Source organism: Haemorhous mexicanus, chromosome 2, assembly GCF_027477595.1.
Source record: "Haemorhous mexicanus isolate bHaeMex1 chromosome 2, bHaeMex1.pri, whole genome shotgun sequence".
Lineage (NCBI taxonomy): Eukaryota > Metazoa > Chordata > Aves > Passeriformes > Fringillidae > Haemorhous > Haemorhous mexicanus.
In genome coordinates this window covers 14,598,249-14,860,162 of record NC_082342.1, presented here as the reverse complement: position 1 = coordinate 14,860,162, position 261,914 = coordinate 14,598,249, and the positions used below count along the sequence as shown (strand labels likewise).

Sequence of the window (261,914 nt, the reverse complement as noted above, 5' to 3'; positions counted from 1 at the left end):
TTCTATGCTAGTACCTCAGCACTTGCTAGTTATGAATAATATTTTGGTGCCAAAAAGTTGCCTATAGATAATGAGTATTGTCACTTTCCCATTCCTGTATTTCATTTCTTTGTGCTGAACGTGGAGACACACAAATCAAAGAGCTGTTTGTATTTGAGTAATTCAGTCTTCTGAAAAATACAGAGAAAGAAAACTATCCTATGGATCATAAATCTTCCCTTAGAGAAAGAATTTTTCCACCCGTGACATTTGTCAGAACAAGTTAGGAAACAGATTTCTTGCATAAGAAGGAATTTCTAAGACTGAAAGTCTTTGATCAGAGTTTTCTGTTTTTCTGCTTTGTGATTGCATGTTTCCTCTGATGATATTGCATAAAGGACATAGTGACCAAAGTACCTACAAGGTTTACATGACTTATTTCAGGGAATATTATGGAAATGGGAAGTTGAGAATGTAGTAGTGATTGAGAGCTATTAGTTTGTGATTAAAGCAGCAGTGGGAATGTTCATTTTTGTATGTTAGTTCATGCTGTGCAGATCCACATATACTGGGGCATACCAGACAGTGATTTTAATCTCAAAGGGCAGCACATCTCTTTTCCTTGCTAAGGGCATAAAAGATAAAGGTATTGCCCTTTCAGCAAACCAGACAAAATTAGTATAGAGTAGCCTAAAAGACATGACGATTGCATTGAAAATAAGTAAAACTGAGAGAAATGGAGAGCAGGATGGAGCCTAAGAGATTTATAAAACTGAAAGAATAGAACAAAAAAAAAAATTGCTGTATAACAAATGGAAGCATTTGACAATACTAAAGTTCTGTTATTTGAGTTTAGTTGAAAATTTTGAAGTGTTCCAGTGCCTGAAAGGTGCTGCAAGAAGACTGGAGTGGCACTTGTATTTACAAGAGCATGTAGGGGAAAAGGGGGAATGATTTCAGAAGATAAGAGTTAGATTAGATACTAGGAAGAAATTCCTCCTGTGAGAATTGTCAGACACTGGCATAGGTTGCCCATAGAAGATGTGGATGCACCATCCCTGGAAGTGTCCAAGGCCAGGTTGGACAGGGCTTAAGAGCAACCTGGGCTAGTGGAAGGTGTCTCTGTCCATGCCAGAAGCATGGAACAGGATGATTTCTAAAGTCCCTTCCAACCCAAACCACTGTATGGTGCCATAATTCTTTGTGCGCAAAGAACATCTCCGTATTTAAAGTTCTTGCAGTGAACTGCTGGCCAGTGGTCATTTATTCTGTTTCACATGAATAGCTTGCAGATGAGTGCATTAGTTCTTACAGTTTTTACTTAGTCACACTGGCTTTTTTCAGTCTCATTGTACTCTCCTTACAAGTAAGGTGAAAAAAAGCCAAAAACCAAACCTGTAAATGTAACCTATAGCTGAGAAGGGCCAGAGGATCCTTTGCTTCTCTCACTTGGCAGTGGATATTAGCAGAAATTTGGTTGGTGAATACGTCATTGTCCTGGGCAGTTCCTGGACTTGTGCCAAATGCTGCTGGTTTTCTTGTGGCCTCAGGTTGCCCTGCCTTTTATTCATGATTTCTAGACTGCACCAGGGAAGCAGAAAGCGAAGGTCTCCATGTGAGAAGTATAGGCCCCAATCCCGTGAGCCTTTCTCCTTGGTTTCCTAGTTTATCACATTAGATGTCTGTCTGGTTGCAGGATTTCTATTGCAGGGATTGGAAGCAGCAGGAGTTGCAGGTGCTTACAAAAGGCATATGATGGCACATGCTTTGATGCTAGTCCTGTTTTGTGGAGAAAAAAAAATCTGTGTGATGTCTTATTTATTCATATATGAGGGATATTTCAAGCCATGATGCATTTCACAAACTTGATTTAATCTGGCATTTCTTTAACTTTTTTTTCCCCCAGCAAGAGCTACTTCAAAACTAGTTCTCTCTCAGACAGCCTACTGTTTCTAGGGTATATGCCAAACAGCAGGAGATACCTAGTTAAAGAGCTGATGACCAATTTGGGAAACTTAACAAATTAGGAAATTATCAGTTGGAGGGGTTAGAAGGCCAAGGCAAAGCCAGGGGAAGTTAATGTGGTAGGCTGCCATTGCCTAAACTACATATGATGATTAATGTTATTATGAGCTGGTTTTAATTAATGAAATATGTAACAATTTGCTTTTTTAATGTTGGTAACTTCAAAAGATGCAGTTTACCATTATAGTACAGTAGACTGGATTTTCAGTAGTGCCAAAATGGAAAGATTAGTTTGCTCCATAGAGCACCTGGATTGATATTAACAGTGTTCTTCATATAGCAGAAATAGAGTCTTTCAATTTAAAGCAAATAGTCTCAAGACCATTTGTGAAATCACAGTGATATTTTTTTGGATGTAAGGGGATAGTTCTTAAAGCACTGATGGCTGTCTAGTTGAATAGTAAACATTTGGCATTTTTATATTCACTTTGATTTTGGTGTTACGAGCCAGTTTAACACAGAAGACCAAAGGAAACTAAGCCTCTGTGAATAAAACTGATTGAACCCAGAAAGGTGCAAAATGATTAAAACAAAACAAAAAAAACCAAACCAACCAAACAAACAAAAATTAAAACCAAATGAGGTTAGATGTTGGTCCCAAAAAAACTTGATATGTTTTATTTAATAGTAAAAGAGGCAAAGAGAAAGAAAAAGACAGAAATAGAAAAGGAGGTGTAGGTGGGTGGGTGGGGGAACAGGGAGAGAATGACAGGGTAGAAATGTATCACCTTTCTGAGGGTTCCAGTGATATCTCCTTGCTTCCCTCCATCTGGTCTTCTTAGCAGTGAGGGTCTCCCACCCCCAAAAAGTATAGAATCCTATGGATTAATATGCCTTTGGGCCAGGTGGGAATGCCCAGGTGCCTCTGCTGGGGAGGGCAAGTTTGACACTGTCCCTTGCAACACTGTGGATCTGTTGCATCATGTTGCAGGGCTCTGGTGCAGGGTCTGGAGGCCCCTTTGGGGGGGCCTTTGATGGGCCATGACACCCCCTCGGCTGTCCTTCACATGGATGCAGCTTTTCCTGGAGTGGATGTGGCTTTTCCTGGAGTGAAGGGGCCCAGATCTGAGTTGGTCTGCATGGTGGAGGATGGGTGTTCACTGTCTCAGACCAGAGGCTATTTCCCCACACACCCAAAAAGCTCTCCTCCCTCCACCCTTTGGTGTGAGGGTCTGTGCAAGCCTGGCAGCAGATAAGCCTGGCGCTGTAGTCTCCACCCCCAAGGTGCTTTTTCTTTTCCCTCCAGACCTGAGTTACTTTATCTTGTCTCCATCAATGTGATGGAGCGCCTTAGGGTGTGGTAGTCTTCTCTGCAGCCTTTACACAGTTTTGTTATAATACACAAAAGTCCTTCATGAAGATGTTTAAGCCATAAATTAAAATATTTCAGTCTCTGACATCTGGGAATTCTCCAAATGCTTTAGTAACTCTAAAAGTAACTTTTTTAGACACCATGGAATAAAGCATAACAGGTATTTAGCAGCACACAGTAATAGCATCTAACACCCTGAGGCAAAAATTGCACAAAAGAATTAATGGAAGTTTGATTTATTTCTTATGCTTCCCTAAGATATTAATGTTTGGACAAAAAACCTTGACAAAATAATGACCGGGACTTCATATCAAGTGGCTTCTATGATTACACCCAGAAAAGTGGTCATAGCTTTTATATTGCAGCAATGTATGAAATCCAAGAAGCAGAGCCCTTGGCCAAGCCTGACTTGTGATACACCCATTGTAAATCCTGTTCCCACCCTGTTGAGACATTGGTTTACAGCAAGCAGAGGACTGAAAAAAAGAGATGTAATGGTCCATCACTTCAAAAAGAGAAAAAAAAATGCAGAAAAATAAAATGGTCAAGATTTTTCTTGTTCTGTGTGAGTTTCATAGGACAGCTCACGGTCACTGTATGAAGGGAGCAATGAGCCATGTGTTAAAGAGCTGCCACACAGTTAAGAAAATAGCTGAGAGAAGGATCTGGGGAGCTCCAGCTTCAGGACCATGTCACTTAAAGTTCTGGAGGCAATAACTAGAGCAGAAACATTTACCTGTCTGGTCTGCTGTGAAGATTAGACAGTCAATATTTACACAGCTCTGGAAATGGAAAACATTAATTATTTTTCTTGCCATACTATGCACCATTAGTATTTAGAAAAGGCCGGCTCCCTGCTGGAATTCCACATTGTGCAGGATGCCTCCCAGACCAAAGCTGCCACCGCCGGAAACTTGGGCTGGTTTGACAGTGCCAAGTGCCTCCTGCCAACTGACACCAGGAACCTGGGCTGGTGAATTTTGTTTCCCTGGGAAATGGGCCGGCAGTGGTGTTCAGGGGCCTGTTACCCAGAGTGGACCGCTGCCTGCAGAAATTCTGCATTGCACAGGATGCTTCCCAGACCCAAGCTGCAACCACTGGAAACTTGGGCTGGTTTGACGGTGCCAAGTGCCTCCTACAAGCTGACACCAGGAACCTCGGCCGGTATTTTTTGTTTCCTGGGGAAAAAGGCCAGAATTGATGTTTAGGGGCCTGAGGCCCAAAATGGCTGGCTGCCTGCTGGAATTCTGCATTGTGAGGATGCCTCCCAGAACCAAGATTCCACCAGTACCACCTCGGGCTGCTTTGATAGTACCAAGTGCCTCTGCAAACTGACACGAGGAACCTGGGCTGGTGAGTTTTGTTTCCCTGGAAAAAGGCCTGAATAGATGTTGAGGGGCCTGTAGTCCAAAATGGCCGGCTGCCAGCTGGAATTCTGCATTGGGCAGGATGCCTCCCAGGCCCCACCCGCCACCACTGCCAACTCGGGCTGGTTTGACAGTGCCAAGTGCCTCCTGCCAACTGACACCAGGAACCTGGGATGGTGAGTTTTGTTTTCCTGAGGAAAAGGCCTGAACAGTCGTTCAGGAGCCTCAGGCCCAAAATGGCCAGCAGCCTGCTGGAATTCTTCATTGCGCAGGATGCCTCCCAGACCCAAGCTGACACCACCCAAAACTTGGGCTGGTGTGACAGTGCCAAATGCCTCCTGCAAACTGACACCAGGAACCTGGGATGGTGAGTTTTGTTTCCTGGGGAAATGAGCTGGGAGTGGTGTTCAGGGGCCTGTGGCCTGGAGTGGCCAGCTGCCTGCTGGAATTCCGCATTGCGCAGGATGCCTTCCAGACTCCCGCTGCCACCACTGCCAACTCAATCAGCTTTAATAGTTCCAAGTGCCTCCTGCCAACTGACACCAGGGACTTGGGCTGGTGAGTTTTGTTGCCTGGGGAAAAGGCCTGAACAGTTGTTCAGGAGCCTGAGGCCCAAAATGGCCGGCTCCCTGCATTGCACAGGATGCCTCCCAGGCCCCACCCGCCACCCGTGCCAACTTGGGCTGGTGTGACAGTGCCAAGTGCCTCCTGCAAACTGACACCAGGGTCTGGGCTGGTGAGTTTTGTTTCCCAGGGAAAAGGCCTGAACAGTTGATTGAGCTGAGATGAACTCCAAGCTTTCATAGTTTTTTCCATGGCAGATTTTGAGGATCTTTCAGTTTTCCTGGGAATTTGCAGCAGACGTATTGAGGCACTACGCAAGAGTCAGAGGCTTGAAATCCTGCCAGATGTCTGCCTGCACATCCCACAGAACTGATGGGTCTGGGACGGGGGCAGAGGCGTCTTCAGCTCAGAGGAGAATATCTGCTACTTGTGGTAAACAAATTTTGAAGGCCAGTGCTGTGCTTGCATTTGAAGGAGATTTACTTCATCTTTGCAGAGTTTTCCAGAAAAATTCAGATTTATTGTATAATACATCTGTTTGGGAAATCTCCAGGCTAAGATAAGGCTGATGATAAAAAGGAAGAAAAAATAAATTATTTTACCACAGGCTAATCTAATAACTGGTCCTAGTGCAAAACGAAGTTGAAATAAAGTCAGAGTTGTTTGTTATAATACTGACAGCAGCTTCCCTTTCCTGAACCACACTTTGCATCAACAGGATTTACTCCCACACACAAAATTTTTCAGTGGAATAATTAGGCATCTCACAGATTAAAAACAGGCAAATTCCAATTTTTCACAGAATGAAGACACAGTCTTTTAAAATCAGCTGAGCTGAAGAAAGGAAGAGCTCCTTTTGCATCTAAACTTGAAGCTGCAATTTCAATTTTTATGCAGTGAACAGGATGGATCCTGATGGCTGCACTGTAGCAACACGGCACAGCACTGAGTGGCTCACACCCTCTGATGTGGTTACTGGCATTTGGTGAGGGACTCTGGGCCACTGGGAGATGGTAGGGCCAGTCTGCACTGCTGTCACACACCATGGATGCCCATGCCAGCTGCACTTGATGGATTGCCTCCATCCCTGGTGGCTGGCACCTCTTACCCAGCTTCTTCAATAAACATTGATAGAAATGTGAGGTAAATGAGACTGAATCAGTAGGCAGTTTGGCAAATTATCTTTTTATGTTCATAGCTGATTTTCACACATCAGTTCCCCCTCCCTCTCCTCTGAAAGCTGCCGGTTGAGCCAAAGTATGAGTACATGAGTAAAAGTCCCTTGACCCCTACTCTTCTGATCTAAGTGTAATTTCTCTCCAGAAGGTGAGCAGAGAGGAATGTGGATGCTCTAACAGGTGAAATACCAGCAAAAGGTGACTGGATCACCCACAGATACAGTCCTTCATTGTGTCACATCAGAGCAAGCACAAGAAAACACCGTAAAAACCCCTTGCAGGCAGAAATATTATATTGTGAGACCTATCCTCATTTGCTGTCACTAGGCAGTCAGTTTATAGGTGCCCAAGCCCAAGTTGTGGCATACTCTCTGAGAAACCTTATCCAACACATCTGCTCTGGAAAAAAACCTCCCTCTTTTGTGAATCAGGGACCACTGGTATGTGATTTGGGGGCTACCCATCATGCATCAAGTATCTTCTTTCTGACTTCATGCTTCAACTTGAGCTGAAATATTCCTAAATTATATTTATAACTGCTTTAATAACAGATATTTTTCATTCTTTCTCCACTCTCCAATATATAAGTAGGGCTTCTATTGGCTTGTGAATGCCTCATTTAGCTACAATGCAGTGTTCTTCCTGGGTGGAAGTAACTGAGGCTTCAGAACCTTATACTGTAGTTACACCAAAGGAAAGTGGTACTGCTTCACTCTTGAATTTTGCAGTCCCTGGTCTTCTGTGTAGGACCTCCAGGCTGATTCAAACATCATATATTGCACTGGACTATGGAGTATGGAATATCATATATTGCACTGGAGTATATGGAGCATATTGCTTCATATCATAGGGGGTTAATTCACTAGCAGTTATAAATTAAAGGAGAGCTCTGAGGTCCTAGCAGAGGAAGGACATGGACCTGTTGGAGCCAGTCCAGAGGAGGCCACCAGGTAGATCAGAGGGATGGAACACCTCTTGTATGAGGAATGGCTGGGAGAATTTGGATTGTTCAGCCTGGAGAAGAGAAGGCTTTGGGGTGACCTGATTGTGACCTTCCAGTACCTGAAGGGAGCTGACAAGAAAGATGGAGAGACACTATTATTTACAAGGGCCTGGGATGACAAGGCAAGGAGGAGTGGCTTCGAACTGACAAACAGTAGGTTTAGATCAGATATTAGGAGCAACCTAGTCTGGTGGAAAGTGTCCCTGCCCATAGCAGGGGGATTGGAACAAGATAAGCTTTAACGTCACTTCCAACCCAGGTTATTGTATGATTCTATGATTCATTGCCTTAAACATTGTTTAGCTCTTCTAGTGAAAACAGTGAAAAAATAACTAGGAACTCTCACAGAATTTCAGAAACAAAGGACTCTATTTGTTGTCGCTAACAGCAATTTGTTGCTGCTTTTTTTTTGTGTAAGCTCCTCATTCCCATTGCTAAGGAGGTTGGTGAGGGCCAGTGGTGCCAGGGCAAAAGGCAAGTACCAGAGTAGGTAGAATGCCTCTGTTCCTCTGGAGAGGTACGTGTCTTGTTTGCAGTTCAAATTCACATGTTTATTGGAACTAGATGATCTCCAAGGTCCATTCCAACCCAGGCTATTCTCTGATTCTATGATCTCTTCTTCCTGAGCCAGCTCAGCCTCCAGTGGCTTTGATTTGATATGACAGATGAGAACTTGTCCCCAAACACAAGTTAAGGCACCACAGAAAGCATAATATAAGGATTTAAATATAATTATAATATAGTTTATATCTATTTTTTCTTAATAACAAGAACGTTCTCTTAACATTTTTCAAGGAGTTCCTACATTCTTATTAGTTGGTATTTTCCAAAGAGCAGAATGTTGTGTTGTTACCTCTAGGCAGCAGCTGGTTCTCTGTTGTATGAAACTTTGGAGAAATACCAAGGCTAAATAGAAGTTCCTAGCAGAAGCTCTGTGTTGTAAGTGGGCACAGGCAAGCCTTGCTCACCACAGGGGAATGGAAGGAGTGCCTTTTGCAGAGCAGGGAACAGATGCAGTACAGCACAGTCTACCTCCCAGGTCTGAATAAAAACCCAGTATGTTCATTTTACTAATCTTTCTAGGAGGGACAGTTAGCTCCATGACTTGAAAAAAAGCACTTCTAAAATTTAGAGGATGAAGAGTTTCTCTCATGCTTGACCCTATTCTTGTCACCTAATAATAATGGTGCATTTCAGGATCTGTGCAGAGCCTGGCAAAGCAGAGTTTTTCAGCTAATGAAAAGGAGAGATATTTCTGTGAATGCCATGTAAGCATGAGGTTTTATCACCTCCCTGCATTTTGGAGAGAAACTTAGTATTTCAGAACCTTCTTTTAAATTTTTTTTTTAAATATTGATACCTTGTAATGTTTCTAGGATAGAAGGGATTTTTAGAAACAAACTGCTTATGAAGCTTTCCTTGACTAGGCCCTCAAGGACAAAAGTTTCTTGCGTGAGAGTTGGCTGGTAGTGTGGTGCTCATCTCCTTAGCCCTGATCCATAATCGCTCTGGGGTCAACATTTCTCTCTGGCATAAGAGTTGGGGCTGCCTGCCTGCTTCTACTCCTGATGGTGTCTCTGCTTCCATGTGGCACCCCATCCTCAGAGAGGTCCTTATTTCTCCCACCTTCTCTTAACCTGGTGCTGGGCCATTGCTCCAAGACCAGTAATGCTCCTGGTTACCCATCCTACATAGGTCATGTCTCAGCAACATGACCCCTCTGAGGATTTCTGATCCATTCCTTTGCTCTCCTCAGCAGACTAGAGTATTAAGTCAAGGCTGAGGCATTCAAAGGCATGAAGGTGGAGTCACTACTGGGCTCTTGGTGGCTTTAGGAGGGGCTTGGGAAGGCACATGCAGACTGTCAGGTGTCAGCACTATGGACATGAATTTTTTTGCCATCTCAGGGAAAACAACTTTCTTGAGGCAGCCTGCAGCAAATTCCTCCAGAGCCTAGGGCCTTCACAAATTGTTTCCATTATGGGCAAAATGTTTCTGTGTTAAAGAACTGCCTCCTAACAAGCAGTATTAGCCAAAGAGCAGAATGGCCCAACTCTGGTAACACTGGCTTGTGCTACCCTGTTGAGGGCTCTCTCCTGATCTGCACAGGAAAATGGCAGAATCCACCAAAATTGGTGGAAATACTCTCACTGAAAGAGGCAGAGCTCTCACCTTGGTCTTTCATCTATGAGAATCCATGGTTATTGCATTGCTTTCTTGATGGCAATTTTATTTTACATCAATTATTTGAAATGTATAATTCCCCCAGCAGTAATACACTAAGTCCTTTCTCTTCAGCATGCCATTTCTCAGCATTTCAGATCAAATACGCTTTTGCAATAAAAAATTATTAATTACATATGTATTACATGGTGATGTGAAGCCTAATTACTCTGCAGCACAGAGAAGAAATGGAATAGCTAATATCCCCTTGCTCCAGGAAAGGCTGCAGAATAATAAAATGGGAAGTTGAAATAATCACTCTGCCATCAGTTGTTCTCCCATGTGCCTGCATACAGGAGTCATATGGAGAACTGTTAGAGGCAGGCATCACTGAAGATTTCCTGCTCGTTTTACTGCCTGTAAAATAATTTGTTTATTCAGGAGATGTGTTCTATCTTCTCTGTGATTCAGAAGAATCTTAATCTCACATGATTGCTTTAATCCTCTAACCTCAGTAATTAATACTGCAGCACAAAATCGGAAACTTACTCTTTATTGTGAGCAGTATATTATGAAGTTATTCTTTTTGCTCAAGAAAACATATGTTATACATTATTATTAGCTCTCTGAATCGGCTTTTTCTATATTATAATAATAGTGTTGTCTTGGAAGATGGTAGTTAAATGTCTAGATTTTTGGGGTTTATTGCAAAAGAAAACTTGGTTAAAATGGGAGCAAGAACAGTCTAATTAATTATGTGGCTCTAGTTCACTTTGCAGGATGGCCGCTTCTCCTTTTCCTCTTTTCTGTTTTGTTTTTTTGTGTGTGTGTTCTATTTGAGTTTTCCTGAGTTTTTGAAACCTAAGTGCCTGAAACTGTGAGCTGTTTCTCCAGAACAAAAATAAGAGTCCCAGAGTCTCAGTTTGAGTTAAGGAGTTCCTGGAGCTACATATGCTCACACTGTTCAGAAGCAGCTGCCCAGGGATCAGTGTTTAACCTGTTTATAGGACACATTGTCAAACCAGTAACCAGAGGTTTTTATCTCACTGTCCTCTGTGTCAGGTGTTTCTCCCTCATCAAGTAGCACTTCCCATTCCCAAATAATTCCCATTTACTGCAGCAGTAATAAATTATGAAAATATGCCCCAAATACCAATTTAGCTATGCATCAGGGGACACTTTCAAGCAGGTAAAATGGAAAGCCATTGCCTGGTTACACAGTAAAATCAGTAAAATTTTACACAGTAAAATTGATGATAAATCTTTCTTTTCCATGGTCCCTTTCTTTCTATTACTATCTCCTTCCCTCAATATTTTACCCTCATTTTCCTCACCAAATATGTGATTGTTAATAGGATAGTTGAATGAATAGGACAATCATCTGGGATGTGATTTGCCTTTGCTCATAACTCTGCTACAGCTGTGATTTTCAACAACTAATCTTTGCCATAGTTCTTTTTGCCATGAATCTTTGCTTCAGTTCCCTGGCAGGGATGACATTTCTCCATAAGACTGTGTGTTGGTTTTGCACAGCCTGGTTTTTGGTTGGTGGAGAGGTTGGAGGGAGGTGATGCTGCTGAGGTGTGTCCCACCCACAGGCAGGTCACTTGGCCATGTAGGTTGGCATAAATTCCATGGGAGATAATTTCCAAGGAGGATGCTCTTACCAAGAAGTCTGAAGTTGTGGAAGGTAGGCAGAACTGGTGTAATCACCTGAACTCTTTTGAGTTTTCAAGGACCATTATTTTTCTGTTTCTCTGCTACCAAATTAGGCTCAAATTGGTGGGAGGCCAGCTTGCAGACACTTCTCTTGAACAGTGCATTCTTTTTTATGCAGGTTTTTTCAGGTTCTCCTAGCTTTTGGTGAAAGGCCATTTTTTCTTCTCCTTCCTACTGAGATTTTCAAAAGAATTCCCAATAAAACTTTTTGAACAGAACTGCAATAATTATATCTAACTTGGTAAAAATGAAGGGTTGTTTTCTGCCTTCTGCAGAAAAAGCGATAATGTTGATGCCTTCCTGGAAGTTTGTGATCATTATGCATCCATGTATCCTTGACCTCCCATTTGCCCTCAACTGAAGATTGCTGAGATTGGAATAAAGAATAAATTATTTGTTTTTAAAAGTGTGCAAATACCTGAAATGCTCCTACCACAAGCAGCCCCAGAGAAAAAACTGTGACAGGAAAATTTTGCATTACAGTGGTTTCTATTTAATTGGCATAATTCTTCATACAGTTTAAGCAGGGAGTAAATAATTGCAGGAGCTTAATTCTAAGTAAAACATGGCTTATATTTGCATAAATCTTCCTTTCCTGGGATTCCACAAGTTTGTGTTCCTGCTAGTTTTATCTGTTGTCTTCAAAAGAAGAAAAAATGTCCTTCCTTGTCCCTGACCTGTGTGGCTCAGCTGATGTCCCCACAGCTAAATTGCTTTCCAGTGCAAGTCTGCCCTATCCTTTCCATGCCAAAGGCTATCTTCCCCATAAAACTAGGAAAGAAGCCAACTTCTTCCTTCTCTTTTAGATCCTTATTAACCTGAGCATCACTTAATGGTTCAGTTGTATGTTTATGCTGCATGAAGGTTAAACCACGAAAAACTCAGCATTGCCTGCCTGGGCTGAAGCTGTATTTGCAACTTTTTAATGACTGCAGTTTCATGTTTTGGCAACATTAATTAATAGCACTGCTGCCAAGGGAAGTGGCTATACTTAATGATGTTCCTTTTGCTTTGTTTTCTTTTTTTTTTTTTTCCTTCTGATTATCAGTCCTGAAAAACTTTTAGTTTTCTTTACATTAAAAAATTTCTTGTCTGGACTCTCTGAAATTTCATCAAGATGAACCTTACACTATAATTTGTCCGTCTTTTTCTGAAGAGAAGATTGCTTTCATGGGGACACAGGGACAGCCAGGCTCTTGACCTCTCTATGGAAAGGCAGGCAGACAACAAGATCCCAGTTCACACTAAACCAGGTCTAAAAGCCAGGACTCAGATTTATCTCTGTGGGTCCAGAGTACATGGACCTGGTTAGAGCAGCTCAGGAACCTTGACTCTGACAGCCTTCAGTCTCTGTACAATGCCTGTGGTAGAACTGATGTACTGTGTGAAATATTCTCCCATAAACCAGATCTAAACCTGAGCTGCTTAAACTCTGTCACTTGAACTGTCATCTGCAGAGAAAGACAGTGTTTATGTGACTTCTGTTTTGTGCCATAAATTAGAACAAGGCAAAACTCAGATTCTCATAGCCAAGATGGCACACAGGATTTGTAGTATTCGGTAGTAAAGAAAACTTTGTTTCCTCATTTTTTCCTCTCTTGTCTGATTCAGGAAATTCCATTTTGGAAGCTAATTGTATTAAGTAGCTTAACTTCTTATAGGCCTGAGGGTGAGCAAGCATATATAAGTCTAACATCCAAATTATACTCAGAGAGACAATCCATTGTGTCAGCTAGTGATCAAAGTGTGTATTTATATTTATCATGCTATATTCAAAATTATTTAATTTCAACATCTAATTTTTTTTCAGCCAGAAATGATTATGTGATAAACAAATTATTTGGAACCCAAAAGAGTAGGATCATGGTAAATATCTCTCTTTGTCTCAACTTACTTACTAAGGAATGTCGTAAATCAGGGAAGTTATGACACAAAATGGTTCCTCTGGCTGCTCAAGAAAGAGAAATTATATAGGATATCTTTACTAGAGATTTTCTTTACTACATTTTTGAAGAGATATGTAAAGAAGGAACAATATCAAAAGTAATTCTGCTGTTCCCTGTCTTCCCTGAAGTTGATCTCCAAGCATAGGTGTTTTTGTATTTTGCTTTATACTGTAAACCTTGTTTTAAAAACAGCCCAAGGAACTGAGAGCTCTTATGGCCAGCCTTTGCTTTGTACGGTCTCTTTAAAAAACTGGGCCTCTTTTCTGAAAAAAGTTTCACATAAATAGCAGAAGGCATCAGTCTTAAGCATTGCATTTCTCTGAATTCTGGGATAAAGTATTGTAAAATAACACTGGCTTTTTCTTGGCTGTTTCATGGTTAAATACAGCATCATATTTCCTAAACACATCCAGCATTTGCCCCCAAATCCCAATTTCAGTAAGAGAAAATCAGTCAGTACAGCTCCCACCCATGAAAATCTTTTGTTGGCTAGGTGTGTATTCTTGTGCTCACATATACCCAGAGCTGGGATTATTAATGTTTAACAGGAGAAGCTATAGAAAGATTAATGAAAAGTCTTCAAACAACCCAAAGGACTCTTGAGATATGAGCACTTCTATAAAATATTGAAGACAAATGGGAATCTTTCTTCAAACAAGCCACAGATTTAATTCAAAATTTAATTTTTTTAATCTTATTTTGAATCGCTAAAGCCGAGGATCGTGGACAAAGACTCTCTAACAAGTTAAAGTTAGAAAGTAGTATGTTACGATATGGGCGGCACGGGGCAGGGGGGTAGTCATCCCCAAAATGCATGACCTCACCACACAAGGTTCTTTGCCTTCCATTTATTTCCCAAAATAACACATATGCCTAACCCCAGCACGTCCCACCCCCCTTTGCATTAAAATGAGGTTATTAGTCCTTCATGTGTGTGCAATTCTTCTCTTGAATTGGGTCAGTGGTCTCGAATTGGGTCAGTGGTCCCAGGGATGAAGTCAGGAACATCTTCATCAGGTCTCTGTGACCCTCTAGCAGGATCCAAGGCCCCCTGCTTTGTGATGGATTAACATAAGAATCCAGGTGTTGGGCATTGTTCTACTGGTTTCAATATGTTCCTATAATGGTTCACTTGCTCCACTTCTTTCTACAAATGAGCTCATAATCTAACAATTAGCTTTAGCTTAAGCATCTAATAATCATTAACCTATCATTGGTATACTTAACTTCAGTATGCATTGGTTCTAACCCTCAGCTAAGATCTTAACCCTTTAAAATCATGATTCAATTTGTCATCTCTGACTACAGACAGCATCTGTGGTGGTTTTTTGCTGGCTTCCCATCAGTTGTGGATGTCAGAACACTGATGCAGATTTTGGGCAGTGCCAGTCTGAGTCTCAGGTTGTGCAGAACCTCCTGTTTCCCCATAATACAGCTCTCTACCATTTGTACAACTGGATCCTCATTTTCCTCAGGAGAAATCTCACTGCTCAGTTTCCAGATGCTCCCACAAGAGCTTCCTTGCTCCTTTGCAGTTGTGGAGCTCTCATGAGGCATGGTCCTGACAGCATGAGGACTCAACGCTGAGGTTTGGATCCTCTTCACTTCCTCAGCCTGTCCATCAGTATGGTGGTCACATCTCTCTCTCTCTCTCTCTCTCTCTCTCTCTCTCTCTCTCTCTCTCTATATATATATATATATATATATATATGTATGTATACATATATATATATATATATCTGTATCTCTATGCACTGAACAAATAAATATTTTTGTTTCACTTCTTTGTTTGAAATTTTCCACAAAATTTGAGGTTATCTGGGGATGCATGATACCAAAAATATAATTTGATACTTGGTAACAGAATAATTGGTTCCTGCCTTTTGTTCAGAAAACAGGAATTTGAGACCTTTCTCTCAATTTGAGACTTTGCTCTTGTGTGTGTGTGTTTTTTTTAAGGCCACTGAAATGATCTTCATAAAGGTGGCAACTCACCCTGGTGCTATGAAAACAAACAAGAAAACAAACAAAAGCCACATCTGTCATGTTTCCTAAACTGTACTGATGGAAAGAGAAGCCAGGCCGCAGAAGTGATTATGTATATCAGATGTCTGACAGCCTATCCTGTCAGTGTTCTCTGACTTAAATACTTTGCTTGAAAGAGAACAACACTGCCTTGTCCTGGCTTAGGGCAAATTTGGGAGGAAGTTTCCAAAGGGGTCCCTCTAGAAAGCAGATTCAAGCAGCCCCTCTCCCTACTGGTTTGGATAAATATTTCATTGGAGAAATCTTTACCTTGCTGTTTATTTAACAAGCAAAGTATTTACAAGCATAAAAATGAATAACATTAAACAATAAAGACTTTTGCTGTCCTGAAGAGATGGCAAATTCAGAAAGTCCTTTTCATGGGGTATAGCCTGGCTTGCTCAGTCTCTTAGAAGTCCCTGGAAAATGCTGTGTCCCAGGCCCCGGTTGGCCACAGGTGTGAGTTCCTGGTGTTTTTCTACTTTCTCAGTCCAGAGCAGGGCCAATGAGGTCCAAGAAAAAGAAAAGCCATCATCCAGGGAGCTTCTCTGCCTCAGCTAGCTAAAAAAACTAACTAAAAAGCAAAGGAGAGCTCTCTCCTGCTGTCCATGCTGCAGAGAGAGGGAAAAATGTGGGGGAGCAAGTGCAGTTTCTGAAAACAAACTGCGTGCTTCTTCCCTGTGAGAAACAACCACTCACTTTAAAATTTTAAAGGCTTATTAAACCTCAGCAAACACAATCATGACTGAATAAGGAAAAAGGGAGTGTGGCCAGCTGCCACTGGGAGTGTGGCCAGCTGCCAGAAGCTCATCCACAAAATGGCTGCTCTGCCTTTTATACCCCTGCTATTGTATCAGCCAACCCTGTCCTCTCCTAAAGTCTGCCAGTCAACTTTTCTGATTTAAAGTTTTCAATGAGCAGGGCAGAAATTGAGCATGGCATATGTAATGATTATTTTGATAAACTGTTGAGTCATTAACTCAGGCTTTGTCTGATTCTAGGTGCTGTCTTCAATAATCATTGAATATGTCTAGTTAATGGCTGATTTGCCTTATCTTTTATTATGTGTAGCATAGTGCTACTTTATATGTACTTATATTTCATATTAATCCACTTGACATATTCTTATTTTCTGCAAAATTTTGCTTCTACCACTCCAGCATTATAAGCTTTTTGTATTTTATTTTGATCAACCTATTTTGTGGGAGGTGACAATAGGAGGACATTCTCTGACTTTCATGTGTTAATACATTTTTAACTAGAGACAATTTAGAACTATGTCAATATGTGGTACAGTTGTACTCTGCAGCTTCACTCAAGGAAAATGAGGGTTTGCAGGGACAGAGCACAGAGGGGTTGGTCTTTTTGTCCTCATGAACACATTAGACTGTTCTCAGGGATCTACACTGGAATCTAATGCACATGATGGACATGGAATGGAAACGGGGCGTGCATCCAACCCTGGACCTCAGCAGGTGCTCTGGGTACATGTGCCTGTGGGGTAAGGGAGGTCTGCATGCATGTAAATGCATTTCTTACTGCTTTGAGACATCCTTTGTAGGAATGGGGAACAAAACCACATGGACTTCCTTCCTTGCTCTGAAGAAGATCATTGGCTGCAACAAACTGGGTCCTTTTATGTTCTAAACTTAACCCAAACAAGCACTCATTGGCTGCCTGCCACTGCAGTGCTGCTGTTCATATGTGCCTTTACTCAATCAGCTCTCCCATCACGTGATGCCCATGCGTCTCCTCAACCCACCACTGTCTCACCCACAAGGCAAGCACCTTGTCAGCCATACAACCTGTTCTCTGGTTATATTACCTGGTTTTTACCTCTCTATTAGCTGAACCCTTCCCAGAGGGCTTTCTGGTGAGCAAGAGTGAACAGGATTTCTTGTCTTCCACATTCTTCTCTTGAGATGCAGAATTATCTTGTCTTCTCTTCTGTGTTGGTGTTGCATGGTGTCCTACATGGGCGGTGTGGGTGATGTTAGAAAGCACAAAATATAGATAATGCACTTGGTTGTGTGTGAAAATCAAACAATGAATAGCCAAACATGGCCTGGAAAGAGACTGAAGGATAATTTAAAACTAGAATAACTTGTTCATAATAATCTGTTTGACTTTCTGAAATGACTTGGTCAATCCTTGCTTCTTATCGTAGGCCTTTTTTGGCCTCTCTACCAAGCTCAGCAGAATCATTACATCCAGTTATACTCTTCCATTTTAAGTTTACTTCATACTGTGTAAACAAGAAATACAGCTTAAAATAAAAGCCAACTTCTATCATAGAGTGTATTCCTTTGGCAAGAAGCAAAATGGTAAATTTTACAAACAGGAATTCCTATCATAAAGGACACTGAATACAGTGTTACCCCAGCCTTGGCAACAGCAGTGTCTTTTTGCAGAAGAGAAAGGATGTGATAGGTAAAGCTCAGTTATAAGTGCTTATATATATATTTTTTTTTTTAATTTGTGGTTTTATTTTACAGGCAGGGGAAGAGGCAGAGATGTTGGTTTCAATTCATCCCTAAAAGATAAAGTGTAGTAGATGGGAGTGGCTAAACAACACTATGGAGAATAATGTGGAAGTGTTGAAATACAGTAAGTAAAACAACTAAATAAGTCTTAGGGATAAATCAAGGGCAGCAATTTATTTTTATGTTCTTCCAGGGAATCTTAAGCCAGTCCAGCTCTCTGTGATTTTTGCCCCGCCTATAAATGAATTCATCTCTGTGTGTCCACATCCTGCCAAGTGGAAATGCAGGATGGCTGGTAACAACCTGTGAAGCTCCCCTTCGCTTCCCTTCATGGGCCACTGAGAATGCTGTGCCTCACATTTGTTGCTGTCCCTTTTGCTAATACTGTGAGGAACAACTCTAGTGAAATAGGCATTAACAATGGCAAATTGACTTTCAAATGGCTGTCAGACATCGGGAAACCCACAGCTTCCTTTTAATGGCAGAACAAAGACAATGCTGTGAAATCCTAAAGCTAGAGTTACAAATATGACCTGTCATATTGAGATATAAAACCACCACATTTGGAGCCAGGTTTGCCATCAAACTCACAGCATAGCTCAGTGTTTGAGTTACAGAGGATTTAATCCTTCTAAAGCATTGTTAGTAGGATCTCAGAAAAGGGAACCTCTTACCTTCATTATAAGATGTTATAAAATAACTTCCCAGAAAAACTTGCCTTTGCTACATCCCTGGAATCTAACAAAAGCAATATTTTAGTCTTTGACACAGCTTGGCTTCAGCCACTGATGATATCTGTCTGTATCTGCATGCATAAAATGCAGTGATAGCAATGGATGTGCTTTCCCAGTAGAAATTGTATCATTTGGTTAATGCTAATTTATTTATTTTTAGCATATGGTGCCATAAGCCTTTGTTTGGTTTACCTTAATTGTTAAACCAAAACAGATACAAAATGTGTGCCAATATCTTACCTTATTCCTTTTTTAAAAAAAAAATCTCTTGGAACAATAATCTTTCCACTGACTATGTCTCCCTCCCGAGCTCAGCAGGAGGGAGTGATACCTGTGGAAAGCCTTGCAGGAATCAAACCTGCATGTTCTCAGTGTAAGCTTTACTGAGGGGCTTCTCTCATGGATATTGATTGCAAACAATATGACTCTAGGGAAAAGGGAAAACACTGAGGAACTGGAAAATAACAAAATCATAATTCATCTTTTCCAGCAGTGCTCATAAGGCTGAAGAGAAGAAGATTTCTGTAAAACAACACCTAAAAGAAGTATTTTATCATTATGTTAACCCTCCTTACAGTGGATTTTTTTCCCAAAATAATATTTTTAAAAGGCTCAAAATCTCAAACAGCATGATACAACACTCCAAGGTTCATGTGGCAACAGCAAAACTATATTTTTCACAACTCTTATTTATGTGGTTATCAAAAATCACATGCTTGATCCCTGCTGGCTAGTAACTTGCTACCAGCAGTTCAGTGACCAACAGCTGACTGGCCGATGTCTGTTCCCTGCAGCTCAGTCCCTCTGCCCTTCAGTGCCCTTCTCCCCAAAGATGTCACTTCTGTTCTTTCACAGGCATAGGCTGATCAAGTTAAGGTCAGGGGTGCTTGTGTCTGAGGCCTTCACATTTTTGAGCTGTTCAGCCATCACATCTTTGGAGGCCCCTCTTGGGCACTCTCTTCAGGAGATGCTGAATATTTTCCAGAGAAGAATATATTTGGTGAAACCCTGGTCTTTTGTTACCCCAAATGAGCTGTGCATTATGGTCAAATCAAAATAATTTGCTCAGGGTGGGTAGGAGGAGGGAAGGGAGGAAATAGAAAAAGGATCTAAATCCACAGACCTCAAGGGAATAGTAGTGTTGCCTTTCCCTCCAGTGCAACAAATTTCCCTCTGAATGATCTAACCCTGTGCTTCTGGGTAATACAGAGTCAGTGGAAACAAGCCTGGATGTCTAGGGATTCCAACAGAGTCAAGTAGCATATTTTGAATGAAATGAAATGTACCGTGGAAGACTTTCATTCCCAAAAAGAAAACACTTCGAGTTCTTAAATTTTATCTTCTTTATGTGTGCGTGCAACTTTTTGCTGCTCCCACTGTCCAACTGAAAATAAAACTAGTTTTGCACAGCCAAACAGAAAAGAGAGATGTTGCTAGAAAGGTCTTACATTCTGGGACATTTTCTTAGAATAAGTTTTAAAATACCTTGCTGATGATCTGTCTGTTCATGCTATGAAATGCCAAATATGTATGTAAAAGGGATAGCAGCGAGAGGTAAGGTTCCTTGAATATGACCTTGTTAGGGCTTCTATAAATGCCAGACTTGCAGGAAATCTTGATAAAAATGGTAGCCTTCAAGCAGCATCTTGTTGCTCTTCTAAGAGAAAGCAGGAAGATGAAAATAGGAAAAAGCAAAAACAATTCTACAGCAAATACAGAGCTGTGGAGATCACAATAATTTTTTTTTTATGCAGTACTTTGTGAATTTTATGCTATAGCTTTCAGAAAATACAGTCCTTCTCTTGCTGATTCTGTTCTGTCCAAAAGGAAATAGGATTTAGTCTGTTCTTCAGAAAACAAACTAAAAATGTCAGTCAGGTGTTGCATAAATAAGGATGGACACAGGCCATGTACACCAGGAACCCAAAACAAGTTTGGCCCTATTCTAGAAGCAAGATATGGAGAAGACTTCAGTGTAAGTCCTTCTCTAAACACATGAAGCATAAATGTGTCTTTCATTTTCAAACAGCAGTTATAAAAACCAAAATTGCTAAGTTGTGTTAAAATTAAATAACTTTAGAATATTATTGATATTCAAACAAAAGCCTAAGCCAAATTTAGGAGTAAAAATTCTTTCAGCCCATTTAAATGCAGTATAAAACATTTGTTTTCATTAAAGCGGTTGTGATCATTGCAGGTTCTACCTGTCCCTAGGTATTGTGTCTTAGTACCTCTTGACCCTAAAACTGAAGCTCTTGAGGGTAGGTGGCCTCTAGGAACTGAATTTATTTCTAAATATACACATGCTAGGACTGAACTGGCTGAAAATGTTGTTTCTCCATGTGAAACACTGGGGGAGAAAAAATTGCTTCTCTTATGGATTCCTCTTCTCCTTTGGGATCATTCTAACAATTTGTTTTCTGTTTGGGTGGAAAAATCTATATCTGCCCTTCAGCCCAGCCAGTTTTAATTCCCACATCACCTAGGACAGTGGTGGATCAGGAGGGCCGGGTGGGAAATGGCAGCAGAGGGCAAGAAAAACACTGATTTTATCCAATACTATGATTGTGCACTTGGATGTGGATGATTGGTTTGTAAGGCACACCAGAGGGAAGGTAAATCAATAAAAAGCTGTTTTCACAAGTTTGAAATTAAACACTGGTAAAATGCTGAAAGAAATCAGGTTCTGTCTAATAATCTTTTCACTAAACAAAATTCAGTGGAAACCCTCTTTTTTGTTGTTTTGGGGGTTTTTTTGCTGGTGACAAAAATTTGGGGGTTTTAATTTTTTTAATTGTTCTGGGCATGACTTTCAAAATTGGCCATTTATTTTGATTGGAAAAAACATTTTGATGTGCCTTCAAGGTAATGGTTAAGAAATGATGAGTTCCTGTGTTATAAACATAGATTTTTCTTGCTGTCATATTGATGTCAGATAATTTAATGACTAGTCCTTCTACAGGATAGAAACACAGCCTTGGAATGAGTTTCCTTTAATATCTGTCAAATGCCAATTAAAATGTTTTCATTAATGCAGTAATCTCTCTCATCATATAAACTGTATTGTCTGATTCTGATAAACTTAATTAAAGATCTTCATTAACTGGAAGGCTGAGGGTCTGCTGATGAGAAAAATATTTGAGCTATCCTTCAAGTCAATCAGCATTATTCCATTGGCAAAAAAGCCATAAACCACTAATTTGGACTAACTTGTTTACTTGAAAAAACCCACACCTTCCAATATCATTTATTGTAGTTTAAATATTGGGGTTTTTTGAGGAGAAAAAGCAGAAGAATGAGGATCTGGAAAGAGGATAGTCTAAGACTGCCTCATCCAAGAAAAGCAATATCTTGGAGAAAGGAAGTCTATGCTTCTCGTTTTCAGGAAAAGTACTTTCAATGTATGGTAGATGGGTAATAGTACGGGTATTTGGAATAGTATCATGGACAGGTCACTTAATAAATTTAATTCAAAACAACTTGTAGCATTTTCATTTTCTTCCTTTTTTATCCCAGGTGAAGATAAAGTCTCTTGACCTTGTTAAATGGATGCAAATATATGATTGCAAAACAGCAATGCTTTAGATTTTGACAACAAAGCCGTAAGTCATATCAGTATCAGGATGAAAAGCACCCTACTCAACTTTATTGATTAATAAAATAAAATCACTGGGTTCCAAGGTAAAAGATGAATCCTTGAGGCATCTAGTTACACATAGGAAAATAATGTCCTGTGGCTCAATTCCTTTGATTTTCAAATATGCACCTATGTAAAAACCAGACTAAAATTTACTTTCATTGGCTTCATTTCTCTTAATGTTCTGACTGTAACACTTGATGTGTATTCTTTAAATATTGTATCTCCCCTATTTAAAATCCAGCCTTGGGGTTGGAGGCATACAGGTTGAAATTGACTTCCATTTATTATACAGGAAACATCTCTGTAATAGATCTATTCGAGGGGCTAAACATACATTGCATAGACAAGTGACAAAGAGCACAGAAGATGAAGGGTTAAGTGATGATATGAGCAGAGACAGAGCTCAAAATTGGAGCTGTTATAAATGAGAAAATGACATAGCTCCAAGGTGTTTTAAGACTTGAAATCTATTAATTCTTTACACAATGTTTTTTGTAATAGTTACCTGGGTAGGTTGTATTAAAATAAAGCTGAGGGTTAACTGAAGCTTACATATTATAGGTGCATGTTTAATTACATTGTATGTTTTATCTGTAGTAATAAAATATGAGATTCATCTGAGTTAACACAGTTTTACAGTTTGAAGGTCTGAACCATCTCCAGCATCTCTGTGCAGGGCTGTTTGGTACATGAGCCATCACAGCCATTCAGGAAAATGCTTTTCTCTGAACCTTTCCATTTTTAGCTAGAAAGCTGTTCTGCTCATCATGCTGGTGTTGTATTAAACAAGTAAATAAAACAGCTTCCTGTTCTGGAATGAAATGAACTTATGAACTCAAAAGGAAATTCTCTTAATCATCAGAGAGCACTCAGCTTTGCATGTGATTTAAATTTAAAAGCACCAGCACATGATAGTACTACAAAACTAGTCCTTCAAGCCAGGCAGAAAGACACACCACAGTTTCCTGTTGATGCTGGAGGACACTTTTAGGCACAGAAGGCAGCATTACTCGACAAACCCCTGTAAACCACCTGCACTGTTCTTACAGTGGTTGCTTCTAGTCTTTGTTGACAGAGATTAATCTTTGGTATTTCTCCATACTACAACAGACTAGTGAGTGTTTGATTTCAGGTACAGCCCCGAAAAAGGCCTGACTCAGTATGTCCTGTATGTCCTACTGCTCCAGTTTTGTCTCCAGAGGAACTGAACTTGCTTGATGTGTACTTTTAGACTATGATTTTACAAACTGAATGTCCAGAACTTTGTAAGGAAAACTCATGAGCTAATTGGTCACTTCTCCCTTACCATATCAGAGCATTTGAACCTTATTCTTTTTGAAAACTAGAAGGGCTTCAATCTAGTTCCCACTCAAACCAGTGCAGAAACCCCCTCCAGCAGGTTGGCTAATGAGGTTGTCTCCATTTGGCAAAGGGATTTTGCCAAAACATCTGGGTTCAGCTCTGCAAGCATTCCAGTGGCATTGCTGTGTTTAAGAGGAGACTGGGAAGCTGTGTGCAGTATCACTGTTGGGCTTGTCCTGTACACTGGAGGAGCCTGAGCTCGCAGACATCTGCCAGACCATGTCTACCAGTCCTTGCTGAAGCTCAGGCAGAGAGAAAGGTTTAAAATCTCCAAGAAAGGTTTAAAACCAAGGCATCCTCTGGCTGGTAGTTATATTACATGTATGCCAGTGCTGTGCCTGCCCATGCTGCACGGCAGAGAGCTGGGATGCGCCAAGACAGCTCACTGTCCATCTATCCTGGCAAATTACTATGATGCATCTCCCAAATTCTGGCAACAGGAACTCTATTAAACTTTTAAGATAGAATCATACATGGTGACTTAGCCAAAGTTGTGTGCATAAGGAATGATCTGGACAAAACTGAAACAGATCTGCTGAAATTGGGCAAAAAAATTGTTTGCAGTACTTTATTGTCCATGAAAATTCAGATTTTCATGTCCCTTTTCTCTATAAATCATCTTGGGCCTTCTATTGAGGCCCAAGATGATTTATAGAGAAAAGGGATCTGAAATTATATACTCTAATTTTCTCAAAAGCGTTTGCTGTATTTTGGGTGTTCTTTGATTGAGTTGGGAGAGAAGAAGGAAATAATTTTCTTTGTTTCTATTGCTATTTTATAATAAATCTTCCGGCTAAATGGATTTGCAGAGCCCATGTATCTGCTCTGTTCCCTAGAAGCCAATGGAGCCAACAAAAACCTCTGCAGAAAGAAATCAGTACCTGTATCCTGGAGATCATCAATGATTAGCAATGGTATTGATTTGTGCTCATCAAAGGGCAGAACACATCTATCATACAGATAAACAATCCGTTCTTTAAAATACTGCTTGTAGATGTGAAAGATTGCTGAGGATTGTTTTGGAAAGCTTGGACAAGCATCTCTAGCTGAAACATAAGCCTGAAGTCTCTAAAATACAAGTTTCCCTTGCCTGACAAACAATGTTTACTACATAGGTATGCAAAAACATGTAACACTTTACCTTTGATTGTAACATTGAGTGGAAATGTGCCTTTTGTTTCTAAGGTTATTAGCCTCAGCTAAAGAAAACCAAAAAGTGACTTTTAAACAACTACATTTTATTAGCAAGCAATACCTTGCACAACCATTCCCAAGAGAAATAGCATTATACTGGTGAAAGGAAGTCATGAGTCATTCAAGGCTTGGTCCTTGACTGAAAATTCCCTTTGAGCAATGATAGTATTCTTTCTTCTCTCTGTAATAGCACCCTGGATTTGAATTTGAGACTGTAATATATACTTGTAATAATGCATTGCATGCACATTTATTTGGCAAATTCATATCTGGGATTCATTTTTGTCTGCTTAGTTCGCACCCCAGAAGAAGAGAGGAAGATTATTGGATAATCTGGAGGGTCTTCCCCCAGTGGCAGCAGTTACCACGCCTCTAGGGGAAGTAGCTTAGAGTCTGTTGGAGGAGGAAATCTTTCCTGATAGGCTGCCAGTAAAATCAACCCAGAGAGGGAAGCCTTCTCTATTTCCTACAGGGGCTGCCTAGCAACAGAGCCCTCTCCGTGCAGGTGCTGCCATGTGCTGCTACTGCCAAGGCATGTGCAGCCCGTCTGGTACTTTTCCATTCAAAATCAAATACCAGATTCATAACCGACAGTTCAAGGAGTAAAACTAAACAATGCTGAACGTTATTATTTCAAAACTAAATTGGTTCCTCACAGATTGTGAGCAGATGCTGCTCTTTTCAGTGGGTTTATTCAAGTGCAAGGAGTTATGCACTTTCATATATGCTTTCCTGGATCAAAACCGTGAGATGATATTCTTTTGATTGACTTGGCAGTTTCCTATTTCTCTTCGGTCTTCCACACCAAAATTACTGGTGATGATTTGTTCTGTGGTATCTCAACAACCAGAAACGTTGCAGTGTATCTGGATGCTGCTACAAATGCCAAAAGTGGCAAAACAAAGTTATTCCACAGTGCTTTATGTTGGCATTTCCACTTGTATTAACAAAACCTTTCTTTTTCTGAACTGTGTTTGTTTTTTATTTATTTTTGTATGTCCAACTTTTATCATCCCAGCAAAATATTATTTCCAAAGTTTGATCCAACTGACTGAAGGTGGGTAGCTGTTCAAAGCAATTATTTCAGAAGATTCATTACCTTTGAAATATATTCCCTCTTCTTGGCTTGTTTCTGTTTCTCTGTTCACTTCTGTTATTTAGCTCAGCACAGCACTTGCTTCACTGTGAACTCAGTCTGTCCTAAAGAAAAAAACAGAATCATGCTAAATCATGATATCTCAATAACAGTGAGAGGTAATATCTTCAGTTTGTTATGCCTGTGAAAATGTCTGGGTGAACAGACCTGCCAGGGCCCATAAAACTCATTTGTTGCTACCAATTTATTGGCATGAATCTATCATATCTTTCTGTGATATTTACTGGCTCATGCCAACATTAACTTTCTTTGATTTTAACTCTCTGTATGTGCTTGGGCAACTTTTGGTAGTGGATATTTTGCTTGTTGTATTTATGTTGTCTTATGTGTTTTGGTTTTTGGGGGGGGAGGGTTTGGGGTTTTTTTTTTGTTTTTTTTTGGTTTTTTTTTGGTTTTTTTTTTTTATTTTACGAAATTTTGGTACAAGATGGTCTTCAAATATGGTGTTCTGGAAAAGGAAAAGTTTAATCAGGTTCATAAACTCCTTTTCTTTTTGAATGTGGAGATTTATGTGGACTTGAGCCTCTAAAGATATACCCCAATATTTTCTTACTTGAAAATCTGTTTAGAAGTCAATATTTCAGACAGGGTTGGGTTGGGGTTTTTTATCTTTCTAAAAAAGATCTTGAATCGCCTGCTATGATGACACGCAGCTCTTTATAGTACAAAACATAATCAGCTACTTTCAATTATTATATGACATGATGACTTAATTTCTAACACAATTTACTTAAATTGTAGTTTTTGGCAAGAGATTGAAAGTGCAGAGCTTCTATTAAATTTCATCCTCACACAATAACAGATTGTATTGTAGATCTAGTTATGCAGTAGTTCCTATCTCTGCTCATAACTTACTGCACGTTATATGAGACATTAGGAAAGAATGCCCAGAAAAAGACTGAAAAGCAGTTGACAATATGGCCAGAAATGACAGGCATCAATAAACTATTTGATTTGTGAGGGAGAGGTTTACATAGCACTACTTCCTAGTCATCAGAGGTCAGGAAACTCATCCACTTCTTGTTCCAGTGACACTTCTGAGAGGAAACAAACAACCTTTAGTAAAAGATGCCTTTTCCTTCTCATCTGCTGTGCTTTTATACTATTTTCCTTTAGACAAATGACAAACACAAACTGTCATCATTTGTGCAAGCTGCAAACTGTGCTAGCAGTGTGGGGATTTTAGGAATGATTTTTGTGTGTGAATGAGCTACTGGTTGCTATACAGTAAGGAAGTCAGGGTAAAAGAAATCCTCTTTGCACTTGGAATAAAGTCTTACCATTCTCTGAAAAATCTCCATTAACAAATTCAGAGCAGCCCCTGAGATCTGTGTCTCCTGCCTAAACACAGGGGTACTCATGCAGCAGAATGCTCTGAGAATGAAGCAGGACTGCAGAGTTCTACTCCAACCTTGAGGAGCACTGAGGTAACTTTTAAGATATACTGGGTTAAAGGACAAGTTCTTGAACTTGCCAAAATACTCAGTGGAAAGTCAGCCTCAAAACTGCATCAATATTCATATCTCACTCTCATATTTCCTTGTCATTGGAAGAAGTTTTCTGTTCCGGGGTTTCAACTAGGATAGTTTCAATCTGACTTAAGTCAGCTTTAGACTGATCACGGGGGAGAAATGTTCCACATGAAGTACTAGATGTGAGGCCTTCTGTACTTTGGTATTAGATATGAATTACTAGCAACACGCTAACAGCATTATTGGCTCTTTTTTTTTTACATGTGTTTTTAAAACATGTAAAAAAACAAAGCAAAGAAATCCCCACCCATTTCAAAACTAGCTCCATTCTGAAGACCTGGATTTTTGAATAAGCTTTACTGATTTTCTGAGAACATAAGTACTGTCCAAGATGCTCAGAAGGTGTGATCATCAAGTTTTGACTGCCATGGGAAGATAAGCTTATCACGTCATTAGTTCTAGTTCCTCTTTTCTTCACTTCCTGATTTTTAAGACCAATTTAAAGAAAAGAAGAAAAATCAAGTTAGACTGGAGGTGCCACTTTGGTTGGCAAATTGGTAAAGGATGTACTTAAACCTGAATTGGATAATATAACTAAATACATCAAAGATTTCAAACCTCTAATTAAAAAATAAAATAAAAAAAAAGTCTTAACACATACTAGACTTTAATGACTTTGAATAAACTTCTACCTACTTACCAAGAGCAGCGTCACTTAAGTCCTTCTTCCCACACTGCTTCTGCTCAAAACTGAGCTTTCAAGAATTCAAGAGCTAAATTTGCAGCTGATAAGGCTCCTGGTCTTTTATATCAGCTTGTCTTCTAGCCCACTAGATCTCTTGTCCATAGGGGTGCACAATGGAGCAAGAATGCAAGATGACCCTTCAGTCAGTAGAGACCTCTGGAAGTGCAGTGAGGTCGGAAAGACCTGAAGGAACCAAAACTGAGCAGGCTTAAAATACCAAAAAGCAGTATTCCCATATCTTGCCATGAGCTTTGCTAACTTCTGCAGTAGTCAGGCTGTGAGCATACAAAGTACTAAAGTGAGGCTGTTTGAGCCTCCCTGAAGTCAGTGGGATTATTCATGTGATAAATATTGATTACTGTAAATGTTGTGCTGGTTCAGAGCCAACAGATGTTTCTTTGTCACAAAGGGCTGTTCCTTCAAAGAAAGAACCACCTTTAATGGGAGAAGAAAAGGTTGTCTTAGGGAAAAAGGGAAGTAGATTTCTACTTCTACTAAATTTAGAAAATTATGTTTTTTATGGTGTTGGCTGATAAATTTATTTCTTTTAGCGGTGATGGACTGCCTGGGACCAACTCAGAGATGGCTCCGTCCTCATCTGCCCACTAGAAGTGTGAAATTCCATTACTAAGGAGTTGGGGGTGTCTAATGACCTTAGAAAACCTGGAGCTGTGTCACCTGAGGCAATGGAGCTGTTTTCCATCCATTCCTGCCATAAATGAAAGCAAAAAGTATTAAAGTTTGCCTGAGATTTTCTTGTGTTTTTGTTTTCTAGTATAGTAACTATATTTAACTCCAACTTTTAAAATTAAAAGCCTGATCTTTTCTATTCCTATTTGTACTAACAGTGCCTATTCATTTACATGGTTATACAGATGGAAAGCTATTTTCAGAAGTGTTCAGCATTGGCTCATATTCTGTAGAAGTGAGCAGTAAAACTCCTACTGATTTTTACTTAGGAGTAGAACTATGTCAACCCTGAACAGTTTTGAAAAGCACAGTTTAAGCATCATTTTAGCTAAATGCTACCCAGATACAATCCTGAAGAAATTAATTCAAAACATTTATTTAAAAATGTCACCATATTTTCAGTCCATTGTTTCTACTTAATGTTTGCACAAAGACAGAGAATAAGTCAAATAATTCCTGTGGATACGACTGCTTAATTCAAGCTGCTGCTGTGGCATGTTTACCTGAAATGCACTGGAAACCTACCAGCTTTTCACACCCTTGCTGTTATACATAACTCCTTTCTTTTTTTTTTTTTTTTAATTTTCCTTTTTTTCTTTTTTTGAGAGCAGGAATCTGAAAGAATTTGGATAATTTCTGTTTGAGCAGGGTACTATTAACATCTGACTGAAACAGTGTATGGTGCAGTTATGCAAGAACAGAAAAATCATCCTTATGATGATGGCAATTCTCATTTATATCTATGTATCTATATTCTATGTCAATACCTATATGTACATAGATGTGTATTTTGTAATTCAAGCACACTGGTTTTAACATCTCTTTCCTACCAGATGCTGGTGTGAGTTCCATGATAATTTAAGCCTAGGCTGAGCCTACAATGAGAAATTGAAGCATAGTTTGAGATGACTGCATAAACAAAGTTCACCAAAGCATGTGTTGGGTGGTTTAAATGGCTGTGGAATTGCACCAGAATATCTTCAGTATTTCTTGATGTGAACTAGAGATTGTAGAATTGTTGCTTTCAAATCCTGTGTGGTATCTGCTTTTGTTGATCACCGTGAAACATGGATCAGCATGGGTTCATGTAAAAAGAGCAGTAAATTACTTGCTTTCTCTTTTTTTTTTTCCATAAGGTCAGTGATGGTTCAGGCAGTTTTGAATCTCACCAGTGCTGCTGCAATGCTAGTAGTTTGTTTCCAGCATCTCACATGATTAATGGGAGTCCAGGTTTTTTTTCCTCATCTAGACATACAGTGACACCAATAACTACCTTAACAGAGCTACATAGCTATAAAATACACCACAGTGAGTGTATCATGTTACATATATTTATGTAAGTGTATATGATATATATATATATATATTTAGTATTGTTAGGTATAGAAATAATTTCTGGTATAGATATGATATGATATTTAAGTGCCAAGAGGAGGGGGAAGGAATAGTTACTTTAACAGTGTGACAGTAACAGCTGTACTACATTTGGTGTAAAAAGCATAAGAAGCCAAATACAACAACTTTGGTATTGCACCTACTAATGTGGGATTTATCTGCTTAATTGCCTTAATTTTTTTTCCTTTGAGAATTTAGAGGCTGAACACCAGTATTTATATTTGTCTATTGTTTTTAATATATTTAGGTTTATAGCCATAGTTTAGTAGGCATAATGTACAGCTATTATATTAGAAATATTTGTACACTATATTTAGAGATGCTGTTAATTTTTCATTAGTTTTCTCAGCCATAGGAATGTCTCTGTTCCATTTTTCTCCAAAAACTGAATTTGTATGAGTTTTCTTGAATTTGCTGTGTTCCAAACTCTGAAAAAATGACAGATATATTTGTGACCTCAGTTGTGCTATATAACCGAACAACTTTCAAAAATGTGGTGGTTTGGGTTTTTTAAATTTGAAAAAAAAAATTAGAGACTCGATTTGGGGGAATGAATGCATACACAAAATATGGTGATGTATTTGAAATAAGCTTGGTGATTTCAGAGTCTGTTTGCTTTAAATTAAATGAAGTCTACTTCAAACAAATTGCTTTTCAAAACAGAACGTAGCGAGATTTAAGTGGATGCTGGCTTTTACAGCTCGATCTGGCTTGCTCTGTGATTCTGTAGTGCAGCGGCTCACAATAAACTGCACCTAGGGCCAGGGAGCTCTCTGTTTTGTACAGCAATAGGCTTTCATAAACAGGTGTCAGAATGTGTTCCCTCTACAGCACCATGCTGATATTTTGAAAAAAGTGGATGATTCTTGAAATGTCTGACACGACACTGATCCTCATTAACTCTGCATAATTCTGTGCTAATGTAAAAGCAGCTGCATTGCCGTGGTCTGTGGTGGTGGTAGACGCAACCTTCACTGAAAACATCTTGTGCCAACAGATAGGAGCCAGGAGAGCACCAGCACACACAGACACACACACAAATACACACACACACACACACACCACACAGCAGCTCGCAGTGAAGACCCAGGAAGGTCCAGGCATGGAGTTTCAACCTGCTTTAATTCCAGTTGATGCTGAAGCAGTCCAAGGGCCAAAGACAACAACAAAGGAGGGTCCAGGGTATAAATACAGGGAAAGAGGGGGCGGAGCAGAGCATTAGGGATCCAATGGTCTGAGGGCTCAGGGGCGGTACACAGGGAATGGACCAATAGGGAATGCCAGGGTGGATGGGCAGGGTTACACAAACCAGTGGCAAGACAGGGAAAGGAAAACTCACTAGAATGGGAACATGTAAGGGTAAAAGGGGTAGGGAAGTCCAGTGGGGAGGACAGAACTGGGACAAATTAACATAGTGTTGCAGAGCACCATGGGGGAAGCCTCTTTCCTCACCCTGAACTGTGAGGAATGCCCAGAGCCTAACTTCCATCTCTCGAGGGCATCACCATCCCCTTCTCCCCAGTAGGCTCACGGCCCTCCATGCTGTATCACTTATAATACTTCACCACTAGTAGCTTGTTAAAAATGCAAAGAATAATGTCAGCATCTCTGTTACGATGAATATCTCGACATTCACACTGCTGGGTGCCTGAAGGAACACACTGTGAGTGGCACAGGTGCTGGGTGCTGGTGTCCCAGCTTGCAGCCCTCCTGCCCTGTTGGCCACTGAGGCTGAACGCAGAGTGTGTACAAGCCCTCTGCACCTTGTAAGAGCGGGTTATGACACGGGATCTGATGACAGAAGCCTGACCTTAGCTTACGAGTATGCAGAGTCTAGTTTTAGAGCCTTTTTGGTGGAACCAACCTTGTGCCTACCATTTGTCTCACAAATACTGCCAAGCAAGAAGGAAATTTCACCTATTCTCCTGCTTTCAGTGTATTTTTGTGTCTCTGCTGCAAGTCAGAAAACAGTATGTCCAATTATTTTCTGTGTAAAAGAATGAAGCAGATGTATGCCAAATCAACTTGAACAAATATTTTAAAACCCTTGTGCTGAGAGAGATTGCAGGGTGATTACAAAACCTGGAGGCTCTAAGGATGGCACTGTTTTTGTTTACAGAACAGGCTGTGGTACTTCATTGCTACTTCCCTTCCCCCTTTTTTCCACCCAAAACCATCCATTACAAAGCTCCTGCAGTCACTGATTTACGTGCTAGTGATTAAACTTTCCTGCCTCTAATACTGTGAGTATTTTATAAAAGATGGTTGTGATTTCTAGATGTCTGTTCCTGTGCTGTTGTGAAGCTTCTTTACTATGCTCCTGGTCTCATCAATGATTTTAGTCTTACTATGAGACTCTACAGAAATTATTCTCATAGAAGAGTTCATTTACATTTTGATGATCGCCTAATCTGCTTTACTGCACTATGCACTATTCTTTGGGGTAACAGTCTATGATAGCAAAATCCTGATTGCTACCCTACGGTCCATTTTTGAGGGTCTCATGAGATTATATGAGTCCTTGTCCAAGAACAACATCAACTGTCTCACCAAGTGATCTGATTTGTACTTTCTAATGTGTGCATATAAGGCCAGGCACATTATTTTGAGCTCATTCTTTGAGCATCAGCTTAAAGATGAGAAAATGCCTCATGTTCCATAATTGCTTGTGAATTTCTGAGTACACTGAGTCAGCTCGCCTGGCAAATGTTAATGACGGCTGCAGGGAGGGTCCATAGAAGGACTCAGCAGATGCTGCAATATTCTGAGGCTTCCTTCTCCTCCTCTTCCTTCTGCCTTCTTATATTTTCTTTTGCAATATAAATTTGCTTCAGATTGATAACGATGGGAGGCATTTGCAATCTCTGTAGCATCTTGAAATATAGAAAGCCAACAAGAAGCACTACTTTTAATTTAAAACAAGTATGTTTCTTTTATTTTCAGGTCTACCACTTGGCTTGAACTGTAGATCTTCAGGGAAAAAACCTACCAGAATTTTGCAGTAAAATGAAGGGAGGATTATTTTTCTTTCCATTTTGTTTCTCCTTTAACAACAACCTCACATATACAAACGTTGCACAGGCTGCCCCATGACACTCTTTCAGTCTCCTAATGTGACTTTACAAACAGCAAGCTAAGAGGGTTACAGATGCACACTTTACCCTCTGCCTCCTGCTCCTCCCACCTCAAATGCTGCTGCAGCTCAGCACTGGGAATGCAGACATACCATTGCTGGGGAGGGTGATGGGAATTGTCAGAGTGAAAGCCTCAGTTGCATACAGACCATATGGGGCTACAGCAGCATCACCATTTATAGCTGCCACCTCACTCCACTGGAACCAGAGACTGTCGGGCAATGCCTGTAGTCCTTGAAGCAGCTGTATTGGGAGTGAAGAGACAGAAAGCTGTGGCACCTGATACCTCACTGCTGCTGAAATAACTGAACCCATGCAACAATTTATTGAGTTGGGTGTTTTTTGTCCACATTTGAAGTGCAGGCTTATGGCTCAAGAGACCTTCCTGTCACCTGCTGAATTTTGGTGGAGCTGTGTTCCAGATGAATTTGTTATTTCATAATGTAAAGGTCGGACTTTACTTCCTCTGAAGAGTCTCTGTTGACCGCTTCAGATTTTCACAGCCTTCAGAAAACTACTATGTTTTTTTCTTCACGGACATTTGAGGAAAGGCTAAATCATGTGATAAGTCTGCTGTAGGGGGCTTGAAGAATGGGAATGCCTTTCTTAAACTTCCTTGACAAACAGATTCTCTGTATCATGTAGGGTCTGCTGCTGTTTTTGAATTTATTTGATTTAATGTCTATTGCAATCTAGCAGGGTCTTTCAAGATTGAGTCAAGCATTGTATTCCTAGGAACAGGTGGGAGGATTGGTCTTTGAGCATCCCAACCTGCTGTGTTAGCAGTTAAACAGGTGTTTTATGGTCTGAGACATGATGCTGAAAGAATCAAAATAGCAGTGTATTCTTTCCTTCTGTACAAATGTCTTCAGTAAACTAAACTCAGAATCTAAGAAATATTTTGTGTTTATATAAGATATACATACATAACCATCTGATAAATTTCCTTATTTTTATTTTTGTTCCAAGATAGTGTGAAAACAAAGTATGGTGTCTGGCTTTGTACAGACAGCTTTCTTTGGCCAGACAGGGACTTCTTTTTTATCTTGAGGTCCGTTCAGGCAAGGAAGAGGTGTGGCCTGGAAAAGGTGGAAGGTGATTCAAAAGTAACAAGATTTTCTTTTAATAACTTTGCAGCTTCCAAGTAGAGTTGGTTAATTTATTGGCAGCACTCTTGTACAAAGTCTCTAAGAAAAATAAGGTGTGTATTAACAGGAGACTATGAAAGTATCTAAAGAAAAGAATCTAAAAGCTGAGAGGAATGTTTGTAGATTCCTGGTTTGGGGGGCTGGGCAAGACAGATGACAGCAGGACAGCTCTGAGCAAAGCTACATAAGAGCTAGATCTCCTGGGGGGAACCTGGACAAACCTCGAGAGCTGTGTCTGTGGAGAGTTGGGTAAAGTATTGCAGTGTGAGAAACTAAGCTCACTTTTAAAATTTTAAAAGGCTTATTAAGACCTTATGAAAATACATCAGAAGACTGAATAAGGAAAAATACAGTGCCAGGAGCAAAGGATTCGACCACCATGTGCTTGTCTACAAAATGGATGCTCCACCTTTTATACCTCTTAACCCCTCCCAAAGTCTTGTCCATTGACTCTTTCTTCACTGTCCAGTGGTGGAGATCACTTTCTTACATCTTGATTGGAGGTCAGGTGTTGCCACAGTAACAAGCTGACCCTCCCAAATGCCCTGACTACTAAGGCCATTCCGTGATAACAATGCAAGGGGGAGGGGAAACGTAAGTATACAAGACTTCTCTTAACATATACGTGATATTCACCCCTTAATTGTGAGAGTCAACTATCGCATTATTCATCTATAACATCGGGAATCGCAGGAAGGGATAAAACAACAAAGAAAATCTTTGATTGTAAAAAAAAAAAAATTACTTAATGACTTTTAAATAGTATTAATAAGCTTACTAGTGCACTCAGATATTGAGAGAAATCAAAGACAATGTAGGTTGCCTCTATTTTTGTTAAGTGTTACTGATTTGGGATATTCATTCCACAAACTACAATATTATTTTATGTGGAAGACAAATCACTGTAAACAGGCTGCTGAAAAGATGCCTAGAGGACCATAACCATCTCATCTGGTGGCTTCCATAACTGCAAATGCAAAAAGCACATCATAACTTGCACTTAGAGGGTGACATGGCGGGCAGTAGTCTTTGGGGGTGCCCCAACCTTCCTCGAGAGAAGTGTCCTGAAAAGAACACGCTCTCGGGTGCACAGGCACAACCCACGTGCGATGAGTGCAGACCCACTCTTGGGCGATGTGTAGGCAAAAGACAAGAGCCTTGTATGGTGATCCACAGAGAACAAGCCTTTATTGTCGGCAGGGACACTCTGTGAAGGGTGCCAGGGACAAGAGCTCCAAGAGTCAGAGGGAAAACAGGGGTTTATACAGGAATAGCGAGGGCCCGGGCAGAACACTGGAAGGAATCAGGGGAGGACACGGGGGTGGAGCAAAGGGGAAGGACCAAAGGGGTACAAAGACTCAACACAGGGAAGCATAGCATTGTGGGGGGAATTTTTTAGCTTGCCACAACCACAGAGGTTATGGTTTAGGGGTTGGTTCTCCAAGGGAGTGCAGCAAGCCTTTCCTTGGCCAGTTTTCCAGCCTCCACGAGAGGGAAGAAAATGGCTAAGTGTAATTTGTTCTGAGGTTCCCTTGGAGTTAGATACTCTCAAGGATTTGCTTTAATCATTCAGAAATGCTCATTGTTCTGTAAGCAATGCCAAACATGACTTGCTTGAAAAGAAATTGGCTTGGTTTACTGCAGGGTGGCTTTTTTATTTTCTGGGAGAAGCATGTTAGTATTGAGTGGTTTGCATATAGGATGGCGAGTTAAAACAGCTGCAGAAAGCCTGCACCTGCAGTACTTTACTAGTAAATAAACCACACAAGCATGAGGCCAAAAATATCTAGGAAGATTCTGTGCATGCAGTGCGGAAAAAAAAAAGGAATAGATATTAAACTCTGATTCTGCTATAATATTTGCATAAAGTAGTAATTAGGTAAATGAAATCATGTGTTCAGAATCAAATGAAGAAGCAGATACCCTAAAGATTTCCCCTTTATTGACACGATCAGCAAACACAATAGCTTATGTCAAAAGAAGCCAGTATAGCACCATATTTGTTTGATATGGAGTGATGCCATGTATATTCACATCCTAATAACTGGAGCAATTACTGTTGTTCTCATGTCCATTTCATTTCCTTGGCTGAACATGCCTGGGATTTTGGACTGTGATTTCATTATTCACTCTGCTCTGCAATTTGTATTGTGTACCTGCTCCAGGAGATATCATCAATGCCTATTACTACCATGCTATACAGAACAAATCATCTGCATTCAGAAGGTCTCTGTGGCTACTGGCTACTTAACTGTGTACTGCATCTGTAAAAGCCAAAGTTAAAGATGCTTTGCAGAATTCAGACAATGCCAACTGTTCACTATTTAAAATCATATCTGCACCTATTGCTGTGGCTATCAGCATGTACTTGTGTGTAGGGTTGATTATGTACAATCTCTCTTTCCCTATGTTGGATTAACATTTACACAGCCTTTTCCTAAGGACTGCAAACTGACTCCAAAGGAAAAAAAAAGTGTCTCTAGAGGGCACTTGCATGATAGTGAACAGATTAATTATACCTGCAGTGTTCAAGTTGTAGCATAAATCCAAAAGGTTTTCCATTAAAATTTATGTTGTGCATTTGAAAACACAAACTCCTCCTGGAGCTGTCTGAAATAAATTTGGCCATTGTCCTGCATTACAGGAGAGTGTCAATGTGTGCTGTAACCAAACTCTGTATTTCTACACCGTTTCTGACAAACTGTTAATGATGGCTGGTTTGTAGTACCTGCCCAGTGCATATCCAAACCCTCAAGCTCCAAGCTGGGTGTTAAATAAGAGGCAAACCCTTCGAGGCAGGGAAGTGTTTCTTTGTCTTCACAAATGACTCAGCCATGATAACTCCCTCCAGGGAAGCACCAGCATAGTTACATCCATCCTGAGGGGGACATCTCAGCTAATGAGCCACATTGGTTCAACAGTACCATCATAAAGGGCAGCACTCTGAAGACTTAGAACATCAGGAGCTCACAAAAATATCCTATGACTCACATGATTACATAATTCCATTGTAAAGTTACCCACCCTGGGGGAGGTACTGAACATTCCCACCTGAACCTGATCATATATAACTGGGGACTTGGGATACTATCAGCACCACCACTGGATGGATCCAGAGACAGACCAGGACTTCCACAGGATGGCTGCTTTCAGCTGCAACCATCACTTCCACAGGACTGCATCCACAACTTGATAGAACTGTGACCGCCACCTTGACCAACAGGGTGCCAGGTTTACTCTGACTCTGTGAGTTTAAGCCAGTTTCTGTGTATCATTGCATTTATTATAATCTCTCTATTAAATTGTAAGTCCAACCTGAAATCTCTCTCAAGGTAATTGTATGGGGTTCATTTCTCCCTCTGGTTTACTTTCAAACCAGGACAGTAATTTATGCTCAGAGTACAGAAAACCTCCTTAACTGGGACTAATAAAGAAAGTGTCAGCTCAGTGGGATCTGAGACCTTAGCTTCCATAGGTTCATTCAGAAATACTAACCCCAGTGCTTTCATCTGTTCCATATGTGAATCAAAAAAAACCCAGGCAAAGCGTATTATCCCCTGCAAAGAAAATGGAGAGCACTGAAGTGAAGCAACTTCAGAAGGAGACAGTGAGTCAGCATTGAAGTCTGGACCAAAAAATCAAGTTTGCCAACTCAGAGCCCTCTTCTCAGAGATGAGAACAAATAGAGAAATTGTCTCCGTGAAAGCACTAGCTGCAGCATTGTTCTGAAATAATCTGAGGAAGTATCTCTCATACAAATAAAATATAGCTGACAAATGCAGTAATAACTTCTATTTTGTTGGTGTGAATGAAACAAGCCTTGGGCATCAGAAATTCAATGAACACGGGTAAATGGCAGGCATTATGTAGAACTACTTGTTCATATTCAGAGATATCTGGCAATTGTAATTGTGTCCCAGCCACTGACTGCCTGTCCCTCTTCAGAAATCACAGACAAGTTTTGTTCTCTAATTAATTAGGTTATGAAGCAGGCTGAAGTGGTTTATTACCTATTGAAGAGTAGTATCAGCATCTGTGGTTAAGGTCCACTTGCTTCATGAGTATTTAATGAGAAAGGGAATGGCTGAACAATGTTTGCATATACAAAATATATTAAAGTGACAAGGCTGTAAAATAATATTAGACACGATTTGTGGGGGAAAAAAATACACAGGCAGAGCAAAAAGTGGCCAAAAAAAACCAAAACAAAACCATGACATGCATGTTTGTTCATCACTGAATAAAAGAAAACAGGAGTTTAAGGCAAAATCACATCTGGGTATAGTTTGGAATTGTTTGCATTGTTTTAAATTTAAATGTAACCCCTATCATTTTGTCATCCAGCCTGTGCTGCCTTCTTCTCCAGGAAGATGGTTTCCATTGCTGGCTCTGCTGTGAGACAGTAGTGGGCTTTGCTGCACTCCAGCTATGACAGCTTCTGAGGTCTGGTAAGAATATATTTCTATACTAAAATGACAAGTAGAGAAATAATGGGAAAAAGTGTATTAGACCTTCTGTACAGATCCTGAAAATGATAAAGAGTGGAAAATAGGACACAGTCTTTGTTCTTTTCTCTATCAGCGGGTCATCTCCAAATTCTGTAGACCTTACAAACAGCTTTTAAAAGTGTCTTTACCTCTGACATTTCAGTGGGTAACTTCATGACATATTAAGCAAACACTGTCACTGTATTTTGGAAATTTCCACTGGTGTTTAGTTGCTGTAAATGGAAATACCTATTTTATAGAGGTCTCCTGGTCCCTTTGACTTTTTCCCACCTTTTCACTGGAGTCTTTCCTGCTTTCCTTGAAGGTGTACAATCCCATGGGTTTGCCCCACTCCTAGCCATAGGCAAAAGGAACCTCCAGCCTTCCTGCACTCCCTTTGTGACAAAAAAAGCGGGCTTGGCTGATCCAGAGAAGCAGCAGTTGAAATAGTCTTTGATTTTAGAACTTGGAAGAAGTGATTACAGAGAGGTACCAAGCCAACCTATAATAAAAGAGCTACATGAATCTATTTTAGTTTTCCATCTGTCCCCTTTTTTTTCCCTTTTTTCCCAGAAACTTGCAAACAGCTTCCTTCTGGCTGCCTCCATTGTTTCAGGGAAGAATTGTTTTTGAATGACCTCTATAAGCTTAAACAGGATGTTTTTTATTTGCAGCCATGGAGTTGCTTTTCCAATGTCTGAGTTTAGAAGCCAACTGGTTAGAAAATTTGCACTGCAAATCCTTTGTAACCCCTCAAAGTCATGTGATCATTATTCTAAAAAGCAGGAAATGGTGTTAAATTATTACAGCTAAGCCTGCCATTGATACTGTTTAACTAATTTCAACCTACAGTTGTGTCACTGAAACACAGCTTCTGTGTTTCAGAAGCTCAGCTGTTATCTGCCTGTCAGAGATCTGTTAAATTCATCAAGTGTGACTCAAGAAATTCCCCAAAAGCCTCCATACATTGCCAGTTCATAAGCTTGTATGAGAAGATTGAAGTTTGTATGAGAACAGTCTTCTAACTCCAAGGCCTGGCTGGAGGGGTGAAGTGCCGTACGGTCTCTCACTGCATGTTGTGGCCCACCTGGCAGGCAACCTGGGCTCCTCTCACCTGCAAAGCATCCTTCCACATCTGGACATAACTTGGTCCAAGAATCTCAGGGGATTGCAGTTCTGACTTCAAGGGAAGATGAGTGTGAGTGGCAGTGAGCACAACACTGGGCTTCTCTAGTGAGCCATACACCAAGGGCGTGTCATAGCATCAGATCACAGAATCAGTTAGGTTGGAAAAGAACCCTAAGATCATCAAGTCCAACCAGTAACCCAGCACTACCAAGTCCATCAACGAACCACGTCCCTAAAGTGCCACAAAGTGCCATACACCTTTTAAAAACCTCCAGGGTTCATGAGTCAATCAGTTCCCTGGGCAGCTTGATCCAGCCTAGATCTCCCATGTTGCAATTTGAGGCCATTTCCACTTATCCTATCACGTATGATGGGGGGAAGAGAGTGACCCCTACCTCTCTGCAACCTCCCTTTAGGTAGTTACAGAAAGTGAGAAAATCTCTTCTGAGACTCCTTTTTTTTCCAGGTAGAACACCTCAGGTTCCTTCAGCTGCTCCTCATCAAACTCATGCTCTAGATTTCCATCACCTGCCCCTCACATGGCCTGGCTGCAGGTCCCCATTACAGGGTGGATCTATCAGCTGCTGTCTTGGGAACCTTAGAAACTGGGAACAGAAATCCTGCCATGCAGTTTGCACATCAGTGGCAGAATGGGCCAGGCTCTGTCACACTGAATTTTGGCTAAAATAGCAGCTGTTTCAACATGAAGCTGCTAATACTCACTTTCAAGTTCTTCTTACAGGTTCATTATACCAATTATAACAGTGCTGTTCATAGGGTGATATGGTGAGATTATGTTGGCCTTCTGATTTGATGGTATTTGATGAAGTCCTACATTTTAATTTGATTTCTTTCTTGTTCATCTGCCAGAAGTCCCAGCTCTTCGGATGTTCCTGCAAATCTATGTTATCAATGGTGCCTGTGGTGTGTCATGTGTGAAAAGGCTGTGCTGACTCATCACCTCCACCTCGACAGGAACAGGAGACCCCGGGCTGCTGTGCAACCTTGCTAGGAAAGGCAGAATGTGTTAAATAGCCTTTAAACCACACAACACGTTCAGATTTGGGTGTTTTTTGTGAGCACCTTGCAAAGATGGGGGTTGTGCCTCAGCGAGGGGGGACGGCGCATGGAGGCGCCCCGGTCCCTTGCAGACACGGGCGGCGGACAGCAGCAGAACGGTGCCGTCGAGGAAGGTGATGGGTGGTACCCGAGCGGCCGAGGAGGGCACGGGAGCTGCACGGGAGATCCAGCGAGGGCAGGTAGAGTCGGTCCGCCTACCCCGAGCCGCGGCCGCACCGCCCGAGCGCCGCCGCCAGGGGTCCCCGCAGGCCGGGCGGCCGCACCGCCCGCTCGGGGGCGGGCCGGGCCATCAGCTGACCGGCCCCGCCGCGCCGCTGCCGGAGCCGCCGCACATCAGTCGTTTTCCTCGGCAGCGGCACGGCCTCCAGGATTTATAGTCGGACCCCGTCGCGTCTCGCCGGACGGCATCCCTTCTCCCCTCCTTCCTCCCCTCTCCCAGCCGCCGCGATGCTGCCCCACTTAGCCGTCCTGCTGCTGGCCGCCGGCGCCGCCCGGGCTCTGGAGGTAAGTGGGGTAGGAAGCAGCGGGCGGGGGCTTCCCCGCCACCCTCTACCGCTTCTCCGAAGCTTTGTCTGTCCGCAGCCGCCCCCGCGGCGTGGGTTTGGCCGCGGCGGCGCAGGCGAGGGTTGCGTTCCTAGGGGTGCTCCATCCCTAGCTGCCGCCGAACAATAGGAGCGGCGAGCCGGGGGCTGGCGGAGGCGTCGGGGAGGGAGCGGGGCTGGGAGCTCCCGGGGCTGGCGCCCCCAGCCCCGCTGTGCGTGTCCGGCTGCCGGGGCGCTGCCCCGTACGCCAGGGGCACCGGTTCTGCCTTGGGACTGGCTCCGCGGGGGCTCGGGAAGGGAAACTTTCCCCAGGAGCAGGCACGCCACAGGCGCATGGCCCCGTGGCGTACCCCGATGGGGCGGGGGCCAGGGGCGAGCAGCCAGGCTGCGAGCGGGGGACGCGAGGGCGTCTCCCCGGGAGGGAAGCGAAGCCGGGCTGCGGAGCCGGTGGTATCCCCCCACGGGGGGGACCGGGCCTTGGGCGGCGCAGGTGTGCGGGACGGCGGCCAGAGCTCCCCGGGCTGGTGCAGTGGCCCCGCGGGAAGGCGGTGCCCGGGGGGCGGTGGTCGGGGCCGGCCCGAGCCCCCCCGCGGGCCGGAGGCGCGGGAAGATGGCGCCTCTGCAGTGCAGCAGAGAGGAGGCGCCGACAGCCCGCGCCCCTCCGCCCCTGCCCGCCCTCTTTCCTTCCTTCCCCGGGGTGGCTCCGCCCGCCCCGACCGGGCGGCACCTCGGCGGGTCACTCCCTCGGGGTCGGGCGGGGGCTGGGGGTCCCCCGTTCCCGCCCGTCCGGGGGTGTGCGCGCACCGCAGTCGCTGCGGGGTGGGCTGGCAGAAAGCTTGGATCCCAGAGGAGGAGTTAGCACGGCTGGGTGTCGTTCTTCCCCCGCCTCCACCCCCCCGCCAGATCTCAAAAAAGAAGGTGTGGGAGGGGTGAGTCACCTCGAGGTCTCCTTCGCTCCCTGCTTGCCATACTTCGGCCTGAAGACTTCGGCTTCTGTATTCCTCCTGTGTCAATTCCCCCTTCTCCTGGGGTGGTCAAGGACTGGGTGGGGTGAGGTGGTTGACTGTATTAGCCTAATAGTAGAGAAGGATGCTCGCGGTCCCCGCCCCCCTTCCCCAAGGCGTGGGGATGCAGGTCTGTGGCTCAGGTGTCCTTCCCGGGAGAGACCCCGGTACGCCATGAATAAGAGGAGACAGACAGCTTCATACCAGCCCTCCGTCCCTGCAGCCAAGGCTGCCAGCCACAGGCTCTTGCTTTGAGGCATGATCTCGCCAACATTGAGCAGGATGTAATAATTTGAGCAGTTCTGCAGATGCTCAGATTTTTAAATCTTCCAGTTATAGCACTCGTTGGAGTTTAGTAGCTTCTTTCAACCATTTCTTGTCTGGATGTAACAGAAGGAAATGTCTGCCTTGGGTGTGTAGCTCAAGTAAAAAATGAGATTTTATGATTGACACCATGCGTCAAGATAGGCCATAGAAGGATGGACTTTTCTCTTTGTAGTCCTGGCCTTAATGATGGGTGTGTAGGTGTTGCCACTGCGAAGGTGCTGGAAGAAAGGAGGCTTGAATTTTGTACCAGAACTGTTCAGGAGGACTGAACATGTATGCTCAGAGACTTCTGCGATGCTGTCTACCTTAGTGATGGCCAGAATTTTGAAAGACATCCTCTGTGTGGAAACATGTACTGAAATGGGCGCTGATGTTTCTGCAGAAGCTTTGTCTTCTGTCCTTCCATGTGAATGTTTAAAGCTTGACGTTTATTCCTTTTCCTTATGTTTGATGGGGAAGTAGGTTTTAACATCTGGTGATCTTGTGGTAAGGCGTTTGTCAGTCTTGATTCTGTAAGGTTGATGTTTTGAGCAAGCCACTTGTTTTTATAACACTAAATATTTCATAATAGAAATGGTATGTATGCATGTTCTGCTCTTGAACTATCTTTTTATGCTAAAGGGTGAAATTTTAATGTTTGAATTAGATTTTCTGTAGATCTCTTTTCTGAAATAAAATGTTTTTCTTGCTATTTTAACACATACTTTCTGGAAAGCAGCAAAGAATCTGTACTTTGCTTTGCAGTGTACTTTTGCTTTGGGAAATGGTATGAGGAAGAGAAAAAGCAAGACCAAAACAAATTCTCTCTGTTTTACACATGAAGAATTCCTTTCTAAAATTACAGGTAGATTAATAATGATTTAACATCTTAAAAGGAAATATTCTGTAGTGATGTCCTGGTGATGCCATGGTTGCTTTGCATATTACTTTCTGACCCTCATGTGAATCATTCTCATTGGCTGAGAGTTGTCATGGTTTGTGAAACTGCCATATTCTGCAGTAGCTATTTTTGCATTTAATCTTTTTCAGTAATTGTCTGGTTTTAGTAGATAAATGCAACAGACAGTAACTATCCTCATGAATTTGAGTGAATGATCCCAGTTTATAAATAATTTCCTCTCATTAGCACACCAAGGTTTCTGCTGTGCCTATTTTACTCCTTGCTCTAGCTGCCTGTTTCTAAGCTAGACTCCTTTACCAGCTGACTGAACTGAAATTGCTAAGATATCGCTATCTCATAAGCTGGCCCTCAGGAAAACAAAAAGTATGTTTCTTAACAGTGTTTTTCTTTAAACTGGGAAATGTATGTAGGTTCTTATTTTTGTAATTTTGGCTTTTTTTTTTGTTTGTTTGTTTTTTAGGAGAAGACCCCAAATATTTGTTTCTTTGTTGTTTAGTTTCCTAGCAGATCTTTCAAGAAATTACATTTAAATGTGGGAGGGGGAGCAACGCCTTTACTTTACTTCTGTTACAGACTTTCAGTTCCTCTTTCTGTGCATTCTGTTCCCAAATTTCCCTGGCAGAAGTTTGCATTTGTTGCAGGAACCCTTTTGCACTTTTGTTTAAGATGCTGATATGGGGTGGGCAGCTGTCTGGGTACATAGGGCAGGCTCTCTGGGATCATCGGGATCCTTGGCAGTCAGGTGAACAAAGGAGCAAATTAAAAAAGGAAGCTTCTCCCTTACTTTCTCATTGGTGTTTTGTCTGATTAATGATTAACAGACAATTTTGAGACTTGCATGATCTTCAGATGCCTTTTCTGTGGAAAAAACATGATCAGCTGCTGTGCTTCTTCACGAATCGTGTATGAAAACCTGAGGAAGCTGACAAGCTCTTCATGCTTTTAAATTTAAATTTTTTTCCCCCATGAGCTGTTTGTGTGACAGATGTAAGCCATCTCCCCTACTCATTTGTAATTGATCAGTGCTGAATTATAGGGCAAGCCCACAAGAAGCATAGATTTCCTTTGGTTCTTCATGACTTGTGCTTTGCATGTGTTTAATAAACTGTGAAGAATAATAAGCAGCTTGATTTATAAGTTTTGTGAAGAAAAGGTACGACAATTTCTTTTAATTAGTAGCTCTTTTCCAAAACAAAGGTTAACAAAATAGCTGAAGAGTATAGTAACTTCTCTAATTGCTTGACAAATTATCAGGTGTTTCTTTGAGTAGAATAATTATTTTTACTAACTCAGTAAAATAATTAACACAAGCTGTTGGGTGTGGAGGCTTGGCTAAGAAGTTGTAGATAGCATCACCTGAAGGAGGTCTCTGGTCTGACCCTGTGCCCAAAGCAGACCAGGCTGCATGGGGCTTTCTGCAGTTGAGTCTTGAAAATGGAGCTCTAAGGACAGAGCCTGTGCTACCTCTCTGGGTAGCCTGCCCCATCCACTCTTTGGCTGGTTCACCTGTGTTGGAATTCTCTAGGTTTAACTGATGTCCTTATCCTGAATACTCTGAACGATGTAATTTTGACATCTTCCAAAAAAGGTATGCAATAACCAGAAGCTGAAAAATCTGTGTTTTGGTTTAATAAATAAAAATTATAATTGACACATGTCCATATATATGTATCTATATATATGCATACTTGTTGGAATATTAGGGGACACAAGACAGATGATGGACTTTGGACCTGGTTAATGTAAGAGATTTGGTAACAGGATGCCTTGGCAAAAGCAGGTGGGACTTTGAAAATTAGACCTAGATTGCAAGAAGATTCAATCAGACAGGTTTACTGGAAAAAGAAAATTCTGTTAAACTCCGCAAGCAAGAGATGTTGTGATATGCATAAGTTTGTGGATGTGATTTTAACCTAATCACTGTAGTACACATTACTAGTCTCTCTGAAATATATATAAGTGTTTGTATCCCACAATAAAGTCGGATTCTGATCACTGAATCAGTCTTCCCTGTCTCTCTCCATCGTCAACAATTGGTACCTCCGTGTGAGGAAATGAACTGGCCTGACTGGTGGCAGTCGGTGAGCCCCTGGAACTGATCGTGTTGGTGAGAGAGAGAGAGAACCGCATCTGGGCCCGCAATTGCCTGGGTGCTGTGACTGACAGGTGAGCCAGGGGAACTAAAAAAGGACCTGAAAATGGGAAAGGAGGTGTCCAAAGAGAGAGACACCTATGAAACTGTCGCTGTTGAGTAAGAAACAGCACAGACTGACCGGAAGGCTGGTTTGCACAGCAGCAGCTTTACCGCAAACATTCTCTCTTTTTATAGACAGTTCTGATACAGACAGACCAGATTTGTCAATCAATTCATTTAATCTGATTGGGTAATTAACAAAAACACCTTTCTTATAAATAATCTTTGAGAAAAACCAGGAAAGCAGATTAGGAAAACACCACCTGTGGTTGTTTATAATAACAAACTATCATCGTTTCTCTGCAACTCCCTAAAGTCTTACAAGTTGGCCGTGAAAAAACTTACCTGGTTTTCTCGCTCTCTGACCAGGCTCTTGCATGCACATGAAACCATTCTCGCCCTTCTGGACAAGCATGACTCCCCCATCCTAAAGCAGGACCTTAAATCACTTTTACTCACGTCCTGGAGAATACTTATTAAGATGTTGAAAAAGGGAGAGCAGCTGGATGCTGGGCCCCCTACCCCCCTCTGTCTCCTCACTCTGGCTCTTCCTGCCAGCTTGAAACTGGCACCTCTGGTACTAAAGAGCAGCCGCAGCCATCAACCTCGCCCCTGCCCAGAGAAAGGAGGGAAAGGCATCCTTTCTCATGGTCATTAGCAGTTTATATCACTGACCGGGGCTCTAGCCATGAGGAGGAGGGGGAACCTTTTGATCCAGGACCAATAGACTCAGATCACGAGACTGATCCGTTCCCTCCTCACTCTCATGAAAAATGGATGCAACTAAAGAAAAAGGCCCTTAAGGAGGGGGACTCCCAAACTTGCGGAAAATCTGGGCATTTGGAAAAGGACTGTTTCGAAAAGGGGGAGGCCAGATGCAAAACTCCTGGTATTTGCCCTCTGTGCAGTAATCAGTGTCAGTCCAAGTATGAATTTGAAGGTTATTCCGATATTGGGAAACCGGAGCCAAAGCACGGAGCGGCACCACGCGAAGACACACGTGCCTCAGCCAATGCCTCAGAGTGGACCACTGCAAACCTCAGCCCAGCAAACCTCAGCCCAACAAACCTCAGCCCAGCTGCCGCCGCAGGCAGCCTTCACCAGGCCGCCCTGGCAGCACCGTCACTGACCAGCCACCCCCGTGCTGGAGTGGACCTGACAACCTCCAACAACACAGTAATGTTGCTTGATTCATCGGTTCATTTGACTCCCACAGGAGTTTTTGGACCACCTGGACAGTGTGCACATGCTTTGTTTGTTTGTTCTCTCTGGAGCTATGCGCTGACTCATGGCATGGACTCCCCAGCTGCCCTGTGCAGTCCCGGCCAGGAGCACTATAGCTCAGCTTATACCCTTTCCTGCAGCACCCCTGTCTGCGCTCCCCATGGCTGAGCAGAGGGATGGGGTTTTGCTTGCACAGGAGTTCCACAGATTTTAGAGACACAACTGTATTACATCTGAGTGTGGAACATGCCAATGCAAAGTGACTCTGAAAGGCAGAGATGCTCCTAACAGGGCTCATTGATACAGGAGCCGATGTGACTGTTATCTCAAAAAGCCAATAGCCCGAAGATTGGCCATTTCAGGGACTCTCCAGCATGCCTGGAAGGAGGGAAAGCCTGCAAAGCCAACACTTGGTGCAAATAACAGGGCCTGAGGGGCTGATAGCCACAGTTAAACTTTTGGTGCTGTCTGTCCCCTCAGTTTTGTGGGGGAGGGGCGTGTTAACATAGTGGGGAATTTTTAAACATTCAGATTTTGTACAGGAGGCATTTGGGACACTCCCACAATGGTCCCTGGCTGAAGTGCCCCAGGTGCTTTCAAGCATGGGAAGGAGCAGCAGCTACCAAAGGGTTGCTTGATACAGATCTAAAGCCCTGAGGGATGCCTAGCCCTGCTCAAACGGGTTATACTTTCCAGTTACTTGCCCTTTATTAACAATGTGTTTTGTTGTGAATTTTTCCATACAGCTATTTAGTACTGTAAAACTAAATATTTTTTTTGTTTTAGACTTCCATGTTTATATCCCATTACTCTTACTAAGCCAAATTTAAATCATCCTACAAGCAATCTTTAAAGCTGCTCACCAGCCAGTGTTGAGATTTACCTTCTAATATTAGTAACTTGTGATTTGTGAGTTTTGACAGGATTGTTACTAGAAAAATTCAAAGGTGTTGGTATAGAGGTGGTGTCTTTTTTCATATTAGTAACATAGCAAAACCACATAGTTCACTAGGAGAAATTAGATAAGTTTTAATTTCAAGATTCTTTAGCTCACATTCAAGACAAACCTTGAACTTTATCTGTAGTGATTTTTTGAGACTTAACTCCACTGTCAGCTTTATTAAGTGCTTGGTTTTTCCTTCATAGTTCTAGCAAAATAATTTTATTGTGAAGATTTCAGTACAGTTGTTTACTTGCATGTTGTTTATTTTTATGTTTAACTGTTATATGACAAATTTTCAGTAACCTTTTTGTAATAATAGAGTTTAAATAAGTTAATTCTTGTTAAATTGATTTTTGTTTAGTCTCAGTGATGTTAACTTTAAGTTCTTTTAGAGGTACTTTTTAAGGTTAAGTTTTAGTGAAGTTGATTTTAAGTTTTGTTGAAGTATACCTGTTTGAGTTATAAGATATAATTCCTTTGCTAAACAAGTGAATGATGTAAAGTCTGAATGAATTTTTGTCAAAATTCGCTCATTTAAATTACAAGATAACGCTATTTTGTTACAGAAATAAGAACAATTTTTGCTATTTTATTTTTTATAAGTAATACTGAAGAATGAGAAACAATTCCATATTATTACCATTATTAGTTGTGAGATATTTAATGCTTTCTTTTTTACTTTCATATCATATATGCATAAATGTCTAGGAAAATATAACCTCAATTTCTTAAGACAGTTTCTACTGATATATTAGTAACCCTGATTATGTTGTTAATCTTATGATGTGAATTCACTGGCTTTTTATAACAAGCATTACTTGATTCATTTGCCATTTGTCTATGGTACCATTGACTAACCAACAATAAATGAGAAAGCCAGCTACTTTACAAACCTTCACTTATTGTTATATAGCTATTTATAAGACGTATTTTAGTTTTCTAACTACTGTTACTAAGAGGGTTCTAAAATATATTAAAATGACTCTTCCAGTTAAAAGCCTGGACCCTGGCCAAGTACTGGCCTTAACTAGTAGAGAAAATTTTCTGCACCAAAATTATATTCAAGGAATTTTGACTTAACAAATTTGGACCTGTAATAGCTAAACCTCCTTTTAAGTTGAATTTGAAAATCTTACCTGGGAATGATTTTCCAAGCCCTCACTTTAAAAAATAAAGCTTGCCAATTACTACAGACTCTAAGTAGTACAATAGTACAATATTTAAGAAATTAATTTAAATTGTTTTAAATCACCATTTTGTTTTTCACATGCTACTAATTGTATCTATTATCTGATTTATTTTTACTTAGTGTAAGTTTATTGTTTTATTACATATTGTTATCCTTTTATGTTACCTTCATGTTCATAATGAGAAACACACATGTTATTTAAAACCAAAAATTAGGGGGGAATCTACCTCCTCCAGAAATTTACACTAATATTTACACAAAAAATTATAAGGAATATAGCTCCTCCAGAATTTTTTCACTAATATTTACACTAAAAATTTTTGAAAGCTAACCAAATCATATCAAATTAGATCCTTTACCCTCCTGAAACACCCTTGGTGGAACCCCAATAATTAGAATTATTGGGTATGTGAAATTGGATTTTTGTGTTAATTTTAAATACATGGGAAGGAATCAGTCTAAAAATGTTTCTCCCTATCATCCTGTGTATGAGAATCAAACCTTTTGGTACAATTACACTTCTGGCAGCCTTTCTAAATCCAGTAATGCCGCTGCCATCGGGAGTGGTTTTACTTTATAAAGACCAAGCCTGAGCCTTTTAGTGGCTGGAGTTTTTAACTAAAGGATTTTTTTTAGGATAAGTATGTATGTAGTAATTTTGATAATACTGGTATTAATCATGATACCTTTCAGTGTATGCAGAGATTAATTAATAAGGCCATTAAAAGAGTATTTTTGGTCAAAAGGAAAGGGCTAGATATTGGGATGTTGGGAGACACAAGACAGATGATGGACTTTGGACCTGGTTAACCTAAGAGATTTGATAACAGGATGCTTTGACAAAAGCAAATGGAACTTTGAAAATTATACCTACATTGCAAGAAGATTCAATCAGACCAGTTTACCAGAAAAAGAAAATCCCATTAAACTCTGCAAGCAAGAGATGTTGTGATATGCATAAGTTTGTGGATGTGATTTTAACCTAATCACTGTAGTACATATTACTAGTTTCCATGAAATAGTATGTACATGTTTGCATCCCACAATAAAATTGGATTCTGATCACCGAGTCAGTCTTCCCTGTCTCTCTCCATCGCCAACACATACACATAATGCATTAAAATACCTTGTGTATCAAGGTAATGTATGCAAATATATTTAACCCCTGAACATATTTGCATGTATAATGTGTTACATTTAACATTACTGTATGTATACATCTGTGTTTTATTAGTGCATAGAGTGTATTAAACCAGCAGACATTTAAACACCTCCTTACATAGAGGCAATTGAGAGATTAAGACTGCTGCTGTTAAAAATGTAATTTGGTTTATATATCATAATAGGTTTATTGAAGTTGTTAGGTGAGATGTCTGGTGTGGTTTTAACAAGTAAGTCTAGAGCTGTGTTTTATTGGATTTAAATTCCGGAGACTTTGAAAAAAATTCCTGTGGTGTAAGAAGATTAAAAGTAAAGCAAATTGAAAAAATACCGAACGAGGACTTTATGTAAGCTTGGCTAGCTCTTAGAACGTGCTCTTGAGATGAGAGTTTACAACAGTTGCTGCCAGGCTGAGGAATGCCAGGAGCAATGTTGATAGCGGGCCTGAGCCTGGAATAATTTGGAGTCAAAGGACTCTTAAGAGAAGTTAAACTTTCACTCAGACCTGTTTTTTGCTTAAAGCTGAATGCAGACTGATGAGTCCTCATTCTCACAACCTGATCTGGAGTCTGCCTGCCTTCCCTTAACTCTCCTTCAATCTATAGCTGAGATTTTGAAAACACATTTTCTGCCCTCTTAGGAGATACGACCTAGCTGAGAATATCAGCCAGAAACGGCTGTGTGTCTTGGAGTCGTAAGCCCTAAATAAGTCACTTTTCTGCCCTTGATTTTAATGTGGTATTGCTTCTGAAACCTAGGGGTTTTTTCTTCATTTGGACCAGAGAACTGTTTGAGAGCTACCTGATTATTAAATCTTGATGTAGATTCCAAAGCTCTCCAGATGCCTCCAGTCACCAAAAATATTTATCTTTCCACATGAGAATTTACTCACAGAACAAAAGAGAAACAAAATAGATGTGGATAATGGCCTCTCTTAAAGGAGATCAATTTGAATTACAGCAAATTAGTGTGTTTGCATATATGTCTATATATGAATGCCACACCTCAAGCTCCTTGCTGTTTGGAGGATGCAGGATTGTTTTGATTCTGTCCTTTCTAGCAAAACAATGATTCAAGTAATTACAAACCAAAAATTTCATGTGATGGAAATTAGTGTAAGGGCCAGTACACTCTGAGGTTGTAATCAGTGTAGTAGCTTGCAAAACATGCTTTCCAGGTGACAAGCAACATCTTGGAGTGTGAAAGTAAAGATGTTCAAATAAGTAATGTTTTTTAGAAGGGTGGAAAACCTTACACCAGCTACTGGCAGTAAGGACACCACTGTTAGGTGGTTGTGTGCTGCAGGTTTCTTGCCCTGCTTTGATTAACAGAAACAGGGCTGAGCAGTAGGTATGGGTGTTGCTGGTTTCTTTACTGGAGCTCCCAGTGTAACAACTTTGTGAGTGCTCTGACTTGTACATCTGGGGAGCAGGACTTCTGGCTTTGTTTTCTTGATAGTCCTCCCAGCACGTTCAGGAGAACTTCATCCTCTCTTGGGGATTGAATATTAAATGCTAAGTAAGTATAGACTGAGGCTTTCCAAAAGAAGTAAAGCTTCTGTCCAAGTGATGGCATTCCATGAATTGAAGCACCTTATGTATCAAGATAATGTATGCAAATATATTTAACCCCTCAACATATTTGCATATATAATGTGTTACATTTAACATTACTGTATGTATACATCTGTATATCATTCAGATGTAACTACCATGGGACAGCCAAGCTTTAAACAGAGGAGCCCATGAGCCAGAGTGCTTTGTGGTTTTGCAGTCTAGCTGTTCTTTCCAGACAGTGGTTTACCACTGGCTGGCAACGGAGCTCGCTCAGGACCTGGCTGCAAAGAGCTGCTTCTCCAGTGGCCACCACTGTGTAAGTGCTCTGTGACCCCTCTCTAGGCTGGTTTAACAATTTGTGCTGTGCTGAAAGGAATGAGCTGGACATTTTTTGGTAGGTGGTAATTTTCTGACAAACATTTCAGAGACCTGAGTTGGAAACTGGGCACAAGCAGTTAGGCTGGTTCATCTAAAAGAGCAGGCAGCTTCTTTGGGGAAGAGAGCAACCTCCAAAACCACATTTATGGATGTTTGTGCAATAACATTTAATTAAGGTGTTGGCTCCTTTGCCTCCCTCTGGTGACTTGCAGCAGGACATGGAAGTTTTTTCTTGTATCACCCCTCTTGAGTGTCTAGTTGTTAAAGCTTAGTGTCAAGTCACTGTAAAAAGGCAGAAATCTCCAAAGAAGTACATTCAGGGATGGATGACTCCACTCAGTTCCCACTGACCCATTTGGAGCTAATCCAGATAGGAACACTCTTTTCTTCATCTGGTCTCATGATTCCCCAGAGCAGAGTTTACCTATTCAAGCACAGCAGGTAACAAATGACAGGAATGGGGCAAAACTGGTTTTGCCTGTTTGTAAAAACATTTAGAAGTGTTTCCTTTTCAGAGGAGGCTACCACAGTGATCCAGTATGACAATTTGTGTGATTTACAAAATCTGTTTGGATTACAATTAACCAAAGAAAGCACATGTTTAATAGTGTTCAAGATGGGGGGAGGTTGGGAAATTTCTTATATTTTTGTGGAACTGTGTTAATACTGGACTTGAAGGTTTCTGAACTATAAAACAGCATCAGGAATACAGCTTAAATTTAGGTAATACATTTAATTGATTCCAGTACAGTTGAAGTATACTGTTAACTTAACGGTGAAAGTGAAAATTGTCACCTCATCCACCTCCACCAGTTAGAATTAGTGTCCAATGGACACACACATTAAAAACCATAGAGATGGGGCAGGATTCTGGAGTTGTTTCCAGTCTCCATGTCATACTATTGCATTGTCTTTGTGCTTGCAGCAAACCTTCTCCTACCTTATCAGCATAACTTTAAAGAAGAGATTGCTTGTTCTGAAGATTTAACCCTGTAAAATTGATTTTTCTCCAAGTTACAGTCTCTGGAAGGGGAGAGTTTTTTCCCCTTGTCAGATACCATAATACAGTTTTGTGACAAACAACTAATTGCTAAGTTGTTCTCTTGTCTATGCTTAGTTACATAAATTTATTTGTAGCTGCAGTTTTGGATCTGAAATACAGAATCCTGAACTGATAGAATTACTGCGTTCTGCTTTCCCATCATTCAAATGTAACTACAAGCTATTTGATCCCTATGCCTTATCTGAAAACAAGGGGAGGTAGATTTTTTTGAAGTATTGTTGTTGAAGGTTTGATTTCATAGTAGTTATTTTTTAAAGCTCGTCATGATCTAAGTCATGTCTTTTAATTGTTTTGGGTTTTTTCCTTGGAGAAACCTCTCTTTAGTATACATCCCATATAATGTGTACATATTTGTTTATATAAACAATGGAAAAGACAACATTATTAGGGGAAGGTAAACTGAGAAAGGAAATAAAATGCAATAAAAAGGTTGTAGCTTTAAAAAAGCATTCATTATTTTGGGGGTTTTCTTTTGTTTTTTTTTAAAGGTGTTGCAAACTTAAATGTACTAAATGTTGATGGATTGTTGTGTAATTGTTGAATGCTTCCAGTATGGAAATGTGTGGGGTTTGTCTGTGCATAGTATTAGTGAGCATCTAGACCTGTCACATGCATTAAGCTGTTGGGTTGTTTTGAAGTTTGTTTGATACTTTTTTGCAGCTCTGCTATGTGTGCCTTGTCTGTCCTCTGCCCAGTTCTCTTAATTATGAAGTGGAATAAAATTGCTTTTAATAACTCATCTTGCAGCATCATGATTTCGTTGTTTTCTTTTGCCAATTCTGTCCTGAGTTCCATTACGTCTTAAAAGTATGATGATGCTGAAGTTGTTTGAGAACAAGCTTTTTAAACCAAGAATTTTGGAACTCCAAATTATCTTTCTTTCAGTGTTACTTTTCTCCTAGTTCTTGATTGCCAGCAATTTGCAGAGGACAGTTTATCTGTAATCCCAATATCTAGGTTTATCATGAGGATGTCAGCTTTACTTCATTTTAAAAAAAGACAAAACAAAATGAAACAACAAAAAAACACCCCAAATTAAAATTTAATATTTAAATTTTATGCAGAAGGATTAGAAAGGGGAATTACAAAGCCTAAAAGACCAAATAAGAGGCCCAGAAACACAAACATTAATGAGAGGATTGTGAAGTCTTCTGAGGGGGCCTAAACACTGGCAGTTTCTTTCACTTTTGTTCAGTTTCGTTTCTACTTTGGCACAGTCTTCTTTTATTCTCATAGCGGTAATATAAGTTGTCAGGATTTTTTTCCATTTTCCAGCCAGCCGTAGCATCTGAAAAGCCAGTTTCTCCTTTTCCATATGCAGAGTGTTCTTCCTAGTCGTGGTCACATCTCTGAGCAGTGTAGGTGGAGTGACTCACCTTTCCCTGCCAGCCTCCCTGGAATCCAGGCTGAAGCAATATTTCTGACAAAAGTCAGCACTTGCCTGCATGGGTTTTATTTGGTGAATGGCCAAGATTAGATTGGTGAGTGGGAGAAGGGCAGATGCTGTTCCTGTTGTGCTATGAGGGAAGGAGGATTTCTGGCTTGCCCTGGCTATGTTCATAACATCCCTGATCCAGTTCAGGAGGTGTTCATTTGGTCAGAGGAACTGATGCTTTTCTGAAAGTGTTTGCAAGAAAATCCAGTAGACAGCTGAGCCTGGAGAGAAAAGTGTAATTGCTGATGAATAGCAGGGTAAAATTAAATCAGAGCATTTTACTTTGAAATCAGTCTAAACTATTTCTAAAAACGTAGTTAAATGAGATTTAGGGTTTGTCAGTGTGGTGGTTTTGAATGGGAGGCACTCGCAGAAGTGATACAGAGAGAAGCTGCTAGCAGTTTGCTCCATGTCTGACAAAAAAAAAAAAAAATCAGTAATTAGCTTTGAGAATTGACAATCTGTTAAACCACTGAGAAAGCTGATACACCTCTGTGAACTCTCATGTTCAAAATGAAAAATCACGGGAATTCTGCCTTTTCCGGCCTGAGAGCAGGTAACTCAGCCGCCCGGCCCCCCTGTCTCGGCTGGGCCGGCTCTGCCCGGCCGGGCTGTGCCGCGGGGCCCACGGGCTGGCGGGCAGGGCAGGGCCGGGGAGGCCGCGGGGCCGAGGCCGGGCTGTGCCGCGGTGCTGACACCGGGCTGACGCCGGGCTGCTGCTGCTGCTGCTGCTGAGCCCTGCCCGCCGCCGAGCCGGGCTCTGCCGCGCCCCAGGAGCAGACGGGACCGGGGCGGTGCCGCCAAGATTCTGCCACCATTGGGGTTCGCCCGCAACCACCAGGCAGGGGAGGAGAAGCCATCGGCCCCCCGCCCCAGGGGCTGGCCGCTGAGCTCTGGCGCGGCTGCTGAGCTCTGGCCTGGATGCTGAGCTCTGGGCTGGCCGCTGTTATCTCAGACATCGCCCCAGCCCAGCCTGCAAGCTGCTGAGCCCGGCCGGGGCCACCGGACCATCTGCAGGCCCTGGGCAAGATAGTAACTCTTTCAGTGCTTGTATCCTCCCTCCTGACCATCTGCAGGCCCTGGGCAAGATACTAGCTCTTTCAGTGCTTCTATCCTCCCGCGAGTGAGAGAAAAGGACAAAGTGCAGGCATGTAAAGAAGCAACATAAATACACCGAGGTCAGTGAAGAAGAAGTCAAGTCCCAGATGGGAGGGATGAGGAGGGGACTCCTGTCTCTTAAGTGAACTGCAGAAAGACTATTCTAGAAGTGATAAACTGACTGAATTGTTTCTGTGCATTGTGAGTAGGAAAGAAAAGGTTGTAGTGGGAGAAGTGTTCTTAAAATTCTATTCTCATTCTTCTTCTTTTTTTTTTTTCTTTGTAGTAACTTATTAAAGCTTTTTTTATATCCTTTTAAGTTTTGACCTCGCTTTTCCTTCCTCCTACTTTTCCTTTCTCCTTCCTATCTCACCCCAGGAAATGAGTAAGTTTATGCTAGTGGGTGCATTGGCATATGGCCAACACCACATTAATTGGTGCGTTGGCCGGGAGATCACAAATTGGCAAACCAAAACCGCTACACAAAATTGGTGTTTCTGCCCCTTTTCAGACTGAAACCGCCACAGTCAAACACCTTTAGATTAATTCATAACTTTCTTGGGGTGATTTTATGGTTGTGCTTTATTCCCTAATCATCTGCTTTTTGCCCAGAAATGGCTGTGATATCTAGGATGAACAAGGGGCAGGGCTGGAGCCTGGGGATGCAGGGCGCAGGCTCTGTTCAATCTCTCTCTCTCGCTGGTGTCGCTGTCCCCAGCTAGATGGTGACAGTGGGGGGGTGACAGTCCGCCTCTTCCGGGGCTCCGCAAAATCCCAGCTACCAGTGGAGGCACAGCGTGGAACAAAAAGACAACAGCAGCCGGGCCCGGGGTAGCACTGGGTTACTTTATTTGGTGTTACATTCCCCAAGTCTTGGGGTCCCAGGCAAAGAGCTGGGGGCAAACAGCAGCTTCCAAAGGGGGGAAGGTCTCAAGGGAGGATACAGTGTAAGAACTGTGGGTGGAACACAAGGCAGGGAATACAAGGGAGGAAAACTGCTTGGGACAGGAGGGGTTAACAACTGGGTGTGGGAGGAAGGAGTTTGAAACTTGGCAGAAAAATAGCTAAATAGCAAAAAGATAAAGACACCTGGCTCAATTGAATAACAAAGGCAGGTCTGTGTCTGTCTAAAATCAGGGGGAGAAAAACCCCAAAAGGACAAATCAAACAGTAACCTTCAAAATAAAAGCACAATGCAACACTCCGGTGTGCTTCAGACAGCCTGGAGGCTGTACTGAGAAGTCCCCTCAGCGTGGTTTTTTTTTGTTTGGTTTTGGTATTGGTTTTTGGGTTTTTATTTTTGTTTGTTTCTTTGCTTTAATTTGTATTTTGGTTTTTTTCGTTTTTTTTCCCCATTGAACTGTTTTGGCTTGGCTTTTCTTCTTGGCCTCTCTGGGGAGCCACTGGGGGGACTGACCTGAACCCAGGACCTCTGAGGAACTGAACCAACACAATAAAGGACATTAAATTCCACCAGGTTCACCTGCTGTGAGGAGAAGACCCACACCAGAAATCTGACAGGTTCCCAGCTGCTGTGTGAACTCTTTTTTTCTCCTCCCTTCCCAGAGATGAAGAAAGGCAGCTGCCATCTTTGCCTTCTGGTTATGCAGTGAGGTGTGGATGAAGTGTAAGGTTCATTTTTTTTTTTTTCCCTGTGCTTTGCAGGTATCTTGCTTTGTTAATAAACAGTTATACTTTTTTTTTCTCTTTCATCCCCTGGTATCCATTTCTTTCATTGGCAGAAGAAAAGGGAGTTATTGATGCCCTTTCTCCTTAGAGGAAATGCTCATTCCAGGGCGTTTTCTTCTGAAATTTGTCTCCAAAATTGAGGCAGTAGCTATAACACAAATGCTAAACTGTGTATAGAACTGCCGTGGGTAGTGGCAGAAATACTGGAGGTCAAGGCTCAGGCTGTAAAAATTGGGACTGGCGTAGGTTGCTTGTCTCATCTGAAGCATCCACTTCTGTTTGAGTGAGGCTGAACATGCTTGAACATCAGTGCATACATAAATGTTTGTTATGTGTTTTAAGGAATTGTCTCTTAACTGATAAGAAAAAGTTTTAGTTAATCTGTCACTTGAAAGAAGACTTTGAAGTAACAAAAAGCTGTTGTGTACTCCTTTTATGAGCAGAGAGAGAAGATGTGACTTATAAAGTGCTGTTGACTTATGAGGCTCAACAGTAGTGTATGGAAGCCTTGAGTTTTCTGTTGTCGCTGTAAAACTGGTGTTTGAGTCTGATAATCAGTCAAGTGACTGCCTCCTTTTTAAGAGGACCTGGACCTTATGTTGAGAGTAAGCCATCCTCTCTGAGAAGGGCATGGGGAAGGGAGAGCTGGGACAGCAATTGGTGTCTCTGATAGATAGAAGTCATTAAAAAAAAAAAAAAAATTCCAGCTCTGGAGGTTAAACCAGGTGAGAAGAACAATCTAATTTATCAAAATGAAGATGCTGAAAAGTGCCTATTTGCCTCCTCAAAGAAGAAATACCAAGCAAGGAAAGACATGCCAAGTATCCTATCTGAAAGGCTTTGCAGATGGAAACTGGAGACATGTTTTTGGCAGTAGAGGCTTGGGACAAGCTGAAAAGATAAACAGATTGTTTTGCCTTCAGATGTGAAGACTGCAGAACTATTTTTCCAAGAAGGTAAACACAAGATGGCTTCATCATTGTAACCAGGAGAAATATAATAATAACCTGTAATGTGGAAGAGGTTAGATCAAAATTCACTGTTCTAATTATGGAATTTGAATTCTCTTTGCACTGTCTACTCCCAATACTCCCAATACCTTAACCACACACCCTGAGGGGAATACACTGGTGTCTGGTCATACCATATTTTCTAGACAATAAGACTGGTTGCAAATGCAATATAAATTATTTTGTTATTGATTTCAGGATATGAGATTTGCTGCTATCAAAACATAATTAAGCCTTAAACTTCATGTTTTTATTTTTTAAGCCTGTTTTGAGCAAGTGTTTTCTTTGAAAAACTGGTTATTGTATTTTGGGATTTCACAGATAAAAATGCAATAACATTTGCAGTATTAATAAAGGAGACAGTTGGAAAGTGTTTCTTCTTGGTGCTGAATTGTGATAAAAAGTGAGTGATATGTTTTTTGAATCCTTTGAAAGATTTTGTTTCAGCAGGACTGGTAAAAAACTAAAGATCCTGGATGCTTTTGGATAGTGCTGAGCAAGTTTGCTCTGTATCTGCTTCTGGTTGTCTTTGCTCCATGCATTCAGCCCTGCTCCTTGGCTCTTCAAAACAGAAATTTTCTAGAAGAAACAGTTTTTAAGAAATTGGTTCACATCGACAGATGAGGAGTATTTAATGCATTTTTGGATATTCTCATTTTTAGATGACTGAGTCTGCAGAGACAAAAAACCCTTGTGAGGAAGATCACTAAATAATGTGGTTAGGAGCAATAGTTCCTGTGTTCCTGTGACAACTGAGGCTGGTGTACAAGACCACAGGAGCCTTTGGGGAATACTGTTTTTAAGCTGGAGCACAGGCTTTGTTCATCCATTACTTACTACTTTTCAATTCCAGAGAATAGTTCCTGAGAAATCTGCAAGTCAAATTTTGGTGTGATACCATTGCCTTGGCTGCCATCAGATGCCCCTACTCTTTCCCTGGAATTAGGCTTCTGGCGAGGTATAAGCTTGTCCAGGGGGCTGAAAGAAAACGGAAGTAATTGGGTGTCAGCACCACTCCATCAGAGTATCGTTTGTTTTGTTTGTATTGTGCTTGTCCAGAGTCTTAGGATTTGCTTTGAACTCTTGCCTTTATTTTGCCCTTTGCAGAAGGGTGGGTGGGGAGACCTCCCAGGATCTCTGTCCTGTTGCCAGCTCTGTGGTTCTGGTCCTGCTCCCCTGGGATTCTCCTACCTGTCTGGGCTGATGGGTTGCCAGGATCCATCACACCGGGTCCAGAGGGGCTTGTGAGCGTCTTCTACACCAATGAAAAATCCTGTTCCCACTTATTGTGCAGTCAGTAAACTCATAAGTCTTGTGAGATTTGTTTTCATTTCAGTGTTGTCCTTTTTGGTGTTCAGCTTCTTTTATCTTGCTCTAAGTTTTAATTCTTATTTCAGGAGCAACAATGCAATAAAAGGTATATTTTGGAAAAAAAAAAAACAGCAACACCCATCAACACCCCAAAGAAGCACCACTCCCACCTCCACTTCTCACTCTAGCGATCTTTGAGAAACATTGTGTCACTGGTTTTTGTGACTTTTGACTCTGTTTTCTGTCACTCAAAGATTGCTTTTGGTCGTGTCAGGAGTCAAGTTGCTGGTCTGTCTGAAGGTGATTTTTGAGGGTAGGAAAACAGAAGATTTTATTTGCTGTTCTGTGGCAGGTGTTGTAAGAACCAGATTTGAATAGTTTTCCCAAGTTGATGGGAAGAGGCAATGAGCAACTTACTGAGTGTCTTTGGAAAGCTAATGATTCTCTTGTAAGAATCAAGGGGAAAAATAGAGAGAAAGCCTTATAGTTACAAATAAATCTTTATGTGATTTAGCATTTCCTAATTAAAAATCCTATAGATTTTGGGCATGTGTACCTTGCAGATTCATCCTTTGCCTTTATTTTGATGAACAATATATGTCATAGGATACCAAGTTTTCTTCCTAAGTCAGGTGGGTTTTTTTGAGTCAAACTATTCAGAAAAGAAAGGGGGAATATGTTGACTCAACTGTTCCCATGACTTCAATTATATATTGTTAGCAGATATCAAATACCAAGCCCTGATATCAAATACCAATACCTGACAGGGTATGGTGTCAAAAACATAGAAGACTCTGAATTTAGTGGGCCACATCCCCCCTGTTGTTCTGCTTGTGCTTTGAAAGGAGAAAGTGCCCCTGGGGTAAGAAGAGCTTGCAGACAGTAGTGCCCTGCCTGCTTTCTTGGGATGTGGTCTTGCAATCTATAGGAATTGCTGTGCTGTGTACGAATTTTATCTTTTCCTTTATGGAATTGGGGAGGTCACAGCTTTCAGGAGCTATTCCTTTAAAATAATGTTTATTGTTTCTGTGTGACTTTGGAGACTTTATTTATATTGTAGGTAGGGATGAGGTTAGTGCCACTAACTGCATATGGGGAATTCTGACTACACAGGTATGTCTTTCAGAGAAAGTTTCATTTTAGTCACTAAGGGAGTATCAAGGCCAGAAGATGAAAAGAATGTAGAAGTGAAATAGGACTTAAACTAAGCAGAGTTAAGCTAAAATTATACATGTCTTTTTAAATATAATTGTTCACATTTGTGCTGGTAGTTTGTTTTAGTCTGCTTAGAAACTTTCTCTTTCCTCTGTTATTTATTGTCTCAGACCTCAAATGATGCTTAGTTTCTTGATTAAAAAAACGCTAACCTTGAAATTTTGGTGGGCTTTTTTTTTTTTTTGGGTGGGCATGGTTGTTTAGTTTGGTTTTTTTTGGAGTGGTTTTGTGTGTGTTTACGTTTCTGTTTTTATTTTTACTTTTACAGAACCCTTGGTAGCTCCTTCTTCAATATACTTGTAAAGTATTCTTGAAACTTCCTATACTGAGTCTCCCATTTTTGGTGTCCAGAACAGTAACTGTTGGTCTTTTTGCTTTTGGTATTAGCAGGTTTATGTACAGTATGGTTATGAATTTGTGCTTGAAGTCAATAATGCAGTTCTGCAGCTTGTGTTGTTTTGATTAGGTACTCAGAAATGCTTATCATAATTGCTGAATAACTGGCACTCACAACACACAGCTATGGTTTTTAGGAAAGTGCTCACTTAGAGCATACCACAGGAGTGTTTGAATTTTTTTTGACATAGCTAAAAACGCAGTGTTAACAAAAGAGAGATTGTAATTTAGAATAAGAGTGCTTCATCTCAGTGTCCCCTCAATTTTCAGTAAACCTTTCAGTTTTGTAGTCGGTTTCCTTGCTAATGCAAGGCATATTATGATTGTGTGAAGAAACATTTGGTGTACATATGGGTTTATTTCTTGTTGTTAATAAAAATATATGCTTTTGTATAATGGTGGTAGTTACTGGGGTTTTTTTATTTGTTTGTTTTTCTGCATGTAGGTTGTTAGATCCATATACTCCATAAATCCCTAACACCTTCCTGCCACTGACACGTTTAATAGTTGGAGTTATCTGCAGAACTAATTGTGAATTAGGAAATGGGTTTGGTTGCCTTAAACTGTTTGAAATATGTAGCCCAGTTGTACTTGAAGGTACACATACAGCAAATACTTTATTAATGCTTAGCAGACACACCCATGTCTCTGTGTGGATTTCTCTCTCTTCCCAGTTAATGATGGGAGGCGATAAGAAAGGTGAATTAAAATAGCATGCTTTGCATGCAGTGATTATCCCTAGGCAGGATGATGCTTCCTAAGTGCCCCCATTGGCTTTGATGGTGAAAAGTCTTACAGACTCATATTTGGTCTTATGCTTAGTGTGTCCCCTACACCATCACTGCTGTGCCCCCCACCTCTGCTTGTTGGTCTCTGCCACCCTCCTTCACTCATCCTTGAAGCTGCAGTGCCAGACATGGGGTTCAGCTGCATGTGATGGTTCTCTTCCAGAAGCACCTCTTCTGAGTGCTCTGTTGGATGGTGTTTGCCATCCTGCTTCAAGTTTTGGTTTCAATAGTATGTGGGTGTGTTTGACATGGGTTGTTGTTTTCCCTTCTCTGTGTGTAAGCACATACAGTTCCTACACAGATGATTTTTCTGAGACGTCAGAATGAAACAATTTTCTCTGAATGAAATTTAGCTCTTGAGATGATCTTTTGGAACGGGGGGAGCAAGTGCGTGCTGATGCCCTTGTCTCCTGGGGAAGTCATAGCAGACCAAAGAGCATAGGCTCTGGGAAGTTGTGGCAGCAGCTCTGGCCACAGAGAGCAACAGTTTACTTTCCCAGACATTTTCCTGGGGAAGGGAAGGCTGTGAGAAGATCAGAGAAAAGAATGATAAAGAATTCTTATCTCCACGTGCTGCACCTGTTGTTGTGCACATGTGGAATGTGTTATGGAGATTTGTTTACCAAAGGGTGATTTCTTAATTGGACAGTGGATGGTGTTTGGATGGATTGACCAATTAGGTCAAAGCTGTATTGGACTGTCTGTGATGGTTACGAGTCTCTTGATAAGTATGGTATAGTATAATAGAATAAAGCAATTGATCAGCCTTCTGCAATTATGGGGTCAATGCTAATTATTACCTGGCTGGGGGCCTGTGGTGACAGGAAATCACTACAGTTCTCCTATTAGCTACATCTTTTTGTCAGCTTTGTCCATACCTTTATAAAGTGAGGCACTTGAGAGATGTACCCCTGCCTCTGTCCTGGAACTGATACCCGTTCTGAATGAGTTTATGCTTCAGGTCAGTGATGGTCATTCTGCCAGCAGGTTCAATAGGTCAATGGACTATTTCTAGTAACTTCCAAAGTAAGTGAGGAAAAAAGACCAGCTTAAAAAAGCCCTGCCTTTCTTGGCTAGGATGTATATTTTGTACACCTGTTTTTGGAACCTCTTGGAACATGAACTGGAAGCAGTCATGCTGAGCCTTGTTTGGCTGTGTGGCATGTACTGCTATCAGTTGATAAATCCCAATGAAAAAGCCTGTTAAGCTTTGAAGGGGAAAATACCACAATGAAGCCTTGAAGGGGAAGACAGCACAGTGAGCATAGAGGATAGAATAGGCTGATGTTGTGGAATGGGGAGGATTGGTACAGTGCTTTGGTTTCAAGAAACTGTTGCAGCCTTACCTTGAGTCCTGTGTTCAGCTTTGGGCACCCCAATATAAGAAGGATCTAAAGCTGTTTGAGAGAATCCGAAGGAGAGCTGTGAAGATGGTGATGGGTCTGGAGAGGAAACCATACGAGAAACAGCTGAGGGCACTTGATCTGCTGTTCAGCCTGGAGAAGAGGAGACTGAGCATAGGCCTCCCTGCAGTCAACAGCTTCCTCAGGAGGGAAAGATTACTTCTCTATGGTGACCAGTGACAGGGCCTGAGGAAATGGCTGGAGTTTCAAGGGAAGTTTCATTTGGATATTAAGAAAAGGTTTTTCACCCAAGGTGGTTGGGCACCTCTGGGTGAAAACTCTCCAAGACATTGGAACACACTCGCCAAGAAAGTAGTCATTGCACCAAGACTGACAGAGTTCAAGAAGCATTTGCACAATGCTCTTGGGCACGTGGTGGGCTTATTTGGGCTGTTCTGTGCAGGGACAGTAGTTAGACTTTGATTCTATGGTTTGGTGTTTCCTTTTGATTAAAGTTGGTTGCTTTATGCTGTGCCTGTACTGGCATTTATATTCAAATCACAAGCACGTATGGGGAGAAGGTGCTGTTGTGCTGGTGCACTGGGCTTTAGCTGTACTGCAGGGTGCTTGGAATGATGTCTTCCACAGTGGAACTCAACTAGACAATGTTCTCTAGGAATGCATCCAAAACATGCTGGCCAGTCACAGGTGCCAATGGCACCCAACTGGACTAATCCTGATTGGAAATGAAGCTCACTGAGGACTGGTGGAAGTAGTTCTGCTTTGCATGTCCTCTCTATTTCTAATTCAGTAGCTGCAGAGGTGGTGGGAGGGCCAATGCCTATCAGCTTGTAAAGATTCTCTGTTAGTCTAAGGTAGTGTACCTGCAACACTGTAGTCAGAAATGTAACAGTGAGTGCTAAAAGAAAAATGTGAGTATCAAACTCCTTTGGAAATTTCTTTTTGATGGGTTGGTTGTTGTAAGAAGGTGCTGACTCTCCTGTTTCTCAGTGTTACCTGTCCAATGAAGGCACTGGGTGTGCTGTCACCATGGTCAGAATCTATGGTTAGACACCACTGGCTTTGTGCTAAGGCTCCAGATAAAGGGGTGAGGATATAAATAGTGTTGGCAAAGAGAGAAGTTCAGCTTGAAGAGTCTTGGGTTTTGTTTGTTTTTTTTTTTTTCTCATCACTCTCCTTTTCATAAGGGGGAATGGTATGCAGCCATTTGGGGAAGACTGACTAAAGCAATCCATATCCCTTACAAAGCACTTAGTGACTCCTTTGTGTAATTTGGGCATGGTCACATCCGCTGTTGCCAATGAAAATGTGCTAAGCTGGGCAGTGTGTGTGTCTGGGACCCAGGTTCCCCAGGCATCCCTTCTGAGCATTAGGGCCTTTGAGACTGTTTGTTGCTTAAAGGAGCAGTGCAAGAGCAGAAAACAGTTCCCTGTTTTGGGGCACTTATTGCATTCTCTTCTGGCTGTGAAGTGGGTGTTTAAAAGATGTGGTTTGTGTATAATGGTTGAATGTAGGCTATAGCTGACAAAGATTGATGCCTAACCTACATCTGTGTGTGTGATTTTGGTTGGGTTTTTGTTTCAGTGTTTTTTTTTTTTTTTTTTTTATTATTCCTAGTTGCTGAGTGCTTAGAATCTTATGAAATTCAGAGAAATTATTACTTCAGATATGGAGAGTAGGTCAAATATTCTTGTGTGGTTTGTTTTTGGTGAAGATACTGAACAGCTTTACAGATGTCAAAATAAAATGACCCTTGCTAAAAGGGGTAATGATCATAGAGTGTAAATATGAAATAGGTGAAATACAAGTCTGAAATGGAACTGCAGGCTGTTGAGGTAGCAGGCTGTGGGTGCTTGTGTGTTGTGTATGCATGTTAAAGATAACTAATGCTACTTATGATTAGCTGTACAGTGCCTCTGTGAGGAGAGAGATGGACAGGATTCATTAGTACCTCTGAATTTGTATTTCCTTGAGTAGAAAAAGTAAGCTTGGGGTTGTCTTAGACTGCCATCCTTTTAATAAATAGTATATTAAATTCATCTCACTAATATGCTAAAGTTTACCTTTAGAGTGACAGAACGAAAGATGGAGTGTAGCAGGTTGGGCAATACTGAGATCTGACTTTATTTCCTTTGATTGTGTCTGAATAAGCAAATGTGTTGTCAGCTCCATGGCATCAGGCAAAATCGCAATAGTGACAGTGCATGTGTAGGGTTGAACACTCCAGCTCCTGGTGATAAACCAAACAAACAAAACCATCTCTAGAAAATGACAATGTTACACAATTAGAAAAATAAATAGAACCCACTCTGACACTTTGATATAGGTCAGTAAAGATCTCAAAGAATGTATCTGTATTTTCATGCTCTTTTGCTAAAAGTTGTGATGCTGATAAGTTACTTTATTATCCAATACTGTGCTGTTCATTCTTCTTCACTGAGGACCTGAATTATTTTTCAGCTTTCATCTTTTATTTCTTCCTAAGAATAATACAGCTAGGTTTAGCAGCAGAGTTCAGACGTTATGCTTGAGTTGAGGTAGTTCTTAATAATTTTTATAACACCTATTTATAATCAATTTATGGTCAAATACTTAGATGACTTCCAGGAAAGCTAATGATCTAGCATCATGTATTCTTCAGAATTTTTATCAGACTAATTTAAATGCTATTAATCTATTCTTATGTTTTTCTTAAACTAACAATCTGTTAGGAGTTCCCAGCTATTACTATTTTCTTAGATTTGTTTAATAAAATAAGAATTAAGAAGAAATATAACTATCCTAGTTTCAGTAATTTCAAAAACTTTTAGCGAGCAGCTCACTTATGGCCCTGTATTAGAAGTGTTCTTTAGAATTACATAAAAAATTTAACAATCTTGGAAAGAGAGGTTTGGACAGAACTTCGATGTCTTCTTTCAGCTGCTGCTGTAGGTATTTCCCAATGTGATTCTTGGAAGTGCAAAAATAATCAAGGTATGCAGTGCATAAAGAGAAAACCGTGGTCAGTTATTCTCGTATAGGTGATAGTCCTGGTTTGATGTTTCACTGGTATGCTCATTTTTTCTTGGTTACCTGGAGAGCTTCACTTTTTAATGTGCTGGGAATAAGGAGTAAATGTGCATTATGTGGGACACTGTTCTCTCAGTGCAGAGTATTTCTCTGCTGATTATATACTGAGTTAACCAGTGGTGTATATTTTAAAACAGTGAAATTAAATTAATGCCAATTACAAATCTGGTCCTGTAGATAACAAATAAATAACAATGTATAATTGAAGCAAATGCTATGTTGACTATGCATTTTGCATATCTTGAAGCTGAATGTACTTAGAGAAGCAGTGACTGTGTACAGTACATGCACTTCTCTAGCCACTGCAGCTCTGATTGCCAGCATGTCTTCCTCAGTCATTTTTACAGCTGGAAGAGATACTCTGCCTTACCTGTAATTGCAAATAAGTCAGGCTGACAGAGATGTCACAAGACAGGGCTCTGCTGTGTGTCAGGGCCTTAGAAGCAAGAAAAGGTTTCAGCAGTAAGGATATGAAGAGGAACAGCTGGATATGGCAGCTCACATGTGAACAGCAGGCTTTACTTTTGCAGAGAGCAAGCTATATTTCCAGAAGTATAATAAACCTTAATGGAAAATGGACCTTCAGCAGAGGGGAAATATATGAAGATGGCTGAGAAAAGCCCAAATTTTGAGTTGCTGCTCTCAAATGAGGGTGAGAGGATAAGTAAAATGTTCTGCCTGTCTTGGAGGGAAATGTATTAACTCTTTGACACTGAAAGCTAAGTTACTGGCCTTGGTCTGAGGTTAGTTCTCTAGAGGGTTCTTTGGTCTCCACAAGTTTATACAAGCAGAAAATGTGCAAACCCAAGTTAATGGAGTTGCTGTTGTATGAATAGTGTGAAGTTATTCAGGTTTGATATAGATAGGCAGTGATGCATTATTGCAAGGATAAAGAGGCTGATAAAGGGCTTTATGCAGTAGTTGTAACAGGTTTATGTTGGAACCTTGGTTACTGAGAATTTTAGACTTTCTGTGCTGACAGGCACTGATCCCCCAGAGAACACTGCATTTGACCTGAGGCTGTGGAGAAGGCTTCCAAAATTGAATGATAAAACTGGGATTATGGGTGTGGAGCTTGAATAGAAGTGTGTAATATCATATGATGGAAAGTTTAGAGTTTAAGGTTTTCGAATATAGTAATATATATAAAGCAAGATGGAGGTTTTAGGGTGGAGGCTAGTCCTTCTTCACCTTCTTCTTCATGGGTTTGGGTGGTATTGTGTAATTGGATGAAAAAGTCCACATTGTGGGGCATGGGGGGGTTGGCTTTGGGTTAAAAGTAAAAATAATTTAGGTGTCATTTCTTAATTGGACAGTTTATCCTTAAAAGGCCTTGTAGAGAGATGGCTCCATTTTTAGTTTGTTAGAATGAAGTGCTGTGGAACTCACAATTTGTGAGACTGTAATATAGATAAGAATTAATAAAACATCTGAGTCCCTACAAGAAATACTAAATAAATATTAAATACATCTCACCCATTTAATCCTGACCTTGGCAAAAAGGAAGCAAAGAATCCACAGGTTTATATGTGTCCCCCTCTGCCATCTGCCACGATTAGGTTTGAACAGCCTTGTGAAACCTAGGCTGAGGTTGTGTGTGATCCAGGATACAGAAAAACCAGATATGAAATTTCGTATGAATTTTGAAGAATATGAAGACATGAAAGTTGATGACAGAGGAAATGTTTGACTGAGATAGCAGGACTCCTAAACCTACATATACTGGAATCTGATCACTCTGATCTGAAAACACTTCCTATTTGTATTACATTTGCTGTGTCACTTGACACTATGTGCTTGCAGCTTCAGGACTTGTGATTTATTGAGGCTATCATTCCATATTTTAAAGTGATGTCAAGTGACATTACTCAGTCACATGCTCTGATGGACACAGGCCTGGAGGCAGGGCAGGGTGTGTTGGCCCAGGGTGGTGCCAGCTTAGCCTGTGTGGTGCAGCTTCAGAGCTCTGCTGCTTGAGGAATGAAGACCATCATCTGCAGGCTGTCTGGGGTCAGAGAGACTACAGGCAGCTAGTTTTGGGGTATGGGATAAATAAGCTTGGCAGCTTTTCAGTCAATGGAGAATCCTGCCAGACTGGGAGTTATCCTTTTTTCCTGCACTTGTACTGCACTGAGTTCACCCTGAAATGGAAGAAAACTGCCCTGAAAATAAATGCAGCATTGTTATGTGTAAGATAATACGCTGTGCTTAAGCTTGGGAGTTTTAGGGTCTGTGAGATGCAGTAACTGTGTAAGAAGAAGAATTCTAGGTGGTTTAAGTTTTGAGGTTTTAACTAATTAACATTTGTACAGTGGTCACTACTAATAATTTTATTCTTCTGCCCTAACTGAAGTTAAAAATGAGTGTTAATGAGAAGTTCTAGGAGCCATTTGAATTTTTTTGCCTAGCAGGCACTCAAAATATTTTTTTAGAGGTGGATGGTATTTTATATGGCTGCTTGGACTTTGCGGATTATCCTTCTCAGAAAGAACATCTATTATTGCTACTGTATCCTTATAATTTCTGTTGAGTTAGGATAAAGTGCTGGAGTAATGTTTATAGTCAGGAGTAATAATAAAGGGAGCAGCCAAAATCAGACTTTTTTTTGTCATTGACTTCACTTTCAGTGCTGTAGCCATTAAAAACCCACAATGTGCTTGTTTTCAGTTATTTTTAGTCAGTGTTGCATCTGGACAAGAAGGGAAGGAGGTTTCTTGTTTATTATAAGGTGCATTTCCATGTGTGCTGGCTAACAGTTCCCACAGAAATGCCTCACTTCCAAGGTGCCCTCACGTGACAGGGATGAGGCTCTGTAAGGGCAGTGAAATAATGAGGATGGTAGTTCATCTAGTGTGGAGGTGTTGCCAAGGTGGAGTTGGCCTGTGACATCTATGGGGATGCTATTTTGACACATGCTCTGTGTCAAAATTTGTTTCATAAAGGCAAAGAGATGGGACAATTCTCGAAGTAGAGGAGCAGGCTGTTTTAATGTGCTGGAAGATGAGCAGGTGGGGAAGATCAGGTTGAACAGAAAAGCTGTAACTCAGGGAAAAGAGTTTATGACCTTTGGGAGAAGGAAAAAGCAACTCAGGAGGACTGCAAGGATGTCATGATGTTATGTGGGGAGAAAATTAGAAGGGACACAGCCCAGCTATCACTTGATCTGGTCACTACCATAAAGACAATTAAAAATGTTTTTATAAATACACTTGCAAGAAAAGGGGAGCCACAGAGAATCTCCATCCTTTAATGGATGCACAGGGAAACATGGTGTCAAAGGATGAGGAAAGACTGATGCCTTCTTTACCTCAGTCTTTAATAGTAAGACTAATAATTCCTTAAGTACTCCTGGAGCTCGAAGACCAGGATGGGGAGCAGAATGAAGCCCTCTAATCCAAGGGGAAATGGTCAGTGTTTTGCTACACTCCTTAGACATACACAACTGTGGCACCAGATGGGATCCAGGGGAGGCTTAAGGGAGACTCTGCCTGACAGGAGGTTGTAGCCAGGTGGGGGTTGAGCTCATCTCATAGGTAACAAGCACAGGACAAGAGGAAATGGCCTCAAGTTTCACCAGGGGATGTTTACATTCGATGTAGGAAAAATTTCTTCACTGAAAGGGCTGCCAAGCACTGGAACAGACTGTCCAGGGCAGTGGTGGAGGCACCATCCCTTGGGAGGTGATTGAAAAGATCTTTTGTTGTGCTTTAGGAGTGATATTTCCCAGTTTAGTGCTCTCATCAAGACTCTCCCAAACCAGACACAGCTCACTGGCTCCCCACCTCCACCTTTCCCTTGCTCCTTCCTCCCCCTCTCCCCTGCCTTCTTGTTCTGGGGTGGAGTTGAGAGTTGGAGGGACAAAAAAGTGAAAAATCACTGGTTGAGATAAGAACAATTTACTGGAAAGAACAATAAGATAAGAAAAATAAACGGTAACAGCAGCAATATTAATTACAAAAGGTATTAGATAAATGATTTACATGGCAAGTAAAACATTACTGGACTATTCCAGGCCATCCCCTCTTCCTGGCTACTGTAGAAAATAAACCCTGTCCTGGCTGAAACTAGAACATTTGTAGGTAGATGCAGCACTTAGGGAGATCATTCAGTGGGAGACTTGGCAGTTCTGGGGGCATGACTGGACTTCATGCTATTGAGAGACTTTTACAACCTAAATGATTTTGAGATTCTATAAACACTTCCATCTTACACCATGTTAAGGGATGATGCTGTAGCCAGTTAGTTCTGTTACTGTCTGGAAGCCTATCCTTAGATTAATTGGGTGGATTTAATTGATTTTCCACACATCCCCTTTTCTGTAGCAAAATAAGCTTAGAGTGTGCATATTAATCAGTGCACACTTTTTTCTTCTGTGTATTGTCCTCATTGCCAGTTGGTGATAACTAGACCATGGCTGTATGTCATTGTTGCTGACAAACAGGTTTTGCACAGACTCCTGTAGTGTGTTCCTGTGCTGGGGCTGTTCAGCCTCATGTGCTGCCACCTTGGGCTCTTGTGAATTCCTCTGAATCCATTTGGCCTCAATGTGACTCAGATCAAATGTTGCACACTGTGTTCTTGTCACATTCACGCCCTGTAGCTTACCTTGAGTGTTTTGATGCTTGCCTGACCATACACAAGTTTATTATCTGATTTTTGTAATTTGTTTGTGAGAAACTGAATAGTGAATTAGAAAAAGAGTTAGCATTTCTGTTAAAAAATTAAACCCTATGTGATCCATATGCATGTGCACTTCAGTTATGCTTCATTTAGGTTTATGTGGTAGTTCAGAATTGGTTATCTTGGCCCTTCACTGTGCTGGTTGAAGGAAGGTCAGGCTCTGAGCCTGGGTTGGTGGCCCAGTTCTTCACTGTATTGACTTTCAGAAACTGACATTCCCTGGGATTCTCTAGTAATCAACATTGTTTTTCAAAACAAGAAATCAACAGAACATCCTCTTGGTGTTGGTCTGTCTTATGGGTATTTTGGTTTATAAGTAGTGTCTGTAGCTTCAGTAGTAATGGGTTTCACAGGGAAGCATCATTCTGCTTGGGGGAAATGAGGGTGTTCCTCACCAGTGCATTGATCTGATTGGGTGAGGAGCATTTCATGTTTCACCTATGGGTCTTTGTGAGACACTACCCTGAATTTACTGTGTGTTTTGTTTGTGAGAAAATAAATATCTATTTTACTATTTAAATTGTGTCCTTGGCAAACTGGCTTAGAGGTTTGTATTCCCCAGAGGATTTAAGTGGTATATGAGATGGAGTTGTCATTGTTGTACCAGTGTATACCAGATACACAGTATTGCAGTCTTTTTTGTGCAGGAAAAATAAAAGGTTCCTTTTGTTTACTTCTTCTCATTTGCTCAGTATTCAGAGATAGGTTTTGTAGACAGCCTATGTACTGATTTTTTGTTGGAGTAGTAATGCTTTGCATTCTTTCATTTGTTTTTGTGTTCCTTGAAACAAAGTAGGCATTTGCTTTGGAACTATCTTTGCAAATGGTTTCTAAAACTGAATGTAATATTTTGCATTGACAAGAAGCAGATGTTTTCTGTGATGCTTTAATCTTATATTTCCACCTTTCAAGTGTCAGCAGAACTGTGTGGGTGAGGTTTGCAGGTGGTGTGGGCTAATGTAGGTGAAAGAAGTGGAAGTCCTTCTCCTCCTTTGGTATCCCTTTATTCTTGTTGCCCTCTTCTTTACTGCATTTGTTCTCTGAGAAGAGCCAGAATTAGTTTCTTCTGAAGGGACCTATTGTTGTAGGGTGTATTTCAGTTACAGCTTGTCCCATTTTACTAATGTCAAGGAAAGAGATGTTCTGTTAGAAGGCTTTCCCTCCCTTGTGAGCTGTTCTGGGCAAAGGAGGAGGAAGAATTTGTTACCTTGCCTTTGCACCTGTGCATTTTTTTACATTATAATGTAGTAAACAAATTGCCTGTGCAGGCTCAGAATGAAAACATTGTGCATGTAACACTGATCCCTTCCAAGAATAAATGCTTGAGTGTTTTTTGTTTTTTGCTGGAGATCAGCGATTCATGGAAGACTGAATGGCAGCTGGGACAGTGCAGGTTTTGTAGCCATGTGTTGTTTTCAGTAGAATAAAGAATGAGAGGAGGAGTGCTCAAACAGTGGTCTGAAGAAGGTATTTGGTAAACAGAGTTGATTTGGAGTGTTTGCTTTTCTGATCATTTGCTGTTAACTCTCAAGTGAGTTTCTCATCAAATTTTAGCAATAGTAAATTGCATCATAACTTTGATTTTTTTTTTTCTGACAGACTTTGTAAGCAGCTTCATATACAGATAGCACAATAATAATACTTCCATACCCCCAAATACAGATTTACAGAAGTTTGGGGTTTTTTCAGATTTTTTAGTCCTTAAAGTTCCTAGCTTCCTCAGTGGTGTGTTAGGAGTGAAGTGAAGCCAATGTAGGGTAAAAGCTCTGATTATTTTTAACAAGCTTACTTTCGTCTCAAGTGACTTCAGTAACTTTCTTTTCTCTTTCTTAAGTACCCATAAGTATCTATAAGTACCCAGTAGTTAAATTCCTAGCAATTTATGGGAAAAAAATTCTATAAGTTAGAAGAAAGAAGGGGGAAAAAAAAAGAAAAGAAACCCAACCCCCAACATCAGGCTAATTGCATTTTACAGATTCTAATAAAATGTTTTGAATCACAGTGGGTAGATAACTAATATCGCAGAAGGTTCTCTGAGCTAGAGACAGAATGTAGTATCTGTGTGAGGAGGAGAGTTTTTCAAGTCCTATGAGAACAGGCTGAAATGTCTGATGACAGGACAGCCTTGAAACCTTGCGAGCGCTGGAAAAAATACTTGTTTGAAAAGGCTACTGACTGATGGCTTGACATTTAAAACAAATCTGCATTTAATTTATTCTTCTCTATAATGTTGTCAGAGATGTATGTTGTAGACTCTAAACTTGTCAGGCAAACAATTCTGAAGATTTACTGGCATGGTGAAAAACATGGGTATGGATCTAATGTGCTGTGAATGTGGAAGAAAAACAGAAACTGTGTTTTCCCTGTTAAAAGCTGAGGAATTCTTGCAGAAGTACTAAAATTCTCTCAGTAGTTTTCATTTGTAAAGGTGAATAGATGTTTGCCAAGGTAAGGGATAGTTAGAGGAAGAAAAATGCCTTTGTGACAATTTACTCTTTGGGAGCTTGGGATGAGCTCATTGTTAGTATAGATTTGATACTTATTTTCTACCTTTATGTAGCAACAGAAAATTAAGGAATATCTGAAATTAAGTATGTGTGCTTCTCATGATCCTCTCTGTTACCTTGGAACAACTTCAGCTGTCCTCATGTTCTACAATGCTGTCAAAAACAGTGCTGGTGTTAATGGATGATGTTCCCTATTATGTTAACAAAAGGAAGAACCACATAATGTACCCTGGCCGACTGCAGAGGGTGAGGATGAAAGACCATGTGGCCCTGTCATCTAAAGGAAGAACTCTGTTACCAGTTGGAATGAGTTGAGGAACTCTTAATAATACTCAGTTTTCAAAATATTATGGTTGTGGGTGATTTGCTGATATGGAAGCATACCATTAGTAAAGTTCCCTTGGTATGTATGTACATACTGTGAATGTAATACTAAGAATTGCTTTATTTTGAATAAATCTCAGTTTGGGGTCTGCACTTTGTGCAAGTGCTTCACCACTGCAGACTGAGTGTGATGAAGAACACTTATCTTGGCTAAGTCTAGGCTGGGCACAAGTTAGGGAATTGCCATGTCTTCTCTTGAGGGTTTCCAGAGCCTCTGGAGCTCAACACTGTGCTGCTGCTGTGCTGTTTTAAGCTGAACCCTTTTGACATCTTGGCAAATGCTGGGAACTGTGACCACGTTCATGAACTTGAGGACAGGAAGGGAGGAGCTGCCTGCTTATGGCTCACTGAGAAGTCTGTCTCTTGCTGGAAGGTGGTTGTTGCCAGCTCGAAGGAGAAGGACTGTAACTCCAGTGCAGATCTCTGACCTTTTCACCTGTCTTGGGTTGAAAGCACTAAGTAATTTCTGGTGTCTTTCTGTTTTGAAGGTAGTGCTTGAGATGATCTCAAGGCTCATATGGAATCATCCCTACTTGGACTTTTCAGCTCTGTGGTATATTTTCAGGCCATCTTTTTACTATTTTTTTACTTTTGCTGTGCTTCAGGGAATCCTGTCAAAGTTATTTGGCCACTGAGCATGGCTGCTGCTGTTTTCAGCAGAACAGGGTTGTAAATGGAAGTAGAACATGAAGGGAGTCATCTGAAGGTGGAAATAGAAGGCAGGTGTTGGTTACCTTGGATTACCTTAGCAAGTACATGGAATAAGAGCAGATACTAAGTAATTACTCATGTCACCTGTATTTGGTACTATGTTTGCAGTGGTACTGTTTCTTTCAATCTCTCAGCACAACAGGTGAAATGAAGCCTAGCTGTGTAAGACATCTTGGGTTTAAAGGTTTCTTGCCCTGAGTGTGAAAATGAATGTGTGCAGCTTTCAGAGGGCATATTCTTTCAGAAGAGGAAGAAACATCCATAGAAGAGGCTTTGTTGTAGCTTGGGGCAACTTTTGCTAATGTGGTTTGTAAGTACTTCTTAATATCTTCAGATATATCTGTGTGGAGAATTGGAGGAGAAATAAATTGTTGTGTTGTTGCTCTGCGTGTTTGGATTGTGGGCAGCTTGTGTAGAATTTGTGCTCTACATTTAGTACTCTGATCAAATCCCCTGTCAGGGGTCAGCATCTCTGCTTATAGTCCTTGGATGTACATCAAGTGAAATAAAACTTGTGCTATTTCTGCTTTCACTGCACACTGTTACCTAGCTAGCCTTAAATAAAAGTTGACAGCCATTGTTTCTCTATTAGTGTATGGAAATAGGGCTTCCTTGTACTCCCTGCACAAGGCACCATTAGTGTTCAGTGAGATTTTCTGTAGGAGAGCACCAGGCTCAGTAGCCAAATAAAAATGTTTTGCTTCTATTGTTGCAGTGTGTGTGACATCTTTCATGGTATAATTCATTCTTATTACAGCTCAATAAAGCAACAAGTGGGAGGTGGAAAAGCATAGTATTGTTTTCTCTTTCGTGATGATGGTTTATCAGGATGCTCTAGCTGACAACTGTCAAAAGAAAGATGATGTTTTAATCTTCCAAATTATTCATTTAAAAGACAAATGAAAAAAATCCCCCGAAGTAGCTCACTGTTTGAAGGATTTACATGTTCTAAATACAATGGAGCTATTTAAGACAAAAAGTGCTCACTTTTCAAGTATGTGGTTCCAACATGATTAAAAAACTTGGAGGTTTTTTTACCCTCCTTAGCAGAGAGATAATGCTTTGGCATTTTTTTATACTTAATGATCTGTGTGTACTTACTGGTAAGGAAACAGCACTTCATCTCTATTATGTCATCTTATTTGGATCTGGCTGTAATAGTTAACAATGGATAATCAAATTTATCTTCATTGTTTGAAGATCTGAAAGTTGCCTCCAAGCTCATCTTAGTCTCTTTCATGGAAATCTGTTAAATTCAATTAATATGAATTTGAAATATAGTCTTTAAGGGTGCTGCGTTTGAATGCAGTACTTCTCATGAGCCTTCAAATCAAATGTGTGTGAGCATGTCTATTCTGCTATCACTGTTGTCAAGACAGAGAGCAGCTGCTGTTAGTGGGTAGACCTGGAAGAGGACTCTGGGGCCTTGGTATAGTTGAAAAAGCCAGAAAGTCATACTCTGAATTTCTGGCTTCTGGTTCACCTCTTCAATCAGTTGCTTTCTCTATCCTTGTCTGAGTGAGAGATGTTTGTGTAAGGTTCTGGCAACCATAATAACAACATGTCTTCCCATAGGCGAGAAAGAGTTTTTAAGCACAGTTTTTCTTGTGTTTCAATGTTTTGCATAACTAAACTTGCATGTGGTACCTATTTCTGTATTATTAGAAAATTACTGTAAGACTGCCACAGTGGAAGAAAGTTCTTGGATTGACAGATTCTAGTTTCCTGGCTTCCAGATCTAACCAACAGTTGGAATATTCCATAGCATTCAATAAGATCCGAAATCCAGAACTCATGGTGGGAGTACACCTTCTAAATAGGAAAGAGTGAGAACATGTACAGGGTACTCTACTGTCTATTTGGTTAACATTCAAAATATTGAAATCAGTAAAGCTTTTGCTAAAGACCATTTGCAGAAGAATTCAGATGTAGGCTGTGTCTTTAAAGAGAGCAGTTGCTGTAAGTTACCAGAGGTAGGGTTGGAAAATTCAATTATATGTCTTGGAAAAATTAGTGTACTTCTGTAGGGTGGCCTTCATGTATTGGCAAGAGGGGTTTGAACATTTTTTTTTGTCTTGTCCCATACTGCTTCCTGCATATTAATTGCTTTTTTCCCCCTGTTATTTTCTTGAATCTCTTGAATACTGGATTTTGGAAAGTCATAGGCTTAACATGACTTTCTGATTGTTGTGTCATTAGAGGTTTATTTTATTTGAGGCTGACTGAATTCCTTCACGTCCAGTTTTGAGTGGTTTTGCTTAGCTTTTTAAGCTGAAGAGTTGTGTTCTATAGAATAACTGGTTTGTGTGGTCAAACCTGTACCTCTTTGGCTCATTATTTTCAGTAAAGTTGAGACTCCTGGCTTATAAAATATTTTTGTTTGTTGATCATGATTGTGCAGAGGGCTTTGTACGTAATGTACCTGGTACGTGAAGGGAGAATTGGTGCTGGGGCTCACCATGTTACTGTTGCCCAGTCTGCTGAACGAAGCTGCTGGGTTGTTTCTGAGGGCTTCACTGTGTCTTCATTTTCTTGGTTTTTTTTCCTTGTTCTTGTTTCTTGTTCATAGATCTTGAAAAGGAAGAGGTTCTTGGTTTTGAGCATTAGCACAATTGTATGAAGGTCATGTACAGTAGCATTTAATCAGTCAAAGAACATGCAGAATTCAAACTGTAGAGTTGAAATCTGAAACATGCCCAGTTGAAAGACAGAAGGAATATATTTATTCTTCCCCAAACTGAGGAATCTTCTGCTTTTTTCTGCTAAGCACTTCTGAAGGTATTCTTCTTTATTAATTAAATTCTTATTGATATTTTATGTATCCAATAATGATGGTCTTGTCTTTTTTTTGGTGGATGAATTAAGTAAGCTAAGAAAGCAGAGAGATGGAGAAATGGCTTTACGTTGGAGACCATGGGAGTGGAGTCCATGATGGAGTGCAGCGCATCAGGGGTTGAAGGCCAGACTTCCTTTTGAATGTGCTACATGATTATTTTGAAAAACCTCATGGACATGGAGTAGCTGCTTAAAAACTAGCAACTGGGTGTACAGTGATATGAAAACAGCTTGTATCTAGTGGGACAGTGAAATTTGGGTGGGGTGGTTTTTTTCATTTGTTTGGTTTTTTTTTAGTAACAGGTAATTTAAGTACCCTGGAAACAGATACAGGGCAGGATCTGTTTCAGCATGGGGTGTCTGGTAATGCTGTATTAATTTCCTCATCACAGTTCTGTTGTGGAGAGAAAAAATTAATAGATTTTTATAGAGGAAGGATTGAAGAACTGTACCTTCAACTCAAAATGAATGAAGTCTGTCAAACGTCTGTTTGACTCTGTCCAGCTTTTTTATATGCCTTGAAAGTAATCCAGGTAATGTGTTATGTTATTTAATCCTGCTGTTGACAGATTAGTTTCTTCTGGCTTGCTTAGAGTGGTGCTTTTGTGTGCCAAAAAAAGGGTTGTCTAATTAGAGATGTCTTGGCATCTTGACTAGTGTAAATATTTCAGGAAGGATCTTCTGGGCACGTTCTTCCTTGTAGCAGTCATCAAGTCCTCATCATGCCAAACACTTGGTGGTTAAAGTCAGCAAATGCCAGAAATACTTTCTTAATTCATCTTCACATTGTTTATGGAATGAAATTGGGAAATTATTTTTTTTCTAAATATATTATTAATTCTAGTGACCCAACTAGTCAGATGGCTTGCAGAGCAGACTTGAGTCACAGACTTGCCACTTGAGCAAAGAATAGTTCTACATCAAAAGGAAGATGAGAGGAACCTTTGGCATACACGTGGAGTGCAGTCATAGTGCAAAATAGCTGAAACACCTCTTGTTAAAACTGGTGAATTACATCAGACTTCTCACATGGCTTTGTTCAGATGTTTGTGGCTCAGACCAATGGCAGCAGAGAATGATTTTAGCCTGCATCATTTGGAGAGTAACATAAGTGATGCAGTCTGTGGAAGAGTTGCTTTAGCAGTGTAGATGGTGCCTCTATCAAGGGCAGATAAAGACCTGCATGCAAGTAATACTGAGAATAAAATAGCCATCTAAGAGCTTTCTTTGAAATCCAGTTGATGCAGGGTGGAGGTTCTGTTTCACAAGGAAAATTACAGCTCTTTTGGCTGTGGTGAATTTTGCTCAGGTAGAGAAATCTTTTCTTCAGATTGGAACACAGGAAAAAATCCTCTAAGCAGGTTGGTTCCAGCTTCCATTCTTTCTTGGAGAAGCTTACAAATGCATTGTACAGTTGCTGCACTGCAGTAATAATTCTGTAGATTTAATTAATTCAGTCATCTAGTGTTGTCGTTCTACGGTAGAAAAATTATTCTTCTCCATAGCTTTACAAGAGGATTTCAGCCCAAAACAAAAGCCATCTCCTCATTCCTCCCATCTGGGACTTGACTCTTTCTTCTCTAACTTTGGTGTCTTCATGTTGTTCCTCTGCATGTCCTCACTCTGTCCTTTTCCCTCACCTGAGGGAGGATTGAAGGTCTGCAAGTCTCATCTATACACTGAAAGAATTAATATCTTGCCTGGGGCCTGCAGATGGTCCTGTTACCCCAGCTGGGCTCGGTAGCTTGAGGCCAGAACTGTTTTACAGTGGAGGTTTCTTCAGTGGCTATGCTGGGGGGCCAGCCAGGATCTCAGCAGCCAGGTGGGGCTCAGCTGCAGCACGCTGGGGGCTGATGAGCTCTCCTCCCCCTGCCCGGCAGCTAATGGGGCTCGGCTCCATGGCAGAGCCTGCACAGCCTGGGCTGGCTTTGTTGCCTGCTTCCAGGCCAGAAGGAAAAGATACCCTCCTGGGGTTTTCTTGTCTTTAACATGTATATGCATACTTTCAGCTTTCTCAGTGATTTAACAGATTGTCAATTCTCAAAGCTAATTACAGATTGGTCTTTTTGTCAGACATGGAGGATACTGCCAACGACTTCTAGAACATCACTTCTGTGAATGGCTCCAATGCAAAACCAGCACAGTAGTGGAAATGTGATGAACAAGATGTGAAGCTATCTTATAGTTATCAGCTGCTTCAAATGAAAAACAAGTCAATAAATTACTGAGCGTTGACATTTGAGGGATAAAGTTCGTTTGAGAAGCTGACATTGCTCAAGTGTTAAAATCTTTATTAAGTTAATTGAACTAGGATTGTTCTTCGGTTTTTTACTGGACAAACAGAATTTAAATTTGTTCCATATTATTGAGTTTGGTTCTGCATTGTGGGAGATAAGAAAAGCCTAACAGAATATGGGCCCTTTTCACCATTGTTAAATCCTGTTCACTTCTCTTCACTCTTGCTCAGCAGAAAGCACTCTGGGAAAGGTTCAGCTAACAGTGAGTTAAAAACCAGGTTATATTACCAGAGAACAAATTGTATAAGTAGTGGGTGGTCACCTAGTGGTGGGGCAGTGATTGGTTGGGGACACGCATGGACACTGGGTGGTCAGAAAGGTGCTTGGGTAAAAAGTCATGTGAGCAGCACCTGCAGTGGCTGGCAGCCAATGCATGCTTGCCTTGCTGAAGTTTAGAGCATTAAAAGGCCTGTTTTTTTGCAAGAAACAATTTCTCTTTACGACTGCTAAAAGGTAGCCTGTGTGTCTTTATTCCTCATTGCTACACTGCATATAGTAATTTTCCTTTTCACATCCTTCCCAGGTGCAATGAAATAGGCTTAAAATATAATTTACATCACCAAAAAAAAGTGCTTTAATGTAAATGCAAACAAGAATTTAGGTCTTTTTAAAGTATTTGCTCTCACCTTGTAGTTTTAGTTTTACAGCAGTGAGTTTCATGGATATGATAGGACCCTAGAAGTTATTACTGAGCTTGGAGTACTTCTGTGGTCTATTGCATTGCTGTGAAATGCGCTCTTATTTTTCTTCTACTTCCTATATTTATTTGATAGTGGCTTTGAGCATTGAAATAGAAAATGCAATGCTGGAATTAGATGGTTTATAGTGTTTTATTTCAGTGCAAAACTTTGATTTGCCCTGTAAAACAGTCTTATGTTTGTTTTGGAGTAGTGACAGCCCTGCAGATGATGAAATTTAAATGCACTATCATTAGCCTTCCTGTATGTGTAGATCTACCAAAAGAAACCATAACACTTGTCATATTTATTGGTATCATTAAACACTTCTTTTGTCAAACTTGCACACTTGCTGAATTTCATCTTTTTTTATCTCCTATTTTTCTACATGAATAAAAGATCATTAATTCTGACGAGGTTTGTCTGTTTCTTGTTTACCATACTGCTGTTAGTCAGCACAAATAGCCATGTAAATGACCAAAGACTGTTTCAGAATCTAAATTAATAGCTTGGGAGCAAGATTAGGTTGTTGGGGTTTTTTTTGCTTTCTTCTTAATGCAATTTTTATTCAGCTTGTAAAATCTTGATGTTATTCCACTCCCTCTACCTTTTCATCCCCTATGTTAATGTTTAGTTGGTGCTGCTCTAGATTTAATGCTTCCTGAAATTCTTTCCAGTCTTGGGTAATTTTGGACATTCTGCTTGTTTTTGAAGGTGGAGGTACAACTGACACCAAAGAAGGCTTCAGTCATCAGCACTTTATTGTTCTTCAGTACAACCTTTCATACCCTTCATCTGACATGCATTACACCTGTGTGCCCTCTGTACCCTTTTGTGACTGGTCAGTGCACCTTGGCAATTCCATGTTTCTTTACCTTCTGTACTGTTCACCTGGCCTGCACAGTTGTAGCCCATTAGGGATGAGGCTCAGCTGCAGCCCCACTCCCCATTTCCACAAACTGTGTGCCTACATCTTATACTTTTTCTTCCTGCTAAAATGGCAGTTTTTATAAAAGATTGTGACTAAACTGTGTGGAGGTACCTGCAGGCTGGGGATACCTGTTAGCTGTGAGGGTTTTCCGTTCCTGTTATATCGATGGCTAACTTCAAGGTCTATAAATTTTGATATGGACTCTTAAGGTAACTCCAGAGAAGAACTGCTTGGGTGAAGGTTGTCCCTGCTCCTCCCCTTATCCTCCTGCTCACAGTGGTGTACATCATCACCCACAGCAAACTGCTGGCATTCCTGGTCTGGTTGTGACCGTGGTGATATAGAGGCTGGAATGGAATACTGTATTTCAGATGGGAGGGAGCTACAGTGGTCATCTAGTCCAGCTGCCTGACCAAGTTACAGCCTGTTACTAAGGGCATTGCCCAGTTGCTGCTGACAGTCTTCTGGCACTGCCAGCCTCTCCAGGAAGCCTGTTCCGGTGTTTGACTATCTTACTGGTTAAAAAATGCTTCCTAATGTACAGTCTGAGCCTGGCACAGGGTTGAACCATTTTCATACATGCCATCACTGGATCCCACAGAGAAGAGCTCAGCAGTTCCCTCCTCAGGCAGCTGTGGGGAGCAAGGAGGTTACCCCTCAGCCTCCTTCCATCCAGCTAGATAAGCCCAGAGTCCTCAGGTTTTTCTTGTGGGATGTCATTCCTTTAAAGCCTTTTCATCAGCTTTGTTGCTCTCCTCTGGATGCATTCAAGCACCTTCACATCTTCTTAAATTAAGACGCTCAAATTGGAGGTTGTGGGAGTGTGGCTTTTAGGGGTTTTTTTTTGGAAGCAGATATGTTGCTGGGAATGGTGGTGGTAGGTAAGAAGCTCTTGACACTGCTCTTACAGATGAATGTGTTTTTATGTTCATGTAGCTGATGCAAAGATCTGCCTTCTCTGGCTTGATGGGATACTCCCCTGTGATAATTCCTCACATTTACAATTCCATTCAGAGATGTTGATTTTTGTAGCTAAATTTTAATTTTTAGTTGTTCTCACAGGAGCATGGAAATGTGTGCAGAATGATGCTAGACAGGTTCCACACAGGTGCTAGGCTTCTGCTGCTGTTTGGATTTGCCTCATTGCTTCCTAGTGATTCCAGGGAGGGAAATCCCTTTGCTCTTGTGTGTGTTCACACATGCACATGCAGGTCAGCTGTTTATGCAGACACTTCTGCTCAAGTCCGATAAATATCTCTTGTATGCACTTGGTTGCTGGTTCACTCAGGTCTTTGGGGAGGGGAGCTCTCAGTTCACCGTTGCTCCACAAGATAGCCTTGTGAACTCAGTGCTTAGTGCTGGCATATTTTTTGGTTTGATTATAATACTTGATTTCAGAGTAAACAAATGTCTGGGGCTGGGTTGGGGTGTTGTTCTGCAAGTACTTGGAACGTGACCTGCGGGAAGCACTAAAACTGAGATGTATGGAATGTATGGAATAAATACAACCTATTTCTCAGGACCTTGTGAAGGATGTGGGTGAGGAGAATGGTTGGCTGCCAGAAGATAGTTTTGAGAATATTATATTTTCCTCTGCAGGCTTGAGGGAAAACTTGCTTTTAATTGATTTGTGGAGCAGTTAGTTGATCCTTGAGCTGCTGTGGTGATGTAGGCATTGCACTGTTGTGATGCATTCTGGCATCATTGTTTATGAAGCAGGCCAAGATGACAGTGCACAGATATTTGCAGTTGGGTTACAGAGGTTATAGTCAGGCCAAATAAACTTCTCTAGTTTTCCAGCTGCTTTTTCTTTCTCAACCAAATTTTAGATGATGGCTTTTTGTTAATTAGCTACGGATGCTCACAGGGTTTTTGCAGCTTAGGAAGGTGGTTCTTTCTGTGACTGTTGTGATAAATGTTTGTCTTCCAGGAGGAGCAACTGTACTGAGCAATTTACCTGTGTAATTAGTAGAATGTTTTTCTGACCTATTTCTGTACACTGTTGACAACAGTAATTGCTGCTGCTGTTTCTGCGTGAACATTATACAATAAAACATGTTTCTAAGTTATTCATGTTGATTTTGACAACCTCTTAGTCTTTTTCATCTCTAAACAAAAGTGAGGAGATGGAAAATTTTCCTTGGTTTTGACAAACAGACATCCTAAATGTGACGAGACGATAATTTGATATTTCCTCCTTTTCTAATTTAGGTGTCTTATTTTTTAATTTTTTTTTGTTCTGATCGCATTTTTAAGAAAGGAGATTTTTTTGTTGTGAATCTACATGTGCAGGTTTTTAAATACAAATAGTCTTTAAAGTATTTGTGTTCTGAGAAGATCCTTAACAGAGCTAGGAGGAGAAATACTTTATGGCTTAAATAAGATGTCTAGAGCAGAGTGTAACCGATTACAGTCTGCCAAAGTTGATGGCTAACTGATGGGCAAGAAACCATGGATTTGTGTCTGGTGACATAAGCCTGTATTTGCATGGCATTTGCCCAGTTTGAAACATAGACTTCTAGAACTGAGCAACAATCTTCACTTCTAGGGTACAGCAGACAAGACAGTTCAGTTAAAAAAAAAACTGGTCTTTTCACTGCGAATAACAAGTCTCTGTGTTATGTTTTGCTCACTGAATGTGTAAGGCAAACAGAGAATCCTGTTATTCTATTTTTATCCTTTCATTCTATTTTTACCTCTACTCTTTATAGGAAAAAGAGTTATGAGTGGCCCCACTTCAAAGACAGAATTTATTTTCTTTTGTTAATTGTCATAGAGGAAGTAAAGTGCCATGTATGCAAATTGATGCTGCTTAAGTTAATGAGAAACCTGAGATTTCAACCCAAATATGGTATAAAAGTTTGGAGAAAGCGCAGCCAGGGGTTGGAAGGGTGATATGTTATTATCGGATATGCTTAATTATTCACATTATTTGAACCAGTTTTACTGTTGTTAAACCTTAAAACTAGTCACTGACTTCTTGGTTGGAGGTTTCAACTGGTTTTAGCATTAAAAATTAAAATCAGGGAGGGATTATTTTAGTTATCTCCTAAACTAAGGAGGACAGTTGTTGTTCTTGAGTGAGTTGTAGTTATGAAGGTTGCTACTGAATGTTCTCTCCTTGAAAGTAATTGCAAATTAAGTATTTATTGCAAATTAAGTACACTATGGATCTTTATAAAAGTGGCTTCAGGTTAGTATTTGCAGAATAAAGCAATATAAATCACAGAAGCTGTCTGAGGGACTTCTGGGGAATAGCTTTAGATGTTTCAATGGTTAATAACAGCACATAGAAGGTGTGATGCTTATTTCCATATTATGTTGTAGTTCTTAATTATAAGTTAATAGCAGAGCTATCTGAAGTGGTGTTACTTTAGTTCGTCGATGGAAAATCTCTTAAGGGTAAAGCCTTGCAGCCAGTGTTTTCTGACTATAACCTGAATTGTGAAAAAAAGCCAACACTTGTTGGTTAAATAGGGATTATGAATTGCAATTTGCAAATATACTAATTGTCTTTGTAACTGCAGAAGACAATGATAGAGAGTGGAGGCAGGGAGAGTGCTATGCTTTCTGTCTTAAGTAATGATAGTGCTTGACAGGAAGAGGCTTTTTGATATTATGATGGAGTGGCAGTGAGCTAAAAAACTCCACACACTTCTATTAACATAAGGTATTCCTTATAGTTTTGCAATTCGATAAAATTCTTTCAGTCCTCTGTACTCTGCTATCAAAATCCTTTTTGAGTGTCTCAGACATGGCATAAATGGCATCCAGCATGCCATGTGGATGTGCATCTCTCCTCAAATTAATGTGTTAAATCGCCAGACCTGAAAGACAGGAAAGCAAAGGCATCTCTACTACCTCTTAGCATGGAAAGGAAACAGCTTCCCTACATCTTAGTTTCCTAATGCTTACATGATTTCTTTTTTTCCCTGTATTGTATGTAATTCAATATTTTGACATGAAATAAATACTTGTAATGACTATTTTCTCTAAAAACAAACAGAAAAATACTATGAAACACCTACTTTATAAAGACAGGCTTCAGTAATTACATGATGCCATTTTCAGGTGGCCTTGCTAAGACTGACCTTGTTTTGTCCTAAACTGACCAATCTGAGGAGAAAACACTGAATTATGTCCCTCTTCTTTCCAGATCCAGAGCAGTTACACACCCAGTGTGCTTCACTGTACAGAGTTGTCTTCTGATTTCAGTCTTTAGTGTTGGTTAGGTTTTTTTTTTCTCTGATATCCCCACCTGTGAGAGTATGCAAAATACTGAAAGCTTGTCCTTGAAAGGTATTTTGAATTTGTTTTCTTTAAAACAATGATTTAAACACTTCATCATTTATCTGCTTGTAAGAAGGAAATGTGTGAGAACATGGTGCAGGAAGATACATTGTCCTAGGGTGACTTTATGATGCTTGTATCCCCAGTTGGGTGTTTTGTTTGTGCTGGATATTATATTCTGTGACTTCAAGACTGGCTCTGAGAGCAAAGATGGGGAGAAGAAGAATCACTGAGTTTGTTATCAGCCTGCTCTCACTCCTCCACTGTGGTGTCTGGGCATGGACGGGGCAGAACAGCATGCTCTGTTGTTTTTTAGTTAGTTTAGCTAGCTGAGGCAGAGAAGTTTTCCCTGGACTGTTTTTTTTTCTTTTCCTTTTCTTGGAACCATCTGGGCAGCGGCCATTGCCAGTGCCGGAGGGACTGATAAAAGAGTGAGCACCCACGGGAGAGACTTTCTGAATTTGTCATCTCTTCGGAGTGGTGAATGAGTTATGTCATCTGGTAGTGTTCATTTTTTGTGCTGGGGAGTTCTTTGCCTGTTAAATAAACAGGTTTGTTCCATTTCTCTCTGAGGAAATCCTTCCCGGACTCATTGTGGGGAGGGACTGTGTGGATTTGCTTTCTGGGGGGGGAGCCCTTTGGAGGTTTTCTCCCAAATTTGCCCTAAACCAGGACATGCACTCAGCTGGAGGTAAAATGAGTCTTGAAACTGGAAGACAGACGTCTGATGTGCTGGAATTCTTTAAGGGAGAACCTGTCGTGAGCATTTACCACAGCCATGGAACCTTTCTTTCAGAACTTGTACCCTTACACTTATAAAAATCAATAATTTTATTTTCTATATGAAAAGATATCGGGCTGATGCTTGAATGTCTTGTGATGTAGTACACTAATGTCGAGATCTAAATAGTGCACCATCAATTGAGATAATTTTTTCAGAGTCCTGTACATGCCATTTTTCAAATTTATGTAGTTCACATTACAGAAATCATATTACAGATGTCTTGTGGAAGTGATGAGTAGTGTTCTTACTTGGTCTTTGAAAACTGGATATACTGACAAAACCTGAGCATAACATTTGAAGTTACCTGGAGATGCTGTGCTAATTGATCTGTTATTTAATGATTTGCTAAGAAGCAGGAAAAAAAGCCATGCTGCTAGCTCACAGTCATATGCAAACAAGAAAAAATATGATGTGATTACAATTCCATTAATATGCTTCGAGTTTTTGCTTTTGCAGAATACTAATAAAGTAAATAGCTGCTGTTAATGTAATTTGTGTCCCATGGATTATTCTTTGGGAGACTAGTCTGCCTAAGAGCTTTAGGATTAGTCAAGGAGGGATTTGCCACTACAGGTGTTATAACAAACTGGACTGTAGCTTTATGTTACTGAGCATTCCTTCTATAGAAGCTGCTCATCAGTGTAGATTGCTGCTCTAGAGTATCTAATTGCACTGTAATGCTGATATTTCTTTCTTGTGATGATAGGAATGTAAATGAATGAAACCATTGGTTATGAAGAAAACTTAAATCATGCATAAAATTCGTCACCAGCTCACATATTTTAGCTGGATATACCCTTGATGTGACTAGTGATTAATTCATTCACATGTTTAAAATGTATGTTAGTATGTGTGGGACAAATCACATACTAACTTATCACTGTGTAAGTTTTGGTTTAGTTTCCTGCTTTTTTTTGAGTTTTTAATCTTTGTAAGTGTATGTGTTTTACAGAAAGTGCTACATTTCCCCACCTTTCCCCAAAAATACTGCTGTCCAGTTCCCTTCATGATCAAACCACTGTTCGATGTTTCTTAAAATGAGTAATATTTCCTGAGATTTTATGTTATCAGGAACTGGCACCATATAGAGATCCCTTGATATTAGTTAGCTAAATTTTAGCTTTTATTTTTGGCTTTTAGTTTGGTATAAACTTTGCAGTATTAGGTTTAGAGTTGGACTCAATCTAAAAATCTCTTTCAACCTAAATGAATCTTTGATTCTATGATCTAAATACTTTTGTTTTAATTTATGATTGTGAGTAAAAAAAAAAAAATCTAAAATCTGCCACAGTGGGACTACTGTGTGCTTTATTAATTTACTAAAGATCTCAACTGAAGGAGTGGACTGGGAATATAGAGTTCTCATCCATACGTCACCTGTGGAATGACTCCTATCTTTATTGAAATTTTTATAAGGTTATGTTACATGTATAAAGAAAAATAAAATAATTAACTTGAGGATATTTTGCAGATTGTTATAGAAGTATTACATTTGAGTTGCTCTCCAAAGTTTCCGAAGGTATCAGAAGGAGTAAGCATGTGATAGTTTTCCTGATCAAGGCAAGCCAAGACAGGGTGTCATCCCAGTTATTGGGAAATTCTCTAATTACCCAGTGGAACAACAGTGATAGTTGGCTCTTAAATTGTACAGAATGTACTTGTTGCACAGGAGAAGAAAAATAGAGATAGTAAAGGGAAATCTCAGCCAGCTGAGGTGTTCCTGTCTGGGTTTTTGGTTTTGTTTGGTTTGAGGTTTTTTTTTTTTTTTGGTTTTTTTTTGTGTGTGTGTGAGGTCTTTTTGTTGTTGTTGTTGTTGGGTTTTTTTTTTTTTTTTAGCTGAATTGCAGTAACAAGTCAACTTCTTATGAAAACAGGACAAGAAATGTTCTCTCCTTTTTCTTAAAAAAAACCCAAACAAAACCTTGGTTTAATTTTGGCATTTTCACTTTCAGTGCAAATCCAGTGGATAGTTAGATGTTCACTCTCTAAGTGTTTCTTAGTGTGGACTTTGGGGCTTTTTATAGTACTATGGGCATATAAAAGTCATTAAATCTTCTTTGTGTTTAAACAAAAAGTCAAACTAATATCCTAGGTTTGCATATCTCCTATGATGCCATAATTCTGTTTCTTCTCTTTTTTGTGAATTTTTAAAATGCGTTTAATTTTCCTCTTGAGAAGCCTTCTAACTAAGAGATTGAAAGTTAAAAATAGGTATTTAAACTGAAATGAATACTCTGCTGCACCTTGAATATGACCAACTGACCTTTGGAGAGCTGTAGACTTGTCTCTTGAGGTACCTAACCCAGAGAGGAGGTTTCTCTTTCCTCCTGTTCTGTTCCTCAGATGTAAAACAAAAAGCTAGTCCTTTCACCTTATACCTTCAGAGGCTGGCTCTTGATTTGTCTTCAGTGCTGTGGTACCGTGGGAGAGATTTAAATCTGTGCAGAGGGTGCCTCTGATGTCTGTCTCTGTGCCCCAGCAGTGCTTGGTTTTGGTGTCATGGGCAGTATCTGTGGTTCAAGAGGAGAAGCACCTGTCTTGAGCCTGGTATTTTAGTGCTTGTTGGGGAGATGATATTCTGTAATTCTTGGCTGTCAGCTAAAACTTCAGTAGGGCCATTTTTAAACCTCCCCAGCCCCTCTGCATTTTGAGGTTCAATCCAAGAGAAGCTTTGGTGGAAGCTGCTTTTAACCTACCACCTTCATAAGACATGATAAAATAGAGCCAGTGTGCTCAACAAGGAGATGAACTACCGAGGGGCCTGGAAAAGGATACACTGTGAGGTTTTTTAGGAAACTTTTGCTAAAAACTTGTTACTTTTTCATTTAGTTGTTAGTAAACCCCTCCCCCACATTATAACAGCTATATTTGGAAGCTTAAACTTCTATAACTGTGCTCTGACTGTGCTCGTTGTTTAGCCCAAGTTGGTAAGAAGACACTTTTGGGCCACAAGCACTTGGTTAAGTGTGGCAGCAGCTCTCTGGTCACAGAGAGCAACAGATCACTTTCCCAGACATTTTCCTGGGAAAAGGCTGTGAGAAGATCAGAGAAAATGAGAAACAGTTCTTATCTTCACTTGTTGCACCTGGTACTGTGAACATGTGGAATGTGTTATGGAGATTTGTTTACCCAAGGGTGGTTTCTTAATTAGCCAATGGTGATGGTGTTTGGATTGGTAGTCCAATTAGGTCCTTGTGTATCATAACTGTCTATAAAAGCAATGGGTTTCTTAATAATAATATAATAAAGAGATTGATCAGCCTTCTGTGAATAATGGAGTCAATGCTAATTATTACCGGGGGCCAACTGCGACAGTTAAGCTTTAAAATTATACTATTGTAATCTGGATTTCTATGAACACCCCATTTATATTTCTCACATCTCCCTGAATAAAAAAATTTTGGTTTTTGCTGCAATAGGTGGATGAGTCTGGAGTTTGTCTTAGACTTGCTTGACCTGTTGCTGCTTCCTGTGGACTGAAATGTCAAATGTGAGACTAAAACTTTCCTTCTCCTTCCAGGTGCCTGCTGATGGAAATGCGGGGCTGCTGGCAGAACCTCAGATTGCCATGTTCTGTGGCAAACTCAACATGCATATGAATGTGCAGAATGGAAAGTGGGAATCAGACCCCTCTGGCACCAAGACCTGCATTGGGACAAAAGAAGGAATTCTTCAGTACTGCCAGGAAGTAAGTGCTGTCTCAGGAATAAGTGTGGTGGTTGCTCTTTCAAAAGCGTAAGTGCAGGCATGTGCTGGAGAGCTCAGTCTGTAGGGAATCTTCCCTCTTTTGGTCCATTGCCTTCTTGTCCTTTCTGAAGAGGTTCTCTCCTGTTAAAACAGCTTCCAGAATTGGTTGCTGAGAGAGTCACTGGGACTGTTGGAAAATTTTCTCTCTCTTCTACCCTTGGGGGATAGTTTTTGTATAGTATATGTGCAATGGACTTCTTTCTTATAAAGTGTTTTGAATAAAGCTGAGGTGGCAATTTGTTATTTAAAATGCCCTTGAGCTTTTTAGGCTGATTTGGAAGGGTCAGCTGGAGCATGACTTCCGTTGTTCTGCCATGACACTGAAATGCACTTTTGCAGTGCAGAGTTAATGGCCTGTGCTGGACACAGAACCATTCAGAGTTTCTTAATAGAAAAGCTTCCCCTACAGATGAAGTCACAATCACTGATTTCATATTTGAGAGCAGAAACATCTTACCCACTTGCTTATATCCTAAGAACATGTGGATCTAATTTTGTTTTGTCTCTGTGATGTGATAGTACAATAACCTTGTAGCATTGTGTGGCAATTTGAAAAGAAAATGTGTTATTTCATGCAGTGGAACAAAAGGGCATGCTTTAAGTTACCTTAGTTCTTACATTTAATAATTTACCATGCCACCTCTTTTATTTTTTTAAGTGAGGGCTATTGCATATTTCCAGCACCTGATTTTTTTTGCAAATCTGAAATTTTCTCATAATTGAAACAGAGGAGAAACCTTATGGTACTTGGATTTTAAAGGCAAATACTTAAATTACAGTGTATTAAGCCCTATTTTGTGTGCTTGACAGTTTAGTAACTTAGTATTAGATGATTGTCATGATTTTAGAGTGTCTCCAGTTCCAGATAAAAGTATGGCTTACAGGGTTCTGCCCTGTTGTGGGGCAAAGTGCGGGCAGGTCTACTCCCTAAAAATGGGGTGGACTTTTTTTGGATTTTAGTTAATCTCTGTTAATTGTGTGAAGCAGTATGCTTTCACCAACTTGAAGTGAGCAGTTCTGCTGTGGTGTGTTGAACATGGGAATCTGGCAACATCCTCCCATCTTTTCTTGCTATGCTCACCAGAAGGCTTTTGGTTTGTTTTCTGGAAGCTGCTGATGTCCTGCTGTGTCCTTCCCCCACACCCCCTTGAGATGCACGGTGCAGCTGCTATGGGCTGCTGGTGGAGAAGGGACAAGGTGGTCTGGGGTGCAAGGGCATGTGGCAGCAAGGGTCACTGCCAGCGGGTGTTTTGGGGTGGGATGGAATCACGTGGGCCCCAGGTTTTTGAAAGCTGGTAATAAATTCAGAAATGGATAGCAAACATTAGGAAGTTCAGATCTGCTGACAGCAATTGAAAACAAAAAGCCACATGGAAGCTGATGCAACTCAGCAGCACGGAAAGAAGTTCCCTGTTCTGTGCAACTCTTGCCCATGGTCCTCCCTCCTTCCTCACACCCCTTTGACCTGGTCTGTGGCATGCTGGGCTTTGGCTTTGGCTAGGGAATGGCACTGATGCTTTGCTATTATTTAATATTTTTTATTCAATGTTAAATAATATTTTATAGCAAATATTATTTGAAATTTGCTATTAAACTTGCCTATGATCCCAACAAGAGAAATGGAAGAGGTGGATAACAGCACCGGCTTCTACCAAAGAAATTAATTTGTAGAGGATTGCTAGCAAATGCAACTCAAACTGGCTTCTTAGCTTTGGGGAATTCCTTGTTATTGTGGTTGATATTCCAAATATGCCTGGTATTTTCCTTGCTTTCTGCTGTTTAGTTTGGCTGCAAGACAGTACTTGCTGTCAGGGAATGGGACAAATTTGCATTTTCCCATCAGCAGGAAGCAGTAAGTAGCAAGGCTGAGATGTGGTACCTCTTGTGTTGGAATAGTACACAAGTAATAGTCTTCTTTTTGATTGCTTTTGCCAAACATGATCTTTTCCTTCCTTTCTTTTCTCTCCTTTAATGCTGTTTATTTGCCCCAAAAGAAGGACTGCTTCTTCCTGTGTGCTTCACTTCTTGCTCTAGGCAGAGGCTGAGTGTAAATGCTCTGCTAATCCAGCAGGCAGGTACTCTTCCTGTGTCTGCCTTCATGTTCCTTGGCTCTGTGGCAGCTTTCTTGCTTCTCCACTCTTGCTGTAGCAGCAGCTCTTTGTACCATCTGCTGAGGAACTGGTTTTTTTTAACCCAGATTTAAACAGAACCTTGAAGTGACAGCAAGCAAGGGAAGGGTTGGATTTTCCACCCTGTACATCTATTGAGAAATCTGTCCATCTGGTTTTTGTTGCAGATCCCTTGTGAGCACTGTTTCAGGCATTGTGATAGTGACTGCATTGTAAGGGGAGATGCACTCCTGTGGTAAAACCTGTAGAGTTAGCCCATGCACCCAGTTCTTCCTCTGGCTTGGGAAAGACCAGGAGGGACATACCAAAAGGAGCTGTTTGGGTGGAAACCCAATGTGCAAGTGCAGTGATCTTGCTCTGTGGCTCCTTGGCTCTAAAATAATACAAAATTAATATATAAGGAAACTCTGTTCACTGTTAATTAAAAAAAAATAAGAAGAAGATACTTCACATATTCTCTGGCTCTGATTTCTTTCTTGAAGGTATTTTTCCAAAAATTAAAAATACCATCCGTCCTTTCATCAAAATTTACAAGTAGATATGTTTCTCTGCCTCCTTGTTAACTCTTCTTTTAAAAGAGCAAGGCTAGATGCCTGAGTAGTGGGCAGAGCACAAGGCTAGGAGGTGCATAGACTATAGAAGGACTTGTATTTCTCCTGCAGAGACATAATGTGAACCTTGAGATTCTCATTGTTTCCCCTTGTGGTCCACTGCCAGCTTAGGTGGGTTTTAAAGTCTTGAGGCAGGAACTAGCAGTAGAGGAGCATTGCAGAGGAGGAAGGGAGGAACAGGGAATAAGCAGAACCACCTACATGTTTTAAAGATTAATGTTGCTTGGTTTTGCTTTACTTTTTTTGAGTGGGAGCTCAGTGCATCTATGAGAGTTCGTATTTGGACAGCACATCACACAGTTTAAATATGGCAAAGCTCAGACAGTAGATTGCTTTTTTTGAAAGGACATGAAAGATACTTGAATGCTGCCTTCCAGCTTCCTTGACTTCAGTTTAACACTGAACTCATAGGAAGTGGTACTGGAATCATGTCTCCACATTTTTCTTGTGTTCATTGTAAGCTGGTGACTTCTCTTGTTGGTTTGTTTTTTAAATATCACAAAATGAAACTTTCTTGGGTGGAATGAAGTAGTGTATAGATAAGTACAATTTAGTAGTGGTTTCTTTTAATGTCAAACTAGCTAGCATGCTGCTGTATGGATTGTACCTGTTACTGGAAGTAAAACTGCGTGGGCCTGATCTGCAAACAGCTGTCAAGTGCAAGTGCTGCAGATGCTGAACTGATGTAAAATTGGATGGTTTACAGCTCTGTGTGCCAGAATCCTTAAGATGTTGAGTGATCTAGATGACACTTCAGATCAAGCCACTGGTCAGTGAGTCCTGCTGCTGACACTGCAGCACCAGCTGTTTCAGAGGAATTTTGGGAAAACCCTGTCGTACTACACAACTACTCAATAGCTACCCCTGGCAAAAGCTTCTTCCTTATGGATGGTTGCTGGTGTCCCATACCACTGTTCCTGGATTTGCCTTTTGTTGTTTTATGGGAGGAGTTGGGCTGCCCCCACCTACACATTATTGTCATAGGAAGGTGCTTTTGCAGGTCAATCAGCTCCTGTTTTCTGAACAGTGTTCATAAAACCCATCTGGAGCCTGCCCTTTGTCAAAGCACGCTTTTGGAGTTACTGAATATGCAGAGTAGGAAGTTAATTTAGGTGTGCTTCATTCCCTGTGTGAAGGGAGAGAGTGTTCAGATGGAAGATAATGGTGTAAATTTATTATATTAGCAATTTTGAGCAGCTACTATGTGCAGAATTTTATGTCTAGTAGTTAGCATACATGAGTTCCTTGAAGGACTGAAATTATTTTACCATCTGTGTTGAATTCCCTGTCCAAAATGAATTGTAAAACAGTCAGAGCTGGCAAAAAATTATTTTGTCTAATGCATGGTTTTTTCCCCCCCACTTAGTTTCATTTGGAGATACCTAATTCCATTTTAAGTATGCATATAACTGTTTGTTTTTTTCCTTTCCTGGAAGACCAAACCACAACTATAATAAAGTAAGTTTGGGTCTGGATGTTGTGAGGATGAATTAAACCTGGGAGTTTGGAAATCTAGTGCACTTGGTAATCAGCAGCTGGCTTGCTTTGCAATCTTTAGCTAGATATCCAGAGTAGCTTTCAGATGTAAAGTGAATATTGGCTTTGGAAGGTGTTACACTTGGCATCTCATGACTGCTTGGTTTCTTTTGTAAAGTCATTACACCTGTCCACTTTCTTTTTAAACATCACTGGGATGCATGACCATTTTGTGGCCAGTGTGTATTTATTAGAAGAATCCTCCCCAGAAATAACAAAATTATAAATTCATGTTACTACATTGTTAATCATTATATTTGTGGTACATGGAGCAGAAAATAGTAGGGTAAATTCCTGTAATAGGTAATTCATTATAACTGTTGACAGAACACTGTTGACATTTCTGATCCTTAACCATAATGCTTCCAGAAATTGTTATCTTGTCATTTTCTCAAATCCCCTGGTTTTGTGCCATATATTTAGGTATGTTTCTTGTGAAACCCAAAAACCACTTTTAGCCAGGCCCAGTACAAGCTGGGGTATGACCATACTAAAGCTTTGACTTTATCTTAGCCCATAATCCCCAGATGTCCCCTGTTTTGTACATGAGCCAAAAGGGCCACCAGATGACTGGCCCATCTCTTTTTTTATTTACTTGCTTAGCTTCCTCTTGTCACCATATCTGACAATCCTACTGTGCTTCTTGTCCTGGGGTTTACTTCAGGCAGCACTGATGGCAGCAGTTCCTTCCCTCTGGTCTTTGTCTTCCTGCTAAAGAGTTTGTTAAACTGCCAGGAATGACAAGGTTTTTGAAAAGAGAAAAATTGTATGGCCAGTTTTTTTCTGAAAATTTGAGACACAATGACAATGGTCTTACTGCTTTGATAATGGTTTCTCTCCACCTTATCATTTTCACTGTAATAGAAATTGTTGTTTTTATCTAGGCTGCATAATGTGCCCTTTCTATTTTATCAAAGCAAATAGCCACAGTATTGAAGGTGAAAATTAATTTCAAACCTGCTCTACTTGAAATTCAGCAGTTGAAAAAGCCATAAATTTAGCTCTGAAGAAAATCATCCATTTAATGAAAGGGGAAACACAGATTTTTGGCAGCACAGAATGTCCTTAAAAACAAATGACATTTTCAACAGAAATGGGTGTTGGTATATTCTGAGACGTGTACAGTCATGCTTAAAAGTTTGACTGAATGGTATCTTAGCACTCTTTGCATTGATTATTGAGGTCTTAGGTTTTATTTAGCTTTTCATCTGCAGCAAAGGTTGAACTAGTTTACTCTGACAGTGCTTAAATTTGATTGGCTTGGAAATAGAGGATTACTACTGATGGTATATTTATCCTGCAGGTAAACCTTAGTATACTCAACTACTTGAGAAAGAAGGCTGGGATTTTTAGCCCCGAGTGTAGGCTACCATGGAAATATATTTCAAATCAAGTGATTAATAAAACTTGGAGCATATGTTGCAAGATGATTCCTGTCTTTCTTTTGCTGATAATAAAAAAATCTTCCCTCTTGGTTTTCTCTGCACTGATTTTCTTTTGCTTGTCTCAAAAAGAAATGAAATGAAAAAATAAGGACTTTTTCAGAGTGCTTCTGCTTTGAGGCTGAGGGAGGAAAAAGGATGAAAAGGGATGAGGATTGTTTGTATAAATAAATATTTAGGTAAACATGTACTGCAGCATTTAATGAAACTGCCATGCTCCATTTTCCTGTAGATTAATTTTTAATTTCACAGATATGATGGACAAGTTTAATCAGTGGGTTCCATCAGCATAATGTTTGTGCCAAGAGTACAGTAGTTTATTCTGTCTTCTGAAAGACACGAATGCAGTGGCTGTTTGCAGGGATGCCTTCTTGTCTTACCTTGTTTGGTTCATAGCTGAGCTAGCAGACGACCATTTAGCACATGCTTGAGAAAAAGCTCTTCATAATTGTCAGCAGTCTGTGTTCTGTGCTTTGGTTTGCTCCTTCAGGTTACAAAAAGACCAGGCACACTTGCACTAGATGCTCAGCATGCCCAGCCAAGGGAGCAAAGCTCAACTGACCCAACTCCTGGCCCAAGATACCTCTGAGAGGGCTGTGTAGTGTTGGATGTGGTCTGTGGAGACATTGCCTTTCCCATATCCATGGTGGGGACAACACAGCTGACATTTACTGCTGCATTTCACATTCTCTTTTCTGTCTTGCATAGAGTTCTCATCGTATATGGTCTGCAATTTTCTGTACACACACATCTCCCGGTCTTTCACTGTGTAACTTTGAGATGGACTGGTAGCAGCTGTTCCTTTAATAAATAATAAGCTGAAGACATAATAGGCAAAAAGTGTGATGGTTACCCTAAGTAAAGAAGAATCTCTTATAAATATACAGCTGTTATGTTTCAGCCGTTTTGAAGAGGATAGAGAAACTATTTGCAAGAGCATGTAGTAACAGGATAAGAGAGTGGTTCCAAACTGACAGAGTAAATTTATATTAGACATGTGAGGGTGGTGAGGCACTGGCACAGGTTGCCCAGAGAAACTGTGACTGTCCCATCCCTGGATGTGTCCAAGGCCAGTGAGGTTGGAACACGATGATCTTTAAGGTACCTTCCAACCTGGGCAATTCTCTGATTTTTTTTTAATCCACCTTTTGAGACCATGTTTACATGGTCTGGTGCAGATCTATCCCACTTTTGTTCAAGATCAGTCTGAATCCTCTTGAACTCCTGGCACTTTCCACTGTGATGCAGTTTTTATTCTCAGGGGAATGTTTTCAGAGAAGGTCAGTTCCTTGATCTGGTTTCTGTGCTAGAAGTGGCTCTTGGAGAGATTTTAGCAGTAAATGGCAACAGATGGAATAATGCAGGAATTGTGCCCTGGCAATGTCAGACTTGTGTCCAGTTCAAGGCACTGAAACCACAGCCCCAGCATCTGCAAGTGTACCTCTGCAGATGGATGAGTGATGCCTCCTGGGAATGGTGTTCCTGAGACCTGGAAGGCTGCCTGCAGAGTTTGGGTGATTGAGTAGTTTTGAATGTTTAGGGACTTCATCTCCATCTGGTCTTCCACAAGTCTCTGTCCATGATTGTATGTGTATGAATAGGTGGCAAGCTTTGTGTCATGTTCCTTTTTTTTTTTTTTTTTTTTTTTTTTTTTTTTTTTTTTTATTGTCCCCATCCCTTGTGGATGGCTTTATAGCTTTCCTGTGCTATAGCTTGTTATTGTTTTAATCTTACCTTGTTATTATCTTCTTACCTTGCTTTTTCTTGTGGTGGAAGTGTTATTGGCTTCTGATTTGTTTTGGGGGGTTTTGTGTGGAGGCAAGTTTCTTTTTTTCTTTTTTTTCCTTTCCCATTTCACTGTCGTTCATCTACTTTGGAAGATATGGAAATCAAAAAATACTGGCTACAAGTGGTGATTGCTTCCCGATACCAGTGTATGAAGCTTGTAGTAGGAGCAGTGATTGGATCATGAAATGGGTTCATGTTCAGAGGTCTCTTGGCAAGGAAAAGGTCATTATTCACAGAGTTTGTTGCTGTTTCTGCAGGCAAACATTAAAAAAGGAAAGACAGTTTCTCTCCTTCCATAGCTTTGAAGCTGTCAGGAAGTACGTTTGCTTGAATTCATAGCAGGGCAGTGGCCCCAGGTTGGATGGGGGTAGTATTTCTGGATTTCTGGGACATTCATTTTTTTCCCAAGCAGTTTAAAACTGCTACTTTCTAATTTCTAATTCATACATCAGTTAATCTTTATCCAATTAAAATGATTATATAGCACTATACTGAGTGCCTGCTATAATTTTCCAAATACTGTATGCCTCTGGCTAATAAAAAATCCCACTGATAATCTTTTTTTGTTATAGATGTGTGTTCCTTACAAAAACTTGTTCTAGATAGTTGTGGATTAATTATAATCATGGAAAGGTTTCAGAATATCTGTCCAATTATTAATGGTTTTATCCATCTTTTTCCCTTATAAGTATACAGGATGTTTTTAATGGTTTAAGCAGAATTTTAGCTGCCAAATTTTTTTTTTTTTTTTTTTTTTTTTTTTTTTTTTTTTTTTTTTTTGCTTGAGTGGGACAATATTTTTCCTGGAGGGATGTTATTTCAAATTACTAACAGAAAAGTATGAAAGGTGAGGATTTTTAATTTTTAGATTATTTTTTTAGACTTCTTAAGGCATTGTATTGGTTTTGCATTGGTTTTTGGTAGTGGGTGGGGGCACAGAGGTGGCTTCTGTGAGAAGCTGCAAGAAGCTTTCACCCATGTCTGTCAGGGCCAAACCCTAATGACTCCAAAGATGGACATGCTGCTGGGCCAGTTACCAGTGGTGATAATGCTTCTGTTATAACTCATTTAAGAAGAAAGGAAAACAAAGATTGTGGCACAGTTTTAATTCTAGTCAGAGAAGAGCAGAGTGAGAATATGTGAGACAAGCAACTCTGCAGACACCAAGGTCAATGGAGAGGGATGGGGAGGAGGTGCTCCAGGGGCTGGAGCTGAGATTCCTGCAAGCTGGGGTGAGGACCATGGTGAAACAGCTGTCTCCCCTTGGAGAGCCATGGGGATGTAGAGATCTGATGCAGCCCGTGGAGAAGCCCCCACTGGAGCAGGTGGATGCCTGGGAGGATGCTGTGAACCTGTGGGAGACCCTTGGAGAGAGGGGTCCTGTTCCCATGCTGGAGCAGCCTCTCCTTGAAGGACTGTACCCCGTGGAAGAGTGACCCTCCCAGCAGTTTTGGGAGGACTGTTTCCATGGGATGGACTCACGCTGCAGCAGTTCCCAGAGAGCTGTTGTTTGTGAGGTGGACTCACATTGCAGAAGTCAGGAGAGAACTCTCCCATGGGAGAGCATGGGAACAGCTCCTCTCCCTGAGCAGTGTGACAAGCCATGGGTGATGAATTGACCACAGCACCCATTCTCTGCCTTCTGTGTGGTAGGGGGGAAGGTGTTTCTAAGGGCTTATTTTACTTCTCATTATCCTGCTCTGATTTCATTAGTAATAAATTCACCTTTTATCTCAACGCTGAGCCTGTTTTGCCTGTGCTGGTATTTAATGAGTGATCTCTCTCTCAGACCTTATCTAAACCCACAAACCCTTTGTTAAATTTTCTCCCCTCTGTCCAGCAGTCAGGGGAAGTGAGTGAGTGGCTTTTGTGGGTGCCTGGCATCAGGCTAGCATCAACCCATAACAGGCATGTGGCTTAGTGCTGAAACCAAAACCAACATTGGATTTAAGTCCCTAAGACTGTTCCAAATTGTTATGAATCCTTGTATGGAAAGGGCAACTGTTCCTTCTCTTGAGCTGAGAGAGGAGCTTCTGCTAGAAAAACACTGTAGTGTTTAGAAGATGCATCACAGTATCTCCTAAACATCAGCTTTGTATTTTGTGAGTGCCAATAGCTGTTGCATATATGAACAGAAAATAAGAACACTTATTTGTACAGTAATGAAAATATTGTGTTTAGATTTTTTTTTTCTTCTGCCCAGAGATGAATATTGAAACATGGATGTTGGATGTGAGGAAATATTATCCAACATTATCCAATGTAATGTTTGTTTTACCAGCATAGTTTCTAAAAGTCTCATTGTAGATTAGAAAAGTGCTAATCCCATGGGAATGTAATGTTATTCAAGATGTCCCATTCCAACTGTGTGAAGAAATCACACAATGTTTCCAAGCCAATGCAATTTATTTTTTTAATTCTTATCCTGAGTCACAGGTTTTCTTGAAGAACAGTAATAATTAGGTGTTTATAAAACATCTGATTTGTCCCTTCATTACTCGTTTCCACTTGGCCTGGGAAGACATCTCTGCCAGAGCTGCGGTCAGTAAATGGCTTCCTTGTAAATTCAGGTTCTGAGGTTTTAACACACTCTAAAGATCCTTTAGTATTTTTTTTCTTTCCTTGTTTGAGCCAATTACAAACTTTAAAAAAAAATTGATTTTGATGAGTGTTTCCTCAAACTTCTGTAAAGTTTTGCAGGTAATATGTTTTTTAGTATTTTAGAGGTGATTGTCATGGAAACTAATTTTAAGCTATTGCTGACAGCACATCTGTGGATATGCTAACAGACAATTACTTGCTTAAGTCTGCAAGATGACTTTGAATATTTTGGAGCCACTTGGATTGGAGCCACTCTTGAGTATGATGTGTTCCTAGCAATTTTGTTCCATAAAGATATTGCTCTAGTTTGGAGCAACATAGAGGACTGAGGAGTCTCCCATATTCAGCCAGGCTTGAAATTCCTGAATAATACTGGTTTTGCAGACTTTCAGCTTATATGTTTTGAGCTGTTGTAGCTTGGGATCTGTAGCCAGATCTGAGATGGTCAGATTTTGCAAGCTGATTTTTTAAGAGTTTCTTAGCAGGAGAGATGCCACGCAGTAGTTTGGCACAAGCATTGAGCTAAGCAGTACATGCTGTTGAAGAAACAGTCAGTTTTCTTCTCTCCTTCCTTCTCATTTCTTCTCTGCTAAATTTTAGCAGATGTCTGATCTTGCAGCAAGGAAGTTTAGGGAACTGAAATGGCACAAAGCAAATCCCAGCAAACAGACCCTTTTTGACCCTCTCCTCAGATGAGCTGGATTGGTAATATTGGAGGAGGTGTGAGGGCAGGACTTCTTCTCATGACAGCTGACCAGAGGGTGCTATGGTCTTTGAACAGCTCGTGAAGAGAAGCTTTTTAGATATTTCTAAAAGCACTACATCTTCCTGCCACTTGGCTCTATGTGTTTTCAGAAGAACACACGCTGTTAATCTCTGAATTTTGCCAGCAAGCTTTCTTGGGCAATAGAAAAAGACAACATAAGCAATTTGAAAGCAGAAAAAGTCCCAATATTATTAGGTCAAAAAGACAGATGTCAAATCAAGTCTGTACTGAAGAATAGGCCACATGTTAATCTGAGATGAAAATGTGGATCTACAATTTCATTTTGGCAGCAGAAAATATAAGCGGAGAACAAATGTATTCAAAAATACCAGAATCTGTGCAGAAAATGAGAGAAGAAGCAGGTGAAAATAAAGGAACTTGGAAAAGGTTGGTATTTTTAGGCAGAGTGATGATAGCAGGAAAGACAGAGAAGAACTGAAAGGTGAATGAAAGTCTGAGAAATTTTATGTGATTCAGTATCCTTGTAGCGATTATCTGATCTGAAATTTAGGTTTTTTGGGTCAGTTGCTGAACAGTTCCACAGATTCCACAGACCTGCTGTAAAGATTTGGAGAAAAAGCATATGGACCCTCCATCTCAAATGCAGAATCCCAATTGCTGCTGATTTTGCTGTAGCTTTGGTTTCTGCCAGGGTTTTGCAGCTGGAGTTAGAGGAGGAGCATCAATATTGCATGCTGGTTTCTAAGATAAGTATTCTTTGTTGCTGCTTGGCAAACTAAAATATTGCCTTTTTCATAGCACAAATGGATTTGATATTTGCAAAATAATTTATCATGTTGTGTAGCTGTGTCATAGAATTTCTGGTTTATGGGTTTTCAGACTGTCAAAGGGTCAGCTTGGTGTTTTTCACTAGGCTTCAGCAACAAAGTGGTGCCAAAGTGCTTGCATTGTGCTGGAAATTAAAAACAGAAATCTCTGCAATCCTTACGTTGACTTTTGCTGCTTAGATTAATCTTTGGAGAAGGAACTTCATTCAACTTTGGTATTTAACTTTCATGAGTACTAAAGTAAAGCTTATCTCAGTTACCCCACTAAACAACAGGAACTGCTAAGCCACTGAGCACAGTAAAAGATTGCATCAACACAAAATCCTGAAGATAAGAGCATTTAAAATTTATCTGCTTTTTCTTTGTTTGTTTCTGAAATTTTCAAGAGACGTGTAGGTGCAGTTCTGAGAGGCAGTTTCTCTCCCAGGATGAGCCAAAGCAGTATGGAATGTTAAGGATTTCTTGTTTGGTTTATTCAGCAATTTCTAAATCCTTTCAGTCCAGGAGTCCTTGATTTGAATGGTCATATTTGATTTATTTATATTTACTTCAGTCCAATTCAGTGAACTTAATTCTTGTTGGAGAAAGTGTGCCAAAGATCATATTAATTTAAATGTATTGTTTGCCAGCCTTATTGTGAAACAAAAGTAAAAAAAAAGACACATGCAATAAATTATCATAATTGTTTTTAATATTAAAGTTCTTTCTGGATTGGATTTTGAGGAACTGGCTATCTTGATGATTCTGTGAGTAGGCTGGGATATCTGCTGGCAAGATGCAGAGTGCAGAGGGACATGTTCATGGGCATGTTGCCTCTTTGCATATTGGAAAGCCGGTGCAGTGTTACAGTCCTTACTCTGTTCCAACACATCTCAGAAGATTCATAATTTACTTGGATTTCAGTTTATTCTGATGTTCCTTTTGCTCAATGTGCCTTTGAGCAGTTGTAAATTAATATCCCATTTCTGAGAATAAGATCTTAAATAAATTGGTGTTGAAGTTTTATGTGATGTGATTGGACTTTGTTGCACCCCAAGAGTGTGTTCTCTAGGGATTGACATCACTGTGGTCAGTTGAGTCACTGGGAGCAATTTGAAGTGGTTTCTCCATTTGGCAGCCATCCTAATCCTTTTGGGACTGGCCTTTTGTGGAAGGAGGAAACAAATTACATTTTTTATACTTCAGGTTTTCTTGGAGTTGGATTGAATCTGTCTGTTAGAGAAATTGGTGCCAGGTGATGCCTTAGAGTGGCTGCCTAGAACAGAGGCTAGACAAGATAAAGAGAGTAAAAGGGGGTATTTATTAAAGGCCTTCAATAGGTACACCTTGGGAAGTCAGAAGCCTCGGAGAAGCTACACCCAAGATGGAAGATGGTCACGAGTTTTTCATACAGATAAAAGTTTGGTCCATTTATATATCAGGGGTTAATCCTCCAATTACAGCTTCGGGTAATGAAGTAATTTACTCCAAGTTTGTGCCCCCCCCATCCCCAAATTCCCTGTTGTTTATATTTTTCGGGGCCTGAGACAATAAGGTATCCTTGAGTTCCAAGCCTAGAGAGAAATTGTTTTGTCTGAAGATAATGGGAGAACAGCAGCTGATAGGCTATGGAGTCTTAGAGTTACACACTAAAGCAGTACAGGATCTGAAAAATATTAAAGCTAAATCCTAAGGCATCACAGGGTTTCTACTGACTTCAGTGGAGCATGCAGTACCAAGTCTCAAAAAATGTTTTGCCATCTGTGTGGGAACATTCTGCTGGAGGAAGAGAGCTGGCAAGAAAATGTTCAGCTTCTTTTTTGGTGGGGAATAGAGCGCTAAGAGAGGATGTTCTTAGATTTGCAGGCTTCTGAACTGCTTCTGGTAAGTGCAGAGATGCCTATGGGCAGCCTGGTGACTGGCAACTTCATGCACATGGAGACTTGATGCTTATGTGAGTTTGTTGTTGGGAGCTTCTCTCAGAACCTTTCTCCTTCCTTATGTGTACAAAGTTCAGTAGCCAGCTCTACAGCAGTGTTTCTTACCTGTAAGTGGAAAAAAATGAGCCAAAACCTTTGGCCCCTAACTTCTGCTATGCTCTGTGCACATCTTGGAGCCTGTGAGTAGTGGGGTTTGCTGAAGAAGTGCAAAGGTGAACTGTGGGCCTGTTCTCAGTGCTGGAAAATAAACCAAGGGGGGTGGGTCTGATGCAGCAGTGCAGCAAAAGAGAGGAACTTTTTGCTGCATGTTTCCATTCAGGGGAAAAAAAAGTGTATTTTACAAAAAAAGCGGGCATAGTGAGTGTTAAACAGCATAACTGCCCTGTTTCTAAATATTTGTCAAGGAAGGATTGATTTTATTTCTTTAAAAAGGGAATTTTTTATCATATATTTTTCCTGACACTAAATATTCTCAATGTAAAAACTATAGTCTGTATAATGTGTATCTCATTCACAATAACACTAACCATGAAAAAACATTGCTATTTGGTATATAAAGAAAGAAAAATGCAGTGTCATCTTACAGCTGCTCAGGTAGTCACTTGTAGGTATCTTCATTGACAGACATGGAAATACAAGACACTGAATATAGTTCACAAACAGGAGAAGTTACTGCTCTGAATGTTTTCTGCAGATGCCCTCCCTATAGCTCTGTTCTTAATTCTTGCATTATATTTCAAGTTTTCTCTCTTTTTTTTTTTCTTTTCTTTTTTTTTTTTTCTTTTGAGGTCAACTTTTATTTTAGAATATCAGGTAGTCCATTTTAATTGGCAGACTTCCCCAACTTTTTCTGTATAGCTTTCACTACTGGACTAAACCATGCATGGTTTTCTTGTGTCCTAGATGATGGGGTACAACCACTGTTTTAGAAGGTGACTTTGTAATACCACTTCACATTCTTGGTACGAGAGCCTGAAGTTGATTTCATGAAAAAGGAAATCACAGCCTTGTTTGTCTCTTGGGGCGTGCATACAAATGGATCTAGATTCTTAGATTAATAAATTACCCTTTGGCTATATCTGCAGTTAACTCTAGAATGCATGAATTAATTAAAATATGAAAAATCATAATGAGCCTCTTACTTTGTGACAGTTTCTGTATGGCCTCGAAGACAACTTTGACATAAAATAGGTAATTTTGTAAGCAGTGGAACTTGGAAATACTTCCACAGAGAACAATTAGGTTTTTCCTGGTATGTTTTCAAGGATTTTTCTGCTACAGCTTAGATTCACTTTGTACTGTGATTTCCTCAACAAACATAACCAGCAACTCAGCCACTATGTTTCTGTTCTATAGAAAGGTGGAAACTTTCTTTTAGTAAGGTTTGTGAAAGTAATTCAGGTAGGTAATTTAATGATTTAAAATTTGCATATTACAGCCCACTTTTATTAATGTTTTCTTTGAAATTCTGGGGAGAAGGGAATAATAACTTCGTGCATGTAGTGATTCTTGCGAAGTGGTTACGTTCTTTATTTCATGCCTTCAGAATGGTACCCCATCCTTGGGCAGAAACTGCTGGCACAAGAGCTGCTTCTTTCCCTGCCAGCCCTTTTTGAAAGCTATCATGCTTAAGGTGAAATGCAGCATTTCATCTTCATTATGATAATACCACAAAAAAGAAAGGTCAGATGTTGTTTAGCTCTTTGGGGGTTTGTTGTAGGGATTTTTCTTGGGTTTATTTCCCCCTTCTTTTTATTTTTTTCTTCTCATATTTGCTTTGTTAAAAGAATAGTAAGGATTGCTCCTGAAGATCGGCATCAGGTAGTTGAGCCTTTGTTGCAGTCCCCAGGATGCTGGTGCAGTAGCCAACAGAATTTTGTTTAAGCACCTTGTGTATTAGTTGTCTTATGTGGATCACTGGCATTTCCTGTACTGATGTGATTGAGGAGCTCCTGCCAGGAGAGCACTATGCCTCCCCTTCCTTCCACAAACTGTGCTGTTGGAGGGATGGCTGCCTGCAGGAGAACCAGGAAACCAGACCCAGGCTCTCTGGCTGCTTACACTGTCCCACCTTCCTTGATTTGGTGCCACAGTGCCTGAGGCAACCCTTTGTCATGGGTTTCATGCTGGCCAGATGCCAGCGGACCCATGAAAAAATCATTTGTTCATTCTCCTTTGCTGTAGTTGAGCAGCAAAGAAGAATCAATAAATGATTTTTTTCATTTATTTTAATAAAAAAATTATTCATTTTTTTGAATGGGAAACAAAAGACCAAAGGGGCTCATGAGTTGAGGTAAGGATTGGGAAGAAACACTTTAGGGCAAAATAGCCTCAAAACTTTAAAATGTATAAAGGAAAAAAAAAAGGAATTAAAAGATAATAATGAGAATTGAAGTGCACCTTAAGAACACCTTTTCCCTTCTCCAGCCCTTCTTTCCTTCTGACTTTCAGTGGAGGGAGGCAAAACATGGGGTTTTCAGTCAGTTTGTCACTTCTAAAAAAAAAAAATAAATCTTTCTTCAGTTCGCTTAGGGAGAGGAGTCTCTTTTGCTATGCCATGGGGTCCTTCCCACAGGACACAGTTCTCTGTGAACTTTTCTGGGGGGGATAGAATGTAAGAAAATAAAGGTAGTGCAGAAGGTAGTCTCACACCTGAGGAGTTGCAGCTGTACTAATTACCAAAGATTAGGAACAGGCCTGCTCTTAACAGGCCACAGCTGTGTCCAATGAGGATGAGTGCTATAAAAGAGTGGGTTAGCTGGTTGAGAAGGGAGTTGGAGTTTGTTGGCTGTGAAGTAGAAGGAGTTAGTGCTGTGAGGAGCTGCCCATGAGAAATCACCAAGAAGGTAGGGAACTTGTGCAATAAGATAACAACACTTTTCTAATGTGGTTTTCCAACTCTTAATTTTCAAAGTCGCAGTCCTCCCTGAACCAGCTGCAGTGTGGGTCCTTCCCATGGGCAAAGCAATCTTCCCACAACTGTTTTCTCATGAGCCATTTTTTTCATGGGGTCCAGTCTCTCAAGGATGAGCTGTTCTAATTTAAAAGCAAAGGTCCTCTTCCTCTGTCTCTGGAAACAAGGGTTCTTTCTCTCTCTGTTCAAGCCTCTCACCAGATCACAGCTTCTCAACATCCACCCATTCCAGTGTGAGTGCCTTTTCCTCATGGGCTGTAAGTGAATTCTGCACCCCCCATGCACTTAATGAGTTACAGGGAAACAGTTTGTTGTATTATAGTCCTCACCACGGCTTGCAGCGGAGTTTCAGCTCCAATGCTCAGAGCACCTCCTTTTCCCCCTCTGTCTTTTGCACTGACCTTAGCGTCACCATGTTGTTCTCCTCATGTGTCTTTGCCTTTTCCTTTTCTCTGACTCGGGAGAGAATTTGTGTCTGTAGGTTTGTTGTTCTTGAGTTCTATCAGTTAAAAAGTTTTTATAGAGTTCTGCAGCACTGAAAGGTTGATCCTGTCCAGACTCTGCACTGGGGAGCTGTTCACCATGCCTCTCACTGCTGGTCACATCATCCCGCCGGCACCGTGCTAGCTGTGCTGGCTGCCGTGCTGCTGGTGCTTTACTCAGCACCTCTCTTTGTGCAGGGTGCCGAAAGGAGAAAAGCTTTTGCCCTTCTATCTGCAGCAGGGCTAGTTAAAAGCGGCTAAGCAAATAAAGGTCATTGTGAGCCATGTAGAAATAGTAGTGGCTGCGTGGTGCTGCCCTGGCTGTGCCGATCCCCACCGCATGGCCGCTTCCAGCCATGTGCTCTCAGCCGTATGGTTTCTCATGCTAATGGTCCCCCACCCTGGTGGCATGATCCCGGCAACATGATCCCAGCGGCCGCACTGGAAAGGACCCCAGCCCCACCGGGAAGGGCCCTGGCTTCCCTGCCAGGAAGCCTGACGCCCCCCTCACCACCCCTCAGAGGTCATCAGAGAGGCGTTGCTAACTTCTCAAATTGGGCCAGCCAATATGTCAGTCATCAGAGCCTTTAGGGATTGGCTCTGCTGGACAGAGTAGAACTTTTGAGGAGCTTCTCTCCCAGAAGCAGCTTCTGTGGTTTTTTCTTCACCCCTGCTAAAAGCCAGATTAACCTATCACACCCTTAAAGAGGGAAGTGGGTGGATAAAATTTTGTATCATGCCTAAATGAGGAGATTTTTATTATTGTTTTGAAATGACTTCTGGCTGCTTTTCCCCCTTCCTCTCCATCCCCTTTCTGGGAGGACAATCGTCCTTGTCCTTTGCACATAATCTATTACTTAGAGATAAAAATACCCTATTAGCTTGATTAGGTATTATTCTCACTGCTCGAATATTTAACCTTATTCATGCAGAAATGTAATTAAAAAGTGAAAGCACAGAAGCAAAACAAATGCAAAAAACCACCAACACCCCAAACCCCAAGCTGTTAATTGCTTCTGGTGATGCTGTAGAGTAAGAGGCAGATGAGGTTTCAACCCAAGGAGAGTGAATGTGTGAACAGGCGACATGACAAAGTGGACTTTGACTGTGAATAAAATACTCTGCCTCCAGAGAAGTAGAAGTGCTTTTTGTGCTTAAAGTGGACAGGAAAGCAGCTTAGAAGAGACTATAAGTTCAGCCCTGTTTACTCTGAGGTTTTACAGTATGAAAAGCTGGATATCCTCTATGGTTACACAAGAGAGGCTTTAGAAAACCTGACATGGCAAACACAATATTCTTGGCAAGGCTCAAGTTTTGGTTTGGTTTTCTTACTGCATACAGACATTTGTGCTATAAAATCAAGTACTTGAAAGGCAGTGAGGAGGGTGTGTTTGACCTTGCATCCTTATTTCTGCTTTCATAGGCTTCTGCCTTCCCCATGTGTAGGAAAAAAAGTTGAGAGAAAGCCAGTACAAGTGTTCAGTTTAGGTCTGTGTAAAATATGGAGTCTGGTGCATGGATTAGGGTTGGGCCGGCTGCCTCATGGCTGGCAGCCTTTCTGAACATTTTCATTACAGAGGAAGTGGCAGTCTTGCATGAAATTCCAGATAAAAGCACATTAGGGAATTTTTAAGAGAAGAGATCATGTATGTATGAAGCTTCATTGGGTGAACCAACCCAATTGATCACTGCACTAAAACCAGCTCATATTTCTAGCACTCTCAATACCCAAGGCAGTTGGAATGATGTATCGGGATGTTGTATGTACCCTGCTCACAGAGAAAAGCACTAAGTGCTTGTTGTCATGACCAGGAGTAAAAATTGCAGCAACATTTTGATCTCTGACCCCATCTCCCCCTGATCTGTGGTTAATGCTTAGAAGGTTCATCATCTGCCACCTTGCTCTCCCACATACACTCGCACCTGCATGTTTAGTTTTGCTTTGCTTTCCTTTCCGTAGGATAAGATCAGTAAAGAGGGAAACCAGTTGGAGTGTTGAAATGTTTGCCAATTTTCCAAGCCTAGAGAAAAAAAGGAAGAGGATTAAAGAAAAGAAGACAGCATTTATGTCTTAGCATGGAACTTAAGAGTCTCTGAGTGGGCAGAGAGATTGGAAATGAGAATTAAAAAAATGCTGGGATGAGTCAAGAGTTGGGGTGAAATGAATTGAAATAGTGGGTGAATTTTGTGGCAGGAAACTCTTAAAGAGCGACTCTGTGTGTAACAGTGAAGCAGCTAAGATGTTGGAAAGAAGGGTGATTTATTAGATGAGCCTAATGAAGTATTTATAAGAGCAGTATGTGAAACTCCTATGTGAAAATCCTGAGGCTGAGAATTGACTCTGATAGCTAATGAGGCTGGAGCTATTAAACTTGAAATGGTGTTATGGATGGATACAAGAGGATGTGGCTGAAGGTAAGAAGCAGTGTGTCTCTGGAAGTTTGTCCTCAGGATTTAATTAGTAGAAAAAATTCCCTGGCTGGTTTGGAAGACATTCAACCTGGGATTATTTATTTATCCTAAGTAATTGGGTGTGGGTTTTAGATTAGGAATTGATTAGTGTTAAACTTTTTCTTTAAAATGGTGGGGTTAAAAGGATGTATGCATACACTCTTCCCCGGGGGCTGCTGGAAATTAGTGCAAATACCCAAGATGTTATACTGATTAACTTGCAGCAGTAGATGCCTGGAACTTGTGGTGCGGGGGCAGAGCTGTTCCTTCTTGGTTTCCTTGCTATTTCTCATGTTGGCTCATGGCAGAGAATTTCAAAACGGCTCCAATGCTGCTAATGCTGGGTTTGACTCTCATAATTCTCTTTGGAGGCTTTGCTTGGGCTACAGAGAGTGACAGGAGAAATTTGGGTGCCCTCTTTCTAGCCTTCCTTTTGTGTGTAGAAGGGCCTGATGGCTGAGAAAGCCAGGAGCAGGTGGCTGAGTCTAGTCAGACATGACAGGACACAGCTGAAGCCATGGAGACATGGAAGAGAAGGAAAGATGTTCTGTTGGTGATGGGAGCACTCTGGATCAGAGGGGTGATGGGGCGGGGACTACCACAGGTAAAGCCATGGAGCTATTGTAAAGTAGTGTAGAATAGTTTTAAAAACCAGGAATAAATGAGGATATTTCACGTGAGACATTTAGTAACTTTATTCTGCATATAGCTGGCTGTTTTCTGGACACAGACTGCAAGACTGAGAACAGGACTTTTCTTTTAGGGTTGATGGTGCTTGTGTCATGGCTACTCATGTGACACCACTCCTGCTGCTGCTAATTTGGGACTCTACATTGTTGCTGCTTCCCAGGTTGTAGGTTGGAAAGCTGGCAGAGACACTGTGCACGGACATACAGGAATAATTATCCTATGCTTCCTCTTCATGGATATGCAAACAATTGGAAATTAATGGAGTGTGTCTGCTTGTTGCTCTTCAGCTCATCAATGCAAAATTCTGGGAAGCAGAAACTTTATAGATTCTATATATATTTTAGAAAGGAATAGAAATAGACTGTTTCAGTGCCCAGCTATCATCTGTGTGAAGAATCTTTTCCCAATACCCAACCTAAACCTTCCTTGACTCAGCTTCATGCTGTTCCTCCTGGTCAGAAAGAAGAGATCAGTGCTTGTCCCACTATATCCCCTTTTTAATTATTTTAATTGGGAATTAAAAATATTTTACCCAAATTGAATCTCTCTTGCCTGTTATTGTAATTGATAAATATTTTCTCTCTGTGTCAACCCAAAATCTTTCTCATCCCATTTTCTCTCCTTTTATTAAGGATGTCTACATTTTAGTCCTAAATCTACGTGGCATTAAAGCTGGTAGTGGTAAACATGAGTTTTAGCAAGATTACATTAAATTCTGAATAGTCTTAGTGGCCTTTTAGATTTTTTTCTTCCTCTGGTCAGTATATAAGGAGACTTGGTAATTAAAATGGAAGTAAATGAAGGTGTAGCTGTAACTCTTGATGGCCAGTTGAATTTTCTAAATTACATTGATCTGTTTCTCCACTGTTTCTTTTAAGATGAATTAATGGAACTTCTCTACATCAAGTTACAATAATGTTGAAAGTTTGGTTATCTTGCAATTTTCTGGCTCTGCTTTACACTGACACTGTAGAAGGAGCTCATTAGGGACACTATAAATAAATATGAGGCTCATTTTTCTGTGCCACTAAGTAGGTCCCACTTCAATTCAGAGCAAATACATTATATAAGTCTAGTGAGGGGAGCTCTCCTTGGCACATACCCTGGCATTAACTTATTGTAAATGGAATTCAAAACCTGTTTTCTCTCTAGAAGGGTGGACTCAGCTTTGTGTGAGCTGTCAGTGGAAATTAGGAGTTTAGTAATTGATGTAGTAAAAAAAGAAGAGGTTTCTTTGTATTTCTTTGTCCTTGTGTACTTTTGACAAATACTGCTTAGCATTTGGTCCCCTTTACTCACCAGCAGTTAAAATGGTGGGTTTGGGTAATAGTAAAAATAATCTATGAACTTACTTTTCCAACTAATACTATTCTTTCATCGAGGCCCTACAGTATTAATGCACTCTTCAAAAATTCATCTCAGGAAAGCAGCCAAGTGTGTCTTCATTCTTGTGGCTCAGAATCCTATTTTCTGTAACTTTAAAGCTATGTACACATTCATGTGGATAAATAAATGGTCTTTTGGGTCTTAATTTCTTTTTTTAAGCATTCCGGTCTATCCATTTTGAAATTTCCTCAGTTGTCTTCATTTAAGGCAGTTATTTCCCCTGCTGATGACAAGTGGCGCTTAACCCTGGGTCCCTGATAAGAGCATGTTAGTGGACACTGATGTATCAAGCACATGGCTTGTGACAGCACCCAGTATTATCTAACCATGGGTTCTAATTACATGAGTGTGACATTTGTAGAGGCATGAACTGGAAGAGTTCAGCATGGCAATGCTAAAGGAAGTACCCAAAGAAGAACAAATCCTCCTCTTGCATCATGCATGTTAGCTCTTGAGGCAGCTATGAAGTCTTGCAGGGTAATATTTACACAGCAGGGCTGTTGCAGGGATCATGAGCATGTGCAGAGGTCCCTGAACCTGCTGTTTCAGTGCAGAGTTCAGTATTTGAAGCACTGATGGAGCAGGGGGAGCAGCAAGTTCGTCTGGAGCCACTTTCTACAAGCAGTGTGAAAATGGGCATCTGTAGGTAATGTGGGTGGTGACCATCAGCCTTGGCCTCCTGCTGACAAAAGGAAGAAAGTAAAGCTTCAGTCTTCTGAGTGTAGGAAACTTTCACATTTTGCAGTTCTGCCTGTGGGCTTTCTTGAGGTCCCTGTGTGCTGGGTTAACATCCCAGGCTGCGCCTTCCACCTCTGTATTTCTTCAGCCATCAGTGGTAGTGAGCTGAGGGCGCTGTTGAAGCTGGCAAAGATCTGACAGATGTATTCTAGGGAGGGGCTTGACAGCTGGCCTGCAAGCCAAGCTGAGTTAACAGAAGAAATAACAGTTGATGATTTTTGAGTGTATCCATAGCAAGGAAAAAGACAAGGCCATCAGCATGGAAACAGGTTAGAAAAGATACATGAGAATTTTTGCAAGCTAGACTACGCGCCTAAGTAGATGTGTATACGTGCCTTATTGAATTTCTGTAAAACTTTTGTCAATTATATTAGCTAATTGCTTTGCACCAATGAATATAATAAGTTATTGTGATGTAGTTAATGACTTAAGATCACGCTTTGTTAAGAGTATATAAGCTGGAGAACATGCAGAATAAAAGCTTTTTTCTTCATGGACCCTGATCACATGTGTATGTCACATCTGACCTAACGGTGACAGTATTCTATGAAGGGTTTACACAAGGAAAGAAGTATCAGATTAATAAATTTTATTTTTGAATAGAAGGCAGGATTGATATTCAAGCTCTTTAGCATAAAGTGTGTTGTTTAGTAGGCAGTGTTTCTTTCTGTAGTCATTTCCGTAGCATTGTAATTGTATCTGCCCTGGTTTTGTGCGTTAAGCTGTTAATACAGTTCAACTTTAAAACTGTAATAGCCCCTTCGTATCTCTTAATTAAAGTAAAAAAATATTTCCAATTATTTCCAGTTATGCTTTGATTGCTTTCTGGTTGTACCCATGTGTATGGACCAGGCCACATTCATTTAAAGACCACTGATCTCAAATCTGAGGAGGCTGTACTGTAATTTGTTAGCATCTTTTAAAGTTCAAGACTTTAGCTCAAGCTGCTTTCTTCATTTTTGCCATGGTTATATTTTAAACCTTCAAACAGGGAAGTGCCAGGAGGCACTGCCTCTCAAATGCCATGACCTCAGTGGAGATTCATGATTGAGACAAATCTTTTTTACTTGAGGCAGGGCTGTCAAGATTCTTAGAGTACTTTTCCAAGCACCAGTTTTGGACTCTCAGAATTCACCCCATCTTAACACAGTTTTCTTTTTTTGGGATTATGTTACTTCTCTGCAGGAAGTTTTTGGACCATCTCCAGTTACTTCAGACTTGTTCTTATTTCTATTTTATTTTTCTATTGGTAGATATGAATAGATAGTAGTTTTCAGAGCACTTACATCCTCAGGTCTCACACAGCTGGAAATTGGTAAGGATTGCTTGAGGAGAGGCAAAGGAAAATTATCATGTTAAGGCTGGTAGATTGCCAATTTGAAAAATGTAAGGTGAAGGCTATAGGCTGTGTTGGCGTAGAAAAGGGGGGGGTGGCATAAAGGGATTGAGTGGGATAGAAAGCCAAAGTTGTGGTTTGCCAATAAATTCATCAGCACGTTTGCTGGTGTGATGGTTGTGGGTGTATTGTGATATTAAAGCAGATGGAATTTTGATCTCAGCAATTTAGTAATTGATAATGCAGACCTAAATATGAATAACTTTTTCAACAGACTTTTAGTACGAGGCAGACTGCAGCAGGCAAGGATTATGATGTTTGTTAAAATGGTTGAGATGAACATAAAGGCATGCTATTAAGTTTAATTGTATGGAGAATATGCCATGTATATAGAGGAGAAGGTATTTAACTTATGATTAGCTGATCTTTATCTTAGTCAGATATAACTGGGCAAGTTATAGTTTTGACAATCAGCTGTTACCACCATAATTTTTCTGAACTGGCAGCTGCATGTTTTTACTGATGAACAGACACACCAGCTTTCCAGATAGATGGACACAGTCATACCATGACATAAATATTTTACACAGCAGAAGGAGGGACGAGAGAGGGAAGATGAATATTGTGTTGTTGCTAATGTGTTACAGTGACCCAGAATATATACTTGTGATAACATTTGTCTTTTTCTCTACTTTTAATTCTAGGTGTACCCTGAATTGCAAATTACCAATGTTGTTGAAGCCAACCAGCCAGTTACAATACAGAACTGGTGCAAAAGGGGATGGAAGCAGTGCAATGGTCACCCACATATTGTGGTTCCCTACAGATGTCTGGGTGAGTGACTCAGTCTGTTTTTTCCTGCTCTATTTTTTTCAATCTCTTCATAAGAAAGACAGAATCTGCATAAATGTCTTCTATACCTCAGTATTATTGTCTTTTCTGAAGGGAGTTTTGTCCAGTTGTTCAGTCCTTTGGAACTGCATTATCTAAAAAGAAAGTACTCCTGCTCTTCCCTAATTAAATCCTTCTTTTTTCACGTTAATTTTTGAATATCTAGTACTTGGACTCTACCATGAAAGACTATGGGAATCTGTATTTGTTGAAACAAAACAAAAGATACTTTATACATTCCCCCATTTTATCCTTCAATGTTATTTTTGTAGCAGTTGCTTGCTGTTCTCTCCTGTGTCCTTGGTGCTTTAAATCAATTAAAAGGGATGTTTGAGCCCTTGGTTTTTTGCTAACCTTTACTTTTGTCTGCATTAGAAAATAGAATTGTGGATTTGCTGTTTTCATTAACATTCTAGGCACAACATTTTCTTGATATTATTCCATATTTAAGTATGTTGCTTTATCACTGCCATTTGAACTGTGATAAATGATGGAGTTCAGAGTTGGAACTTGCTTTTCTAGTAAGCCAGGACAGCTAAAAGGCATGGAAACCAACTCAGACCAGTTTTTCCATGAAACAAATAATGAAAGAAATTTTTTTAAATTATGCAATGCTTCTAGAAATTTTGTTCATTTGTGCAGAGTAGATAAAACACAGGGCACATTCAGTCTGTAGCGAAGCTGGGACTGAAGAGGAACTAGCAGAAATGCTACCTGTGTGGTCAAAAGTGCCAAAAGAGCAGGTGTATAAAATCTGTGCTAAGTATCAGGGAAATTGTTTTGCTTGACAAAGTTTCTAGATCTGATGTTTATTTGTATAGATATAAAAACTGCCAGTATATGATTGTTGATGCTACTGAGGCTCTGCAGGACTAGTTTATTCTGAGCAAAAATCCTCCAGGAGAACCCAAATTCAAGACTTTTGGTGAGCAGAAGAACCTGCCTCTAGGAATTACAGATTCTGACTGTGGGGAGGGACCTGCTGGCTTTTGTCTTTTTCCAGACATGAGTTTGGTTGGTTGGTTCCACCACAAGCTTTACTGCTAAAAGGGACATGCTCTTTTAGCCATTTGTTGCTGTGTTTTCTTTACTTTTTTATAGTCAGGATAGAAGCATCAACTTGTAATCTTAATGTATGTCTAAAGCCACATAAGCAACTTGTCAGAGATGAGGCAGAGCTGCAGTCTCACCTAGAACACATCGCAATATGTTTCACAGACTCCATGAGAGTGCACTTGCACTAATTAGAGATACAGCAGAAGAGCGTCAGACTAGTGGAACTATAAAAACTAAATTTTATTATTTATTTTATTGTCACCACAAGCAAAGCTCTGAGATAAGGCTTAGGACTTAGCCTCAGGACTCTCTATCCTTATGTAGATTTGGTCAGTGCCCTGGAGGTCTTACAACCTAATTCAAGCAAAAGGACAGTGTCATCATAAGAGCAAATGAATATAAATTGGCTATGAATATGTTTAGTCTGCAATTTTAAGGAAGTATCTGGAAGCATAAGGAGCTCCAACAGTCATTTGGTTAAAGAGTAGGATGTCTAATCATGTGGAAGGAAGTTCATAAATTTGTGGACAGGACTATATGCAGTTCCTTGCAGGAGTGAGGAGCTGTACTTGGACTTTTAAGGTGCCTTCCCCGAGTTGCACTTTTGAAAGAAAAATCATTGCAAGGAGTATGGTTGCTATCTTAGGTAGCAAGGTTTGGATGCAAAGATTTTAAAGATGTTTAAGCACTTCATTCCCATTAGCCCGTAGCCCTCTACTTTTACTTTAAAATCTCCATATATGCTATTTTTTTCTGATTTCCTTGTGATTGAGGCTTATGTATTTGTGTCTGACACACTGTTTATCATTTTCATATGCTGACGTTCATCTTTTGACCCTGACTAGAATAAACCTTAGATACTGATGTTCCCAGGGGTCTACTGGGGCCACATAATTACTTCCTCTGGAGGAAACATGGTGGCAGTAGCCATAATCTGAAATTTCTCCATCAACCAGCCCTCTGTTGTGTACCATATCTGTCTTGGAATACTTTCTCTTAAATCATGTTTTTGTACAGAACTAAGGAGTCCAGAGAGCTTTTAAATTTTTTTTCTCTCCTCCTAATATTTCTTCAGTATTAAAAGATAACTTTGTTAAAAGTTGCATCTTGCCTGTCAGCTCTGTGTGTGCCTCAGCTATTCTTAGTGTGGTAGCTGTTAGTGGACATTGTCAGAAGTTGGGCATTGTTTGTGTCCATTCCTCTGTAATTTTAGTGCAAATAGACCCTTGCCCTAGACCACTGTTACATCCATCTGGTAAGAAACAAGATACCAACAGAAAGTTTGTCAGTGGGCAGCTGTTTGCAGGGTTGAGTTTTAATTTTGCATTGCTCTGAGGATACTTACTAGCCCAGTAATTTCTTCCATCTTGACAGTATTTTTCACAGTTGAGAAACAGCAAGTGACAGAAATCTGGCTGCTTTCAGCCCAGAGCATCTTTGATGAACAGTCTGCTTGCATCATGATCTTCAGCCAAGGCTTTCAAATGTGTAGAGCCCATTTCACTACAGCCCTTGCCTGCTCCAGGAGTTTTTCCTCTTTGAGACTTGTGCAGGGCAGTAGTTACAGCAGTTCTTTGTTGCAGTATATTTCAGTAACATCCATCAGATTTACTAGATTATCCAGCTTCATATGTTCTTAAGAGAATGCAACTAAAGCATAAAAACAGTGGTTTAAACAATACAAAATGAAAGCCCCTTATTTGAGTCAGCCATGTATCTTTGCATTGACCACAGAAGTATTCCCTAAAAATGTTCTAATTGGATCTAATCTTCAAGAGTTAAATTACGTTGTTTGAGTGAGGACTGTGGTGCTTGACATGGAGCCACAAATGTGTTTGGGTACACAGCAAAGATGAGGAGCAGTGAGATGTGCTGGCGGAAGAATGAAGATCTGCAAAACTCCCTTCTCCTGGTATCAGGTGTGTGTGCCACCCTAGTGCCTGCCCCACCTGCTGTGTGGCACAGCTTGCAGGGTTGCTGTAGTGTCAAGAAAGCAATTGTTTCTTCTTTGCTTTACAGAAACTGTTTTTGGGAAAATACCATGGCCATGTAAGTGTTGGTGGGAGCTCTGCTGGTGGTCACAGCATGAGGGCAGGATTTCTGCCACCGTTGGGGCAGTGTGGGCAGTAAGCACTTCTGGTTTGCACTTTCTCCTCTCTTCACTGCTTGCCCAAGGAAAAGCAGCTGGTGAATTTGTGCAGTGTGGCTCGTGAAATGAAGTAGTTCACTCCATGTTCCTTGCTGGTTGTGGGAATAGGCATCCTTGTCCCAGAGATGTGATTCTTTTAATACCTTGGATAAATGTATGGCTATGCATTTCTGAATAGATGACCTTTCATTTTGTGTTGGTGGAATATATTCTGAACCCTGGATAGAGATGAGAAGCTCAGTTATGTGGGTGTTTGTGGATCATTATGTGGGTGTGGCAGACAGGATATAGCGAGGTGTGGCAAAGGGGAAATTACACATTACCTGTGCTGTGTGAAGTGCATGGTTGGGAGTGGCTCTGCCTCATTATCCCATTAATGTATGCTGCTAAACACTGCATTCACAGTGTTGGAAAGATCCAGATGTGTTGGAATCTCATTATATCTACAGCCTCTGTCAATCAGAATGTGATTACTTGCAGTCATTTGTTCATAAAGAAGTAGATTAGGTGTCCTGGTTTGGGGCAAATTTGGGAGAGAACCTCTAAAGGGTTTCCTAGAAAGCAGATTCAAGCGGCCCCTCCCCCTTCCCAGTTTGGGAAAAGATTTCCTTGGAGAAAAGTGGAATAAAACTGTTTATTTAACAGGCAAAGCATTCACCAACACAAAAAAATGAACAATATTGAACAATAAAACCTCTTGCCACTCCAGAAGAGATGACAGACTCAGGAAGTCCCTTTTGTGGGCTGTAGCTCAGCTCACTCAGTTTTTTATCAGTCCCTGCGGCACTGGAAATGCCACAGCCCAGGCCTGGCTTAGTGAGCCACAGGTGAGAGCTGCTGGTGCTCTGCTGGGTGTTCAGTCCAGAGCAGGTTTAAACAGGTCTAAATAAAATAAAAACCACATTCCAGGGAACTTCTGGGCCTCAGCTAGCTAAAAACTCATTAAGAGTAAAGGAGAGCTCTGTCCTGCTGTCTGTCCATCTGCAAACAACACAGTCCAGGAGCAGGAATGTGTAGGAGAGAGTACAATTTCTGAAAACAAGCTGTGCACTCTTCTTCCCCCTCTCCACTCTCAGAACCAGTCTTAAAACGTATTTCTGGGCTAAGCAGGTGAATGGGCATACGAGCATCTTAAAGTCACACCAGCACATTAGGTTATATGAAAAGTATATTTTGCTGCTTGGTTATGTAATGAAAAACTGGCTTCTGCATCTGTTTTTTTAAAAATAGTATTTGAAAATATTTTTAAACTTTTCATGCTTTATTACTCTAGCAGTTTGTGAAGTTATTGTCGTGTTGAGGTGTCTTCGTTTGAAAGATAGGTGTCTGCCAAGGAAGGCAGGAACCTCCCTTGGAATATGAACCTCTTCCCTCCAAATTATTATAACTTTGAAGTTACAGCGATTTCAGGCAAAAATATTGGAAAAGGAATAGCAGTTCTTTACTTATATATAGATCTACATGTATGCTAAGACAAACAAACAGCAGCAACAAGAAACACAAACCAGAAAACGAGTACCAGCCGTCTCACGGCTGTTGAGCGCTTTCCCCTTCGGTGCAGTTCCGGTCGCGGCCAGCAGGGGCGTTGGTGGCTCCCGGCTGGGCAGGGCCGGTGCGATGATTCCCCCGCGCCTGCAGGGGGCGCTGTGGCGCGGGCTCAGCCATGCCTCTCTGTGGTAATGGCGGGCGGGCTGGCGAGAGAGAGAGAAAAGGCGATTCCTTTACAAACTCACCTCAGGAAGCCAATCCCTGTGCCCTTCCGATGGCGAAATGGACTGTAGCAGGAACCTCACAGCGGTGGCTGGAATGGCAGAAGTGGGCACACACTGGGTGACAAAACGTAGCAGAAACTCGCAGCCCTGTCAGGAGCCCTGGGGTGTCCTGTTGGGCACCTGATGTTGAGTTAAGGTGTTGCAAAAAAGCCTGCGGCAGCGGCACAAAACAGTGGGGCTGGGCAGCTGCAGCTGGGCTTCTGCAAGCAGCTGCTGCAAGCAGCCAGGAGAGGCACCTTCTGGGAAGGGGAAGTGGTTCGGGTCACGGTTTTTCCCCTGAGGTACCTGCATGGATGATGAGGGGCCTTTCCCATGAGAAAAGGGGTGTTAATAATGTCCCAGTTCAACAGTCGCTCTTAAGAGTAAAGGTTGGTGGCAGCGAATTCTCCCCATGGTAGCAACAACTCGGGTGTTCCCTTCTGATCCTGAGAGCGAGAGAGAGCAAGGAGCTTGAGCCCAGTACCTGACCCCCCCAGTCAAAATCTTATGTTATCTCTATGTGAGAAGCAACTGCTCACTTTGAAAATTTAAAAAGGTTTATTAAACCTTAACAAAAATACCACAAAAGGACTACATAAGGAAAAAGCTGCATTCCATGTGGCCAGTTTGTCTTCAAGATGGATGTTCAGTGTTTTATACCCCTGGGGGTTGCATCAGCCAGCCCAGCCCTCCCAAACTGTCAGTCAGCTCTTCTTTGCCATTTTTCAGTGGAGACTGCTTGCTTGTAACTTGACTGGAGGTCAGGTGTTGCCATGCAGCACCCCCTTAGCAACAAACTTTTCCATTCCCCACTGCCCCATGCAAGGGACACACGTGCAGCCTTCTTTGTACCTGTCCTAGACAACCCCGGCTGTCTGATGGCAATAATACAGGGGGGAAAGGGAACTGTGGGGACAACAGAGGACATCTAAACTACCATAACATAACTATACATCACTAAAGCTTTTGTGAATATTCACACAATAGTTATCCCTTAATTGCGAGAGACAGTCATCTCATTATCCATCTATAACATCTTCCCTTCCAAAGAGGAAACCTCCTCCAGCTAAGAGAGAGGCTGTGGTGGTTTCTTCGTCACTCAGGGTCACCAATTGTGGTGGTGTTCACAGGGGTCCCAGGACAAGGAAAGAGATGAGAATCTTGACTCCAACTTTCAGAAGGCTTGATTTAATTTTTTATGATATATATTATATTAAAAACTATACTAAAAGAATAGAAGAAAGTATTTCATCAGAAGGCTAGCTAAGAATAGAAAAAGAATGAATAACAAAGGCTCGGACTGACTGAGACAGTCCAGACAGCTGGACTGTGATTGGCCATTAATTAGAAACAACCAGATGAGACCAATCACAGATCCACCTGTTGCATTTCACAGCAGCAGATAAGTATTGTTTACATTTTGTTCCTGAGGCCTCTCAGCTTCTCAGGAGGGAAAAATCCTAAGGAAAGGATTTTTCAGAAAATATCATGGCTACAAGAGGCCAGCTGCACTCTTCCTCCTCCTCCCCTTCCCAACCCCATCTTTTGCCTCTTAAGTACCGGTCTTTGTAGTCTCTTAGGCAACAAGTGGGACAAAATTGCCTGAGACAAAGAAGGGGAAAAAAAAAGGAAAACTCCTTCAACCTGATGTGTAATTGGCAGTTCTTCTAGTAGTAGTTCTTCTGAAATTACTTGCCATTTCAATAGTGGAATTTTTTCACACAATCATGTTAAGTGCCTGTATATTTGTATACATGGCAAAACTTGCTGGTTTTACCTCCTCTGAACTCACATTGCACCTATTTGTATTGTACTGACATGACAATACAAATTCTCTTCTGGGTAGTTGGAAACACTTTCCACTGGCTTTTCCACGCAGTGCCTAATTATCAGAATGACATTAAATAATTGTCCCAGAATTTTTCTGTCCCTGTTAGTTTAGCTTTTCACCTCCAGCTTGCCTCAGTCTTCAGTCAGCCATGTGAGTGATGCAGACAAGCCTCACACCACACTGTTCCTAAAATAAAAAAAATTCCCTTCATTTCAGCCTACACAACTACAACATGTCTGGTTTTTCTGACAACTCTAGCTGACAGGAAGCAGAGGAGTCACTGATCATTCACATAGACTGTTATAGATGAGTAATGTAATGGTTGGCTCTTGCAATTAAGAGATAGATATTTTTGTGTATGTTGAGATGTACAGTGTTGTTATTATAATATGTCCCCCATAGTCCTCTTTGCCCTCCCCCTTGTAATAGCCTCAGTAGTCAGGGCATTTAGAGAAAATCTCCACCAACAGACAGTAGAGAAAGCGTTGACTGATAAAACTTTGGGAAGGGCTAAAGAGTTAAAAGGCAGAGTATCCATTTTGTCGGGGAGCAGGGGGCTGATAGTCAAGGGGGGGGGCCCCCCACTGATAAAATTTTTTTTGTTGAGGTTTCATAAACTTTTAAAATTTTTTAAAGTAAGCAGTCATTTCTCACATAAACAAAAACGAATTTATTGGTTTATTATAGTTCTAAGAAGGTCTGTTGCCTCATGGTTTATAACTGTGTCATTTCAAGTATTTTCTTAAGAGTGATGGGGAGTGCTTAAAGTATGACATGGCTGCCATAAAAGAAGTGACACAGTAGATAAGATTTTTCCTGTATAGAAAAGAAGATGACTGGAAGATCTGATAGCACTTTGCAAAGTCATGAATAGCTTGGAGTGGATGGATGAGGAATGGTCGTTCACCCTGTATTTCATGAGAGAACCTCAGATTATCAACTAAAACTTGCAGGCTTCAGGTTTCAAGCAAACAAGTAATTGAAAGGTTATAAATTTTGTTGCACAATGTGTATGTAAGCTCCTCATCCATTTGCCACAGTGTCTTTTGGATGCTGAGAGCCTATAAAGTTTCAAAACCTAAAGGAAGGGAGAGTAAAGGGAGAGAGAAAGACAGGGGGAAAGAGAGAGAGGAGCCCTCCGGAGTCAGAGATCAATCCTCATAGAGGTAGTGATCAATGCTCGATTTATTTCAAATCTGAGGGTACATTTATATGTTAATGCAGGGTTCTGCGACGTGAGAGTGCATATAACTGGTTACAAAGTATTGCATATAAGACAAAGAGCTAACATTTCTTTGGTCAGTAGCATAGCTTGGCAGAACTGCTAGCAGAACATTCTGCCCCATATCTTCTCTTCACATCCTTAGAACATTCTGCTTCACACCTCTCTTCTTGGGGTACATCTTGACAAAGCTTCTTTATATTTTTTGCCCAAGGGCAGCATGTCTCTGCTGTCAAGCACGCAGGGTTGTGCAGCTTGCTTCTCTCCAGTGTCTGCCCAAAATGCTCTCTACAAAACCCAATAGTTTATTACAAGGTGATTCATAAGGTGTTAGGGACCCCTGCATACACCTTATGCCCTTTTGTGATGCGGTGTTGACCTGCTTTTGACCACTTGAGCTAAAATGTTTTGTGGACTGAGATAGACATTGTCATGCTTATGTGGCTTCCTCTGCCATATCAAAGTGCTTGCCATCAGACCAGTTACTCCTTTCCCTTCTAAACTGCTTTTCTCCTGCCTTTCTTTATCTCTGAGGGTGCTGCCCCTGTCTGGCTCTTCCTACAGAGCCACTTGCTCCAGATTTTCCAGCCTTGTTCTATTCTTTGGCTTACCAGATGCCAGTGTCTTGACTATGACCATTCTGTTCAAGTCTCCCAGGCAATGTTTCTTAATCTCTCCTTTCCTTCTGAGTAATCCTCACCTTGACATCTGCCTTTTCCTCTCAGCACATTCTCTTCTTCCTGTCAGCATCAGCTATCCAAGCCAGTTTTGTTTGTGTCTACTTCCCAGCTCATCATCAGCTCTGCCATGCATCTATTGTCATCTTATTTCACGCCTCACTTAATGCTACCTCAGCAAGCAGATAAGGGCTCTGTGATCCTTCCTGGAAGTGATAAGATCAGTCTGTTCCAGAATGATTTCTTCTGTGGTGAGTGCAGCTCTGCTCATAAGAGCAGCTCTTGTATTGGGACCTTATTAACACCTGTTGCCGGCCGGGGGCTATGTACAAATCACAAACGGGATGGGAGTGCTGTGGAATGTGCCTTGAGCTGTTTTATTTTCCAGTATCAGTCTCATTACATGGTTATGACAGTGGGAAGATGCCATCAGCTCACATCCCGTATATTTTGTATAATTAATACACAAACCGTTATTCTATTTGTCCTTACTTTTCTACTTTTAAAATAAATTTTCTACTGATCTATCTCATGTCTACTACTTAGCTCTAATCACAGTTCTACTGTCTCTGAAGCCTGCCTTTTGCAGCTTTCCCAAAACCCTCTGATTTTATGAATTCCCACAACACCCTACCTCACCAAACAGGGGACCCTTCACCATCTGCTGGGGTGCCTCAGAGGAAACCCCAGGACCTCAATCCCCTTCTCCCCCAGCCCCTCTTCCTCAAGGGAGCCTCAATCTGCTGTGTTTGGGAGCCGGGCTGCCCCTGCCCAGCCCCCCGCGGTTCCTTCATTCCTGCTGGGGTTTTTCTGCTACACTGTAGCCCCCGCACCCCCTGCCTGCCGGGACGCCCCTGCGGTTCCAGCTACAGCTGCGGACTTTCTGCTACATCTCAGATTTTGCTTATTCCTGCCGTTCCAGCGTGCTAGATCCGAGGGTTCTGCTGAGGCACTGCGATCAGCGGTCCCGGGGGTTTGCAAAGCCAATCTTTCTCCCATCCCTTCTCGTCCCGGCCCAGCCGCCATGAACTGCGCGCTCTCCAGGTTCGCACCGGAGCGCCCCCTGCGGCCGCAGGGGATCATTGCACTGCCGTGCCCACCCAGGGGCCTGCCAGCGCCCCTGCCGGCTGTGCCGGTAACTGCACCCAAGGGGAAATGCTTGAGGAACTGGAGGAGACTGTTTATTGTTTATACATGTGTTCTTACATTCTCGTCTTTAGCGGATAGCCTGGGTTTTGGGGAAGGCTTGTGTCAGAGAGCTCACCTGTAACCTTGACCTTCAGTAAGTTTAGGAAAGAGCTTGGTTAATTTTCAGTCAAGGATTTCTCATTTAGGGCACATTGCCCTTGAGGCAAAGATAAAGGTGGTACTTGGGATGTGACAGTGCTGTGCCTCAATGTTTATCTGCTCTCGAAATTGTCCCTACTGGCAAGGGGAAGAATGACAGCATTACGGGGCTTGTGTTCTAAGTACTGGAAGTCACTTAATTCTAGCATGTTCATTCATCAGACTTCATCACTGACATAGGATGAAGAAGAGGAATGGCCTCACTTTGGCCAGATGCAGACTCAGCAGTGTAACCATGAAATGACAAGCTGGGATTCAAGGGCTGCAGGGCTGTGATGGGACAAGATCAGCTGCCTTCCTGCTGGATAGATTGTGGTGCTCAGTGTGTGCCTGGGGAAAGAATTCTTCATGCTTGTGTAAACATCCAAAATCTTTGCAAGTTGAACTGGCATTTGAAGGTCAAGCATCTTTCAACACTTCCAGTCTCCCTTGCTCACAAGCACAGGCATCTTTGTTGTGCAATCAGAAATTCCCTTTAGGTTCCTCTGTCTTTTACATGAAAGCTTACACTTGTGATTGATACTAAGAATGGCTGTGTAGCAAGAAGGCATTTTATGTTGAAATGTGGGCACTTAGTTTCTTCTGAAAACCTTCTGCAATGGAAAATATAAGTTGAGAATGGTTATGCACAGTCTTTATTTTTAATGTTCTTGTCATGGGATGAGTAGCAACAGTAACTTATGAACTTTCTCAGGCAGGTGTATGTGGCATTCACATTATCTGAAAAAATCCTTTTGCCCAGGATTTTTCTCCTGGGAAGCTGAGAAGCCTCAGAGAAAAGGAAAACAATTCTTATCTCATTTGCTTCTTGTGTTTTGCTCATTTGGAATGCGTTTGGAGATTATTTACCCACAGGTGATTGTCTCATTGGATTCTGCTGTGAGTTGTTTAGACTCTTGGGCCAATCAGGGTCAGGCTGTGTTGGGACTTTGAAAAGAGTCACGAGTTTTCATTATTATCTTTTTAGCATTTATTAAGTATCCTTTCTGTATTCTTTAGTATAGTATAGTATTCTTCAATATAATATAGTATTATTATAAAGTACTGAATTAGCCTTCTGAGAACATGGAGTCAGATTCATCATTCCTGCCTTCGTCGGGACATTCCCAGCAAATACCATAGGTGTATTTGGTGTTTTGGGTTTTTTTTAACAGAATTCCATCCATTCCACATTCCATCAATTCATACATTCAATAACATTTTTTTGGCTGTGTCTTCTTCAGGGTTTTGTTTGGTTGGTTGGTTTTTTATTTGGGTTTTTTTAAGTTTACTTCTCCTGTAGGTCTTTAAAGTTGGCCATGTTTGCCAATAGCACTGAAAACAGAGCTGAGTAGACTACAGCTGTCATCCCTCTGTCCAGGTTTTCTGCCAAAACAAGTGGAACAGTAGTGTGTGTTTTTTAAGGAACCATTTTGACTGTGTGTGATATTTTTGTGCTTGGAAACCTGTGTGAGGGTCAGGCAGGGGATAAGTGGATGTTCTAAGGAGCCACCAGCTTGGCCCCAGGAAGCTAGAGAACTGCTGATGGGTAGGTGTTCTGTCCTCTCCGAAGCGAGCTCTTGTTTCCCTCCTACCACCATCATCTGCCTGCCAGTCTTTGCCTGCTAGCACAGGCTGTGTCTCAAGATTCCGTAGGTTTCTCATCCCTACTGTTACAGGAAGCTATAGAAAGAACAGAGGTGGTACCCAGGCGTGGGAATGCATTCACTTACTAAAGCAAGCATTTGATGGGAATGTTTCAGTGTTTTTGTTTAATCCTATGCTTGCATTTATTTATTTATTCTCCATGAGAAGACTTGCACTGGTTTATTTGAAAGGGACTGTACTTTGCTCTTCTCTGCTTCTGCCTTCTTTGGGCTAAAAGTGAGGAAGAATGCCTATGTAGGGGGGTGTCACAAAGTGATGGAAAGGAAGAATCTGGTTCTGCAGAGCCATTGTCCGTAGCCAGCTTGGCTTTAACTTCTTAGATTTGATCTGTTTATACATAGATCATGCCAGCCCTGGAATCCCAGCTTATCATTTCATAGGAATACTGTTAGTTCTGGGAATGGACAATGTGAGGTCATACCTTAATGATACCCAGAGCCTCCTTGTTAACAAAATAAATCAAATAGCTTTAATACTCTGTTAGCTTGAAGGATTGCTGTTTTACTGCTGTAGTGATGAGTGATTGCTTCTATATTAATGCATGTATAAGCAGTTCTGCATTTTTTTTGATTTAAACTTTATTCTGACATTTTGAAGTTTCTTACTGACCTTCAAGTTGAGAAGTAATATTAGGGTGTTTCAGTATGTTCAGAATCATATGGAAACTTCCTTATTATCACTTAGGGAACTTAAAGGGGAATTGGTTCCAGTTAAATATGTGAAACTTAAGCTACTACAAAGTCCTTCAGTTCTAGCAGAACAAATGAGTGTGCTTCAAAAAAGAAAAACAACTGTAGTAGTAATCTTTCCTCTTAACCTCCTGACTTTCTGTTGTTGTTTTCTAGTGAATTTGAATGTATCTAAAAATTACAGAATTGATAGGTAAGAGTTGTATTTTAAGAGTTTTCAGTTCTGTAGCCAAGCTGACGTACTTAACCCAGCCATTAAAAATGCTTCCTAATTGTTCAGTTTAAAATACTGAAGAACAGCAAAAAACCTTTTTAGGAATAATGAATGAAGGTCATGATTATTGTAAATTATTTACTTTATGCATTATGGTATTTGATCTTTTACTCCCAGTGGCTTTGTTAGTGAGTTCTTGATGTATAAAATATTTAAATTACCCTGTTTTTCTATTAGGTCATTGCAACTAGGTCAACAGAAAATTGAATCTTAACTACTTGATATCAAAGTTAATTTCAGTAAAATAATATTGGCTGTGTAGTAATACTGGCTTTTACTTCTTTTTCTAGAAGGTACTCAGGTGAATACATAAACAGTGTCTTCTTAGGAAGTTTGAGCCTCCATGTTTTGAAGGAGGCTGGTTTTTATTACATTTTAGCTACTCCTAATTGAGTTAGTCTTACATGTGATATGTTTTTATTTTTTTTTTATTATAGTTTAACCTAGGGCACGATTTCTAAATATGTTATTTTGTCAAGTCATTATCTTTGGCATGGGAATGCTCTTAATCTGTTAGAAGATTACTAACTATTTATAATGAGCTCCTGTAACTACAGTTGTCTGGATCCACCCAACAGAGATATTATGTGTTTATGTGTTGCCCTGCAATCATAAATATCCTGAGTTGGAAAGGGCCCATCAGGATCATTGAGTCCAATTCCTAGCCCTGCACAAAACAGCCCAAACAATCCCACCATGTGCCCAAGACTATTGTCTAAACACTTGAGCTCTGTCACCTTGGTGCTGTGACAGCTGCCCTGGGGAACCCATTCGAGTGCCCAACCCTCTGGGTGAAAAACTGTTTTCCAGTATCTAACCTAAACCTTCCCTAACACAGTTTTCTATGGCTGAAAAGGAAGCTTTTGAAATTTATTTCACAGTTAATTGAAAATGCAAGCTCCCAGGCTCATCAATGATCCATGAAATACTTGGCTACCCAGTGTGAGTTTTTTCTAGTTATCTTGGGTTTTATCTCTGAAATGCAGGGTTGATTTTGAATATGGAAAACATAGCATTTGTAAATCATTATGAATGTTGTACTGTTAGTGTACAAAACTGAAGTAACCTTTCATGTTTCTTTTCCTTCTAAATCTTCATGTTTCAGATTTTGGCAAAAAAAAAAAAAAAAGTCAAACTTCATTCTAGTTACAGTGTGAACTTCCTCTCCACATGTCCTTGTGCTCCATTCTGTAAATAACATTTTGTATGTTTCTTTGTTCTCAGTTAGTCTGGGAAACAAGGATTTTACAATGAATATCTAATTGAATCTTAATCTAATGTTTTTCTGTAGCCTATCTAGAACTTTTTTACTACTTCATTTGTTCTCCTTTATTAAGTAACAATGATACCCCAAGTTAATTTGACATGTCATAAAGGAGTAAAACTGAATTCCCATGCACCTTTCTTTTTTGTGAAATTCTCTGAAGTGATAGGCAGCTATAGTATTTTATGTCAGTTTTTCACAAATGTAACTGCCCTCAATATGTCTCTTATGTCAAGCTGTTTCACGATTAACTTTTATATTCTAATAAAAATGGAAGGTGTAATTACAAGTTTGGCTTTTATGCCATTTGATTATGTATGAGCAATTGCTTGTGTACAGTTATTGTTATCTGGTCTGTTAAAACAGAACCAGTTTACAGCAGGTTTTTGCATGTTATCAGAGCCACAGCTCTGAAGTGAAGTGTTCACTAACATAGCCTGCACTGTCTTGTGTCCACATTGGAGAACTGGGAGGATGCCTTACAGGTCATCCCAAGTGTTTTGAGGTACCACCTCTTCCTAGTTGTCCCTCTCCCTTCTTCCAGCAATATGACTTGTAAGGAAGGTGTCTATGATACTGCTCATTGGCCAAAAATCATTTTTGTCAACTGCCTGTAACAAGAGAATATCTGAAGTGTCTTAATTGTGTTTTGGCCTGTGTACCACACCAGGAGATGTGGAATGCCCAAAAATTCCTCTTAAAATTTGGGTCTCTGTAGATGGTACCTTATTGTGGTAATCTCGAACTACCCTTTTTTTCCATCTGTCTCTCTGCCATAGAATTTCCTTATTCTCTCAAGATTTCTGTTTACCACATCACAACTGTAGCTGAGGGTGAAATGGGATTCAATAGCACCCTTGGTGAAAACTTGATGAAGAACTCATTGATGTGCCCTTTCATTTGGCAAAGAGGGTTTTTCTTTAAGTACTGTTAGAAGGAAAGTGTTTGTTTTGCTGAACTGGAACATCAACTTGTTTGATTCTCTTGTCTGACATGGCAAGTTCAGATTTCTTTCTGAGCAGGAAGGGCTATGCTGCAATAAAGTACCTGAATATCTGTTTTGACAGCTGTCATCTGAAGCTTTGGATAGGGAGTATATTTTTAAAAGAATTTTCAACCATGACAGTCCAAACAGACATCTTATTTGAATAATTTAATCCTATGTACAGAATCACAGACTGGTTGAGGTTAAAAGGGACTATCGTGGATCCTCTGATCTGACCTCCCAGCTCAAGCATGATTTTGCCAGAGCACATTGTACAGGATTGTAGCCAGATGGTTCTGGAATGTCTCTAGTGAGGGAGACTCCACACCCTCTCTGTGTGATCTGTTCCAGTGCCCAGTCGCTGCACAGAAAAGAAGCTCTTCCTCATGTTCAGGTGGAACATCCTGTGCATCTGTTTCTTCCTTTTGCCTGTTGTCCCATTGCTGGGCACCACTGAGCAGAGCCTGGTCCCTGCTCTGACCCCTCCCTGCAGGCACTGACAGACACTGATGAAGTCCCTTCTCAGCTGTCTCCTTATGGGGCTGAGCAATCCCAGATCCCTCAGTGTTTCTGAGGGATCTCATATGGAAGATGCTCCAGTCCCTTCATCATCTTTATCACCTTTAATAGGTGAAGTTTTTCATGGTAGCAATTTGACTTCAAAAGCAATCAAGGCTTCTTGCTGTCCTGTTGGGCCAGTCTTGGCCTGAGTATGAGTTTGTTGGCAGGGTGTCTCCTCTGTGTGACTTTTAAGAGGAGCATTGAGAGAGTAGTTCAGCTTCCTGGGCAATTAGGGCAGAGGCACATGGGAGGAAGAGGCAGCACCACCAATAGATGTTGCAGTGGAGCACATTTTGTGTCTGATTGTGGGAATTCATAAAGTCAGAGGGTTTTGGGAAAGCTGCAAAAGGCAGGCCTCAGAGACAGCAGAACTGTGATTAGAGCTGAGCAGTAGCCATGAGATAGGTCAGCAGAAAAATTATGTAAGAAGTAGAAAAGTAAGGACAAATAGAACAATGGTCTGTGTATTGCTGCTTGTCTAGAATAACTCCCTAAGCTGCAGAAAAGTATATCTAGCAAGATATTAGAAAGTTGTAAGCTTACTAATGGAGCTCTGTGCATTGTGTTTTAAGGCTTACAAGCAGGTATTGTATTCGAAATAAGCAAGCATTGTTTTAACCAAAGGTACGTGTGCTTATAGCGGTTGGATGGAACTGTCAGTATGCTTTTGCTTTGTGTGATTGGTCAAAAAACTTTTACAGTAAGTTGTAACATTAAGTTCTTGGTCTGCTGCCTGGGATGTGAGCTGCTGGCATCTTCCCATTGTCATAACCATGTAATGAGACTGATGCTGAAAAATAAAACAGCTCAAGGCACGTTCCTAGCAGTCCCGTTCCATTCGTAATTTGTACATAGCCCCCGGCCAGCGATATCTGTTCTCCACTTTTAGTTATTAACACCGCTAGAGGCTTATCTGCAATGCTGCATTGCTGCTGATGTCAGAGGAACTGCACAGCGTAATGCCAATTTTCATCTGCTCTTTTGAAAGTTTTTGCTCCTGATTTGCTAACCTGTTGTTTAAAGCTCTTTGCTTCCCTGTGTTTTGTGTAACTGTCCAAATGGAATTTGGGTTCTCCTGAGCAGTGCCCACTTCAGCTAACTTTTGTTAGCTTAATGTTTACTCTGTGTGGAAACTGATAAGATACATTTCAGCTCATATACACATTGTCAAACATGTATATAAAATATATATAGTGCACTGACCTTCTTTAATATCATTCTTTTGTTGTATTACCCATTTGGGATAGATGCTTTGGCATCACATTTTTTTCAGTGATGGTTCAACTGGACCCTTCTGACTAGGGGCAGAAATCTGCAAAGGATTTAATTATAAAAATAAGCTTTTATAGACTTTTTAGATATATGACAAAATGTTCCACTCCAGTGGTTTATCTTGGTTTATTCTCTCGTATTTAGTCATCCTTTCTGTAGGCCTACAATATGATATATTTAGTGTTCTTGTAGAGTTTGATGTATTCCTTACTGTTGCTCACCTTGCTCTAAAATTCATTTACTCTCTCAATTATTTTTTATCTGTTGATGTGATACAAGATACTTGAATTAAAAAAAAATCTTCATTCTGATACTGGGGATTAGACTATGACACTATACAATGTTTCTGAGCATAAAGTCCATGCAAGTAGCAAATATTATTATATGTCACTCAGTATTTGCATAGAACATATTGTTTATATTATTCCTTAAGGTCAGGATTCAGTTCTCAACAGAACATGATCTTACCTATTAATTCTGACTTGGCTTTTGTCCATAATGACTCATTTACAACAGAGAGAAAAAAATGAAACAAGTTGGAATTAATAACTTGATAAAATACTAACATCTTCTACCAGGTAATGTCTTCTCTTGGTAACTACTGTTGTGTTTACTGAATTAATTCTTACAATGAGAACTGGAGAGAAACAGTTTTATTATAAAGAGGGTGAGGTTTTTTGTAGGTAGTAATATTTATATAAAATATTTATGTGGCATTGCACATTCACAGAAATTGTTGACTTTCATTGAATGCAGAAAATGTTACAGGGACTTTTGTATTATTGGGTGTGCTCATGAGAAGGTTAGTGGCAATACTAATAGTGACAATAGAGCTTTTGTTTCTCAGTTATTCAGGGCAGTTCAGCTCCATCGTTAGTAACAGTTATAACTTTGACATCCTACCCTTGAAGATAGGAGAGTTGGAGTCCTGGTGAACAGAATCCAGTCCCCTTTCCTCTCTTGGTGTGTTTAACAGTAGAAGCCAGAAATTGTATTTACATTGTGCTTCTTTTAGAAACTATTTTTTAATACCTGGAGAGGGTCCAAAAAATTTGCATACCCAGTGAGGCAGGTCATTTCTCTAATCAAATGTACTGTCTTCCTCATTAGGCAGCCTGTCTTTTCCTCGTTGATAGAATACTCTAAACAAAACCAGTGCCAAAAAGAAGCCCTGAGGTGTGGTATTTTTGCATCCTTCCAGTCAGAGTATGGCTGTGAGAACAGTACAACCAGGTGCCATTACTCACAGAGCTCCACAACACAGTTTTTCACTGTCTTGGTTTACTAGATACTACAGGTGTCTGCTTGGGAAGGCATGAAATTCTCCCTTGGAATGGAGAATATAAATCCCATCCCTCCAAATTATAGAATTTTGAAATTAAGCGGCTCTCAGGCAAAGATATGGAAGAGGAATAACAGTTCTTTACCAGTATGTATAATGAAGCAAACAAAGAACCACTAACAACAAACAGAACCAGGAACCCAGTCCTGGCCTTTTTTGGCTGCAGCACATTCCCCTTTGTTGCAGTTCCGGTTGCCCCCAACCCCCTCTCTTTTAATCTGCCCCCATTCTCAAGGTGTGTCTGTCCCCACGAGAGAAGCTCCCAAAAACCAAAAGTTTCCCCTCCCCACCCATCTCAAGTACCCAGCTATCAGTGCTTCTTAGCAATACAGTGGTAATAAGGAGAGAACAGAAAAAAACCCAACCCCAACATTTACCCTACTAGGACTGCATCCATGAAAACCATAACATTCCAACCTGGATACAAAGGTGTTGCGAGAGGGAGATGGTGTTGCATACCTTGGTGAAGTTAAGTTGAATGGTGTCTACTGCTCTGTTCTTAACTCACCAATTTTGCTGTTTCATCCTAGAAGGCAAGTTAGTTTGATCAAGCACAGTTTACTGTTATTAGATCTGTTTTGGCAATTGCTAATCATCATCTCCAAGTGCCCAGAAATGGCTTTGCGTAGAACTTGGTTAATGATTTTCCCAGAAACTGAAATAAGGCAGCCTGTAATTCCCTGAAGCATCTTACTTGCAATGTGGTTGCAGTTTCTGCATTTTGCAGACATCAGGAAAAACTCCCTCAGATTCTCTATCTTAGAATATGTAAATCAGTCAGGTTTTGCTTTAAACCTTGTATTTTAATCTGGTTTATATGAAGGTGTTTTTTGGAAAACTAGTAGCCATATGGTAGCCATAGACAAGTTTCAAGTCCTCTATTGCTCTGATGCTTGAAATCTGTCTTACTAACCATTCAGAACTGTCCTTAACATGAAGAAATAGCAATGTTTATTAGTTGTCTGTTGCTAGTAATTAGTGTTTTATTTCTCAAAAGTGTTGCTGGCTGAATGCTGATTGTGATATTGCATTTAGTCTGCGTGGCTACTGCTTTTGTCTTCCTTGAGTTACGTGTGCAAATAGGCTCTTCTCTTTCTCCCAAGCTGTCCCATCCTGGCTGAGCTGCCAGACCACACTGACATTCTTCCTAAGAGATGGGTAAAGGCTTTGCTTTGTATAGAACAAAGTATTGTTTTGTCAGGTAATTGTTTATTTAATAGCTTGTAAACTTTGCAAAGCCTCAAAGCACTTTTTTGGTTTCCCATGTCACTGGTAATATGGCTTAGACCTTCTCTCATGAGTAGTAACCATTTCAGTGAAAGTTTGGTCAGGACTCAGCAGTGTTACAGGAAGTGATTGCTTAGGGTGTTAATAATCAACAAAGTATTTCTACAAAGTTGATTTCAGCTTCTGCTTATGGAGTTATTTATTTCAAATGCTCCTTCTAAGGTTACTTATTCACTCATTATAGCCTTTGCACAAGACAGTATTGCAGAAACATTTACTGCCTGAACTGGATTTCATAGTAATTTTTGTTCTTTGTCAGAAGAGAAAGCAGGAGAGGAACAACTGGATTAACTTACAACTGAAGTAGAAGGAGTAAAAATTTTTATTTAAAAATAAGCCATATCAAGGTGTTTGGGAAGGAAGAGCAAGGGAATAGAATTGAAATCTTGCTGAAGTAAACATGTCCTTGTTTAAAATGTGCTATATTCCTCATTGAAATGTTAGCATTTGAAAGGCTTTTGATGATCAAACCTTAAATATCTGAAGTATTTTCATTCTTTCCACCTATCTATGGTCATTACTCCCGCTAGACATCAATGACTAGCACGCCTTTCTCTAGCTGTACTCCTCATACCAGATGCTCTACTCTAATTACCAAGAATTGTCCATGAGAAACATCTCATCATATAATAATGCAAACACAGCAGGATTACTGGTCCCAGTTGTACTGAATTATTCCCAAGCATTTAATCTTTATGCCATGTTTCCATTTGATTGGTGTCTTTAGCAAGTCACTGGTAGGAATAAATAAGGTATTAAAGAATTCATTAATCCAAATTGCTTCTCACTGGATGTTGTTGCCATTTCAGAGCCCATTTGCCGAGTACATCTTACATAGTGAAGTGCATTAAGTATCCCTTCAGCCAGAGAGATGGCACAAAATTATAAACTGTTTGGGGATTTGCATTTGCAGGTCTTGCTTCAAAACATGTGTGCTGCCTGCTGTGAGAGGGGGAGCGGGAACGCTGACAGCTGGTGTGCAACTCATTGTGCAGCTTAGCAATAACAGAAAGTGATGTCAATAGCTGGAGTACTAAAATTAGTGCATGTGGTAGCATTTGTGAGGCCTAGTATGTTCTGAAATTCAGACATAATTTCAGCTTTTGCGAACCTGAAGACAGCTGCGGGGGGAAACATTCACAAAAACAAGATTCCTGAAGGTTTGGAATGTGTCTGCTCTTCAGAAATACCCCTAAGTTTTTTTTAGTGTTTATACTTAAATATAAGGAAAGGCACTAAAATGGGTCATGCAGTATCAGTCATCTTTATTAAATCATGGTATACAGTTTGGTTGGTAATTTCTGTAAAGGTTCTTAGAAATGCTTTTGTTTTTTAAAAGCTGCTGTCTTTGTTCAGTCTTGACACTCGTGGAAACCGACTTCGTTAAAAACTCACTGAGTACAGAGAAGTGTGCTTTGAATAATCCGATTCCTTTCCTGCTATGGAGTTAGCATGTGCAAGTAGGCTCTTCTATTTTCCCCTAACTTGAGTCATGCCATGCTCTGCTATTTATTGCCCTGCCTGGCAGAGCTGTACAGGAGCTCATCAGTCATGAAAAAAATATGAAATTGGAAGAAAACTAAAGAACACGAGTACAGGGAATAAAGTGAATCTCAGTACAGTCGAAAGACTACAACATAGGAGGAAATTAATACTTTGAGATGCAAAATAGATCGGGAAAAAAACAGAATGTACTTAATATAAAAGAAGATCCTGAAAATGATGAAGAGAATGCATTTCTGCCAAATAATTTTTTATTTTATACACCACTTGAGGCTTTTTTTTAGTATCTGGGTTTTTTTTTTTTATTAACAGTATCTCAGCACTAGACTGATGATGCTAGCATAAAGACTTTCAGTGATTTATAGTATGGAGGGGCTTGACAGCTGGCCTGCAAGCAAAGCAGAGTTAGTAGAAGAAATAACAGTTGATGATTTTTGAGTGCATCCGTAGCAAGGAAGAAGACAAGGCCATCAGCATGGAAACATGTTAGAAGAGATACATGAAATTTTTTGTAAGCTAGACTATGTGCATAAGTAGATGTGTGTACGTGCCTTATTGAATTTCTGTAAAACTTTTGCCAATTATATTGATGCTAATTGCTTTGCACCAATGAATATAATAAGTTATTGTGATGTAGTTAATGACTTAAGATCACACTTTATGGGTATATAAGCTGGAGAACATGCAGAATAAAAGCTTTTTTCTTCTTGGACCCTGATCACATGTTTATGTCACGTCCGGCCTAATGGTGACATTATAGATGTCATTTTTCTGTCCTGAGGATGAAGTAGGTCCTTTCTTGAGGTAACAGCTGGTCCTTTACTAAGACTACATGCAGCACCCATAAGTATGACATTCCTGTTTTCTCCTCTTGAGCCTTCCTGGGTTAGTGAGTCCAGATAGTGCTATTGACCTCTGGTGCGGGGGTACTTGGGAAATGTGCTTCTTTAGAAGAAAACCTGTGTTGGGGGTTTGGTTTCTTTCTTTTTTATTTACCGAAGTTTTTCCTTTAAGTTGCTAGGTGCTTATGGGTACTTAAAAGAGGTGACCAAGATGGGAAGAGGAGTGTAGCATCTGGCTACACTTCTTTTTCTCTGGGAGTTTCTCTCCAAGGAAGAAGATATCATGAGTTTTGGGGGCAGTTAAAGGGCGAGATCCTGGGGGCAGCTGCTCTCTTGCTCTCGGCATCAGAAGGAGGACGGTCAGTCTATTGCTTACTGCGGGGAGAATTCGCTGTCACTGCTCTAGTCCAGCCCTATACTGCTTCTTCCTTTCAATTCATGTCACCGCCTGAGTCCGGTCCTGTACTGCTTCTTCCTTTCTGTGGGTGAGCCTTTGTTCATAAGAGCAGCCATTGGGTTGGGACCTTATTAACACCCTACCTCACTAAAAGAGGGACCCATCACCGTCTGCTCGTGTGCCCAGGAATCCTGAGCTCACCTCTTGCTGCCCTGCTGGGAGCCGGGCCGCTGCTGTCCGGCCCCCGCCGCTCCTCTGGCGCTGCTCTGGGTTTCTCTACGCTATAACCCTGCCCCTGCCCTGACCTGCCCTGCCGGGAGGTCCCACTGCTCCAGCTACCGCTGCAGAACTTCTGATACATCTCGCCCACCCGCCCGGGATTTTTGTTCATTCCTGCTGTTCCAGCTTGGTGCTCCTTAAGAGTCCTGCAGGGGCACCGGGTTCGACTGCCCCAGGGTTTTGTGAAGCAAAGCCTCTCCTCCATCCCTTCCTGTCTCGGCCCAGATGGCTGTCATGGGGTTCTTGGTTCTATTTGTTGTTAATGCCATAATTGTTGTTTGTTTGCGTTGTTATACATACTAGTAAAGAACTGTTATTCTGTTATTCCTATCTTCATATCTTTGCCTGAGATCCCCTTAATTTCAAACTGATAATAATTCAGAGGGAGAGGGTTTACATTCTCCATTCCACGGGAGGCTCCTTCCTTCCTTAGCAGACACCTGTCTTCCAAACCTAGACAACCTGTCTTGCCCCAAATACGTTTTGTGTCCATGTTCTTATACTTTGTTCTACCTGGCTGACTCAGCAGGTACTGACTTTAGGTCCTGGGATGTGCTTGATGATGGCTTTTGTTAGCTAAGCACTATGAAAGGAAGTAGATATCAAGAACAAAAAGTGTTGGGTCGATTTATATACTGGATTACAGAGAATTGCTCTGTATTAAAGCATTGTCATAAAAAGGAGGAGAAGTCTTGAAACATCTTACCTTGCAGAAAGGAGTATACCCAAATATCTGGAGTCTTCTGCAACATTTTGGATGTAGGAAGTCTTCAAGATGTGACATGTGGTTCAGAAATTGTTTGGTTCTTTTCCCTTTTGTTTCCTATTTCTTGTAGTCTTGCACCCTGCATGTTGCCCTAAGTACTTGACAGGGACGTGTGCACTTCATTGTGGAAGAAAAAGAATTCTACCTGTTTTGGAGGAGGAGAAATATTTATGAACATTTCAGGTTTTGTTTTTCATGGCCATTTTCAGAGACATGGAGGTCAAGATATTCTTATCTCTTGTCCCTTGCACTTCCTTTTCCAGGCTGAGGTGGTCAGTGTTTTAAGGAACATTTCTGTTTCTTTTGCTGCGCCTTGCTGTACAAAGCTATACCGAGGCAGGATGTTTTGCAGACAGAATGGCAGTGGCATGTAATGGCAGGGATATAACTGCATCTCTTAGGCAGTACTGTGCAAGCAGCCTCTGAGGGCATGTGGTTTGTTTCAAGTAAAAGTGCTGTTATCTTTGAAGGAACCACTGTCCTATATTTCTCCTGGATTTTTTTTTTTTCCTGCTGGGTTGTGGCCAGAATTCTGCCCAGGGTTCTTGACAAAATCATAGTAAATCTTCACAAAATAGTCTCATTAAGCCTTTAATATTTCAGATTTGTTCCTTAGAGTTTTCTGGTACTGTTCTTTTTTCAGGCTTATTCCTTTATGTGAATTTTACTGACTTTTCTGAAGATCAAATAATTTCCAGTAGTTATTTGGTTATTCTGCCCTCCCATTTGAGTAGCCCAGTAATTCCCTCTTATTCTGGATCAAACAGTCATTTCTAACTTACCTTTGCTTTCAGCACCTTCCAACTTCTTATGACTTTTTTTATAGCACTGCAGTAGACCTGTTTTAGCCAGACATGCTGCTGTCAGTTTAGGGTGGGACCTGGAATCCCAAAAAACCAACCTCCCTACTTGAAAAAACACCAAAACTTGCCACCAGTTATTCTGCAGCAAGCATCCACTCATGGCATCCTCCACTTTATAATCTTTTTTACCACTGTAAGCAGCAATGCTTCAGTCACCAGTGTGTTCAGCAGCCTTCCACAGCAGCTGAGCATGTTCTCTTACAGATTTGTCAGGCAGAATTACTGCCATAATGGAGTGGAAAGGAAAAAGTGGATGTAAAGAGTCTGCTGAGGCTGTAGAAAGAGAGGGTAAGAAGCATTAAGCAATTAAGTGCAGTTTGGGAGGAGAATAAAAGGATTTTACTTGAGCAGAATCATGTAAAAGCTCTATGACTGAGACAGGATGGAGTCAGGCTATCCAGACTTCATTATTCCTGCTGTTTTCTAACTCAAGAATTCCAATAAATTAGGCAGGATTATGTAATTGGGAGGGAAGGGGTTGTGCCTGTAACAAATTCTCATTTGTGGGACAAGTATTGCAGATACAACGTGTGCCAAGGAGTTAGAAGGGAGAGCAGCTCAGTCCAGAAATTTGTCATCTTCCCAAGGTGAATTTTGCAGCCTGCTTTTGGGCCTGTTTCTTGGTAAATGGTGTTTGAGAGGCAAACTCTTGATTTGTGGTGCAAGGCAAGCAAGTTTGCTAGCATGACTGGTGGGGACCTAGAGGAAGAAAACTGAAGGGAAAATCCCTCAGGAAGCCTTTTTTGAGGTGACCTTTGCTGCTGGTCACACTGATAACTTCTGGGATGGTGTTTGTTTACTTTGTAGGCCTTGAAGGAAGGTGGCACAGGAGCAGGAATCCATGTGGCATGATGCTATGGTAATGGGCATTAGCACAGCTCTTTCATATTGCATTACTGAGCAAGAAAGTGATAGAAAAGGCATCTTACTGAACTCACAGCAGAATTTTTCCTCGAAGATTTGGAAAACAAGTAAAAAACATGAGAGAAGTAAATGAAAAAGTTGCAATAAACTGTTGAGGTGCTGTGGACTTTTGAAGAAGGTTTATTTTCTTTGTTTATAAAGATGCCAGTGTGTGGTGATGTGCATTTGAATGTTCTTGCATGTAAACACATATATCTGCTAGTGGTGTAATGCATCAAATCTGATCTTGTGTTCTATCTGGGAAGTAAGACAATTATATCAGAAAACTCAGGCAACAAAATAGCAAAATGAGCTGAAATTCCATTTATGTCTCTGTTGGAAGAACTACAGAGGAAGGAGGACGAAGGTTTGAGAAATAACCTTTTTTAATGTGTGGTACCCTATGAAAATGAAGACGTGGTATGCACCACAAATTAGTTATATGTGTGTTTCTGTGTTTATAGTTAATTGTTTTAGTCCAGTCAAATGTACTTTGATGGATTGTACCTAAAGGATTTTAGCCCTTTGACTCTAGAGTTCTGTGTGAGGTATTTGTATCTGCCAAAAATCACAGTAAATCATGTGATATATCATCACTGAAGCTCCTTGTGGTACACATATAGATATGAGTCTATTCCAGAAGGATTCCCTTTACCTTGATTTTGTGTCCTAAGCATGTTGCATGTTGTGTGCCATCTCAGTGTTTGTGGAAAGTACCTTAATTGCCCTGATTTCATAACACCATTCTAAGAGCATCAAGTGCCAATGGATAGTACAATTAGAATTATCAGTCAGTTCTTAATCTAATAAGAGGGCTTTGCTCATCCCAAATAATTGCCTTTTGTAGCCTAGAACAGTGAAGGTATTTTGCTTCAGAGTCATTGTATCAGAGTGTATTTTTGCCATGTGTGATGGGTTGATGCAATGCCTGCTAAGGAGCAGAACAATAGCACTCCCCCCCGCCCCAACTATAGTTATGGAAAAAAAATTTCTTGGTACTTTAAGGATGAAGGGTAAATATTGAGATCAGTGTTGGGTTTGTGTCACTGTGGCACTCAATAATGAAAGATGCAGGACATGCTTTTATGGTACAAAGAAGAAAAAGATTGATCCCAGTTTATTTTGCATGTCTCTATTTATAAGGTTTTTAAAGAACATCCCCTGTCTATCCCCAGTTGGTCAGTAACAAGTTGTTATCCTGTATTAATTGATCACTCATGCTCCCAGGTGTGTATGTGCAGAAAAAGTTGTTTGTGGGAGATAGTTTTCATTTTTCTATCTAACAGTGTAGAAACAGTTTATACAGGTGGCTAGTGTTTATCACAGTTCTAGGGCTCTTTCTCAGGAAAAGCAGGTTGTGTTCCACAGTCTTAAAGTGTTTCTCAAGGGAAACTGCTGCAGAACTCTCTTCTCACAAAGAGCTGTCTGTCACCTTTCTCATGGCTTCTGTCAGCTTGAGTCAGGATTCAGTTTGTAGGCCTTTGGCCTTGCTGTTTCACCACCACAGTTTTGGCCAAGCCTCTGCAAGACAGAAGAGTTGCAGCTATTCCCACTTCATGCACCAAAGGTGGATGCACAGGTCATGCTGTCACTTCTGCTCCTACCCTTCCAATTCAGGTCTGAATTGCTGTCTGTCTGCCCTGCCCTGGGTCTCTAACTGAAATTCATATTACAGGCTACAGATAAAATGAGGGAGTGGAAAGAGTTTTGCTACGGAGCTGTTTTTGGAGGCAGTGTTATGGGCAGGAGTTAAGCTGCTTCTCATCAGAAAAATATAGATGTTTCAGGCTGCTGGGGCACAGACACACTTTATCAGCACTGCCTTGCATTCATGTTGGCTTATGGATGGGTTTTAGGGAGAGACCTGTAACTTCCATTTGAAATTAAATTTGGAATTGAAGAGCTCTACAAATCCCTTTTATACTATAGGCTGTTTAAGTCCTTCAAACTAGAATGAAGATCTTTAACTGTATGGCTTAACATGTGTCATGCCCAAGTTCAGGGGACAGCCATGCCAGGGGCTGGGCACACCAGCAAACTCCTTCAAATCACATTTTGACTGGTACAGGCTTTTCTTTTCAACTCTAGGTACCTAGTCGAATACAGTGAAGAGCACTATGGCTGGTTCACTTTATTGCTAGATAATTGCGCTTACTAAACCATTTTTCTGAAAAATTTTTAAAGTATCTAGGTGTTTTGCATCTTCTCTGCTTTTCTGGACTTGTGAAGAAAAGAAAAAACATTTTCAAGAAAGTATTGTTTCCTTGAACTTCAGGCCAGTGCATTTGGCTTGCTCTCTCATGCAGATTGCTGCTTACTTTTCATTACCAGTATTATAAATGAGAAAACATAAAGATTTAGGTAATAAAAATTCCTAAAGTTACATATCTGCTTAAATAGATGTAGTACTATATGCATAACATAATGCGTACTAAAGAAATGTGGCCGTGTGAGCACAAGAGGCGGCAGAGGTGTTGCAGCTGGGGAGCTGGGCAGAGCAAAGCAACACAGGAAAGGGGTTGATCCATTCCTTGGTTGCCATCATGCCAAGTGTGGGATGGCTCTGGATGATCTACAGTCACAGGGAAGTGACACATTTCTCTGAATGTTCTCAGATTTGTACTGTGCAGGCACTTGAGCTTGTAAATTTGTTTTAGCAAGGCCTTTGTTCCCATTGGTGACATGAAAATGAAGCCTTGAGCCCCAGACCCTCAGCATGTGCACTGCCTCTTCGTGCAAAATTTAACACAGGTGTTTTGTTTGAAAGTACTTCTTTGAACATGCTTACTTTTTGGTTTGGAGCCCAGCCATCTGCTAGAAGGTGTTTGGTTTTGTAATGGATTTTCTTTTATTACCTTTATAATCTTATCTTTGCTTTTTTTTCCCTGTTCCGTGTTGGTGGGAACTTCACATTTCATCTAGTTTATGGAGTGGCTGGAAAATCTGCTGATCAGGACCATGTCTCACATGGTGCTTTTATTTTGCACTACATTGCTTTGATACCTTCCATTACACAGATAGGGCAATCATCTTGTTAGGAACATGTGGACTTGCTGAGCCTTTTTCTTCTTAGAGAAGATGTTGGAGATTAGGATTTTTTCCTTTTTTTTCTCTCCGAATTTTCTCCCATTTGTTGCCTAAGAGATGGCAACAATGAGTACTTAAGAGAAAAAATACGTGGCCACGGGGGAGAAGGTGCAGTTGGCTGTAGTCTCTTAGCTGAGGAGTGAGCTTGGTAGCTGGGGAACTTTCCCTTGGAAAGTGCAGAGATACCACCAGATCTTGGCTGGGGGTCAGGGGTTGGGCTCAGTCCCCTCTCCCTGTCTGGCTCTCTGCATAAGAGTGGAGACAGTTGTGGTTTTGGTAACGGGCTGCTGCTGCTCAGGGCATTCACTGCCACTGCAGAGTTCTTGCCCTTCACTGCTTCTTCTGGGTTTATTGTTTGTTTTATTGTTTATTCGGTTTCTGGGTTTGTTTCTTGTTGCTGCCGTTGTTGTTGTTTGTTTGTCTTGTTATACACATATACATTAGTAATGAACTGTTATTCCTTTTCCCATATCTTTGCCTGAAAGCCCTGTAATTTCAAAGTTACAATAATTCGGAGGGAAGGGGTTCATATTTTCCATCCCTGAAGGTTCCCACATTCCTTGGCAGGCACCTGTCTTTTAAACCAAGACAGATTTTAAAGATTGTGTGAATGGTATCCTTCACTATAATTCCAATTTTTTTGTGAGAGGTTGATTCTTAATGATATTTTTAGTATCTGCTGTGTTGAAAAATGAAATTTCTGGACCAGAACTTCTGGTCTTAGAGCAAAAAATACGTTGCTGTTCCAAGAGTATTTTTCAGATGATGGAATGTCCTTGACTGAAATAAAGTTACTAAATATTAAAATGTGGCATTGTAACGTCCAGCAAAACTGTTTTTGAACAATGTGAGCTGGTAACTTGTTGTGATATACCAGTATGGGGCAATAAAAGAAGTCTGCTACAAACACAATGGACAACTGGACATCAGGAGGGAGGTTACTGGCATTATGGGGGCAAAGATGATACTTCTAAAATTAAATTAAAATGTGGCTTCCTATGTTGTGGTGATGTGCAGTTAAAAGTGAAAAGTTAAGCAAGAAGCAATTTGCAGGATGTTGAGCAGGATGTTGGCAACCTTTAGCTAAATGAATGATGGGCACATGATGGTGAGTTTTAATGTGGTAATACAACCTCTACTCAGAATTCCCCTTTAGGGCTGTTTTCTCCAGATGGCCAGACACCCATAAGCCAGCAGGGTCTGGTTTTAACCAGCCCTTCCTTGCAAAAGTGGGTGAGCAGCTACTGGAACACAAGTAGCTGTTACACTGGCATGTTGGATAACCTGAGAGGATGTATGGATTTATAAACTCATCAACAAAAACATGGTGCCATCATGGTTTATTATTAGAGTACCTCTGCCCAGGACATATTTCCAGCTGTAATCAAAATACAAGAGATGCTGAAGAAGGCAGAAAAGTGCTGTAGTGATAAATATAAGGCAGACAGAGGTAGTGTTGTTGGTGGTAATGATACCAATGCTTTGTGGTTGGTAGGAATTTTGAAAGCCCCCCATCCATGGTCCTGTCAGGGTTTACCCTGACTTGCTGGGGGATTGGGGGAGAGGAGAGGGAGAGAGGAGAGGGAGAGGAGAGGAGGGGAGGGGAGAGGAGAGGAGAGCTTGGGGCCAGGGAGGCTTTTAAGGCACTACTGCCACCTAGGGAAGTGCTTATCCTGCTTAAGCAAAACAGGCGGGGTGTTGGGGACCAGCCCAATATGATGCAAAGTCAATATATTGCTGTGTTGGAATTAAAAATAATATTGGAGTTGAATTTGGCAATCCCATCACCTGATAGTAGAAACTAAAACCAGCACTTGTGTCTGGGTTGCTCCATCAGTCAAAGAAATGTTGTAATGCATAGCTCTCTCTGTCATGGTATGTACTGGCAAAGAAAAGTAATATTACAGTTTTTCCTTATTTTTGGAGCCTCTCCTTGGATGCGCAGGATTGCTCTCCCTTCATGTGTGCTTGTTTTCCCAGTGTAATCTGTGGGTTACTCACTCAAAAAAGCAAAGAATCCTAGAAATCTTATTACTCAGCTTAACTGAAAGGTAAACAAGTGCAGGAACAATACAGGTAGATGCTTGTCTGCAAGCCTAAAGTGCTAGAAGTGCTTCTTTCTGATGGATTTATGTTTCTATTAGATTACTCCAAGCAAATTAAATATTGCAGTTGTCAAATGACTACAGTCGAGTTTGTCAAACTGCTACTTGAACATTAATTTATTTTTTAAAAACCCCAAAAATTAGAACAGAAGTTTAAAGCTTTGCATTTAAACTTCAGTAGTAATTATCATGAAAGGATTGAAAAAGGTTTCTAGAGTATTAGCTCTGTGTATGTCTAAATAATGGATAGAGTTAAATTTTATTTGTAATAAAAATAGAATTGAAGTCAGTAGAAATCACATGTAAAGTGGCAAGTGATTGCTATTGCCTAGATTTTCACACACCTAATCTACTATAATTCTGTATATTGAAGGAGTATTGCCATGAGCAGCCATCCTTCTCCCCAGGTCCTCTGTTCCTTCCGAAAGACCGAGGGGGGCTTGTTCCAATGGATTGTTTATTTCTGTGAAATTCAGCAATTGTTTGCAACATGGAGCCTCATCTGAAATGAGAATTTGTGTTACTGTGAGGGTGCTGTTGCCTTATTTTCAAGCAATATGATTCTATAAAGCAATGCACATTTTCTGTGTGCTAGTCAAATCTAACACTGTATCTTCACTGATGTCCGAACATCTACTCTTTCTGTAGTGTATTGTTATGAGTTGGTTGAAATAATTATGTGCTCAAAAATTAATGTGCTTTATTTTAAATTATTGCATACTCATGCATACTTTTAATGACACTGCAGCCCAAGCTGCCTTGACCAGAACTTTGGACATACAGCTTTCCATCTTCCATTTGGTGGATGTAACTCAGTGGTACATCCGATTGTGTTACTTTTCACGGAATCATAGAGTGGGTCAGTTTAGAATGGACCACAGTGGCCATCTGGTTCAACCTCCCTGCTCAAGCAGGATCATCCCAGAGCACATGGCACAGGATTGCATCCAGATGGTTCTGGAATATCTCTAAGTGAGGGAGGCTCCACACCCTCTCTGTGTGATCTGTTCCAGTGCCTGGTCACTGCTCAGGAAAGAAGCTCTTTCTCGTGTTCTGGTGGAACTTCTGTGCATCCATTTCTTCTTGTTGCCTCTGGTCCCATTGCTGGGCACCACTGAGCAGAGCCTGGTCCCTGCTCTGACCCCTCCCTGCAGGCACTGACACTGATGAAGTTCCCTCTCACTTGTCTCTTTTTGAGGCTGAACAGCCCCAGCTCCCTCAGCCTTTCCTCACAAGAGAGAAGCTCCATCCCTTCATCATCTCTGTAACCTCCGCTGGACCCACTCCAGGAGCTCCCTGTCTCTCTTGTCCTGAGGAGCCCCAAAGTGGACACAGCACTCCAGATGTGCCTCACCAGGGCTGAGTAGAAGGACAGGATCACCTCCTTTTACCAGCTGGCAATGCTCTTCCCAATGCATCCCAGGATCCCATTGGCCTCCTTGGTCCCCAGGGCACTGTTGGCTCAGGGACAGCTTGTTGCCCACCAGGACCCCCAGGTCCCTCTCCACAGAGCTGCTCTTCAGCAGTTTGGCCCCCAGCCTGTGATGGTGCCCAGGATTATTCCTCTCCAGGTCAGGACACTGCAGTTCTGCATGAAATCATCATACTCTTGAGTCTCCAGCAAGGCCTCTGTGTGCTTGTCCACTGCTCAGGCACTTGACTAAATTAAAGCATATTAATAGTTGCCAATTACTTTTGACCTGAGAAAGTTCAGGTATGTGCCAGGCCGGTCTCCAAAAAGCTGCAAATTTATGCAACTTTCACTACAGGATTTGTGTGTGACACCACTGGGAACTGAGACTTCATTAAATGAAAATGCAAATTTTGTATTTAGGGTTACCAGAAAGTGTACTTACTCATTTTTGCAAGGTAATTTTGGACACCTCTAGAAAATGCTTCTGTTAATTTGCAGTCATTAGGATGTGCTAGGGAAGCATAAAAATAACTTTTTTCCCCCTAGTTAACTAAATAAGTTACAGAAATTAGTTACTATTTCCTAGTTGAATAACTGACTTTAGGGCTTCTGATCAAAGGCACTGAAATACAGCTAGGGATTTACTGTGAAATACACATCTTGGTGTGGTATATAGAAAAAGTTTGTTTGTTGAATTCTGCCTTTTTCCTATGCATTGGGTGTTGGTTATTTTTAAAACTGACTTTTTAATTGTAAGCCTTAAGGGCCACTTCATCAGCTTCCTGAAATGACTACTCAACAGTAAACTTGCAGTCATTTAATTTTGATCAATTAACCTATTATTGCATCCTAATAGCCATTGGACCATCCTGATTCTTTCATGTAACACAGGCTGTAGTTTTTTGTAGGCTACAGACAAGTGGGCTTTAGGGAGCTGATTTATGCCAACTGAGTCATGTGCTTTCACAATCCACTATATGTTCAGTATATACATTTCTCTAAAATACTATGTAATTTTCCCTTTAAAAATATCTTTGAGAAAGTTTGGGGTTATTTAATTGCAACATCAGAATTGTACAGAATTACAGTGATTTTAGTCTAATAAATTGTTTCCTAGCACCTGAGTTTCTGAGTACTGATGCTGTGAGCAGTGTTCATTTCGTAAGCATGTAAATTTTTGTTCTGCTGTTGAAGATGGAAGAATCTCTTTGGTCAGTTATGTCCTTGGGAAAAAAGGCTCTTCACCCAGTTTGATCTGACCAGATGTTCTGGTGATCATGAATCATCTTGTTTCCTGGCTGATAAGCTCTACTTGCTTATCAGCCTTCTGGGCTACCATGAATTCATCTGGCTGATGAAATGAGGATGCAATGAAGAGGCTGCAGCAGCAAAAATAACTGAGTTGACTGTGTTGCTGTTAGCACTGTATCAATGGAAATATTCTCAAATGCTTTGAAACAAGGTGATGGTGTAACTTGTTTTATGTGGAACACCAAAGTATTTCAGAACACTTCATACCCTTTCCCTACTGCTATTAAGATGTAAAACGTAGCTGTCCCTCCCTGCCCCTGCAGTCCTCTTCCTGGAATTAGACCTGCCAACTCCTGACTTCATGTTGCACCACACATATCTGCAATGGGTCCTGCAAGTTTTATTATGCTGAGGTTTTCATAAACAAATATGTATGAGATCAAAGGCTGGAGCTCCTATCCAATGGCAAGTTGAAAGATGGTCATAATTTGAAACACCATCTAGAAACTGTTCCATTCTCTGCAAACCTGCCACTCATTCACAAAAGCTGCTAGGAGTAGCTAGAGGTTTAACAGGATGAGATGTTGGAAGTAAAAGTAATATTTCTTGGGTGTTCATTTCTTTTCTTTTTCCTTCCAGTGGGCGAGTTTGTGAGTGATGCTCTTCTGGTGCCAGACAAGTGCAAGTTCCTTCACCAGGAAAGAATGGATGTGTGTGAAACTCACCTGCATTGGCATACTGTTGCTAAAGAGGTACATTCATCTGTCTTAAAATTTCCTGCCTTCCTTCTTTAAAGCTGTGTCACTCTTCTGAGGATGATTTAAAATATAGCAGCGACAGGGAAAACAAAAAGCAATGCTTTCAAATGTTTGAGTGAGAAGCATTTTGGGATTTTTTGTAAGGTAGGAAATGGGAGTCAGAGCACAAGAGACTATGACTGAATACTTACCATTGACCTTTGAACATTGACCCTCTTTCATAACACTGTTTTTTTCTTCATAATCACTCAAAAACTCACTGTGTTTTCTGCTTCCTCCACTTTCCTGTGGTAGCACTGGAACTAAAAGCCTAGGATTTACCTTGAATCATTATCCCTGGTGGATATTATCCAGTATTTATCATGGATATTGGTATGCCAGATGCCCCCAGAGATCAGACAGGCCTCAAGGAGTGCACCATGTGACATTCAGCAGAAAAGGGTAGGAGAGCTGATCAAACAAGGACTAGCCAAAGGCATTTTTGAGGCACAGAGTTTTTACAATTTACCAGTGCTTTACTGAAAATAGAAATAAACTCTGTGTTACAATTGCTGATGTGTTTTGTAGTTTTTTTCCTATGCAGAGAGATTTAGGAATAAAAACTGAGATGAGTTTCTGGTGGGGATTTCTGATTGCTGGGTTTTTTTGGAACCTCTTTGCTTGTATGTTATTCCACCTTCTGGAGATGAATTTTGAAATGGGATCAGCAGCTTTTCAAATTTTCAGTTCTTGTTTGAATTATACTTAAATAAAACCTGTAAGGCACCAACCTTCACACAAAGGAATTCTAGTTCATTTTGACTACTTGCAAACTTGAAATGGCAATGGCCTGGAAGGACATCATCACTGTGCAACACTGAACCATTTGCCTTTTTTCATCTGTCATAGATCACAATATCTTTAAGGTATAATTATACCCAACTGACTGTTTTCCAAACAAGGCTAGGAGGTACTGTACTGACAGAGGTGTCAGACCAGACACAGTGCGTTTCCAGTGTAAGAGGTATTTCAAATGTTGATTTACCTTGAGACAAAGTTTTCAATAGCATAATGCATGAGGATTGGGATTAACACCTAAATAATTATTCTGTCATCACATTTTCTTTTTATGAGGCAGAGCCTGTGAGGATTTTTGACAGGAAGATTTTCTTCTGGGAAAGACTGATAGGAGAGCTTGTTGCTTGCAGTGGACATGGGTCGGGAGCTGCTTACAGTAATGTTGTGAATGCAAGTGTGATCTTTCGAAATCGTGTTTCAAATTTCAGAGATGATGCAGTTCACCAGCTTTAACTTCCTAAGGCAGTCTGTAGTCCCTTCATATTTTCTCAAGGTCTGTGAGATTTTTTAGTCTTCCTCCATGCCAATATTGTTGCTGCTTTTTTTCCCCATCTTTTCTGCAGTCCTGTAGTGAGAAGAGCATGAATCTGCACGACTACGGCATGCTGCTGCCCTGTGGAATTGACAAGTTTCGTGGTGTGGAGTTTGTCTGCTGCCCCTTAGCAGAGGAAAGTGACAATCTTGATTCAGCTGATGCTGAAGATGATGATTCAGATGTCTGGTGGGGAGGTGCAGATGCAGACTATGCAGATGGAAGGTACAGTGACTTTGTACCCTTCAACTTGTGATTAAAATGCCAAAAATCTGTCTAAAAGACCTTGGCATAGAAAGGTCTTTGTACCTTATACATGAACTTGCATTTACAGTGGTTGAAAGCATTGGTGTTCTACTCCTTTTAGTTTTAGCTTTTTACAGCAAAGGTTATTGTTAAAATATACACTTTCAAGGCACACTTTTTAGTGCCTTTATAATTTCTTTAGCGAGATTTATTGCCATATTTATAACAAAAATGCCTAAATTCATATTTTTTAAAAATAAATGACAAATGGTGTACTCCTAAAGTGCTTCATGTGCAGTCTGGGGTACTGCAGCAGGTATCAGCCAACATAACCAGCGGAGTTCTTGAAATGCCTTCATTCATAATAGGCATTAGCTGTGTGCTAATTATTATTTTATATATATATATATATATATATATATATATATATATGTAATAACAATATATTATATTGTTATTGCCATAAGAATATTTTTATGCTGACAGTTAGTTTCTGAACATGATCTAAAAGGAAATGTGCTTTAGTATCTAGCCTTTGACAGACTTGTTAATTTGCTGCTGTTGAGAAGGAACATGGAGCTTTCCTTTGCAAGGCAGTGATGGGTGAGAAGATACCATCCCTGTCCTTACCCTTCCCATCCCCTGTGCACATAGGTGTAATTTTGAGCCAGATATGGGTTATAACTGTGTTGCAATGCTCAGAGGTAACTAACTGAGTGGTCTGGTGCTCTTAAAGCCTTTTCCTGTCACTCTCCTGAGCCTGTCAGAGAGCAATTGGAAGAGCAGAGTACCCCAAGTCGTGTCCTTGCAACTGCAGGTCAGCAACTTGCAAAGATGGCTTTCTTCACAAACTAAGATCAATGTTCAAATTCTGTTTGTGTTCTCCAGGCTTTCATCACTTTATACTGTGCTAATGCAGTGTTTCTGCTTCTTTTTTTGTACAAATAATGCATAAAATCTTAAACTTGGGGCTGATTGCAAGTGGTTTCAAGGAGTATCCAGAAAATAAATGGGGACTAAATTATGTGAATAGTGCAGAAAGTTAATAGGTCTGAATTGTGTTATGTTTGGACTTGCTAATAATCTAGATGGAAACAATTCAAAGAATAGTGCAGAGATGAAGGACAGAGACTGAATTGCTGTAATTTGATGCAATGAGGTGGCATTAAGACCTAGAATAATGAGAACATATATAATGGTGGGCAATTAAATCTTTCCTGACAAAGCATTGGTAAGTGTTGCCAAAGGTAGAGTCCTTTGTGAATAATGGAATAAGTTTAAAATAAATACTTCCCAATGGTAATTTCCAGTTTTCTGTTGCTAACAGGAGTGAATGGTCAGGCTGTTTGATGCAAAAGCCTACATCAAAGAACTTTGCATATTCCATATTGGTATCTTTGGACTTTCTTCTGATTTGTACTTCTAACAACAAGCAGTGTCACTATTTATAACCCTTTCAGTAGGATTTGGAAAGCTGCTTTTGGGCTTTTGCTGTGTCATTTCTGTATATGTAATTTAGATTTTGATTGGGTGTTTAAATGTTCTCTCATTCTAAGAAATGAGTGCAGACCTTGTTCTAATGGAAATGTTTGGTTTTTTCATTATATAAATATATATTCACGCAAGATAGATCTATCCTATTAATCTATCTTAAATATTTATTAAATATATAGGCAACATATTTATTATATATATACACAACTATATATAAAGTACATGTCATATACATACAGGATCAAAGATGCCAACATTATTTTAAATAAAAGGGCTTACAGGGGTATAGAGTACTTGTTCATAAGACAAATATCCGCTGTATTTCTGTCCTTTTTGTGTTTTTCACTGAAATTTAATTTACTGTTGTAGTCCATTTTCTTCTACATGAGGCAGTTTAATATCTGAGGAGATGAGTTCAAGAATAACTTCATAAATTTTGTCTTCTCTAGGAATGGGAGCTGTAATTGCATTTCAATCCATTTCTGAAATTCCAAGCAAATACTGTTTTGGGTTTTTTTTACCCTCCCCTCCCACAGAAGTGCTTGCAAAAGGAAAATGCAAGTGCCCTACTATGGGACACTTGTCCTTCATCTGCAGATGAAGAGCCAAGTAATTGGTAGTTTTTTTTGAATGACTCACTCATTTCTTGCAGCCTCTTAAGCCAAGTACTTTTAAGCTGTGTGTATTGCAGCTAGAAATACTCTTGAATTTTAGTTATTTATATGTATATATTAAAAAAAATCTTACATGGCAATTTGTGGTAATTCAAATATCTCGTGTGTGTATATTTATTCATATCTGAGCATATGTTTGTGTGGCTATCAATACATATATGCCTTAGTCTTAAACTGATCGTGAAGGAGAAAGGAAATGTAAGGTAGGAGAGCACTTTGCTAATGCTAAATTGCCAATATTCTCTGCTGTTGAAGCACATCTGTTTAAAGTGCTTACTCAAGTCTTCATTTGTCACCTTACATAGTTCTTAAATCAAAGTGAAGGTGACATGTTTGAGGTGGGGGTGACAAGCTGAAAAGCAGATGATTATATTCTTGTTTCTCAAAACTGTGACAGAGCAGAATCCAACAAATGTGGATGGTTTATTTTGAGATAACTTTATATCTTAAGCTATCAGATTTAAATTTTAAAATATTTGCATTTGTAGTTCTCAATGTGTAGGGGAAAGCACATTTCAGCCATTCAGTTAATAAATGCCCTTTTTTAGACTGTTGTATTTTCACCTCCAACAGTTGTGCCTGAGGCTCAGTATTTTATTTTTTGCTTTGTCAAGGGTGTTTTCTTCTCTACAGGGGGAAGAAAAGCTCAGCTGCATGTTGTAGCCAGACTATTAGAGGGGATGTGGAGGTAGTTTGGGCTGCAGTGCCTCATAGTTGGGTGTCCTTCCTACCCAATATCTGACCACCACCTGGGTCTGGATGTAAAAGGATGTGACTTGCTTGTTGTGGGCAGTACTTGGAGGAAGGTGGGAGGGTGTATTTTGGTGTTATATGTACCTGTTTTATTCATGAGGCCAAGAGGCAGGATCCACATGTGTTTTTGAAATTGTCTTGTCATGCTCATCCTGAAATAGTTTTTAACTCTTGACAAAGAGGTCACAAGAATTTTTAAGCAGTGAAGTTCCTTTTTGCTATCATCACCTTTAATTAAAATTTACCTTGAAGTCTGCCTGAGGGACAGTCAGATGTAGGTGCTGACTTCCAGTATAACTGCAGACTTTTTCCCTGAATAGCTACAGCTCAGTCAAGTGACCTGCAAGCCCTGGCTGCTCTTGCAACTCAGCACAGCCTGGTGGCCCTCCTGCCTGTGTGTGGGAACTAGCTGGAAGCTTTTGTGTCCTTGATGGCTAAAGCTGAACATCTTTAGGAGTGATGGCCAGGCTGGAAACTTCCAGGTTTTCTCTGTTGTCTTGGTTTGAAAGACAGGTTTCTGCTAAGGAAGGCAGGTGCCTCTCTTGAAATGGAAAATGTAAACCCATTCTCTCCAAATTATTATAATTTTTGAAATTAAGGAGGCTCTCAGGCAAAGATATGAGAATAGGAATAACAATTTTTATTAGTATGTATAATAAAGCAAACAACAATAACAACTACGGCATTAACAACAAACAGAACCAGAAACTACAGCTTTGTCAGCTGCAGTCACTTTCCTCTTTGGTGCAGCGATGGTCAGAGCTGGCAGGGGTGCCGGTGGCTCCCGGTGGGCAGGGTGGGTGCGGTGATTCCCCCGCGGCTGCAGGCGGGGACTGTGGCACAGGCTCGGGGAGCACACGGTAATGCTGGCTTGCCTGAGATTGATGGAAGAGAAGCTTTTGCTTCATAAACTCCCTGGGGCAGTTGGTCCCGGTGCCTCAGCAGGACACTCAGAACAGCAAGCTGGGTCAGCAGGATATCAGGCAGGGGGTGGGGGGCTGCAGACCAGCGTAAAATTCATAGCAGTGCTGAAGAAGCAACAGGGGTGCTCCCTTCTGCCGAGCTCCGTCTGCCAAAGGCTCTAGGACAAACCATGGTTCCTGGCTGCAGAGTATAAAGCACATTCCTCACCTCTGGTCCTGTCCTGACCAGGCCAAGGGCTACCACATGAACAATCTCTTGCTTGATCTTGGCAAAGGCTTGTTGCTGCTCAGGGCCCCGGTGGAAATCATTATTCTTGTGGGTAACCATGTTGAGAGGGTTCACAATTTGGCCGTACTCAGGAATATGCATTCTCAAAAAACCTATGATGCCTAGGAAAGCTTGTGTTTCCTTCTTGCTGGGTGGTGGAGACATTGTGGTGAACTTATTGATAACTTCAGTGGGAATCTGATGCCATCCATCTTGCCACTTTACTCCCAGAACTAGATCTTTCGGGCAGGTCCCCAGACTTTGCTCTTCTCAATGGCAAAGCCAGCTTCCAGCAGAATCTGGATGATCTTTTCTCCTTTCTCACATACTTCCATTGCTGTGTTCCTCCACACAATGATGTCATTGCAGATGAATGGTACAGTAGAGATGGTAAAGTTTCCAAGCCAGTTTTTAGAAATCAAGAAAAATTTAAAGAGGGACCAAGTGGGTTTGTGCCCCTTTTTAACTTTTTCTCCTGTGTAAATGGGAACAAGTCATCTTTCATGCAGACTCTTCTGCAAGGTGGCTTTAACCATATCTATTAATAAAATATACCTGGGTTTCCCCCAGGGGAAAGCTGCGGTATTATTTGAAGTCTCTCTTGTGTTTCTGGAGGCCAGGTATTTTGGGGAGAAGGGAACAGGGAAATCATTCTTGTTTGTATAGAGGCTTAACTCCCAGTAGAGTCAGGTTTGTGGCATATGAAAATTTTATCAACATGTTTTAACTTCTTAATGCCCTGTTAAAAAGGAATCATTCTGTCTTCTGTTTTGCCAAGGTCGCTTTCAAAGTTGTAGTAGGCAACATAATACAAAATGAAATATTAAAGGCTTGATCTCTGAAATGAGTTGGAGAAGTTGTTAACTTCACCTAGAAGGCTGTTCAACTGTATGCGATGCCATGAGAAGGATTCACACCCACTTGTGCTTGAAGTTGACAGAAAGTCACTGCGTGTTTACATATTTAAAGATAATTTATTCATTAGTAGTAAATTTCAAGTAGAAGATCAGATACAAACCTGAAACCTTGCCACAACAGAGCATTAAGCTCAAGAAATATTTTGAAGGCAACAGTAGCAGTAGCTGAACATATATTTTTTGACCTGTTGTCTGTATCACTCAGAAGAGAACTAAGAATTATTCCAGAAGATTCTTTACGTATCTAAATCCACGAAATGCATTGACTAATCAACTTCAGTATTTCCTGCTGTTGTCCAGTGGAAGTGTCCTTTCCATTCACATAGCACTTGTAACAGCAGCAGGAGAAAGTCTGTAGTCAGTAATTTGAGGTCAGTTCAACACTTGGTAGTCCTCTATGAAAGGCATGAAGGGAAACTCTGGATAAGCTGTCTCCTGAGAGAGGCAGAAAAGTTCCTGAGGAACCTTCTTGCTTCTTTCACGTCAACTGAGTGCATTTTGTGCAAAGTTGATCTTCTTTCAAAATAACATTTGGTTGATGGTATCATGGAGTGAGCATGTTTACAGTATTATTCAGCTGTCACTATATGGGATGCTAATGTTTTTTCTTTCTTTAGACATTTCTTAAGCATTTCTTACTTTTTGGGACATTCCAGAGTCCCAGATTCTTTCTTTTCTATTTAAAGGGAAGGGAGGGAGTTTAAGAAACAGGTAACTGTTTTCCTTATAGAGATTTCAAAGAAAATGTTCTCTCATATGACCTTGAAGTAATTTTGTTGCTGACACATCATGATGATTTTCTTCATTTAGTGATGATAAGGCGGTAGAAGAACAAGCAGAGGAAGATGAGGAGCTAACTGTTGTGGAAGATGAAGATGCTGATGACGATGATGATGATGGCGATGAAATTGAAGAGACAGGAGAAGAGTATGAGGAGGCAACTGAAAGAACTACCAGTATTGCAACCACTACCACCACAACTACAGAGTCTGTGGAAGAGGTTGTCAGAGGTAAGTTCATCAGGCTTGGGGCTGAAACACTAATCCTGCTGCTTTGCATATTTGCACTTTACAACCAAAAAATGTTCCAAACAGCAAAATACCCAAAGCTGCAGTGTTGTTGTGCTTTTTGGCTTCTATAATTTACGTGTTTAATCTCCTCACCTTTCCCTTTCCCGTTACAAATATTCTGTGGGGTTAGTTCTGCCACAGCCCTTTGGATTTTCTGACCTCCGGTCCTCCTGGTGCACAGATGCTGCAGGGACTGTCTGTCCTCGAATTGTGTTTGTTGTGTGTGTTGTTCACAACATTTCTTGTTCAGAAACAGAAAGGTTGATTTTATTTTAAAGTAGAATTAAATAAAATTCAACTGTCCTATGTAACAAATAGGATAGGAAAGTATGTATGATTTATCATGCACATGAGTTACAGAAGGATATGAAGTATCAGTTCCAAGCAGGAGATATCATGGGTCCCTCATATTAACAGCAGTGATGGGTCATTTTGTGTGATTCTGTTAGATACTTGTTTGTTATGTTTCTCCATGAATTAGTAATTCAGTAAAGTTAGACAAATTTAAAATAACTATGCAGAAATATGAACCTAAACAAATGAGTTTTAATGTGTGGAGAAGAAATAACTAGGAAAAAATAGAATACATGGAGTCAGAAAGAGCTCTTCTTATCTAAAATTTAATTTTTGTTATATTTTTTAGTTCTTAACAGAACTGCATTTTAAAATTTGAATTTTACACTAGTTCATGGTCAGCATAGCAACATAGTTTTTTTAAATGCCTCATTTCTCCTACAATGCATATTGGAAATAATTATCCTTATTTTTCTATTTTAATAATACAGGTCAGCGTGGTATAAATCTAAGTAACGTAGATCCCAGTTCTTTTACAGTGCTTACATCTTTGCCAATAAATGCTGGAGATGGTGGCCAGAATTGAGGTTAAAGACTGCATTTGAAAAGAAGGGAGTTGTGACATGCAGAAGGCAGAGGGAAAATGATAGAAATTGAGGCCATTGTGAAATGAGGGAGAAAATATCTGGCATGTCTCCTCATGCTTCCCTGCCTCTGGGTATTCTTGGGACTCCAGTGGTAGTGGAGTCCCACATTTTGAATGTGGCAGTGGCCCTTTCTCTTGAGCCTTGGTTCCAATGTCTGTCAGAGGAGAGGGTGCTGGCTGCAGTTTATCATACCAGGATACAGAAGCATGCCCAGGGGATGCTTTGGGAAAATCAGAGTTACTTGCTTATTTTTCTGTTCAGTCTACATGGAGCACTAAAGCTTTGCTAAAATCACTTGCAAATGTTTCTTTCTAAGGCTGGCAACTCAGTCTTGTGTGTTTCTGTTTTATAAAACTATTGAGTGTTTTGCTCAGTTCTTGGAGAGCCCTTTCAGTGAGGAGGGGGTAGGAGAAGTTTATATCTTTAAACCAATTAAACGTATTTCCATATGTGAGCTTTTACTCCCTAGGGATAAAATGCCCTGTTTTCCCTGGTAAATGAATATTGCAAGAGAAAAAAAAATTAAAAGTACACTTGATTTTATTGGGATTTTGGATGAGTGGAAATGAGGACAAATTTGGTAGAAATATTTCTTTACTGAGGGTGATATTTCAAAGAGGTTAAGATTTATAGCTTTCAGGAAAGTAGCATACAATCACCTGAATATAAAACATAACACATAAAAGATGAGGTAAATTATTGAAATGACCTTTCAGAAGCCCTTTAGAAATGTATGCATTTGCTGATCATGAAATGATTGCATGTTGTTTTTCCCAAGTCTAGTATTTCCCACCTTGGGTGACTGTGAGGAAAATATGCATTGGTTAAAGTGAGGCAAGGACAATCTGTTACCAGTACAAGTTTTCAGCCTAGTTCTGCCACAAGCCTTTGGCCTTCCTGACCTTCAGCCTTGCTGGGGCTCGCATGGTGTAGGGTCTGTCCTGGAGAGTAAGTGCTGTCTGACAGAGCTGCACTATGCAAAGTGCTTGCTTATTTATTCAAATGGCAGTGTCCAGATGACATAGCCTTGATTCTTGCTTTTGCTTCCCTTCCTACACACAAGAGAAAGCTTCCTACAGGGTCCCTGTCCTCCTGGTGCAGGCAGCAGATCCAGCATAGGAATTTGTGTGGTGAGCATCTTGCTGATGCAAGTGTCATTGTAAATGGAAGAGATGGAGGGACCTTGTTGAGAACATATGTATGAAGAAGTGGTCTTTACTATGGAGACACCCTGAAAGCCTCTCTAAAAGGATTGAAGTGTCAGAGCTTCATTCATGTGGACAGCCTCTGTTCCAGGCTGCCTTGCCCAAACACTAGTTATAAAACATCCTAGGATGCTCTTCACAACCCTTTACACCCAGTTTTATGAAGCTGTAATTAATGTTATGTCTTTAGCATTAAAGAACAGAGAGAGTTGGTTTATCCAGTTTAAGAGGAGCTGCTTTTCAGATGGACAACTGTTGTAAAGCCATAAGTTAGGATCTAATTGTGGGCTGGTACTGAGCCCTTTCTCTGCCAAAGCAGTGGAATGGCTGCCATCAGCCATAAATAATTAAAAAGCGTAAATACTTTAAAGATACTTGAGCTATTGTAGAATCAATTTTTCAGGCAGTTTTATTTTTGTGCATATTATAATGAATTGTGACCAAAATAGTAATAATAGAACCACTTACAAACTTATTTTCAGTGAAAAGGAAATTAATATTTCCCAGAGAATGAAAAAGGTCCATTGGCAGGAAGATAGTATTTTCATTCTGCAGCAACCACATTTCTATGTGTTTATTAAAAATTGTGAGTAAACTTTCCATAGGGCAGTATTTGCCAGTATTCACTTTCCTACTTTTTGTGAGAGATGATCTTTACTCTGAATTCATATGGTGTATAGCAGCCGACCCAGTTTAAAGTTTTGGGTATGCTCTTGCTGGGCTTCAGATGTTAAATCCAGGTGACTGTGGGTCTGAGATTACAGGGATTCAGATGGTGAAATTAGTGTGAAATACACATTTTTCACCTCTAGTCTCCCCTCTCACCATGGGGAGATGTTAGCATTGAGTTTGTGCTGAAGAAAATACGGCTCAGTTATGAAGCCCTGCTCTTGATTTTTGTCTCAATGTGGAGCAAGGGAAGTGACTCTGATGGCCAGGATTTAGGTAAGGGGGTAAGGGAGTGGCTTGATTTCTGCAGTCATTGCCAGGGTGTTATGGGTGTTGCAGAGCTGCTCCCAAGGATCCAGGCTCCCCATGATTTTTCCAGCATGTGATGGAGGCAAGCAGGAGCACTGCTTCCCCCATCATGTGCAGTTGTTTGGGATTTTGTTTCTGCTGTCCTGCTGCACAGGACAGCAGAAGGACACAGGAGGTTACAAGAAAAATCAGACTTGGCATACAACAATCTCTCTTGGCATACAACAAAGAATAAACAGTTTTGGCTTAGTGCTTCCCATCAGAATCACAAGGTTGGAAGAGACCTTCAAGATCATCGAGTCCAACCCATACCCCAACACCTCAACTAAACCATGGCACCGAGTGCCACATCCAGTCTTTTTTTTAACACATCCAGGGATGGTGACTCCACCACCTCCCTGGGCAGGCCATTCCAGTGCTTCATCGCCCTTTGCATGAAAAGCTTTTTCCTACTATCTAATCTGTATTTCCTTGGCACAGCTTGAGACTGTGACCTCTCATCTGTCAGTTGCTGCCTGGAGAAAAAGACCAACCCCCACCTGGCTCCAGCCACCTTTCAGGAAGTTGTAGAGTGACAAAGTCACCCCTGAGTCTCCTTTTCTCCAGGCTAAACACCCCCAGCTCCCTCAGTCACTCCTCACAGGGTTTGTGTTCCAAGCCCCTCTCCAGCCTCGTTGCCTCCTCTGGACGCGCTCAAGCATCTCAAGGTTCTTCCCAAACTGAGGGGCCAGAGCTGGACACAGCACTCAAGGTGTGGCCTCACCAGTGCCAGGTACAGGGGAAGAATGACCTCCCTGCTCCTGCTGGCCACACTGTTCCTGACACAGGCCAGGAGCCATTGGCCTTCTTGGCCACCAGGGCACACTGCTGGCTCATGTCCATGTCAGCCAGTACCCCCAGGTCCCTTTCTGCCTGGGCACTGTCCAGCCACACTGTCCCCAGCCTATAGTGCTGCAGGGGGTTATTGTGGCCAAAATGCAGAACTCAGCACCTGGACTTACTAAACTTCATCTTGTTAGACTGGCCATCCATCCAACTGATCCAGGTCTCTCTGCAGAGCCATCCTACCTTCCAGCTGATCAAAACACTCCTATCTTGATGTCATCTGTAAATTTACTAATGAAAGACACAATACCCTTGTACTGTAGTAGTAGTTCCCTGCTCTTCTTCCTTGCCTTCAAGGCTATGCAGTATGCTTTATGTGGAGAGGGATGATGTGTGATTGCATTTCATATCAAGAAAACACGATTGGTTGCTATATAAATAGTACACGTTCATATAAATCCACTGGGGCTTTTTGCTATGAGATCTTCATTCAGAATGATCATCTACTGTAATTTATGAATGAGAGCTGATAAAATTAGCTTAATGGATTTGCATTTATAGCTTTTAATTAGACAATTTAAAACACAGCTATTCACCCATAATATAATACTTTATTATATGATGTAATTGGAGGAAATATTTTTTGTAATCTGGTGATTTTGTTGATGGAGATGAAATACAGTGCTACCTTTTTGAGTCGAGGGCAAAAGTACTGAAATGCTAAAATAACACTAATAGTGTTATTTTATGTAAATTGGAAGGTGGAGAGTAGTTTCATTTGAAATATATCCTGCCAGAAAAAATTACCAAGAATCTGTTTCCCTAGAGAAGATGTCATGTTATTATATTGAAGTAGTAATTAATTGCAATTTTTTTTTCTGAAGATTTTGCTCTGTATAAAGACTGGAATGCACTTCCAGACTAATCCTCATACTCACTGTCATGCCATATTGGCAGAATTGTGATGTTATGTGGAAAGATTACCTTTTCTAAAACACATAAATTCATGAAATTATATTATCCTAGATTTAAAATCAAGCTGGGTTTTTTGTTTGCTTTCTGGCCATCAGTGGTAACTTTATGACACTTTAGTTCCAAATATAGTTCTGTTGTGCACAAGAAATAAAAAATATATTTTCACATATTTGTTCTGCTTCAGAACTATAAGGCTTTGTATTCTAGCCTAGTATGCCATTAATTTTTTTTTTTAATATTCTAAATATGTCCTCACAGTAGCTTAAGAACAAACATTATAGAGAGAATTTCATCTTGATTACACAGGATGGAAATTACAATTAAGGGTATTTAACAGCTTTGGAGGAGCTGTCCTCAGTATTGCATTGAGAAGTCATAATTTTGCTTTTTTATCTTCTCTCTGTAAAAAAGCATTTTAGCAATTGTGTAGCTTGTGCATCAACTTTAGTCCCAGTGCATGTGCCAGCTTCACAGCTGTCTTCTCCTAATTCCAAAAGCCTCTTCTGAAATTAGCTCGTCTTTGAATACTCAAATTAAAATTTGGTTGCCTCTTTTAGTCATATATTCAGAATGAGGAAGTTTTGTTTCAGTGAAATTATCTTCAAAGATTCCCTTTTGATTGATTCATTGAGTAAAAACAATTGTGCCTTTTTAGAACACACACACAAAAAAAAAACAAACCTGAAAGAAAAACAGTGCTATTGCTCTTGCCTAATTTTTCTCAGCTAGTTTAAAAAATAAAGACTAATATAGGGGCATATATATTAATATCCTCAAACTATAGCTCAATTCCTGAAGGTATGGAAGCCAAAATTACTCCAGTTGTGATGTTTTATATACTAGTGCCTGAAGAAGGGGAGCATATACCTCATGATACATATTTGAGAGGTTATTCCTTTGACCTCTCTTGCATTTATCAGTTACTTACTCAGTTCTTTAGTGAGATATAAATGGTAAAATAAAAGATCTGATCCCATATACTTAAGCAACTGTTTGAGGTCCTCATTTAAGAGGTGTTAGGTGCTGTGTGATTGTGACACAGTTGGAATGGACAGCAAACACACACCAGTGCTAATGGCCTCATTCAGACCCTCAGTATGATTTAGTTGTGTGTACTTGGTTATATCAGCTTCAAACTTGCAGGGCTGGTAGTACAGAAAGGCTCATCAATACAGTATATTTTCCATTACCCTGGCTATATTTATCAAGACGTCACAGTATTTATAAGTCAGCATGATGGTACCTTTCTCCTGTAGCATTTAGTTAAATAGGTTTCTTAGTGGTGTAAACTAGACATGGGAAACCAACTTCCAAGAAAGGTCAGAGTTAGTAACCTAACTCCTCCTGTTGGTCCCTTTTTTCTTAGATTTCTTCAAATTTAATTTCTGATTTAAGGTTTGGGGCTGTCTGCCAGTATTAAATGAGCTTAGTTCTCATGATCATGTAAATAAATTCAAATGCTGAAAAAATATCAAATAAACTTGATATTTACAGTAATAGAAATATGTAAATGTAGCTTTAATTATTCTCCCTGTTAGAAGTCCATCTTTTTTTTCCAATTTCTCAATGGAAAATGTTGTTAAGGATTTAAGTCCCATAAGGGGGGAAAAAAACATGGAGTTGAGATTTTAAAATAAAGGCATTATAATTTCACTTTGATTTGAAATTAGTTTCTTTCAAGTAGCAGTAGAAATAAATGGTAATGAAAAATTTAAACTGACATTCAGAATCATATTTTATATTTCCTTCTGTAAAAAGTGATGATCAAAAATATCTAAAATGTTTGCACATAAATTCTAATGAGCTCTACTTACAGCATTTTGGTAAATGAGTGCTTATGGAAGTACTTTGCATAAAGTCAGTATAAATCAATGTCCACATACTTAAAGACTGTATTTCCTAGGGTGCTGAAGTCTGTGCTTTTCAAAGAAAAAAATAACACAGTCTGTACCAATGTTTAATGTAACTGGTTAGTTTTCAGAATTCAACTACTTAATTTAAATGCAAATCAACAAGCTTTGCCATAGCCCTGTCCTTCGGGAAGTGGTGCTTGCTTGGTTAGAAATAACTGGGTTTGCCCTGATGTGCTGGAATAAGTACAAGGAGCTTGGAATGGAGACAATTGACTCACATTTTCTTGATTATCTCAAAAGTAATTTGTCATGTTGGAGGTTTTGGGGAACAGAGGTATTGGCACCTGTGGTTTAGGACACAGGATGAAAGGAATTGGACTATTGGAGTAGAATGGTTTGAAAACTCTCAAGTGTCTAAAAGCAACTGTTCATGAACCTGGGTTGTTGCAAAGGCTTGTCCTCTTTAATTGTATCCAATTTCTTGAAGCTAAAGGCAAAAGTTTGTCTTTGGAGGGGGAAATGTTGCATTAGTAAGCAGATGGGACTCAGTTTCTTTATGCTGAAAAGTCTGTTCTTTATTCACATAACTCATTTTTATACAGTTTTCACAGATCTCGTGTTTTACTTCGATTGGCTAGTAGTTTTCTTGCTACTCATTTCATTGGTTAGTAATTGGCATTTTCCCTATCAAATCTCCCTAATTTTGCCTTGTTTACATATATTCTTATCTGATTCTCATGGGACAGATTTCTTGTTTATTGCAGGTGCAAAATTTTTTTTTTTCTACAAGTATAGGTTTTTATGCGATCAGATTCTTATTCTTAAGATTTCTTCACATGAGAACTTAGCTAGCTGCACTTGAAAGAAGTAACAGGCCAGCTGGCAATTCAGCAGAGCAAGGCCTGATTTCATAAGGCCTTTCTTTTATAATATTTCTGCCGGTATGTAACACGAAGAGTAAGTTCCTCAAACAAAGCAAAGCTCATTGTTGATGCTGTACTGCATACAAATTATTTGTGGTATCGAGTAAAACTGAATTGCACGTCTGCAAAAAGTAACTCATCTTTGCCTCAGTTTTCAGCAACAGAATTAAAATATGAAGCAAAGACAGCTTTTAATTTTTTGATGAATCATTTAGCTTAACCCACCCACTACAGCAGTGCATGCTGCCTACTCCTAATATCTGCTAAAATACTGTAGTTCACCCCCTGTAGACATTAATTGCTATACTTGGCAGCAGCAGAAGGAAGTGGAAGTGGTGTTTGGATTAATAGCCCAAGAAAACCTGTTAAATTTCTCATCTCAGCACTTCATTTCCCTGTCTTCTCAGCTGAGGTGTTGCAGCTGAGAACCAAACGCAGTGGCTTTTTCTTGTAAGGACAAGAGATGGATGGGGATATAGAGAGGTGCGGGGAGGAGTATCTGGCCCACAACAGGAGTCTGGGACCATTGCCCAGTAATAGAAGCTGGTTTAAAGATGTACCTTTGCCCCAAAGCAAGGGTGAAGGGATGCTATTCTGAGCTCTCTGGAGAAAATGGCAGACAGGCATGGTAACTTCAGGAAAGGGATGAATGACAGCAGTGACACGTTTCCTAGACTGAACTGGCACCACAATTCCATCAAAAAGAGCAGTCATGAGACAGTACACCAGAGCACTTCCCCCTCTCTTGTTAATTCTTCATTTAGGTCATAAACATTAGAAGACAACAGAACATTTCTCTCTGTGGTGACCTAAATACCATGTAGGTCTCACCAAGGGCAGTAGGGTTGGCAGTGCAGGCTGGAGGGAAGGATGTCCCTCCCCTGATGAGAGCTGACAGGTCAGGCAGGGGGCCTGTCGATGGCCACAACAGTGGGCTTCAAAGCTTCTGGCTTGCTCTTTTTAATATGTTACTCTGTGTTTTACTGAACAGTTGTTCAAGTGCATCTTCGTGTGCATAAATGACTTAGTTCACCAATGAGACAATTCCAGTGTCCAGTCTGATGGACAGTTACCTTTGCTTTTGCACCTTCAAACCTCTGTGAGAGAGGTACCTGTAGGAAATTTCAGATTAAATCTGTAAACTGTTTCCAACCTGAAAACAGTGCAAAATAAATCAGTCTATATAGCAAAACAAATATTTTGAGGGAAGCCTAGAAAGGGCTCACTGTGTGGCTACAGGCTAGCCCACAATCAGCATTAAATAAGAAAGGCTGAATTGTTGTGACCTTTGTATTTTCAGAAATTACATTTCCTGTCAGTAAAAATTATTTTGATTTTACATGTCTGTTTTATATCAGAAGTTGCTATTAATTTTTAGTTTACATGTGACAGCTTTTCCAAGACTGTGCAAAGCTAGCTTTTTGTCAAGATTTGACTGTATAATTGGGTGGTGTGGCTGGATTTGGTTTTAAAATAAAACAGGAGAACTACTTGTATACTAAAAATTATCTATAATTAATCATATGGTAATATACAATTAATTGTGGTTCATGTGCTGTGCAATTAATGATACTTTTGTTTTTTCTTCAAGTGAAAAAATAAGTATTCTTTCCCCCCTAATTTCTTCATACAGAAGTGCAGCATTTTTAGCACATCCTTGGTGGTTGCATACTCTTGGATCTGTTTCTCTCACACTAAATGTATGCTTCCTGAAATTGACTCTTGACATTATTTATAGTTAGAATACGTGAATAAGTTAAATGCATGTAAAATTGTACCTGTATTGTATATTTAAGGAAATGTAGGTTGTATTGCCAGTGACAATTGCACAATAAAATCCTGTTTATAAGCAGTGGTGCTTCTGAGGATAGTGACTTGATGGATGAGGACAGACACTGAAAAGCAGGATTCTTTGCAGCCAGCATTTTGAGAGGTGATGAACATGCAGAAGATTTTCAGTGCTAGTGCAGTGATATTTTTTCCTTACCTTTCAACCCTTAGGAATGTGATTTCCACAAAATTCAAATTTATGCAGAGAATTTAAAAGCCTCCAGTTGAATGTGGCAGTTTGTTTGCCAGGTAGTGTGTGGGATGAAAGTAAATGAAGGGTTTATTGGTTTAATATTATGTATTTTTGAAGTTACTTGTGCAGCACATTGAAAGCTAAAACTGTTTTTGTCTGTTTGGAACATTATTGCTAAAAGGCTCTATGTTTACACGTGTAATTGGCTGAACTCCAAAGTGCAGGCAGAATTTTCTTTGTCTTCCTTTAATTTGTGTGGTTTGGTTCTTCCCTCACATTTCCCTGTGTTGCAGAATGTAGGCAGAGAGCAGCTCACAGTGAACACAAGCACAAATTATTTTAATTTTTTTCCTGTAGGTATATTCAGTGGGGGTGAGATTTCCTCCCATGGATGGTTCAAGCTGCAGCAGTAATTTTATATATGTGAGCCCTCGAACTGTGAATTAAAGACCTTGTGCTGCGTGGCTTGCAAACGGGAGTTTTTTCATCACTGACTACATTTAAATAGGTGTTTGAATTGAATTGGTTTTCCACTATAATGTATTAACAATTGTTTGTTTGGTTGTTTTCTTTTGTATAATATGGTCAGGGAGGGTATATAGAGCTAAAAAGAACAAGACAAAATGTGTCTCCTACTTTAAGATGTTTCCTTTCAGGTACCAAGTAAGCTGCTTGGACAGGAATCCACCCAGGGCTATTGGCAAAACCCCAATAGTCAGCTTGGTGGTTGTACCCTTCTGGCCTGGAAGCAGATGAAATTCCACATTTGTTTCAGGGCAGCACCTCTTAATGTGTGCAGATAAAGTTGCTAGAAACATAAGATGTAGGCAGACTAAGGAGACTTTGTGGCAGGAATCTGTGTCAGTTCAAAATTTACCTTATCTCTGGGGAAGGGTTTCCTATTCCTCAAAACACCACCTTGGTGCATCTCCTTCCAAAGCACCGCCTCGGTGCATGTCCTCTCCCCACCTGAGTGCGTGGACACAGAGAGACACCTATCTAAGAAGCCAAGACGATGCCATTTCCATGCTAAATTTGGTTCCTCCGGGTCTCCTGTGAATAGAGGTGTGCTCTGAGCAAGCCGAGACCGGGCCGTGCCGCGCGATGATCTCCCGCTGGTACTTTGACCTGGCCGAAGGAAAGTGCGCGCCCTTCTTTTACGGCGGCTGTGGCGGGAACCGGAACAACTTTGACTCGGAGGAATACTGCATGGCGGTCTGTGGCAGCATCAGTAAGTGCCCTCCACGGCGCCCGCCCCGCTGGGCTCGCACTAACCCCGGCCGCGGTCTGTCCACACCTCTGCTCACCACTCGCTCCTCCTCGGCCTCTTGCTAACCTGGCGTGGTTCTGGGGGACTTCTTGGCACCGTAGGTGCGCTCTGAGCTGGGGGCGGAGGGCTTAACACCGCCTCGGGTGAGGCCTTCGCACCCATCTTCTCTCTGTTCTCTGTCAAAATGTACTGATGTTTCGTGTGTCTGTGTGCACCTACAGTGCATGGGCAGGAAAAAACACTAACTTTAGGGAAGCCTCAGGTAAGTTTAAAAATAGCTCATGTTTTTGACAGTGTATTCTCATGTATTTTTGACCTTTTTTTTTTTCCAAAGCTAAAAAGTATTAGAATGTGTATTTCCAGATTTGTTTGGTTGAATTCTTTGGGTATGTTTGCAATGAAAAGGGGAGAAATGGTATTTGATTTTTTTGTTTCCCTAAGGGCTGTGGTGCACATGGATGTGAGTCACCTCCCACTTAAAACTTTAAGTCAACCATATGTTGTAATGGCTGTTTTTGCTGAAAAAATGGTGTTTGCACTGTTTGAGAGTGGTGGCATTCTCCACCATACACCATTGAAGCTGATAAATTAGGTGATAGTTTTATCAGATGGGTTCTGTTTTGAGAGCCTCTTGTACACTCTCCTCCCAGTCTCCTTTGCAAGCGCATACTCCTGGGAGAGCATAACCTGACATTAACATCTGAGACATTAAAGAGTGAGTACATGTCTCACTGCCCTGTCTGCTCACCAGACATGGAGGAGCAGAACACAAAAAGCATCTCAGGGCTCCTTTTAATAAAAGGCTTTCCAAACCTGGCCTTTTCAGGAGCATTTTTAGTAAGTAGAAGGGTAAAAATGCACACAAGCAAGTGTAGAGCCCTAGCAAAGGGTACTGTGTGTGTCATGGAGCAGAGGAGCTGACCTGTATTTTATTGGAGCAGAAGCAAGAGCAGTCCTGGAGCCAGGATTGCTGAACTGGTGTTCCAGCAGCATTTTATCTTAGCATCTTCTAGAGCTGCTCATGGCAAAGCTCCAGGGAAGGGACGTGGAGAAATCTGCCATGAGGGGAGTGAGGAGGATATTTAATGAACTGTGATCAGCTCCTGCAGCAAGGCAGAAGATGTAGTGAAGGGAGAGATCTGGGCAGGAGGTTGGAGTGAGGTCTGATGTATTTACTGACAGAGGAACATTTTAAACTATTAAGTTCCTCTGTTAGGTGAGGTATTTCCAGAGATGCAAAACATGATTTGTCTCTGATTGCAGCCTCTCTTTGGGAAGATAAATGATCTTCTCTTCTTCTCAGGAGATTCTGGTTTGTCTCATGGAAGTTGTTGTCTGGCTGGTGGTTGTCTGGGTGGTTTTTTCATCAGATTCATTTCAATAAAACAATGACAAGACTATTATAATTTCCATTAGTCTCTTGGTTTATTCTGGAAATCAAAACTTTTGGTCGAAGTCATTTTCTCTTTAAGGAAAATGGAGTTAGGTTGAGTACTTGAGCTTTTTTGACTTTTTTTGCACAACTCAAACTGATTTTTTATCTCCCATAGGGTTTTTTTCTGCCTTTTTTTTTCCTTCAGTAGTTTCTCAAATAGCAGAGTCTATGATGATACACTTCCTAAGCTATTTCAGTTATATTTTATTTGTGGTTTTTAATGTTATGACAGTGTGTTCTATACCCTCATCTATACACCTGCATTTTCTGTTCCTGAAGTAACTTTTTCTTTTAGTTTCATGAACTGTTCCAGTCTCACCATGCTGTTTCTCTTTATTCTTCATGTTTTTGCTGCATACAAATTGTAATGAAAATAATTGGAAGTGCTGAATATCATAAGTTTCATCACTGAAATGATGTCTTGTGTTTAGTACTAATGTAATGCTGCTGAAAGAGGTAGAACAGATGCCATTTTTCACCTGAATCTCACAGAAAAAAAGAAAAACAGTGGAGAATAGTTTCCATCAAGGCCACTCCTGTTCTCTCCTGTCATTTTTCCTCCCACCATCACCCTTAGTTTAGTCTTTGTATTTGATTCTTCTACCTTCTCCCCACTTCATTATTATTAATGTATTTATTCCATTCTTTCTTTTCTCTCCAAAGTTCAGATTGTTCTTGCTCCTTTCTGTCCTATTAAAACAAAAGAAAAATCAAGCCTCTCTGAGGCAGGAGGAGAGATGGATGCTAAAGCACATCTTTCCTTTGTCTAGCTATAGTTTGCTTTTCAGGATTAACTAGTTAGATTTTACAGAGTAATATGAAATAGTGAATAGCATTGGGTTTCTCTTGTATAGTGGGCAAAAGGTGGAATTGTGGGATGTGAGTCAGATTTTCTGGTAATGAATTCGAATTGGACTGAACCAAAATGTGAGGATGTTCTGTTGTCACAAATACCCATACACTGTGAAATCTCAATACTAATATCCTGAACACTTTCTCTTTAAAAACAAGAGTTTAAAAGAGCTTGTTTTATTCTGCCTTCTTTCTAAGTCTCTTTGCCTTGATCTGGAAAGGTGGGTCTGTCCTGTCATGCAAAGCCCTAAACTCCCTCCGTGTTGAGTGAATTTGACTGGTGCTCTGAGGTCCAATGGAAGTGATTTATCTGTAGGGTAGGAACTACTGGTGTCATATTTTTTTTTCATTTATCATTCAACTCCGTGGCAATTGATACATAATTGCCTTAGAAGTAGAGGGCTTTGAGGCTGATGTTACCAATTCCTTCAGCCTGTCAGATTACCTGCTCAGTCTCTATTGATTCCTAATAAGAATGTTCAGTACTGTCTGTGGTTTCCATTCAATATAATGATTCAAACTTCCACTGTGTGACCGTCCATAGTGGCTTCTTTGAAGTCATAGAATCTGTCAGGTGTTTAATTTGGATTTAATGTCCTTAGAATGAGTATATATTGACAAGAATAAGTGAACATATTGCTGTTACAAAAGGAAAGATTTCTGTCTTATACTAAAAAGTGATCTATTGTATGAATTTTTTAACTTGTCTGTTAATTGTTGCATTTTAAACATTCTTAAAGTTACAGGAAGTATTTTTTTTAAATGAGTGCTGTCTTGATATTACATTAATGTTTAATTCTTAGCTTGGGAAGTTAAAAGCTGGGAAAATACATTTTCTTAAATGTACTTCATTTCTCAGACAGCTCTCCCAGCAGCTCCAGCAGCCGTCAGAGCCTGACATCACTGGAATTCACTGTGTTTTCATTTGCTCCTCATTCAAAGTGGGAGTCAGTTGAACTCTTGTGGCACAGTCAGTTTTTGAAAATTTTTATCATTAAAATGACCTTTTATAAATGGGTTTTTTAAATTTTATCACAGTACTGAATTTCTGTGGCTCACAACAGAGGGAGCCAACAGGGTTCAGTGTTGTCAGTTCCCTCCTTCCTTGCATAAACCCTGAAACTTAGTAGGAAGTTTAAATGATGTCACATGTGGTTTTATCTTTGATCATTTTAGAGCAGTATCACAGGTTTTTGGGTGAATTTAGGTAAAAATAGTATTTATTCTCTAGACTAAATACTGTGAACCTCCAAACTTGCTAAATCTCTCAGTGATTTTTAAGGAGCAGATACTGTCCACTTTAATTTTTCTTCAGATATGTACTGCAAATAAAGATCTGTACCTTTTACAGCAGCAGCTTACAAGAAGATACTCCTGTTGTCAGTAGTTTCCTTTATCCATTGTTTGTTTGGGATGTTGACATCTCCCTACTTAGCAGGAAGTGAAATGTTCTAGCAGCTAAAATTGCATGCCATCTTCTAGTGTCTAAGGTATTAAAGAACTGACTTCTAATATCGTAAATTGTTAATTTTGACTGCAACCTTTACTGCATGCAATTGACTAATTTCTGTTTCCACAGTTTCTTCATCTATATAAATTTTCACTTTTATTTCACCTTTGAACCACACATGTTGTACTAGACCTTTTAATAAGCAAGTGGGTGAAGTTTAGAATTCAAAAGGGAAAAAATGCAAACGTTTTCATATCCAAAAGTTAGACTACTACTAATTTCAAACACAAATAATTTAATTAATATAAGGTATTGCTGTGGGCAGTGTTTACTGTAACTTATTTTGCTCTGTCTAATCAAAGCATTTTTTGTTTTGGTTCTTTTTACTCTATGGAACTTGATGACTCTTGTTTACAACCTTGGCAGAGGTCATGTTTGGGAAAATACTTTTGTCTTGTATTTGTTCTCATTTGAACCACACGTGAAGAATTTAATGGTTTTTTTCCTCTCATAAATATTTAAATTATGATAAGTTGAAAGAGAATGACCTTGCAGTAGAGTATTACAAAGATGCTTGAGGAAGTTTTGCTTTGGGGACCTGTTCCCAGTCAAGAAGTGCATCAAAGAACTTGGAGAGGTGTGATCTGAGCCATTAATGGATGAATGGTGAATGGATATCAGCAAGGCAAAATTCTGTTTGTCAAGGTTGGTGAAAAGGAAGGCATTCATGGAAGGTTTGATTGCCAAGTTCTGGCTGTGCATAGGTAGGAAATGTATCTTGAAGTTCTTACTCAGGAGGCTTTTTATATGAGAAAATTCAGCTTAAACCTAGTTTAGATGGCAAGTAGCACCTTTAATTAAAAAAATGGATCGGGAATAACAGGAGTATGATATGTTTTGTTGGGTGGGTTTTTTTTCCTCTCCAAGGAGTCTCTGAGGAATTTCACTAAACTCTTTCAAGCTGCCTGTTGTTTGATGCCATACCAATTACTTAAATTCAAACATATTAAAGGAAAACAGAATCAGTCTTTGCAAAGTAGTTGGGTTGGATATACTGCATTGAAAGGGGACTATTGCTCACTTTGCTTGAATTACCCTAAATGGAAACCTTTCCACTACGAGTGTCACAGCTACCTCCTAGTTATCCAACAGGAAGGCTGGCTATTAGTGCAAGCTCGCTGATTATTTCCAGCCTTTGTGAGGTTTTTTAAAATCAAAGTTATTACAAATGAAGGAAGTATCTGTGAAGCCACTCTGTTGCTAAGGGAAGGATTTGAGGTATTTCATCAGGTGCTGTGAGGTCCATAACTGCTTTAAAAGGGATTTGCATTCACATTTATATGTTACAATTTATCTTTTAAAAATAAACTTATGTACAAAGCCTGTAACTTTGCAAAGGGCGTTTTGCTGGCTAATGGACTTTATTCATTGCCAGGCTTTTCTTCGTACTTGGGATTTTTCTTTTGGCAGCAGTTTCTAACCTGTTTCAAGAACATTGTTTTGTTCACTCTGCACAGCTTCTCCTGGTTTATAAAATGGGGTAAGAAAGGGGGAAGAAATCCTGATGTATTTTTATGTCCTAGCTCTGTGTAACATGTTCATCTAAACCCTGTTTCTGTGTCTTCCTCTGAGGCTAAATAGATGGCTGTATTCCAGTAGAAATTAGAGCAGATGCTTCTTTATTAATCCACCTAAATCTTTCCCATACTAAAGTAGAAATTCTTCTTTTCTTCTCCCTCCCCTCCCCCTTTCCACCTTCAAATTTGACGTCAGTCCCTACCACAGCTGCTAGCACTCCTGATGCTGTTGACAAATACTTGGAGACACCTGGAGATGAGAATGAACATGCCCATTTCCAGAAGGCCAAGGAGAGGCTTGAAGCTAAGCATCGTGAAAGAATGTCTCAGGTAAGGGGAGATTTCTTTATTCCTAAGTGTGTGAGTTGGTCTGTCAAATAATAAGTGATCCTTCATCTTCTTATTTCCCAAGGCTTCATCCAGGTGCCCTGCCAGTGTGCAATGCTGTAAACACATTGTTTACTGCCTTTCTGACTCTTGTCTAAGAATTCAGCTGTCTGACACATTTATGGTTCTGTCACCAGTGCGATGATAAGTGGCTGGAAGGGTTAAAAGAAAAAAAAAACTGTAAAAAATGTCTCTCATCTTTGTGGGAAAATGTTTGTATTGTGAGATTATTCATGTTTCAAAGTAAAGAACTTGGTCTCTCTGTTAACTGTCCTTCCCTTGGAGCAGCTGAGGGAAGATGGTTTGTGTTGAGCATTTTCTGTGTGTGCCCTGGGGGTAATGTAAGATCACATGTTCATCTAATGGTTTTGAGCCTCAAGGTAACATGATATACATGTAAAGTCAAAGAAAAGAGGAAAAACTGGTGCTTTTGAACTCAAAATCCAAACTGAATCAGCCCTTTTCTTTCCCTTCAACCAAAGAGATTTGTGTAGCCTGAAACTGTACCCAGGTTTTAATCCAGTGAGAGATGAGTTACCCACTCTCTCAGAAACAGGGTTTATAATAGCAATGCCAATAAAAATGGTCACAGTTCTGCTTTAATAACAACAAAGAAAAATATAAGAGGTTTAAAGGAAAGCATATATTTTGAGAATGAAAAAAACCCAAAAAATGAATGTACTATAATTCAGATACTTCATATACCCATGCAGCTAATTTACTGTATTTTCTCATTATAACTTGTTCCCTTGATGGGATTTCAGTGTGTCTGTCTGTTACTGATACATTACTAGCCTTTAGTTCTGTGCTAAAATCTTATTCCAAAAATGAAAATAAAATGTTATGAATGAAACTGAAATTAAGATCTTACTGTACATCCATGCCTATTGGTACCCCAGCTGTGCCTGGCACTTCTCTAATAAATTGGGCAGTGCATCTTACCTGAAGCACTCATCCAATTGGTGCAAGCCACATACTGAGAATATGGAATATGACATGTCATAGATAGGAAGATGGGTGCTCCTCATCTGCTTGGGAAGTGTTGAAGCACAAACAATCTGTCTCCTCTTTAAACAGAGAAAACAGAGCCAATTTAATGGTCAGGGAATCTGGAGAATAAAAAAAAGGCACATAGCCTGCCTAGCAGAGGAGAGACCCTGCCTTGGCTGCCTTGGCTAGGTGTGCAGAGGGTTGGTGAGTAATAGTACCCCATCATCCCTTCCCCTTGAAACAACCTTTTTGTAAAAAATGCTGTTGAGGTGGGTTTCTTGAAAGCAAAGGATAGTGCAGACTTCCTTGGCATAGTCTTTAGATTCTCACTGTGGTTCCATGTTTTTCTCCAAAATCCCGGTATGTAGAGGTTAAGCTGCATAATTAGGGGCAGTATTTGGCTGAACTGTGTATTTTCTGTGTTAACATGAGCATCTGGAGGACCCTGTCAACTGATGAGTGTGATTCAGAGGTTTGAAACTGGAGCTATGGCCCTCATTAGCACATTGCTAACCATTCTTCTTGTCAGCACTGAGCACACAGGGGGTGAGGCCGTGCAGCTGCCCCCCCTGCAATGTCAGTCCTCCAAAAACAAGTCAAATAACCAGCTCTGGCCAGCTCAGCAACCTAAGTCAGCCCTGGTGAAAAGCAGCATGATAGGTGCATTAAAAAAAAGTTAATGATTAAGTTGCCTAACCTGCTTATGAAATCACATCTTAAAGGACATGTGTTTTGAAATACACAGACCCCCTGCAGAGCTTTAAAGATCAGAAAGATCTTCAGGGAAGATCTAGAAGGGAAAGGTAATTTTTAGAAACTTAAGTTATGATTTGTACAGTATTGAACTAGCCTCTCCGTGTTGTCAAATGTTTAAAAGATAGTAGTTGCTAGTAGAAAAGCCAGCTAGTTCACCATTCTGTGTTTCCTGACATAAACATCTATGTCCAATACCACTGGTTTCCTCTTCTGGCAATTTATTTTAAAATGGCTTTTCACATTTTATTTAAAATCAGGTATGTTCTTAATAGAAAATTCAAATATATATGTAGCTGAAAATTGTTGTGGAACTCTTACTTGTTATGTTAAAAATAATACTGAATAAGTTAGCTTTGTTGTCACACCTTTGCTGTCAATGATTTTTTTGGTGAAAAGAAAAGGTTACAAATTAGAGTCACTAAACAAGTCTTCCAGCTGCACCAACTTTTTTTTAATTCAAAGTCCAGTTCCTTCAAAGATGAAAAGTGGAGGCTTAGAAAGCAGCAGAAATGCCCATTTTTCTTCTAATAAAAAGAGAAAAAATGATCAAGTAATTCTTTAATCCTAATAAATGTCATGATCTGAAATAGATTGGTTTGTTCACAAAACACCAATAAATTATTTCATTTAATACAAAAGTCTAGTTTTAAAATAGTAATAGGTTTGGTGCACACCTTATTTTGCAATAGTCAATTAACTAAGAAATAAATCAGATGCATTTTAGTTGACATGAAAAATGTATTCATCTAAGGAGTAGGGAAGTTTATCTCTAAACTTGAAGTAAAATATTTTTAAACATTTTTTAAATGTAAATATTCTGCATAGCCTTTTTCTGAGATTTCCCTTAATTTACCATGAAATTCTGACAACTTGTGTTTCTTTTTGGTTTGTATAAAGATGTTCACACAAACAGAGACCAAGATTCTGTCAGTCACGTCATAGTTCACAGCTCATGAAAGACTTTTAGTAGGGAAGTTTGTCTCTGTGATGATCTGATGCACCTCTGGTTCAGACTCTTTCAATCTCTTGTGCTCTAAAGTGTCCATCTCTTTAGACTACAGATTGTGAAAGTTTTTGCACCACATCTGAAGCAACAAGGCTTATAAACTTTCCTATTTTGCAGGAAGTACTCTAAGGAGAATTACATTAATACAGAATTTTAATCTTTTCCCAAGAATTAATAATGCAGCCTCAATAGCAGGAAGAGTGCATTCCCATGCTAACAGGGGTAGCCAATCATTGATGCATGTGTAACCTTTAAATGTTTGCTGTTCTCCAGAAGATAACAGGGAGAGGTTGAGTTAACTGATTGCAAGGTGTCATAGTTCTTGTTTCTTGTTTTGGTACAATTCCCCTTTTTGTCTTTTCATTTTGGTAATGGCTGTACAGCTCTCTTACTTAATTAGTTGCTGCTAAATAGCCTGATTAACCAGATACCAACCCTTACTCAAGGGAGCAGTATATTTATACATTTCTCTCTTAAGACATCCTGTGACGTCCTCATGTCTTAAATTTGCTCTTCCTTTGGCTGTCTATGATATTTTTGGAATTGTAGCATGTAGAAAACTTATGATAGGAACTTAATGACACCTTGTGTCCTAGAATAGTTTTGCTTCTTGGAAGTTTATTTCCAAAGCAAACATCTAAAAATACTGCAGCTCTCAACTAGCCTGAACAGGTCTGGTGTTCGTTTGAGAATTTTTTTTTTTTTTTTTTTTTTTTTTTTTTTTTTTTTTTGATCATTGCATGCCAGTTGTTCTAACATCCTGGATACATCTTCAGCTGATTTTTAGTCCCAGTGACACTGTGGAATCCCAGAATTGTTTGAGTTGGAGGGACCTTAAAGATCATTTAGTTCCATCCCCCTGCCATGGGCAGCGGCACCTTCCAATACCTCAGATTGCTTAAAATCCCATCTAGCCTGGCCTTGAACATTTCCAGGGATGGGGCATCCACAACTTCTCTGGGCAGCCTGTGCCAGGGCCTCACCACCCTCAGAGTAAAGAATTTCTAATATTGAATTGAAATCTACTTTCTTTCAGTTTAAAACCATTCCTCCTTATCACTACACACTTTGAAAAGTCCCCTCTCCTGCCTTCATGAAGGCCCCCTTTAGACAATGGAGGGCTGCTACAAGGTCTCCTTGAAGTCTTCTCCAGACTCAAGAACCCCAAGTCTCTCACCCTGGCCTCAGAGGAGGTGCTCCAATCCTTTATCATCTTTATGGTCCTCTTCTAGACCCACTCAAGCAGGTTGATGTGCATCTTCTGTTGGGCCCCAGAGCTGGATGCAGCACTGCAGGTGGGGTCTCACCAGAGCAGAGGAGAGGGACAGAATGCCTTCCTCAGCCTGCTGTCACACCGTGGTGTGTTGGATACTGGATACACTGGGCTTCCTGGGCTCTGAGCACACATGGCTAGCTCATATTTGGTTTTTCATCCACCAGGACACTCAAGTTCTTTTCCCAGGGCTTCTCTCAGTCCATTCATTGCCCAGCCTATACTGATTTTGGGATTGCCCCAGCCCCAGTGCAGGAGCCCACACATGGCCCTGTTGAACTTGAACCTGTGGTTTTCCCAGGCCTGCCCCTAAAGCCTGTCCAGGTCCCTCCAAATGACATCCCTGCCCTGTAGAGTATCAGTCACACCACTGACCTTGGTGTCACCTAACTGAGATTGTTCTCATTCCTGCTGTCCATGTTCTCAACAAAGATGTTAAATAATACCAGTTCATGTATTCCCTAGATTTCACCATCTCTACCACAGTGTGTGGGAAGCCTGTTTCCTTCCTTAAAACTGTCCAGTTAATAGGATTACACCCCTCAGTTGTACTCAGAACTCTTTGGAGAAGTTTAATGATATTACCAGAAAAAAGGTCAAGACTTAAGTGTGGAAAAAAAGCCCTTGACAAAGATAGGCACCCTTTTGGCACAACTGAGACCATTCTCACTAAGCCAGCCTTCAGGCAGGTACCTCTGCTGGCCTGATTGTGCTAACCCAAATGTCTGCCATAAATTCTTCTCTTGCAGATATGCTTTTGTGCCCTTGTGTTAAAAATGGGAGTGAATGAATTCTGCTGCTTCAATACATAATGGAATTTTTGTACTTAGTATCTCTTAATAATGAATGACATTTTCCATACTGCCTCTTTCCCTCTTATTGTCCCTTGAAGCCCAATTTCAGAAAGCACCTGCCAGGCTCTAAGGCCTGAGTTTTGAAGAAGTTTGACTTTGAAATGGCTTGCTGCCTGTATCTCAATCAGAGGCTGTTATTATCCTTTTACAAAGCCTCCAACCCTTGAAGAGCCCTAAATCTGTGTGTTTTTCATAGGTCTGTGCTGTCAACAGAGGAGAATAGGTTTGTAAGTGCAGAGGCCAAGTTCAGCCTTCTTCTGCACATGTGTAACTGGAGAATTTTTTCTCCTCCTTGCTCTTTGGGGCTCTCTGTAGCACTGTGGCTTATTTCTCACTCATAAATCCCTGAAGTTATGGCCTTTGGTGTGAGCAGGAGTTCCCTGTGGGTGGTAGCATGGCCCATGGATAGCTGTATCTTCAGCTGGTTAGCACACACACGCAGATGCTCTCAAGCATTGAAGTCTTCTCAGTTACAAAAATCCATCACTCAGGTCACAGCAGTCTTTACAGGAATATTGTTTCTGCAAACAGCCATGTATTTCTGGGTTTTTTTCAAAACCTTTCAGTTTTGTGGCATCAGAGCTGAATTCTGAGGCCACTAATTTACATTCCTCCCAACTAGCTGTATAGGCTGTCAGTTTATCATCCTGCTTTCTATGCCTTAAAAGGTTTAATGAAATAAAATGGGCAGAGACAGACCTGGTGTAGCCAAAGGTCTACCCACAGTGCTTACCTTTGTCATGTGGATTAGCAGAGGGTTAGTTTGGGGGATGAAGATGGCAAGGCAACTCGTGTTCTGAAAATCCATAACTGCTCTCTTGGAGTAAAATAATTAGGCAGATGTCAGAGATGTGATTTTAAGACAGAAAGGGAGAAGAGGAAGAAGAAAATAATAAAGTTGCTACTCTAGGCCAACGTTCAAGCTTGAGCACATCACTGTAGTTCATGACTTGGCTTAATGCCATAAGTCTGGGCCTTCTCTAAGTTCACATTTTGTTGCTATCCTCTCTAATCACAGAGGAGGAAACAGAACTAACTCTGTGAGTAAAGCAAAAAGAACCCTGAATATTCACTCAAATATTGGTTCAAATATTCCAGAGTGGGATAAAACCCAGAAGTGGTTAGATGTTGATACCAAAAAAGTTATGTATTCTATTTGAAGAGAGAAGAGGGGAGGGGAGAGGGAGACGGAGGGGACCCCCTCCATGGGTCCCAATGATGTCTCATTTTTCCCCTCCATCTGATCTTCTTGGAGGTGAGGGTCCCCTGCTGAAAAGCATAGAATCCCATGGATTAACATGCATTTGGGCAGGTGGGAACACACAGGTAGGTACCCTGAGGGGGGCCAGTCAGACCCTGTCCCTTGCAAGACTGTGGATCTGTTACATTATGTAGTATCATGTGCAGTGCTCTGGTGCAGGGTCTGGGGACTCCTTTGGGAGGTTGTCATGATCTGGCACAACTCAGAAGACCAAAGCAAACTAAGCTTCTGCGAATAAAATGGATCGGACCCAGGATGGTTTTAAATATACCCAAAAAAACGTGATTAAAACCAAGTGAGGCTAGATGTTGTTGCCAAAAAAACTTGATATATTTTATTTATTAGTAAAAGAGGCAAAGAGAAAGAAAGAGGAAAGAAAGAAAGAAAAAGAGTTGTGCATGGGGGGTGGGTGGACCGGGAGAGAGTGACAGGGGTTAGGTAGAAACAAATCACCCTTCTGGAGGTCCCAAGGACATCTTGTTCTTCTCCTCCATCATCTTTTTGGTGGTGACAGTCCCCTGCCACAGCTGCGACAAAAAGTATAGAATCCCATGGAATAATATACGTTTGGGCCACGTGGGAGCACCTAGGCGCCTCCCCTAAGGGGGCTAGCTTTGACACTGTTCCTTGCAACACTGTGAATCTGTTGCATCATGTTGCAGGGCTCTGGTGCAGAGTCTGGAGTCCCCTTTGGGGGGGGCCATTGATGGGCCATGATGCCCCCTCAGCTGTCCTTCACATGGATGTGGCTTTTCCTGGAGTGAAGGGGCCCCTGGGCTCCTCTGCACAGTGGAGGATGGGCATTCACTGCCTCTCACCAGAGACTTTTCCTACATACACCCAAACCCTTCCTCATCCCCCCCTTTGGTGTGAGTCTGTGCAAGCCTTGCAGCATATAGGCCTGGGACTGTAACCTCCATCCTGAAGGTGCTTGGCTGGGCCCTGCAGTGGATGCTCTTCCAGTTGCTTTGAACCATAGTGTCACTTTTCTCATCTCTGTTCCTTAGGAGGTTTAACTCACAGTTCAGGGTTTCAGTCAGGAGGCCCATTCAGGGTGGGCTTGGATGGTCTTCTGTGCAGCTTTTGTTATGTACTTTTGCTATAATAGACAAAACCATAAAATTTCAGTCTCTGACACTTCCTGCCATCAGTGGCATCTCAGGTCTCTGGAAAGATGCTGTCTATGTACAGGAATTATTTTCTCAACATCCACAGTCATATGGCCTAAGCACAATTAAGAGCTGAGTGCTTAATGCACACTGAATACACAGCAGCACTCTGAGAATTAATATGGTTTTTCCAGAACACATCACTGTGCCCTAAATTGTGGTGTCAGTTATTGTCATTCATCTAGTTGTTTTGTCAGAGAAATATCAGTGAAATATCCTGTGCCAAAGTATTGCAATAATTACAGGTGGGGGGTGACCTATAACTTCAGTGCACTGCCCATCATGTTCTCTGTCATTAGGTCCTTGCTACAACTCCTTGTAAATTTTGTTCTCCTGCTGCCTTAGAGCTTGGCTTCAAATTAAACATCAATGGGTGTTGTCTGATGAGGAGATAATGTAAACTGAAGAGGCAGTTTTAGGCTGACAGTTACATTGGTTGGAGTACAGTTCTTGGGACTTGAAATTTCAGCTTAGTTTTCAGTAAAAGTGGGGTGAGATAACAACCCATGATTCTAACTATTTAGTTTCAGGTCTCTGCTTTTAACTGCTGCCTAACCCTGCCCCTGGTGAAACCAAAAAGTAGGCAAAACAATTTCTCAAATTTCACAAAAAAAATTTAAAGTTTACAGCACCCCATTAGCTTCCCAAAAGATAAGTCTCCATTCTTTTGGGTTGTTATTGAGGCCAGAATCTCTTACAGATAAATAATTTTACTGACAATGAGTTGATCTGTTTTTACCATAACTGATGTATTGCTGTCTTAAGATACTCTAGAGTTTGGGGTGAAAAGGAAGATTAAAACTTGGTAACAAAATCCCATACAGTGAGTTGTTTTGGAGTGTAGGTTTCAGCCTGCTGGGTATGGGTAATCCTACAACACTGGATAGAACTGGCAGGTATTACATTTTAAGGCCTGAGACTTGTAAAAGTTTCCTTTGAGCCCAGGTTTGTGTGGTTTTTTTTTTTTTTTAAAGGCACAGGCTCAGCCAGGTACCCTTAGGCACCACCAGCACTTTCCAGTCTGCTCATCAGAGAGCCTGATTAGCAATGTCTGGTGTTGTGTGTGGGAAAACTGGGAAGCCTGAGACAGGAAGGAGGTGAGAGCTGGAGGCTCAACTTGCAAGCATGAGACACAGCAGGTCTTACTTCTTGTGCCTTTGGTATTGGTCTTGGTAAAATTTCAGTTGTCCATGTGGACTCTGAGCTTTTTTAAAAATTATCTTGACAATTTTTATTAAATGGTGTGAAAGTCTGTGTTTTATTGAGAAGGGAAGGAAAGGAAATGCACATTGTGAGTAATTGCTTATAGGTTTCTTATCATGCTAATGCTGCACATAAATAGTTACCTATTTGTGTGCACTTCATTCAGTGGGAACAATTGTTCCTATATAAAATGTATTATCTGAGGAGATTGCTATCTAGGTGTGAAATGAGTGATGCCTACAAAGGACAGAAAGGTTTCAGATCTCACGGGCAACAAGTTAACCCACTCCCTGACTATTGAAAGATTACTGTTCTTTGTTACAGGAAGAGGGGGCTTCTCACATTGCTGAAAGAAATGACACTGAAAGATCTCCTGTGTTATTTTTGTGACAGTGTTGTACTTGAGATGCATATTCAATTCTTGGAAGTGTTTCTGCAACCCCTGTTTCTGGACAAATAGCTGGACTAGCACAAATTATGTGTAATTTTTGATCTGCCCTACTCAGGCCAGTGATGCAGTCTGAATAAATTAAAAGCTTCTGTGGTGCCAGAAAAGGTGGCATGATTCAATTGGAATGAGCTCATGGTGTGAAATTTACACCCTTGGACAAAAAGAGTGGAATCTGTTTTCTTTCTGTCTGAGATGAAAAAGGGTTGGTGTGTTTACCCATGGAGATCTCTACTTCCCCTGCTTGAGAGCTGGTTAATGTGTTCCTTCACAGCAGAGTTGTGAGAGCTTGGCACAGTGTTCAGGCACACAAGTGCTGTCTTTTTTTTTAATTTAATAACAGGATCCTACCTTCATAAAATGTTGGAACTGCCTTTTTTTTTTTAGAGATAAAAAGAGGAGAGGGATGTAAAAATATGACTCTTGGAGCTGCAATGCTTGGTTGCTGCTAAGCTGTGGGACAAAGGAGGAAAATATAGCAAAGTCACACTCCTTATTTTATTCATTAGGTCATGAGAGAGTGGGAAGAGGCAGAACGCCAAGCAAAGAGCTTGCCAAAGGCCGACAAGAAAGCTGTCATCCAGGTAAAGGAAAATGTAACAACCTTACCATCTGGAACCCCAGTTAAGATACAAGGGGTGCTGGGTGTGGTGTAATTTAATAATCTACTTTATGGAGATTTCATGTTATTCTCTACTCTTTTTTTCCCATCTATGCTGATGTCTTCTCTGTTTCTGTTGTGATTGATGGCTTTTTCAGCATTTCCAGGAGAAAGTGGAATCACTGGAACAGGAAGCAGCAAATGAAAGACAGCAGCTTGTGGAGACTCACATGGCACGGGTGGAAGCCATGCTGAATGACCGCCGACGCATTGCTCTGGAGAACTACATCACAGCCCTGCAGACTGTCCCGCCCAGGGTGAGTGAGATTCCACGAGCTCTGCCAGCTCTGTCAAAATCATTGCAGTTGTCCTGGGGGAAATGTAGATGTGCCCAGGTGCAGTCTAGCTTTGGAGCCAGGAGCTCAGTGTGCAAGAGCTGTGACAGCAGTCAGACAGTTTGCCTAAATGCATACACGAGCTCCCCATGAATACCTGTTGATGGACAGATGCATAATAAAGATACTTAAGCAAATAATGTGGAAGTGATTTGGTTGTCAGAAGTTGCAGCAGTTCACAGAACCTGCAGGAGGATGGTGTCCCTCCAAGTAATGCACATTACGATACTTCACCACGACAACACAGAGATTAAAGATAGGATGGTTGTGATTTTTTGTTTTGTTTGTTGAACTGTTGAAGTGTTTGGTGAAGGATCTTGTGAGGATTGTTGGATGGCATGAGGTTAGCACACTAGCAATTCGAAGTTGTTTGCTTTTGATGGGTGTAAACACGTGCATTCAGAATGCAGATTGAGTGGAATTTAATGACTTTGTATCTCTGTTACTTGTTTCAATACCACAATAGCTGGTTAGTGACCTCCAGAGGAAGAGAATTTGCAAAAAGACTGGGGAAAAGCAGTTTTATGTATCTCTGGCCTCTTGAACACTTCCCAGATGGAAAAAACATTGTTACACTCTGAATCTCTTAGTGAATTTGACCTTACAGGGAGTTACACCAATATGGCTAACATGATTACATTACATATTTTCAGTAAATTTCCTTCTGAGGAGAAACCTGTGTCTTTGATGACCATGGAAAAGTGATCATTCTCTTAGTTCTTTATCCTTGTCATCATAATTGAACTTTTTTCTTCACTCTGTGGTACAAAACTCTCTTGCTTTTACCGTGTCTGCCAAGTAAAAATTAAAATCTTTCACTTAGGTAAAAGTGTTGAGGGGTGACTTCAGGATAGTTGTGTGAAGAGTTTCCATGTATTTTGCAGTAATTTGTGGAAAATGAAGCTAGTTGATGTTAAATTGGTAGAGGATGCTACTTGGCCCGAGTGTGAGTTGCATGTTATAACCTCTTACCACAGTGAGGGTAGTGAAGGGCTTGAACTCATTAGGAGACAGATTAATGAGTTGTAAGCTGGGATGTGGCTTCTTTTAAGTAGCTGGAGCCTGGCTCAGAACTGAGGTATGTATATGGACTGGCTGCGGGTCACGTTTGCCTTCTTGCACTGTGGGTTTGGGTAGTTCACCAAAGGTAGGGTTCCACATTTGGCTTTGGAGCCAAGCTTTCTTGCTTTGAAGTTCAGCCTTGTACAAATGTAATCCTGTCTGAAAAGTACCCCAGTAAAATTATTTGATTTCAAGCTGTGTGTGTGTCAGGCTGGAAGCTTGGTTCTTCGGGTATCTGTGATTGTTGAAGGGTATGATGGGGACCACACATAACAGCAGAAAGGTCTCAGAGGACACAAAGTGAACTTCAGCTGCAGAACTCTCTAAGGGAAAAAAATGTTAAGTGACTCTGGGACCAGAAAAAGTTGCATTTTGTGCTTATGTAGCTAGTAGTCAGCTCCCAGGATGTTTAAATTACCAAAACATTTCCTGTGTCGGGGGGAGAGCACCAGGCCTGAAAGGTGACATTAGTCTATTAAAAATAAGTTTTGAAGGTACTGTTTGAAAGACAAAAGTGCATCCTCTATTGAGTATATGTCCTACCTATGTCTTACAAAAGCTAATAATTCTGAAAGGAGTAGGCAGCAAGCATGGAGGTAACATTAGCTGAAAGTGCTACTAGACAGGGGCTCATCTCAAAATAACAGGGGTGAACAGTTTAAAAAATAATGTCTTTAAACAAGTCCTTGTTCAGTCTTGTAGATGGTCTTGTCCTTGCTTCAGCATTTTTTGGTTGTGTGCTCTGTAGCTGATGACAGTTGAGGTGTTGAACTGCTGATCAGGTGCATGCCAAAGCACTTGAAAACACTGACCTTGAATTCAGCAGGATTATTTGTTTAGTTGTATTGAAAGAGAGGAGGAGGTTTTGAAGGAATTTAGGAGTAAAAAGAGGATGTATCATCTTTGGAAGGAGGGTCAGGTATCCCAGAAAATATTTAAGGGGGTTCCTGTGGTGGTGTTCACAGGGGTGCCATGACGAGAGAAGAGACGAGAATCTTGACTCCATGTTTCAGAAGGCTGATTTATTATTTTATTATGTATTATATTAAAAGAAAATGATATATTAAAACTATACTAAAAGAATAGAAGAAAGGATTTCATCAGAAGGCTTGCAAGGATTAGAAAGGAATGGAAAAGAATGATAATAAAATCTTGTGACTGACCAGAGAGTCCGAGACAGGTGGACTGTGATTGGCCATTAATTAAAAACAACCACATGAGACCAAAGATGCACCTGTTGTATTCCACAGCAGCAGATAATTATTGTTTACATTTCATTTCTGAGGCCTCTCAGTTTCTCAGGAGAAAAAATCCTAGCAAAAGGTTTTTACATAAAATATGTCCGTGACAGGTTTCTAGGGCATTTTCATAGGCCACGGAGGGCCTTCAGGGAAAAGGACTCAATAGTGACTTCTGATTTTGTGTCAGTAATTGGCATTGAGAGTCCTTCCCTAGGGTCGTCATCATCCACTGGCCGATCGGTTTTGGTTGTGTGTTTCTTGCTTCTTGTGGTAGGAGCAAGAGCCGTTGGTTGGGACTCACTGTCTGGTTTTGCTATGGGCTTAGGTTTACTGTCTGGTTTAGCTACAACCTGAGTAGCTGGGGTGTTAGGTGCAGTCTGAGTGACTGGGGTAGCTGCTGATTTATCTCCCTGCCCCCCTGCCTCTATCTGCTGCCCTATAGAATCTAGCAGCATGTGATAAGCATAGGCCAGGGCCCAGCTTCTTGCAATGATCCTTTTCTCCTTAGAGTCACCATGGCACTTCTCTTTCAAGTATTTCCTCACCTCAGCTGGGTTCTGTATTTGTTCATGTGGCAAGTGCCAGGCTGTAGGGTCAGAAAATTCTTTCAGGGTTTGGCCCATATCCTCCCGTTTCCCACACCACTCAGGATTTTCCACACCTGGGTCTATTTCTGGGTCACATGTCTTATCTGCTCCTTTGGACATCTCAGCCCTCATTCTAGACAAACTGCAGACCCTATAAAGAAAGCTTACTAGATTAAATACCAGGACAGTGCTATCTTTAACATTCAGGGGAGACTGAACATTCTCAAACAATGACGTAACAGATTCAAAGAAGAAGAAGGAAAGGAAAGGCTGAAAAGCCTTATCCCCTGTTCCTGCTCTAACAAGCTGGGTGCAATTACTAATAAATCCCCAGAACTACTAGGAACTGGAACTAGGACACAGGGTAGGATGAAGACACCATAAACCATACATAGCCTGAACAAACTCCAGTACCTTTGTAAACTCCCTATAAATCATTATCACCAAGCCCAGCTCAATAGCTATTGTAATCCATGCCCCTCTACTGTAAAAACTATGTATTTGGGGCAATACTGGAGCTGGATAAGAAAATATCTGGATAAGAAAATAAGCCTAAGGACCAGAAAGGTATTAAAACCTCAAGAGTGCCTAGAGACCAGAAACACATGAAGGCCTCCACCCAGAGAGACATCATGAATTCAAGCAACATGGCTACTGACTGCTTTATCCCAATACAGAGTAAGTACAGCCAAAATGCAATCAGTACTGATTTTTTTCCACTTTCTCAAGCCATGCGTTGGGTGCCAAAAATTGTATTTGTCCTGGTTTAGGACAAATTTGGGAGAGAACCTCCAAAGGAGTTCCTCTAGAAAGCAGATTCAAGCGGCTCCTCCCCCAACTGGTTCAGGAAAGTATTTCCTTGGAGAAAAGTGGAATAAAACTGTTTATTTAACAGGCAAAGCATTCACCCACACAAAAAATGAACAACATTAAACAATAAAACCTCTTGCCACTCCAAAAGAGATGACAGACTCAGAAAGTTCCTCTGTGGGCTGTAGCTCAGCTCACTCAGTCTGTTATCAGTCCCTCTGGTGCTGGAAATGCCGCAGCCCAGGCCCAGCCCAGTGGGTCACAGGTATGAGCTGCTGGTGCTCTGCTGGGCTTCAGTGCAGAGCAGGTTTAAACAGTTCCAAGAAGAAGAAAAAAACCAAAGTCCAGGGAACTTCTCTGCCTCAGCTAGCTAAAACTGACTAAAATGCAAAGAAGAGCTCTGTCCCGCTCTGTCCACAGACACCACAGTCCAGGAGCAGGAATGTGTAGGAGTGAGTGCAGTTACTGAAAACAAATTGTGCATTTCTTCTCTTCTCTTCACTCTCAGAACCAGTCTTAAAGGTGCAAAACTTATTTCTGGTCAAAACAGATGAATGGGGATGAATTGTAATTCAGCATCATAAAGTCACCCCAGGACAGGCATGATGAAAAAAAATGAGAGAGACCAAAGCTCAGTTAGGACTTAATTTGGCAACTTTTATGAAAGATAATAAAAAAATGTTTTTACAAATGTTTTTAACAACAAAAGAAAGGGTAAGAATATCCTCGATTCTCCACTGGATGCGGGAGGGAATTTAGTGACTGCAGATGGAAAGAAGGTGGAGGTGTTTAACATCGTCTTTGTCTCAGACTTCAGTGGAAAGATAGCTTGTCCTCAGGACAGCTGTCCTCCTGTGCTGGTAGATGGTGTCAGGGAGCAGAATGGTCCCCCTGTTATCCAGGAGGAGGCAGTCAGAGAACTGCTGAGCCACTTGGATGTTCATAAATCCATGGGACCAGATGGGATCCATCCCAGGGTGATGAGGGAGCTGGCAGATGAGCTTGCAAAGCCACTCTCCATCATTTACCAACAGTCCTGGCTCACTGGGGAGGTTCCAGAGGACTGGAAGCTGGCCAGTGTGATGCCCATTCACAACAAGGGTGGGAGGAGGATCCTGGTAATTATAGGCCAGTCAGTCTGATCTCAGTGCCTGGTAAGGTTATGGAACAGTTTGTACTGAGTGTCATCACACAGCACTTGCACGATGGCCAGGGTATCAGACCCAGCCAGCGGGGGTTCAGGAGGGGTAGGTCGTGTTTGACCCACTTGAACTTCTTTTATGACCAAGTGACCCATCTGGTGGATGCAGAAAAGGCTGTGGATGTTGTGTACCTGGGTTTCAGCAAGGCCTTTGACACTGTCTCCCACAGCACACTCCTGGAAAAGCTGGAAGCCCAGGGCTTGGACAGGGCACTCTGTGCTGGGTTAGGAACTGGCTGGATGGCCAAGGCCAGAGTGGTGGTGAGCAGTGCTGCACCCAGCTGGGGCCAGTCACCAGTGGTGTCCCTCAGGGGTCAGAGCTGGGGCCAGTTCTGTTCAATGTTTTTATTGATGACATGGATGAAGGTATTGAGTCTATGGTTAGTAAGTTTGCAGATGGGAGCATGTGTTGATCTTTTGGATGGTAGGAGGGCTCTGCAGAGAGACCTGGATCAGTTGGATGGATGGCCAGTCTAACAAGATGAAGTTTAGTAAGTCCAGGTGCTGAGTCCTGCATTTTGGCCACAATAACCATCTGCAGCACTATAGGCTGGGGACAGTGTGGCTGGACAGTGCCCAGGCAGAAAGGGACCTGGGGGTACTGGCTGACATGGACATGAGCCAGCAGTGTGCCCTGGTGGCCAAGAAGGCCAATGGCTCCTGGCCTGTGTCAGGAACAGTGTGGCCAGCAGGAGCAGGGAGGTCATTCTTCCCCTGTACCTGGCACTGGTGAGGCCACACCTTGAGTGCTGTGTCCAGTTCTGGGCCCTCAGTTTGGGGAGGACCTGGAGACGCTTGAGCGCGTCCAGAGGAGGCAACGAGGCTGGAGAGGGGCTTGGAACACAAACCCTGTGAGGAGTGACTGAGGGAGCTGGGGGTGTTTAGCCTGGAGAAAAGGAGACTCAGGGGTGACCTTATCACTCTCTACAGCTTCCTGAAAGGTGGCTGGAGCCAGGTGGGGGTTGGTCTCTTTCTCCAGGAAACAACTGACAGAATGAGAGGACATAGTCTTTAGCTGAGCTAAGGGAAATTTAGGCTGGATATTAGGAAAAAGAGTTTTATGGGAAGAGTGATAAAGTACTGGAATGGTCTGCCCAGGGAGGTGGTGGAGTCACCATCCCTGGATGTGTTTTAGAAAAAGACTGGATGTGGCACTCGGTGCCATGGTTTAGTTTAAGTGGTATTAGGGCACGGGTTGGACTCAATGACCTTAAAGATCTCTTCCAACCCTGTGATTCTGTGAGGGTGAAATCTGGGGAGTGATTGATGATAGCTGAAAGACCTAATGAGTTAATCCAGTCCACTAAATGCTTTCCAGGATATGGAGCCAGAAGCTTGAATACACTGTGGATCCAAACTTCAGCTGCCTAGCCCAAGAGAAAATGGGCTTAATGGAAAATGCAACTTTGATACCCTAGCTGTATTTCACTCTGGCAGTTTCCTAGTAAACAAAAAGTGCATTTGATGCAGTTGTGTTATCTTTGGGAGAGTAATTCATAACCCTACTGATAACTTGTTAAGTATTATTAGAAAAATTGTGGGAGTGAGGGGTTCTGGAGTTCTCAAAGTATTTTTAAGAACCCCCTTCACTCCCTGCTTCAAGTTACATGGTTTGCTATTAGTATGTTTACTGCCAAAATACATTCTAAATACTGTAAGTTATGGAGTCTCTTTCTCTAAGTTGTGAGGAAGAATTTGGATTTAAATTAAAAAAATATATACTTTTTTATGGAAGTCCTGCATGCAATTAGGAGGGTTTAAAAGTCCGTGAATCCTTTGTGAATAGCTCCTGTATTGGATCCAAAACTAACTGCAGGTTTTTTTCATGTGTTACATGGATGATTGCCCAGTGCAGTGTCAGAGGTGTGCCTCTGAGCAGCACTCAGGGCAGCAAGGGAGAGAGGGAGCACACAGAGATGAAATTGGATAGTTTCAAGGTGTACAAGAAAATAAATTTAAGTGAAACCAAATATTTGTACTCTTGTTCTGTTCTCAGAAGCACTGTCATGCAGGCTCCCCAGAAACTCAAAATTTGATCCTCATTTTTGATTCCTGATGCAGCTTAGCTGTGCTGCTGTACTTTGCTGCCTTTGAAAATGGGGTGCAGCTGTTCAGTATCCAGTGTCAAAATAGTATATTGTTTCATCATCCTTGGTGGGCTTACTACAGGAAAGGAGGATTTGTGGCAGCTGGAAACAATATGCCTCTAGTTTTTAAAACATTTGGAAATTTTCCCCTTAATTTTTTACATTAGAGGAATTCAAATCCATCATTCTCTGTGAGCAGATTGATTCTGTAATTTGCTTCTGTTCCCTCTTTCATGTGCATGTCAAATTTTTGTGGATTTATGTGTTCCTTTCTAATCTTTGATGGTAAGAGAGGCACATTATCTGTGGGAAGGTGGTGGTGGTGGGTGACAAAGACAAGCAGAAAATAAAATTGATGAAATAAAGGGTTTCAGAGGAGGGAAACATACAGGAAAACTTTGAAAGGTAATTAATTAACCTCTTTACTTTGCACATAAATTAAAGTGAGCATATAATCCTTAAAATCAGTTTGAAATCCTTCTCCTCTAATTCAGCACTATTTAACTGAAATAGAAATTCTTGCTTAGAAGAGTGAGATCATTAAGATCAACCCTGTAATGTACATTATTCCATCTGATTTTTTTCCCATGTTTTCTTTTTCTTCAGAACTTACTCTGGTACTTTTTATGCTTGGGAGCAGTGCCTGTTCACAGAGAGAGCACAGGGCAGATTGGAACTATTCCGGTTTGGCTGTTTGAACAGGGAAGAGGAATCTACAGGGGGGTCCATGCTCAGTGTCTCAGAGTTTGGGAAGCTCAAAGCATTTCCTGAGTCTAAGAAGGTTGCTGTGGAAATATGCAGCTGGAGAAAGGCCAACGTGTTGCTGCTGAATTGGTGATAAAAATCTTTCTGTGCAGCAGGAAACAACAGTCAGTCCAGCTCTAATACTCCACCCTTTAGCTCTGCTTCTCCAAACCCATTAATTTCCAGCTGTGGAATTCTCCACAAAAACTTAATTTTGAAGGTTTTTTAGTGAAATAGCATGGATTTCAGCTCTGTTTTTATACAGAGTCAGATTTCAAGAAATGTGGTCAGCTAGTTCCATTTTCCAGAGTGTCGTTTTAAACCCTGGCAGGTTTGTTATATCTAGAATTAAGAGTTTTAAAATAGTGAGCAGAAACAAAATTTGTCTTAATTTGTCAGAGTTCAGTAAGTTGAAATACTGAAAAACAAATAATGAGATTGAGTCAAATAGTTTTCATTTAATTTGGCTGCCAGAGGAGTCCTTGAGAGGGGAGGCAAATGTAAGTCTTGGGCACCATTATAGCAGTGTGATTTTGATGTGTGAGATAACATGTTTTGTTACAAATTAGTAGAAATTATTAGAAGGCATTTTTAACTCCACAGAACAGGTATCTGGATGGGGATTTATGTGTCTTGCCCATGAGTAAGTGTTTGCATTCATCCAGTTCAACTTGAATGTTTCTAAAATGAGCTACTTCTCCATGATGAAACATGACCTGCAAGTTAATAATGTAGCGAGTGAAATATGTACTGAATATGATACACAAGGTATTCAGAATAGGGAATGAAAAGAAGCAATTGTTGCACATTGCAAGAGCAGTAATTGGAAGGGACTGATGATTGATTTTTCTCTAAAGACAAAGTTAAATAGCATTGTGCAAATTTCCTCTCTGATTTGGAGTGAATTTTGATCAAAAAGACAAGCCAGCTTAGAATTTCCCATGGAAGTTCCATGGCACAAAGCCAGGAAGTTGTATTTTGAATACACAGACCTGCTTTATTATGGTTTTAGTGTGGTTTCTTTGTAGTAAGTATTTTGGATTTCCATGAGAAGAGGTTTTTTTTTCCCATGAGAGATATTAGCCATGCAACCTACACGTGATGTTTCCATTTTCCAAGCTCAATGAAATTGCACTGTTTGATCACTCCCTTAAAATCTGAGCTAGCAGATTAGGATCAGTATAGGGACATCTGCATGTTTATATATAACTTGCTGGAAACTGGGTTATGGGCATTTTAGATCTCATATAAAAGACCACAGAAAGACTCATCTTTCAAATAAGAGACAAGGCATATTCTCTACAGTTCTAGGTAAAACTTCAGTTCTTAATGGTGCATTGTCACCCTAGGTAGTCTGTGTAGCCCAGATACATTGTCTGTGAACCTGTCCACAAGTATCAAATGCATGCAAGTCCCCAGGCACTCAGGAAAGCTACATGAAATAGTACTTTGACAACATTCTCTAGCATAAATGGGATTTTAAACTAACAAATAAAAAATACCCAAAGACATGAGCACATCTGCTGGATGGTTACAATAGCTTGTAAGAAGGACTACGATCAATCTCAGTTGTGCTCAGTTGTTGATAAAAACAGGTGTTTGAATCTGCTGAAGGGGGAGCTTTGGAATGAGTTTGATTGGAGCAAACAGTGTGACAGTATGTGCTTAAAATAGTTGGTAGGTTCACATCTTATTAAGTGTGTCTTTTTTGATGCATTTGCCTAAACAGAGTGTGCCATGAGACTGTGGATTTAAGCTTCTTGCCAGCCAGTCCAGAGTTTTGGAGTACACAGTACCCATATTATTCCTAAGTAATCAGCATAACCCTAGCCTGTTACCTGGACATGTCTTGGCGGTAAGAAAAGTTGAATTATCAGGAAAGGTAGCTAAATATCTCTCTTCAAAATTTTCTTCTTGTTATTAAACTTTCTGGTCTTCTAGCCTTCCTTTCAATAGAGCTTTACAGTTGACATTTCAGTTGTTTGGCCATTCCCACAAGGTTGTGAGGATTACTCACTTTCCAGCATTTGTCCACAATTTCTTGCAACTTCTTCTGAGAGTACTTGGCTTTGGGGACTTTGAGTTATTTCTCTCATGAGTGAATTTACAGCAGTGGAGACACTAAGTTTAATTCTCTGGCAGGATATGGCTTCATGTCTCTATTTCTGTCTCACATCTCTTCTTCAAATAACCTTTGGTTTGCTTTCCTCAGACATTTTTGAATCTGTTGCTTCTCTTAAACTGAAGAGATTCTGAAATCTTTGGATTCCATATCTGAGTATTCATCTCTTGTGTAAATGTTAAATCAGTTTAAGCTCTATATTTGTCCATGAATCTAAGTCTTCTTAAAAATTCATCTTCACCCACAGTTCTTCCTGCTTTGGAAAGCTGTGCCCAGAGCTTCTGACACTTTTTTTATCACTTCCATACCTTCTTCCCTGTGTCACTCTCTGTGCCTAGGCAGGCTCTTTATCACTTCTGTTCATTCTTTAATCTGCTGCACAGTAAGGCCATCTTCTATTCCTTCTCACTGCTCAGCAGCTTCAGGTAGGATGCAAAGCACAGCACCACAAGTGGGAAAGGAGAGAAGGGAGACTGCATTTCCAGAATCCATATCATCTCAGAGTTAAAGATGGATGTCTTAGCTGGATGCTGGAGATCACTTCCTGTTTTGGCACTGTATTATTGTGCAGAGCAGGAAAGTACATAGTAATACATATCTTAGTCTTCAGTGCTCTGCCATCACTGTGTATACTTTCAAGTTCCCTTCAGCTGCTGATCTTTTCTTTCTTTTTCTTTCTTTGTATTCAATAACCTGCCTGAAGGCATATATCCATTAGGTTTTACTGATTAATATTATTTGCAATAGACTTCATATTTTTGCAAAATCTGGCATGTAAGCTGAGAAACTTCAGAAAACTGGGCAGGTGTCTCTTTTTTCTTATGTATTTTCAGTCAGTTGTGTGTTCTGGATGTGTATGTTCTGTACCTCAGCTCTGTGGTTCTTTTCCTCTGTTTTCTCCTCTCGTGGAGTAACAATAGTGACAGGGCAGGAATGTTGTGACTTTTTTTTCACCTTAAGTTTTACAGTCAAGTCTGGTGATTGGTTATTCATAGAAACACAGAAATCTGAACACCCTTCTCAGGAACATTATCTGCTGCCTACACCTACTATTTAATGGTGCATCCTGATGGTGTTCACTTGAGAGGATCTTCCTTATAGTAGTCAGACTTGCCTTCAGAAGATAGCACCAAGGGCTTTTGGCTTGGGATGCATCTCCAGTGCAAGAAATGAAAGCATGTGTCATTCTAAACTGATGGTTTTTCTGTTCTTTTTTCTTTCTCTGTAGCCTCGTCACGTATTCAACATGCTGAAGAAGTATGTGCGGGCTGAGCAGAAGGACAGACAGCACACTCTCAAACACTTCGAACACGTCCGCATGGTAGACCCAAAGAAAGCTGCCCAAATCAGATCTCAGGTAATCCCCACTGATGGTTAGTGAGGTTGTGTTAGTTCATAACTATTGTGAAATTTCTGTCAACCTATTTTTTATAAAATACTCAACTCCTTTCCATGGACAGCTTTAAATGCAATCAAAACCAATCTGTTTTCCATCAGAAGATTAAGGCAAAGTGATAGAGTAATGTAAGTATGATTCTTGTTCTGAGAAGAACTGAATACAAGTTTTTTTGTCTATCTGGACCATGAGTCAGTCATGGGCATGTTCTGAAGAGCCCTCCAGAGCATTAATGCTGAGAGCCTTCATTAGTGCTTTGGTAAATAATACCTCTGGAAAAACATCAGTATTAGATTTAGCAACAGCACATGGTTGTGCTTCTCTCAGCTGAAGTGGCAGAACCAGAAGTGGTGCAGCCATCTGACTGTGACCAACCTTTCTATAGTCATTGCAGAGGCACTTGTGATGTCTATAAATGTGATTACTGCCATACACTTGAGTTTAATGTGTTCTTTTAAAACAGCCACTGTCCTTCATGGCATTTAACTGCTGAATGTTACTATAGTCCTCAATGCATATGTTTTGGAACATCTTTTATCTTGTCTTCATAAATCATGGTGGGCAAGAAAGCAGAGTGAAAACACCCAAGATTGAAGATATATTTGGTTTTCGAAACAGCAATTAAAATTGGAGTCACAATGGATAAGCTGTAAAAGCAGTGTGCTGGAATCTGTGCAATCTGCTGCTGTTCCCTCCGTAAGATTCACTGGCAGGCACTGTTCCAGCTGCAGTTTTTGAATTGACTGACATCACTAGAAGAAAAATCAAAACCATGTACCTCCCTGGATGGCAGATTAGATTTTCAAATATCTGTTTCAGCCAAATGTATACATTGAGAACATGCTGTCTTGGAATTGCTGGAATGAGAAATGCACACTTCTAAAAGTCTTCTGCAGTGACTATTGTCTTTGCCTTGTCTTAAGCATCTGTCATAACTTTTTTTTTTCCAAGTCTCATTGGGTTATTTAATAACAAAAATCAGTGAAATTTTGCAGGGTGCAGGTTGTGTGGCAGCACTAGTGAGGAATAGAATCTGACCTATAAATACAAGAAGTGCAGTGTATTGTCTAACATGTCATTGTAGGAATGAATATTGATATATCATCTCTGTGTCTAGAATTGGTCAGATGGTTGGGGAAATAAATGTGGCCTGGGAGTTCTGGTTGTGGAATGTTTTTCAGTGGAAAATGGAAAACAAAATATTTTGTTCAATAGCATAAATATTTAGATTTGAAGAAATCATGCTGCTGTTTCATTAAAATTGCTGTCTGCAACTCATTTTACTTGTTAGGCCTAATTATCTTGTCAGTCTAAGATGCACCTCAATTTCTCCTTCTACTGAAGAGAGATGATACTAGAAGAGTAGCCTGGGTACATATCATATGATGTCATAACTCAACCCATAACAATGTGAGGCCACTTGAGGCAATAGAGCTGTAGTCAAATGAGAGGATGCAGTAATGCTTCTGGGTGGAAATGTTTTTGTTTGCAGCTGAAATATTTGCTATTTGTAAATGTTACCTTTTTTTTTCTTTTTCTTTTGAGAGCTGTTTCTTTTCACAGTATTTGGATTAGGAAATAAATAAATCCAAACATCTGAAACATTTTGATGCAGCAGTCACTGTGCCTCACTTGGTTTACATGTTATGTGAAAACTTATGAGTATGGGAAAATGTAAATGTTGCTGAAAGAAGAATGAAGCTGTGGACTTCTGCCACAACAGCTGCTTGTGTGCATGTTCTGCCCCACAGCAAATGTAAACCCCTACTTTAAATTACTGCATTTCCATGGGATTTCAGGTGGCTATGGAAGAGCATCTAGAATGGTATTTTTTAGCAGCTGTAGGAGTAAGGTGAATTTTGTAATAGGCTTGACAGTTTTGATACATAGAGCATATTGAAATCTTATCCTGCACAAGTGAAAACGGTCTTGCTTCCTATAAGCTATGAAATTTGTGATAATGTCAAATTATCCATTGTATTCCCCTCCTTTGAATACTTTTGTTTCCATAGGTTATGACACATCTACGCGTGATATATGAACGCATGAACCAGTCTCTCTCCTTCCTCTACAATGTGCCTGCTGTGGCAGAGGAGATCCAGGATGAAGTTGGTATGCAAACTACTAATGTAGAAAAAGACATTTATTTCTGTGATGAGAAATTACCACCAAAAGCAAAAATATATCATCTCACTTTTCCTATTGATATACTACCTCAGCTGAAAAATAGAAGAGTAAACCTGGCAGCATTCTTAAATTTTGAATTAAATTATAATGAACCCTTGAAAGACAAATCCTGTATAACCCATGCAGTGGCATCATCATGCTGCTGTAAATGTCTTCCCTGAAATATGTTAATTGACATTTGGAGCCTTCCATGCTATAGGGATGCAGCAATTGACAATGAGATTTAGGCAAACCCTGTCCTTTGGATATTTAGTTTACCTGGTAAGTATTTACATGATATAGTCCATTTGGAAATCCCACAGCTAAAAAATTGGTTGCAGAACCAAGCATCTGAGGGTATCAACTTGGCAGTATCCTAGTGGTCATGCATTTTAGTTCTTCGTTAGTTATCAAATTGATATCTCTGCTCCTCCCATTTTTTCCAGCATACAAGCTGGACTGTGTATGAATCCAGTAGCAGACCTTTGTTTGCCTCTTCCCTCAGAGCTGTAATGGTAGATAGCTGTGAGGGAGAATGGCCTTTCCTTCCATCCAGATTCCTGCCCTTGGCTGTGGCATTGCTGCAGCACAGAGATCTCCAGTACAGCGCTCACATTTTGCCATTTGCTGCTATTGCAGCAAGGCAACTGCACTCAGTTTTGGACATCACGTTGCTAATGTTTGTCTTTAAGAAAAATAACACAAGGTTACATGTAAAGGTCAGAGATGGGACAGTCATTTTTGCACAAGTTGTGGCAGTAAGTGGCAGTTAGTATACTAATTTCACTAGTAAACAGGTTTAGCTGAATAAATAAGTCATTGATTTCTTCAAAACACGAGGGAGGGAGTTGTGCCACTGCAGTAAGGATTAGGATGCATTTAAGACACGGGGAGGGATGGACAAGGAGTAGTGGTGGATTTATTTGCCCAAAGTATGAATTATGATGGAGATATGCTTCTGCTTGAGAGGGCTGGAGATGAGATCAAGAAATAGTGGAAGGGACTGGGAGGCAGCCAAAAGGTAACTGGTTAGTAATTGTCCTTAACTGTGTTTATATGCTCCACAATTATAAGGCACAATCAACAGTCTCAGTCTGTGGATGTAGAGTCATTCAGGGAGGAACAACATCTTATTGATAATTTGAAAGCATGTCATTTCTGCAGAAAGAAGATGTCAGTACTGTGAGGTCTTTGAGATGCTCACTTAGTTTACTTTTTGCACTGCTATCATTCCCTTGGGGTTTTTGCTTCAAATTTCAATTTCTTCTATTCTTGGTAATGTTAATGCTTGTTACTGAGGACATTCTTGTAAATTTTGTTCTCCTTTCTGTGTACTGAAGTGGAACAAGAATTCCAGAATCTTTGAAGTGGCATGAGACCAAAAGTCTAGTAACTGCTGAGTGGTTTACAAGAATCTGACTCCTAATCTCAAATGTAATACTAATTTTTAGAAGCAAAAAGGAGCCTAAAATTACTAAGGTATAATTTCTTAATAAGTTGAGAGCAGCTAAGAAATCACAAAGAAAATGTTTGTTACAGTCTCTTGAGCAGTTTTTCCTTATCTTGTTATTTTTTTTATTTTTGTGGTTTAGGCTGTGCTAAAAACTGTTCAATGCATTGCAAAGTTTAAAGCAATTAAAACGAAGTTCTCACAATTGGGAGTTACTGAGCAGCACAAATTAAAGTACTATCTTTTCTGGGTAAAATATCAGCTCTAGATAAAATAGTTTTCCATAATGCAATGTCTTTCAGTGCCAATGTTCTTCTTGTTGATAATATTGTCTGTATCCTTTGTTTTACATGTTGGTTTTAATGAAAGTTTGTAGAGTTCATTCCCATGTGTTCAAGAAGACAGTATCCTTCTAGCTTTGAGCCTTCTAGCTCTGATCAGCCTGTTTAAAATTCTCTTCTGAAATTACTGAATTTCTTAGTCTCTGTACTCTTCCTAAACCCATGGAAAAGGACATCTATTGCAGCTACAAAATCTGTGGAGAAGTAAACTTCTAATAAAACTTCACTTTGTAGCCTTCCCAAGAAGTATTACAACTCTCATTAAAAGGACAGATGTTTGATTAAATACGTTTTGTTGGAACCATTGACTTAGAAAGTCTGAGTCAGTAGAAAATTTGAAAAATAAACGAGGTAAGAACATCTCATACAGAGATTCTGACTAATAAATTACTTATAAGGAGACATGGTTGAAAACAGTTTTAGTTCATTTTCTTTCTTGATTATAGTTTTAGTTTCTAGTTCCACTCTGCTGTAGAGTTCTTCATGAAAAGTTTGTACTTTGAGGAATGGATAATCTTTGCTTTAGATAACAGAGCTCTGACAAGGGTAGTCTTTCCCTCAACCAATCAAGTAGCTCTATAAGCAGCAATACAGATGAAATCTAGTTTGCTATGAATTTGTCCCATGGGTGTAATTCTTCTTACATATAACGTGGTGCTGTTTTTCACTCTATTTTTCCTATTGCTAAAAAATATTATGACCTATTTTTGCACAGTTAATCAGATAAATCACAGTCTAGCTGTTGGACATTTGGAATCTCCTTAAAATGCAGACCATGTTTGGAAGTTTCTACCTTAAAAGGTAGGCTTACAGCCATTGTTATAATGTGCAAAATCCAAAATAAAAAATCCAGCTTCTAAGCTTAAAACAGGCTCTTATGCCTTTTAAGAGCAGCCTTTTCTTGTTATTTTTTTAAGTCCAGCAAAAGATGGTAGTAGGAATTTAGGGTAAAATTTAACAGAGTTTTAGTCCTTACCTGCAGGTGTCCATCACCAGCTGATGTCCACCAGCTTTAACAGTGGCTGTCATAGGAGCATATAGGTAGTTAGAAGACTCACAGCACTCCAGAGGGTAGAAAACAGCATTTAAATTGAGGGCTTTCATCCTAAGCTTTTGACCAATGTGTAATGTGCAAATGCCCCATAAGAGTTTCAGGCACTGTAATGTAGCAGCAAATTCCAGATGTGTGAGAAAGGATATTGCTGGCAGTCTCTTGTTCATGTTGGGGCAGAGGAAAAGGAGCCAGTCTGAGAGCTGCAGAAAGAGGTCACCTGAAAAAGCTTGGAAAGAATAAGCAGGTCATTTGGGTAGGAGAGGGCATTCTGGCTGCAAATGATTTCACAAGGGACAGTGATGCAAATGTGTTAAAAAAGAGGTCGCTCTTGGCAATTGATGTAGTTCTTGGTGATAAATGGAGTTTCTTATGAGCAGGAATATCCCCATGAATAGGAGAGTGACACAAAAAGAAATCTGAGCAGATTATTTGCCTGCCTAGATATTTGTACTCACCTTTTCTTTCTGATAAATCTCAAATACTATTTAACATGTATGGAAACCCAGAAAAAGCAATAGTAGGCTTTAAGCGAAATCAGCAGTTCCTTCGAGCACGTCCTGCTTTAAATCCTTATTTGATTAGATTGCTTATCTATCTATGTAAAAGGCAATTTATTGCAGAGAGTGGCACAGCAGGCACAGCTTCTGAATCAGAAACTACGTCAGAGCTTTGTGCATCAGTCATGTGGGTAGGCAGTGATCTGAATTTTTAATTCTGTGTTTGCTACTTGTTTCCAAATTGTTGTCCTCAGCTTCAACTTTTCTAGCCCACCACTGAGGAAGTATTAAGCACTGTAGTAATACCGTAGCAGTATTGTCCCTAAGATCAGAAGTATTCAGTTATGAGCAATAAGTAAAAGAATATTATTTCAACTGTCCCTTGACAAATCAAATCAAGCTATTGTTATTTTATTATTCTCTTCCACTCTGTCTGTCCTGTTGTTCTGCAGCATTTTCTGGATGCCACACACATATTACTTGTCTAGAAGAGAAGGCAAACCCAGGCTGACCCCAAATCAGTGCCTGCTTTTAGATATATATATATATAGTGTACTGTAGTCAGGTGCTATTTTAAACATTTGTGTGCTCCAACTTAGCATGACAAAATTTGAAACAAGAGACATTTGCCTCTTGACATTTGCCTTGCAAGTTCCTTTGAGTATTTTCGTAAGTGTTTTTAGAAGCAGCTGCAGACTCTGAAGACTTCCTTTCCTTTAACACTTCCTCTTTAATCATCAGGCCCAATACCTATCTGAGTGGAGGGCAAAGTTAGCACTACCTCAGCTTGTTCTGGTCTTTCAGCATTTATTAGAAAGATTTGTGATTCTTTGTTTCTAGTGTGTAATTTTGACCTGTAGTCAATCCACAGCCTTTCTGCATTTCTTGCCGTGAGTTGAATTAGGATGCTGTTTCCCATCATTCTGTGGTTTCCTTCTTAAGAGATTTAATGGTATTTGTTTCTTGCCACAGACTGACAGTTTAAAACCACAACCAAAGTGGTCTGGGGACTGATACTGCAAAACCAAAACATGCTCTTGGAGGCTTTGCAAAAGCAAATTCTGTGTCTTGTCTTGTTTGGTGCTATTACTTTTGTGATTGTTTTCTTCATCCTCTCCGTTAAAATACCATCCTCTCCCTTAAAACATTCCATGTTTTGAATATGTAATTAGTAATGTCTGTCAGACTGCAATGGGACTTCTCAGTGTATTTTTTTTTTCCTGTAACTCTTCCTTGTCGTTCTGTATTAAAATTTATCTGATGGGAAGAATTCCACCTTCAAAAATGTTAAAGATGTTGAAGCAATACTTAGGATTTCTGAACCTTTATTTGAAGTTGGGTTGTGCTATCAAGGTATCAGAATAATAAAGGGTGGTTGACTTACATTGACTGCGTCAAAAGCTTGTTTAAAGGTTTACAAAAGTATTGTAATGGGATCATGCAGAATGGTCTAATTCATATCAAGTAAGAACAGTAATTACATTGTAACTCAGTTTGAGCGTGCTAGACTAGAAAATTCTTGAAATTGCTTTTTGTTTGTTTGTAGAGGTGGCAGCTCTAGGTTGCTTAATAGGAACCAGTTCTAGTCTTCCTCTAAAAATAGAGCAAAAATACTGGTAGCATCTGATTGATGCTATAATGTCATGCATCAGAGTGCTTAAAATGCCTTAATTTTTTTTTTTTCTGTTAAAGTAAAACAGTGTTGTTGAGGCATGGGTAAATGAATTAGCACTCCACGATTTGTCTTCACTGAAACAGACCATGTTCAGTGAACTGGCATAGAGAAAAATAAAGAATAGTCACCAGTGGTGCTTGTCATCAGGGCAGTTGGGTTTTGCACTAGTTGCCAAATGTGCTTCATCCAGACAATGTAAATAGAGTGAGCGTTTGCAGTAGTTGCAAAAACCCATAGCTGGGGAAAGTTGGACAATTTCTGTTCAGTTTCATACTTACTGCCATTCTGGAGATCAGTGGAATTGTCATTTTTAAATTGCCCCAGGCTAGTACTGTGTAGGGGAGTGTTCAATATTGGATACAACAAAACATCATCCTTACCAGAGCAGAAATATTGAATTTCCACCTTCATCTCTTTAAAACCAGCACATTTTTCTGTGACAGCAAGTATTCCGTTGAGATTTGTTGATATCTACAATACAGAGAAACTTCTCAGCAAACTTTAAACAGTTTGTGGAAGTAGGACAGTAGTATGTAGGTGTTACCAAAGGTTCTGTAAAACCTGCCTTCTAGTTTTAAATAGCCTGTTTGATGTGTCTGGGCTGTATCATACAAGCCCATGTTCTGCTCTGTCTTTTGTGCCTATAAGTGCAATGCAACTGGAACAAGCAGTCAAAAGCAGCCTTTGGAGAGTGTGTATTTGCACAGGTATGCTGAAGTGATTTCCAGCACTAACTACGCCTGTGTTTTCTCCCCATAATTTGACATACTTATGTGTATCCAGTAACCTCAGCCTTTCAAAGAAAAATTTAAATTTTCTGTGAAGTGGTTATTTTTCTTTAATAATCTCCCTTGAAGGCCTGTAGCATTCAGTCAAAAAGATGATTTGTTAGGATTCTAGCAAAATATATATTGTTGCATCAGTGGTTAAAACTAGCAGAGTCCTTCCACAAAAGCAAATGAATTCTATGTTAAACTTTCCACAGCAACATTGAGATAGATTTTGTGTGCTTAAATATTGACATATGGCCCAAGTGGAGAGCAATTAAGACCTTTTCCACCCAATGACATTGGTTTTTAAAACAATTTTGACTAATTCTTATACATATATATATATATATATATATATATATATATATATATATATATATATACACACACACTCTGAAGCACTTTTTTCCCAAGTGTTGTTTTTTACTTTGATTATCACAAGCCTGTGACCTTTACTGGGCTATCCATTTTGCCACTTTGTTGTCTGTATAAAATATTCTTACAATTATTTAAATACCATAAATAATAAGATGCCATTTGTTGGAGCAGGGTGATGTATGACATTTGTGTAGGGAATCAGCCAATGTCACAGAAGCACAGAATGCTTGAGGTTGGGCAGAACCTCTGGAGGATGGAGGACATCTGCTTCATTCTCTCTGCTAAAGCAAGGCCACCCAGAGCCAGTTGCCAGTGTTTGGTCACCCTCACAGTGAAAAGGCATTTTTAAGAGACTCAGTGCTCTCTGCTAGTAAGATATGACCTTTGCATCAGTGTAGGAGAGAAGGAAAAAAATCCTGGAAATGAATCCAACATTTTCTTTCTCTAAGCATCTCTTATTTTTTGTCAAGATTATTTAACTGTCAAAGAAAATTAGGTGGAGAATTGTAGATGATTAAAATAGATATAAATGCACATCACTGACGCTGATGTTCTGAAGTGCTTTCATTAGCAATGTACTATATCCTCCCCATCTTTTTATAGCTAAATGGGCTATTGTGTGCTATCATGGGCACTAATGTTCTCCAGAAAAGACATGAATCCTGATTTTTGTGTGCACAAGCCCTCTTTCCATCTCATAAATATTGTGAACACGACTTCAGTCAGTAAAAGAGCCAGTTTCCTCCAGGGCGCACAGATACTGGTAAAAGGATAAATCACTTCAGGTGACTTTGGATTGAGGTGGCTTTTTCTTCAAGGAAAGATATGGGACTTCTTTTTTCCAGTTCAGAAATATAGTCAGAATAAAAAGTTAATAGAAGTGACTAAGTTTGTTAAGAGAATATTTTCCTTTGGTTTGAATAATGCTGTTCTGTTTCACTTGTACCTGTAAAAAATCTGGTCTCATGATCCACATGTTAGAACTGAAAACTGATAATAATCGTGGACCTGTAAATTATAAACAAAGTAATTTTAAATTTCCTGAGCATCTGCTATTTCAGTGAGTATTTAAATCTTTCACTCTAAATAATTCATCTATTTGCAGGAGAGCTTTAAAGGTGTTGCCTTGGCTTTTCTCAGGAGCTGATGGTGAGAGCACTCTGCCGTGCATTAATAGATCCTTCTTGACAACCTTGTTCTGTGACCTTTCCATTACTTTAGCCTGAAGTATTTTTTCATAGACACTTCTCTTTTAATAGAAAGTTGCCATCCCCACTACAGATCCAACAGGGAGTTCATGATCATGAACCACTCTGGGCTCACAGTGGCAACAGGTTGAGGCTGAGACAGTGTCCACTTAACAACTTCCTTTGATACCCCTCTGGAAGAATCTACAGTCACCTTGTGCACAATGGGAAAAAAAGCATTAGACTTTGAATAACTGTCCAGTTATTGGTTGTATTCTTTCCTATTTTTTCTTATTTTATTGGATACATGTGGATTTGATCAGGATTTTCTTCTTAATCACCAGTCATTTTCTGGTGTCATGAATATAGTAGACTGGGAAATTCTGTCTTGGAGAGCCTTGTTTCTCCAAGGAGTAGGGTTACAATTATATGAAAATGGTGAATTTAAAGAAGTGCGTATATTATTTTAAATCAGTATACTGGATATATTTGATTTTAAAAAGCATTATAGGTCAGGATTACAGATTTGCTCATAAACATCTAGTTGATTTCAAGTTCTTTTGTGTCTTCAGTGAAAAGTCTAAAGCCCAGCACTCAGTTTTGAGATGATGCAGGTAAAGGATGTGGTGATACCAACATGTTCTCTTTAAAGCCTGAACCAACATGCTCTTTTTAAAGACTTTTTTTTAAGTCTGCTTTTAGTCTTATGAAGCAGAATGGCTTCTCAGCCTTTCTCATTAGTATTTCCTGATAATTGCTTCTAGTGTTATGCTTTAAGGAGCTCATATGTTCGTTCATCATGTGCCAAATTAAAGATGTCTTTTTTTTTTTTTTTTTTTTTTTTTTTTTTTTTTTTTTGAGTAGATAAGCAAAATCTGAAAATGTCTTCCAGTTGTCCGGCTTTCAGATATGATCTGAGAGCAGGTGACTTTCCAAAGGCATAGTTCCAGTCAGAGGGGAGGCTCTGACTTTGTACAATGTTGTCTGCTTACAGAAATCTTATTATACTGAGCTATTGGGGATTTTTTTAAAACACTGAATATATGTGTAATTTTTTTCATAAATATGCCATCCTAAATCAAGTTCATTATGTCAATGTCCACGAGTACTGAAGCAGCCCAGAATTGTGGGATCACAAATACTCCAGCATCTTCTGCTTCATTTGTGCTGTTGAATGATGGATTTTCTTTTCCCAGTTAACATGTTTTGGAAACACAGTTGTGTCATTCTGTGTGATTCACTCTAAGATCAGATTCCTTGTAGGAGGTCTTGGACTGTGAAAGAAACAAAGGAATCATCCTAACTCTTACCTGCTGGCAAATTGCAAGTCTCCATTGAGAACCAGTTACAGACTGGTTATATTAGCACTAGGTAATATAGTTTTATATAAAATATATTACAGAGCTAATGTGTCAGTCTCTGGAATTGTTATCCAAAGGGATTTAAACACTAAAGTCTGAACTGCATCATTGTGGGCAGGTATCCTGAGGGGGATGGCAAAATAAGTCTCTAATGCCAATGGTATACTAAATTTTGTTTTGAAGTATAGCTTTGTTTTGAAGCTGAACTTTCCAGAAGTGCAGAGGGAAAAGTCACAGCTGTTTATTATGGTCAAGAGTATCTGTGGTGTTCTTCTTTGGCAAGTTGTTACTGTTGGGATAAAAAAGGAAAAAGTTACAGAGGATATGTGACTTTACAGAATGGCTGGGTTGATGGAAATGTTGCAGTAATGTTCTGTCAGTTCCCATGCACATGGGATTACAAATGATCTTTCATCAATGCAGCTTTCTCCTGCCTGTGATTCTCATATACCCAACTTCACTGAAAAATTAATTTTTCTGAATAGTGGTGCCTGGGCAGGGTTCCAGTTCTTGCTCTGTTCTGCTTTCTCCTTTTAAATCATGTGTATGAAAAACAGCATAAAAGGTATCAGAACTGGCCATATCCCACTCCATAGATATATTTGGTAAATTTAATAAATGCATCTCTTTAGATTACTCTGGCAACCCAGGATATATCTGGCCTGTCAAACACTAAAACTGCAGTTAATAAATAGGCAAAATATTTATTATCTGGAGCAAGCACTGCACAATTGAGTTCTGTAAATTTGGATTTAAATTAAAAAATATTCTCTTTTGACCAAGGGTCTCACCTGCTGATGCCTATTTCGGGCTTACCTAGAAACAGAGGCCAGACAAAGTTAAAAGGATAAAAGCAGATATATTTAATGAAGGGCCTTCATTAAGGACAGACAAAGCCTCCCCAGGGTGCTACACCCAAAATGGGTGATGGTCACGAGTTTTTCAGACAGATATAAGTGCTCTATTAGCATGTCAGGTGTTAATCCTCCAATTGCAGTTTCAGGTAATGAAGTCACATTCCCCCAGTTTGCTCCCCTCTCCCCCAGTTCAGTTTTATTTATACTTCTTGGGGCCTGAGGAAGATGGTGTCCTTGAATCTCAGACCCAGAAGGATTGCTTTGTCTGACCAAATGAGAGTTACCTAACACTCTATATGGAGTTCAGAGTTATGCACTAGTGCAGTACAGGATATGAAAAATACAAAAGCTAAAATCTTAAAACATCAGTGCAACAAGTTAATGTTCAGATTCTTATATTTTTTATGGATTATTGAGTGCTTCCAAGATGACAAAAATTGTTGTGGTATTCACAATCTGACCTTGAGAAGTGATTGTAGAAAATTTGGTAACTGACTTGTTTCAGGTGTCAGAAAGTGGTAGTTTTAGGTCCTACTGTAGTTTTAAATTGTATGGTGTATTGTAAGTTTGGCAAGTAAATATAATTCTTTTTATCAGTAAATAAGACTAAAAAATAATTGATAAATAAAGTAAATAATTATTTTCAGAAAATTAGGCAATAAAATTCTGTAGCAATATTTCATATAAATGTTTTTGCAGAGTAGTTTCACTTATAAGCCTTATCAGGACCTTAAGAGGGAAGAGTACTAGGCTTTTTCTACTTTACACAAGCCTGAGCAAGAATAATGATTGCTGATTCATCTGACTATATCAGTGACAATTGGTCAGGCTGTTTATTTGTTTTAATTTAGACTCTTCGGCCTATTTTAAAGCACTTAATGATATGTTAATTCTGAATTAAATGTGGAATTTAAATTTAACTTGGAGAGTTTGTCACAGTGCCTTCTGTGGATCAGGATGATGATATACAATATATGTTCTGGATTATGGTATAATTTCAATTCCATTTTTTCCCCAAGTATTTTTTAATATTATCTTGTCTACCTTCATATTGGATTGTTTCCATGTCTTACTTGGAGAGGACCTGTCTAATTTAACCAAATTGAATGAGGAGGTGGTGAGAGGAAGGGAAAGAGACAACAGAAATTGCCAAAAAGGCATGTTGTGAACGGGAAGAGCAGGGTCTTTCATTTCTGTTGAATAACTCCAGAGATGACACAAGCTTCAATACTCTCTGCTTTGAAGTGAGGAGGAAATGCAGTTATTAATCAGATGACTGGCTGTTAAATACAAAAAAAATATTAATGTGCACTTAGCTACAGCCATATGTTGAGATTTAATTTTAATTAATAGATAGTTTGTGTAGTTGTCAGATAATTATGGGTCTGTAGTAATTAAAGTTTCTGTCACTGAAGACAAGGATTGTTATATCAGGCTTCCAGGAAAATTAGACAAAATTTCAGACCATGAGTTTCATAGCAGGCTGATTAAGTGGTGTGAAAATTGTCATGAACCTTTGCTCAGAGTGCTCAGTAATTGCTTACAAAACTAAATTTGCAGTGAAGTCCATCCCTGAGGAAAAGACACTGAGGACATTTTGAAATCAATCATTACTTGGTGATAAGTTTATATCCTGAACTGGATTACCCAAGCTTTAAAGACTCTTCTGTACCAGAAAATCTGTGATTTACCTGCACAAGGACAATGTCTCTGTATATCAGTTAAACATCTTTGGGAGTTTTAATGATAAAGACAACATGTCTGCAAGGTAGATTTAACTGAAACATTATTCCATGTGCCAGCTGACAGGAGGAAACTCACTTGGGTTGTTTTTATGATGTGATTCAGGAAACAGCAAAATCTACATGTACTGAAATAGAAGGAGCAAGAAATGGGAAAGAAATGGAAGTGCTAAAGTTGTGATTTTAAAAAAAATGTAGTTGAAGCATGTTCTTTTTAGCATGGTTCTAATTATTGCAGCTATTCTCAAGTTCAAATGTGTAGTTTTTCTAAAGTTAGGTTTTCTTAGCCATCAAGGTATTGTCTAAGGCTATGGGATTCTTATTCTCTTATTAACTTCTAGAAAAAATATTTTAGGTCAACTGTATCATGATACCTTAATTGTTCAAAAAAGGGAAAACTTTTCAACTTATTGATCAAGGTTTTCATACACATAGGAAATTTCTGAAAAGTGGAGGGGTTTGGCTGCTATTTGCTCTTACCTAATGATGGTGTCTCTGAGGGACAGAAAATAGGAACTATGAAATGCTTTACCCATGGTTTTTGCTCTTTCTGTCTCCCTTTAGCCATGAGGGAGAGACACATTGCACTGAAAGAGTTTCCAGACAAAGAGACCTGTGGCATAATTTCACAGGCTGTCAAGGAGGTGAGAAGAAAACTTAGATCTGATGGTGTGGTCACATTTCTCTGTCAGTATGGATCTGAGCACTGAAGGTTGGGCTCATTTCCAGCATTTCACAGGAGCGATCTACCATATCACTCCTCTTTCATCATCCTCAAAGCATGCAGGCAACAAAGGCACTTCTCCACCCTCCAGCAGGCACTTTCAGTAACATTCTCATCAGTCTCTCTACATTACATTTGATTTGTGCTACACAAATGAATTAATTCGGCTCTGAATAGCACAGAATTGTGTTTTGTAGCTGGATAATGTTATAATTATGACTCATGGCAGTATGCAGCATCATGATCATACAGTGTTTGATTCAGCAAAACATCTAAAAATAACAAAATACTTGAAATTCAGTGGAGCTTCACTCTTTGTGGTAAGGCACAGGAGCTCTTGTTTTCATATTTACCAATTTGGAAGAGTTTTGATTCATGCAGCTGACAAGATACAGACACTCAAAGTTAGCTCAAACCTGACTGCATTACATCAGTGCAGCTGTTTTAAAAAATAACATTAAATTAGCCCATGAAGTAAGCATACAATTGAAAGCTGCAGCTAAGCATGTTACCTCTTGCTACATGTGCTGTAATAAATTATTGTGTTGGTGTTCTTAGTGAGTCCTAATTGTGACATGCAACATGTGCATGATTTAAATTGCCTTCAGACTGGATTAAGGCAGTTATGTGTGCCAGTGCAAATGAAGCTGTTGCTGTGACTCAATTGCTCTGTAATTTCTGCTGTTAAAAAGAACAGGGAGGTTGCTGACACTTTTTAGTTTTCTCATTTTGAAAGCACATGATCAAAAGCAAGTAACTTTGGGAAAAACAGGTGTTCAGTTCAGACTGAATGGTCACTGATGCTGAGTGAGGCAATAAGACTCTGCATTTGTGCAAGTTTATCTGAGCTGATTCCAAGCCCATCTCTGTTGGATCAAATATATGTTCTACCATGTAAATTGCATTTTATAAAGGAAGTTAGATGTTGGTCAAAACTATGGCATATTATTTGGTGGTATTTTAACTAGTCCTAATTAGAGGTGTTTTGGTGCACTTCATTTCTAATCTGGTTGAAGAAGTTGTTTCTTAGAACTCCACAATTACAATTGCCAATTTTAAGGCTGTTTTTCAACTAAATTCAATCATTTTTGCACATAAGAGTGATTCAGAGCTTTTCATCTAGTAGGTGGGCTCCTTGAAAACACAACAAATGTTAAAATTATTTTTGGAAATCTTAAACAAACTATGAACTAAGTAAAAATTATGGTTTGAAAGAAAGCTAATGGGTTGTTGGCACTCCAGGACAGCAAGAGAAGCTGTTCCATATTAAATTCTTGTCATTATAACTGTGCCAGTTAAGGGCTGGGAAGTAAGTCCCAGAGTTCAACATTGGACACAGTGTTGTGTGACAGTAAAATTAGATAAGGTTTTAACATGACATGGGTTTACCCCTCAGAGACTCCATCAACTTTGTTGGGATTTGTCATGATATCTTTTCTAGCACAAAGATTTGCAAATAGAACTGTGGTCTTGGGGCATTGTAGACAAATAACTTCTAACAATGCAGTATCTACCAGAAGATTTTGTAGTAAATTTTATTTCTTTTCTTCAGCTCTTTCTTTGCTTTTGGCTCCGTTTGCCTCTTTGTGAGATAAGAGAAGTCTTGAAAGTAATTTGGATTGGTATTACACTTTTATCCAGTTCCCCAGACATATTTCAATTCAATTTTTCTAGATGCTGTTGTTGAGGACTATTGACCCATGAGGAGGCCTGCAGTGAGTCCAAGAATTAGTGAAACTTGCTTAGGCGCTGTGAGAAGTCCAAGAAGCATCTTATTAAAATACTAGAAGTGAGCCTGTCTTTCATCCTGAGAATGAAAAAGTTTAGGTGCCTGAAGGAGAATTTTGAGTGTCTGGAGGAGAAGCAGCAATTGTGTGCCCTCACACCAAATTCAGAGTTAGTGGGAGGTCTGAGGTCCCAACTGAGTGTGGTCTCTTCCTAAGGTCATGGTTGCTTTTGAGCGAGCACATGGTCTCAGAGGGACAGAAAGACTTTATTTTATTTTTCTCTTTATTTTTCTCAATGGCAAGGCTTAGCAGAATGCTACAAGGAGATAATAACCCTAGCAAAAAACATTTATTATAGGAAGATTCTCAGAGTGTTTTTGTCCTGTTGGTTTGATGTGAGATGAAATTTTGAAGAGCAACCTAGGATCTCTCTATTTTCAGCACCTAATGATAAAATATTCATAGTACAAATAAATCCCCTGAAACAGTCTAGAATGCACATCCTAGCCTCTAGCTGTGTCTGTACTCCTGCTTATTTAGGGATTTGTCTCTTGCACGGTGGGGGAGTTGAGCTGGCAGCTGCAGATGGAGGAAATACTGTGTCGATGAATAGGTGTATGGCTTTCCATTAGTGTAACTGATGGTTCAAGTAGCCGTCGATACTTGGAACAAAATCAGCCCTGAAAAATTGATCTTGGGCTTTGCCAGTAGTATCAATAACTGGAAATCCTAAGGCAAACTTTTTTTAGCAGTTTAACGATTGAAGCAATTGTTTGCGAATCATTTACTCAATGCAGACACAGCTGCCTCAGTGTGATGGATTCCAGCAGTTTCTATGCCAGGCACTTCCAATTTCTCAATGTCATTCAGTGTCTGATTCATCCTGTCAGATGGGCTTGACTCATGTAGCCATTGTTTCCCGTTTTGTAAAATGAATGTGATCATAATCTGCTGGTTGTAGTATCTATCTGCCTCACTTGAGCTATTGTGCAGGTCAGTTCCTTTACATGCTGTCTGCCACAGCTGGGTGGAAAACAATGGAGCTGGCAACGATGTGCTCCCACTTGGGTAGCCTTGAGAGACACTTTGTGTGTGATCACTCCCAGCCCTCAGAAATTTGGCTATAATGATGTATCATGATGGGAGTTTGGAACCCCTCTCTGTCAGCCTGGCAGGCACAGCCATGCCTGCACCGTGGCCTCTCCCGAGTTCTGTACCAGTTCTGGTGCTGCTCCTGCAATGCCAGAACTCAGGTGCTTCCTTCCCCTCTGTGCACCATTTGTCCCTTTCCAAGGGCAGGAGCTGTCTGCAGGTGACACTGAGTATGTCAGCAGCAGAGTATGGACAGGAGTTGTACAGGATAGGCACTGTTCAGGGCAAAGGAGTGGCTGGGGCACAGCTCCACCAGCCACAGCTCCACCATCCCCTGCCACTGCTGCCTGAGCTCCAGGTCTCTGCAGTTGCCCCACACCATCCTCTGGGGATGGGGAGAACAGCGGGAACAAGACCATTCCAAAACCATTCCAGTGCCCAGGTTTTGAAAGGTGTGTGGTCACAAAGATGCTCAGTACTGTAACACTCTCTTGTGTGGTCCATGATGATAATGTGGTCCATGGTAGTAGTGTTCTCAGCTGCTGTCATCTGTGGCACCCTGCAAGGTACATGGACACCTCCCTCAGGCCACTAAAATCCAGCTCTTTTTTGTAAAGTCTTTTCATCCTCATCTAATGAAAACTAACATGTCATGTGATAATGTCTGCTCAGAATATCAAGGTTCTTCACCTGTCTCTTCTGATGAAAGGAGGTGGTTTAATTTAAAAAAGGAGGCAGTCTAAGTGCAGTTTGGAGACAAAATCGGATTTAACTTCAATGCTGAAGATTTAGTAGGTGTCATAAAATAGTACTGGTTTCAGTAAAATGAATATGAAAAGAAAAACAATTCAGTGTAATTGACATAGGCTTTCTATACTGTCCTAGTAAGTCATTTTAATGGGCAAATTAAATCACAGAATTAAATTTTTTGTTCACATTAGTCTTACCATCTGCTTAATTAATTACTGTTTAAACTGGAAAATTTATTTTGAAACATTATATTGTAAGATTCAGAACCTGTGTTTGCCCCAGAGTTGAGGTTGCAACATTCTTTTTATTTTTGATGTTCTGAATTCAGTCTTATGGGAATAGGGTGGCAGAGAATTTCGTGAGCTATGTCAGGGTGGCCTTTGAGAGATGAATTAGAGAGCAGAGACCTACTGCATAATCACTGAGAGAGGCCCTGAAGCAGTGGCACCTCTAATGCTCCTGAGGTGGTAAGGGTCCTTTCTGAGGGTGCTGCATGGTTACATTGTACTTCTGTGGTGTGAAGCTTCATGCTGTAAAGCTGGGAGGAACATAACATTCAAAAGGTTTTGCTGAGGTTTTCTAAAGCTGTGGTGTGTATAGAAACTTAGATGGCCCTTATCACTGATATTACTAGGAAATGAGTGAGCCCCTATGGAGAGGCATAAAGAGTTTAGCAGCAGAGTGGTGATTCATTGCGGCATGGTAGAGATGTGGGTGTGAAGTAGTGACAGTCAGGGGGTCCTTAATGAAGTGCAGAGAAAACAGTCCTAATAAAAGCTGTTGTATTATCAGCTGCCATGTGTGTTCTCATGTGGGCACTTGCACTCTACTACAGTCTCCTATTACGAATTATTTAACTCTGTGGCACTTGCTCAATTTTGGTGCCTTATTAGCAATTATTGGTCTGCATTGCAATTTCTTGCTTAAATGTGCTCTTGTGCAGCGGGTTCCCTCAAAACACTTGGAAATAGTGTATTTTTCCTACAAAAACAGATGTCAGTGGATCAAAGATGGAATTGTAGAATAGTTTTGGTTGGAAAGGACCTTTAAAGATCATCTAGTCCAGCCCTCTCTGTAATGAGCAAGGACATCTTCAAGTAGATAGGCTTGGTCAGAGCTCTGTCCAGCCTGGTCTTGAATGCTGCCAGGTACAGGGCATCTACCACCACCCTCCTGTAAAAAATTTCTTTCTTGTGTCTTACATTAATTTACTCTCCTTCAGTTAAAAACCATCACCCTATGTCCTATTGCTAAAGGCTCTGATAACAAGTTTGGCCCTTATTTCTTATAGGCCCTCTCTAAGTATTGAAAGGCCACAGTAAGCTCTTCTAGGACCTTTCTCTTCTTTGGGCTGAACAGCCCCAGGTGTCTCAGCCTGTCTTCATAGTGGAGGTACTTCAGCCTTCTGATCAACTCTATGGCCCTCTGGACTCACTCCAACAAGTCCATGTCCTTTCTGTGCTGAGAGTAGAGGAGCTTTGGTGTGAGAGTAGAGGAACTTTGGTAGGGAGTAGGAATAATGAAGCACACACAGTCTCTGAGCTTATTTTTAACACGGAGTTGAACTGTCTGTCCTATACACCTGATGGAACTGAAAAGTGCTTTGATTTTTCTCACCTTGCTTCAAGAAAAAAAAACTCCACAGCATAGATAGTACTGCATAGTTTTAGGTGCTGATAGCTTGTAAAATAATTTGCCTGCTACTACTACTACTACTACTAGTACTAGTTGTCTACTACTGCTTTTTAGCAAAGAACTGCTTCAGTTATGATGAAGTTATATATGTTAAAAAATCAAGTGTTTCTTCAGATTTGATGTGTTATAGTAAACCTAATTTAATACAGTGACTGTTGTGGAGATTTAGGATTTAAGAGTTGTGATAAGCTTTGGCAGTGAGCATTTAAGAGGAAGGACAAATTACAAAGACATTCCTTCCTTTGGATCTCTCGCCAGTTGACTTACAGAAGCATGTTGAGATGAAGAGAATTGTTTTGTGCTTCCTTTCAAAGTGGTTGGGAAGAGCCAAGGAATGTATATAGTAGCACAGACCTATGATCTGTTATGTAGTGGAAATGTGGGTAGGAAACAGTATTGAGCAGCTGAGGTTGATGTCAACCTCAGTTAATGCCTTAGCTGCAGTGCTTATCATGGCTTTTTTTCTAAGCCTTACTATTTTTATTTATTGTAGGAAAACAGAATCTCACAACAGAGAATTCTTACTTGAGTAGCATTGAAAATAGGTCTTCAGACATGCTGGCTCTTTCAGATGTTTCTCCATTGAAATTTCCTTGCAGATGAATTACTTCAGAAAGAACAGAACTACTCTGATGATGTTTTGGCCAATATGATCAGTGAACCCAGAATCAGCTACGGAAATGATGCTCTTATGCCTTCATTGACGGAAACAAAGACTACAGTTGAACTTCTTCCAGTGGACGGAGACTTCAGCCTAGACGACCTTCAGCCATGGCATCCCTTTGGAGTTGATTCTGTTCCAGCCAATACTGAAAATGAAGGTAAGTACAATAGGGGGAGAAACCACAGAACTTTCTGAGCTGAGCTTTGTGGTTTCTGTTCACATTATTCTCTGAAAATTAATATTTTTCTTATAAGTAAGTGTAAGTGGGATAGAGGTTCTGAAATACTGGTCTGCTGTGTCTCTTTGATGGAATAGAAAGTCCTCGTAATTTAGACACACAGTAAATTTCAAGTTTGAGTTTACTTGCCTTCAGAAACAAACCATAATAAAGTCTAGGAGATTATGAGTAACAGTCTTATAAGATACATGACTATGACTGCAGGGAGATAGATAAGCTGTTAGATTTGTGCCATGATGAAATGAATGTTTTATTTAAGGTAGAGCTTTTTATTTGCTGGCATGAAAATTATTACAGTTCCAGCATAATCCTAGCAGACAGATAATGTTATTTCACAGCCTACACTGGTTGCCTGGAATGTACTGCAGAAATGCTTCTACATGCACATGAGTTCAACTTGGCTAGTGAAAATGTTTTTCCTGAGGAGTATTATATGTTGTTCATGGGCTACTTCAATGAAGTGACAGCATGCTACTTGAATAATCCATATAGAATCTGGAATTGGTAGTTCACTTAGGTGTTGGAGCCAATAAATCAGAAACCTGAGGGACTTTAGTCATGTCATTCAAGTTCCTCCTCTTGCCTTTGTGGTCCTTTCTTCAACTGCACTGTTACTAGTGCTAAGTTAATCACATCAGTAAAAGTTTGATTCTGCCAAGCCACAGTACCTACAGAGCCTGGAACTGCAGAAGTCTTCTCAGGCAAATCTGTGATTTGTAGCTGAACTGCACAGACATTAAAATCATCTTCAAGTATTTTGAAACCACTGGCTTAGGCTGTTCCTGGCCTCAAAATGAGTTCTGAGCTCATCCTTACACAGTTAGTCTCATTCCAGCACGGTATGTGAGTGACTGTGAGCAACTGGGTATGTGGGACATGGATTTGCCAGGTCTGGTGTTGGTGCCAGGTGAAATCAGTGGAGCAGAAATAGATTTGCAATCAAAGTTTGTCCCAAGGAGTCATAGAAGCTTAGCATCAGGCAAAAGAAAAGACCTGCACAAAGGTCAGTGAGGCAGATACTTAGCAGATCTGAGAGGAAGAGGAGAGGCTGGTCAGGAATAGGGCTAAAATGAGAGTACCAGTGAGTCAGCACTGCAAGTTAGGGACCAAGTAAAAGAGCAGAGCCAGAGCAAACTCAACAGACCCACTGGCAAGAAGAACCAGAAGGCAGGAGATTGTGACAAGGACTCCAGCTGTGTCTGAAGGACACTTGCAGCCATGTGGCATGCCAGGCAGTGAGAGCAGCTGGCTGGAGCACGTCAGGCACTGGCAAGGGTACAGATGGCTCGCAGACTGTCAAGCTGACCCTCGGTTTCCTGGGGAAGGAGCTGCAGCTTGCTCTAACCCTAGCACACGAATCAAGGCTGTCTGCCAGGAGCAGGTCACAGTCTGGCTCATGGCTGTCCTGCAGGAATTTTCAGTTGCAGCTCTTGCTCCAGTTTTTTTCCATAGCTGAGGAATCTAGGGCATCAGTTTCTATACCTGTTGCCTGCTTTCATAAAACATGGTGGGGATTAATTGTTGTTGATGTCTTTCCTCCTAGCTTCCAAAATATATTGATTTCAGTCACCAGGTTTAGAAGTTATTAGGTAGACAGGTACCCCCAGACATACCCATAGTTTAATCATACAAGGGTATTTTTCCTTCAGAAACCTGTCTAAACTCAGGATCTAATAATGAAAGGTACTTCAAAGTGACACTGAATTCCCACAGGCAGCTGTACTGAGGATAGTTCTCCTTTTAAAATGTATGGCAGCAAATAAGAAATAAAACTCTCCTGCCTGGAACACCATTCTTAATTATTATGCCTGTGTGTTTTAATGCACTATGTGGTTTGTTGCAGCACTTACTCTTTCATGCCTCCAAGTTGTTGGGGTTTAGTTTTAGTTTTTTATACCAGGATTGTGTTGTATTTGTCATGAACCTATTGCAACAGTCAGTTCAGTTAGGCCAACCATTATAATTGTTCAAGTATGCACAGTTAGAAGTGGAAATCATTTGGTGACTTAAACCTCTTCAAGTCCTTCTGTTTCCCTTTATAATTCTCTGTCCTCTACCCAAACCACAATGGGATCATTGCCAAGATATGCCAAGAATATCTTCTTTCTTTAGAGACCATTTCTATACCTTTGTCCATAGCATCAAAGTGGAATTTCACAGCTTTCTTTTTTTTCCTTTGTGTTTGTCTCCCACCTTGTTGTTCCAGAACCCCAGGACTGACTGTGCTGTTTGTCTTCACTTCCCATTCCTGTTTTCTTTTTTGATAGTGGTGTTACTGCAGGCTTTGTCTACCTTGCTTCCAAAAATATGTTTCTGTCTTCTTATGAAATGGTTTGGAAGTAGCAAAAAGTTAATAACGACTGACATACTTTTCTCCTTCTTTTTTTCTCCCTCTGATAATTTGATGAAGTTAAAATACCACAACCCTTCCCCCTAATATTTCTTGTTATTATTAATTCCCATGCCTGTTTCCTTCCATGGCCATGATCTAATCTCATGTTTCACCCACAGATATTAATAATGTATTAGATTGATATATTGCCATGTAATCTTAAGGTTTCATAACTCCATTTGAAATTTTCCCAATGTAAACTGCAGGTTTTTAAGAACAGGTTTTATGCAAATAGTTGATTTTCCTAGAATTGCTTTTACTGACTAGTAAGTGAAAAACAATCTAAAAATAAATAGACCTTGAAAGTCTAACATTACTCAGTATTTTCTGCAAGTATATTCTCACTTGTTTTCCCCTGAAGTAGATTCCCTGGAAATGTTGACAGGAGTTGATCTGAAGCAGCACATAATATACTGTATAGATGTCCAGCATGCTGCGACACAAATTAGGTTAACAAAGAAAACACTTTCTGAGAACTGTACAGAGGGACCATGAAAAATGTCAGCGAGCTGTACTTCAGCAATGCAAAATGCATCTTCAGAGGTGACCCCCAACAAACCCCCAACAGCTGTGAAGCTCTGACACTGTCAAGCCCTCTGGGCATTTTGCCTGTGACTAACTGGGTTTCATGGTTTACCCTTTGTGTTTTAGCTTGTAGGTTACAGGGAGCTTTAATTTCTATATCTAGTATTTCTCTAAAGTGAGATTCCTGTAAATGTACTGTGTTATCCTTATGATTTGTTCAGTTACTCCCTTCAACAATGTTCTTGATAGGGGAGCATCACATTGCACTTCTCTCCTGCTAGTCTATACCAGCTTTTGATGTACTTTTCTTTTACTTTTGAAAAGAGAAGTAAACACGTTCTCTCTTGCTCTTCTGAGATCTATTAGTATTAGGTAAAGGTGGGAATGTGTGGCCTCCATGAAGCCTGAGCAGTCAGTGTAAATAAACATGTACCAGTTTAGTTTCGTGAGTCTGTTTGGACAATGCATTTTCAGTCTTACTTCTGTACACATGAAAGTGTATTCAATATAAATACAATTCTGGAGCTTCAAAATGAATGTGCTCTTTATAATAACATACAGTACATATTTGAGTTTGATTGTTGATAAATGCTGTAGTAGGTTTAAATTTTTCCCCTCTTCATTAGCTGTGGTGATGATGTGGTCTGGTGAGGTGTAGCGGTTTGACCGTGGGCCAAGCGCCAGTGCACTCACAAAAATCATCTACTCATCTTCCTCAGCTATAAGTGAGCAAAGGAGGAGAAAAAAAATCAGTTCAAATAAAGCTCATGGGGTTGAGATAAGCTTTAGGAGAAGAGACTTTAGGGCAAGACAAGATTAAAACTTCAAAAGGTATAAAGAAAACTTTATTAAAACTAGTAAAAGAAGAATGGTAAGAACTAAAATAAACCTTTAGAACACCTTTCCCCCCCCAGCCCCTCTTTCCTTCCCACTGACAATGCAAAGAGACAAAACCTGGCATTCTCAGTCAGTTTATCACTTCTAAAAAGAATCTTTCTTCAGTTCATTCTGGGAGAGGAGTCTCCCCTGCTACGCTATGGAGTCCTTCCCACAGGAAACAGCTCCCTATGAACTCTTCCAGCACAGTTCTGATTTTCACAGCTAACAGTCCGCCCAGAAAAACTCTGTTTGCATTGTGAAATCCCTCCTGTGTCTTGCAGTCTTCCCACAACTGCTTTTGTGGGCCATTTCATCTTACAGGATACAGTTTTTGAGAATGAGCTGTTCTAGTATAAGACCAAAGGGTCCTTTTTTCTGTCTCTGAAAGCAAAAGTTCTCTCTGTCTCTCTATTCAAGTCAGATCACAGCTTTTCAACATCTGCATTCTCCAGTTCTCACGGGCTGCTGGTGAATGCTACATCCCCTCATATTCTTCATGAATTACAGGGAAGCAGTTTGTTGTACTATAGTCCTCATCATGGCTTACAGAAGATTTTCAGCTCCTACGCTCGGAACATCTCCTCCTCCCCTTCACCCTTCTGAACTGACTGGGTATCCCTGATGCTCCCCTCACATGTCCCCGCTTTCCCTTTTCTCTGACTCAGGAGAAAATTCCTGTCCCTAAGTTCATCTCTTCTCAAGTGAAGTTCTGCAAAGCTGAAGAGTAGATCTTAACCAGGCTCCACAAATCAGGGGAAACGCTCACTGTGCTTTTCTCCCTGTTGGTCGTGTGATCTCCCTGGCAGTGCACGAGCCGCACTGGCTGTCAGCTCCACTCGGCGGGATGCTGAAAAAAGAAAAGCTCTTGTCATTTTTATCTCTTTGTTTACAACAGGGCAGGTTAGAGGCAGACAAGCATGAAAAGTCTTAATGCTGGCTGGGCCAAGATGGCAGCAGCCTCATGGTTCAGTGGTGCTGGGATGGCCCCGGCCGCATGGCTCAACCCTGCTGGGATGGCCCTGGCCACATGGCTCAGCAGTGCCAGCATGGCCACCCCCAGTGGGATCTTGGTGGCTGGGACCGTGTTGGGGCCAAATGGGATCTCAGCAGCCAGGCCAGGGGCCCAGCAGCCCCCATAGGCCACCTTTCCAAAAGCAGGAAAAAGAAGAGAACTTCCCCCGGGTTTTTGTTCTTAAATATGTTATCCTAGAGGTGTTCCCAGCTTCTCTAATTGGCTGAGCAGTGTGTCAGCTCTCAGAGCCAGACAGCTATTGGTTTTGTCAGGCACAGGTGAAGCGCTTAGCAGCTTCCTACAGAGAATTACTTCAGTGGCTGATGTTTTTCCTCCTCACCAAAATCAATTTAATGCTAAACCAGCGTATGAGGGCAAGCAGTGAGAAAACCCACAGACAAGATTTTCAGAGTTAACTGCTGTTTGTGCATGTATCAGTCCTGGTACTGGGGCAGAGCGAGAAAGTTTTAAAATCCAGCTGAAATTCGAAAGGTGGTAGCTCAGGGCTCTCCAGAAACCAGCCTTTCTTTGTATCACATTGCCTGGCATCACAGCCTGCTTTGGAAGACTCTTGGCTCTTACCGTTTGCCTCCAGTTTTTGCCCTGAAGCTGGTTTGTTTCCTTGACCAGGTCTTTTCACTTCTGTGTCACTTATGAAATGTGCCAGTAGCCCAGCCTTTCCCCCTGTAAAGGGTTTCTAAAATTATAGATTACAAGAATTATTCATTACTGATACTTTCACCTAACGACAAATACTGCATTAATCTGAGATCAGGTCCATGCTACTGTACAACAGGAGCTTCTTTAATCCTTTTCCCCTTCCCCTACTCCCATTCCTGATGCTATGCACAGGCTTCTCTCTCAGTTCTCCATAGCTGTTGCCATGTGGGGTTACAGAGAGGAGGGGGAAAAAACCCCTCAGCCTTCTAGGGAGGATGTGGGGGCCAGGGTAAGAGAGGAGGGGTCTGCAAGAGCAGTTCAGGTAATGTTTGCTCATGGTTGTTTCTTCCGTTGCGTCCTTGCCACTGAAAATTACTGCTGACCACCTGAGGGTTGGTGATGACAGTATTGAAAAACCTAGCAGAAGACATAAATAGAAAAATACTCAAAACTGTGGGTTTTAGTTAAGGATGGAAATTGTGTTTTGTATAGAGCTATGAAAGGAAAATAATTACGTGCTATGGTAGTGCCACTCTGAACTGCTGTGAAGGAAAGTACCTCTGCAGCACCAGACTTGCAAGCTCTGTGGAAGTCTGCCTTCTTGGAGACAAAAGTGAGTCAGATGTGCTCATGTGCTTTAAGTTTGCAGCCAGTGTAAAGCTGAGTTACTGGGATTTATCCAGAGGCAGGAGCTCATGCAGCCATCTCAGTGCAAAAGACATGGGAGCCACTTGGGCTCTCACTTACAAGCATGGTAGGTTGTTTGTCCAACCCACAGGAGCACTAAGCCAGTGACACAGGCTTCCTGAGAAGATGGGCAGTTCCCTTGCTCATATCAACAGTATCATCAGGCTTGTGTGATTTTCTGATGAACAGTTCTTCTTGATTGAAAACTGTGGGTTTATCAGATTCCCTGTGTTACTGCATCTCACTGCTGATAAAGGTTCATAGCTGAATCCAGACATTCAAATGAATAAGAATATATGTTAAAAATTCTGAATTCTAAGGAACAATGTAACACTTCATTTCTGAATCTAAGTTCTTTGACATTGTCAAAGACTGAGTAGATAAGGAAGGCAACACATCTGGAACAAAAGAGATAACAACCAAAACCAAATCTGAATCTTTTAATAAACATTTCCAGTGTGTTTGAACTTACTGAGGCAGTTGGCAGTGACTCAAATAGCTCTAAGTTTTGCAAATGCTATTTTTCTGTTAGTGCCAGTGAGCTACTTGAACTTAGGTTTCAGCTGATAAAACCTTAGTAGGGTAATAAAAGAGTTTAATAGAACTGTATATGACATACGTTTGGATAGAAATTTGTTTCTTCTTTCTTTCCCTTCCAAAAACTGGAAGATAAATATGCTGTTCACAAGTCAGAACATATAGGAATATTGATTGTATTTTCAAAATACACTTTTTTTTTTTTAAACATTATGGATGTTGCTATAAAGAATCCCTGCTGAAAGGAAAAAGGAGGGATTCAGGAGGCTTTTAAATCAATATTGATAAAGAGCAGCTGCAGGAAGAGCTCATCATGTCCATTCTGGCTGCCAGTTCTGATCAGACAATGGAGAAAAGTTTGCATGTAATGAATATGGTTTTGTTCTATTGACAGAAATTATTTAGTCTTACTGGTTTCTGACTTGAAGCAGTGATGCTGCCTCAGTGCTGAAGCTTTCCTTGTGAAGTCTTACTCATCCCTTCCTTTTACTTTCAGGATTAACTGAAGGCAGATATTTTCTAGTTGTTGCTTTGGTAACTGTTAATGCAGTATGTCTCTCCTGCACTGTCCCAACAGAAGAGCCCTTGACTTTGTGATTTATGGGGATTTTGTTTATTTTTGTTTGCTTTTTTGTTTCTTTTCTGCACGTGCCTAGTTGAGCCCGTTGATGCCCGCCCAGCTGCAGACAGAGGACTCACCACACGACCAGGTATATGACTTGCATGGCTTTTACCTAACCTGTATTTTTTTCTGGCATGCATATGGTCTGCTGGTGCTGAAATGATTTACCTTTGCTTTGTTGTACCCTGCTCACAAAATTTAATGCTATTCCATGAATGATGGGAGCATCATTCCCTCACAAATAATCCCCATATGAGTGCTGTCTGTATTGAGGGAGTTTGGGATGTGTGCTTGCAGCAGAAATGGGTCCCAGATCCAGAACTGGTTTGTATCAAAGGTCTCATCCTTTCCAGAAATAACACTTTGGCAGGTGCAGGAGATGGTAAACTTGGTACCCTGTACAGACACTACTTCTAATTTGGGAATGTATAATAGAAATGTCGAATCCTTTATGCAGAGTGAGCAGAACTAATGAAGAATTAATGTGTACCGTTTCAGAATTGCAGGGGGGCATTGATATTTTTTGCTGTGGTATTTATCTTACTCCAAATACCTAAAAATTAGTATTATCCCCCTGGATTCCCTGAGGATGCCTGAGGACACAACTATTCATTCCATTCTAGGACAGAGCAGGGTGATTGTTTCTACTCTGCAGGTACCTTTGTCTTTGTAATAATTTCAGAACAATAGCAGATCACTAGGTTGAGCAGGCTGCAAATGATTGGAAAAGTTAAAATGGGACAATTCCAGTTTCCAAAAGGGAAAATTATTTTAGTTTTTCATACTTTTTTTTTTTTTTTGCTTTTGGGGTTATTTTTCCTCTGTTTTTTGTTCAGAATTATCTGAAATTGTTAAGGCCGTTGAGAGGAAACAGCCTTTTATTTCAGAAGAGGCTACTCTCTGACTCTTTGATGTAGTGAGAATATATTTCAGGGTCAGGATTATTTCAGTGTCACATCATAATTGTGTTTTCTTCCTTCAGATCATATTAAACTGATTCATCTGTATCCCTTTTCCCTTTATCTTGTCTTCCAAATATCCATTAGATGACATTGTGGACAACATCTTGCTAAGTGTTTTTAAATCTTAACTCACCCAGGTTTAGCAACTGCAGAAATTGCTACAGTGGGAGCTAAAATAAGCTCCTATGTTGCAGCACCTAGGATATGTGTCAGAACTGGCAAGGTAGTGTGCTTCTAGCACTGTGTTAGGAGTCTGACATCTTTACTTATGTTTAAAGTCTTAATTCAGTCCATGAAGAGAGCCTGGAAACTGGTACAGAGCTACAATGCCAAAAATCTTGGGATCAGGAAAACATCCCTTCAGTACTGCATTATGTACCTTCTTCCCCAGGAACTGTAGAAATATCACAGATGAAACATGCATATGGTTTAATCCAAATTTTGTAATGCTAATTCAGCTTTCTTATAATATTAAAATCTATCATTATTTGCAATTTTAATTTCAGTCCTCTTGAAAAATTTCCTGTTATGAGGCACATATTTATTACTGCAGGTTTTTCCTTCCTCCCTTCTGTTACCTCACACATAGACACACGTCTCAGAAATCCTTAGTGTCCCTTCTCTAGAGAGAGGAGTTTCTCTCACTGCCACTCTCTTGTTTCAGAAAGAAACTGTATGTTTTAGTCAACTGCATCAGAGTGCTTTGTTGGTTGTGTTGATACCGGTAGTACTAAAGTCTATAAGCCTCATGACAAAAGTCATGAGTCATCTTGGTGAATGTGTGCAATAGACTACTAAGGATAGGTCAAAAATATTTCAGCATCTGACCATTATGGCTTGAAATTTGGCAGATGGCAGGTGCTGTAACTTTTTTACTGTGAAAATTGCAGGGGATATTTCCTCAATGTTCTGCTAAAGTGCAAAAGTAGTGCTTAACTTTCCTATGTCTTTAATCACCATTTATAGATTTAGAAAAAAAAATTCCTGCTCATACAGATTCTGTCTATAAATGTGCATGTGGTTTTTTATCATCATTCAAAAGCAAATTATGTGTGACAAAACTTCACTTTAACAGAGAAATTACTCCAATCTGAATATCTTCATGAACTAGGAATAAAGGAAAGCAAATAGATGCTTATTTCAACTATGAAGTGCAGAAGGGATTCTGATAGTTTAAAAGTGTGTGCTTTAAAATAGTTTTACTTTACTTGCTAATTACAAACAAAATTTCTATATTGGAGGTTGAAAAAGGAAAATAAATACTTTTTGTGCAGGAACTGTCCTTATAGGATAGTCTGTTTTTACAGTTTGGGGCTATTATTGAAGAAAAAAATGTAAAAATATAGTAGGTTACTGTAGAGTGAAAAAGTATTAATGAAAGACCTGCAGATTAATGCATCCAGCTGCTTGTGACTTTTTGTTTTAATTGCCCAGCTTCTTGTTGGTTTCCTGAAAGGTTTGCCCTTTCTGTGGGCCTGACTTTCCAGTTGATGCTTCTACTTGCTTGGCTCGAGTAACCTGCTTTTTCAGGGTGGAAATAGTGGTATCATGTCAGTCTGTAACACTCCAAGCCTGAAGAAGAACAAATGAATGTTTTAAAGCTGTTTGAATTTCTTGAAGAAAATGAGCTCTGAAAGGACTAAGCCAAACATGCAAATGTGTGCCCTTTTTTCTCTTTTCCATTTTATTTACTTCTTGCTCACACAACATTCTTATAATGATCAGTATGTTTTTCTTACAGGCAGATCAAAATCATGCAGATCATCTTTGTCACTTTCTTAAAAGAGAGATAGATTGGTCACAGTACAGAACAGAGTCACAGACTCAGAATACTGGGTTGAAAGAGGTCCTCAACAATCATCTGGTCCAACGAGTATTTAGATGGTAGTAGTATTTGTGATACCTGAGATCTTTTTCCTTCACCACATCATTCTCTTTCAAAAAACGAAGTCTGTGAGTCGAGTCAGAAAAAGTAAGGAGTTGACCAATTCATAGAGTAGAAAAGTTTATGAGTAAGGACCAAGTTTAAAGCACTTGTTGAAATTTATGCCAGTTGTCTAAACCCCCACCTCTGTTGTGCTCCTCCTTGACTGTCCACAGTTAAAGCTTGAATTGGAATCTGATCTACATCAGTCCTGGGAAAATAATATTGTCTGGATGAATCCCATTTTCTAGTAGGGATTAAACATCTGTGTAATTCACATGGCATTAGAAAAGGATTTTAGTGCCTTAACTTACTGTCCTTCCCCTTCCTAATTCACAAATGGGCAAACAAACATAAAAATTATGCCTAAAACCATTTCTTATCATCTTCTTCCTAAAAAGGAAGTAAATGAGATGGTAAATGGTCAGAGGGAAGAAAAATACCTAGATCTACTAAGTAGTCATCAGTGCACTATTTTTTAATACAACACAAAATTATAACAGATATATGACATATTTCTTGCTATTTATAAATTGCTTTATACAAGGAGATGTTAAATGTTAGAAGGCTCCAGGCCAGCCTGAGAACTTCCATATGAAGAACTTCAGATAGAACAAGTACCTGTTTTCTTGGTAACCTCACTGTAACAACTTATTCAGTAATGTTTCCTTCTCTCCTGTGCTCCAGCAGTCACTTCTTCATGATGAGCACTTAATTTCTTGCAACTTAATTTTGGGTATCTGTTTGTTAGCTGATTTTTTCTTTGTGCATATAGAGACATATACATAAAAATACATATAAAAACATCTCTAGATGCTCATGAGCAAGCACCTTTTATTTACATTAATTCAGCAGCTCTGATTTGTGGAAATTGAGTGAAGATTAGAAGATGGGCCATCAGAAGGGACATTGCTTAGTATTAGCATATTTTCTGTAATTCAAGGTGATAAACAACAAATGCTCTGTTCAGGGCAGATCATATTTTCATCTGTTCCACAGCTGCAGTTGCAATTATACACTCACAGCTGTAAGTATATCACTTACAGGATGCCCATAGTTCACAAGGCAAGGATTTTTGCTATTAAGTATGTTACTTTCTTCCATGTAGTATAGTTTGGACTTGGTGGTTTTTTGTGTCATTCCAGCTCTTTGTCAGTTGATCATTTTTGCAAACATTTAGCTATTTTGGAGGAATGTTGCACAAAAAAATAAATCTGCTTCTGTGTCTTTGGCCCTTCTGCTAATAAATTCTGACATGTCTATCTTGATTACATTACATAATAACTGAGGGGTTTTTTCCCTCATGCAGAGTCTCTGTAAGCCTAAAGGCTGTTCTGGAGAATCATTGGCACATATGCTGCAGTCTGTATGAGGTGAGGGCATAGACCAGCCCTCACCTTAATAATCCTTAGTTATTTAGGATTTTCTGTCAGAAACTGCCAACACATTTTTTTTCCTGTCTCTGTGATGTTAGTTCAATACAGTTGCTTTAAACAAACTGTCTGCAGCTACTAAATAAAAATCATTAATATTTTTTTTCCATTTAATTGTTTTGGCTTGTTTTATGAGATCATTGCTAACTATGAATGCAATTATAGGTACATTGGCACAGCATCTGGATTGACATGCCAGAAAGATTATCAAACCAGATTTTACTTGTTTTGGTTATTCATTTGGATTTTAATTGTTTTGATTATTTCTACACACACGTATTCTGAGAAGTAATTATTTTATACTTCATTCTAATGAGATTCTTTTTTAAAATGCTTTTATTCCACTTATTTTCTGATTTTTTTCAATTTGAGAGCCCCATAATCATCCATGAAGTAAAAGTGAACCAGCAGTTCACTGACATCTTAGGGGAGACCAGAAAGTTTTACCTCCATGCAGTCTTAAAAGTGCATATCCCTCAAAGATGTTTGAGTTAACCTTACAAAAAAAAAGGGTATATAGTCTTCATTTTCATCTTTATGAGTTAGCAATATACATTCTTCTTTCATTTCAAAATTAAAGGACCTGCACAAAGTCACTGAGTCATATGGAAGTAATAGTTGAACTTCTCATTACAACAGGCAGCTCTCTCCTCCAGGGGATTGCACCAAGACTGCATTCCTTCCCTTCCACCCTTTTTATCTTTGATGAAGATGAACCCAGATAAAGCTGTTTGCCACATGTGTAACAGGCTTTGATTCAACAATTCTTTTCTTGTTCTTGCCGTGACTGAAGCACAGTTCATGGACATGGAGCTGAATGTTTTCCTAAATGCAGCTGGTACCACAGTCACTCAAACTGCTGCACTCTACACTGCTACTCTGGGTTGAGGACACCCAGGTCTAGTTGTTTCAACAGTGAGAAGCACTTCTCTTGGAGATTTAATTTTTAACTCTAGATGTAACCTCAGGCACAGCTAACACTCCTGGATCTGTGCAAAACAATATCAAAACCTTTCCAGCTGTTTATGTAACCAGTAGACAAAGTAATTGCAAGCAGTTTGGTGGATGATGTGCATCTAATTATATCCTTGATGGGATTCACTGTAATCTCTTTTTTTAGTCTTCTGAAAGCATAAATGTATGTTTACACAAACACAGCTCATCAGTGTTAGTAAAGACTGTTCTCCAAAGCAGTTGCTTGGTTTTTATTTCGTATGAGTAGTTTTTCACTCCATATGATTTTTTTTCCCATAAGGGCAAGGAAAAATTGGGGTTTCCTACTCTCCATTTTTTGATGTTTGGAAATGTATGTGTGCACACATGCATGTGTACACATGTATATATAAAAGCAGTTAATATTGCTAATTAAAGGCAATATCAATAAAAAGCTCATCATAGTTATCTCGTTTTGTTGCATTTCACTAGAAGCTTTTAAAAAAGCCCATGGTTTTTATAACAAAATAGTTTTGTCAGTTTTTCTAAGGAGCTATGAGTCAGTGTATTTTTCAGCTGAATTGAAGCATTTTTAAATTGAAGTTATTAAGATTGCAGCTCCCTAAAGGTGGTGTATAATTCAGAAGAAAACTGGTAGCAATTATAATTTTTTGTGAATTTGCAATGAGGCTGTTGCTCTCACATTTCCTCTTGTATATTGGCTTTTGTGTTTGGCTTGTGTGTTTTAGAATTGGTAATGGAAAAAACATAATTTTGTCCGAGGTCTAGATTAAAGTTCTTGTCAGAGAGAGAACTGTTCTTTGTGCGCTTGTCTTCAGTGCAAGGGTGAAGGGGTTTTTGGAATCCCTTGACTGTTTGCATCTCACCTCTGATCAAAGTTTTAGAAAGACCCTGAAGTTTTTCCTACTTCAGTTAGTACCCTTGAAAAGTATATCTTTGATTATAGCATGCAAGTCTAAATGTGTGGTCACTAGGACAGCAAAGTGAAATAACTGGTAATAGAGAGAATCTCTTCAACAAAGTCTCAATTCTGTGACATTGTGGAAGGTGTGTGTAACCCCATGTATATTTTTATCTCATACCAGGTATTTAATTGATTCCAGTGCAATGTCATACTTCTCCTTGCTATATAATCAGTTATTTGCAGAAGATGAGCAGTTTACCCTAGTTGAAGTCTTTTTCCTCCACTAAGGGAGGTGGAAGAAAGGAAAAAGTTGCTGTCAGGTTTGTTAGTGCAGCAGCTAAAAAAAAAAAAAAAAGAGTTCTCTGTTTCTGACTTTTTTCTGGTGCAAGTTGCCAAAAACAAGTTTCAGTAAGTCTTAACATCATTAACTTCCTAATATCAGATCCTACCTTGTGCTCAGATTCCTTGGCATTTTTGTGGGGTCTTGGTCTCTTGGCCCAAACAAAAAAATTTCTGCCTGATCCCAAGGCAAAAACCCATTGTTTAACCTGCTATATGCTGAAAGCGTGGCTCCCATGCTACTGTTTGATTGGAATTGTCAGAAGCAGAAGTGGTCATGTCCATTTTCCTACCTCTAGCAGTGGTACAAACAGAATATGTACAGATTTCACCTCTGCCTTATACCTCAGCACATCCATTGAGCATTTGGCAGTTAGCATTTGATAGCTTCCAGGACTGAAAACTGTATTTTCACCACTGTGTTTAGTAACTCTGAAGGAACCTTTCTTCTTTGCATTTGTTCATTTGTATTTTGAACATCCTCATGATTTATGCCACTGAGTTCCAGAGTCCAATTTTGCTTTGTACTGAATTATATATATATATATGTACACACATTTTCTTGTGTTAATTTTCAATCTGCTGTATCATAGCCATGTCAGTGTCCTGTGTTTCTTAGGAGAAATAAAGAATGACCATTTCCTGTTGACTTTCCCTTTGTCATTCACAGTCACACACTCTGTTGTGTTTCACCTCATTTGCCTCTTCTAGTCTGAAGACTCACAATTTCAGTCCTTCATGTACAAAAGCCATTCCATACCTGTGATAATCTGTGTCTCCCTGCATTGTATCTTTTGTAGTTCTTTTGCCTTTGTGTGAGGTGAGGTGACCAGAGCAAATAGCCAGATTTAAAATGAGGATGCATCATAAATACAGTGGTGTAACAATGCTTTCTATTTTCTCATAATTGCTCCTACCTTTCTCTTTGCCTTTTTGACTGCAGCTGAGCCAAGTGCCCACAGAGTTACCCACTGTGACTGCAAGGTTTCTGTCCCAGGTGGAACAGAGCTAAATTAGAATCTTTATAACTATATATGTGTAGTTAGGGCTTTGTATCCCCACAAGCACCACTTTGCATTATATCAACACTAAATAGAATTTCCCTTCTATTGTGCTCTTGGAATTTGTAAGATCCTCCTGCAGTTCTTTGCAGCTGGTTTTACTTTGACTATCCTCTTTTTTTCATGACATTTTTTGTCAGTAAACTTTGTCATGTCACTGTTCACTCTCCTATCCAGATCACTTTTCAAACAGCACAGCACAGATCTTTTTGGGACCCACTGGTAATATTCCTCCATTGTGCAAAACAGATGTGTACTTGCACTTCATTTCCTTCCTCTTAGTCAGTTATGGAAAGTAATGTAGGACTTGCCCTTCTAATCCTTGGCTCTTAGCTTCTGCCAGAGCTTTGATCAGGGACCTTCTCAAAAGCTTTTTGGAAATCAAGATTCACTCCAAGCAGAATTCCTGTTTCCCATGTGATTCCTAACTCTTCCAGTCACCTCTAAAAGTTTGGGAGGTAGGACTTCCCTCAACAAAAGACAAGCAGATTCTTCACTGATTTATCTTATATGTGTGTGGATATGTTCTAATCAATATTTATAGCTGCAGTGGATTTGCCAGCTGTAGCAGTTGAGTTGTACAGTTCCTCAGGCCTTTGCCTTGGTGCAATTTCCATGTGGTGCTTTTGCCAGAGCATCTGCAAGGGCAGCGAGTGTGGCCGTGGACAATGGTGAGCAGCTGGGAGCAGCCACCTCTTCAGCTGCTGCAGCCAAGGACAGTAAAACAAGTCCTGGGAAAGCTCTTTCCCCCCCAGCTACTCCACTGGTACTCCACTACTGTAATTTTCCTCCTTCCCTTTTAATCCTAAAACCCAAAAGGCAGGAGGGGTTGACAGGTCGAGCTTCCTTGCTTCTTGTTCTCCTTTGTTGCAATCCGCTCTAATCATAGAGGAGCAAGGAGAACTAACTCTCTGAATTAAATGGAACAAACCTGGATGTTTGAATAATCCCCAAAATGCAATTAAAACCAAAAGAGGTTAGATGTTGATACAAAAAATTTTATATCTTTGATTTAATAGTAAGAGAGGCAAAGAGAAAGAAAGGGAAAAGAAAAGAGAGAAAGAAATAGAAATGGGGGGTGAGGGGAGGGAGGACAGGGAGAATGACTGAGACAGATTAAATAGAAGCAGACCACCCCTCCATGGGTCCCAATGACATCTCCTTGTTTCCGTCCATCTGGTCTGCTTGCTGGTGAGGGTCCCTGCCAAAAAGTATAGAATCAATGGATTAGTATACTTTTGGGCAGGTGGGAACACACCCTGAGGGGGACCAGTGTGACTCTTGTAAGACTGTGGATCTGTTGCATCATGCAGTATCATGTGCAGTGCTCTGGTGCAGGGTCTGGGGACCCCTTTGGGAGGGTCTTTGATGGGCCATAGCATCCCCTCATCTGTGCTCCATGTGGAATGTCCCATAGATGTGGCTTTCCAGGGGTGAGAGGACCTGCAGCTGGGCCAGTCTGCCCAGTGGAGGATGGGTGTTCACTGCCTCTGATTAGAGGATTTTTGCCATACACAAAAAACCTCTCCTCATCCTCCCTGTGATGTAGGGGTCTGCACAAGCCTTGCAGCAGATAAGCCTGGGGCTATAGCCTCCACCCCTGAAGGTGCTGGGCTTAATCCTCCTGTAAAAGTATTTTTCTCAAACCAGGCCTGAGAACAGTGTCACTTTATCTTCCCCCAAAGCAATTTACAGCCCAGGGCCTCAGTCCGGAGTCTTCGGTGCAGTTTTTGTTCTATGGTCTTGCTAAGATAGGCAGTAGTCCTTTGTAAAAATATTTAAGCCATAAACCTTAACATTTCAGTCTCCAACATACTTTTCCTCATTTCCCATTGATGCAGGTGTAGTAGGTACTTTGAGATGATGCACAAAAGAGAGTAAACTGTGCTCTTAATTTGGAAAAATAGCCACAGCTGCTTCAAGGATAGAACGTTAAACCTGTTTTCAGGTACCACAGGGGTTTTATATCCTGCAGCTCCACTTCCTCTTGCATTTCTTTGACAGAATATCATTGTTTGTTTTCAGACTGCAATTCCTTAGGTACTTTACACTTCTTGCATTTTAAAATGGTCTCCCATAAATGTTGTAATATATTTGTGTCAGTACTGTTATGTACCTTCAAAAATCAGGAACTTAATAGATTTGAGGGCTTGAAGTGCTCGATTCCTTAAAAAAGAAAAAGTAAGGTAAAATTTATGGGGCAGACTCTTCAAAAAAAAAACAAACCATAAATTCTTTATAGCATGAGGATGATTCTTGTTCTCTCCTTTGCATGTTTTCCTATGAAAATAAAGATCAGAACCTTAGAGTGGGTTATCTGTACAGTCCAGAGAAGGAAGATCTATGCTTGCTGGTTCATATGTCAAAACTAAACCAGCACTTAATGAAAAAAGAAATTGCACATTTGAAGGCAATAAAAAAAAATACCGGATTGAGTGCTGTTTTAGGCTGTGGAGATCATTGGCACATGGAATTTTTAAGGAGTTATTATTGAGAGTTCAGCAAGACAGTGGAGCTACAGGAGCCGTCAGTAGTGTTGAGAATTTTAAAAGAGGTTCTTCCTCTTAATCAAAACTTAACTTCAGCACAAGAATCTAAGAATTAAGCCTTGGAGAGGGGAATTGGGAGTGAGAAAATGCTGAAATAAACACAAACAAGGAATATGAACTGGTTTGTTCTTACTGTATTCAGTAGAGGGAAGGAATTACAACTCATAAACACCATTCTTCTGCAGTGTTTTACCTCCAAGAAATACAAATGTCTGGTTCATTGCTACTGAGAAGGAAAACAATCAGCTCCATGAATATCTATACAGTCTCTCTAGGCCAGAGCTGGCTCTTCAGGATTCATAGACAAATACAGGATTCACTGCTCATTCTCCTAAGGCTATTTTCCAGGAGCAAATTTTGGCCTTCCTTCCAGCTAGACGAGTGCAGCATCTCCCCTTCACACCCGTAAGAGAACAGGACTGCAAACTGTGTGCAATTATAAATGTTGTGAGCTGTAGTCACTTGCTTTTCTGTATGTTTCTAGCAGAGAGACAGTTATCATCTTTCAGAGAGAAGACAAGAAGAATCATTAATTCTGAGCAATATGAAATCTGAAAACTCTGTAAACTCCATAAACATTTTAGTAACTTGTGCATGTTTGTGGAAAAGGTACAGACTCACAGGAAGCAAGAAAGTAAGATATCTGGAGTTCTCTTACTCATACCATGAGTATTTTGTTTTTTCCTCACAGCAGCCTGAGCTGAGGGAGGAGGAAGATTTTGGCCTAAACAACAAATTTTCTTGACATTGCTAAAGAGGCTGTCAGAGCAGATCTGTATGCAGCCTGTGAGCCAATTCAGGAGGCCTCTGTTGGTCCCTCACAGCTTTGTTCATGCAGTGTTTCATGCTGGAAGCCTTTAATGCCTGTACTAATTTAAGCTGCTGAGGACTAAGGATCGTTTTAACAGAGGAGAAACTTTACTAGCTCATTCTGTGTCACCTCAGTGGGACTAAAACACCAGATGTACCTCACTTTCCTCCCAGTTCCTTTTCACATTGCATCACACCTCCTCCATGTGAATGGCACTGCTGCCTTCTTTTCTCCAGCAATTGGGTTAAGCAGAATCTTCCTGAATCTGAATCCTGAATTTAATGAATTGTCTTTGTGGTGCAATGCAGGTTCTGGGTTGACCAATGTTAAGACAGAAGAGATATCTGAGGTGAAGATGGATGCGGAGTTCCGGCATGACTCAGGATACGAAGTTCATCACCAAAAGCTGGTGAGTGATCAAACAGTGCTTTCCATGAATGCATTTTGAGATGCTGATTCAATCCTGAACTAGTGAGTCACTAATGGCCATGTTTTGCTTGAGTGATGTGGACACTGTAAGTGTCAACAGAAAGTTAGCATGTGAAAAGATTATTATTTTTCTGGTTCTCCCTTCAATGAGAGTAAGCCTGGAACAATGTCACCGAAAAGGATGGAAAGTCATTGAGCCTCACATGAGAGGAAATTGCAACAGTTCCTGTCCTTGCACTTCTGTGGTATTTTTGGGGTCTCCAGGATAAAGGAGGAATTGATGCTTCTGACTCCATGTTCTTAGAAGGCTAATTTGTTATTTTATGTTACTATATTATATTAAAGAATACTATACTAAAGCTATAGTAAAGAATAGAGGAAGGATACTTACAGAAGGCTTAACAAGGTGCTAATTAATAACTCGTGACTGACTCCTCAGAATCCGACACAACCTGACAGTGATTGGTCATTAAGGGAAAACAATTCACATGAAACCAATCAACCATCCACATGTTGGATAAACAATCTCCAGCCACATTCCAAAGCAGCAAAACACAGGAGAAGCAATCAGATAATCATTGTTTTCATTTTTCTCTGAGGCTTCTCAGTTTCCCAGGAAAAGAAATCCTGGCGAAGGGATTTTTCCAGAAAATATGACAGTGACACACTACCATGGCACTGGATGTGTTTAGATGGAGAATACTTGTCCCACAGTCCATCTGTCTCATTGTCTCTCTGTATCATACAAAGGATACAGAGGATGGAAAATGCTGAGTTAAAAAAAAAGCAAAAGAGTTTGAGATGTATAGCACACTGCAGCAAGAAATAGAATGACACCATTTCAGGAGTATAGTGCTTTCCCATCAAAACAGACAGTAGTGGTGTATGCATGGAGCATAACCTTTCACAAGAATGGCTGCTTGGGATAACAGGAGATTCCCCACTGGCCTTAATTTTAGTTTGTGTTTGGCTGTATCTGTGTGTTTTGTTCCTTAAGGTATATGAAATTATTATTAACAGGGGAAAGGCAGGTAGGAGCAAAAAATTGTTCCCCATTTGAACTGTGCTTCTTATGAGCATAAAAATGACAACCAAAAGCACTGTAGGTAAGAAAAGCGTCTTCTAAAAGCTTTTTTTGGTAGCTTAATAAGCAATGAAGAACCCAGACAGCAGTGTTGACTACAAAAAACCTGTTCTTTTTCTTCTTTGTAAGGGTATATTATGTGATGAGGTTTCAGTTCCATAGCTTTCAATATCCTGATATTAAACTTGAAAGCTTTTTTCCCTTAATATATTTTTAAAGCTAAGTAGTGCTGAAAATCAAAATTAACATGGGACTCAAATTTGCATTTGAACTAGACAGTCACTCTGTGAAAGGATATTCTGCCGTCTCTTTGATGCCAAGAACTGAGAATTACCAATTTGATGAGTTAATCCAAAATGCATTAGCACTAATTTGGGAAAGTCCGACGTGCTTAGCTCAGGTGGGTTAAACATGCCAGTGGAGCAAACCTGTGCAGGGTGTAGAAGGGAAGGAATGTGCAGGAACATGTGCTAGACACAGTAGTTACTGCTTGTCATAGTTTTCAGCAGCACCCTTTAGTGTGGAAGTGTTTGATGCCATCTCAAGGAATTAGGTGCTGGGAACTCCCCATACCGTGGTGGCTGATGGGGAGGGCATTGCAGTCCCTGTGCCATGCTTAAAATGGGACCTCTCTGGCTTTTCACAGTGGCTTTTGCCATACCTTTTACAGTGATAGGTACAACCACTATTTAAAAATTAGTGAGCTGCCTTCTGGTTATCTTTTCAATTGAGACTGAGCAGGGATTCTGGTATTGCTGAGCAAGTACTGGACTGATGCTCACAAGGCCTTGCTTCCCTGCCACACACCATGTCCTGTCCAATGCCCCTCTTCATTTAGCATTAATTCAAAGGCAGGGAGCAGAAAACACTTTGATCTGTGCACCCATTCTATCCCATAGTAGAATTTCCTGAAACAGTCTCCTAAGGATATTGCTTTGAATTCAGCTGCACATGGTATTTTACATGCAGACCTCTGAATTGGGTTGAAGTTGCTTTTATTTTCTCTCTTGTGGAGGTTCATGTTTGAACTGTACATTAAGTTGATTTTTAGTGCTTGGAGTGCTTAAGGCCTTCCTCTCTTGTCCATGTATATTAGCTGGGGCATTTCACAGTGCTCCTGAAATAGTATAGTAACAGAATTTCAGTCCTAGGCAGGCAAAATTCATGGAAGAAATTACTACTTTGCACCACTTTATGCCAACACTATCCATGGTTTGTACTTTCTAGTAAATTTTTTACTTTGTTATAACACGTTTCTTGCTTGTGACTAGGAACAATATAAATATTTATACTGCACGCTTTAATACCTTTCTGATGAAGGTTGTGTTTATTATAGAGTGCAAATGGTACACAGCTCAGTATAATTCTCAGCTGGTTTCTTGCTTCCTCTACATTTTTGTTAAATACTTGTCTAAGTATTTATTCTTTCAGCATGAGATGGTCGTATGATTCTGTAAATGTAATTTATTCTCTAATTATTTTTGCCCATTTTGGTTTAAAACAATAAAAATAACAATAATAACAACAACAATAATAATATTAATAATAAATATAATAATTAAAATAGCCTGCAATTGGCCTGCAGACAAAAGAATTGTAGTTTATGCTCAGATGTGAAATAATCCTATGTATTCTTTGAATATGGAACAAGGCAATGAAGGCAATCACCCATTTTTCATACCTGCTCCTGCTTATAAAAGCCAGATTTATTATATGCACAGTAAAGCATCTTGCTGTCCTCTGTTTTGCCTTATCAGTGTATAAAATTCAAGTGGATTTTCTCTGGTTTTCACTCAGCTGTAACCTCCTAGGTCTCACAGAAGTACATCATGCAGATACAGCTTATTCTCTTTACCCTGCAAAATCTTGAAGCACTCCTTCGTGGTCACTTAAATCAGTGATAGCTTTTGTTGGCTCATCTCCTTTGGTGTGAGAATTTTCTCCCAGCTGGTTGTGTGCAGGTTTCACTGTAGTTCACAGGTCCTTCACTACTCTTTTATAGAAAACTGCATCATAGTCCAAACAGGCCACACAGATGTAAATTTATGACCACACTCATGATAAGCATTCTGAAAATAAAAAAGGGAGCTACTATCTAAGACCTGTGTGAGGCTGAACATGGAGCTGAGTCCCCCTTTTAGAACAGCACTGCTACACCACAGGCCATATATATGTCCCAGATTGCTCCTCTCCAGCTTTCAGAGCTTTGTGGCACAGCAATCCAGGTCTGAGTAATTCCCAAGACATTTAATTACTGATGCTTCAATAGCCTTTATATTGCTGTGGCAGCTTAGCAGGTGAGCCAAATGTTCAGTGAGCTTTTTATTAGCCATCTTCCTTTATATTTCTTTTGTAGGTGTTCTTTGCTGAAGATGTGGGCTCAAATAAAGGTGCTGTCATTGGACTAATGGTGGGAGGTGTTGTCATAGCAACAGTGATTGTCATTACTTTGGTGATGCTGAAGAAGAAGCAGTACACATCTATTCATCATGGGGTTGTGGAGGTAAGAAAAGACTTCCAAGGACAACTGGTGTCACCTGTGCAACACAGGCAACACACTGCTGTATAAATATTAATTTATGAAGGAAGAAACTGTGGTTTTAGCTATGTTGGCACTGATACATCCAGCAGTGTGGAATCAATTTGCTTTATTTAATAAATCCAAGCACAATGTAAACCGTGTTAAATTGGGTGTAAAACCACAAAACTTCCTTCTGCAACTATTCCAGACCAATCACTTAATAATGTGAAAGTTCATTTTGTAAGAGATTTGACAGCAGCCAATGAGAAGATACTGCACAAGAGGAAAAATCTGGTTTTACTGTTGGGAAATCATACACCAATTTTTTTATTTAGCTGTAATGTTTGAGACTGGCCCTCCCATAGCTTGTGCTGTGCACTGCAAGGATTTTCCCTAGAGAAGTATTTTGTTGTTCTCTGTTCTCTAAACAAGATTTTTTGTTGCCACAAACGGCTTTGGATTTATGGCTAATCTGAAACTCATCATTTTGAGAAACAAATAGTATGTAAGACTCTTATATAAGATTTTCAAGATTAAAATCTTTCTCTCTTCTCAGTCTGCCAAGGAGGTTTGTGGTCAATTTACAGTAATTTAAAATATTTTATCTATTTCATGACTTTATGATAAGATCTCTGTTACTAGAAAGACTTCATTATGAGAACTGGAAGAGGTTCATGTATCTCTTTTTCTTCCTATTTAGTGTCTGGTTTGCAGATAGTACTTGTATTAGTAAGCACTTGAGACACTTGTTTAGTTTTGCCTTTTAGAATTGGTATTTTACATTTTTGATTGAAACTGAAGTCTTGATCAAGTCCCTAGTTTATGTTGGTTTAATCTTGAGTCAAATGAACCTTGCTTTGTTCTAGCTGGAGACACATGATTTATTCCACTGTCTGGGATTACAAAGGGTCTTAAGAATTATTTGTGTAAGCCTTTGTCTTAAGGCTATGCTTGTGCATTCTTGTGTCCACACTGTGGTTATCCATGTGGTTTGAAACTTTCCAAAGAGACATGGTCAGAATATCACCAACAGTGTGGGGTGATTTGCACAGATAGCAACCTGTTCAGAATTTTGGACCAAGAGGCAGAAAATAGCAAACAGGAATCTCAACTTTAGCTTTTGATGTGATAGCTGTCAGCCCATTTTGTAGAAAATTGAAGCAGATTTTAGTATTAATCCACCAAGCTGGTAGATATCTGGATATCTGCTGCCAACAGTTGTGCCACCAGAGACTCTCCTTTGGGTGAATTTAGTAATAATGGAAAAAACAGGAACCTTGTTAGGCCAAACCCCAGATCAGACATTGAATGTAGACATGGCATTACTGCAGTATGTCTTGGTTTGAAAGACAGGTGTCTGCTAAGGAAGGCAGGAGCCTCCCTCAGAGGAGGAAGGAAAATGTAAACCTACTCCCTCTTAATTATTAAAATTTTGAAATTAAGAGGCTCTCAGGCAAAGATATGAGGAAAGGAATAACAGTTCTTTACTAGTATGTATAAATTTAAAAAAAATAAAACAGCAACAACAAACTACAGCTTAATAGGAAAATTAAAAGGCACAGGGTATGCTGTGAAGGAATGTGACCCCAGTTGTCCCCTCTCCTGACAGGTTGATGCTGCAGTGACACCAGAGGAGCGCCACCTTTCCAAGATGCAGCAAAATGGCTACGAAAATCCCACATACAAGTTCTTTGAACAGATGCAGAACTAGGACATCATAGCAGCCTCATGAGTTGAATGGAAGAGTAATTGCTTCACTGCCCATTGGTGTTCAGTTATAATGTGGAAAGAAAGAAAAACACTCTGCTTTATTATTTACTCATTCTCGCCTTTTGACAGCTGTGCTGTAACACAAGTAGATGCCTGAACTTGAATTAATAAAATCGGTAATGTATTTTCTCTCTCTTTCTCTTTACATTTCAGTCTTTACACTACATTATTAATGAATGTTTTTTGTGTACTGTAAAGAGGTTAGCTGTATTTAACTAGTGCATGGATAGATTCTCTTTCCCAATTATTTATCATGTAGCTCCTTAGCCAGTTGTATATTATTCTTGTGATTTGTGACAAAAATTAGGTCCTAGTTGAAACATGCTTTAAGAATTGATGGGGGATGCTTTCTGTGTCTGTGGGGTTTAGCTGCTTCTCTTTGCTGAGCATTTTTTTCTGATCACTATGCATTTTAAAGTAAACCAACATTTTTTAAAAGTATTTCAGACGAGTTATTGAAATTCTTTTTTTCTCTGCAACTGCATTTTATTGTACGGATTGTTGCTCCTGCTGTATTAGTGATGTAGAAATCATGAGAATACACATTTGTTTTGTTGTGCCTGTTTTATGTGCACACTTTAGGCATTGAAAGGTAAACTTTATTTTCTTTTCCATGTATCTTTTTGATCTTAAAAAAAATTATTAAAAAGAGTCCCTGTTAATTGTGAGCACTTCTGGGGGACGAAGTGCCTGCTGGCCAAAAGTTAACAGGGGTCCTCTGCAGGATGATTGTACAGAGCCATTGCTTATGAATTGATAGCTTTCTACACTGTGTTACATAAATAAATTAAGAAAAGAATGTGTGGGCAAGAGTTTTCTTTGGAGGCAGAAAACAAAGAGTTTTGAAAGCCATTTAAACAGAATACAAGGGTGTTCACACAGAGAGAGAGTTGGGATCCTACAGAGATTGCGGCACTGACAGTTGGACTGGAGCGGAAGGAAGGCAGCAGTGAGACAGGGCAGGAAGTGGGAAGTGCCATCTTTGGCACAGCTACCCTCTGAGATGTCTTTTCCTTTTTTCCTTTTCTTTTACTTTCAGTTTGTATAACAGTGTTTTAATGTAAATAAATACATTCCTGGAGGAGCCCTGTTGTAGTGCGTTTCTGTGCCAACCAGCCACCCTTGCTTATGCAGAGGAAGGAGCATGGTGTGGATGGCTAACCAACCTCCCACTTCCCTGGCCATCCCCTGCTGTCATTTACCAGCAAGTTCTTCCCTCTCCTCCCCACACCTCTGCTGGCTTTCTGGCAAGATCTATGCCTTGCAATGTGCTATATTGGTGAAGGCGAGGAGGAGCCTCCCAGACTGCACCCAGCTTGGTTCTGCTGCCTCACAGCGAGTGCCCAGGAGGGTAGAACAGCAGCACCAGGAAGTTTTTTCTGCAGGAAGAGGGCAAAGCCATTGGTGAGCTGGGATACATAACCCCCAGCCCAGCATGTTCTTTCCATTGCCTGAGAGCTTCCTTCAGCCCATGGCTCTCCAGGAGCACTCCTGTGGCACAGGGAGAGCACAGTAACTCACCACAGGGCTCTTCTGCCAAGAAGATGAGACCACAGTGGGTGAGTGGACCTGGGGATCTTCAAGACAGCCTTTATACCCAGTCCAGAATAAGGACTCCTCTGTTCACACTTGGAAATGGGCTCTGGAATAAAACTGGAGGGGTGTGTTTGTGAAAAAGAAAGTGAATTACTGTTTCTCTACAGTGAATGGGTTAGACAAAGCAGGACTGAAGGAAGAACTAGGAGCAGAATAAAGACAGCATGATCTCTTCAGGGAAAGCCTCTTGTAACTCAGTTTGTGTGCAAGCCATGGCAGACTCTTCTTCAGCATCACTGGCAGCCTTTGTCTCAGCAAGCAAGATGAGGCATGGCTGCAGTGGGGCTGCACAGCTCAGGCAAATGGCTGAGTTGCTCCTGACTTCAACTATTACTAACTAGTCCTTCCCCATCCATGATCTTACACAAAACCTCACCTGTTCAGGTAATTCACCTGCTGTCCTGGAACACAGCCATGCTGTCAGACTGGCCAGGAGGGATGTTCATTCAGAGAGGGAACAACCACGTCAGGGAATTTCAGAAGCCATCTGTGGAGATTCAGGATGATGAGGTGGCATCTACTACTCTGAACCAGTAATGGGAAAAACTGCAGAGCTTCCAATTGCCCGTTACCAACCAAGTGTTTATTCCCTTTACTTTTCCATCTCTACTGTGTCAAGGGAATTCATCTCAAGGGGTCAGAACACTGGAAGTGGTTGGTGTTATTTGCAGGCCTTGGAATACCAGCATGTTACAAAAAAACTTACAAAATACCCCCAGAGGATTTACCTTCTCCAGTTTTAAAACTGAACTGGTTGGGCCAGAACAACGTGTGATGATAAGCAGAGGCTTTCAGGCCCCAAGCTGCTTAAAAAAAAAAAATTCTTCTACAAATATTTAGGTTTAAGCTTGTGTCTGTTTGTGTAGGTGTTATACAGGTCACACACTCCACCTAGAAAGGAATACGTAAGACTGTCTTCTGTGCACATGTCCAGTGTCATAGAAGATGATCCCACTTCAGGGGGAAGGCAGGATGTAATTCAATTTAGCCCAGTCTCATTAAAGAGGGATTATCAAAATTCCTTTGAGAGGAAGCTGGAGTAATCCATAAGATACAGAGAACCACTGGCCTTTAGAGCAAATTTCATTTATAATACCATAATCCTATGCAATCCCACTTATAGAAAAATGCAATTGCTTTGAACACCAATTTCCAGCCAGCCAAGGCTCCTGGTGTGGGGTTATGTGTCCAGCGAGATGCTGGTGCTGCTCTTGCTCCTTGTGCATGAGCTGTTAATAAATTGCTGTTTTATGCATTGATTAAGTGATCAGGTTTTATGATTCCCTCCACACACTCTCCTGAAAGAAAGGCAGTAAATGGACACCGTGAGATGCATGGAAAGCACAAGGTGTGAACAAAGTTCCCAAAACTTCAAGAGAAACACTCCCACAGCTGTTCCAACTGGAAGCTGATGTTCCCAGGTGAAAGTGGCAGCATCCTGCCTATCTCTAGCCATGCAAGGTCCTTATTGTGGAAAGATTATATTAAGTATGAATGAACACAAAGTAGAAAAGCTCCCTGAGGACATAGCTGAATGCCTTGCTTCTAAGTGTGGGATTGCTGTGGTATCACCCTCTTCAGCAATAAACCAGGCAGGGCCACTGCATGCAGCCGTGGGCTGGAAACAAAATGTTATTCTCCAGCCCCGAGGAAATTACTCTTGGAGGGGTGGGGGAATACATAAAATAAAAATATCCCTGTCTGTTGAGTTGATCTCTTACAATGAAGACGTTTTCTAGCCCGTCCATTTCAACAGAACACGGTTAGAGAGTGTTTGCACTGCAGGTTCATCAGCAGGGCTGGTGAGGGTGGTCCTGGCAAGCGAGAGTGGTGCCAGGCAGGGATGAGAACCAGCCCAAGCCTCCTCAGCCCTTGGGTATGCTGGAGGTCTTGCTTTGGCTGGCTTGTGCTGGCTTGCTCGGGTTTATGAGTCCCAGGTGCAAGGTGAAGCTTCAGATATTTTCAGGCCACCATAAAATGTGGTGGAGCCACCCTAAAATGTGCCATGCTCTGCATTCAGTATCTGCCTCCAAATCAGACTGGAGAACCAACATTTGGGGACAGGGTTTAGGAGTGATTATGGTGGTGCTGGGTTGACAGTCGTTCAAATGATCCTGAGTGTCTCTCCAACCTTGATGATGCTGTGTTTCTCTGACTATGTGGTTATCTAGGAAAAGCAAGCCAAGGCTTTGTGTTGCCTTTGCAGACATCATCTCACAGCAGTTGTATTTTCCTCTAGGTCTCTTGTGATCTTTGCACAGCTCCAAAGTCTCCATCCTCATTGTGTCTGCACTCACCAAAGCAATTTTTGAGGGCCTTCACTGTGTGGCCAAATGGCTCATTTTTATTGTTTAAACTAATGGATTTTGTGGGCAGTAGGCAAGCTGCTGTTCAAGTGCCTCCAGGCAGCGTGCATGAAAACAGCCTAATGACACATAAGAACAGGTAACAAATAACACTGTCTGCTTGTATTTCTCTGCACTTTTTCCATCACTTGAAAATGAGTGGCCTCAATTAAGTCAGGCTATAATGGCTCTTCTCTCTCATTGCTTTCCAGCAATTATCTGTTCCTCCTCCTTCCTACAAGAAGCAAGCACTGAATATTTCCCACAGCTTTCTACTGCCCTGGGAAATTCATTTGGCTGACTATATAGCAAAATCTTTTAGGGTTCCAAATAGAAGTACTGAGATTTATACTGAAGTAATTGAATATTCTGGCTTCAATAGGATTCTTAGTTAAAGCTGAATTTGGACACTGAATTAGAAAGCAAGTCTCCCTAACTAGTGCCTCTCATGTGTGGTCTTCAGCATCTATTGTGAGGAGACCCCACAGGAAATGGGCTTGTTTAGTCTGGAGAAGACTGAGAGGGGATCTCATCAGCACATAAAAATACCTCAACGTAGGTTTTTAGTAAGACCGTAGCAGACTTTTCAGTGGTGCTCCATGACAGGATGAGGAGCAATGCCTATAAACTAAAACACAAGAAGATCCACCTCAGCACAAGGAGGAACTTCTTTCCATGGAAAGAGGCAGAGCACTGGAACAGGCTGCCCAGGGAAGTCCTAGGTTCTCCCTCTCTGAAGACATTCTAAACCCACCTGGACACATTTCTGTGTCACCTGCTCCAGGGAGGTTAAACTGGATGATCTCCAAAGGTCCCTTCCAACCCTGACAATTCCATGGCTCTGTGTTTGTAACCTAGTTTCTCCAAGGAAGATTGTTCCAGAAAAGCATCCACAGCAGTTTCAGATGGGCTACCACCTAGGTCAAAGGGTGATTGGTGTCTTGGGGTGATTTTATGATACTTTATTCCCTAATCCTCTACTTTATGCCCAGAAATGGCTGTGGTATCTTTAAGATGAGTCAGGGAGTGGGGCTGTAGCCTGGAATGCAGGGTGTGGGCTCTGCTCAATCTCTCTCTGGTGTTCTCCAGACAGAGTGGACCAGGGATGCTGCATTGTTACTTTTGTTGGATCGAGCTTTTGCTTGCTTAAAGCAAGAAGTGTTTTCCCTACCCTTCCCCTAGCCTGGAGGCTGTACTGGGAATCCTCCCAGCAGCTTTTTGGTTTTTTGTTTTTCCCTTGAACTCTTTTCGGCTTGGCTTGTTTTCCTTTTTGGCCTGTCCGGGAGCCAGCAGGACAACACCGAACCCAAGACCTAGGAGGACCTGAAGCAACACGAGAAAGAACATTAAAATCCACCAACTTTAGCTGCTGTGAGGAGGGGACCAACACCAGAAATTCAACAGATTTCCCACATGCTTTGCTCTGGGCTGCTGCGTGAACTCCTCTTCCCCTTCCCTGAGACAAAAGCGACCAGGTGCCATTTTGTTCTCCAGGCCACGTGGTCAGTCCGAGCAATTTTCTTCCCTGGGCATTTTTTGGGATTTTTTTGTTCTGATGTGGGGATATGTGGGTGGGTTGGTGGGTGGAGAGTAAGTTCTGGGAGTTCATATCTAGCATTTATTCAGTCCTTTTCTGTGCATTGTGGGCACATGCCCCTCGCACCCCCTCCCCCCTTTTTTTTTTGTCAATAAACTTCTTTGCTTTTTTTTTTTTTCACTTTCATCCACTGGTATCAATTTCTCTCATTGGTAGAAGAAAAGGGAGGGAGTTATTGAAGCTCTTTTCACTTTTGAGGAAATGCTCATTTCTCCAGAAATTTGTCTCCAAAACCAAGACATTTGGTGTTTTAAAATGCTGCTAATTAATAAATAAATGAAAGAGAGACAGAGGAAGAAAACTAGCTGGAGCAGGGCAACACACCTCAGCAGGGGCTGACCAGCACCTGCAGGAAGCAGATACTTGAAATAGCTGTGACATTGCTGCTGTTCCAAAACAGGTTGTAGTAATTATGGTTATTTTGAGTCCTGCACCACGTCCATCTAACTGTATTTAACACTACTTTAGGCTGTAGCTCTGGGGTGTGTTTCAAGCACAGGATCTTTTTCCATTTAATTAGGATGAGAGGGCTTGGAAGAAACAGGCAAAATCCTATTTACCCCATATGTTGTTCCTCTAAGAGGGGTTTATGAAGAAAGGTCTGCATCCCTCCAGCTACTGCACAGAGACGAGAGCAAAGTCAAGCTATGGCCAGCAGCAGTCCCTGCCTGGAAGGCAACTGAGCTCTGGAGTCTTAATTTGACTTTTAGAGTCCCTTGAGAAGGAAAAAACCCCAAACCTGTGATAAATATACTACAGTGCTGGCTTTCACAATTGTTAGAGTGAGTACTATGTGTTTTATAATGCTGACTTTTCTAAGAGAAGTTTGACTAAAGTTTAGAGTTTTTTAATGTGAATGTTACATTATAATACCAATGTTGGTGAAGAGTTGTTGAAACGTTAACATTTAACCAATGAAGGACTCAAAACCTGTTGAATGAATGGAAAAGTAACAAATGACCACGGCTAAGGCCACTGCACACGCTCCAAAACGGCAGGACAGAGGAGGAACCATGTTAAAGTGTTTGAATATAAATGACCATTTAGGAATATGCAGTTGGCTGATGCAGTGCCCAGAGTGTATAAGGGGTGCTGCTGTGTTCAGCACTGTGCCTCTGGCTGCGGCTAAGCACTCAGCACTGTTCTCTTTCCTTTATTGACTTTGTCCCCTGTTGTCCCTTATTAAATTTTCTTTCAATTTTAACACAGTGGGTTTCGTTTCTCACTACTGGAGGTTTGTCCAGGATGGACACCCTGTCTGTGTGGCCCTGGGAGATTTTGAGCTAGAGGCATGCCCTGCCAGTTTCGGTGGCTCCATCGGCTTCTTCTGGCATCATTGGTGTCCTAGGGTGACGTTATGATGCTTGTATCCCCAGTCATCTATTCTGTTTATGCTGGATATTATGTTCTGTGCCTTCAAGACTGCCTCTGAAGAGCGAATTATTTGTTTTGTTTTGTTTTGTTATCAGCCTCTCCCCCATGGCTGACAGGACACAGAGCCGGGGCAGTACATAGTGCGGCTTTTGCTTTTTGCTTGGCTTTTCACTTTGCTCCTGCTTCTGCTTTGCTCCTGCTTTGTTCTTGCTTTTTGCTTCTGCTCATTAGTTAGTTTAGCTATGCTGTCCAAATTTTTCCCTGGACTGTTTTATTTTTTTCTTTCCCTTTTTTGGACCTACTCGAGCCTGCTCCGGACTGGGACCTGGGAACACCGAGAGTTTGCACCCAGTGGCTGCAGCAGCTGCCCCAGTGCCGGAGGGACTGATAACAGAGCAACCATTCCCAGAGAGACTTTCTGAATCTGTCATCTTTTTCACAGTGGTGAACGAGTGCTGTCATCTGGTATTGTTGATTTTGTGAGCTGGGGGGTGCTGTGCCTGTTAAATAAACAGGTTCTTTCCACTTCTCTCCGAGGAATTCTTCCCAAACTGGTTGTGGGGAGGGGCCGTGTGAGTTTGCTTTCTGGAGGGGCCCCTTTAGGAGGTTTTCTCCCAAATTTGCCCTAAACCAGAATAGCCAGCCACATAGGACAAGATGGAAGTTGGGGACACTGAACCCCAATTTATATGCTAAATTGTATTATAAGACTCCAAGCAGGTGTAGAAATAATAACTAACAAACCTGCCTTAGCCCTGGAATTAATATCAAACCAACAAAGGCAAACAAGAGATGCAGTGTATCAGAATAGGCTGGCTTTAGACTACTTATTAGCAGAAGAAGGGGGTGTCTGTAGAAAATTTAATACATCTGACTGCTGCTTGAAAATAGATGATAAAGGGGATATCAGAAAAATAGCCCATGTCCCAGTACAGAAATGGGAATTGATACTAAAAGCCAGTCGGTGGGAAAATTTTTTGGCAATGGAATGGTGGAAAAAGCTAAGCCTCTCTCTCTTATGTGCAGCAGCTGGTTTATTATTTTTCCTTGTCTGATTCCCTGTTATATTTGGCTAATCACCAGTGTAATCCAGGGTATGCCAGTAGTGGCAATGCCAATGGACCTGAAATTTGCTATTTCTGGAATGGCATAAAATATAATGGTATTAAAGATAAAAGACAAAACAAAGGATCCCTTCAAAGAAGCTGAATTGATTTATGAAAAATGTGAGTGTATCACCAACATTAAAAATAGGAATTATTGCTCAAGCCAAATGACTTATGAAAAGGAAGAGGAGAAATTGTGATAAATATACTACAGTATTGGCTTTCACAATTGTTAGAGTGAGTACTATGTGTTTTATAATGCTGACTTTTCTAAGAGAAGTTTTGCTAAAATTTAGAGTTCTTTTAATGTGAATGTTGTATTGTAATACCAATGTTGGTGAAGAGTTGTTGTAATGTTAACATTTAACCAATGAAGGACTCAAAACCTGTTGAATGAATGGAAAAGTAACAAATGACCACGGCTAAGGCCACTGCACACGCTCCAAAACAGCAGGACAGAGGAGGAACCATGTTAAAGTGTTTGAATATATATGACCATTTAGGAATATGCAGTTGGCTGATGCAGTGCCCAGGGTGTATAGGGGGTGTTGCTGTGTTCAGCAGTGTGCCTCTGGCTGCGGCTAAGCACCCAGCACTGTTCTCTTTCCTTTATTGACTTTGTCCCCTGTTGTCCCTTATTAAATTTTCTTTCAATTTTAACAGAGTAGTGGGCTTTATTCCTCACAAACCTAAACCAAATAAATACTGGGGAAGTGGGGTTTATTTTCTTTTCAACAGCCTTTTCCCTCAACCTACTTTATGGAAAAAAGAGAGCAGGTTTTTTTTTGTTGTTTTGGGTTTTTTTGTGTATGTAAACTGGCTGCTTCTTGGGGAAAAGCTGGAGGCTGTGCTTCCCTTCCTAGCTGGGATGAAACTGCAGGCCCAGGGCACTCATTTGGGATTGTCTGGAGGGGAAATTCCAAGCCCTGTATCTGGCCTGCGGTATGGCTGTGCCAGCCCATGCCAACCACATTGAACTCTGCTCCTTCACTGAGTGTTCCTGGCCCAGGGCACAGCCAAGGACGTGTCTGTAATGTTCAGGCTACTCAGGGCTGCACCAGTGCTTTATGTTAGCTGGGATCCAGCCCACTGCTGGCAAGTTTGGTGTTACAGAATCACAGCAGCAGCAGTGGGGGCTGGAATCTTGATCCATGCCCGGCACTCAGGCTGCCCACTGACCTCCTGGGGGAGTGCTCATTGGCACTGTAAGGGATGGATCTGGGAAGCTGATTTAGCACGAGTTTAGCACCTGGGGAGTCAGGATGAAGTTCCTGGTCTGAGACAGTGCTACAAAACAGGGCAGTCTTGAGACAGGGCTACAAAAAATGATCTCCACCTGCCTTGCAGATACCTTCATTAGAAACCCTTTGCTTGCAACAACATAAAGTCTCACCAGAAATTACATTAAAAATAAGCAATAAAAGACTGAGCTACAATTAGCCGTCTTTTTTAAAAACATAATTTGTACCCTGTAACCTGTACAAAATGTTGTAGTTTTCTTTTGTATACTTTTGTTTCCCTGGCACAGGAAAAAAAAAAAAAAAAAAAAACCAAAACAAATGCAATTGGCTGTTTCTGAAAATAGAGTTGCTGGGAAATCTGCTGTAAATGTCTGTGGGCTGCTAAAATTCAGTAGCCAAAAGAGTATTGCAGTCAACAGCTGGCATTTTGCAAAGCCTAAATTTTACATGATTGATATAAAAGAAGGTATATAAACCTAGATATGGAAAATTACATTCTCTATTCAATGCCCCATTAAAAAAACATAAATGAAGGAGGAGCAAGCTGATGACAGACCCCAAAGAAGAGCTGCTCTCCCCCAAGGAGGACTAGCCAAGTCTCTCTCTGCTTCTTGCCCAGAACAGCCCTAATGCTGTAGTTCTGTCTGTGTCCAGAGAAGGTGTCAGGACATCCTCTATCAAAAGTGTGTTGACACAAATTTTCATGTGCTCACATAGAGGGGAGCAACTCACAGCCTCTTCTGAGGGGAGGAAGCACCTGAAGCCACAAAAAGATTTCATCCATGATGCAAATTCTATTTACAATCTGCAGTTTACCCAGAAACAACCACATCCCCACTGTGACCCTTTCCAATGCATGTTCAGTTCCCTAAGCAGAGAACACCTTCCAAAGGGTTGCAGGCCACACCAACAGAGTCACAAAGTAGAGAGAGGAAATTCTGATTTCCTGCACTGCATAGTGCTGGCATGATCACCCTAAAGAAAGATGGAATAGCAGATGGATATAGAGTGTCAGAGCCAAGGTCCACCTAGGCCCAGCATCCTGCTTCCCATGGTGACTGAAATGGAAAGCTGGGGAAGGGTGTAAGAGGTTCCTAGATATCCACTGTGTTCTGCTCCAGATGTCTCACTTAAGAAAGACACTGTGGTGCTGGAGCAAGCCCAGAGGAGGGCAACATCACTGGGGAAGGGGAAAGAGCACAAGTCTTGTGAAGATCCCCAGCTGGGGAAGCTGGGGGTGCTCAGCCTGGAGAAAAAGGAAGCTCGGGGTACCTTATTACTCTCTCCAACTGCTTGAGGGTGTAGTGAGGAGTTGGTCTCTCTTCCCAAGCAATAAGAGGAAATTGCCTCAAGTTGTACTGTTGCACATTTAGATTTAATTTAGGGAAAATTTCTTCACAGGAAGAGTTGCCAAGCCCTGGCACAGGTTGCCCAGGGCAGTGGTGGAGTCCCCATCCCTGCAGGGATTTAACAGATGTGCGGATGTGGCAGCTGGGGACAGGGGTTAGTAGTGCTGGGGGGCACAGTTGGACTGAGTGATCTCAGAAGTGTTTTCCAGCCTCAATAATTCTGTGTTTCTGTGGCTGAGTGTATGTTAGCTGGTGCTAACCTTGAAGGAGATTTAACATCCACAATGCCTGGTTGAGATAGGCCCATCTAGAACATGGCAGTGCAAGGTGGGGCTCTGATGGCATTCAGGAATTTACGTGCTCCATATAGGAGAAATACCAAAGCAGACTGTGTCTAGCCAAGAAAACTGCTACTGGTCTTTATTGACATTTTAATGCAGAATCACTTGTGTGGCACAGAATCATTAGAGTGAAACCCAGCATTTTTAGGACAGTGACATGTCTGATAATAAACTCTTTAACCAGTAAACTTTAAACTTTTAGACCAGTCCTGCCAAAGGACTGAATCATTCATTTTGAGCAGGACTCTGATAAAATAATACAATGTTTAAACATAGTGATTCAACAACATAATGCAAATCAGAATGATTATTTTGTGGATTTCTCAAAACTCCCACATTCTCTAGCCTTATGGCCACATTAAAGAATCAGGATTCTGTATATTTCTAGTTAAATTGCTACTGGCCTTGTGGTTAAGCTGAAGAGGGCAAATGCAGATTGAAGGTAGCTTCAGCTCTCGAATCTGAACTTCAGACAGAAAAGCAATCTTAGCACTGTGGCAGTAAGTGGCATTTTGGACTTCTCCCTGTAAAACCACATTTAAAGAGTAGCAATTAGAAATCTAGGGGTTGGCTGATTGTCACAGTTACAAAGGACCAACCAGCCTGTGTACACCAAGCCTCAGATCCTGGAGGAGGGAATGGGCTGCAGTTCAGGGAGCTCTCATGCCCCACTCACCCATCTTGCCACCCCAAGCTAAACTCTATAGGTCACTTCTGCCTTTGCAGCAAAACCTTGAGACCCATTCTGGGAAGATGCCTGTGATTTCACAGCTGCTCCTGGGACAGAAGGAATACACAGAGTCTCTGAGCCCAGGCAATGCCCACCCTTCCCACCAGGCTCCAGAAGTCAAGGAAACCAGTTTGCTTGCCCATCTCTCCTGAAGTGTGGGCTCAGTCCCATGCCCACCTACCAAGTAGGGGCGTGTTGGCAATGGAGAGACAGGGATGACTGAGCTGGATCAGAAGCCAATCTTTATTGAGAACACAACCATTCATATATGGGTTTTTTACTTATATAGGATTCTATTTTTGGTAACAATTTCCCATTGGTTACACATTCTTCATGACATCAGTTACCTGGTAATTATTACAAAGTTTCACAACATGTCTCTTGGTCACTTCCACCCCAGGGATCTGTTATCTGTGTCTGTGTCTCCCATGGTTTCTGCTCCATCAGGCCTAAGATATCAGGCTGCCTTACCAGTTCCACTGTACTGTTTCATCTCCCATAGGGTCCATTCAATGTACCATAATGTACAGATACATCTCTTCATGACTTCAGGGTATCAGAATTAGTTAACCTCAGAGTTTCTATTTTCCAGTGACAAGTCCAGTGACAGAAGCCTTCCTCAGCATATGAGGCACAAGATGGCTCATGCCTTCCACTGCCAAGGCCACAAACATGCTTCTCCCATTTTCTGCAGCTGGCTGCACAGGGAGGTGACTCTTCAGCACAGGGAAGGAGGGCTCAGCTTGTGCCATCAAGTTAACTGAGCCTGGGAGGAAAAAAGAGACTAAGAAGATTCCTGTAAGGTAGCCACGAGGGCTTCCTTTAAGGTAGTCATAAACAGTGAGCAAAAACCTTAACTGCATTTTATGAGCAGAAAAAAGTAAACCTTGCACAGTTTTTGGAAGGAGGAGACATACAAACCTATTTTCTGGAAAGGATCAATTGCCCTTCTCTGAGGAAGCAGAGACAGAGCTCTGAAGCCCTGAGGATACAGAATAAATACTCACATCCCTTGTTTTTCTTACTGGATTGCTCCAAAGGACTTACCAATCATTATCCTGACTCATCTGAGGCTTGGGAGCCAAACTCATTAAAATAAACCCCAACCCACAGCTTTTATGTACATCAGTCTTCCATTGATCTACCTAAAACTGTGAGCCCTGGCACACGGCTTTGATAGCTGTGTGGGAGAGCTGTAACAAGTTTAATTGAAGGAAGGAGCACTCTGCAGTTTTCACACTCCTAGGCATTCAAAACATGTGCTTGAGCAATGCAAGATCCCGAGGGTTTAATATATTAAGCATTCCTATCTGCCTCTATTTCAAGACCTTGAAGGTCCATTCACATCTCACTCCCAAGTGCTCAGCCTCAGTCCCATGGAATCAGCCTGCTTGTGATTCTGTGGATAGGACACTGGCCAGATTAGTCCTGTCTGTCAGCAGCACAAATGGAATCCCTCATGCTGCTGTGGCTGACACAGAGAGTAAGATTATATTGGACTTTTCTGATCATAAAATTGCCCTTTAAAAATCCCAAGCACAGTACAACTTGTTTCTGTGTTAGAAATCTTACTAAGTTAGCATACCTAAAGTACATACTTGTTCAAAATTCAGTGCTTGTGTGCAGGTAAGACAACAGGAGTCAGGGTTTTAGACTCAGAAAGCATCACAAAGATTGACTTTTTACCTGTCCCAGTAAATTCCCTGTCTTAGTCCTACAGTAAGTAAAAACACAAACACAGCTAATACCTAATCAAACAATTTCTCTTGCTTTTTGTGAAGAAAGATGGAAAATGTTGCTATTATTTCTATTTTTAAATAATTTAGAGCTCTTTGAGGTCTGCAGCTCCATAGAGCTTTATAAAACACACAAAATTCTCATTACCATGGACTTTCATATTTAAAATTCAAATTTAACTACAGAACTCAAGAAATGTTGCAAGTCAAAGGCCATTATAAAAATAGGCCTCTATCTCACAGTGAACCTTATTAAAAAAAAGATGTGTCTCACCCTAAAATTATAATGAGCACTAAATATATGCACAGTGTAGGTAAGTCAGTGTCAGCCAAATGGCATTTTAAATGGCTCCATATGGTTTGACTAAACTATTTTGTAATACACACAATAAAGTCTTCAGCATTTTGCTAATGTGTAATGAATGTTTCCTTCAGTTTTATGGTGTTGCAGACTATTACACAACTCAAGAACAAACTCTGGCTTCATTAACACAAACCCATGCATTTTTTAATAAATCTCCTCTGATTATATTTCTCCAACCTGGCTGCAGACCATGTCAACTGTAAACTCTTCCAAAGTAGCTTTTTAAAAATCTGCTTTAATGGCACTCAGCTGAAGGAAACTCTGGTTTAAAATCAGGTCTTCTCCAACAACAAATAAGTAGACCTCAACAAGCACTGATAGCCTTTCCTTACCTGTGAGCAAAGGTCTTCATTAGCTTGAAATCTGTAAACATAGAACATTTCTCATTTTGTTTTGCTTCAAGCTCAGTACTTAATGAAATTGAGAAGTGCATGAGTTTCAATTTTGAAAAAATAAAGCAAGTTCTTTCCTGGCTGAGTAAGACAGAGCTCTTCAATCAGCTGGAAAAGAGAGCAGGGGAGCAGGGAAGCCATCAAATATAAAAGCTGTTCTGGATAGGAATGAGTGCTGAGATGCATTGGAAACTTCATGCTGCTGCTGCTTTTGATGAAGAGAAACCTGGTGTGACATCTGGCTCAGCCTACCTTAGCAATTAATGCAATGTAATAAGTGAGGATCCACTGATCAAAGCACCTGGTCCTGAGGCATCTCGTGTCCTCGTTGTTTATTGCAACGCTGTGATGGCTCCAACAAGGGAAGACAATGATGATGCATCTGACTCCATGGATATTAGATGGCTAATTAATTACTTTATTATACTAAATTATTCTATACATCTAAAACTGAATCTGCCAAGCACTCAACCTTGCACACACTGCACACACTGCACAGAATCTCCTGGCTGCCACCCGACAGTCACACACACACACACACACACAGACACACAGACACACACTCTTGGCCCTGACAGGCCAAGGAAACAAAACACCTTCACTTGGGTAAACAATCTCCCTGTTGCATTCTACTTTGGCACAACACAGGCACAGCAAATGATAAGAATTGTGTTTTCTTTCACTGAGGTTCAGGGAATGTGGATCCCAGAAATATTCTTGGGAAAAATTATTGTACTTTGCTTTTCTCTGTGAAGAGAAATGTGAAGCTACAGTTGTTACTAATGGATGTGTATTTAGGTAAGTCCTTGCCTTTTGCCCACGGCTCTGGCAGCAGGCAGTAGCTTTATTGAGGTGGCCAGCACCCCAAAACCCATTCTCGTTCACAAGTTCTTTAATAATGACTAATTCAGTCCATCATAGAATGATTTACTTATTTAATAGACACATAACTAACAGAGATAAGACTTAAAACCAACTAATAGGAAATGACAGGAACAAAGACAAAAAGAAACTACTAGTAAGCAAATAGAGTGTGAGGCTAAAGGTGCCTATTAACATTACAGCCAGCAAAGAAATACAACTTAGGATTCAATCTATCTTATCTAATTGTTGGTGAGGCACACATCAAGATCCTTTCCCTCAATTCCCAGGAAAGTAACCATGGAATCTGCATCTAAACTCTAGGAAGAAGTCTTAAACACTTGTCAGGGTATAAGAGGCTTCTGCCTCTGTGATAACTTGTCTATCTTTTAGAGTTTAAAACTGTCTCTCAGTAAAGAATATTTCTTTTATCTCTTCCCACATCTGCTCTCCAAACTAAGGTGTTGATTCTTTGCTGGGGTTTGAGCCCTTTTGGTGCCAGACATGACCCCTTGCTGAGCCTTTCAGCCAAGGTTATCCCTTTATGCACCAACTACCTGTGGTAGAGAGGAAGGACTGCCACACTCATTACAACCTAAATTCAAGGTGTTTATTTCAGAGTATCTATAATCCAGCATTCAGGGCTAAAGAATTTGGCTGCACATACAGTCTGGCACTTTCATGAGCCAAGTGACCCCACCAAACCCTGTCTCACCCACACATCACCCCTCCTAGAAAGTATTGCAGTGTCTTTTCCTTTGTCTGTCACTCTGTTGGTGCTCACATCAGTTTGTACACGCATCATCGCCCTTCTGAGGGTTAATGACAGAAAAATCTCTGGTTTTGTTTTTGCTGGTGAGACTCCTGAGGGGCACCACAAAGCCGGCTTATCCATTCACCGTGTTCATGTGTGGACAGAGTGATCTCCAAGGGATTGTTGGTCAAGGCTGCAAGATTAATCCTGAAGGCAAGAAGATACCTGATGTCTGTTGTGATGGACTGTCTTTTCCACAAGGATGAGGATGGCAGGATTTCCTCCTGAGTGACCTCCACGCCCCTGTCTGAGTGTGACCAGGGCCTTGGGGACATGTACTGCCTCACTGCCCTTGGTGTGCCTGGCAAACATCCAGCTCCTCAATGTGAGTGGCTGTAGTCAAGACCATCAGCTGTGAGTAGACTCTGGTGTTCCATGTCAGTTTCTGGGAGCTTATCTCTGGGATCAGAAGATCTGGTGCCCTGGGGCTATTGCCTGGGGCAACTCACCAGGTTGCCAGTCCTGCCAGCCAACCATTACCCAGTTTGGGGTGGACATGACTGCCAGAGTAAGGTGGAGCTCAGAGTTTGTCAGATGGTCCTCCACACTCTCCCCTCTCCTCCAGGCTCTCTTCCTTTGTTGGAGCTGCTGGCTGTGCTCACCTTCCCATCCCGAGTTCAGGGGATCTCTGATGGCACTGACTGCCAAGGCTGACCACCCCTTTATGGGCTTTCATGGACCCTCAGATTATAGTTATGGACATCTTTGCAGAAGGACTCCTGTCACTCAGGGCATCTGGTCCCAGCCTTGGATTCCATACCTTTGTCAATACGTTTTTTTCAAGCCCTCACCACATTCATGGCAGAAGTGGAATGGATGTTTCTAGCCAGAAGTGGAGCCAGTCTTCTGGTGGCATATGGAGCTCGTGGCTGTCACTGAGGGCCCCAAACACACTGGTCACCAGTAGGGAGGTTAGTGACCATTGCTTTTGTTATTGTAATAAAAGTATTGTCAAATCAAAAGAATCCCAGCACTTCTTTATGTCATCTTTCTCTTCTCCCTTTCCTCAGAGGAGGACTTCCTCCATCCTCCTCTAAGATTTGCCTACTCTAGTCTCTCACTCCTGAGTAAATCTCAATCTACAAGCTTGGAGCAAGCAGAGTTACTTGGGTTACCCCTCCCCTTGCCCTCAGTGATTTGGGCTCTTACATTTCCATCAGGCACCTGTGCACCTTTGAAATAGACCTTGCAGGTTGATGTCCTCTGAAAGGGATCTATCTTCCATACACCAAAATCCCTCTGAGAAAAATATATGTCAATGGGTTAAATGGAGGCTCTCAGGAGGGTTATTTTACACCCCCCTCCCCCAGCAGATCCTAACCAGATCATTAGAGTCAACAGTGTCTCTTTTCCAGGTGTGAGACACAGCCAGTCTTTCCTGTCCTTCTTTGTCCACCCCTCCCCCCCACTCACTAAGAAATGTTAACACTACCCTCAGAATGCCAAGCGATTTTTCAGTAGTTCCCATCTTGAATCTACAGCAAGCTAAAAGTAATTGAACCTAAGCTGACTCAGCAGGAACATAGACTTGCTTTTGTCTGACAGACAATTAAAAAAGTTTTTTAGTGTTTAGAGTGCCCTGAGCTTGCTCATGATAACTACTTTCTCCATCTAACAAGGGTACAGGACCAACCTCTTAATTCACCTGACACACAACCAAAAAGCAAAAGCTTCATTAGGTTTTGTCACTATCCTGGTCATGTGAGACAGGCCATGCAATTTGTCAATGCATTACAGTCATCTCAAATGAGTTATCTCAACCCAAACTTTATTCATTTTTTCACAGGAATTGCATGCCACATGACAGAGATTTACAGTGAGCCAAGACACAAAGGGGCAACAAAGGATCCAGCAGAAGAGGCTGCTAGCTCTACAACAAGGACTCTGGTTGAAAACTGGGAGCAAGAGTGACAGATCAGAACATGTAGCTAGCAAAAATTTAGAGGCTTTGTAAGTTAGAGAAGCCTGGTTCAAGGGCAAAAACCAGCAGAATTCCTACAGGCACACAGTTTAAACCTTCAGCTCAGAACAGCTGGACATTTTTAAAGCATTCAATGGCTGCCTCAGAAAGCTCCTTCACTCAGCAATAGATGTTTATTGGTGCAAAGCTGCAGTGTGTGCCTCTTTCCCATTCTGGCTGTAACACACCATCTTCTCTATGCCTGCAAGTGATTAATTGGACAGCTGGTATGTGGATGGTACTCATCACCCGGGATGGGAGCTGGTATACACAAGGTTTGGGATGTGAGTTTTCAGGCCAACTGTGCTATGCTTGCTCCCTGGGCAAGGAGACAGAGCTTCTGGGCTAGTCAGGGAAGGCAGACTCCAATGTGTGTGTGTCCCAGTCAGAGCTGTGTGCTATAGAGGAGATTAGGTGCAAACCTTTCCCAGGCAGAAACAATCTCGGAAGGCACAGTGCACCACAGGCTCTGGGTCACTCTGAACAAACTCCTTGCAGGTGTATTTTAGAAACAAAAATAAGTACTGGCAGAATAGGTGCAAGGTGGTGTAAAGGCATCAAATGTTAAGGCAAGAGGCAATTAAATCAAAAACTGAGGGCTCAAGCTGACTGTCAGTGTGCTGCTGGAAGTGCCAGGAAAGATCTTTCCCTTCCCAGAAAACCCTGAGTGTAGCTTTGTAGAGAATGACAGAAGTGTAGAAGAAAACAGAGCTGCTGAAGGCAGCAGGGCCATGCCCTTGGCAGAGCTCTTGCCTCTCTCAGCAGAAGCTGCAGCCCAGCCAGACCAGGGCATCTCTGCTGCTATGGGAGCTGCAGCTGAAGGGATCCCCCTGTTCCCCATTTGCTAAAACACGGAGTTGTACCATAACGTAACTGGAATGTTTTTTTAATAAAAATGGCCCCGCTTTTGGAGTGGTAAAAAGATCATAAATCTTTTGACACAGCTCATTAGGAAGCTGGAATTATGCACAAAAGAGTAGGAATTTTAAAGATTATGTTGCAATTTTGAATTCAAATTATTAATACTGCAATCTTCTATTAATTTCCCTGCTATTTGTATCTGCACTTAAGAAAACATATACCCTTCATCCATTTTGTCAGGCACATGCACCCAGGATTTTACCAGCAAGAGACTGAGAGAACCCAAGGTTAGTAGAGAGAAAGCTGCAGCAACACCCATGAACACAGGGAATTCTGAGTGCTTCTTCAGCAAATACATGGGAGCACAGCTCTGTGACACAGGAGGCACACATACCTTACAGCTTCACAGCTTCCCTCCTCAGCCCTCCTTTTCACCCCACTTTAATTCAGCAGATGTGTGTGAAAAATGCATATTTTATAATTGGCTTTTCACAATAGTAAAATGAATATTATATGTGTTATGTTAGAAAGTTATGCTGTATTAATTCTCTTAAGTAGTGTGTTAAATATAGTTAGGTTATAACATAATGTTAAAATAGAAACCGTAAGATACTATGTAAGATACTTTTTAACTAGCTCAAGAAAGAGATGAGATAATCAAGAAATTCTCCTCACAGAGATAACAGCAACAAGACACTAAAATCCCAGAGAAATAATTATTGTCACCTTGTTGTGAAGAACTAGTCTCCTTGCAGACTCCATGGAGCCTGACCATGATTTACAAGAGGAAGGGGGGGAAGTCGACCATAACCAGAAAACACCCTTTGTTTGAAATGAGTTTTTGAATCATGTATGAGATGTATGAATATGCAACAGGCTATTGCTTTTAAGAGTTAATCCTTTGTTAGTGAGCCATGCTTTTTTCAGGAAAGCATCTGAACATTCATAATTCTTTGGTTTTTTATTGTCCTTTATTGTCCTAACTCTGATTGTTCAAATTCTTATTAGTCTATTTTTTATTACTATTTTTATAACCATTTTATTACAATTAAACTTTTACAATTGTAAAACAAGTGAATGGCGTTTCTCACCATGTGCTTCAATCACGCCACTGAAAATGGCAGAGAACAAATCAGTGTCAGGGAGAGGAGGGTGCTGTTGGTGCTCTGCTGTATCACACTGCAGGAGCATGGCAGGGTGGTGAGTCACCACTGCCTTCCTGAAAGCATCCTCTGTTGAAGGCGTTCAGGCAGGCAGGCAAACAACCACTCAGTCCACACACACACAGCCACGGACAGCTCTCGGTGAATGAAACGCAGGAAGGGTCTCCTGGGTGGAATTTCCATGGGGTTTATTGAAGCCACAAAAAGAAAGGGTCCAGAGCCAAAAGACCAGAAGGAAAGGAGAGTCCAGGTTTAAGTATGGATAAGAGGGGGAGGAGAAGAGCACCAGGGCCCAATGAACTGAGGGCACAGGGGTGGTACAAAGGGTAGGAACCAATAGGGAGTGCCAGTGTGGAAAGGTAGGGATACGAGAACCAATGGGAAAACAGGGAATAAAGAACTTGCTAGAATGTGAACATATAAGGGTAAAAGGGGTAGGGAAGGCCAATGGGGAGGACACAACTGGGGATAATTAACATGTCATTACAAAGCATCATGGGGGAAGCCATTTTTCCTCACCCTGACTTAGGAGTGCCTGGAGGCCATGGTGTGCCCTTCCAGGGCACAGCCACCAACCTTCCCCTGGTAGACTCAGAGAGCAGTCCTGCCTGCTGAGGCTCTGCTGCTATGAATGCTACAGCCTGACTCTTTTGTCCAAAGGAAGAGAGAAGAGCAATGATTTTAGTCTTACTTTAGATGACCATCTTACTCTAATTCGGCTCAAATCTCAGAAACCATGACAAACCATTTCCAGAGTGTGTCACAGCAGGCAACTATTACATTATTAACATGATGTACATGTGATGTACATGACATAACACATGACAAAACTCCCCTTGGTCACCAGAAACAGCCTGGGTTATTGTTTATCCAACACCCTTTCATAGCCAATTCAAAACTCCCAGTGCTACACAGACATTGGTCTAAACTCTACGCCCCACCGACTCTTAACCAGTCAAACGCTTGTGTTTTAGGAGAGTTGTTATTTGTCAAAGCTTCTGTCAGTCAGCCCAAAGGCTGGTTTGTGGAGGTGGGCTGGATTTGTTATTTATAACTGGGTTCATGTTCAGCTTGCAATGCAACATCTTACCCTAAAATTTTTCTTTACTAAAACTTGTGACTTGTTCTCTGTCATCTATTTGTAGGAGTCCCTAGCAAACAGGATGACAGAAAATAGTATGGTTTAATTTGCATGAATTATCTATTAGTGAAGCTGCAGCATTTTGGTTTAGAGCCTGTAGGTAAGAATTTCTTAATGTTTAGGTTACAAATTAGCTTATTTTAACAACAAGCTACTTAACTCCTAAAACTGTTAAAGAAAGTCTACCTACTAGAAAAAACAAATTTTAAACAGAAAAACAGTGTGTAAACATGAAAAATAGCTTGTAAGCAAAGCTGTAAGTTATATCTTTACTCTGAACTGAAATTAGATAACTCTGAAACATTCAACTTTAGGGCTGTAAGAAAAAAACAAACTTAACAGATAAGGCAATTTGTAAACAAACAGAGTCTTTATATGAACTGTCATTTCAAAAGCTCCAGATTTCTATGAGGCAGTTATCAGTTGTTTTGGTTACATGGCTCATGGTGTCTGATGAAGGGCTGGTGTCTGTGGTTCCCAGTGTCCATTGCAATGCTTTTATCTTGGGTTTAGGATCATTGTACTGTTACATGAGTCATTGTGAAACACGAGAACATAACATTACTTAAGACTCAAAAGGGGGAATGCATTCACCCCAACCTTTTCCCCCCTTTTTTCTTTGTAAATAAGAAAAGGAACAAAACATTGGTTTTGAACAGTATTCTAGTGCAAGAAAATTTTGTTAACATGAACAACAGGGCAAGCAGTCTACTTTTTTCCTTTTATTAGGAGTTAGAAATTTTGTTATTGGCATTAACAGGTGACTTTAGGTTTTAAAATGATGATAGGTTAAAGACTTTGTAATTGGTTAAAGACTTTGTAGTTGAAATTTGCCTATGAAATTAGTAATTTAATATTCTGTGTATGTGTCAATGGACCTAGAATGTTAAGAGTATTATATTCTTTGAATCTTCAGGTTTGATCTAGCAATAATGCAAGCAGGGCTATTAGGAATACTAAGAGCCAAATTATTAATATATATATCCTACCATCTCTTTGATACACAGCAGCCCATGCCTGAGAGAGAAATGTAATTCTCTCTTAAAACCCTTAGTAAAATCAGATACCATAGGCTTAACGAGTCTGATTTTAATAAATGCAAACAGCAGTGACAAATATTGTACTATGAACTCTAAGGCATATTTAACAAACAACAGTACATTTTTGTAATTCTTGTGTGATACCTTTTCAGTATTTTTACCTTCATCATACACTATCAGCTTATTAGAGTTTTTGAAATATGGAATGAAACATGGATCCTGCTGCGAAGCTCTTGATTTCTTTAGTTCCTGATCTGCATAAGTTCTCCTGCTCGATTTGAACATTATATATTGCACGGGAGAACCAAGCAGTTTCACAGTCTACTTCATATCACACGGGGTTAATTCAGTAGTAGTTATAAATCGAAGCATATTTGCAACAGCAGCCCATGTTTAGCAGCTAGCTGGCGTAGCTCTGAGAGGATTTGGCAATTAAAGGCTGTGTATTTTTCAGGTGCTGTCCCATTTCCTCACACCGCTGGGAATGCTGGAATCATTCCCCCGCCCTGTTGCCAGTTCTCTGATGATGAAGTTAGCTCAGCCCCTTCTACATCTCCACAGTCTAGAGCCTTCTGTTTTACCTCCACCCAGAGGGTCACTGGCTCCCAGCTGGGGGCGTTTCCTGCTCGGAACATCCAAGGGGCTGGAGATGGTGTTGGCAGGGTTGTAGGGAGTTCCTCAGCTTGTTGGACCTTGCCTGTAGCTGCCGTGGTGCTGTGACAGTGGCAGTGATTGCTATGCCCGGCTGGGCTCGGTGCCCCGACCGGGCTCTCCATCATTGGGTTGGAGCTTCCTGCTTCCGGCGTGCTTCCGGATGTGACGTAGAACAACATCCGGGCATTTGTAGTGACGTCAACTCGGGCCTCACCCCCGCGTTGCAGTGGCAGGCAGGCCCTGATTGCGGGGGCGGGGCTATGGGCGTGGTTTGACGTCTGAGCCAATCATCTCTGGGCAGGGGCGGGCCGGGCGTTTCCATGGCGAGGAGGGGCCGCTCGGCCCGGCCGTCCCATGGCAGGTGGTGGCGGGGCCCTCCCGGTGGCCGCTCGA

General features: G+C 40.6%; 1 protein-coding gene and 1 long non-coding RNA gene across 5 annotated transcripts; both read left to right on the top strand.

Annotated features, from left to right (window-relative positions):
- The first annotated feature begins 41,424 nt into the window (after nt 1-41,424).
- Nucleotides 41,425-239,655, top strand: APP (amyloid beta precursor protein). 4 transcript variants are annotated; one of them, XM_059873112.1, is made up of 17 exons: nt 41,426-41,633; nt 90,603-90,770; nt 115,111-115,240; nt 148,701-148,813; nt 150,220-150,413; nt 156,274-156,473; nt 167,320-167,487; nt 173,037-173,170; nt 182,697-182,771; nt 182,947-183,105; nt 194,266-194,394; nt 196,446-196,545; nt 214,499-214,720; nt 222,150-222,203; nt 233,361-233,461; nt 236,922-237,068; nt 238,696-239,655. In XM_059873112.1, exons 1-17 carry the CDS (start codon nt 41,577-41,579, stop codon nt 238,795-238,797), a joined length of 2,253 nt encoding a protein of 750 aa, XP_059729095.1. In that variant the 5' UTR covers nt 41,426-41,576; the 3' UTR covers nt 238,798-239,655. The 4 variants fall into 4 exon arrangements, with proteins under 4 accessions (XP_059729122.1, XP_059729095.1, XP_059729114.1 ...); XM_059873131.1 differs by lacking the exon at nt 167,320-167,487; XM_059873121.1 differs by lacking the exon at nt 222,150-222,203.
- A 2,488-nt stretch (nt 239,656-242,143) lies between these two features.
- LOC132341508 (uncharacterized) lies at nt 242,144-247,534 on the top strand. Its single transcript, XR_009490256.1, has 2 exons — nt 242,144-242,897; nt 244,088-247,534. It is a non-coding gene; the product is annotated as an uncharacterized LOC132341508 (long non-coding RNA).
- The last annotated feature ends 14,380 nt before the right edge of the window (nt 247,535-261,914 follow it).

Excerpts from the sequence above, each read along its gene's own strand:
- APP (XM_059873112.1), top strand. The coding sequence starts at position 41,577 with ATGCTGCCCCACTTAGCCGTCCTGCTGCTGGCCGCCGGCGCCGCCCGG. Across the intron at positions 194,395-196,445 it reads CTGCCCAAATCAGATCTCAG|GTTATGACACATCTACGCGT; the intron begins GTAATCCCCACT and ends TTGTTTCCATAG. Across the intron at positions 222,204-233,360 it reads AGGACTCACCACACGACCAG|GTTCTGGGTTGACCAATGTT; the intron begins GTATATGACTTG and ends GGTGCAATGCAG.